Source organism: Ochotona curzoniae, unplaced genomic scaffold, assembly GCF_017591425.1.
Source record: "Ochotona curzoniae isolate NIBS_2020 unplaced genomic scaffold, NIBS_Ocur_1.0 scaffold_4506, whole genome shotgun sequence".
In the NCBI taxonomy this organism is placed as follows: Eukaryota; Metazoa; Chordata; class Mammalia; order Lagomorpha; family Ochotonidae; genus Ochotona; species Ochotona curzoniae.
In genome coordinates, this window is record NW_024467119.1 from 37,319,124 (window position 1) to 37,607,481 (window position 288,358).

Sequence of the window (288,358 nt, forward strand, 5' to 3'; positions counted from 1 at the left end):
AGATCATGGGTCACGTACTTGGTTGGGTTTCTACCACGTAGATTAGGCTTTGGGTTCTGGGTCCCAGCCTATACTGCTCCAACACTTGGAGAATAAACCAAGTGACGGATGGAGGATCTTGATACCCCCAACACATTTTCCAAATAAGTAGAAACTGAGAAAAATGTAGCCCCCAGATGCTATGTTGTGAACATTTTCAGATGGCAGCAGAGTTCCTCAACTAAGAACTGACTTGCCAGTCACTATTTTCTGCCTCTAAATCAGAAGCCCACTTTCTTCCTCAGGAGTCCTGTATCAAGCTGTCAGTGCGATGGAGTTCTTCCATCATCCTCTTAGCACCCTGCCTGGACACTCTTCTTCCTGCACACGCCACTCCAATCAGGACCTCACCATTCTAAAAAAGACCCATGGCGACACCTCCTTCCTGGGCATTGGGCATGTCATCACATCCACCCACACACCATTTATCCTCACCCCTCAAATGCATCAGCATGGTCACCCTTGGAGAGGAAGAGCTTAGCATATCTGGAAATGTGATGGAGATGTTATTGAGAAAGTTGAAGTCCAACTGCCTCTTTGCACTGTCATCAACCCCTACCACTTAACACAGCTTTCACCCAGCCTGTGAGGCACCACTGATAAGTGCTCTCCAGGCTGGCTCACATGGAGAAGAGGCCGGGTAGGGAACCACTTTCACAAGAGTCATTTAACCCTCCACACCATCCTTAAGACCTAACCAGACCATTTGTTTCTTGATTCATAGACCACAAATGCAAACTTGAGGCTCGCTCTCTTCTTAAATCCACATGATATTTTTAAAAAGCAGAAAATAGTTGTAAATATTTCAGGTATGTGATTTTTGTATGAAAACCTAGTTCTGACTTAAAAATAGATTCAGCAACCAGGGATGGACTCCTCATTCCAGAAGAGTGGGGTGTGGCTGTGTGGTCCCTGGGGGACAGGACATGCCTTCCAGCCTATTAGACTCCCCAGGTCATCTTCTACATTCACCTTAACCCCGTACTCCTAGAAACCTAGGTCCATAAGCTGAAAGTAACAGCACTACGAGAGAGATCGCCTCTCCGGGAAGTCCGAACGCTTGCTTCATGGGCATTCCCATGACTGCTGTGTTGTTTTTATCCTCTTCAAGAGAAGGCGCAGCATTCTGAGGGCCAGTGGCAGCTGCAGTCTGACAAGTGGGGGGACAGGAAAACAGCTGCAAGCCATGCTCAGTTCTGTGCCAACCATATCCGGCTAGTAGAAGGCAACTGGAGCTGACCCTCCTGTCCAAAAGGCTGGCAGCACCCAGTGGTCATACAGGAATGTGGAAAGTCCCTTCTAAAGTGGATTATAAATGCATCCCTTTTGAGGCCAAAGCACACTGACCATCCTCTCTGCCAAGGGTTGGTAGTACGTATGCAGTTCCAGCCCCTGCTAACCCAACTCATTGCTTTTGCTCCCAAAATCTCCCTTTTGAGACTCCCTAACACAGGCTGCACCTGCCACACCCAACGTCATAATCCACCGTTCTTTTTGATAGCCATTCCTCAGGGAAGCGAATCTCCTGACTTACAAAATTATACACACTCCACTCCTGGCAAACAGCCCAGAGAAGAATACCCTGAGAATTTCTCAACGGCACCATACCTGCAAGGACAGTAAACCCCAAGTCTAACATGCTCAGAAAAAGTCAAGGTTTTTTTATTCAATCCACTGAGGGTTGAATAAAGTAGGAGTTGAAATGTGGCAGCAGCACAGAATTGTTGCCAAGCCCAATTTCCTTTAGCAGTACCTCTTCCCCAACCCAACCCTACCGTAAAATAAACTACTGGCATCCTTGCCATATTTTAAAAGTACTAAATTAGAAGGCCCAGCGCAGTAGTCTAGCAGCTGAAGTCCTCACTTTGCATGCACTGGGATCCCAAATGGACACTGGTTCTAATCCTGGCAGCCCCACTTCCCTTCCTGCTCCCTGCTTATGGCCTAGGAAAGAGTCAAGGATGACCCAAATCCTTGGGACCCTGAACCCATGTGGGAGACCCAGAAGATGCTCCTGGCTCCTGACTTCAACTCTGCTTAGCTCTGGCCATTACAGCCACTTGGGAAGTGAGTCAACAGACAGAAGGTCTCTCCTTTCTGTATATCTGACTTTCCAATAATAAAACTTTTTAAAAAAGAAAATACTAAATCAGAGTTGAGGGACCAGTGTAGAGTAGCACGTTAAATCACCACCTGCAATGTCAGCATCCTATGAGTAACTGAGTTGCTGTTGCTCTGCTCCTCAGGCAAGCTCCCTGCTAACGCACCTGGAAAAGCAGCAGATGTGGCACTGCATCAAGCTGTAACAGCACTTTCGCAGCTTTCAAATGCTCATACCTCTGCACCCACATGAAAGATCTGGAAGAAGTGCCTAACTTTAGTCTGGCCCAACCCTGGCCATATGCAGTTATTTGGAGAATGAACAACCTGGTGGGAAGTCTCTCCCTCACTCATGTTTGTACCTAATCTTTGCAAGAAGGCTGCTGTACTTCTGGACCCATATCAATATTTGAGTACAGACCTGATGGTGAAGGCTTACAGACTTGGGAGAAGTGGCACGGGAGAGCATAAATGAGCAGGAACACCAGCCACATGCTCAGAACCCTCACACTGACTGCATGAGACCCCAAGTGTAGGGCTGCCTATTATCAGGGACAGAAGGCTAGTCTGTGCATCAAGATTTTGCAGAATTAACGGACTGAGAGCCAGATACCAAGGTCTTTAACAAGAAGAAGTTATTATCATGTCCCATACAACTCAATTGGATTTGTATCCAAAAAAGAATGGGGCATCTTCTTACATTTTTCACTTCTTTGTCTCCCACATATGGTTACATATATACCTTTAGTTGGGTATTCTAATGATGTATAATGCCTACAGGAATTCAGAGAAAACTACATGCCTACATAGTTACTGATAAGGTTTAACTGGTTTCCCTTAACAAACCTCATATTCCTCCCATTACATACATTCCGCATTAACCAAAACCAATTCTGTGCTGATAAGTAGAAACTAAAACTAGAAACTAAAACTGTTAACAAGGAAATGGCTATTTTCCATTCCCAAGATAAACGTGTGTGTGTGTGTGTGTGTGTGTGTGTGTGTGTGCATGTGACTTTGGGCAGGCCTCTACCACACAGATACAGGCTGTGTCCACAAAGCTTATAGAAAACATTTCCTGGGACTGACAGAATGGCTAAGCCTCTGCCTTGCACTGCTGGCATCCCATATGGGTGTTAGTTCATTTTCTGGCTGCTCCACTTTCCATCGAGTTCCCTGCTTAAGGCCTGGGAAAGCAATAGAGGATGGCCCAAAACTTGAGGACTCTGCACTCCCGTGGGAGACCTAGAAGTTGTTTCTGGCTCCTGGCTTCAGATGGGCTCAGCTTTGGCCACTGTGGTCATTTGGGGAGTAAATCAGCAGGCAAAAGATCTGTTGCCTTCTCTCTGTAAAATCTGGCCTTCCAATAAAAATAAACCTTTAAAAAAGAAGCACCCAGCACAGTAGCCTAGTGGCTAAAGTCCTCACCTTGCACGCACTAGGATCCCACATGGGTGCTGATCCTAATCCCGACAGCACTGCTTCCTATCCTGCTCCCTGCCTGTGGCATGGAAAAGCAGTCAAGGACGGCCCAAGGCTTTGGGACCCTGCAACCACGTGGGAGACCCAGAGAGATTCCTGGTTTCTGATCAGCTCAGCTCCAGCCATTACGCCCACTTGGGAATTAGCAGATGGAGGATCTTCCTCAGTCTCTCCTCCTCTCTGTGTATCTGATTTTCCAATAAAAATAATATTTTTTTAAAAAAAGAAAAAGAATGGAGAAGAAACCACTTCCAGTGAATTACAACAATTAGGGCTACCAGGCTTGGGTTATCTTTAACATTTATCTTATCTACCCAAAGGACATAGCTAGAAAGCTCTTCCATTCACTGGTTCACTTCAAAAATTTCTGCAGTGGCTGAAGCTGAGCCAGTGCAAATCCTAGAACCTGGAACCCCACCTGGTCTCTGATATGGTTGGCAGGAGCCCAAATACTAGGACCATGTCCTTTTTCCCTGGTGTATTAGCAGGGAGCTAGATTGAGCCTTCAACTAGAACTCATGTGCAATGCTAGCCTCAGATACAGTCCCACCCACAGGGCCACAGTGCCAGTCCCAAGACTACCAAATTTAACCCAACATTCAGAATAAAATCCTAAACAGCCGTGACTTTCTGGAACAATAGCCATCCTCACCACACAGACTTCAATCTCTTCCTGCCTAGGGACAACACTCAAAGAGAAGAAACTTAAGGATCTGATTTTTAAGAACAGTAGTAAGGGCTCTAACAGGGACATAAATAGTGTTAATGGCCTGGGCTATTTGGATAGTCAGAGTAAAGGGTATAAGAAAGAATAGAAGCCAAAGACTAGAAAAAAGGGCAGACCAGATAGGGAAGGGACCTTAATTGTAACTGTTTAAAACAAGGTTTATCGCTTCTTGGCCTTTTGGCTAAGATCAAGTGTAAAATAAGATTTATTAGCAGACACTGGCATTCCTGCTATGCTTATTTGTTTATGTTTAAAGATTCATCTTTATAATAAAGGCAGGTTTATGGAGAGGAGAGAAAGATCTTTCATCTGCTGGCTCACTTCCAAAATAGCCGCAATGGCCAGAGCTGAGCCAATCTGAAACCAGGAGCCAGGAACTTCTTCCATATCTCACTTGGGTACAGGGTCCCAAGGCTTTGGGCCATCCTCTACTACTTTCCCAGGCTATAAGCAGGGAGCTGGATGGGAAGTGAAGCAGCCAGGACATGAACCAATGCCCAGATGGGATCATGGTACTAAAGGCAATCACATCTTCCTTAGAGTGCTCAAAGTGAGCCTTGTCTGGTCAAGACCAGAGAAGGTCTCCCCAAAAAGCCGTTGAACTTATCTGGACAATAAGATGCTGGACTCTATGCTTGGTATATGCTTGCAATGAAGGAGTCTCAATTGAACTTGAACTGTGGTCACGCAACAAGGTGGAGGAATCCACCATGCGGGGAGGGTTATGGGAGGGGTGGTGGGATTCCCAGTACCTATAAAACTGTGTCACATAAAAAAAAAAAAAGGCTCATCTCATTTGGACAAACAGGAAGTCACGACTAACATCACTATCCCAAGGCTTTTTATCTGACCACCAAGTTGTGACCAATCACTTGCCAAATAAACCACTGTACTCATAGTACTCTAACTTCCTGAGTCTTCCAGTTCCAGATGTTGACTTAAGATAAACATTGTCAATAGTGGGTCAAAGATCTTTCTGCCTAGCCAAAGCATCTGGGATTCTGCTTGGTGCCTCTTCTGCAGAAATTATCTGGATACTCTCATGTCTGTCATCCTGGCCATACCTCAGCCAGAACCATCGTTCAACCTGATCTATTTCCCAGTCATCCTAACGAAAAGGAACATTCTCTTCAACATCAGATGCAAGACGACAGTGGAATAAGACCCCACAGTGATCATCTCCCTGGAAGTAGATTAATTTGAAATACTGTTCATGCATAAAATATTTTCACAACTTTCACAAGAGCCAAGCAAACCAATGAGTTCTTTTGGACAGAAACAGCTCCCAGCAGTTTGCCTCACCAAGATGGACACAAAGGGACAGAGGAGAGGCACCTGATACATGTTCTCCAGACCTTTTAAGAAACAAGGAATTGTTCCTTCAGCCACATACATGCACACCCACAAGGTGAAACTATAGACATCAGGGAAATGTGTGCTGTTCAAAAAGGAATGCCCCACAGCAAATCCAGAAGAGTGTACAGTGCATCCTCTTGGCATGGTTATAAACAAGGACAGGATTCCTACCAAAAGCATGAATGCATGCTGAATGCATTAAGCACTCTAAGAGCCAGGATTGCCCCCTGAGACATGTAGAGGAAACTGATCAGAAAATGGAGGAAGCCAAAGAGAAAGCCACCTGGGTATAACTGAGGTGCCAGCATCGGTTCACCCAAAGCAGCCCACTTTGTCAGAATCCACGTAAAGGTGCCCAGGCTGCTGCCCACCATCCTTAGGAATTCATGGCATAGTTAGACTTTACAACAAATAGAAGACTTCTGAACTATAAAAAAATATTTCTTAATTGGAGAAAAAAGCTTTCTCAGAACCACGACTTTACCCAAGGCACAGTAAAAAGTGTCAGAAACCGATCATAAGGCAAGAAATATGTAAAGTTTTAGAGAATTCAAAATATTTTTAAAAACTCAGTGCACATCAGCAAAAACAATTCTTTACTTTCAGACCAACAGATTGAATTTTATAAAAAAAAAAATCAAATGTAATCCCCGAACGTACATTATATGAAATTTTTAAATGTAACAAAAAGCATCATTCACAGTATAAACCAAACAGGAGCAACAATCCATGAGCTCAGAAACTTCTTAGAAATACGTAGAGGAGAAAAAGAAAGCAAGTTATGGGAGTTGGGGAAAAACAATAACAGAATTAGGTTATTGAGGATCAGGACAGACTTGAGTACCACAGATACAGAAAACTCGTTCAAAGAAAAAAATTTCCAACGGGGGGCCAGCATTGTTGAATAATGGGTAGAGCTGCCACCTGCACTCTGGCATCCGTACAGGTACCAGTCTTGTGCCAGCTGCTCCAATTCTGACTAGTTCCCAGCCAAAGGCCTAGAGAAGGCAGGGAATATGGCCCAAGTATTTGGGCCCCTGCCACACATGAAGGATACCCAAAAGCAGCTCATGTCTTTGGCCTGGCTCAGCCCTATTTGTTGTGACCACTGGGGAATGAACCAGGGAATGGAAGACTTGTCTCCCCTTCCAACTCTTCCTAGCAAATAAAGCTTAAAACACACACACACACACACACACACACACACCACAAACAAACAACACCAAAGGCCCAGTACAGTAGTTCAGTGGCTAAAGTCCTTGCCTTGCAAATGCCAGGATCTCTTATGGGTGCCAGTTCATATCCCAGCTGCTCTACTTCCCATCCAGCTGCTCCCTGCTTGTGGTTTAGGAAAGCAGTAGAGGACAGCCACTTGGGGGAGTGAACCAATGGATAGAAAATTCTTCTGTCTCTCCTTTTCTCTGTGGATCTGACTTTCCAATAGAAATAAGTTGGATCTGGCACCATAGACTAGCAGCTAAAATTCTCAAACGCACTGGGATCCCGTATGGATGCTGGTTCTAATCCTAGCTCCCTACTTGTGGCCTGAGGAACCAGTAGAGGATGGCCCAAAGCCATGGGATCCTGCATTTGCATGGGAGACCCAAAGGTCCTCCAGTCTTCTAGCTTCAGCTCCAGTAGTTGCAGCCACTTGGGGAGTGAATCAACAGATCTCACTCACCCTCCTCGCTCACCCTCCTTGCTCACTCTCTCTCTCCTGAAAAAGCTCCTGGCTCCTGGCTCCTGGCTTCTGATCGACTCCGTTCCAGACGTTGTGCCCATTTGGATAGTGAATCAATCTCATCTTCTCTCCATAAATCTGATCTGCCTTTCCAAGAAAAATAAATCTTTAAAAAGAGAAAGTCCGTGCCCCTTTCCTCTCTGGGACATCTGAAGTATAGCTTTTTAAGTCACATTTCTGTGATCATTTTAAGCTAAATATACATGACTTTTATAAATCTCAGTTCAATCTAGCTATGTACCACCACAGTTTGCTGGGTTTAAGCTCAATCCCACTTTTTGGTAATTTATGTCAAAACAAAAACAAATTGTTGTTGGAGAAATACTTCATCCCTGGGAGAAACAAATTTATTAGCAAAATCTCTTATGCAAAGGTGCCATCCCCACTTCCATTTGCTTCTCTGACATGAGATCAGGGAGGCGTTAGAGCTAGCCATGACCTATCAAGCATCTCCTGTTCACAGGAAATGAGTTCACTCAGGGTTTGCCTGACACTTGCCAGGGCCAGTGATTCTTTGGGAAAAAAAAGTTAGGCAAGTATAGATCTATTTGATAAGACTTTAGTTCATCTTTTAGGTGACCATATACTCTCTAACCCTCGTCTGACATGACCAAAAAAATAATCTAGCTATCTTAGTCAATTATGTTGCTATGAAAAATTACCATACTGGGTACCTAAAATGAGACTTGTTATATAACAATATTTCAAAATGTTTTGGGAAATTTTACTTACAATGTTTTTGAGCAGACATGGTGACATAGCAAACTAATGACCCATCTGCACTGTCAGCATCCCATATGGGCAAGCATCCGCATCCCAAGTGTTCCACTTCCTGTCCAGCTCCCTGCTTATGACTTGTAAGACAGCAGAAGATGGCCCAAGTCCTTAGGACCCTGCACCTAAAGGAGAGGCCCTGATAGTAGCACATAACTCCTGGCTTCAGGTAGCCCAGCTCTGGCTACTGCAGCCATCTGGGGAGTGAGCCAGCAGATGGAGACCTGTCTGTCTCTCCCCTTTGTAAAATCTGCCTTTCAAATAAAAATAAATCTAACCAAAAAAGATGCTTCTTTTGGTATGAAAAAGTTGAAATCCTTGCATTTTTCTCCCTCCAAACATTGAGTTTTCATGCTTTTTGAAGATCTTTTCCTACTTTTCACGCCTCTCGAGTCTGACTGGGAAATTCAGACCAGCACATCAGCCTGGCTGAAGCCATTCCTCCCACATATGTTTCCAGTGGCCTTTTCTTGGTGGGTGAGTGTGCATAGAGGGGTGGGGGGAGAGAGAGAAGAAACAAAATAAAGGGAGAGAGGCAAAAAGAAACAGAGGGAGGAGAGAGGACAAGAGAGATTAAAGAGCAAGAGAGAAAGAGAACGGAGAGGTGCTGGGGGAGGAGGGAGTGCACAGAAAGAGATCTGACCCCTAAGGGCACTAGTCAGTCTTCTCACAGGGCCGACTTCCCAGGGGCTCACCAAAACCTGAACTCTCCTGGACATGCCACTTCCAAACAGGATCACATCACAGATGAGAGCGACAACATATAAATTCCGATGAATACAAGCATTCAGTTCATGGTACTAACAAGCATCTGGATGCTAGAGTCATTGGAACTAACGCCCCTTGGCAGTCCCACAGGGCTCCTGCTCAAGCAAAAGAAGGCACCAAATGTGAGAAGGTTGTGGGAGCATGGCTTTTGGGGAGGAGAGGGGCTGAATTTTGAAAGCATCTCCTTTAGAAAGCCTTTTCAGGTACGTTCTGTAGCATGAATAGGATTCAGCAGAGGCTTTCCACTCATTCCACCTACACAGCAGTCCTGTGACATAGGTATTACACTCTCCATATTACTAGGGAGGACACTGCAGCAGGAAAAGCAAAAGAGCTTTTTTAAAGATCTTTTTATTTTTATTTGAATGGCAAAGTTTACATAGAGAGGAGAAGCAGAGAGCTCCTGTAACTCTTGGTTCACTGCCTAAACAACTGCAATGGCTGAAACCGAGCTGCTGCACAGCCAGGAATCGGGAGCTTTCTTCAGGTCTCCCACATGAGCACACAGGCTCATGGTGTTGAGCCATCGTCTGCTGCCGTCTCAAGCCATCAGCAGGGGGCTAGATTGGAAGTGAAGTAACTGGGACTCATATGGGATAGCTGTACCTCAGACAGATGCTTAATAACCCATACCATGGTGCCAGTTCCAAGGGACTTTCTAAAGCAAATAAGCAGTGACCAAATCCTAAGCACTGGTGTCCAACTGGCTTATAGATCATCCATGACTCTTCCATGTTACTACAAATGAGTTTCATTTTTTCTTAAAGGCAACATAAACAGCTGTTTCATATGTTTGTTTGCCAAAATGTTCAAGCTTTCTGGCAATAAGGGGAATCCAAATTAAGACATCAATGAGGTACCACCTAATGCCAGTAAGAACAGCTCACATGCAAAAAACCACCAACAACACTTGCTGGTGAGGATGCGGGGAAAAGGGAACCCTACTCCACTGTTGGTGGGGCTGCAGGTTGGTACAGCCTCTATGGAAATCAGTATTGAGAACACTCAAGCAACAACACTCAAAATCTGCATACCATATGATCCAGCAATAGCAGTTCTAGGAATATAGCCAAAACACCTGTTACACGAGAAGCCAACATGCACCCCTATGTTCATAGCCAAACAGTCAATAATTGCAAAAACTTGGAAGCAACCGAAATGCCCATCAACAGAAGACTGGATAAGAAAGCTATGGTTCATTTACTCCATGGAATACTACTCAGCTATTAAAAGAAAAAAAAAAAAAAAACTGAAATGCAGTTCTTCATGGCCAAATGGGCCCAACTGGAAACCATTATGCTAAGGGAAATGAGCCAATCCCAAAAGGTTAGATACGACATGTTTGCCTTAATTTAAGATGAAATGATGTCAATCCAAAAAATAGTATTTGTAAAATGTAATATTATCTCAACCTCAAACAGCCTGTATCACATATATTAAGATATTGTGATCTAATCAATCAACAATTAATATGAGTCAGACTGCTTATAATCTACAAAGAAAAACCTAATATGCTTTTAATATCCTATATTACTCCATAAAGGGTCAGGAGAGCAAGAGAAATCTTCCACCTTCTTAGAGTGAGGAAGAAGTTAAGTATAACCTATGAAGATTATAACAGGTAACCTACAGACAGCAAACTCGAATCTGCATTAGACATTAGCAAAAGCTACAAAGACATACAGTGGGATCCAAGAGCAATCCTGACAGCCTCTTAACAGGAGGTCATGTGCACAGAGCCGGGGGGGACCCCAAAGTGAACAGGAGGACAGGAGGAGGCTTGTATCTCAACCCAGGAAACTCCTGATTCCTCACCAAGGACTATTAGTATGGGCATCAAGTACCATATCCCAACTGCCAATGAAACCACAGGGAATTGGATTGCCTTCGTATGCCAAGGACTCTGAGGTCATCCACTCCCTTTCGGACCTCGCACATGGGATGCAAGAAGCTCAGATCCTTTCTTACAGGATCTAATGTCACCAGAACAACAGCCAGGAGCCCTGAGCGGTCCTCAGAAACAGAAGAACAGTACACTTCCTTCAGGACTCGGCACAGCAGCTTTCTCTGGTCCTTACTTAGTTCCAACTTTGGATCCCCACCCTCTCTTGCAATGATCATCAGGGTTGCTATGGAGTCCCCTTCCCACCCCCAAACAATTAGATCAGATAGAGACCAATAAGGAAAACTTAGGACAGGAAACAGTCAACTCGGACTCACATATACCTTACTAGGTAGTACACAAAGATTAGTTACTCCTCACTAAGGAATTGAAGATTTCTCTGCACACCTTCCTAAAACTGTTCTGTGCCTCAATTGTTAACATATGCCTTGTTAGTTATAAGCCTGTTTGGACTATCCTAAAATTGGTAAGTTCAGTAAAAATCACACTTCAATACTATAAGCTGCTAAATATAAAAGTGAAAATAGACACAAGACACCTGAATAGTATCCTATAACCATTTTAAGGAATATAGCAGCTGGTTCTATATAAACTAAAATTGAAATGTCAATGAAGTAGCCACAGGATGTGGTTAAGAACTTGCATTTCCTAACATATTGGTCACTCAATACCATGTCAATTAACTCCATGAAGTAAGTTGTTGCTGATGTTGTGTTGTGGCTTTTCATTGGAGTGGATGATATTCTGCCAGCTCTACTTTCAAACCAGGGATGGTCTCCCAAGGAAATTGTTGAAGTTATCTGGACAATAAGATGCTGGACTCTATGCAAGGTACATGCTTGCAATGAAGGAATCATGACTAGATATGAACTGCAACAGTGTGGAGGAATCCAACATGGGGGAAGGGTGGGGAAAGGGGTTGGGGGAATCCCAGAGCCTATGAAACTGTCATAAAACGAAATAAAAGAACTGTTTCATGTGTGGATAGCACAGTGTCTTTCAAGCTGAGTGAGCAAACCACTCCCAGAACCTTCACAGAGGCTAAGGCATGGGTTTCCGTGCCCAGTGTGCTAATTCTTTCTATGATGGAGGCAATGATGGACTCAGTATCTCAGGCACTCTTCTGTACCTTTGAGTGTCTTCCAGAACCTCCAGTCCTAGCAAGTTCTAGTAAGCAGAATGTTTGAAATACATCAGGCTTGAGAGACAGGGGTCAAGGGGATTGGCATTGTGGCACAGGAAGTTAAGTTACTGCTTAGGACATTCATCCAGGTAATGTACCTGGGAAGGCAGCAGAGGAGAGCCTCAATAGCTGGGACCCCAGGATGGCCTGGCCCAGCCCAGCCCAGCCCAGTTTTTCGAGGGAGAAAAGAAAAAGAGAATAAGTCATTGGATGAAGACCTCCATCTAATCTATCCTTCTGTCATGCTGCCTTTCCAATAAAAGCTTAAAAAAGGAAAAATACTCCATGTTTGTGGATTGGTAAAATAGCATCAAAACATCCATACTACCAAAAGCAATTTACAGATTCAATGTGTTCCCAATCAAAATACCTACGGCATTCTTCTCAAATCTAGAATAAAAGGTGGCATTCTTCTTAGATCTAGAATAAAATATAAGACGCATACAGAAATGTAGAACCCCAAACAACTAAAGCAATCTTTTAAGATTTATTTGTATTGGAAAGTCAGACATACAGAGAGGAGAACAGGCAGAGAGGAATGTCTTCCATCCATTGATTCACTCCAAGTGACCACAATGGCCAGGGCTGAGCCAATGGGAAGCCAGGAGCCAGGAGCCAGAAGCCTCTTCCAGGTCTCCCACACAGGTGCAGGGTACCAAGGCTTTGGGTTGTCCTCTACTGCTCTTCTAGGCCACAAGCAGCGAGCTGGATGGGAAGTGGGACCACCAGGATTAGAACTGGTGCACATGTGGAATCCTGGCATGTGCAAGGTGAGGACTTTAGCCACTGAGCTACCACACCGGGCCCAGCTAAAGCAATCTTAAACAAAAAAGCTGAAGGTACCAGTATACAGATTACAAATGCACTTTAATACAAATTGGAATCAATATCTTGGAACTGGCACAAAAACAGACATGCCAATCAATGGAACAGAATAGAAAAAAACCCATACACGTACAGCCAATTAATCTTTGACAAGTGAACTGATATCAATCCTGAGAGAAAAGACAGTCTTTTCATCAAGTGATGCTAGGAAAATTGGACCTCCATGTCCAGAGTATGAAATAAGACCCCTACCTTACACCTTCCCAGAAACCAACTCTGAATGGATTGGATCAATGATCTAAATTTACATCCTAATGCTATCATGTTTTTTAGAATGTACCAGAGACACTCTCCAAGACATAAGCATAGGCAAAGACTTCTTGGAAAAGACCCCAGAAACACAGGCAATTAAAGCAAAAATAAACAAATGGGATTACATCAAGAAGCTTCTGCACTGCAAAGGAAAAATATCAACAAATCAAAGACACAGCCAACAGAATGAGAGAAAATATTTGCAGACTAAGCATCTGATAAGGGCTCAATATCCAGAACATATAAGGAGCTCAAGAAACTCAATAACAAAAAACTACTCTAGTTAAGAATTGGGTAAGGATATAATAAGCATTTTCCAAGGAGGAAACACAAATGGCTAACAGATACAAGTAAAAATGCTCAGGATCACTAGCAGTCAGGGAAATGTAAGAAAGAAACCAGAGTGAGGTGTCACCTCATCCAAGTTGCAGTGGCTATCATCTGTGAGTCAACCAACAAATACTGGAGAGGACATGAGGAAAAAGGTACCCTAATCCACTGCTGGTGGGAACCATTCTGGAAGGCAGTATAGAGCATGCTCAGAAACCTGAACATTGATCTTCCGTCTAACCCGGCCATGCCCCTCCTAGAAATTTACTTAAACAAAATGAAGTCAGCATATGAGTGTTACTTGTACATCCAGGTTCATTGCAGCCCAAGTCATAATAGCCAAGATATGGAATCAACCCATATGCCCATCAACAGATGATCGAATAAAGCAAATGTGATACACACACACTATGGGATATTATTCAGTCACTCATGCGCGCATACACATACAAACAACGAAATCTTTTGCAACCAAATATATTCGGCTGGAAACCATTATATGCTTAGTGATATAAGCCAGTCCAAAGAGATAATGTATGTCTTCACTGATCTATGGAAATTAATACACAAAGTACAAAAAAAAAAAGAGATTGAGATTTTGTTTATAGCTTTTGCCTGTCCCTTGAAAAACATGTTTTTTCCCACTTGCTGAATTCTTTACCTAATAGTGTTAGGCCTGTGATAGTGAAGTAAACTAAGTATGCCATTATAAATGTGTAGGAAAAAGGAGGTGCATTTGGGGAAACAGGGACAGCAGAGAGCATAGGGTGGGAAGTATCACTATTCCTAACTGTGTACTGTAAACCACATGAAATTTGCTCACTTTATATAAATACATTATATAAGATGTGTGTTGTGAGTCAGCATATCAGCATAGTAATTGGTTGAGGAAGTAGAATGAAAACACCAGAACTTGAAGCTAGAGCATCATTCCTTCACACCAATTAATGCAATTAATGGGGCAGGTACGTGTGTGCGCGCACACGTGCAAAATCTGCTATGCACTCTAAATTTCCCCACTAGGTGTTTTATGTACCTCCACTGGGACCATCATGGTGGCATAGGGGTCCAAGCTACTGCTTGCTACACCCATAGCCCATATTGGAGTGCTGATTTGGGTCCTGCCTACTTGACTTCCCATCCAACTCCCTACTAATGCACCTGGGAAAACAAAAGATGGTCCAAGTGCTTGGACTCCTGCCACCCACGTGAAAGACCCAGATAGAGTTTTGGGCTCCTGGCTTAGTTCTATACATTGTGGCCATTTAGAAGCAAAACCTACATCATTAAAAATGATTTACTTATTTTATTGGAAAGGCAGATGTACAAAGAGGAAGGAAAAGAGACAGCGAGGAAGATCTTCCATCTGATCATTCACTCCCCAAGTGAACGCAACGGCTGGTGCTGTGCCGATCCGAAGCCAGGAGCCAGGCACTTCTTTCCAGATCTCCCACGCGGGTCAGCGTCCCAAGGCATTGGGCCATCCTCGACTGCTTTCCCAGGCCACAAGCAGGGAGCTGGATGGGAGGATGGGAAGTGGAGCTGCTGGGATTAGAACCGGCGCCCACATGGGATCCCAGCGTGGTCAAGGCAAGGACCTTAACCATTACACTATCGTGCCAGGCCCAAGGATGCCTTTAAAATCAGTTTCCTTGGGCCCAACATGGTAGGTTAGCGGCTAAAGTCCTTGCCTCGTATACACCAGGATCCTGTATGGGCACTGGTTCATATCCTGGCTGCTCCACTTCCCTTCCAGCTCCCTGCTTGTGGCCTGGGAAAGCATTTGAGGATGACCCAACGCCTTGGGACCCTGCATCTGCATGCGAGATCCAGAAGAATCTGGCTTTGAATCATCTCAACAGTGGCTGTTGTTGCTACTTGGGGCGTGACCCAGCAGATGGAAGATCTTTCTCTCTGCATATCTGACTTTCAAATAAAAATAAATGTTAAAAATCATTCTTTAAGATCAACTAAACAATCATAATGCAGTTGGGTTTATTGTTAGGTTAACAGAATTGCTCATTTTGGAGCAGATAAAATATATGAGTAAGAACACCAGCCCTTGATACTGGCACAGGCTTGACTTAAACAACTTTAACTTAAAATTTAAATGTTAAGAAGGCCCTATTTTAACAAAGCTTTCAATATGATTTAACTACCTGTATCACTATCAGATGAGTGTAACTCTTTAATTCTGTGGTGCCATGTTTAGGATTCTATCTTAAGGACATAATCAGAGCCAAGTACAAAGTTTAAGAATGGTGTAACTGGCGGGTGTTTCGGAGGAGTGAGTTAAGTCACCACTTACATTGTTCACATCCACTGTCAGTGGCGGTTTGAGTGCCAGCTGCTCTGCTCCCTATGCAGCTCTCTGCCAACACACCTGGTAAGGAAAGTGTAACACAGCCCAAGTCCTTGGGCCCCTGCAGTTACGTGTAAGACCCACAGGAAACTCCTGGCTCCCAGCTTAGGATCAGCTCAGTTTTGGACATTACAGCCATTTGTGGAGTGAAGTGGATGGGAGACTTCTCTGTCTTGCCTTCTCTCTGTAAAAACTCCCTTGCAAATAAAAATAAACCTGTTAGGGCCAGGTGTGGTATCCTAGTGGCTAAAGTCCTCACCTTGCAGGTGTCAGGATCCCATATGGGTACCGGTTCTAGTCCCAGCCACCCCACTTCTCTTCCAGCTCCCCATTTGTGGCCTGGAAAAGCAGTGGAGGACAACCCAAAGCCTTGGGACCCTGCACTCATATGGGAGACCCAAAGAAGCTCCTGGATCCTGATTGGCTCAGCTCCAGCTCTTGTGGCTACTTGGGGAATGAAATCAGGAGATGGAAGATCCTCTTCTCTCTCCTCCTCTCTGTAGGTCTGAGATTCCAATAAAAATAAATAGAATTTAAAAAAAGAAAACCTTTAACCAAAGAATTTCATCAGGAAGGTCACTGCAACCCAACTTCATTGGGAAGAGCCTGAAGTGCTCACAGTGATAGGCTGGTTAATTAAATTATGGTTCATCTATGCCAGCTGTTTCCAAATTGTTTGCTCTCAGGAACTCACTACACTTTAAATATAGTGGAGGCTTCTTAGAGAAGTTATGGGAGTTTTGCTGGGTCTTTACCATATTAGAAATTAACAGAAATTCATTAGCTGTTAAGAGAGGACATCATTGTGTCATGTAGTGTCTGAAAAATTCTATAGAACACAAAATGAATAACAACAAGGGGAACTAACACCTTACGACTAGGAACTAGTTACGACTTGTGTATTCTTAGTGTCTCAGAAAACAACAAAAGTTGCGGACCAAAGTTTCAGAGCCCTTGATCTACGATATTGAATATTACATGATCTGAACATTTTTATTGTACAAAATATTCACTGGCACTGAAAATATCCTGATTGAAAGAAAGCAGATCGTTAAACACTTTGAATAGTACTAAACATCCACAGAGTAATTAACACTGTGCTATATAGTAAGTATATACCTCTTGATGATGACAATATTCTTTTGCTAAAATATCTGTTTTGGAATTAAAAGTCATATGCACAGATTGCATATTTTCAGGCAACTGTATTTTCCTTCTCAGACATAAACATTTCAGCTCCGTAGCTTTAAAAGACGTCATAGGAAAGCATCAACAATAACACACCAATTTTTTGCTGAAGACTCTGCATGCTACCCTAAGCTCCCTAAGTACGGCCTGCACACCTCAGGATTAGAGTCACCTGCGACGCTCCAACCCTACCCCCAGACCCCTGAACCAAGGTTTGTTAAGACCCGGGTAACTGCTGTGCACAGCAGTTTGAGAAACCCAGGCCTATCGCATTAGACCCAGGAGAGCTTTAAGGGCTATGCAGCTTGTGGGGAGAAGGGGTTGAGGGGTGAGGGGAAGTGGACAGGAATGTGGGGTTGTTTTCACACTTCCTAGTGACTCTAACATGAGTCTAGGGCTAAGCAAGCAGTGCCCTAAGATAATATCCAGCAGCTCCCTCGCCAGCAGGACACAACAAGCTCCCTGGCAATTCCCAGATCCTAGACATCTCGTGGGGACAGTGACCCCAAGCGTAGGAGACCACAAGCAAAATCCCTGAGGCTGGGTCAGGGCCACACAGCTGCCCTTGAGGACTCACCCTGCTGGAGGCCGGGGAAGCACCAGGAACACAGCAGCTGACGCGGACCCGTTCCTCGCGACCTGTGCACTGACCTTCCCAGGGTGGAAGCGCTGTGAGCAAGCGCCCTCACGCCTCTTTTATAAGGGCACTAACCCCACCCACAGGGGCTCTGTAACCCAGGTGCCACCTGTTGAGAAGGATTGCCTAGGGGCTTCCACTGAGACTCTGCTGGAAGAGGCAGCAGCTGGGTTCCCTCAGAGCTTCCAAGACTTCCCAAGGACACGGAACAAAGGTATAGCTAGGCCATTTGACCGTCAGCTTTGTAAAGTCACAGTGACAGAGGTGAGGGCATGACGACACTCTTCAGAAATCCCTTGAAATATCCTACTCCATTATGAGCTCGTGTGAACGAATTACACCTGCTGAGACCTTGTACATAATCATCTCACCCTGTAGTTAGCTAACAAACTGCACTGTCTGATGCCTTTACTGGCAAGGTGGCTAATTCTCAGATAATGCATGTTGTTGCTGTTGTTTTTAAACAGACACATGGGGAATGTTATGTTGGTTGTTGCTGAAGAGGAACAAAGAGGAGCAAATTGGGACACTAGGGCCCCAGGATCCATTAAGGGCAAGGTGGCATACCCTGCAGGGGGTGCAGACTGCACACTGCTGCCCTCCAACCTCCACCGACAGTACCTTGTAGACGCAATGCCTCTTGCTTGGCAGATGAGCAAGGACAATAGGAGTGGGGACAGGGAGAGAGAGATCCTCCACCCACTGGTTCACTCCCCAAGTTGTCCAATTGGCCAGGGTTGGGCCGGCATGAAGCCAGAGCCAGGACTCCCTCTGGGTCTCCCATGTGAAAAGCAAGGCCACAAGCTCTGGAGCCATTACGGTACGTCAGCGCATACTGGCAGGAAGCTGTATTGCAGGTGGAGCAAGAACTCAAACGTAGCAGTTCTACATGACAGGTGTCCGAAGCAGCAGCTTAGCCTCTGCCCCCCAATGGGCAGTTCTAAGCATTAACAGTCTCTTGCCCAGTCCACAACTGAGATTGGGAGTGATGGCAGGCCCAGCTTCCACTTGCACACATCTGCTGCAATGACCTCATGAAATGTCAGCAGCAAGGTCATAACCTAGGTGGTGGCAGAAACAAAATGCTCTATTCCTCAGCTCTCCCAAACAAGCCAGGCCATTTTTCAGAGTGGAGTAAAAAGCACTCACCTGCTCTACACACACAGCTGTGCACCCTCATGTTTTCTCAAGTATTGGTTCCTGTGTTCATTCCATTTGCTGTTACCTGAGGCTTACACTAGAGGGCAGGCCACTAAAACATACCTGCTCTCATCAGCGGCTCTGCACCAGCAAAAAGCTCACTCACAGGCAGGTCTAAAAGGTGGCCTCTGGGCAACAGCAAGGGTGATGCTGACCAGGCTTCCTGCTGCTGTCTTCCTCTCTGAATTCATTGTGTTAGCCTATCTCCGGCCCCCTCTGCCTCCAGATCTACTGTGGTTCCAAAGCCTACAAGTAGAGGAAAACATTGTACTGACCAGGGTATTTAGCCATATTCAAGGTCTTGCATTAAGGAAGCCTTAAAAACTGTGATTTTTATAAGCTCTGCTTTTGTAGTGGATTCCTCCAGATGAAAGGAAGGAGGGAGGGAGGAAGATTCTCTGTTTCCATTTGGTTTCCATTCCCTGTTCCCCAACTCCCCTCACCCTCTCCACCCCAGGACCATCTGACCACCTTGTTTGCTGTGTATAGATTTCCTGTAAATTTTAATTCTTTGACAAAGAGGGAAAGAGCAAACAAGAGAGTGAACCCTGCCAGCTTACTTCCAAATGCTCCAGCTGTCCAGTACGTGGGAGGCCCCAAGCACCACAGCCACCCTCTGTTGCTCCCCAGAGTGAAGAGCCAGTGCTGAGACTTGATCATACGCACTCAAAAATCGGATGTCAGGCATCCCAGGTGACTAGCCTTAACTGTGGTGCCAAATGCCCACCGCAGTTCTTTATGGATTTTATTGGTGGCATCTCGGGATGGCCCAGGTGAATGTATTTCCAGGTTTACCTTCCAGGCTCTGCACCTGCAGCAGGGAATAAACAGTGTCAGGGCATCGCTGGGGAGTGCTGGCCACTGTAGGCCTTCGGCCAGAAGCAGATGACGAAGGTCCCAGTTCTTCCTTGGAGGTCTGAACAGGATTTCCCTAGAGAGGAGCCAGGCTTCACGGAGCCCACGACAGACAGCCAGCAAGGGCCTGCCAGGGCACTGGGCTCTGCTCCTCATTGTTCAGCCCACGGGCTTCCCAGGGACCTGGTCCAAGGAAGCAGGAAACAGGCTATGAGAGAAGCCCCACCAAGAAGCAAGAGTATTCCCTTTTGGCCCACGCAAACACACAGGGGCCTGAAAGGCCAAACATTCTTAATAATAAGGAAGGGCCAAGAGACACTTAAGAATCCCCTCGAGGGCAGGAAGACTGGGACCAGGGCAGGAAGAGCTGAAAGGCAAGTTCATTCCCTGGGAGAACAGAAGCAGGAAAAACAGAAGCACTTCTCCAAGGACTTTGTGATGCAAAATTCAGCTGTTTAGTTCACAAGTTCCCTTCAAAACAAAAACAGAACAATGAGTATTTTAAAATTAGGGACACATTAAAGCTTGTGGTGATCAGACAACACAAATAAAATTTCACAATTTCCCCAAATGCCTATCTCCTACCCATCGGAGAGAGTGGCAGTTTTGAGTTCTTTAGACAAAATGCCCTGCAAACGGACATTTTTCTCCTCTGTGGGCTTAGACTGTGAAGAACTGGGAGGGCCTGTTACCTCACAGGGTAAGAAAAAGATACACAGGAATTGGCCATCTCCAAATACCACCAAGTTTCCTTCAACTCAGAATACCTTTTTTTTTTTTTTTTTTTTTTTTTTTGCTTTTAAATATCTGGGAAGGTCAAACAAAATGTTTCTCAAGCAAGACTTCCCAGTGTCAGGGACTAAGGATGGGAAGTCAACCTTAAGTGTTTTGGTTTGATCTTTGCAAGTCTTGCTCAGCCATAAAAGCAGTAGGTGGGGGCGGGGAGGAGGGGGAGGGTGGGGGATGAGCAGCCTGGTAGCTCAGTGAGTTAAGCCTCCGCCTGTGATATCAGCATCCATAGAAGTGCTGGCTGATCCATTTCTGATCTGGCTTCCTACTAATGAACCTGGGAAAGCAGAAGATGGCCCAAGTGGAATCCAGAAACCTATGTGCAAGCCCTAGATAAACTCCCAACCCCTTGGCTCTTGGTTTCACCTCGGCCCAGCACTGCTTTACTGTGACCACTTGGGCAATGAACCAATCAACACAAGATCTCTGTCTCTCCTTCTCCCTGTACGATGACTCTTTCATGTAAACAAATCTTACCAAGACAGAGAGACAGATCTGTGTCCCCTGTGGTGCACAGCCACATGGGACTAGTCCTTAAAGGAGCCTTGAGGATTCCTGCTCCAAGGAATTTTGAGTTTTATTATAAAGAGGTTGCATACATCATCCACATGTATCCAAGTCTCTGAATCTCAACTCCTCCTGTGCATTAAATGTACACAGGAGCTGTTAAAAAAAAGAAAAAAAAAGCCCCACCCCAGAGCCCCAGCCAAAATTTCTCTGGGCAGACCCCAGGAATCAGGATTTTTAATGGTCTTTAGGCCACTGCACTTGATACACAGGAACCTCAGGGTCAGGGGTCACTCGTCACTCTTCAGGCCATATGGGGCAGTGCAAAGACATTCCCTCCATGACCCCTGCCCTTCCCCTCCCTCCTTCAACACCAGCTCGGAGCAGTGCTGGCCAAATCAGCAGCAACAGCTTCACATGGGAACTTGTCAGAAATGCACTCTGAGCTCACCTTGGACTCACCAAGTCAGAAGTTTCAGGCATGATGTAAACTCCGATCCAGAACAAAAGCTGAGAGTTTCTGGATGTGAAGCTTATAATTTCCAGAGAGAAGCAATGAAGCAAGACATAACTCCATGTGAAACAGAACAAGTTTATTAATGACAATCTTGATTACAATCACTCTTTAGTGTAAAAAATAAAGGGTGATTAATTAAAATTTAAAACTCAAACTTGTTTGGCCTTTCACTGGATGTCTCGTAGGGTGGAGGAGCTTGCCTGATGCTGAGTCAGCTGGTCAGATGGACTTCACTGGAGAATGAGGTAATAAAAAAGACAAAAGTGCCAGCGGAGATATCAAGTCTTCTCCACATGGGGATGACATTACAAAACGACAACTGTGATGAGGCAGGGAGGCAAGAAGTTACTCTTAACAGGCAGAATACAGAATGAGCAGCTCTACCTACACATAGACACAAAACACACACATGCAGACTCACACACACCCACACGTTGGAGACAAAGAGCTTAAAAGAGTTTCGGTCCTTTCTCTGAGCAGACTGACAACGTCCATCAGCTACTGTGTTGCCACCAGGTAGGCTAAGTCATGTGCTAGCAAATGTGTCACCACTGTAAAACACGCCTGTGGCTTCCCTAGCATTCCACAGCTTAATATTTGCTCCCCACAGAGCAGGAGCTCGCAGACACCAGCTGAATTAAAACCCAGGGGGCAGAAGTCGTTACTCCCACCCGGAGTGCAGCAAGGACGACGGCAGCCCCTGAGGTGGCTGCCCCAACATGTGGCTCAAAACAGGTGCCCTGCTCCCACACACTCGCTTCCAGAATATTTGTGCTTTGTTACTGTTCCGATGGCTGCTCTACAGTAAAAGACCAGAAGGGGTCCTGGCCGTGCACTATCTCCTTCTGTTAATAACAGCAAACTAAGACTGCAAGAAGAATCTCCCTTTAGAAGGTGTTTGATGGTGTCAACTATTTTGGAACTGGGTTCAATTGCATTCAAAGAGAAGGAAGGAGAAGGTACAAAACAGGCTACTTGGATGGACCCTCAGTCCATGGAAGTATCTGTGAAGGAGCAGCCGGTCACTTCCCAGCTGGGCTGGCCTGCCTCCCCACACCATCACAAGGCAGTGAGCCTATGCAATTGATGCAGAGTGACAGCTCCAATGCTCTGCAGGCAAGATGGCAGGAAAGGGAGAAGGCAGGTTCAGATCCAAAGGTCATGCAGTTTAGGATTATACCCCTCCCCCCAAAAAACTCCAACTGAGTAAGACAACACTTTAGAATGTAAGAGGAACAGAGTCTCTCATAGCTTTCACCTTTGGAAGACAAAAAACACAAAACAGAACAATCAGACAACCCAGAGTATTTGAGAATTTCCGAAGAATCCAACCACAGATTTGGTGGTAAGGAGTATTTCACTAATGCCTCTCATTAACCTCATTCTCTCCTTGGGTTTCATGGATAAATAAAGCTCAATCCTACTTGGGGGGGAAAAAAAGCTCAGTCCTGCTAAAATACAGCATCGCAGAGTCTTCTGACACGCCTGCTCATGCCCATAGGACACACCACCTTGTTAATAAGTAGACGGGGCAAGGGCGTCCACCCAAGTCGCTTGTTGGATGTGATTAAAAGTATCTGAACCCAAACACAAGATGTTTTCTTCTTCAGCTTTGTGAAATGGGCGTGGTGGCATGCCAAAAAGCCACTGTCTTCCCAAGCAGGAGGCCGCATGTCCAAATAGCTGAGCTTCTTCAGACCCCAGGACAGAAGATGGTCCCTCAGTCTCTTGAGGATGGAATGGGCAGAACCTCCTCTCCTGGTCCTCCAGTTAGTGCAGCAGAGGACAAGACAGCGCCTTCCACAGCTTCCGTCCCACCTGCCCCACTCCCCGCTTGGCTTTTTTGGTACGCGTCCAACCATCCATAAACTCATGGCTACAGTAGAGATTCACGGCGCAACAACTTTCATACTGGTGATTTGTTTAAAAAAATTCCATCAGGGAGCAGCATTGCCCAGGTTCACCCCCCACGAAACAAGTTCTCGGCAGCTCCATCGGGTGGGCGGCAGGAGGCCTCTGCACTCGGTCCGTGCACGTGGGAAGGTGGTGAAGGCTGGGCGTGTCCAGTGTCTTACAGGGCTATGGCAAGGGGCTCACCAACTGGCCCTGACAGCTTCGATGTCACTAACCAAATTCTGGGCCAAGCATATCCCAAAAATCTGAGAAAAGAAAAGGAGAACGAGTCAAAGGGTGAAACTTTCAACTTCACTGAGCTTTCTTTGGCTGCCATATACCCCCTTTTTAAAAAAAAAAAATCAAAGATTTTAAATCAAAGATAAAATTTATACAAAGTGAGCTGTATCCTTTGATTGTGTATAATTCAGCAGGTTTTAATATACTCACAAGGCTATGCGATTATCCCCACTATCTCATTATAGAACGTTACCCAGAAAGAAACCCTGCACCCATGAGAGTCATTTCCATTACCCATCCCTATAGCCGTGCAACCACTAATCTGCTTTGCCTACTCTCAACATTTCACACAAATGCTCTCATACAGCATGTGACTTCTGTGTCTTTTTTCTTTACATGTAGGAGGATGTTTTCAGGGGTCAGCCACATATACCAGGAAGTAGCTCAATTATTTTGGAGAGGCAGAGGGGTCACATGTCTTTATTTGAAGGAATGGTACCAATGAGAGCTTATTTGGGTAGATTCTTTGGTGAAAACTTCCAGAAGGGGTAAAAGTTCCTCCAACATGCACTGAACTGCCTCGGTGACCAGACAAGTTGCCTTCTACCTGTGGGAAAGTTAGCCTAAAGCTTAGTTCTAAACACTCCTGTCTCCAAGGGCATGTGTGTGAAGCAAATATTCAATCAGGCCAGATTCCAGAAGCAAGTTATTTTATGTGGTCACTTAATTCTTGGATGGATTTCACCTACTGACAACGAGTCTCAATAAAGTCACTCAAGTGAGGATCCCTTTAATCAGAGGCCAGATTGTGCCTTTCCAGTAGTGATTGGATTTTTCCAAGTCAAATGCAGATTCCATTCCATGTAACCCACTCTCCCAGTCTTCCTTCTCTGAGAATGAAGATTTAGCTACCTCATCAGTTCTTCAACTTCTCTGATGGCTCACTAACTTGCCTCTCCTCCTGAGGCAGGCCACTGGCAGAGAGAGGGAAGAGATGTGGAGCTCCAGGTTCATCTGGCCACTGGATCCTGAAGATAGGGCTGTGAAGCGAGCATGGCTGCACTGTTGGTGGTGGGGTCTATGGCCAGTCTAGTGCTATGGCAAGGTGGTGGTGAAGGTCTGACTGCATGACCGCCCAGGGTGCAGGAGCAATGCAAAGTTTCTTCAAGGTTCTCTGAGGCAGGAAACCAAGGTGACTGTCTAGCAAGAATGGCCAATTCATCCCTTTTGATGGCCAAACACTGTTGCATCGGATGACTATACTATGTGTTTATCCACTTATAAATTGGTGCATTATCTTCACTGTTTTCACCTTTTGGTTACTGTGAATAAAAAGTTATATGAACACTTGCAGACATGTTTTTGGGTGAACATATGTTTTCAATTCTTTTGGGGACATTCCTATAAGTCATATGGTAATACGGTAATCCTATGTGTAACCTGTTAGGAATTGCCAAATTGCTTTTTGAAGAGGCTGTACCAGCAACATTCCTTCCAACAATGTGTAAGGCTTCTAATTTCTCCACATCCACAGCAATACATGTTATTGCCAGCCTTTTTCATTTTAATCTTCAAGAATGTAAAACAGTACCTCACTGTGCTTTTGATTCCCCATTTTTAAATGACTAATAATGTTGATAACTTTTCACATGCATAGTAGTCACTTTTATCCTCTTTGGAGAACTGCCAATACCATTTTACAACTGACTTTTCCTTATATTGTTGAGTTGCAAACTTCTTCATATACTGTAGATATCAGATCCTTATAGGACAGTGATTTACAATTTTTTTTTTCATTATGAGGATAGTCTTTTCAATTTCTCTTATCAGGGAGCTGGATTGGAAGTGTAGAAATTTGGTCTCAAATAGTTCATTAACAGGAACACCACCCTGGCCCTATCATAGAAGTTTTAGGCTTTATGAAGTCCTATTGATCTATAATTTCTTTGGTTGCCCAAGCTTTTGGTGATGCCAGCTTAGAAAACATTGCTTAATCTATAGTTACAAAGATCTACTTTCATATTTTCTTCTATGTTTTGACAGTGAAACTCCTGTAAGTCCTATCCTTACCACTGAAATCCACCCCTGGCCGATCCTGTCTGCCCTAGCTGTGCCAACGAAGTATTACTGAGACAATGGAAATAATGGAATGCCAGCAGGCAACTACAGATCCAAATGATTTCTCTGACTCAAAATGAAAAAATAGCTTTTATATTTATGCCCTTAATCTATTTTCAATTAATATTTCTATAAGGTATGAAGTATGCAGATATTCACTTTTTCCATAACCATTTCTTGAAAATGTCTGCTGTTCCCTCACTGAAATGGTTGGTTCCCTTGTTGGCTTATTTCAGGATTTTTAATTCTATTCCACTGATCTATAATGGCTAGTGCATGCTATCTTGCTTACTATAGCTCTGTGGAAAGTTTTGAACTGCGAACTACGATTCTTCCAACTTATTCATTTTCAAGTTCATTTTGGCTTTTCTGGGTCCTTGCACTTCCGTATGAATTTAAGGCAGGCACGTGTTATGTATGGCTAAAATGGTGGCTAGAATTTGGACAAAGATTACATGAAATCTATACATCAATCTGAGGAGTATGCCACCTTTAACAAAATTGTCTTGCTTCCCAAGGATGCAAGGTGTTTTGCTGCTTATCTACAGCTTTCCTTTCTCTAGATTGTGGGCCCTGCTTGTGATTCTCGACGCCAAGTGTCACATCCATACCTTTCAGAGTTTAGTAGGGTCCAAGAAATGCAGGCTAAGCAAGTAATGCAGCCCGGCAAGAAAGGGGACAGAAGCTCTGTGAATTGCCCTTACCACGGAGACCTGCTTCTCCCGATCAGTATTCCTGACCCAATGGGCATGACAAAATGCCAGCAGACAACCACTGACCCAACTGATCTCACCAGCTTAAAAACGAACACAGGTTTCCTGAAGTATATAGGATCTAAAAACAGGGCTTTAATAAAGCACCAAACAGTTTTATTCCCAAGCCATCTAATGTGTCTTACAAACTACAATGTTAGGTGATTCAGCAAACCTCCCATTCTAAAGAGTGCTCCTAGGGGAACCTTGCCATGTAGTGTCCATGAAGAACCTTGACTTACCTGCAGCAATGCAATGCCTATGAATATGCCAGCCACGATGGTTAAATTGTCCTGTAACCACTTCTCAAACTGGGGCACACAGCCTTTTGTGTATATTACAATCTGCTGGTCAACTTCCTTTACAAGGGCAGAAAAGAACAGAGTGTCACAGATATAGCACTATGCATATGCAAAAGCTCTCCTTTTTGCTAAGCAACAAGATAAGGCCCACTTACTGGTTTTTGCCTGGCATCATAGCCACACTGAGTGTTGATGACATCTTCCTGGTAAGGGAAAGAAGAGAAAACTGTAATTCACTCTTGTTATACAGTCAGCCCTGATGGGAATGAATGGAAGAGCCCCATGGTGTGTCTGTAACGTGTTTATCTCAACACAGACACTGTGGCGAACACAATATGTCTTGTATCTCATGTCATTATTAGGAGACTCTTCAGACGCTAGTAAGTCTCTCCTGTTTTACAAATGGAGAGACCTGTGGCTCAGGCTTCTGTTCTCAGAAAGGATATTCTGCAGGAGGTTCCAGATGCAAAGTACTGCTGACCTCAAGAGGCATGTGGAATATACAGAGGTGGAGTCAGATTCAAACCACACTGAAGGCACATGAAGCTCATCCCCATTCAGGCTCTCTGAGGGACGCTTTGAAATTTCAACTTTTAAATGGTTTATTACTAAAAGATAACATTTTAAATTTACATAAGTCAAAGGCTTAATGGTTTTACTTAAATAAAGAGTTCAACAAGTAAAAAGACCATAGCCCAGCAGGAAAATAGGCAAGAGTTATAAACTAATCAAATGAGAAGAGGCTCAATTTCACTTGTATAAAGGCTAAAATATCACAGTAGTATATAATTCCCACTAATTTGTGGGACAGATATTTAAAACAAAGTTTGACAAAACACTGTTTGCCAACAGAACTGACAGGAACCCTCCCCTTCTCTCCCTTCCTTCCTTTTTTCTATATTAGCTCCCACATATAAGGGAGAACATGTAACATCTGTCTTTCCCTGTCTGGCTTATTTCACTCAACATGAGGTACTCCAGTTCCAAGCATTTGGCTGTCAATGACAAATTTCTTTTTTACAGCTGAATAATATTCCAGATGTCTACATTTTATTCTACATACTTTGGCATTATTGAAGTGGTTTTTCAATGGGAATGGCTTATTTCAATAATTAAAAAATAAACCACTTGTGTATCACACAGACAGATCTCAGGACCTGATCAGAAACATGGTTCTGTTTTTCTGGGTTAGCTTCTTTTCCCCTTCTGCCAGGTGTGGGGCCACTAGGATTAGCATCAAGTTGAAGGAGGGAGGACTCTCTACTCCAAAAATCTGACATTGAGAGCGAGGCTTAATGCCCTCTAAAACTCTTCAGAATTCTAACAGAAGCTAACATCGAACAGGAATGGTAGACAGGGGACCACCTGGGACTGGAAATGGGCGCCTTAGGCCCCAGTTCTCCTCAGGAGAAGGTGGGACAGGAACCAGTGGGGCAGGCAGCTTTGTGGGCCAGACCTCAGAGCACCATCCATCTCCCACGGAAAGCAGGCTAGCCTGGCATGTGGTTGGTGGGCAGCCTGCAGGGAAGGTCTGCTTTGCCACCTCAGAAATGAGGAGAGCTGTCCGTGCAGTCTGCTGCTTGTTGGGGGAAAAGGCAGATCTAGGGGAGGTCACTCAGGGTCACCAGGGGCAGGCTGAAGAGTCCCCAAATGGCTAGGAGCAAGCAGGGGCAAGTGCAGCAGGGACTGTCAAACCTGCTGTTCTGACACTCGGTGCTGGCCCTTCATTCACCAGGAAGGAATCACACGGAAGCCATCCCAGGGACAGGCCCACAAGCCAGCCCCTAATCACTAAAGATGCAGTAGAAGGCAGTGGCTTATAAGTAGGTTTTATGTCTATATTTTACTATGTTTACATTTACTACATTAATATCCTATTTATTATTTTTACACATGTATTTTATTCAAACACATATGTTCTGGAACATACAATATAAGCTGCAACTACCATGGCAACTAAGCCATCCCAGGGTCTGGGTGGCTCTGGGTTTTCATGCAATATAACCCAGCTCTCTCTGGCCTCAGGCCCTCTGCCTACTCCAAATACTTTTCCCAGACTAAGTGGGGACAAAAAGGTTCCTAACCCTAATGCCAAGCAGAGCGCTCACCAATGAGCCTGTCCTTCTCTGAAAGAAGAACGGCAGGTAACACAGGCAGGTGCCTGGGTCGACCAAAGCTCCCCTCCATCAATGGCTGGCAGTGGGAGCTGAACCAGCTAAGTCTCCGCACGCCTTGGCTTCTTCCCCAGCAAAGCGACGGAGTAGGAGTGTCTGCTGGTAGGAATGCTGTGAAGGTAAATGAGCTTATACCCGTAAACAAAGATTCAGAACAAGAACCACTGCAGGATGTGATGTGAACGTCAGCAGAGATGACTCCTACCGGGAAGATCTGAGTGTTACACCCCCTGCCTGAGCCACAGTCAGGAATAAACAGGTGAGAAGCAGTTACAGGAAGAGAACCGCCATGCGTGCCCATGCCACGCTGGTGGGGATGCATGTGTGGGCACCGGCCCATGGTGGGCTGGTGCTCACTGCTCACTTACTGCTGGATCTTTAGTGCAGCAGGAGAAGGGCACGCCGCATCGCTCTCGACTTGCATTGGAATCTGTGCAATTGAAGTAAATATTTAGGTTCCAATCATCAGCTCCAAAAGCCCCACAGCACTGCCACTAGAGCAAACAGGAGAGAATTAGAACATCTTCCTCGGAGGCGTCCAGGTGCCCACATGCACACCTACCAGACGACATCTGGCTTCTACCTGCCCTAACCTCTTCTGGCTCAGAATTCATCTTTAAGTGAAGCTCACCCTCAATGTCCCCGAGAAGCTTCTGCAAGGATGTGCTGGTCTGTGATTGGCCTATGATTTCTGCAATGCATAAGACTCCTGCTGTTAGGCTGACCAAGGACCCAGTCAGAACAAAATCTGTTTGGCTTGGATACATTTTAGAAGGAGAAATGAGAATATTCTAGAAGAACAGACAAGACACAGCAACGTAAGCCATGGGTAGGGTACCCATATGCCTCACTTTAAGTTTTTAATATTTGTTTTTTAAGATATTTATATTTTTATTGCAAAGTCAGATATACAAAGAGTAGGAGAGACAGAGAGGAAGATTTTCCATCCACTGATTCACTCCTCAGGTGGCTGCAATGGCCAGAACTGAGCTGATCCAAAGCCAGGAGCCAGGAGCTTCCTCTGGGTTTCCCACATGGGTGCAGGGTCGCAAGGCTTTGGGCTGTCCTTGACTGCTTTCCCAAGCTGCAAGCAGGGAGCTGGATGGGAGGAAGGGCCACCAGGACTAGAACCGGTGCCCACATAGGACCCCAGCACATGCAAGGCAAGGATTTTAGCCACTAAGCTACTGTGCCAGGCCCAACTTTTTAATATTTATTTTAATAGTCATTTCTAGAAATGTTTTCTTGAGGTATGACTAACATAGAATAAAATGCACATCTTCAAAATGTGTCATTCAGTAAGTTTGAACAGGTGCATACATTGCACAGCCACTAGCACAATCAGGAGAGTGGATCTAGCCACTGGCCCTGCCAATATTTTAGGGGTTTACATTGTATTATATTTGCTTCTTCTCTGAACTTTTAAAAAAGAGCCTGCATTTGTATTTCCAACCTTAAAAAGCCAGGAACCTAATTATAGCAAAATGGTATCAAAATTGGTGCATCTTGAGGGGAGCCTGACTCACAGGGACTGACTGACCATTTTTATATTCCTCCCAGTTAAATAAATCATCCAGCCTGGATCATGTTAGGCTTTCAAGAACAACAGCTAGTTCAAAACATGAAACTCCATCACAGAAATACGAAATCTCACGGAGCCAATGGCATTCCTAGAGAAGCTGTGTAGACCACGTCTTCAGGTGCATGGGTTCCTCCCAGGTGTGGCTACAAAGCTCCATCAGATTTGTCATACAGACAAGTCAGGAGTAACCCTATGAGCTTGCATCCTTTATGATCTAACCAGGCTGATGCTGATGCGGAGATGCAAACGGCCTTGACTTCACGCTGCAGAGGCAGCCTACTCTGCATCAATGGGCTCAGAGTATCCTCCCTTATGATCACAGCCCATGCCCCGAGGCTGCCCTTTAACTAGGTGGCTCCAGCACATTCTAGAAAACTAACTCCAAGAAGGTCACTGGTTCCTTGAGCTCCTAGTTGCCCTCCATTCTTGCTGTAAACATTACTGGCACAGTCTCACTCAACTTATCCAATCTTACAGCGCAGGTCAATAAAGGCCAGTTTGTCTAACAGTGACATCTACCTACATCACAGTGCCACCACCATCTCATGAGTGAGACTACAATTATTGTTATTTTTACTTCAGTTCTGCAGAAGCAAGAGAAGGCATTATTAACCCACAGTCACACAGTCAATCAGGTTTTTGGCACCAGTCCGAGGTCTTTTGCCCCCTCTTTATACCACTTTGTATTTTGAGCACAACTGCCTCCTGGTGTGCACCGCCTAAGCCATCACACCGCTGTCACCAGAGACCTGGAGCAGGCCAGACTTCACTTGCCAGAAGCCTCTAGCACTTGGTAATTTCTTCTGGTTTCTCTTGCATGGGCTATGATAACATCTGAAATATCATACTGCAGGAAACTTGTGTTTAAACACTCTAGTAAGCATACTGTTATGAATTGTGATATAGGGAGGGTTACCAGAAAGGAGGCAAACAACAAGAAAAGACCAACATTTCACAATCAAGTAAAAACTGTAAGCCTCTGACAAAGCAAAGCCTTTTCAATGCTCATAGGAAAAGGCCAGCGTGACGATAAACCTTTCACTCAGGGATTTTCTTAATTTTTCTTCCAACTGACTACAAATGCAAACAAGTGAAAATAGGACATTCTTACTTAGGATGCAAGACCTGTATTTTATAGCAAGCTAGAAAATAATAAATTTGAAAAAAAAGGCAAACAAACAGAAAAGCATGCACCCAAGGGGAGGGAGTTTCCAACTGGCAGAATCAGGAGGGGTTTGCACCAGGGTCAGCATCCTGAGAAGGCTTCCAACTTGAAAAGAGACCAAATGTAAACTTACATATTCCTGGGTGAAGTCTATGAGGTTTTGCAAATCAATGTCATCTCTGTATGCTCTGATGTTGTTGTTTATAAAGAAATACAGCTGGTCTTTGATCCAGTCTTTGAAAACAAATGCCAGGACCCCAGCAGTAAGCTCCAGGAAGAAAATAATTCCCAGGAACACAGAAAACTAGGACAAAAACACACACAGAGGGAACAGTTACAAGGGGTGCTGGGATCAGATCTAGTTAGTTCCTCTCCGAAAGCCTTTGCTGTTATACTTCATTGCTACACATCTCCAAAGCAGATAATCTTTAGTTTCTTAAGGCTCATTACTACAGTATTTCACTCCAAGAAAGGATTTCTAAAAATTAAAAATCATTTCGCAATCACATTTTAGGATCTCTAGTGTTCCATTTGGTAATTAACCAATAAACCCATAAGCAAACATGGATAATAGGAATTTCGCATTAGACCCACATTAAGGCCTAATGAGTTTCTTCATGATTAATGTACTGCCAGATGCTTCAACAATGACCTGCTCCCAACTCTGGTAAGATTTTTCTTGCTCAAAAGATTGCCTGTCCCATTATGTTAAGGTCGCCTGTCATTTGTTACCATGGCCTTGATTCTGGGTGCCACCTATCGCTTTTATGGACTCAGACACCATTTCAATTCCCCTCTGCACCTGCTGTAACACATAAAATAACAGATCTGTTCATCTGAGAGGAAGAGGTCAAAGAGGAAGTTGGGGGCTGGGTGGGAGTGGCGTGTGACTATGAAAAGAAGAGACTTTTCCCAGCATGAAAACAAAACCCTTGGGTTGAGGGCGTTCTCAGGAATGCAGCCATGCACGCCATGCTCTGGGAAGCACCAGGCTCGGGAAACATTTTAGAGACCTCAAAGCACAGCCAAAGGCAGACTCCTGGCTCACACAGCCAAGAGCTGACGGGGAGTGGCTGTAAGCAGTGCGCTAACTGCTGGGAACATCAGGGCAATTCCCCGCCCATCTAAGAACACTCGGAAGAGCCTCCTATTCTTAGTTGTATGGGTTTCACATTGCCGCCCACAGTTTCGTCCAGGTCCCACCACTCCCACATCCTCAACCTTCTCCCACTTTGGCATGAACAAAGACAGGAAGGGCCAGCTCTGCTCAAGTGAGGACCTGAAGACTGCAGAGTTAGGGTTGGAGTAGGCAGGGGCGCCTCCATAAAGGTTAGGTAAGTTCAGTTTTCAGTTCCCTTGATAAATATTCTCATCATGTTACATAACACACATATCAAAAATCCAAATCTAACGTCAACTCATATCAAGTGTCCGGTAGAGGCCTTCAAGAGCCAAGCCCTGTGAGCCAGCTTCCCCTAAGAGGGTAGAGACTGACTCAGACTTCATCCACAGGCTTCAGTCAACCTTAAGAACTTCACTTGTCTCATGGTATAGTATCTTTTCGCTGGGATTTTCTTTTGGCAATTTTTCTGGCATTATGCATCAGATCTACCATTTCTTTTTTCTCTTCTTTTCTTTCTCTTTCTTTTCTTAAGATGTGTTCATGTGACAGACAGAGTTACAGAGAGATGCTCTACTCCATGACTGCAACAGTGGGAACCAGGGCAAGCTGAAACCAGGTGTCAGAAGCTCTATCTTGGTCTTCCATGTGAGTGGCACAGGCAGAAGACTTGGGCCATTACCCAGTGTCTTTTCAGACCTATTAGCAGGGAGCTGTTCAGGAAGAGGACCAGCTGGGACTCAAACCAGTGCTATAACATGAGATGCCAGTATTGCAAGTTGTGGCTTAACCCAATGTGCTACAACACCGCCCTATAGAATCAGACCCTTCAAGAGGTTTGGAGCTGAGTTCACATTTGCTGCCTGATTATCGCACAGCTCCTGTTCACTGAAAAGAAAATATTTCAGAGACAGAGAGACCAGACAGAGATTGTTGCCATCTGTTAGTTTACTCTCCTAGCTCCTATAATGGCTGGGTCTGGCCTAGTCTAAAGCTGAGAGCACAGTCCAGGATCCTGCCAGGATGTGCGTGGCAGGATTTCAAACACTTGAGTCATCACTGTTCAAGCAATAGGGTATTAGCAGGGTCTTCATTAGCAGGAAGCTGGGAAGGGAATGCCAGTCCTTAAATATAGAACAGGAGCGTCTTAAATGTCAAGCCAAGGATATTCTGGCACAGTTTTCATGGTTTATTCTAAATATATATAGAAAGAGGACACTTCAAATATTCTTTAGTACTTAAAAAAGCCAGGAAACAATATTTTTTTAAATTTCCAATTGAGAACTTTATAAATTAAGATGTTAATTTTCACAGACGTGTCTATTTCTCTATCTTCAATTAGCTCTGATATTGTCAGCTATAAAAACAATAAAGCCCATTAAAGGTGCTACCATGATTTAAAAAAAAATGTTCATCTAAGTCATATCAAAGGGGATCACACTTCCTGGAGCTGGAAGCTTCATCTAATCAAAGACTGGCAGCACATAAGTATAAGGCCCAATCAAGCCACAAAAGCTGAGTGAAGCGAGCTCAGTCCTTTGACACAAATCCTGAGAAAACTGGCAGGTTGGCGGATCATGGTCAAGGACAAAGCTCTCCTGAAGGTGACACACTACTCCACGAAGCATTTGCTTGCACATGAGGAAAGGGAGGAATCTGGCAGGTAGAGTCTTGGAAATTTGGTCACTCTACCATACCCTCTTGTATACAGAACACAGAATCAGCTGCTCAGTAAATTAAACGTTTCTGTGTTAGCATGATTCATGTCAACGTTCAGGTGAAACAGCCTCCCAGAGCTTCTCTTCTCTGAATCTCAATTGCTCAAATCAAAACTGGGTGCCCTGGGTGAGGAAGAATGAGATCTCTGTTCTTAGGACTGTTCATGAGAAGATGCAGGGAGATGGGATGGTGGGAACCCTGGGGAAGAGAACCACACGCTGCCTGGCTATTGAGATTGGTCTCAGGCTTTCTTCTTGCTTTAAATGGACATTTCCCAGATGACCTTGTGCCAACAAGGGCTGTGAGTGACTCTAGGAATAAGTGACAAAAGCTGCAGCACAATGATCTTCTTCTATAGAAATCCCTCCCACCCTGCCTCCCCATAAAAATGTGTGGCCTTCTGATCACCTATTTGTTCTTGGAGAGGGAGTGCAGGCTTCACATTCAGGGCTGTGGGTCACACACCTGGGGGAATGCCAGCTCCACACCGACAAGCATGTGGGTCTGCGCCCTGGCTACACTTACAGAACCAATGTACGTATTTGCTGGCACATTCCATGTGTTCTGCTCTGACCTCTTCTACTTTCACTTTTAATACTTCTAAACTCCCTGATTAACAGTTCCCTACAAAGACGTTAACAATGATTACACAACAATGGAGACCTTTGTCCTAAGGATGAGGGAGACTTACCGTCACACCGTTGCTCTACTTGTACCAAACCTGCTGCTTGGCAGACTTACTCTGGACAGGACTTAGTCACTATCCTTCTGCCTGGTTCCTCTAAGACATTGCCTGCACAGCTCTTGACTTGCTACATGCGAAGTGGAAAGGTGAGAGACATCATTTAAAAAAATAATGTGTACACATTTAAGGGCTCTATTAGTCCAAAAACTGTTAGGAACTTAACTGCAAATCTGTAATGCAAGCATAGGCATGTACAAACCTTCCATGCATGGCATGGGGTGGGGTGGTATCTCTATTATAAAGAAAGCATAACAGGGGAATGTGGGCACAGGATGTACAGAGCTCACCTCAAAGCAAAGCAAGACTTGGACCATAGCTTTGTCAGGGCCATTAGTATAGCTCATTGTCTTGTCTGTGCTGGCAGTGTCCTCCTGAGGTAACATAAAGAGCTTGACTCTTGGTTGGGCAGCAGGGCATATGATACTTACAAACTTCAGAAGGAATGTGTTTTCCCGTAGTGCTCCAATGCACCCTGCAAAACCTAAAATGAACATCACTCCGCCCACCACGAGGAAGAGCCACACTGGATCAAAGCCACCAAGATCAGTGATGGAAGAGATGTTGGACAGGACTCCCTGGAGGAAGAGAAGAACAGAAAACAAGGCACTGGATTATGGGACCAGTTCTCTAGTATCCAATTATTGTTCTTCCCCAAAACCACTAAAGAAAAACATTGGATGGCATTTGATTATCAGTGTGATTAAAACTGTAAAAACACTACAAGAAAAAGGACTAGGAAATAGATATGGAGGAATTGCTGACATTTTTGTCACATGTTTTGGTAAAAACATATATACAGGAAAAGAAAAAAACACCACATAAAGTGTTATCAGATTCTACAGGGAGAAGTAGATGTTACTTTTGCTTTCCATGTCCTCAACTGTAAGTGGTATTGAGTAAAAAATAAACAAGCAAGAAACACAGGTGTGCAACAAAAGCACCTCGCAAGGAAGGACAGGCCACCTAATATCTCCAGGGAAAATACAGAGGTGAGTCAGCTACCACTGCAAAGTCCTCGGCATCTCCCAGGAAGCAAAGGGGCAGCAAGAAGCCATGAGGTTTTCCTCTAACACTGTAAGGAAGACACTTCCTGTTTCTCTAGGTGGAGGTCAGCTACTGTTAATTTGAAACTATGGATGTGTGTGGGTCTAAAGTACTCAAAATCGCCTATATTTCATATATTTTTCATTAAATCTGTTTGCAATTCTCCAATCAAAATACCCCAGTGTATAATATAGCTTGCTGTAAAGTCTTAAAATTAGTTTTCAAAGCACTCCCAACGGCCTACAAGAACAAGCAGTAGTCATCTGATTTTATACTTGAGGAAAATGGAACTCAGGGTGATTTGGTGATCGGCCAACAGTCACACACCTATCGATTTGCTGGAACTAGAACAGAATGTCTATTTCTGCACTCCTTGCCTCCCCAGGAAACCAGGCACCTGCTTCTCAGTCAGCACACATGTGCACTTGAGTTTGGGAGTTTTCGTGCATTTTAAGCTTGCAGGAATATTTGGAACATACCATTTGTATTTGTTTGGTCTTTCTGTGTGCTTCTTCTTAGGGGGATGCTGACTTCAGAACATAGAATGTAAATAGCAGAACACATAGAAGGAAATGGTCCAAAGAAAAGGCTGAAACATACACACACACACACACACACACAGCCAAGGGTTTACAGAAAGTGACAGGCAAGAGGCTGAGGGGTTACTGAAGCAATTAGGAATGAAGGATGCATTTACACTTTGGCAGCCACACTCTTCGTAAAACCACAGCCATCAATGATTTGATCCATTCTGTCTTTCTTGTCTTACATCTTCAAGCTCTGAGCTATGACTGCTCACACCAGGAAGGCAACAGTTGAGCGCAAACATAACAGCAAACACTGCAGCAGAATCTACACCTACACATGGGCTGCTGGGAAACCAGCTGGCCAGGAAGTCAGACAAAATCCAAGGGCTCTGCGCTGGGGGCCCCCAGTCCTTCCTGCAACTGTGCTAACCACAGGTGAAGACTTCAGAGTCTTAATGTTTTGGACCTGCCCAGTCAGTGCAAGAGAAGACTTTATGGTTAGCTGGTAACATTTAGTACCTGAATTTTTTTTTTAAAGAATCTATTTGAAAGACAGAGTGATAAAGGCATGGAGTGACAGATTTTCTATTGACTGTTTTACTCTCCAAATGTCCAAAAAAGCTGAAGCTTGGGTTAGGCTGAAGAACAGAGTCAGGAACTTCATCTGGAACTCCCTGATGGGTGGAATAGGCTTAAGTGTTTGGGCTATCTTCTGCTCCCTTGCCTGATACATTTAATAGGCAGCTGGATCCAAACTGGAACCAGTGCTCTGAAAGGGGATACTGACATCACAGGTGGTGGCTTAACCTACCACACCCTAACAGTGGCCCCATGGGAGAGGTCTTGATGGGAGAAGTAGACTCAGTTGGTTTGGCACTAGAAACAAGCAGCAGATGTGGAAGTGAGAGAGACACGTGTCGGTGCCCTCTCACTGAGGCATAGCTATCATCCTCAGATATCTAATAATGGGTCAGAAAAGGCTGCCCTGTGAGACATGGGCCTTCTCATAGGTGGCTGACTCTGTGAGTCTACGTTACACTGGCCAAAACAGATGGCAAATGGGGACCATCTGACCTTTAGGTTCCCTCCAACTCTAAGATTCACTATGATTTCACCCATTTGTAATGATTTATGACTCACCCTCCCTCACGTCTGGGTAAAGATCAGACTGTTCCCAAACAGTCCTGCATGGGCCATCCCTGCACACAAGGAGCTCAGTGGATTAAAGGGATGATCTGAGCAGCCCAGTGCAGCAAGTACACGAACCAGCACCTAAAAATCTCTGGATCCTTCTTCCTGAAAAGGCATGAAAGCATGCTACTGACTGTCGGTAGATTCCTGGATCATCTGTCCTCTCCCGGTATCCTTTGGAGGATCAGCACTTGGCTCACTGTAATACTTACTCTCCCCAGCCTGCAGGGGCAGTTTTAATTGAGAGGCCTGAAACTGTTTCCATGGCAACAGGCAATCACTTGGGGGCCCAGAGTTGGACTGCAGATTCTCCTCACTTCATCCTAAATTCCGGCAAAGACAGGACTGGAGACAGAACCTGCCAAGAGCAGAGGGAAAGCTAACCCTGCAAAGCACAGGCAAGATGAGCAAGATTTTTAGTTTTAATGGACTTGGAACCTAGGCAATTAGTTCTGAGCGGAAAACTACCGCCAGGCCCTCCCTGCCCCTGGGTGGAAAGACTAGGTCCTTCAGCAGTTTTTAAGTTAACTTTCTGCTTAATTTACAGGTAAAATAATGCACACTTGCGACATTCAACATGATGCTTTAAGTATTTCCCCACTGTGGAATGACTAAATCCAGCTAATTAGCATATGCATTACTTCACATAGTTACTTTTGTGGTGAGAATACCACATCCACTCTCAGCAGTTTTCAAGAACATATGATTAACTGGGCTGTTTTTGTTGTTTTAAAAAAATATATTTACTTACTTGAAAGTCCAAGTTATAGATATAAGTGTGGGACAGAGTGTGGAGGGAGAGCTGGTTCTTTCATCTGCTGTTTCACTCCCCACATGACCATACCAGCAAGGGCTGGCCCAGTCCAAAGTCAGAAGCCAGGAATTTCACCTGGCAGGGGCCACATGGGCCACTCTTGGCTGCTTTCCCAGCCATTAGCAGGAAGCTGGATCAGAGGTGGAACAGCTAAGACTCGAATGAGCACCCGTGTGGGTTGCTGGTGTTGTTTGTGGTTGCTTTAGTTGCTGCACCACACCTCGAACTTCACTAGTTCAACTCAAGAGGCACGAAGACTGGAAGTCAGTGCCTACAGACTGGTTTCTTTTTCTTGGCTTACATCCCTAGATGGGGAAGAAGAAAAGGCTCACTTTTCCAGCTGTGCAAAGTTCACAGCCACTCAGGCAGGGCAACAGTTGACAGAATCTGATTACATCGGGACCACGGAGGAGCTGAGCACCACCCGGGTGCGGGGGCGTTGGATTACCAACATGATGGGGAGCTGACAGCTCAGCCTTCTGTTGTCTTAAAGACACGGTCTCTCTCTCTCTCTGGACTTTTTAAGTATATTAAGCTCAATTTGACAAATGAGTTAGAAGCACAAGTACATGCCTGCTGTAGAATAATTATAATTAAAGCTTGTAGTTGACAAGCTGCAAGGAAAAAAGGAGTCTGAAAGATTACAGTGAAGTCTGCCAAATGATTTCAAGCAGGCACTCAGATGCATGGTACATCTTCAGGAACGTGCAAGAACACCAGCAGTGGCAGACACCTCATCTTCTGGGAAGCTGAGGCATCCCCTCCTCCCGGAACATCGCCTGCTCCTCTTCCTTGCTCCTCAATACACTCAATACACTCCTTGGCCCCTTTGGTGCTGCCATATTCTCACATGAACCCACTGCCTCAACAAGATGAGGGCTGAATTCACTTCCAGAGAGGCCAGGATTTAGAATAGGCCGCACTCACTAGCAGCTGACACAGCGTGATGCTAGACCTGAAAGCTAGGTGGAGAAAATCGGTCTGCAGTGAGACACAGAAGAAGCAAAGAACAGAGCCATGAGGCCAACTACTGACAGCAGGTCATACACTCCCAGGTCCAGAGGTTCCCAGTTGTGTGTATGTGTTGCTTTAGCTTCCTGTAAGACACTGTATTGATTGCCCAAACTGGGTAAATTTGAATCTTCACTCATACCTGAGGAGTCCTGCAAGACACAGTGGCTATGAGTAAATGAGGCTTCCATGTTCCTTCCACATGGGGATGCATTTACACATATGCAAATGGTCAGAACCAAGGCTCACACTTTATGCTGGCAGAAAACATGCTGTGAGCCCGGAGACAGCAAAGGGGCAGAAAAAATGCTGGATTTAAAAATGGTAACTTTCCCAGTTGGTAACAAAACAATTAATTCAGTATGTTCTAAATCCTGAGTCAAATGAGCAGTTCTGGCTGGAACTTTCAGATGCTTCATTTTACTGACAAGTTATGGGTAACATAGTTTGCTCCAATTCTCCATGTAAACTTGAAAGTTTAGTCCTTGAGTTTAATCTTTTTTTAAGGCAGAGGGAAAGAGAGGAAGGGAGGGAGGAAAGGGAGAGAGAGAGAGACAGAAAGAGAGAGAGACAGAGAGATGTCCTTTTCACTAGTTCACTCTCCAAGATGTTTGCAGCAGAGGAGGCTAGGCCTGGAAGAACTGGAGAGCTGGGAACTCGCCCCAGGTCTCCCATGCATGGCAGGGATCCCAGCACTTGAGCCACCCCCTGCTGCTCATGGGCACAGCAGGAAGCTAAAAGCAGGATCCTAGCTCGAAGCTGAATTCAGGCACTGTAATATCATTCCAAGAGGCATCTTAACCTCTTCACCAAATGCATGTCCCTAAATACCAACATTTAAAAACAAAAATTTACTGAAACACATAAACATGAAATGTGATTTGACTCTTCTCTACCTATAACCACTTGCACTAGAAGTGTGTGTGCGCGCACACACACACACACACACACACACACACACACACACACACACGAAGAGCCTGTCATTTGTCTCACACAGGAGTTCCTAGCCTTCTCCTACCTGACTCCCAGGCAAAGCTCTGGGGGTTAAAGCTGCCAAGGGGACTGGACCTAGCTGATAATGTTGGGGAACTATCAGCCCATGAAGCTAAGTCTTTTGGATGAAGAGAATGGTGGAGAAGCAGAGCAATTAGCTCCATGTACCTTTTTCTTTGACCACTGTTCTGTTTGACATGAAAATGGGATTCTGAACCATAGCAGTTATGACAGAAAGATCAGAATAAGAGAGCAGGTCAGAGGCCAGTCAGTACTGTATGTGCCAAGTAAAATATTCTCAGGTTCAGAATATATGTAGAATTTCTACATAGAGTTTAAATTAATACATTATCAAGATACTAATAAGAGGTGGTAAAAATGAATATATTCATAAGAATTCTTCATCATCAAAATGTTTCCAATTACGCCTTCTTCTGAGGAGTCTCGATTTTCTGCTATAAGTCTACATATAACTTTTTTTAAGATTTATTTTTAAAAAATTTTTATTGGAAAGTCAGATATACAGGGAGGAGGAAAGACAGGAAAAATCTTCCACCTGCTGATTTACTCCCCAGGTGGCCACAATGGCTGGCGCTGAGCCGATCTGGATCCGAAGCCAGGAGCCCTGAGCATCTTTCGGGTCTCCCACACAGGTACAGGATCCAAGGCTTTGGGCCGTCCTTGACTGCCTTCCCAAGCCACAAGCAGGGAACTGGATGGGAAGCGGGGCCGCCAAGACATGAACCGGGGCTCACACAGAATACCAGCGTGTGCAAGGAGGGAGAGGACTTTAGCCACTAGGCTACCGCTCTGGGCCCTATATAACTCTTGTTGTAGCAGGTCACAGAGGCAAAAACAAATTGACCATAGCATAATGTGCTGCTATAAAAACCAAACAAACTCCAGTCAATTAAAAAAGCCAAAAGAAACAAATATATTCAACAAATTGGCTGTTTGCAAATTGGCTTTTGGTCAACTAGCTCTGAGCATACCAGTTTGGAGGTTTAAAGAGATCCTCCAGTGTGAATAGGAAATTTCTATTATCTGCTAAGTACTAGACAGGATCATTCATGCCTTCACAGAGAGATCAATCTATATCTCAGAAGAAATAAGACATGTTAATGGACATGTCTGAGGCAATATCTCTGGAACAGAATTTTAGAGAGAGCTGACAAATGAAAATATATCCGTGCATGTTAGTCCCACGCAAGGGAGACGTGATATATCAGCCACCTTGACAAGCCTGTTCCAGGCTGGGGCAGAGAGCACATTCCAGAGTCACCCTCCTGCACGACAGTACCCACGTTCGATAACTCCCCAAGGGATCACTGGCACACGGTGTGGGGGTAGCCTACACAAACGCGAGATGCACTGTAGGCAAGATACTATAATATAGACCAGGTTGTCTGAGTTTCAATTCTACTACCTACCTGCTAATACAATCCTGGGCAAATTACTTCACCCACCTAAGCCTCCATTTCCACATCTGTGACATGGTAACCCAATGTCACGGACTACTGTGAAGACAGAAGTAAGTCCAAACAACAAGGTTATATAACAAGAATTCAGCGAAAGCGGAAATATTATTTTAAAACCATATGAAGACATAGGACTGCCTAATTTAAATACTTCAGGGGAGAATCTACTCTGGGCACTTGCTTTGCCTGAATCCCTCCTAAGCCAAGCCTGATGACCATGCCTAACAGACTGACAGTCATTGGCTTGTTCACTATATCTCTTTCTTGGGGAAAGTGCAAATACAGAGAAAAAAACCAGAAAATAGAAGCCATGATTAAGCAAAAATCAAGAAAAAGGCTGAAATCATGAGTGGGTGCAAGCTCAGAACATAGAGAAGAAGTGGAACAGCAGAGTGAGAGAAGCCAGCGGTGGCAGTAGGCGTGTGGGCCCAGAACCAGCACGGTGGAACATAGAGCTAGCAGCGAGGCTACCTCGGCTGTTAGGGGAGCTCATTGGGCACTCTGATGGTCAGTCACTGTTTCTGGGTGACTTCTAGTCGTAAGCCACACTCTAGCCACTTGGGAGATCTGCCCAGTTCCACGGTTCAGTGGACCAAGTATGTCTCAGTAAGAAGGTGAAAGCCCAGGCTGCCATCCCTCCCCTCCGCCAGCTCCTCTGCATCACCTCATTTGTTCAGCTGACACTGGAATTTAAGCAGCTTCTCCCTATAGTTCTGCAACAGATGAATATGTTCTGAGTCAGGATTTCTTCTGGAAATCTGTTTCCATGAACATGCACAAACAAGAAGAAAAACAAAACTCCAGGAGTGCCTGTGGCCTTCTTCCCCGGCAACTCAGAGTAGCCTCAATGTGCCACCTGGTAAGCTTCAGTTTCTTTGATCTCAACCCACACAGAAAAGAGAGACAAAAATAGAACCAATACAGCGCACAGTCTGGGACTCTTCTGCTTTTGCATATATAAGCAGATTCCTTCCCACTGCAGGATGAAAAACAGAGACAAGCATCTGTAATATGCAACACACAGAGCCAGGACAGCTAGACCCCTCTGAGATTCATGATGCTAGGTCTTGGTTCTCCCACTCCTCCAGAGACCAGGTCCTGTGGTGTGGCACTGACACAGCATCTCTGGAATCAGGGAGAGAGAAGAAGTTTCCTACAGAGAAAAGGCTAACCAGACACTGCAAGGAAAATGCAACGACTTGGACAAGGCTGGTCCTGGAGATCAAGAGCAGGTGGGACTCAGGGCCACCGAGAAACCTGCCCCTAAACAAGCTCCCCAAAAATCTCGAACTGATGCTGTGGAGCAGTGGGTTAAGCTACAATCGAAAGCACCAGCATCCTAGACAGGCACTGGTTCAAGTCCTAACTACTCTGCTTCCGATCTAATTCCCTGCTAATATGCCTATGGAAGTGGTGGAAGATGGGCCAGGTCCTTGGGTCCCTGCCACCCACTGGGGAGATTTGGATGAAGCACCTGGGCTTCTGGTTTCAGCTAGGTCCAGCCCTGACCACTGCACCATTTGAGGAGTGAACCACCAGATAGAAGCTCTCTCTCTTTCTGTTCATCCTTCCTTAACTTTGCCTTTTAAATGAATTCTTTTTGGTTAAAGACCCTCAGGGCTGTAGGGCAACCACTCTGCAGAACCTAAACTTTCATCCATGCAAGGAGGTGCCATAAAGGCCAGAGAGGATGAGCAGCCACAAGTAAGCTTATAAGCAGCTGAGCAGTGCACAAGCTGAGACGGAGCAAGAACAGCTTTACTCACGGCTAGGCAGAGAGGCCAGGCTGCAGAAAGCCCAGCTATTGAAAGACTCAAAACTCCTTCCCATTTTCCCTTGTCACAAAGGGTCATCAATGAGACTCATGTAATCCTTTCTTGCAGATTAAAAAATAAAAGGCCATGGCCTGTGTTTGAGGCAAGGAGCGGAGGGAGGGCAGTCATGTTTTAGGACCCCACTGAGCAGCAGTGGGGAGGCCAGCTGCATCAGCTTCTATCAGCTGGTCCTGCTCCTGCGCCAGACAACCACTGCCCACCCCACCATGGGTGCAAAGGCCCCTAAACACAAGCACTTGCAGAAGCAGCACTATACAGAGATCCTAATCATCCCCCAGATTTCCTCATCTGCACATTCAAAACACAGAGACATCCCTAAGGAACATTCTGGCCCAAGTACAACATGTACTGCAGGGACTCTTACGGACTCACTGGTCAGTCTCTGTACTGAAGCCCTACCCCTCAACAGTGTGGAGAGCGGGGGCTGAGGAGGCCACCAGGTTTAGAGGTTACGCAAGAGGGACAGGACTGCTAACCTTGAAAAGCTTCCTGTCCTTATAAGTAGAGACCAAAGTCTGTCTTCTCTCCCACCTGGGGTCACAGCAGAAAGGCAACTGTCTGCAGACTAAGAAGAGAGCCCTCAGGGAACCAAATCTGCCAGCGCCTTGCCCATGGACTTCCTGCCTTCCAAAACTGTGGGAAATTAATGTCCGGAAAGTCACCCAGTCTGTGGTCTTCTGTATCTACAGCCCAAGCCGAGACATGGCAATGTGTCACCCAGTTGCAGGTGAGCTCTGCACCTGGGACCTCAGAAGGCAAATCCTTTCATGGCACATCACCTGTGAGGCACCAGGTACTGTGTAGGAGGCACAAAGAGCAGAAGATAACAGTCACACCTGCAGGAGCTGAGTGTGCTGGAGGGAAGGGACAGGCAGCGGGTGTCAGCCAACACGGGACAAAGTGGCAGACCTTGCTTATGGCATCTACACATGAGTGTGACAATGTTAAGAGAGGAAGAGGCTAATGGGGTTTTGGGCAGAGGAGGGCCCTACCATGGCTGCACTTGGAAAGTCCAGAGCGTCTACAGTGAAGTGTTGTGGAAGCATAGGCAGGGCTGAGGGGATGTGGGGAAGAGCTGCTGGCTGACAGCTTGGCCCAGCCAGTCCAGAGCAGCCAACCTGCTGGACATTGACTGCAGGCCATGCCTTGGGCTGTCCGGATTATCTCACCCCACAACACCCCTAACCAGGGACTTGCTACTGTCCACAACAGAGAACAGACACATAAACGGGGTAATTTGTCAGGATCACTCAGAAGTAAAGTGGCACAGTAGGGCAGGGATTGAGTCCAGGTTGCCTGGCCCCAGAGCAGTGCTATAACCACCTGCAAGGGGTTACTGTTGGCAGTCAGCTGGTAAAGGGCTGCTGGGCACCAGGATTCTTATCTGGAACACAACATTCTGCTTCTCAAAAATAATCTTAATCTGAAAGACAGAGTCTTTCTCTCCCCCCCCCCCCCCCCCACATACAGAGTGAGAAACATGTTTTATCCGTGGGTTTACTTCCTAAACAGCCTCGACACCTGGAGCTGGGCCAGGCCCAAGTCAGGAGCCTAGAATTCTATCCTAGTTTCCCATGTGGGTGGCAGGGACCCTAGAACTTGGACCATCCTTGGCTGCTTTTCCCAGGTACATTAGCAGGGAATTGGATTGGAAGTGGAGCAGCCAAGACTCTGACAATCACTCCCATAAAGGATGCCTGTACCACATGTGGTTTAATCCACTGCATCACAATGCCAGCTCCTGCTCCTCAATTCTTAACAATATACTTAGCCTGCAATTTTATTCATTACTATCTCAGAACCAAAATGAAGAGGAACTATATATCATTAGTGCTGTACCCTCCAGCTAAGAATCTCTTTCCTGCATATGTCAGCAAAGCAGAGCAGCTGGCAAGTGCCCACAGGAAGACTGGGTAGGGGTGGGAGATCCCTGGAGACAGGGCTGCCGTGCTGTATTAGGAGTGATTCCTGGTCCCAGAAGGATCAGGACAGCTTCATTCTTCCCTAAACCCAGTGAGAACTGTCAGGGGGCTGCCTGAGAGTTCTGAAGGGAGTCTCAGCAATTGAGAGATGCAGCAATTAGGCCTGACCCTGCCTAGGAATCTAGGCATGGGGGCCATGGGCTGCCTCTGGCCCTGGAAATTCCAGAGCCATAGGGCTGGCCAGTGCTTTGTGGGTAGGGTAGGACTCACTCACAGGAGAAAGCCTGAGGGCCACACGTGAGAGACAGCTTGGCCCTGGCCCGGTCAGCAAGACCTGCCTAGGGAGTCGGGGATGAGAAGCAGCCTCAGACAACAGACCTTGGGGCACTCTGGCAGAGAAAGATACCCTCCCATCAGAGCAGGATGCCAGGCAGCCACAAGAAGTGAGGTGTTCCCCCCAGCTCTGGGAACTCAGCAAGGAAGTCTCACAAAGACCAAGACATGAGCCTCTTCCCCAGAGTGCACAGCCCTACCCCCACTTAAGTTCTGGCAGGAAGTGGGGAGCAGCACTTGGTAGGATGGGGGTGAGAGGGGCCTCAGAAGGTCACAGGGGCTGAGGCCCACACCTCATCCCTTCTCAGGGCCCCGGCAGGAAGAGTGAGTGAGGTTTCACTGCAGAATCACTTTGGAGCTTTGATCTTTACTCAGCGCTGTGTGATCACAGGGCCTACCCATGGGCTAGCAAATACTGGGCAGGATTCCATCTCAGGGAGAACCACAGAAAAGAAACAATGGCTGGACTCGTGACCCAGAGGGACTTGGATTCCCCCCAAAACTCCTCTGGATAAAAATATGCACAGGGCCTGCATTGTGGTAGAGCACATTAAGCCAATGCCTGTGATACCAGCATCCCATATGGACCGGAGGTCTGAATCCCAGCTACTCCACTTCTGATGTGGCTCCCTGGTAATGCGCCTGAAGAAAGTGGCAAGAGACAGCCCAAATGCATGGGTCCGTGCACCCATGTGGCAGACCTGGAAGAAGTGCTTAGAGACTTCTGGCTCCTGGCTTTGGCCTGGCCCAGCCCCAGCCTTTGTGGCTATTGAAAGTAAATCAGAGGATCAAAGATCTTTCTTTCTGTATGTCTCTCCCTTTCTCTGTGTAACTCTGCCTTTCAAATTAAAAAAAAAAATCTTAAAAGAAAAGAAGAACAAGAAAGAGGAGGAGGAAGAGGAAAAGAAAGGATATACACAGAGGGAAAAATGGAGATCTTTCCAATTCATGCCATGTTTGTTGAACAAGCTATCAGAGTGCTCATGCGGTCAGTTGGCTACCTGTCACTGACCAAGAGCCCAGTGCTTTCTAGCTCTGCAGATGCATCTTCAGCAATTCAGAAGTGTCTCCTGCTTCTGGGTACCAGGTATCCAGATAACTGCATCTACTCACCACCTCTAATCTGCCTTCCTGGGACAACAGGGTCCCAGCAGGACTGTGACAGGAAGCAGGTGGAGGGGCTCACACAGATTTTTCCAGTTACTGAAAGCTGCTCAGAGCGACTCCTCATCATGTACACAAAGCCAAGACAAAAGGCATTGTGAGGACCAATTCCCTGGCTTGCCTATTCAGCTCAGCCCTCCAAACATGCCTGATAGAACACTGCTGGACATTTTATGTACCTACTGTCAAGAACTGCATGTACTGTGACATTGTATGTACCTACTGTGCTAGGAACTAACTGAGCAAAAGAGGGTACTCCTAGAAGATTTGTCAGGCCAGACAACCACCTGGGTCTGGCTACCCATCCTGCTCAGTGGATCAGGTGCTGGGCCAGGGCTAGCAGGGGAAGTGGTATGAACCTTAAACTCATACCAAGAATAGGAAAAGATGTCTTTCCTTCTTTTAAAAGCCGAGTCCTCCACTGTCCTTCACTAGCAACTCCCTTACCTGCCTGTGTTGCTAACAAATCACCCTGCCTGTCACCCCTACCTCAGAACAAAGCCATGAGCACAACTGTTGGGAAAAAGCGAAAAAGGAACTGCAGCCCTATTTTCCCCTTGGAATGAGGTAATCATACATAGATTCCCATCTTCATGGCAAAAATAAATGGTTATTTTCTTCGCTGATACCCAGAATAGACGTGCCTGCTATTTCTAACACAGTGCCACTTGGTAATCAGACCTCAGAAACCACAGGTAACTCTGCCACCTTTTATGCTATAAGAATGGTTAATACAGTGCTCGAGTGAGTTCTGATTTGGAAGTGGTTTGGCAGCTGCAGGTTCTTGTGTGGGAGGCTTGGTCCTCCTGTGGCAATGCTGGGAGGTGGCCAGTCCCTGCAGAGATGGGACAAACTGGGAGAACCTTAGGTCTTTGGTATGATGGTCTACCAGAGAGTTCTAGGGAAAGTTGGTTCTTACAAAAGCCCAAGCACATCTTTCTTGTGTAAGTATCCAGCCTTAGGTATTTCACTGTAGCATTAGAGAATCCCTGCTAGAGATCTGAACCAATGATTTCCACAACTCAACAATCAATGACACAAAACGGCCAGAGTTTAGAACAATGCTTTCCTCATTCATTTGCTCAATCATTCTTACCATTCTTTTATAACCATTATTTCTTTTTGCCTCACATTTTTTCCATTTTATTTGACAAGCAGAGACAGAAAGACAGTCCTTCCACTGGTTCACTCCCCAATTTCCCAAAACAGCTAGGTCTGGGTCAAGTCAAACCTGGCACAGGTCCTTACTGAAGATCTCATGTATGAGTGGCAGGGATGGCCAGGTGCCTAAGCCAGAACCAGCTGCCTCCTTAGGTGTGCATCAGCAACAAACTGGAATTGGGGGTAGAGCTTGGACTCAAACTCAGGCACTCTGATATGAGACATGGGTGTTCCAAGTGATGTCTCAGCTACTACACCAAAGGCATCCTGCATATGCACTACTTTTTGAACACTACTATGTACCGTTGAACAGCCTAGGAACTGGAGTGCAGCAGTGAACAAAACACAAGTTCACTTTCTAGGCGGCAGATCAAGTCAAGTAAACTTCTTAGGGCATAAATTATATGTCTTATGAAGAAGAAATACAATAGCCACGCTGCATAGAAGATAGGATGGGGTTGGTTCCATGGCTCAACAGACTAATGCTTCACCTTCAAGCACCAGCACCCATATGGGTGCTGGTCTGTATTCTGGCTGTTCCACTTCCCAGCCAGCTCCATATTTATGGCCTGGAAATGACTATAGGGTGGCCCAAGACTTTGGGCTCTGTACTTGCATGAGAGACCCAGAAGAGGCTCCTGGCTTCAGATCTGCTCAGCTCCAGCCATTATGTCCATTTAGAAAGTGAACCAGCAAATGGAAGATCTTTTTGTCAATCTGCCTTTCAAATAAAAATAAAATCAATCTTTAAAGCGAATAAAGGACAAGGTGATGTTTGAGTAGGGACCAAAAAAGAAAGGAAAGGAAACTCCCCATGTGGATCCCTGGGAGAGAACATACCATGCAGGGGAAGGACAGACCCAAAGATCCTGGAGTGGTTGCTTATGCCTTGTATTTCATTGGAATATTAAAACAAGGCTGAAGTACAACGATAGGGCACAGTGAGGAAGACAAGCTCACAGAGGCATCGGGCCCCTTACAGTTTTGAGTGAGCCAGCAGGCTTAGTTAAGGGTTTGGAGCCAGGAAGTCTTAAGATTTTGCATTTAAGAAAAAAAAAATCATTCTAAGGGCCAGATCTGTGATACAGAGGTTAAGCTGCCACATATGATGCCAACATTCCATATCAGATTACCTGGTTTGAGACCTGTCTACTTGTCTTCTGATCCAGCTTTTTGCTAACACATTGGACAGCATTGGGCTTGAATTCCTATCACTTATGTGGGAGACCTACTTGGACCTCACTTTGGCCATTTGGGAAGTGAATCAGCAAATGGAAGATCTCTCTGTGTTTCGTCTTTCTGCCTCTCTCCTTGATTTTTAAAAATCACAGTAGCAGCTGCAGAGAGAGATCTTGAGTGTAGGGGTTGAGACACAAGAACCAGAACATAATTGGGAGGCTTATGTATGGATGTGGCCAGGATGTAGCAGCCACTTAGATTAGAGCATATGATTTCAGGTGGTGAGAAGAAACCAGACTCTTCATGTAGTCTTACGCAGCGCCTGGGGTATGAGAAGAAAGGAAAGAGTGTGAAGGGAATACCATAGCAAAAGGCAGATGGAGTTACCATTCACTGCAGTTAGGGCAAAAAAGCAGGTTCCAAGAGGATCCTGATCAGGAGTGTCTTCTCAGAGGTGTTAAGTTTCAGAATCTAAGTGGAATTGGACAGGCTGTTGGCCTTCGGATAAGGTCAGGACCAGAGACATCAGGTTAGAGGTCATCAGCAATTGATAGCCTATAGCTTTCAAGTCTGGATGAGACCTCTTACAGCTGAACGAAGAACAGAGATGTCCCAGGATGAGCCTGGGGCACTCCAACACTTAGGGGTCAGGGAACAGAGGCGGAACCACCAAGAGCATGCAGGGGTCCTGCCAATTTTGGAGGATATCTTGGAAGCTAAGTGAGGAACGTGTTTCAACAGATAGGGGTGAAGGACCACCCTGAGCTCTTGCTTTAATTAGGATGGTGCCTGAGTGCCCGGCTGAGAATGTGACGTGCTCCGGGACCCAGCACGAGTTCAATAAACAAGCATGTGCAGTTCAGGTCAGGCCGGATAGTCAGAGGACAAATGAAGGATATAACCTACCTAAAAAGCCAAGATGCAGAAAAAAATACTCTGACTCGATGTCAAGCAGATGGATTAGAAGCTGCCTGGTTGATGACACTGAAGGGCACAAATAAATGAATGACTGTCAATATCCAAGGAAATTTCTAGGGACACATCATTGGGCTCTGTTCTTGGCCTGCTCAATATGTCAGTGGCTTTTATCAGTCATAACTGAACTTGACTGTGATCAGAACAATGAAAGAGTCTTGTTGAAATAGAGCATCCCAGCATCTACTCCAGACCTACTGAATCAGAACTTCCCTAGGTGACACAGGGTGAAAAATAGCTAAGGAAAGACCTGATTTAGAGGGAAGGATCAACGGAGGAGATAGTTTAAATGTGCAGTTTAGATGCCACGTCAAGGTGCCTGAGTTTGTTTTGCCTCTGACTCCAGTTCCCCACCAATGCAAACCTTAGGAGGGGGCAGATCAGTGTCTGTAACTGGGTTCCTGCTGTGCATGTGAAAGACCTGGATGGCATACATTCTTTGCTCTTGGCCATGGCCCTGGCTCAGTCCTTGCCACTGGCAGGCATTTGGTGATTTAAACCAGAGGAATGAATAGGCTTTCTGTCTTCATACATTTTTAGAATACTACAGCTGACATGAGGCTGAGTGGATTGGGCAGCTTCTTTGTGGATGGCTCAGCTCTACAGGAATATGTGCAAGTGGTGAGGTGTGCAATCTCGTGTCAGATTCTGAAAAGCAGTCGACTATGAGGGGATGGGATGAACCAGCTGGATCTAGAACTAGAGGTCAACAGGGGATGTGCAACCAACTGACCCCAGAGAAGGGGAAAAGAGACACAATGCAGCCATGTGTCCCCCTGACACCCTCTCAAGGATACAGAGGGAGGTCAGAGGAGCATGACTAAGCAAGCCAACGACTCCAGCCTGAGGTTGGCAAGGACCACCCAAAGAAGAGCACATGCTGAACTGGAAATTTCTGCAGGAATCATGCCTCCACCCCGAGGTGCCTCAAGGGCTAATACATGGCAGGACTCACTGTGTGGATCCAACAGTATAGATCCAGCACCAATGAGTCAAAGCAGTGAGGCATGATTCTAATGCAGAAGGAAAGCCTTCCCAACAATATCAGTCATGCAGAGACAGAGATGACAGGCACCATGCTGTGGGAACTGTTACATATATATACATTTCCAGCCAGCATTATTGTATGCCTATCCATGTATATACTTTATGCAGTTTTGCATACTCTTTCTACAACTAGGCAAATCTCTTGAGGTCTGCAATGAGACTTCTTCATCTTCCTACCTTGACAGCTTAGCATAAGTCCTATCTCATGTCCTGTAATAAATGCTAGTTGAATAGATGTGTTGATCGTGGCTGCATGGTGCCAGGGGTGCGGTAGAGATAATCATGCCATATCCTCATGCATGTGCATTTTAAAGGGCAAATCCTACAACTCAGAAACCTTCAAGGAAAACAGCTTCCCTTGGAGACACAGTCCTTTGTGCCTTCACAGTGCATCTAGAACTTAGACCGAACAAATTAAGTAATTATTATGCCCAGTATTCAACTGTAATCACAGGGAGGTTTAAAGCTCAGATTGGCATTATTAAATATGAGGGATAATAATTTTTTACCTCCAATGCTCCCGAGCTCCATATAAACATGCTGAAAACCCCCATCAATCAGAGAGATCTGATTCTTCCAGCTGTGACTCAGTTCCAGGAATTACCCCTCCAGGCCTCTTGAAAGAAAATATCACTACATCTTGGACTGGGTGATATATTGATTCTCCAACTTGTGTTATTAGCTTAGCAGATACATACTACACACTCTTCTTGCCCTGGCTGGGATTTACCTCAAAATGTCATCCTTCAGAGGCCTGGCCCATCTTATAGGATAACCCAAAGACCGTGACAGAGACCTTTGCAGTTACCAAGGCAATTGCTGCATGCCACATCCTCCTGAAAAGACTTCAAAACCAACCCAGCTCTCTGGTCCATGGAACGGAGCCTGAAACTCCTGAAAACTGCAGGAAGCTGTGTAGGCTACTGTTCTGATGGCCTCCATGTGGTAGTGGACATGCTATTTGTGCATCCAGAGGAGGGAGCCGGGTCTGCTGTAGCCACGCATCTTACAGAAGTTCCGTGACAAGCCATTCAGTCTCCCAACAACCCTGGGAGGTGAGATCTGCTATCTTCATTAGACACACAGGGAAGGGGCATCACAGAGAAGAAAACTGCCACTGAGCCACTGAGGACCCTCACATCTCATATCTGAGCACCTGGGTTCCTGACTCCAGCTCTGCCAGTGCACACCTTGGGAGGCAGCAGACAATGATATGAGTTGCTGAGTTCCAGCCACTGGCGTGTGAGGCCTGGATTCAGTTCCTAGCTCCAGGGCATTTGGGGAATAAATCAGTGGATGAGAAGTTTGTCTCGGTGTGTGTCTCTCTGTCTCAGCCTCTCAAATCAATCAATAAATGTCCTAATTTCATTAAAGAAACAAATATTATGGTGGCCTCTTCTCACACCTAGAATACATTCCACCTTTTGCAGGGCTCTGCCTGGTCTGGCTTCTGCTCCTTGCTTGCAACATTCTCCTCTATTTTTTCTTGCTCGCTCCCTTCTAGTCCTCATGGCTGTTTCTTAGGCTCACCATGGCCCGCCTCACCACACTTGCTATTCCCTATGTAGGATGCACTTCCCTCAGATCTTTGCACATCCCTATTGTCTCATCCAGGTCCCTGCTCCAATGCCACCTCCTCAGAAAGTCAGTTCTCAATCAGTCCACCTGGAGACTCCTCTACCTGCCACATTCTGGGCAACTCCTTACCCCCTTCGAAGCTTCTTGCCAGCATTCATCAGTACAGGGCACAAATCTTGGGCCAGTTAGCTGCTGCTTTTCAGTGTCCCCACTAGAACACAAGCTCCCTGTAACAGGGACTCTGCACTATCTCATCCCGTACATAGGACCCAGAAAAAGGACCAGGGCTCACCCAGCTGGGTTGCTGCACAGCCCAACACCTGTGTTCTCCAGGGTTCCACTCCACTGCATGTAGCTGGGCGACCAAGGCTGGGAAACTTCCACTCTTGAGAACATGATGCCAGTCATGGATGGGTGTCCTGCTCAACTAGGAACTGCTGGTTTGTCCCTCTCCAAAGACTGAACCACTCCCTTGTTCTGATATTTATGTAACTGTCAATTCTAGAAGTCTATGATTTGATCAAAGATGAGATATTTGAGGCAACCAATGGCATCAAAAGACAATTATGTTTCACAAGTAGAAGAGAAAAACTTCAAAACGACACTTTGTTTAATGTTAGGACAATTAGTTCATTTAATGCCTTCCAGCATTTTTTCAAAGCAGAGAAAAATGGACTCATATTAAAGGGCTCATAAAAAAAAAACCAGTGTTATCTGGCATTTTACCAATCAGAGGGGCTTCCAAAAGAGGAATTTCCAGATCCCTTCAATATAAATCCTGGAGTTGAAGTGGGATGCGAGAGAAAAGAATCATGATCCAAGAGCAAAGCTGGTATTCAATGTAGAAGTTTCTGGAGATGCAGTTATGTCTGGGACACTCAACTTGTCTTATTTCAAAGTCAATCACCTTCGGCCTCAGAACACTACTTTTGGTGGCTGGAAGGCGGTTCACCTTCCATGAACATTTTACATTCCACAGAAGCCTTTTGCAAGAAAGTACATTGCCCAAGCTCAGATTTTACCTGTGTTTTGTTTTTCCCAGTCCACCTGAGCACTGTCTCAATGGTGGAAATTCCAGCCGGCATCTCAAGTCCTGCTGGGGGCTGGCCAGCCTTGCTTTTTTTCTGTGCTTTCTTTCTGCTGATGGTGTCTCTGCATACTTTTACCATGTCAAAGGAACCCTCTGAGAAGTAGCCAGCTCAGAGGGTGAAGGACCAAAGAGAAAGGAGAATTCCCTGTAGGAAAATGGAAGCTAATCCCTTAGTTAACACAAACTTCTAATCAATCCCAACAGGCTTCACCATTGGGAAGCCAAGGCCAGCAAGTATGCAAATGTCAGGTGAGTTTGCTTCCAAAGAAGGAAGAAGAAAGTGGGTTCCTGTTCACTTGTGGATTCTAGTGGTAGCCTCTGAGCGGGAAGGTTTGGCCCAAACATGAAATGCAGCCTGGCAAGGAAGGCGGAGCGTGGCTTCAGCAGCAAGTACCAGCTGCTTCATATTTTCAGCCTTTTCCTTTTTCCTCTTGTTTATGAGCACAAGCTTTGAGTACTTCTAATATTTGCTATCAACAGCAAGGTTTTCACATCCTTTATTATTAGTGATAATTTCATCTGAAATTCAACATGAATTGACATTCCACTTACTTCCTACTGCATGTTGGAAGCTTATCACATAAAACACTAAAAACTGGATTAAAAAAATAAATTGAACCTTCTTCCAAAGGGTTCAAAAAAAAGGACTAGAGGTGATTTGATGGTATTTATAAACATTCCTGAAATTCTTGTGCCAGAGTTAGGAGCTATCTCCTGGGAACACAGAGCTCTGCTTACTGCTCAGATTCCAAGTCAGTCTCTGTTGTGCTCATGAAACATTACTTTTGTAATTAAGAAAAAAAAACCACATTTTTTGGAGAGGTTGAGGAGATAGTGACAGAAAGAAAGAATATACATCTGGTCACTGGTTCATTCCCCAAATGCCTGAAATAGGGGCCAGCAGCTGCAGCTCAATCCAGGATTTCCATGTGGGTGCAAGAACACACGGGGAGCCATCATCACCACTGTGGATCCTGGTTGGAGGGTATCACACCCTGGAATTCCAATGCAGGACTCACACATCCTAACCAGGTAAAAACACTAGGTCAAATACCCACTTGCCTCTTTAGGAATCATTTTGATGAACTAATCAGATTAGGCCTCATTTGTCAAATGAGAATATGACATTTGTCTTGCAAAAACATGTCCTTTCATTGTTGAACCATGTTTCCATAATTTGCAGCTATCAACACTGAAGAACAATCACAGATAACATAACACACATGCTCTAACCAAAACATGTGCCTTATCGTGATTTTGATTTACCTTTTCTTTTTATTTATTTATTTAGTTTTATTGGAAAGGCAGATTTATAGAGAGGAGAGACAGAAAGATCTTCTATCCACTGGTTCACTTCCCAAGCGGCTGCAAACAGCCAGAGCTGAGCTGATCCAAAGCCAGGAGGCAGGAGCTTCTGGGTCTCCCAAGTGGGTGAAGGGTCCCAAAGACTTGGGCTATACTTCACTGCTTTCCCAGGGAGCTTGGCTGGGAAATGGAGCAGCCAGACACAAACTGGCACCCATGTGGGATTCTGGTACTTGAATGGGGAAGATTAATCAATTGAGCCATGGCACTTGATCCCAACTTACCTTTTCATTCCACGCCCACAGTCCAATTCCAAGAAACGTTATCCCCAGAAACTGAAAGACAGGGAAAAAAAAAAGCAGTATAAACATAAAAGAAAACACAGTGTTTCTACTAGCAAATAAAAGTTTTCCATTCTTTTGTCACTTTACCTGGTTGGAAAATATCTTTCTCTAAAATCTGACTAACCATCTTTACCAAGAAAAGGAAGCTCAGAATCCATTTTGTTAAAGTTATTACAGCCCTAAGACAGGCTGAAAATGCACAGGCACTTAAGAAGTTGTTTGGATGATGACCAATAAATAGAAGGCATTGTGAATGAAATTAAAGTCATCAATAATGTCTAATGCTGCTGTTTCAGGTGGGAAAGGATGGAGTGCATATCCCCACGCACCTGATCCCAATACTCATCAGAAAATGGATGACCAGGGGCAAGAATAAAGAGTAGAAAGTGATCCTCTCTTTGAGATCACACCATGGTACACAGGCCAGCCAGAGGGACACAGAGGGATCCCCAGAGTCCTTCCACAAAACCCTAGCTCACTTTTTCAAAAGATTACTTAAAGCCACCCATATATGATGTGCTGTTTTCCAAAACATAAACAACTTAAATGGCAGCACAGAAGGCCTCCATGATGCCTCCTGGTTTAAGTATACGTAATTTGGAGCAGCCAAAGGCACAGGGGATTGAGTGAAGCATCAAGCACAGTGCAGAGGTGCACCTCACCTCTGTCAATGAGCTGAACGAGCTGTGTGTTTGGTGGGGACAGTGCCAGCCAGGGTGTGGCTGTCAACCATGATAACCAGGAGGACTGTTCCCTTCAACTGACTCATCCCAGGGCTCATCTGGTTTAAGTTACATATTTCCCTTCCCCAAGTATTATTTCTGAAATGGGGATGTGCTTTGCAATGTGATGAGATATCATACTTTGTTTCCACCCATGTTGGTACCTAAAATGGTCATGGGTCACAGAGCCAGGGTGTCAGGGATCTGAAGACACACCACCAGTACAAGGTTGTCTACCACATGGAGCCCAGTACCAGCCGTGATGGGCACATCCTATTCTTTGTCTGTATCAGCAATGGCAACTGAGAACTTCTTTCAAACCTTGAGATTGAAAGTGAGTGGAAAGGCTGCTGGGCAGGTTCACTGTGAAGGCAGCCATGCACACAGCTTATCTGCCTCTCGTATCTTGATCAGGCTAATGTCAGGATAGCAGTGTTGGGAGCGAGGGTGGGCATTCTTTGTAGTCTCAGGGAAATGGGAGAACTGTTTATCTAGCCAGGGCTCTGCCACTGGCAGCAGGGAGCTCCTGGCACTCTGTAGGCAATGGTGAATAAATCCAAATGGGACTTGGACAAATAGTAGGAGTGGAGAAAACAGATGGGCTTGGAGACACAAGTCCTCCTGAGAGGTGGAGGTGTTTACAGAAGCAGAGCTCAGCTAAGCTCCCGACAGTTCTTTGACACAGGAGACAGCATGTGATCCATTCTGAAGCCCTGGATAAGAAAGCCAGGCTGCGATTTAGCAAAGACGGAAGACCCCTTTCTTCCCTGCCTTGCTCCTATGGGGCAGCTGTCTGCCAAGCAGTTAGAAAGACTTCTTGTTTTCCTCATCCCAACAGAAAGGCTGTGGTCAGCAGCCCCCACTGGCCTGGCCAGAAAGCCATTTCATTTCATGCCCCATATCCAAAACAACAAATCCTTCTCTCAGTGACTCAAAGCACGAACTTAGTACAACTCAGCGTGTTGCTCAGAGTGGTTGGTACCCACTAAAACAGGAAAACACCAATGACAAAGTGAGACCCCAGACACCTATCCCAACTAGGAAGCCACAGAGCATAGAGCAAAGACTCCAGCTTCACACACATGGGCATCAAGCTCATTCCAGTAATATGGCCGATTTTCAAACACTAATGCAATTCAAAGCAATGTTTAGTTAGTTCTTCATGCAGTCCTTGGACTCAGCGTCACCACAAGCCACGCGTGGGGTTTCATGGCACTCTTACTGCTGATGAGGATGAACAAGTTACTGCACAGGACTGCTTCCCAATCGCTAACATCCATGGTCAGGGTTGAAGGTTGGGGTATATTCCAAGAAATGCATCTTCAGGTAATCTTGTCATTGGAGGAACACCAGGGAATGCACTTAAATAAAATACATGATCACTAGTAGGACTTAAAACATCACTAGGTGGCATGCGGGAAAACAACTGAAAGGACATTGGGAAGTCTTGCCAGTGCAGAGCTATGCTAATCCTGTTGAGAACGCGGGGAGCAGTTGGTATGGAAATGCACAGACCAGGAACTCCCAAATCCTCAGGTTTAGATAACAGATCAAAGAGAGGTGATTATTTGCACAGGCAGAGTATGGGAACGCCCATATTCTCAAGCCCAGAAAACAGACCAAAGAAAGGCATCTGCTGATGAACAAACTGTTTACTAGTTAACTAGTTACTGTTAACATGTAACTCAATTACTGCTTCAACCCTCATTCCACTTGACCCTAAGTCTTTTGTTGTTAATAAACTTTGGCTATTGACCCATCAGTCAGTACTCTACACATATGATTATCAGCTCCATGCATCAAGTCCATTGTTGCTGGACAGTGAACAGCAGCACAAGTGTTTTTTTTTTTTAAAGAAATTATATATTTAAAGATCTCTTTATTTATTTGAAAGTCAGAGGCAGAGATAGAGAGAAAGCAAAATCTCCCATCTGCTAGTTTATTTTCCAAATGACCGCAAAGGCTGGAGTTGGGCCAGGCTAAAGCCAGGAGTCTCTTTTGGGTCTTCCATGTGGGTGCAGGAGCCCATGGACTTGGGCTACCCTCTGCTGCTTTCCAAGACCCTAAGCAGAGAGCTGGATGAAAAGTGAAGCAATAGGGACATGAAATGGTACCCATACGGGATGTCAGTGCCACCAGTGGCAGCTTTACCCACTATTACACAGTACCAACCTCTGGACAACACAACCTTAGGTGGCCACTGTCATGTAGGCAGTAACTGTTGAGCTTGTGAGGTGCCACATGCCTATATTTGTACTATGCTAAGTGCTTTGTACGCAGCGCCTCTCCTGTGTTTCACAACACTTACTTTGAAATAAACACTGTTATTACCTTTTTTTTCAGGAAAGAGGGAAGTGTAGAAAGTCAGTCCAAAAAATTTCATAGACACATGCCTCTTCCAAGTAGGAGGGCAGAGATCTGAATGAGTTCAAGTTGTTACCAGCCCCGATACACTCCCTTCTCCCTTCTTTGCTCATGGGACATACAGCTGAGGTGTTTCGGCTAGAATCCTGTGAGAAGTGTCCAGGGGATCAAACCCCCCTCTCCCAGTGAGCAAAGGAGGTGCCAGTGAGATCAAAGGAGACAAAACCTTCAAATCCTCATGCTGGTGCAGTTCAGCACAGCAGGAGAGAGAAACACAGTGGTGGGTCTGCTTGCTTCTCCTCCAGGACAGTTCTTCTCTCCCCTAGGGGCACCCAAAAGACCCCTGTTTTCCTTCAGGAATCATTCAAATATCTTGGAACCCAACGGTCTGCCATAAAAAGGAGAGTGAGAGACAAAGCACAGTGCTAAGGCAGACTGCTTCCTTTACAGCATTGGTCCAGTATTTCCTGGTCTGATGGGGACTTCCCAAGTGGGAGCCTGGAGAATTTGGAAGCAGAACTCAATTTGAAATTCAGGAAAACAATACCTATGTGAGCAAGTGTAGCAGGGCTGGGGCCTCAACTTGGCACATACCTTCAGTGCTACATCACTAAGCCAGCGTCCTCCCCATGACTCCCAGCCCATGTGTTTTGTTTTAAAATCAGGTTGTTCCAGCTCCAGCAAATCATTAAATGGAGACTAGCCAAACATCCAGAGACAGGCACGCAGCACTCGAGGTCCATTCGATTTCTTCTTCCCTACCTCCCAAAGAAGAGATGATCAGAAACCCCCAAGCCGACCTCATTCTGAGGCCAGAGAGGCTGATGCACAGGGCCTGGCTGAGAACTCTGCCAGACAAATCCCAGTTCTTCTGAAACAGAAACAACAGCAGGTCCAAGGCAAGATCTCATATGGCAGGATATGCAAATGTGCATGACAGATGTTTTGGCTACCTACTTTTTAGAAAAGACTTGTTTATTTGTATTGATCTTAGAGGGGAGGAGGAGGAGAAGTAGGGGGATAGGAGGCCAAGGGAGGGAGATGTAGCTACTAAGATCTGTCATCTGTTGGCCCACTTTCCAAATGCTTGCAATAGCTGGGGTCAAGCCAGGCTGAGAAGCCAGTAACCTGACCCTGGTCTCCTATGAGGGTGGCAGGGACCCAAATATTTCAGCCTGCACCTGCTTCTCTCAGAGCACACACTGGCAGGAAGCTGAACTCAGCAGTGATACCAGGATTCCAAGCCAGACTCGGCCGTATTGGATATGGTGTCTCAAGTAGCACCTTAACCAGCATCATATCCAATGCTCAGGCTACCCACTCATATTTTGATATTTCAAAATGCATTAACAATAATCTTGCCAACATAAGTTGAATGCTAAGGTTTTGCAGGTGTTTGTTAAAACAGACCTGCCTTATACAATAGGTCCTAGCTACTGAGAACTGGACAAGTGACTAGCTCAACCTGAGATGTACTGGTGAGGATGAAATGGACACGGGGATTTGAGACTTAACTATAATACAAACACTGTAAACAGAAACAATGCAAATACACCATTACTAGTTTTCTTTATTGGTGAATGCATGCTGGAATGATAACATTTTGGGCAGAAAGGGTCAACTAAAACACATAATTTATTTCACCCATTTTGTTTTCCTTGGTAAATACAACTACTAGGCAATGTAAATTACATTTGTGATTTGCTTTGCTATAGTTCTATAGAATAATGATGGTCTAAAGTATTCTACAATGATCCCATGAAGTGGGTTTTGGTATCACTTTCATTTTAAAAATAAGACACAGAAGCTTGGTGATTTGAAGTTATGCTCCCCAGTGACATAGGTGCCTGCACTGGATTGCTCAGCAAATCTAACTCTCGGCATCCACTCAAAACCGTCAGAGTACTTTGCCAGTGAGCAGCGTATGTTGTGCCCAGAAACAGCTGAGGGATGGGGACATGTAAGGAAACTCAGGTCTCAGGACCCTGCATGGTTCCTTTTCCTGTTAGGTATCCCAAGTCCAACCTGTTGGCCACTAAGTCGGCCCATGGTGGAAAGCAGCAGCAGCTGATGGACATAAGACTCCAGGCTCAGCAGGACAGGAGTCAGAGAAGGGGATCTCTGGGAGAGCTGGCTAGGAAAATGGCACCGGGACATGATGAGGGTGTTGTGTATTTGTGGAAGGACACAACTGCCCCCTTATCTCTGAGGCTCAGAGCAGATGGTCCCTTCCACCATACCTGGTGGTTTTCATCCTTGCTGAGCCTCCCATGTGTTACAAATGGATGGATGTCCCATACTAGCTGGCATGAAACTGACACTCAGCTACCCAATCTATCCAGTAAACAAACTTCCACTATTCTTGGGCTTCTACTTTTGTGTTAGATATTACTTTGCTCTATAAGATAAATGGAGATAAGAAAATTGACGCAGTTCTTGTCAGCAATGAATTTCCAGTCCAGAGAGAGAGAGTGGAAGTAATCAAAGAGTCCAAGGGTAAAAGGTGAAACTTTCCCCGTATAGTAGTATGAAGAAAAGCAAATTAAAGCCAAGGGAGATTCCAAGGGGGATTTGACTCAGAGACTCAGACAGCAAGTCTTCCCTGAGGAGGAATGTGCGGACTAGATAACATTAGGTGGAGTTAACAGGCAAACAAAGGAGAAAAGATTGTCTCAGAGGAGAGAGAATGTACAAATCCATGCGGGAAGAGGAGCATGGCTCTTCAATGAGTCTAAAAGTTGACAGGTGGGGGCTGGAGCACAGAGAACAGACGAGGGAAAGGTATGGCAAACGCACAGCTAGAGATGCAAGCAAGAACCAGCCTGTGAGCCATCTAAGGAATCAGATACGACCTGAGAGTAACAGGAAACCACGCAGCTCCACTTGTTGGGGAGGCAGAAACAGTGGCTCCACCGGCACTCAAGTGGCTCCAGGGGGACCAGAAGGAAGTGACTCTGATTATGCAGGCAAGAGCTGGTCCTGTTCTACGCTGAAATGAGGAGGAGATGTGGATGGACCTGAGAGTGACTAACGCCTGGATAGGGACAGGTTGGAGAACTAGGAGAGGGAGACAAGAAGGAAATGCCTACGTTTTTGAAATCTTCCACCTGGAAGTGGTGGCTCTCTAAGCTCGTGGTTCTCACTGACAGAAATCACTCTGGGATGCGACTTGCACAACTAGCTAAATCCAGTGTCATTTCTGTAGGAGAATTTTCCTTCATATTTTCCCTCATATTTTTGGCTGTTACCTGAACTCCCTTTAAGACAAATATTTTGGGGCCCGGCGCGGTGGTGCAAGTGGTTAAAGGTCCTCGCCTTGCACGCCCGGGATCCCATATGGGCGCCGGTTCTAATCCCGGCAGCCCCGCTTCCCTTCCAGCTCCCTGCCTGTGGCCTGGGAAAGCAGTCGAAGACCGCCCAAAGCTTTGGGACCCTGCACCCGCGTGGGAGACCCAGAAGAGGCTCCTGGCTTCGGATCGGCATAGTATCGACCCGTTGCGCTCACTTGGGGAGTGAATCATTGGACGGAAGATCTTCCTCTCTGTCTCTCCTCTCTGTACATCCACCTTTCCAATAAAAAAATAATAAAAATAAATCTTTAAAAAAAATAAATAATAAAAAAAGACAAATATTTTGTGCTTTAAAATAAAGTTACTTAAGAATTCATTTACAGGGTCTAGTGGCTAAAGTCCTTACCTTGCATGCACCAGGCTCCCATAAGGGCACCGGTTCATATCTAGGCAGCCATGTTCCCATCCAGCTCCCTGCTTGTGGCCTGGGAAAGCAGTCAAGGACATCCTAAAGTCTTGGGACCCTGCGCCCACATGGGAGACCCGGAAGAGGCTCCTGGCTCCTGGCTTCGGACTGGCACAGCTCTGGCCATTGTGACCACTTGAGCAGTGAATCTGCAAACAGAAGTTATTCCTCTCTGGCCTTTTTTCTATATATCTAACTTTCCAATAAAAATAAATAAACCTTTTTAAAAATCCATATACATTTCCATCATCACCTCTACCACTGATTCACAAGAAATAGCAGTTGGGTACACACTGTTCAAAAGCCACTCCTAAACTGATACTTTACTTAAAAATTGCCCAATAGTATCTGCCCAGTATTCTGTGAACAGACTTAACATCGTCTGAAGCAGACATGACTGAAGAAATAAAAGCCAATCAATCTTCTCACCTACACTGGGGCTTCAAACACAGTGCTCTCAGCTGGGCATTTGGGGTAGCGGTTATGATGTTACTTGGGGTGTTGGCATCCGATTGCTGAATGCCTGGGTTCCAGTCCAGCCCCACTGCTGATTCTGGCTTCCTGCCACTGGACACCCCAGCAAGGCATTAGGGGAGATCTCAGGTACTTGAGTCCTTGCCACCCATATGGATAACCCACATGGGATTCTAGGCTTCGGCACGGCTCAGCCTTGGCTGTTGGAGGCACCTGGAGAGTGAACTAACCACCGGGAAACTTCCATCTCTGCTTCTCTACCTTTTAAATAAAAAACAAGGCTGACTCTCTCTCTCTCTTTCTCTTTCTCCCCCTCCTATTGTCCCTCACTCTCTTAAATAACAATGGAAAGAAAACCCTAGCATTCTGGGAATATTTGTAGGAAAAGTTTGGCCTCTGTGTAAACAAATAGGAGAGCTGCATTTAATTCATGTGGCACTGATGTGAGGAAAGTGAAAGCACCGTTAAGAAATGGAGGTTGTGATGAAGCCACCACATATACCTATAATGTGTGGACTGGATGTAGCGGAGCAGCTTACGCAAAGTATGCACAATACCTACATTAAACAAAACAAATGTCTTTCTATAGTAGGAACTTATTTCAAGACCAAAATGCCCCTGGGTCTAACTCTTGCCAGTCACAAGAGCAAGCATAGGCTATTGGAAAATTCAATATACAGAAGGTCAACCCTAGCTTTGCCACTGGGTCCCAGTGTCCTAATTCATACAAACTGTCTGGAATCCACATGGTAAGACTGCATGATAGACACAGCTCAAACTTGTAAACAGGACATTCCTCTCCAGGCCAGGGTCAAGGGGTCTCACTTTGCATCCTCCTCCGTGTGGCCCAAGCAAACCCTGCGTATTGAACCCTGAATCCAGCACTTGGTAGTTTCTTGATCCGAGAAAAGTTCCTTGTTCATTTGGCAAATACTTATTGAGCATCTACTATGAGCAACGGCAACATTTAGGGGCTTTGGGGGCAAATCATGAAACATTTTAAATTTTATTATTATTTCAAAGGCAGAGTGACAGGAAGAGAGGGATAGAGAGAGAGATTTTTTTTTTTCCATCTACTGATTCACTCTTCAAATGGTTATAAAGAGCCAGGCCAAAGTTAGGGGCCTGGAACTTGATCTGGGTCATCCATGTCAGTGGTAGGAACCCAAGTCCTTGGTCCAACTCTGCTGCCTTGCTAGGTGCATCAGCAGAAAGACCAGAAGTAGAACTGGAATCAACTGGAACCAGAATGGTGCCCTGATGTGAGATTCTAAAGTTGTAGTTAGCTGCTAAACCCTCTGTATTGTAATGCTTGCCTCACATCAGCAAATAATACAGGCAAAAAGACCTGCTGGTGTAGGGTTGACATTCTAGCTGCATGTGGACAGACAGGGCAAAAGGGGGGGCAGTGCAAATGAGAGAAAGAAAGAGAGAGAGAGAGAAGCTATACAAACAAGCATCAATGAGTGCACTGCAAAGTTTAGAAGATGAAAAGCAGGGTAAGGTGAACTAGAAGTGTGGCAGAGGCTGGAGGGAGGAACTGTGAAAGGGCAGGCTAGCTAGGGTAGGTACTTGACAAAAGAACCACTGCATGGAAATGTCTCTTATTCTCTCTCTCTCTCTCTCTCTCTCTCTCTCTCTCTCTCTCTCACACACACACACACACACACACACACACACACACACACACACACACAAATAAAGAAATACAAATCGAAAGCACAGAACAGGGCACAATGCCTGATATGGTCAGCCCACAGGAATCATGGGTCTGCTTTACCCACATACAGCAGCAGCAGTAGCAACTGCCTGGCGGTTCATTTTCCTTCCACTCTCCTGCCAGCCTATGGGTCCTTCTGGACCCATAGCTTCTCTCCACATTTAGATCAAGAAACTTCACTCAGAACTCTGATATACCGAAATCCTGCTTGATTTCATGAGTCTTCTTTTTTTTTCATGAATTCTGAGTGATTATCCCCTAAATCCTTTAATTTTGAAATCCATATATCCATATTAAAATACCTTCTTCCTATCAGGGTTTGTTCTTGTATCTTCTCTCTACCCAATCTGGTCTGTCCTAAATGTATAGCTTGTTCTGGTGGGTCAGTTTCACTGGACCCAGTTTTTGACGGAAATTTTTTGGAAGAATGTGATATGCAATAATACTGCTTGGAGTCACTTCTCAACCCCTTCCCTCAAGGGTCATCCATGCAGCTGTGTTTGTATGGGAGACCTATACACATTTTCCTTCGCTCTCCAGGTGGCTTGTGTCAGGTGGGACAGGTGACCACAGCCATTCTACGCAATACTGGGCCAGCCAGGTATCACTCTCCCAGGAGGCTGTTATTGGACACCGTGACTCCTGTGGCCTCAGTGTCCCTTATGTTACAACAGCACATATGGAGGGCTAGGCGTTACACCAGGTCCTGTGGAGAGCACCCAGACATCAAGGGTAGAAAAGAGAAAGAGAGGGATGGAAAATATATGTTGCTGACTGCTTTCTGCTCCTCACTGCTAGGCACCCTGGCTGCACCTGCTTGTTTCTGTTATAAGTCAACCCCTCCTACCTCAACTTAAGCTACTTTGAAGACTTCCTTTCAAAAAAAGAAAGTATTATTTATTTGAAAGGCAGTGACATAGAAGATGAGACAGAGAAAGATATCTTCCACCTGCTGGTTCAACTTCCCATGTGCCAACAATAGCAAGCAAGGAACTCCATTGAGGTTTCTCACATGGGTCTCAAAGGTCCAAGCTCTTGAGCCATCATCCCCTGATTCCCAGGTCCTCCAGCAGGAAGCTGAACCTGAAGTAGAGCAATGGGAAGCAGAGTTGCTCCTCTGATAGGTCAGAAGCCTAACTGGCTGTTACGTGATGTCCACTCCACGAGGGTTCTAAGACATAAATAAGAGACAAGATGAACTTCCCTTTATCCTCTACCTCTGGACAAGTTCACTGAGAATGGCAAATTAAGTATGAAAAGGACTGTTCTCAGAGACTAATGATACTCTAGCAGAGGGTGATGCTCCTTTTCAAATAACCAAGCTGACATCTCAGTTGTTCTGCACCATCAGGCAGGCTGCTGCTACTGGATGTGTGGGGAAACACATAATTCATCCATGCTTGTTGAACTGCAAATGCAGAGGGCACCAGCTAGAACCCGGAGACAGGGTCCTGGAGCATTAGCACACAGCAGGTAAGGCCTGGGAAATGGGTAAGGAGGTACATGAGAGAAGGTGGCCACTTTGTAGACACGATAGCATTTTGGATCTGCGTTCTCTTCTCTTTTTCCAGAGAGGATGAAAGGACTGTTTGCCTTTGAACTTGGACTCTGCTAGAAGGCCAGGGCACCCCTTGAAGAAATTTCTACCATCAGGGACAGTCTTGTTTGGAAACACATTTGTTAGAGCTCAGACCTTGATATTTTGGCAAGTACTAGTAATCTGAGCTGGGCAGAGAGAGAAAATAATAAAACTGATATTCCTGGAAATGACCCAGGCCACGCAGGCATGTAAAAAGGCACGTGAGGGATTAGCTATCCACTCTGGGTGGAAACACAGAGGCTGCAAGTCTACAGCTCACTAAGCTTAGCTTGTCTCAGTGAAAAGGCAGGCTTACACTGCCTGGGCTCTTCCATCTGAACCTCCCTGATTAGATAAAACCAAGGCAGAAAAGACACCAGAGGGGTGTTCTGAAGGCAGAGAAGGAGTGGGGAATGATTCAAGTATTCCAAACTGCAGGTATGAGAAGTGAGTTATCTACACACAAACACCAGCCTTTGCAGGAATAAGCCCCCACTGCGGGAGTTAAACAGCCGAGACGGGATGGCAGCTCTGGAGGTTTAACACTCCGATGCACATCATTCTTCATGCTGAATTCCTGACTTCTGAAAATTTTATTTATTTACTGGAAAGGCAGAGTGACTAGAGGGAGGGATTAAGGGAGGAAGGGAGGGAGAGACAGACAGGTACTGATTTCCCAACAGCTAGTTAGTCCCCAAATATCCAGGCCTAGAGCTTAGATCTGGTCTCTGACATGGGGGGCAGAAGCCCACATACATTAGCCATTCCTGTAGCCTCCCAGAGAGTGCACCAGCAGGAAGCTGAACTGAGAGTGGAGCTGTCATTGGCAACCAGGCATTCCAGTGTGGGGTTTCTTATCCACTGTACCAAACACACACCTCCACCTTAATTCTTTTTTTAAAATTTTTGAGCATGGGGCCCGGCGGCATGGCCTAGTGGCTAAAGTCCTTGCCTTGAACACACCAGTATCCCATATGGGCGCTGGTTCTATCTCAGCAGCCACACTTCCCATCCAGCTCCCTGCTTGTGGCCTGGGAAAGCAGTTGAGGATGACCCAGAGCTTTGGAACCCTACACCCGCGTGGGAGACCCAGAAGAGGTTCCGGGTTCCCGGCTTCGGATCAGCATAGCATCGGCCGTTGTGCTCACTTGGGGAGTGAATCATTGGTCAGAAGATCTTCCTTTCTGTCTCTCCTCCTCTCTGTATATCTGACTTTGTAATAAGAATAAATAATAAAATAAATCTTAAAAAAAATTTTTTTGAGCATGATTTAAGGAGTAATGATTTAAGAAGTGATCAGAATGGGATCATTCTTTTTTCAGGTACAAATAGAGTAATAACGCTCAATTTGTTCAATGTGTGCCTTTGATACATTTCAGGCACAGGGCTGGGGGCAGGGACAGAAAGGCAAAGCAGGGAGAGGATGACCTCTTACAGAGCTAATGGTCTAAGGGGTGGACAGGAGACATGTAAATAGAACCCTAACTCAGGGATAGGAAATGAAACCTTCCCAGGGACACATGTGGGTTGCCATGGCAATCCAGAGTCTCTGGGAAGCTTCCTAGGAAGTGACACTTGAACTCTTTTAAAGCGAGAGGAGACCACTTCCTGCAGATGCAACAGCTCATGCAAAAGGATCAAAGCCCAAGACCCAGCTCCCTTCAGGGATCTGCTGTCACTTTCCTGAGGAACGAGCCAGACAGTGGTTCTCACAGAGTGGTTTCCACAGCAGCCCCAGGAAACTTGTCAGAAATGTAAATTCTCAGGCAGCCCCAGACCTACTGCAGCAAAGATGGGGGTGTGGGGGAGCAGTGCAGGGAACCAGCAAGCCTGGTGTTATTAACAAGCCCTCCAGGTTATGCTACTTGATGAAGTTTGACAACCTCCGAGCTGCAGGACCAGGCAAGGGCCTGATCGGTGCAGCTCTGCATGTTGTGGGTACCAGGGGTCATGGGAAACCAATAGAGGATTTTAAGCAAAACAGTGACAGGGATCTGATTTGCATTTCAGAAAACTCATTCCAGTGCTGCACAGAGGTCAGACTGAAGGCAGCGAGAGCAGTTGGGCAGCCATCACAACAATCCTGGTGGGCACGACGCCTGCTGAGAAGGGAGGAGGCGGCACGCAGACAGAGGCTGGGTGGAGGAGATCATGAGACTCAGTGACAGGAAGCAGAGAGTGTGGGTTCAGATCAAGAACCCTTGAGTCAGCATGTCTGCGTGTGAGGTCTAAACGTGTGAGCTTGGCCAAGTCATCTGGCTTCATTAGTCCTCGGTTTCCAATCTATAAAATGGGGACATTCATTTCTACAAAAGCACATGCTCCATGGGAATAGTCCCCATTATGTCCGGTTCCTTCTGTATTCCCGAACACAACCATGTCTATATGACTCACAGTGGGCTCTAAATGCATATTTACTGAACGGATGAAAAAGATTCTTGTAGGAGATAAGAAGGAGGAAACTGAGAAAATTCCCAGGGTTTTTAGCTTAAGCAACATGGTAATTTGTTGATATCATCTAGGAAGCTGGGAATACTGAAGTGGAGAATATTTTAAGCGAAAGATTGTGTTTTACACTTCAGTGTCAGACATTACTATCAACAAACATGGATGTGGAAATATCCAAACACATAAACACGGGAACCAAGAGGCTGGAGAGTAAGGTGGCTCCAGAATCAAACTCAGCTTCAAATCCAGGTTTTATAAGACATTTGGCCTTGGACAGATAATTGAACTTTCATTTCTCCATTTCTTCTTCTACAAACACAAAGATAGTTGTACTACCTGCATCAAAGGGTCATTGGGAAGCCTAACTAAGATAATGCACAGAATGTGCTTAGAAAGTACCTGGCACATAGAATAAGCTCATTGTTTTGTGGTCATTGTTGAGGCACACAGAGACTCTGTAAGAACAGACATTGTCCTGGAGAACACTGAGATTTACAGCAAAATACACAGAAATTAAAACCAACAGAAACAAAAGGTGGGCACTTGGAGAGCATCTAAGAAATGGCTTTGAACACCTTTATTCCTGTATTCCCCAACATAAACAACCACATCTATGTAATTCACAGTGGGTCCTAATCTGTATCTACTAAATGGATGAGGAAGATCTTTGCAGATCACAAAGAAGCAGCTAAAAAAAATTCCCAAAGTTTTAACTTAAGGAACATGGTAAGCTGTTGCTATTATTTAGAAAGTTAGGACTACTGAACAAAGTGGAGAACATCTGAGTGTCAAGTATGTCATCTCTGGGTGTCAGGACTGGAGTCCCAGGGTTTGAATCCTGGGTTCACTTACGATTCCAGGTTCCTTCTATGGCAACCCAGGAGATAGAAAATGATAATAGTCAAGTTGGATCCCCTAGAATATTCTGACATGTCTACAACTTGACCCCTTCCATGACCCCAGTTTCTAGGGGAGTCCCTTGCAAGGGTGAGAGTGTGTATCTCAAGAAAATATCTCATTCTGGGAAGGGATCTTACACTTCTTTGGCAGAAACTCTGAAAGTCACATCCTGTTTGACACAGGCCTCCCAGAGAACAAGAAAGATTCCAGAGAACAGGAACATAATTAACAGTCTTATTATTTCTCCTAGTGGTGCCTAGCAGTTGGGTTGCTGGTGGTCGATCTTCCCTTTTGCTCAGATTTTCACTGGGCTACAAAATTTTCCGACAGCCCAGGTCAAAACACAGGTCTTTAGTGCGTTTATGACCTCCTTCAGTTGGCCAGTTCAAAGTGTGGATGTTCCCATGATTACAATAAGACTCCAAAAGCAAGGCTGGAAGGAAAGAGTGCCCAACCTTGAGAAGACAAGAATTCCTGACATTGTGCCAATATTAGCCTAGTTGATTGGATAGGCTTTTGTGCGCATGCCAATGTTAACTTAGTTGATTGGATAGTTTTTCATGTGAGTATGAGCTTAAAAATCCCCTGCCAGTCTCCATTCTGGGCTGCTCTCCTCTTTCACTTGCAGTACTACAGGACAGTCCGCCTGCCAGTGAATAAAGACTCCTAAGCTTTGAAGAGTCTGCCTCTGACTCATTTCTTGGATAGAATCAGTCAACTCACAACAATGCTGATATGTACACTGGGAAGGCAGCACGTGATGGCTCTAGCAGTTGGTACTTTACAACTCATGTGGGAAGTTGTATCCTAGATTGAGTTCTTGGTTCCTAGCTTCAGAGTGGTCCTTCCTTACTCGTCGTGGATATTTGGGTAGTGAACCAGCATTTAGAGATCTCAGTCTCTTATGAATAACAGAAGAAATAGAGACAGAGAACAACAGGAAAGCATTTTAAAAAGTAATTACCACCAGACATTGTCCCAGATATGGCTGGGCAAGACCTAGGAATAGTTGAGGGGGAAAGCAACTACCAAAAAAAAAACAAAACAACAACAACAACAACTTAGGGCTGGAGACTGAGGTTATCTTTAAAATGGCTGGTTATACTCTTTCCTTTGCCGGAGATCAAAGGGAGGCAGAATTACACAATGTGTTTCAAGGCCATGAGACTGGGTGTCAGGAGACCCCAAGGGGAGTGCCAACCTGCCTATAAACTGGCCAAATTCTTTGGCTATGTCACTGAATGCTCTCAGGTATAAACAGGTAAGAACACCTGCCAACCCATACAACACTGCAGATGTCAAACACAAGGGAAGACACTTTGAAAAAGATATGCTATATAGATATATTTGTAAGAATTAAAGTATCGGGCCCAGCGCGGTGGCACAAGTGGTTAAAGGTCCTCGCCTCGCACGCCCGGGATCCCATATGGGCGCCGGTTCTAATCCCGGCAGCCCCGCTTCCCTTCCAGTTCCCTGCCTGTGGCCTGGGAAAGCAGTTGAGGACGGCCCAAAGCTTTGGGAACCTACACCCGCGTGGGAGACCCGGAAGAGGCTCCTGGCTTCGGATCGGCATAGTATCGGCCCGTTGCAGCTCACTTGGGGAGTGAATCATCGGACGGAAGATCTTCCTCTCTGTCTCTCCTCTCTGTATATCCGCCTTTCCAATGAAAAAATAATAATAAAAATAAATCTTTAAAAAAAAGAATTAAAGTATCATATTTCACCCACCTGTTAATGAGGAGACCTGTATAGTTGTCTATGTCACGCAGCACATAAGTTATCCTTAAAATTGGTGTAGATACACTGCCTGCTTGACTGGTGCTTATCTGGTGTATTTCTAGAGTTCAGCCTTCTGTTGGGAGAAATCTGCCCTGGGCGACTAGTGACTTTGACTGGTATCCATGACAGTTGTCATTCCCTTTCCACTTCTAGACATGCAGTGTAATCATTTTACAGGGACTGTGCCTTGGCCCCAAGGTGGTGCTATTCGTTGAGGTTGAAGACATGTTCCAACCATTCTGTTGGAAGGTAGGCCTAGTGGGAGGTTACTAAGTCACTGGTGACATGCGCCAAGAAGGAAGTTTTCACCAGCGGGTTGGAGTCTCTCAGCTTTCTGGCTCACCACATGCTCCCTCTAATGCATGTGTTCCAACACCCACCATGCTCATCAAACACCAGACTAGTGGGGCTGCCCATTCTTGGACTGTGAACCTTCAAAATCACAAGGAACTCCACTCTGGTATTTGTTACAGCAGCGAAAGCCTGCTGCATCCTCCCACTCAAGGACTGAACTCAACTTGAGGTGGCTTGCTTTGGCTTGCTCTGCTGGGAGCTAGCACCCTTAAGGAAGAGCTACATCTAGTACTTGAAAAACACCCACACAAATGCTCTCTGCACCTGTATATATCTGTGTGCTTTAAATCTTTGTGTTTGTGGGTTCCTTTGTTTGGTGGGAAAAGTTTTTCTTTTCTAATAGAAATAATTCATTAATACACTTACAGAGGGAAAGGTAAATATTACTAAACAGATGTATGTGTTATAATCAATGTACTATTTTTCATTTAACAGTGTTCTCATTTAACTGCATTAAAAACTCCTAAGAAATAACTGCATATTTCAGATAGGTTTTAGTAAACAATTTATCTTAGAAATTATTTTAAAGAACACCAGGACAACATAAGGGCATGTTAAAACATTCATAGAAAACAGAATTCAAAGACACATTTATGTTGGTGCAAAACCAAAAACCTAAAATCCATACATAAAGTCTCCAAAAAGTCATGGAAAATATACAATATGAAAAGTTGTGCTCAAAGCTTTTAATTTTTAACTGCACTTTCCATGAACACCTTGAAACACCCAGAGTGAGCTCAATGGTGGTTGCTTAACTTGTATGCCCCTTATTGTCTACATTCCTCCCCCACATTTTTCTCCACATTAGACAAAGCCACTACAGAAAACTACAGTACCATAGTAGCCTGACTTCTAGTTAGAATTCAGAATACTTCCTCAAAATGGAATCATATCAACAACATCAGTAACAAAGGCATTCAAGAAACCATCTTTAGGACCCCAAGAGAGACATGCTGTACCCTAGCCATGCCTTGTACCACTCTCCACAGCAACAACAGAAGTTGCAACTCTGATCAAACCTAACATTAAAAAAAGGGGGCAGGTGCCCTCACTTAAAGCTCTTTTTATATTTCCATATAATCATGCTTAAAATGAAAATCCCTTTGTTGTTTTTACTAGATTGACATCAATTTTCTAATGCTTTGTATTCAATCAAAACCTATAAACATCTTGAGAGATGAATGCGGGATATGTGGAACACACCCAGGAGATCTGAATCCATTGATTATCTTGTGAAAGAAGGCCTGGAGGCAATTAGTCCTTTGTTGTAGATGACAAATAACCTCCACATAAAACGCTCTATACACCGAGGCATCTTTGATCGGCCTTACTGGCTCAGCGAGTCACAAAGAGAGGGAGGGGGACAACTGAAAACCAAAGGGCAGCCTGCCAGCACCACTTAGTTATTTATTCTGTATGTTCAGCTCAGTCTTTCCTCTCCCCAACTTTTCATGACACTATGAAAGGAAAGGGAAGTTATGCCTTCTAGCCAAGAACATCCCACTGCATACGAAGAGGTATCGCCTTAACACAGAGCTACAGCAGCCATCAAATCTCAACCTACACTCTCTCTAGTTAGGAAGTTTCCATAGGGGAAATGGGTCCTTTGACGAATCTCTCCTACACATGCTATGGGATGTCAGGGTTTATTATAGGACTCCAGGACATTCCTTTGCATACAGGGTGAGCTGTGGCCTTAGCACTCAGCAGAGACCACTGAGGGCTCAACAGCCACTGCCCTGTAGAGTGGCCATGTGTGGAAACTCGGACCTTTCCTTTCCCTTCAGAGCTGCCTGGAAGAGCCTCACACTGAACAGCAGCAGGAGGGATGGGAATAAGCTGCACTTCTTTCCTATGGCTTCAGGTTGTATCTAACATTTTGTTCTCAGAATAAAAGCTATATGATATTAAAATGATCTGAAGATCATGTGCCAGAGATCAATAGGCTTCTGTAACGATTGATAACTCAGATGAACGTGAAAAATCAATATGAAAGGAGTAACTGTGTCTTTAAAAATTCAGGCCATTGAAAACTTTCTCAATTTCAAAGGTAAAGTTGGGTGGCTATTGTGGGTTAAAGGTACTCCTTGGGACACTAGCATCCCATATCAGAGAGCCAGTTCAAGTCTTGGCCCCTGTGCTTCTGATCCAGCTTCCCGCTAATACAACCTGGGGGGCAGCAGATGATATTGCAAGTGTCGGGCTCCTGGTTTCTTTACCCTCACCCAGCCCCAGGTGTTGAAGGCATTTGGGAGGGAGCGTGAACCGGAAAATGGGAGATACCCTCAAGGACATGAAAATAAATAAGAAATTTTGTTTGAAGTGGGTCAGGAACTGACATAGTGGTGTAACACGCTAATGCCCTACCTTCTAGTGACAGCATTCCAGATAAATGCCAGTTTGTGTCCTACCTGCTCTACTTCTGCATCCAGCTCCCTTCTAGCTAAGGCATGGGAAAGCAGCAGAGGATGGCCCAATACCTTAGTACTCTGCACCATGTGAGAGACCTAGAAGAAGCTTCTGGCTCCTGACTTTGGACTGGCCTAGCTCTGGCCATTGCAGCTATTTGGGGAGTGAATCAGGGGGCTGAAGAGTCTCTTTCTCTTTCTCTCTAACTCTCTCTCTGTAACTCTGGCTTTCGAAGTAAAATAAAATAAAATCTTTTTTTTTTTTAAGTAAAGTATATCACAATTGACAGTGATTCAAATCTAGGCTCCAATATTTCTGACATTTTTCTTAGATTTTCAATTTTCTTACACAAATAAAAAAGGCAGAAAAGGTATTCACATAGAACCCATATGAGAATCAATCATTTAAGGCATTTTGTGTATTTAATAGACAATGTGAGTGCAAGTAAAAAATGGGGAAAGTCTCCTACTTAAGCATAACATAAGGTCACTTTTCAGATAACAAAAGAAACAATCATGTCATCTACGCATTATTCAAATTACCAGCAGATTTTTATCAGAACTGAAATATTATATCCTGTGAGGAAAAGGATTACAAAGCGGATTTTAAATTTTCCCTTTTTTCCCCTTTTGCAAGAAATTTCTTTTTATTCTCAAGATAAGATTTCATTTAAAGTTGTTTAAGCAGGGAGGGTCACTATGGGAAAGTAAACTGCTGACAGAATTTATTAGGTTCACATTAATTTATAGCAGGAGCATAATGCTGATGAAAAAGAAGCTGGCAGGAAGCCCACGGTGTGCCCTTGAGCCCCAGCCAGCAGGGAAGTTTCCGTGCAACGTGATTAGTGAGTGAGGAGACCCTGGGTGATTAATTAGTGCTCCATGTCAAGCCTATCAGACCGGCTTTCAGCCAGTAACATAAATAAGCCACCTGCTTTTAACTTTCTCATCTCAAATCTGACTTCCATGTGAACACGACTTTCTCAAGCAATTTAAATATTGAAGGAAGATTTTTTCCACCCAGCTCCTTTAAGACAAATTCTGCTTCCTCGACACCCATTTTAGCTCTGGTAAATGGCAGCCTGGTTGGGAAAGAGACTGAATAAAGACTTGTTGGTTTGTAAATTCCTTGAACACCTGAATGAAACTCAATTCATTTTGTAAGTTCTTACACATCCCCAATGCACAACAGAAAAAAATCTGCCCATGGGCCAACCAGATCTTCCCATAGAAGCCTAGCGGTCCACCAGTCTTTAGGAGGAGGAAGCTGTTATAAACACTGTGTACCATTTACTCTTTGCAGATTTTGCTTCGTGTTTTGCAGTATTTCAAAAAATCTTTTTACTGCTCACTTCATTAAATACTTGGTGATCTGTTTTTAACACATGATTTCCTAACATATTTGATCTGTGTTTTGTGAATGTATTGTTCCCAGACAGAGGCTGCTGTTTCAGAGCTGCGAGGGTAGTTCTCTGCTATCCATTACCGTTTCAGTAAAGCTTCTTAAATTAGATTAAAAAGACAAAGACATAACTTTCCTAAATTAAATCAGCTCCTTCAAATGAGGTTGACCTTTGGGTAGTAATCTGTGTAAACATAAATGGGGTCCTGCTCCCCTCCAAATTTCATCATTACTCAGGTTCGCAAAAACTGGACTCTAAATGGGAGACTCTGTGGTACACAATGAACATGTAAGTATTTCTATTCTGGTCTTCATAATAGTTTTCATCACAGATGAAATAAATATGATATCTAAACAGGCTCACACACAGGATCTCCACATCGGTGTGTCACACACAAACAGATCTAACAGGGACTTGTGCTCCAAAATGCAAGTCTCGCATGTTAAAATCATTGCCTGTTCCATGCTGCAAAGATCCAGAGCCTAAACATGCAAGGCTGGGCTGCATCTAAGGGAGGCTGATTTCTACTTCTAGAGCAGAAAGGAGCTTCTGAGAGCCAGCAAAGCCATGTCAGGAAAAACTAGGAATCCACCTGGAAGCTAGAATCCCCATCTCAATCACGACCCCATCCCAATCTAGTCTCACTCTTTATTTGACACATAAAGAATCCAGGAGAGCTCAAAATATCAGATCTAGGAAGCAGACACAGCCAGAAGCAACCCATTGCCGAGGGTACAACTCCAATTTACGGCTTTGAAATGTCAACACAAAGGTAGGGAAGCACCCTGGGCCCCAGGGCCTCCTGATGAAAACCTTGTGAGGGCTCTCAGATGGGCAGGTCACCCTGCCATATGCACAAGGTGATAAATGAAGGCACCGTAGAGTTCATGCCCTGATGGCACTTGCCATCTTGCTCCCAAGATAAGGTATAAATCAATAATTAACATCAAAGGCAATTTGCTGAAAATGCCATAGATGACGTTGAACAAAATCACTCAGTTCAAGGAAGGTCACCAAATGTCAAGATGAGAGGTTTCATGAAGGGGTACCGGATTCAAGGAGCGGCAGTTTCAAGCAATGGAGATGAAGAGTCTTCTAGATTGCTATTTTCCAAACAGCAGGTTGCAACTTGCTGGTTACAGGCTTCATAGGTCACTGGCTGGTACTTTCTTGTCAAGGAAATTTAACAGTTACTGCATGTGGCAAGCTGAAGTACTGCTTTGTAAAGCTTCTGTTTCCTATGGAAATTGTATTTGATAGCAATTGTCACTGTCGAAAGTCTGCTCTGTTTTAAGAAAAATGAAGGGTGAAGTTGTCTATTTGGCTGGAAAATAAGAACTCAGTGATTGAGGTCATCCCAGGCCAGTGTGTAGAATGTGGCGCCAAAAGACTGGATTTTATGCTGTGAGGCCATTATCGGCTTTAAGATTTACCTTTTTCTGATACTCACAGTGCTTCAGTGTCACCAGCACAGCCTCACTCAGGTCTAACTACTCTTTGGGGTATCATTCCTTCCATTACTGGGGAGGAGAGCGAGACTCCCGACAGATTAACCAGCTCATACGATGAAGCTGACTCTTTCAAACCAAAGAGTACCAGGTTCAAAAAAAGACCAAGGAAAATCCTGACCAATCAGAGTGGGGCTTTAGCACTAAGCATGCTGCCACCTCACAGTGCTCCAGCGAACAGGCCCCCTAACAACCACTTCGCTGAAGTGAGTAGGGGGTGAGGGGGGCGGTCCTTCTATTCACTCCATTTCAGAATGTATGATCAATTTAAATACACTCCAGCTCTCAGGCAAGAATCGCAGCAACACCACAACTTAAAACTGCTCTTACTTCACAGCCCTCAAAAAGGTTGCCTGAAAGTCCTTATTTCTCAAGAGCTTCATTTATTACCCCTCACTTCATTCTGAGACAAGAAAGTTAATGACTGTTATCATTTGGAAAATGCGCTGAAGAAAAACAAACAAACAAAAAAGGTGTAAATGCTGAAGCAAGTCAAAACAAATGCAAGCATAAAAAGTAACCAGTCACTTGGCTGCAGAGCTCAAAGCTCACCCTCCACACTCTGATATCACCTACCTTCTGGGGACAACTGCTATGACACCCGTGAGTACAAAGCTCCCTGGGAAAGGCAGGCTGTGGGAAGCCTGGGCATTTTCCCTAGGGGCGATGCAGAACACAGCAGCAGTAAGATGCCAAACATAAAAGTGTAAAACAGAAAGAAGAACGATAGAATAACAGCATGCCTATTTTCTTAAGATTTGTTTTTATTTAGTTACTTGAAAGAGTCAGAAAGAGAGACAGAAAGAGAGGTCTTCCATCTGCTGATTGACTCCCCAAATGGTTGTAATGGCGTGCCAGGCTGATGCCAGGAGCCTCACCTATATTGGAAGTGAAGCAGCTAGGATTTGAACCAACCCCAGTTTGGGATGCTGGTGGCATAACATGCTGTGCCACAGTACCAACTATGTGTATTTAATATTGAGTGGAGGAATAAACAATATCAAAATGGGTATTTCTGGTGAATAGTATGTAGAAGATCCAGATATTGAGCAATGCAAGACAGCCTGCTAAAAGCACCACTCACAGCAAGAGAGAAGTCCTGCCACAGAGCCCACGTCACCCAAGGACCCAGCAGGCAGACATCCACCAGAAGTGTGTTCACCTGAACAATGCAAGAGCTGGACAGAGAAATATGTGCTCATGCCCAAAACACCTGACAACCCAGCTGTGTGCAGGAGCCTGCTCTGGTCTGCACAGCCTCCAGAGCCCTAGGTAGCAATCCTTAACCAACATATGGAACCACTTTCAAAGAGAAATCAGGACACCAGCATCACAGCTCAGTGGGTACAACACTGGCATCCCAAGGGAGCAATGGTTGGAGTCGCAACTGCTTCACTTCTGACCCAGCTCCTGGCCTTGTTTTCTATTTTGCTTTATGCACATACATTTTAGTTAACCCCAGTAACTGTTTGTGCTTTTCTTTCTTTTTTTAATTCTGTATTTTTCATGATACAGTTCCTTAGGCTCAGGGATTTTCCTTTCATCTTCCTCTGCCCCCTCCTCGCCACTGTTTTCCCCTCTATTGTAACAATAGTTTAGACCCTCAGCAACAGTCACAAGTCCATCATTCTTCTATGTAAGTATATCCTGACATTGTAGGTATAGAGAATGGTATAAAGTCCAGCATTCTAATATCAAGATATATTTAACAGTTTTATTGGGAATCCATCATTCATTCAGAAGTAGAGCTGTATACAGCAATGTATCTCCATGGTATACTTGCTTCCATTATGCAGATTCTCTAGATAAATATATGCTTTATGTGTTTTCTATTTTTAAAAAAATTTTATCTTACTTGAAAGTCAGAATTACAGAGAGGAGGACAGGGAAGACAAACAGAAATATTCAATCTGCTGATGTACTCCACAAATGGTCACAATGGCTAGAGCTGGACTGATCTGAAGCCAGCAACCAGGAGTTTGCAGGTCTCCCATGTGGGTACAGGGGTGCAAGAACTTGAGCCATTCTCTGCTGCTTTGCCAGGCCATAAGCAGGGAGTTGGATCAGAAGTGGGCCTCTACCTGGTGCCCTTACAGGATGCTGATGCTGTAGGTGGAGGACTAGCTGGCTATGTGATCTTGCCAGCCAAAGCTCCTTATTGATGTACTTGGGGAAGCTGCAGAAGATGGCCCAAGTGTTTGGACCCAGACCCCCTGGGGGAGACTCAGATGGAGTTCCAGGCTTCTGGCTTCAACCTGGCCTGGTCCCAACAGATGCAGTTACTTGGGAATAAACAAGTGGATTGAAGATTGATCGATCTCTCTCCGTGTAACTCTACCTTTCAAATAAATCAGTTAATTAAACATATCCCCTTTTTTAAGATTTACTCTTTTTTTTTATTGGAAAGTCAGATATGCAGAGGGGAGGACAGAGAGGATGATCTTCCATCCGATGGTTCACTTCTCAAGTGGCTGAAATGGCAAGAGCTAAGCTGATCTGAAGCCAGGAGCTTCTTCTGGGTCTCCCATGTGGGTGCAGGGACCCAAGGCTTTGGACCATCCTGAACTGCTTTCCCAAGCCTCAAGCAGGGATCTGGATGGGAAGCAGAACCGCCAGGATTAGAACTGGTGCCCATATGGGATCCCAGTGTGTGCAAGGTAAGGACTTTAGCCACTAGGCTACTGCACCTGGCCCTAAACATATCTTTGAAAAGTCAAGAGAGAAGAGGAGAGAGAGAAGTTGGGGCAAGTGTTTGGGCTAGCAATAAGGACTACATTTGGTATTTGCCTGTCTTCTGCCTGCACTGATAATTCAAATCATTTTGTCACTGCCACCATGTGGGAGATCTAGATTGAGTTCCTGGGCCCATTTTCAGATGAGCCGAGTCAGTGCTTGATTTCTAAAGTGACCCAGCAAACTGCCTTCTAGGTAAAGTTTGTAAGTCACATGTCCTCAATACTAACTTAAATGATTATTTTTTTAATTAAATAATCATTCAATGTGAAGAAACAGAAAACCTGGATAAAATCCCAAAGATATTTGGGCAAAAAACATTATCCAGCCAACATAACTCAAACTAGCCACAATAATGAAATGTAACAGATGATTTTATTTTTTTGCTGTCACTACAACACTGATGTAATATGCTGCCTGTTTCTATATTTAATCTGCTGTGCCACTTTAACTTTTATAAATGTTTACATACAGAACACCTGTTTCTATAAGTATATTGAGCAAAACAGCAAAACACCCAGAGGCTAGACTGGACGAGCAGACCTCATAGCAAGCCTACAGGCAGGCGGTCAGGACGAGGTGTTGCACCACAACGGTTTTCCCCGCATTAGCTAGCGCTGCAGGATCATGGCAATTTGCATTAAATGGATGTCTAATCCAGTCACTGCTGCAATGAGAAACAGAATTTCTTCTCATTGCACACGTACCAGCTCTGCTCAATGCTAATGAACTCTCCTGAAGGGTGCACAGACAAGGGTTGGCCCTGCCCACTCTTCCGCAAGTGGGGACACGGCACTGACTGCTTCCCCTCTGTGGCACAGTACACCTGCATGTCACCTTTCATTAACCTTATTCGGACAGATGAGGCCAGTTACACGACTCCTGCAAGATCCCACGGATCGGCAGTGATGACATCAAGACGCAGAGCCAGAGTTCTAGAACTCCTTCTGACCACATGGTGATGAATCCGGGGGAGGAACTGCCAGCTGCGAGACCCCCTGGCTGTCTCCACACACACACACACACACACACACACACACACACACACACACACACACACACACACACACACACACACACTGAGGCACAGGCATGCCCTCCATGCACGCATTCACTTCCATGCAGCTGTCCCCACAATTCTGAAAACGCTAAGCTTTTTTACTGCCCCCCACATATCTCCATGTGGTCATGCCTCTTTGGATGAACAAAAGCATCCTCAAGGATCAAAGAAATTGGAGACTCTTTTTTTCCAAATAGGAGGGTCTGATTTAGGGTTTGAAAATCGTTACCATAATTTCTCAAGGATATACCTGCCAGAAGCAGGCAGTGGAGTTAAAAATTACACACTTGCTATAAATACACTCAGGTGGAAATATTTACAAAGTCTGACATGGACGTGACCTAGTTATGCACTTGACCTGCTTTTATGTCTTGACAGCCTTACAACAGTCTTCTCAGGTAAACACTCACTTTCACTTTCCAAAGGTGGAAAATGAGCTTCAGTGACTGAATGACCAGCGTGGTCACCTGCTCTAGCGTGTGCAAAAGCCCAACTTGAAAGCCAGACATCCACGTTTAGAACCTCAAAAACTCCACATGCAGGCTGGGAGGTGCGATCAACACCTCCACACTGAATCTCAGAACTTGGGACACCTGCTTTAGGAATCTCCTACATCACTACTGACACTGCAAATAGCAAAGATCTAAAAAACACTCAACCTCTTCAGGCTTTGAGACTAACGACTGCCATGATCCTAAGGAAAATTTCTATTTAAGAACCATTAAGGTTAGAATATGTTCACACAGAGGACAAAACCCAGATTTGCTGAGAAGGTTTCACCTTTGTTTTGCAGCCTGTACTCCTAGTTTCTTGATGCATGCATTGGGTCTTGTACTTGGTACTTGTCAGGGAAAAGATGTACAACCCGTTCTGCTGCTGTCTACCAAGCTATACCCTAACCAGGTAAGCAGCCGTAATGGAAACATGCTTCCAGGAGTTAACATAGTCACTGGAACCAAGAGTAGAAAAGTCATGAGTACATCATTTGGAGATAACCAGAGGCTAGGAGACCATGGTAAGAGCTACCTTTAGTTGTTAACTTCCTGTACCAAGAGCACTAGGTATTTCCTATAAATGGCTGATTCTTATCACCCTATGAATTAGACAAGAATATCTTCATCCTAGAAATAAGGCAACAGGCTCATGGGCACTTAGAGTTTCTGGAGAGCAACACAATCAGGCCAGGATTCTCCAAACCATATCTGATTCAAATTTTCTACATGCATACTCCATCCTGTCTCACTACAGCATTTCAAACAAGGAGACAGATCGGCACAGAATTTGCGGGGAAAAAAATGAAACTGACACCAAACTGAGATGGAGTTATCTAGAAGCACAAAGATGCAAGAGGTTGTCAAGTCTACCCTTTTCATATGTGCAGTAAACTACAAGTTACTGGATCCACACAGGTGTGTGCAGCCTTGCAAAAGGTAACTAAAATCATTGAGCCCTTATTACGTACACACAAATTCTCACAATAATCCCGTTACATGGGTACCCATTCTATAGAGAAAGAGTTTGAAGCATAAGAAGCCCAAGTAATGTACTGAAGAGTTTTTCTGGTGCCAAATGCTGCAACACTGACACACAGCCTCTCAGCCCTCACAGAGAGCTGTGAATGAACTGACTGTTGCTCGGGCTCCCAGCAATGTCTCTGCCGGCTATGAGATGGCAACCACACTAGGGTTATGAGGATGATAATGAGGCCATACTGGGCTGTGCTTCCTGGCAACATCCCCCTGTACCTAACTGTTGTCACCTCACAGTGAAAGGGTGACAGCCTACTTCATTTTCCCTGTGACACTGTCGCTGAGTGCTGAACCCTCAGTCATGTTGATAAAAATATTTATCAACATGCACTATGACTGCTTATATAAAAATGTATTCAAATTTATTCCATTTTGCTGTTGTTTTGTATTGGTTTTTACTGATAATTTTTTTCTTTTTATGAACTATGAAGGAACACATTCAAATTTATTTGGTATTAATCAGCAAAATGTCATAGATATGTGCTTTCCAAGAAAAATCTCTGCATGTATGATGTAAAAATGTGCTCTACCTATAATCATTAGGTATAACTATTATTTACCCATGAGTTCCTTATATTACCCTACGAGATAACAGTGGGGAGGTGGGCAGCAGAACATTATTGCTTACCCAGATGTTAGGATTTCCTACTAGATATCAGTATACTATGTTTGCAGAAACAAGACTTCTCTTCTTCCTCCAAAAACCCATTTTTAAATCAGTTTAAATACATTTTGTTTGAAGTAAGTAAACTCCTTCCCCTTCTTCCTTCTCCATCATATTTGTAAACAACTGGAACATATTTTAAAAGTCTCTGCTTTCCATATGGGTTGCCCATGTGGATGGCAGGGGGCAGGGTAATTGGGCCATCTTCCACTGCTTTCCCATTAGCAAGGAGTTGAATTGAAAGAGGAATATTTGAGACTTGAACCTCTGCTCATATGGAATGCTGGGCATCATAATTAGTGGCTCAGCTGGCTATTTCCATAATGTCAACCCCTAGGAATCTCTGCTTCTCATACATCCAAGAACAGCAGAAGGAAGAAGCCCAAGAGTGTCCTCTGGGCATCCACTCAGACTGTTTAAAGATTTTATTTTTATTGGAAAGACATATTTACAAAGAGAAGGCGAGATACAAAGATCTTCTATCTGCTAGTTCATTCCCCAAGTACTCTCAATGGCTAGAGCTGAGCCAGACTGAAGCCAGGAACTTCTGTGTCTCCCACATCGGTGAAGGGTTCAAGGGCTTTGGGCCATTCTTTACTGTTTTTCCAGAGCTCAAGCTAGGAGCTAGATGGGAAGTGGAGCAGCCGGGACATGAACCAGTGTCCATGTGGTATCTCAGTAATGTAAAGCAAGGATTTAGCTACTGAGATACTGTGCCAGCGCTACTCAAGCTGCTTCTAAACCCCTATCCCATCTCACAAGTAGTGAGGCCTTGTCTCATGTTGATAATAAGAAAGTCAAGAGGTACTCAAAGCTTGGAAAAGGGAGGATTAGAGAAAGGAAGGCCTGACATGAGATGGAGGGAAATGATGACAACAGGCAACACAAAGAAAAGATGAATCGTGAAACACACATGGTTGTGAGTTAGCAAAAAAAGAGGGATGACACTGTTGAAGATGGCTGTATTGTGACAGGAACACAAGAAGTAATGTCGTAGGGAGTACATCTCGTGTTCAGAGAAGGAGCAGCAGCTGTGTAACAAGTGTCAGGTAGGATTTCCTCTCCATGAAGCAGCCATGCCCATTTTGACTGTGATGTGAGTGGGGCAAGTGAGCCAGGACACCCAGTGACTGCTGCCTCTCTTGGCTCAGCAATGGTGGGGGCTGAGGATCAGGAGGCTCAACTTGAAGCCAGCCCCTCAGGGTCCCTGTATCAGACAAGGGAGCTTTCTCTTTCTGCAAGAGGGACATAAGACAAGAACAGTTGGTGGCTGTTTCTGCCACTGCTTGGGGCAAGCAGGCCTGAGAATGAGACCAACAGAGATGGACAGAGCAAGAAATGAAAAAGAATTTCTGACATCATTGCAAGAGCTGGAGATGGCGAATGCTGAGAGCAACAGCTACAGACTTTTAAGCAAAATCAATAAATTCCTGTCTTTGCTTTAAAATTGTGGTTGAGGTTTCTGTCAATTGCAAATGAAAATTCTTTGACTAATTCAAGGTGTGATATCTGGCCATAATAATTTTTTAAATTTACTTATACTGCTTATAATTCAAGCTTTAGAAATAGGACTTGTGCATAAACACATACTCCTGTTTTATTTGAAAGGCAGAGAGAAAAAAGGTGAGAGACAGAGATGTTCCCAGCTGCTAGTTCACGCCTCACACTCCTACAACGGCTGGCCTTGGTTGGGGCTGAACTAGGAACTGGGAACTCAAACCAGTTCTCCCACTTGGTGCCAGGAACCCAATTACTTGAGCCAACATCACCACCATCATTCCCAGGAGCTGCAATGGCAGGAAGCTAAAGTCAGGAGCAAGAGTCAGGTGTCAAACTCAGGTACTCCAATATGAAGTTCAGGAGTCTTAACTGGAATCTGTATCACTACACTATAAACCTGCTCCCACCATAAACTCTAAATGAATTCAGCATGTAAGTGGACAGAAGGAAAGTGCAATCCAATTGGAGACATATAAAAGCACTAGTGGTATTAATACTAACTGCGAACATTTGCTAAATTTAGCACAGGCACATGATAACAAATGCCTGCTATTACTATTATTAATACATTAGTCTTAATATACATGCATTACTAATATATTAATAGGAGGGTTTTTGAGAGAATCACAGGAAATATTTATTATGAAAAAACTGCATGGATTTGAAAACACTTGTACAAAATAAACTTACTTTTCAATACCATTCCTTACAAAGTATGAGGTACCCTTATAGATATATTCTTGGTAATGACAGAAAACATATCTTACTAGAGTTCACTGTCATATAAGCTATCATTTTTTAAAGGATGTGTTTATTTTTATTGGAAAGTCACATTTACTGAGACAGAAAGATCCTCCATCCCATGGTTCACTCTCCAAGTGGTCGAAATGGCCAGGGCAACGCCAATCCGAAGGCAGGAACCAGAAGCTTCTTCTAGGTCTCCTATGTGGGTTCAGGGTCACGAGGCTTTGGGTCATCGTCAATTGCTTTCCTAGGCCACAAGCAGGGAGCTTGGAAGAGGTGCAGCCGGAATATGAACCAGCACCCTTACAGGATCCCAGTGCATGCAAGGTAAAGATTTTAGCTGCTAGGCTACCACTCTAGGCCCTGTCATATAGTTTTTAAGGCCACAAATGTTGAAAAAAGGTGCAGGGAGTACTGTCTATGAAATCACCCAAACAAGGATTCCCAGGGTCAGGTGGACGGAGAAGGTAGAATCGCATGGCCCCAAGAATTCAGGACAACTAAAGCTGATCCATGTTGCAATGTTTTCACAAGGAAATCCTTCAAGATATTTCATTTGATTCCTTCAAAGGGAAGTTTTCCTGAACTACATATTAGTGCCTAAAAATCCTTCTACAAAACCATCCATATAAGTTGTTCATGGAGCAATTCAGAATGGAAATGAGTGGCAATGCCAGTGGTGCCAAAAGCAAATGTCTCCTGGGCTAATGAGGTTCACACAGTACAAAGCACAAAGGCAACACACGAGGCAGCCCCCAGGAACCACACTGAAGTTAAAACTCTTGGGGCCAGTGTTACATTTGAGGGAGAAAAGTCAAAATGTCTACACCCAACTGGGTTCCAAGACAAGCTGGGCTTGCTCTCTCTCCTCAGCTCCCGGTGGAAGGTGGACAAGAAGGTGCCAAGAAAATCAGTGTCTGACCCCAAGTTCAAGTCCCTCTGGGGCCTGCTGGCTCCTCTCCTGGTCCAGGACAAGGATGCTTCTTCAATTTTTATTAAACTGTTGTCACAGGAACCTGATATTTCACCACTTCCCATTTTCTTCCAAACGACGAGAGGTGGACCAGCGCCTGCTCCAAAGCACCGAGCCAAAATCAGCTGGCAGCAAACTTCTAGTCGTTAACTGTGGAACTGGCAGGGCAAGGAGCCCATTTCATTACAGGCTCATCCATAATATATTTTGTTTGAACCCCAAACGGACTGAATTCATTAAAATAAGTAAACAATTCATCCTCAAGCTCATATTCCTTTGTGCTTCTCCTAAGTGGCACCAACTCTTTTAGTTTCTACCCCCACACAGTGAGTTACTCAATCCCTCAAGTCAGAATTATTTCTGTTCATGCAAGAAATTTTTTTGCAGTGACTGTGGGGTAGGTGTCCCCATTTGATCACCTAATAAAATGGAAGGAGCCTCACTCCAGGAAACTACACAGAGATGTGCGAATGTGCAGGCACAGTCTTACTAGAATGACAGGAACCCTTCCCCAGTCCCTCAGAAGTTACGTAGCCCCAGCTAAGATCTCCAGTTCTAGTCCCTATCCCATCCAAAGCGTTAGGCATTTCCATGGCAAAAACACAAATTGGCTCCCTAGGGATGGGGTTAAATATTTTCTCTCAAGCACATATTGAAAACAAAACCATGAACTAAAACAAGAATGTTAATTTCTCATTCCCTTCTGTTAGATTTCAGAAATGACCAATCAGTTCTGTATTTAGGGCCCAATGACCCAGAACTACACTCAGGCATGAAGATAATATCAAAAGAGAAAGAAGACTGAGGTGCTCCCGATGACAAAGCTGACATGATGAATCAGTAGTGGAGAAAAGAAGTCCATATGTTCATGGAAGAGGCAAATGCTGTGGCACAGCAAGCTAAGCTGCTGCTTGGGACACCGACACCCAATAAAGAAGAGTCCGGATTCAAGTCCTGTCTCTGCTTCCAATCCAGCTTCCCGCTAATGCACCTGGGAGACAGCAGATGATAGTGCAAGTACTTGGTGTTCCTGCCACCAACATGGGAAACCAGGACTGGCCCCAGCCTTGGCTCTTGAGGGTACTTGAAGGAGTGAACCAGTACATAGAAGATCTAGCTCTCTCTGTCACTCTGGCTTTCAAATAAATAATAAATAAATCCTTTTAAAAAGTTTCTGGTGCATGACTTAAAATTTTACTTTAACGCAAAAAGATATGAACTTATGCATACAAAGTGGTCTTCAAAAAGTTCAGAGGAAATATATGTTATGAAAATACAATGTATAAATTTTTAAGACTTTTTGGCACAAAATAAATTTATCCTTTGATTTTATTTCTCCTGGACTTTTTGTAATGCTCTTGCAGAGTCACAGGATAAATCACATGGGAGAGATAAGAGAGAAGGGAAAATTAGACACTGTCTTCAATGATCTTTTCATTGGACGGCCAAGGGCATCCAGTGTATTTTCTACTTTCCTGTTTCAACACTTTGATCTTTCCTGGCCCACACGCTGCTGCATTAGAGTGAGATGGCAGGGGGTGACCCAATCCTGGTAATCAGCATTCCACCTGCCTTGCCACAACCACTGCTTTGTGAAGAGCAAGAGCTCCAATGACACTCAATCCTGCACTTCGTCTCAAGCCCTTGGAAAGGGAAATCTTATTTGTTAGAGCTACTGAACTGCTAGGAAAGGTGCCAGGAACTGTCTGGGTTCCCAGAGGTCATTTGGGGATACTCTGCTTGAGAACGAAGGCAACCCAAGGCCAAGAAATAAAAAGGTGCCTTATGCCATGGTCTGATCACTGCAAACAGTATTTTTAGGTCTGGAAGCGAATATCCTCAACTTCACTGTGCACATTAATCGCCACAGTCAGTTCAGGTTCTGTGTTTCTCCATCCCACCCCTTCTCAGACTGTTGTTCTATTAATGTGAAAGACTTAAAATGACAAAAGGTTCACTCACTGTTGCCTTTCTTGATACCACTACTATGCTAATCAACGGCTGGCTTTTAATTAAAAACATTTGTTTTCAACATTTTATTGAATATATATTTACATTAAAAGCTTTTTTGACAGCTAATATCATAAAATGGAGCAGTTAGCGAAACATATGGCTACGAAACACCACTAGTATGAAATCACCTAATTTACTGTTTCAAAGTATTAGAGAAAATTAAGTAAAAGCTGAAACAAGATAGCATCTTAGCAGTAACCTAAATCTTCACAAGGAACTAAAATTTAAGTCTAATCCTAAAATGTTGAAGTGCACTTTTTAAAAAAATGAAACTGATACACTGAGTAACAAACAGGGTAAAAATTGTTATCCTGGGGCTAGCTTTACAATGTAATAGATTAAGCCATGGCTTGCAATGCTTGGCATCCCCAATTGCAGTCTCAGCAGCTCTACTTCTAAACTAGCTTCCTGCAGCTGCAAAAGCAGCAGAAAATAACTCCAAATTCTTGGGCCCCACCACTCAAGTGGGAGATCAGGATGGAATTTCAGTTCCTGACTTTGGCCTGGCGCGACCCTGGACATTGAGGCCATTTGATGAGTGGATCAGCAGATGGATTAACCTCTGTCTCTATCATTTCAGCTTTCAATATAAATAAATAAATCTTTAAAAAATGAACTGTTATCCTTAGGTGGCAATACTAAAGAAAGTTAAAACAAAAAGGAATTACAGATGTTTACCAAGTTGTCTTTTTAGATCATACTCTCTTGATAAAAGGTTAAAAACTAGCTTTCAAAAACAAAAGACAGCATGAGTTTTCGCCAGCACTGAAGACACTGCTTGGATATGTGCTTCCGGGGCTCACATCTGGGCCCTGAGCCTTACTGCAGCTTCCGGGTTCACGTCTGGGCCCTGAACCTTACTGCAGCTGCCGGGGTTCACGTCTGGGCCCTGAGCCTTACTGCAGCTGCCGGGGCTCACATCTGGGCCCTGAGCCTTATTGCAGCTTCCGGGGCTCACGTCTGGGCCCTGAGCCTTACTGCAGCTTCCGGGTTCACGTCTGGGCCCTGAGCCTTACTGCAGTTTCCGGGGCTCACGTCTGGGCCCTGAGCCTTATTGCAGCTTCCGGGGCTCACGTCTGGGCCCTGAGCCTTACTGCGGCTTCTGGGTTCACATCTGGGCCCTGAGCCTTACTGCAGCTTCCGGGGCTCATGTCTGGGCTCTGAGCCTTACTGCAGCTTCCGGGGCTCACGTCTGGGCTCTGAGCCTTACTGCAGCTTCCTGACCACGCAGCTCTGACAGGCAGCAGCTGATGGCTCCAGCAATTAGCTCTTGTTCTGCACAGAAAATCTGCTTCCACGCTTCTGACTTCAGTATAACCCAGACCTGGCTATTGCTAGCATTGGAGGAGCTAACCAGAGGATGGCAATGGGAGCACTTGCTCTCTCTTGGCCTCTCCATATAAATAAAATAAATGCGTAAAACTGTCTTTTAGACGCAGGTACTTGGCACAGCAGGATAGATGCACATGTATGTCATATCAGAATGTTTAGAGTCAAGGCCCAGCTCCTTTCAACTCCAGCTTCCTGCTGTTGTATTGTCTAGAAGGTGGCAGGTGATGTCTGATGTAATCATGGGAGATTGAGTTTTGGGCTCCTTTTTTCATCCCTAGCCCCTAGTTACTAAAGTTATTTGGAGAGTGAACCTACAGATGGGTGACCCCTCTTTGTCTATCTTTGTCTCCTACTTCTCTGCATTTCTAATAAATGAAAATTTAAAAGTCACGATAAAAGAGGTTGGCAAACTAAAAAAAATTGTAATCACTGCATAAAAAACTGTTTATACACTTTCACTGAAAAAATATTTTGGGTTTTTCTAATATGTGTATTCAGAAATGTTCCCTAAACACTTCCTTGGTCAGGTCAGAAAGTTGTAACAGCCTACCTGAGCAGACCACACCAAACCACCCTGCTGAATTCAGTTACTGCTTCAGAAGTCTCCCACGGAAAATGTCAGAAGCACGCTGTGTGATATGTTCATGTTCAACAAGACCTTGCAAATCAACACATGTTTCTCAGAATGTAACTCCAATTCCACTTTGTGCTGTCTTCTTTGATAAGTAATCTGCCTGCATTATAAAAAGAAATACCTTGTCCCAACTCCCCAAAAGGATATAACACATTTGGTTCTATAACCAGCTTTTAACTTTTCAGAAAAGTTTGAAGCCCGCCTTGATTAGAAAGACCAGCCTACTGACTGCAAGAGCCCCATTATGATTTAGTGAAGTTCACACTTTATGTTCACAGCATGAACCATTATGGAAAAAGCTTATTAAAAAGTTCTAATTTCATATTGCAAATCCATAATCTAACATGCTAATCATATTCATTTGGTTGCCATACATCCGTAAATGCCATTGTACACAATAATCATCATAAAAATTCACCATGGAATAATAACTTTAAAAATCTCGGCTTGAACACAAAGCTATTTGAAATTACTATATTATCTTTAATTTATTTCTAGTTTAAATTTGGTTAGATGCCCCTGCAGGCTTTTTACATAAGGATGTAAATATAATGAGACAACAAACCTTCAGATAGTTCATTACCCTAGAAAATACAAACTCTTGTTAAAACATGCATACATTTTGGATGAAAACGCAAGTTTCAACTTAGACCTAAAAAGCAGAGCCACAAATAATAGGAGAAAATCACCTTTGGGAGGGACAATTCTTGCTTTTTAATGAAGAAAAAACACGTCAAACACATTTAGAAAACAAATAGGTGTTTATCAAGCAAATGGCATTATTCTGAAATCCCACAGAAAAAGACTATGTGCACTGTTGCTGGAAGTGTTGTGCCTCAGACTGTTAAGAATTCCAGAAGTTTCCATACAGCAAGAATAAGATGCACACAGACCCAACATTGGAAGGGACTGTAGCTTCTAGCAGGGTCCAACGACCCTTGGAGGTGCTCAGTTTTGCAGTGCAGATACTAGGTACACAGCACATCCAGTCTGTGAAAAGCCACCTGTGTGTGTGGCTCCCTGTCGTTGCCTCACACTCCACAATGCCTAAAGGCTCTAGGCTACCCTGAGCCTACCACCTCTCCAGGTTCTCACACCGCTATCCAGTCACCCACACAGAGCACTTTTCTTTTTCATCTTCCCCACTCTAGTCCTTGCCCACAATCGAGCACTTTCCTTCTCCACCTCCCCTACTAATGGACTATTCTTCTTTTCTTCACAGGGATGATTTGCTTTAGTCTCTCAGGGCTTATTTCACATGATTCCTCAAAAAAGTCTCTTGTTTCCATCTCTGCTAGCATCATCATCCTTTGTGATCCCTTCCCTCTGCCTGAGATCACCATCTTTCAGTGACGGTTGTGTGCTTCCGGGGAACAGACAATGATTATCTTAGCCACCTGCGGGTCCTCAGCTCAGCACCTTGTACTTCAGCAGGCACTCAAGCACTGCCTAAGTGATACCTCTTATCCCTCACTTCTTTGTCATGCATTCCCCTAAACAAAGGTAAAAATAAGTAAGCTGCTAGAAAGTGAAAATCACTTTGAACTGAGATAACATACAACCCACAGGGATGATGACGACACACTAAGGTAACTCATCAGTGATGTGATTGATACTTGAAAACAGAAATGCTGTCATAGTTAGTTGGCTATCAGAAAGACCGGTGCTATTAATTCATCTTTTTCATTTCCCTATGGAGAGTAAGTAGAAATCAGCCCAGGCATGTGCCCTCACACTTGCATGCACACACACACACACACACACACACACACACACACACACACACACACCCTGGCAGGCCTGGCTTCTCAGCATCAGTATCTCCATCCACACTCCAACCCACTGGCGATCTCAGAACCCTGCACAGAGTCTTGGCCTGACATGCAGTGAAATTTTATGCCAAATTTGTGGGCAGGAAAGTCAATTCCATCCTTGCTGCAGTAGGACACACATGATTATCCCATAGCTTCGGAATGACCGGTGCCTTCCTGTCTCAGGAAGCTCTCAGAGCTCCCTAATTGCATCTTATCCATCCACGTACCGGGTTTCAAACTTGCTCAAATGATAAAATGCCTGAAAGCTGAGCTGCCCATTGAGAAAAACATGAAACACTGCAATATTTTGCTTTCTCTTATGACCCAGAATAATGTTTCCTGCAGAAATGACAGCGTATGAATGTCATGTAAAAGCACAACCTAAATTCATGTGCTGTCAACAAAATAATAGCTATCCGACTCAGAGGCCATCTCAGAATCTTTCTGTTAGCATTCCTTAGCTACATGTGTACTTGTCTTTATTGACACTCAGCAGTGTGCATGTGGTGGGCAGAAGCCAAAGGCTTCATGCAAATTGACAAAGAGAAAAACCTGAACTGGAGAAGTTATTTCTATCCACTTTTAGCATTGGGATTGCTGTGTTGGTAGAGTGTGTAAGAACCATTACCTTGGGGAAGTCTTCCAAAGTCCAATGTATAAGCATTCTTTATTAAAATGAGGGGAGTGAATATCTAACTTACTATTGGATTCTGAAACAAAACTTCTAGTACTAAGGTTATACCATCAAAAAGTAAGCAAAAATTTTAAATAGTGTTTTTGTTAAGGGGCCAGTGTAGGTGTACAGCATGTTAAGGTACCATATGTGATGATGTCAGGAGAGTCAGAGGCCCAGTTGCTCCATTTCTGATCGGGCTCCCTGTTAATGCGCCTGCAAGGGCAGCAGGAGTAATCAGGCACCCTGTTGCCTAAATGAGAGACCTGGATGAAGTTCGAGGCTGCTGGCTTTATTCTGACCCAGCCTTAGGCACTGAGATTATTGGGGTAGTGAACCAGCGGATAGAAAATATTTCTCTCTCTCTCTCTCCACTCCCTAGGCCTCTCTTTCTCTCTCCCTCTTTCTGCTATTTCTATTAAATTTTGCGTTCCAAATTAATAAATCTTTTATTTAAAAAAAACTTCAAAAAAAGCAAAATTACTTATAATCATGCTGTATTATCATGTGCACCATGTTAAATATGAAGTAATTTTTAAAAATAACTACACAGAAAAGTCTTTAATTACCTACTCTTTGGGGAGTGATTTCAAGTCAAAGCCAATGAACAGACATGAAAGCACATCTTTGAGGGTAAAGACTTTAAAATACACAAGGACATTAAAATAGTACATCTGATCAGATTAGTATGTTTTCAAGCAGAGCACACTCTCTGAAGTAATACAGTCCAAACAGATCAGGTCTTCAAAATGCTACTAACCCCAGCGAGGCAGAGGAAAACACACACAGAGGGTTAAATCTCCCCCACCCCCCCGAAAGAGGACAGCATGTGGCCCCCTGTTGTGTGACTAAGAACAAGCCCTGGCAGGGATGATGAATTCCACAGGTTCTGCCCCAGGCTGGGCAGTGACAACTGGGCAAGTTCTCTATTCCCCTTAGTTAGGATAAAACACCCATCAGACCAAGTTTGTAAGTAACCACGATGAATACACCAGTAACCATTTGCCTGGCTAAGCAGTTTTAAACATCACACATTTAAAAATACAACTGAGAATTTCAAGTCATTTATGTGGATACTTTGCCCTCAGTGGAAGAAAGGGCAAAATTCTTCATTGTTCTTGCTATGACTTCCTTCCAAAGCATATTTGGAAAGAAGAGGTAAGAAGACCAAGAACAGCTGTCCAAAGGCCAGCACTGTGGCACAACAAGTAAAGCTGCCATCTGTGAAGTTAGTATGTCATTTAGGCACAAGCTCATGTCCTGGCTGCTCCACTTCTGACCCAGCTCCCTGTTATCGTGCCAGAGAAGGTGGCAGAAATGACCCAAAGAGCTTTGGCCCCTGTACACATGTGATCATAGTCATTTTGAGAGTTAAACAGCATACAGAAGGTCTTTCCCTCTTCACCCCCAAATCAGCCTTCCAAATAATGAATATACAAGTCTTTAGAATGAATGGAAGAAGGAAGGAAGGAAGGAGGGAGGGAAGGCAGGCAGGCAGGCCTCCAAGCCAGCCCAATTCCTGCTGCCCCCCTTGGCCATGGCACCCAGAACAGTGCAGGGCTATGCATTTTCCCAGCATCATGGAAGCTACAGTACTCACTGCCATGAACTAGGTGTCGTCACTGACCCATACAGCAGATCCATCTCATGCTGGTTCTCTTCTATCTAAGCTTACCATCAGGAAGGTGGCTGGGACAGTGCTTATAAGCTGCGTGTTCACTTGGGAGGAAGCAAGGCTCACAGGCAGAACATCTCCCCACCTTCATGCCCTGAACACAACTGTGACTTGTGGCCTCGCTAAGGTCTCCAGCACAATAGGCTCGCTGCTACCCTGCTCTTCTGAGGCCTTTATCAGCACAGCCGGTGGGGCCAACAAGCGGTATGTGCTGAAGATGAAATCAAATTTTAAAGATTTTTATTTAGTCATTTGAGAGTGGATAAGGGCGGGGAAGATCTTTCATCTACTGCTTCATTCACCAAATGGCTGCCATGGCCCAGGCTGGGTCAAGCCAAAGCCAAACGCCAAGAACTCCCTCCACGTCTCTCATGTAGGTGTATGGGCCCAAGCACCTGGGCCATCTTCCACTGCTTACCCAGGCACATTAGCAGGGAGCTGGATCAGAAGCAGAGAATCTGAGATTCAATACAGAGCTCTCATGGGCTGATGGCATCACAGGTAGTCATTCGATCCGCTATGCCACAACGCTGGTCACAAAGCTAAAATTTTTATATTTTTACACCTAAATGTATTCATAACTGGGGTTGACGCCATGGTACAGTACACTAAGCATCTGACTGAGATGCTAGCAACTCATATGGGTACTAGTTTGAGTCTGGGCTATTCCACTTCTGATTCAGCTAGCTGTTAATTGCCTGGGTAGCGAAGGATGGCCCAAGTGCTTGGGCCGCAGAACCCACATGGGAGACTCAGAAGTTGCTGGCCCCGACTTCACCTGGCCCAGGTGGCTGTTTGGGGAGTGAATCAGGGATTGGAGCAGCTCTTTCTCTCTGTAGCCTTGTTTTTCAAGTAAGTATTTTAAAAATCTTTAAAAATATCTTAATATATCTTTTCTAAACTGAATCTTCTTAAAGATTTATTATTTACTTGAAAAGGCAGAGTGACAGAAAAAAAAAAAAGAGGGAGAGATAGAAAGAGATTTCCTTTACTGTAGGAATATGCCTTAAATTCCTACAATATTCAGGCTGGGCCAGGATAAAGCCAGGAGCCTCGAATCCCATTCTGGTCTCCCACATGGGTTGCCAGGCCCATGAAGTTAAGCTATCATTTGCTGCCTCCTCAGAAATATTAGTGGGGTCGGACTGGAAGTGGAGTAGCTGGGACTTGAACTGCAGCTCTGATTAGGGGCGCCAGTGCTGCAGGCTGCAGCTTATAGCATGCTAAGCCCCAATAGTGATGTCACATATGGAAGACCTGGATTGAACTATTGGCTCTGATCTTGACCCAGCCCAAGTCACTGTAGGCATTTAGGATGCAAATAGGTGGTTAACAGCTCTTTTTGTCTTTTTAGTTCTTCTCTTTTAAACAAACATGTAAAAATACACAGTTTGTCTCTCTCTTTTCGGAGTTTTGGCTATTGTACTCATCACTCAAATGCTTGCTTGAAAACACAGGAGTCTGAAAGAAAGCTCACAAAAATAAAAATTATATTTGTCTCAGAGAACTGAGTATAACAAACCTAAAAATAAAACTAGGCTGTTCTCTAAAATTTCATGCTAGTATATACTATAATCTGGTGCAAGTTACTGAAAAGTTTAAATATTCAATTGTTACTGGAATGCAAGGCAAGAAAATGAGAAAGCATTAAAACAAAAGTGAAGCATCAAAATGCTTATTTGTTTGGAAACTATAGTCATCAAAAACCCTGGACGCTGGGTCTCAATCTCCCAGCTGACAGAATTTGAATCCAGACTAAATCCAAAACTGAAATAATAGAGCACGAAGCTTGGTTTTGTTTCATTTTAAATTTTAGATCTTCCATCCATTGATTTATTTCCCAAGTGGCCACAATGGCTAGAACTGCACCAATCCAAAGCCAGGAGCCTCTTCTGGTTGTCCCACACTGGTGCAGGGTCCCAAGTCTTTGGGCCATCCCCGACTGCTTTCCTAGGTCACAAGCAGGAAGCTGGATGGAAAGCGGGATCCTTGCTCATGCAAGGCGAGGCATCTAGCTGCTAGGCTACTGTGCTGGACCCTGGAGCAGGAAGTCTTAAAAGTCATGGAGAAGTGAGGCAATGGCTAGTACAAGCCTGTATACATGGCAAAATAGAATATATACACTATTTTCTTGAATACTTTTTTAAAAGTATCCTTGTTAAATTATCATTTGATGCTGATTTTACTAACCCCCAGCTAGAAATGCTCCATAACACGGCGAGTAGGCTCCTAAAGTTTTCTTGCATTTGTGAAAACTATGAAGTACTATGAATCTCTAAACAGTGGAACCACAGAGATCTCCTCCCTAGGCCAGGGCTGAATTTTTTTATAATTATTTTTTTTCTATTAACAGAAAAAGAACAGATTGCTCACAGATGCAGTTCCAAGAACATAACGGGCTGCTCCTGAGGTTCTTGGTTCACATACACAGGGTGGCAAGGAGGTGCTGACACTGGGTGCCCATGCCGTTTCTTCTCCAGGAGACAGCCATGGATTCTGACACTCCACTGCCACCTGTTTCCGGCTTGCCTTTAGCCTCCTTCCTCATCCATGGTCACCTGTTCCCACCACGGTGAGCTTAGGAGCAGGGGACTGTTGCCTGCAGCCCATGAAGGTAAGCTGAACTGACTTAGATCAGCCAGGAGGCAGCAAGCATTGTCACCCTGACGTTTAGACAACAAATCGAAAACATGAATTCCTTCTCTTTAGCAGCAGTCATAACCTGTGCCAGGCTTCTCGTGTAATCTCTCAGCACTCCAGGGCACAGAGCCCACAAATATCCCTACTGACGTCACCCAGACACAGAACAAGCCAGAAGCAGTCACTCCCATCAGGCTGCCGGAGCAGAAACCTAGCAAGTGCCGTCTGCCTCAAGCCTGTTCTCTTTCTGGCTTGGATGCTTCCTTCCTTCCCTGAATCTGAGGCTTAAAACTCAGCTTGGCCACAGTCCTTCAAGAACCCAAATAGCATTAGGAAAGACAAGGGCCCTCCTGTGTTTGCTACAGGGAGAAAAAAAAAAAAAAACGTTTTGGTAAAATCTCTATTAGGCTAATAGCTCCTTTTCCAATCTTCTAAATTTGGAAATCATGAAGAGTAACATTAAACACCAAATAAGTGGCTAGTGATGACACACTCTTTAAAATGAGTGCCAGTGACCCCAAGAGCCCAAAGAGGTCACGCAGGGAGGGATTCCTGATGCCCACCCTTATTTATCTCTGTCCTTAGGTAAAAGGAAGCAAAACTTGTAAATATGAGCAATAATCTGATAATATGTGGCAGTTTTCAAGAAGGTTCAGACCTTCCTATATGCTAAAACATTACACATGCACTCCATTTTCTTGAACAGTATTTTAAAGGGGCTTTTTAAAAACTGTTATTAAATACTGATTTTGCCTGAATTACTTTAATAACCCTCAGTCACAAATACTTCACAACATGATAAATAAGTTCCAAAAACTGAAGCCACAAAGGCACAGCCACATGTTAGCCCCCGTGCCCGGAGACAGAACCTGAACATTCAGACATTCTTGAAATAAAGGTTCCATTTTGACACTCGGTACCAAGGAGAAACTTGAGTGAGCCAACCAACCGGCATAAGCCACAGAAGAGCCACGGGCGGCTGCAGCGCTGTGTCCTGGATGGAGCCGTTTCTGCCTGTCCCCATCCCGTGCCACCATGTCCCTGAGGAGTTTCCAACAGCGTATCACCAGCCCCTTCCTCCGAATCTCCAAACAGGCCTTCCCTGAAAATTAAGTTTTTCCACTTTCAGCCCACAACATCCTAAGGTAGCAAAAGCAATTTTTCTAAGCAGGCTATATTCCATTTATCTTCAAATAGATTCTACATCTTAATCAGATTTAATCGGAATGCGACTGAAGGGCTATGTGTTTGAATCCAGATAACGAGACAAGCTGTTAACTCCCATTTGGCCACAAATGCCTTTTCAATTCTCCCCAGCCCCCCTTCTGCTGTTACCATCAGCACCAAAGAGAGCGAGCTGCTTAGAAGCATACTTTTTCAAAGCTAAAGCAAAACAGGGTAGACTTTCATCCCTTGAGCTTCTCCCATGATTAGCGAAATATTTCATTTTACATGGCTGTGGTTTCCTAAAATTGAAGAATACATTTACCACACAGAGATTTTCTGAGTGTGCTGGTGATGACTTGTCTCACTGCACAAATATGGCAGGAGAGGAACCGTGTGAAAGGAGATAGTGAAGAGACTACGCGCCCCCACAGGGCAGAGCCCTCTCTGCCCTGCTCAGCCTTGACCTCCAGGGCTTGTCCGGCACAAGCCTCTGCTCAACCCTTAGTCACTGAAACACAAGTGACAAAAGCTGCGCCTTCAACACATTTGTATGCCCTGAAGACAAATGCCAGGCAGTGTTCTAGGCTCTGCATAGACAACGGTGAACAAAGCAACCCTTGTTTTCTCATGACACTTCTATCCAGGCGATGGAGTGGGATAGAGAGTGATAAGCTAACCTTATACCAGGGTATTTCCCAGTTAAGAGAAAATGGAACTGAAAGTAAGTTTAAAACCTCGCGTTATAGGGCTGGCACTGCACTTTAAGCAACTGCCTGCAATGCTAGCGTTCCTTATGATTGCTGGCTCTAGTCCCAGCTGCTTTCTCCCACTAACCTTCCTGCTAATGTCTCTGGGAAAGCAACAGAGGATGACCCAATTACGAGGGCCTCTGTCACCTATTTGGGTCACCTGGAAGAAGTTTCTGGCTACTGGTTTCAGCCCGGCCCAGTCCTGGCCATCTGAACCAGCACCTGGGAGATCTCTTTCCCTGACACTCTACCTTTGAAACAAATCAGTCTTAAAAAAAAAAAAAAACTTGCTTAAAAAGTTTCAAAATATGTGCTTATTGAAGATCTTCAAAAGGCTGATGGAAAATGCATATTATGAGAAAATGATACACTGATTGCAAAACTGTTCCAAAATAAACCCATGTTTAAATTTCATTATCCATAAACTTTTAATGTAGGTGACTGAGACTGTATAAAGAGGGACGAGGAGGTCAGTTTCAGGAGGTGAGAGCTATTTTGGGCTGGGTGGCCTCAGGCATGGAGGATCTTTAGCTGCAAATATTTCCAAGGCAAGCCTTGTCAGGTAGGGGCCTGGAATCCCACATCACTACATGGAGAAGAACTAATCAACCCTGCAGCAGACGTGAACAGAATGCTCTGCCAGTCAGATTGGGCCTTCCTCTGAGACCAAGGATCAGGTCTTATCCCATCATCCCATTGCCAGAACCTGGGACGCTCTAGGCAAGTGACAGGTACCTGGTATGTATTGAATAAATGACAGTGAAACAATAAAAAAGAAAATGATAATAACCATGGACAGGGAATGGATTAGCATGCCAGGGACACTTTTAAGAATACAGCAAGTAACTTAAAAACAGTAGGAAAGCTAGGAGTAGGTAGGCTTGACAGAAAAGAACATGAGCAAAGGGGTGAAAATATTCAAAACAATGAGGAATACAGATGTCAGAAAGTCTCCATGTTGGCCACAGCTTTCATTCAAAAAATATTTATTAATTACCTACAATGCTCTTGGACACTCCTACAGATGCTGGGTACACCAACTCCAGTAAAACCAGGCCCTGGTAGAGTAGAATCATAAATACCAGAGGCAAAAAAAGACATAGAAGAGTGGTAATTCTAGTGAGGATGATGGTACTATGGCTGGGTTCTCAAACTCCAGCAATACCATCCAGTTGAGCCAGGGGAGGGCACATTCCACGCAAAGATGAGTAAAGCCAACAAACTGACAAGTTCGTGCAACTGCCAACAGCCCAGCCCCAGAGAACGTAAGCTTCTCTGTTTTGTTCATTGTTCAATCTCCAGTGCCTGGCACAGGGCTTGCACTTAGCAGAGTGTCCAAAGGTTTGAAATTCCACTTGCAGGTCGGAGGACTCCATTTTGCTTACTAACTGGTGACAACAATGATGAAAATGCTGGTATACACACACACGCAGACACAGTTACTAATTCTCCCCTGGTCTCCTAGAAATTGGGTCAAGAACATGAGACTGCAGTTAAAAATCACTTCAGGGCTTCTCTCAAATGGTTCTTCCATAACTAGAAATACCAAATCTCATGGCACAGAATGCCAATCAGTCACTACAACAATAGGCAACACGCCAAACCAGGGGTTCCTAAAGAACCCCTGTGTGCTTAAACCAAGGGACATGTGATGTTTCTGGAGTCAGTATTATTGTCATAATCAAGGCACAGGATGGGGGGGTGCCACTTGCATCAGGTGGGAATAAGTCAGGGACATCACTGAACATCCTATAGCACCCCAGAATACCCCAACAACAAGGAACTACTTGGCCCACAAGGGTGATTGTGTCGAAACAGTAAGAGCAGCTATGTTAAACCAAGCGATTTCTTAAGGTTTAGAACATAAAGGACTTCTCGGAGCAAAGCAGATATGGAAAAAAAAAATGTTTGGTAGGACAAAATTAGAAGATAATTATCACAGATATTGGAAAAATGAGCTACAGCTTTACTAGTTTTTCTTCTGTTATCTTTGCTTTCTTCTTACATTTTCAACTTACATGAAAGAAATTATACACAAATATACAAACAGTGAATAAATAAATATATATATATATACACACACACACACACATTATACACACATATAGTTTAGGTACTTTATTTTATAGAGTAAATTCTACAGTTTCTATCAAATTCCTGTGGTAATGAATAACATATTTGAAAAGAATAATCATCTCTTCTTATGCAAAAACCATTATTTTCCAAGACTCACATAAATAATAGCAACAATGGTCTACTATGAAACCAAACAAAGCTGCTCCTTGGCCAGTGTTCTCCAACATATTAATACATGCAATTCTGGAAGTTAATTGAGATGAATGAAAAAGCAAACAATGAAGCATAATCAGAAACTGAAAATAGGTGATCTAAGTTAATCCCACTCAGAGTTCTTTCACGCCATACTAAGTACCGCTTCCCACGCCTAGCCTCAATAGCCATTCATTTGTTGTCCCCAAATTCAAATGAGGGTAGATAACTTTCACACATTTTTTAATGAGGCATCTGATTTAACCTCGGCCATTTGCTTGGGTCTTGACATCCAAATGAATTGTGTTCCTACTCTTAAAGGTTTCACGAGAATTTCTGTCACCAAACTAAACACCAACAAAAACTTTCTTTGAAATACCCTAGACAATCATGTCCCTGCACTTACTGGAAAGGAAGACAGGCTATGGCTACCTCAAACAGCCGCTTCCAACCACTGAAGGCTTTTTGTCCTCACCCTGAATGTGAAGACAATGGCTCCCTTAAGCGTCAGACGCCCTGGAAGTGCTACAAAGGCTGAATGGATTTTCATGGGACATAAATCACTTTCCGGCTACCTGCCACTTTCAAACCTGCTTCCCATGAACCTTGCATCCTGCACAGTGTGGCTCATCATGTCCTCTCTGACAGCTGTGAACAAGAGGACAGCTTGCATGAGTGGATAAAGGACATTTTTGCTTTTGACACGTCAGAATTTTTTCTACCCTTGTGCCATAAACGTTTTGGGGGGGGAGGCAAAATAGTAGACATATCCAATTCCCATGTGTTAGTTAAATTTTAAAATACCTATTTGTGTATGCTTGCATATTTCACATCCTTGCAGAACATCTAATTGGGATGCTTGAAAGCCTATGACTCTCACCAATATATATCCTTATGGATCAGATTTCCTGCTCTCATGGATTTCCACAGGAACTTTGAAGTATCTTTTCTGGAATCTTACAGAGCTGAGGAGGGAAGAGGGCAGTTAAGATGCTGCTACGGACTCCCTCAGTGGAGGGCCTTGACATATTTCTTGCTGTAGACTTGACTCCAGTTTCCTACAGACAATGCAAGTTGGCAGGGTTGGCTGGAGTGATTGGACTCCTCCACCTGCATGGGACATCTGGTCTGAGCTCCTGGCACCCTGTCCTTGTGGCCTCAGCCCAGTCCTCTCTAGTATTTCGGAAATAAACCAGTGGACAGAAGATATCTGCTTGGAGAAAAGGAGTGAAGGGAAGGGGAGAGGTAGTGATGGCGGAAGGGTAGTGATGGTAGAGGGGGAGGAAACAGATCCACAGTAGTTCACACATGCACTTCCTGGGAAATTTCACTGTATATCCTAAAATCATAAAATCACCTAATCCACTTGAAACTGAATAGCTTAAAAGAAGAGTGACTGAGGACCCTGGCACTGCTGACATTACTCATACGTGTCTAATTCCATTGCGCTGTATTAAATTCAGTCTGGTATAAAGCAGACATTAAAGACACGCAGTAAAGATGGAAAAAACTGCCTGGCATTTTGAAACCTTTTGCCAAGCAGCCGAGGACATCATGTCAGGGGCTGTCAGGAAGTCATACCAGCAACAGCCCTGCTGAGTCCATCAGACTGCCACTGGTCAGCCTGGGCACCTGTGCTCCCTTCCTGTCCTGCCTCACCTGCACGGTGCCCTCTCGGCCATCACCAGAGGCTGCTGATGTGAAATGGCTCTGTCACAAAGACCCACAATTCTCTGCAGCCCGTGTTACAGCAGAGGCTCTCAAGGCACAATACAGGATGCAATCTATTGCATGCCTGGCCCGGAGGCCAGGTGAGCCATCTGGAAGCACAGGCAAAATTCTGCAATTAGCCGCAGAAGAGAACGCAGGCAGAACACACAGGATAGGTGAGGTAAGGAGAGCAGAGGCAGCAGCTTGTGCTAGGTCTGTTTCGGGGAAAGGTGGAGAGGGGAAGAGAACGAGAGAGGGAAGTTTCCCTCCCTCTGGTTGTAGAGACACAAGGCTCTCCTCAGAACCCTCCCTTGGGCTGCCGTATGCTCTCTAGGGTTGGGGAGCAGCGAGGGACACTTCCCAGGAGCACATGCCAAGTCACACGGAGCGCAGTCCCAGAATGGCTGTTCTGCAAGTGGCTAGAAATCAGCTCTCACTTGGCTTGGCAAAACCTCGGGCAGCCTCAACAAGTCTCCTGGGCTGTGGGGGGAGCAGGGGAAGAGAACCCAGCCATTCATGAAAAGACTTTTGCATGCAGAAAAAAAAAAACAGGCAATGGCAAAGCAGAAGCAGGCAGACAACCTTGACAAGAATGCCCAAGGCCAGAGCCAGAACACGTGCTGGCAGTGTCAGGCTGGAGCGCATCTGGAGCAGCCCTGGAAAAGAAAGATCCCTTACAGAGGAGAAGCAGAGGGCCACAGCCCAGTGAAGTGCATGACAAATTGGTGCTGGGACACCAAAGGCAGCAGGCTTGTTCACTCCTGGAGAAGCAGGTGGGCTGCAGAGAGGAGAGGCACAATGGGTAAAACGTGACCCCAGCAGAGGTGCCAGTCTCTGGGACAGGAGGTAGCCTGGTCCACGGCAGGGGCAGCACACACAGGACAGGAGGTCCAAGGAGATTCAACCCCAACACAGCACGTCCCCAGGCCAACAAATGTGCCTTGGTCTGGGGAGGCAGAAGCAAGTACTGTGGCTGACTGTCACGGAAACAGCTTGTGCCACCACCCACGTGGCCAAGTGCTGGAGAGGATGGCACTGCTTTCAAGAGGGAGCCGCTCCCCAGGAGGCACACAAGCAAAAACAGAGCTGCCTGCAGGGTCTCCAGCCCATTGTGGCAATTGGGGGCACTTCAACAATGATTTCTAATCTAATGAAGCCTCTCCCACCTGATTGCACCTGGCCAAAAATCCATCCAAGAACAAAGGAATTTCTAGAAACAAGCTTGGCCCATCGAAGTCACAGCAGAGGCAGGAAACATACTGCAATTTCCAAGGACTTACTAAGCCAAACCATGGGCAGTCTCCATAAGGGATGCTGGGAGAGTAAAAACCAGTTAAACAGGTAAAATCAGTACTGTCTGTTTTAACAGACATGAAAGGAAGAGAACAGTCTGGTGGAACCTTGAACTCAGATGTATGTGCTCACCATCACACCAAGTCATGATTTTAAAATAGATTCCTTAAAGGGCCCATGTGAAGGCTCATTTGACTAATCCTCCCCTTGCAAGTACCCAGATCCACATGAGTACTGGTTCGTGTCTAGCTGTGCACTTCCCATCCAGCTCCCTGCTTCTGGCCTGGGAAAGTAGTAGAGAATGGCCCAAAGCCTTGAGACCCTGTACCCACATGGGAAACCAGGAAGAAGCTCCTGGCTTTGGATGGGTCCAGCTTCAGCCATTATGGTCATTTGGGAAGTGAACCAGTGGACAGAAGATCTTTCTCTCTGTCTCTCCTGCTCTCTGTAAATATGTCTTCCCAATAAAAATAAATAATTTTTAAAAATAAAATAGATTCCTTATGGTGGGATGAAGCAAAAAAAAAAATTAGAAAATAGCAGACCTATGAGGAAGACAGGAACACGTGACCACTTACAAAGAACTTTTTATTGCTGCATGGGAAACGTCTCATGAAGCGGCAGTCAATACAATCACAACAGCATCCTATCTGTGCCTCTATCTCACCCTGCCTTTAGGACACAGAGGAGAGTGACTACAATCTCAGCCTTGGCAGCATGGCAGGGAGAAGGACAAGACAGTACACAACAAGACAACACAGCAGCTGCACCTGCTCAGAGCCAGGGAGAGGAAGACACGGGGCGAAGACTTAAGGAAATATCCACAGGAGGATGACTTTGCCCTTGAGTCTTTGGTGTCACCCACATCCTTGGTCAAGTCAACATTCTCTCACTTTGCTATGTCTACTCCTTCAAATCCTCTAATATCACCCCTCACCGCCAACATGTCCACACTCCATATCCAATAGAATAGAGCCACATTTCTGAGTGAGTAATGAATGTCAAATGTACCCAGAGAGGGCCTGAGAAGCTGCCTCTCAGATCTGTAGCCAAACTTCACGTAACTAGTTTGTGAAGTAAGAGTTCTTGCAGCTCACTCACAACCCACCTGCCAGGTCCCCTCATGCAGACATGTGCTAGCCGGCCTGATTCTGGCTTTCCACAAAAGATACGAAGGTCTCCCACACATAGGGCCAGCTACTTTTCAAATGTGCAATATTAGTACAATGAACACAAATGGCAATTAAAAGAACTATCAAGGGGCCAGTGTTGTGGCATACCAGGTAAAGCTTCCACCTGTGATGCTGGTATGCCATGTGAGTACTGGCTTGTGTCCTAGCTGATCCTGTTCTTATCTAGCTCCCTGGGAATGCACCTGGGAAAATAGTGGAAAGTGGCTCAAGTGCTTGGGCCCCTGTCACCCATGTTGCAGGCTCAACCAAAGCTCCTGGCTCCTGGCTTTGGCCTGACCCACGGCTGGCTATGTGGTCAACTGGGCTGGGAAAGTAGCAGAGAATGGCCCAAACTAGCAGATGCAAGTCTTTCCTTCTACCTTTCTGTAACTCTGACTTTAAAAATAAATGGACCCAGCCCGGCGCGGTGGCGCAAGTGGTTAAGGTCCTCGCCTTGCACGCCCGGGATCCCATATGGGCGCTGGTTCTATCCCGGCAGCCCCGCTTCCCTTCCAGTTCCCTGCCTGTGGCCTGGGAAGGCAGTCGAGGATGGCCCAAAGCTTTGGGAACCTGCACCTGCGTGGGAGACCCGGAAGAGGCTCCTGGCTTCGGATCAACATAGCATTGGCCGTTGCAGCTCACTTGGGGAGTGAATCATCGGACGGAAGATCTTCCTCTCTGTCTCTCCTCTCTGTATATCCGCCTTTCCAATAAAAATAATGATAAAAGTAATTCTTTAAAAAAAAATGGATCTTTTTTTTCCCTAAGGAAAAAGCACTGCTTATGGGCCCAGTGGCGTGGCCTAGAGGCTAAAGTCCTCGCCTTGAATGCAACGGGATCCCATACAGGCGCCAGTTCTAATACCGGCAGTTCCACTTCCCATCCAGCTCCCTGCTTGTGGCCTGGGAATGCAGTCGAGGACGGCCCAAAAGCTTTGGGACCCTGCACCCATATGGGAGACGTGGAGGAAGTTCCTGGCTCCTGGCTTTGGATCGGTGTAGCATGGGCCATTGTGGTCACCTGGGGAATGAATCATCGGATAGAAGATCTTTCTGTCTCCTCCTCTCTGTATATCTGACTTTGTAATAAAAATAAATAAATCTTTTTTTAAAAAAGAAAGAAGCACTGCTAAACTTACAGTAGCATTTTTATTGTACAGTTTCTCAATCAGATAAGTGAAAATATGCATGGATAATGGTGTGTGAGGTTTCGGAAAATTGACACTAAGAATGGTTCCTTGTGTGCAAAAATGGTATAAGCTATGGAGAGGGTACAGGACATGCTTTAAAGTAAGGCAAAACTGGATTCAATCACTGCTGCTTCTCTGCATTTAGCATCAGTAAAATGGGCACACAAACACCTGCCTCAGAGGGTTGTTTTTCTAACCCAATTATTCACTTAAAATACGTTTGGATATAGAGGCAGACAAGCCATCGTCTGCTCGCAAAAATCAGGAATAGGCCACTATCAAAGCAGGGAGCTGGGAACTCAATCCAGTTGTTCCACACGGAAGGCAGGAGCCTTGTTATTCAGTGGTAATGTCTGTCTCCCTGGAGCCACACGAGCAGAGTCAGAGATGAGACTCAAACCTGGGTATTCTGATAGGGGCTAACAGGTATCCTAATCCCTGGCCCCTTTATGAAGTTTTGCTAAGAAGTAAATCCGGGGCACACCAATCATTTTCCTTGGTGAATTTGCTTCTTTATACAGTTAATAAACAAGTACCAATAAGTATTAACAAGTATTGTGGATATAACAACAAACACCCAAAATTTTTGCTATCAGGAATGTGATAGAGCAGTGCAGGGGACAGATAAGAAAAGGCAATTACAATATGCTGATCTTCACACTGAAATTGCAATGGCAGCAACAGTGTGAGAGGAGCATCGGACCAGTCTGCAAACCAGGCAGCGTATAGCCTGTGCTGTGAAAGAATTAATTAAATGCAGCCATGTGCCAGTACTCTCCCAGGGCTGGGGACATCACAGAGGACAGACCAAGAGCCCTGTCCTCATGAAGTTTGAATTTACAGGCCAGATAGTTGAAAAGGGCGGGGAAGAGGGAATGCCAAGAAAGGAGAGAACACCGGTGAAACTGAACCATGAATAATGCTGGTATTGGATGCTCTAGATACGCTGGTATTATAATGCCCACATGCAAATGCTGCGAGGTGGAGCCTACATCCCAAACACCTGCATAAGTCCCTCTGTTTTCTGAAGGCAAGAAAGACTTCAGAAAGAGCTTCATTCAGGATGATTAAAGAAGGATGGCTGATGCTTAATGGCAAAATCCTCAGCTATGCAAAAAGCTAAACATCCAAAATAAGGCACTTCTTAATTTCCCATTTTCTTTTAGCGAGTGAGATGGATATGGAGACGAAATGATGTTACAAATACACCTTCCTCAAGTAGCACCTTTTCCCATTCACTTAGCACAAGTTCACCTGGTGTGACAATAAACAGTCCAGATTGTCTAACTCATGAGAAAGGGCCATGTCACCATCCCTGTGATTTGTTTCAAGAATCGTACCCACTGCATAATTACCCTTTGGGTCACCATCTGTCTCCAAGTCCTCATAAAACTAACCATATGTTGTTTCTATCAATAGCTGAACTACAGTAACATGTACCCTTATCCAAGGAAAATGCTACATTGCCTTCCTATGTGGAAGTGGTGTTGCAACAACACAACTCTCCATTCATTTCCCTTTTAATTCCAAACATTTTTATTCTGTTCTGCTTATTCTTTGTTCATGGCCACTAACCAAACCAATACTAATAATTTCCAGAAATATATGATGGCTCAGCGGATAAAATCCTCTGCCTTGCATGCAACGGGATTTCACATAGGCACTGGTTCATGTCCCAGCTGCTCTACTTCCCATCCAGCTCCCAGCCTGTGACCTGGAAAAGCAGTCAAGAATGGCTCAAAGCCTTGGGATACTGAACCCATGTGGGAGACCTGGAAGAAGCTCCTGGCTCCTGGCTTCAGGTCTGCTCAACTCTGGCTGTTGTGGCCACTTGGGGAGTAAATCAGTGGATGCAAGATCTTTCTCTCTGCATCTCCTTCCCTCTGTAAATCTGACTTTCCAATAAAAATAAATAAATCTTAAAAGAAAAGATCTGGAAGGACTCTTTCAATACACATAGAACAATAGGCTTAGGGCTAGAGAATTTTTCTCCTGTTTGACTGGTGATATGAAGAGAAACACATGAAAACAAAAAAAAAAATTTTACAGTTTTTCTTTTATCCATTTACTTGGGCTTGTTGGAAAGGTAGAGAAAAATGTAAGCATATTTCATCTATTGGTTCACTTTGCAAATGGCCACATAGTCAGGAAGGCAAGACCAAAGCCAAGAAGGTGGAAACTCAATTCAGGCATCTCACCATCTCAAATGGATGTCAGTGACCCGAGAACTTAAACCATCTCTGGCTGCCTTTCAGTGCATGGAGACAGGAAGCTGGAATTTGAAGCGGAGCCAGGACACAAACCCAGACTCAATGTGTGATGCAGATAGCTTAATTGATATCCAAACCACTGCACCAATTATCAGCCCTACCAATATCTCTTACAAACAATTCTTCTTTTATTACTTTTTAAAATGCCAAGTCATGAATTAAAAAGTTTAGAACAGAGTAACTTGACTCTAAAGTAGATAACTAGTACAGATAAATTCAAATAATTTTTTTAAGAACCATCATCTAATACTACTCTGATTTATGAGAGGAATCAGTCCAAAAACGTTAAATTCTGATCTCAGATCACCCACTGAAGACTAAACAATCTTAATAAGAAGCAGCAGGACAAAATACCCCAGATGTTAGTTTAGTGAAGCTTTATTTTTAAAGCAAATATAAAAATAAAAACAATTTCCAAACCATTCCTATGATTGTAAATTAAATGGCAGAGAACACCAAGCTTTTAGGAAATGGAAAAGCACTGGAGCTTTCCTGTAGAAATGGGTCTTTAACAGTGCTGTGATATGGACAAACCAGTTCTCCATCCCACGTCTCCTCTTAGGGCTTTACAGAATTAATGTGGCCATGGTCTACATATTCAAGCATAAATTATACTTACAAAACTGGCCACAATGTTGTCATTTATAAAGGCCAAGTGTTTCCAACAGGCTCATGAATCTGCTGGCCTGGGAAAGTATTTGGTGAACTGAACTGAATAATGTAGAGAAGCAGCAATGTTAACTTTCTAGCCCTCTTGACTCATTAATCTTTGAGTGAACCCTTGTCACTAAAAATAGCCAATCCCTCAAAGCTTTAAAGGGTTAGCACATCTTCTTTCATCCTTATATCAAACTTATATTGCATTTCTTCATTTTGCTTCTAAACTTCCCAAGGGTTCCTCTTTGCAGGTCAGAGTTTCACTTCTGTACCAAGAGCACTTCTTTTTCTCACATGCGTGCAAAAAAGCAATTCTTAGGAGATTCTGAACACCTATCCTTCCAAGACCTAGAACATTCTCCCAGAGACCTCTTTAACATAAAGTATCTTAGGGCTAGGTTTTGCAATGAACATTTCCAGGCCAAAGGGGTAGGGGTGGGGATGAGGGTTGACAATTCCTTGCACTAGCTGGTAGCACATCCAAAAGCCCTCTCCAGGCTCCTCCCCCTTCTCCATGGCAACACTGAGTGAGCTTAATGAAAAGCAACACCAGTAGGAAGGCTTCTAGGCTGAGCAGGGCTTCACCTTTCTGAGATGGCAGTGCCATTTCCTTGTCTTTATTCACCTGGAAGCACCAATGGTGCTTAGCAAGGGACCTGATCATCAACAGCTACAGATTCACAGATGACACGACTGAAGAAGTTGCCGGTTGTTCTGGTCACCAAAGCCCACCCTTTCCAACCCACTTCCCAAGGTGTGGAAAGACAAAAGTGTACCTGAAGATGAAGAGACCCTAGGCAAAGAAAGTAGGAGCTTGTGTTCTGGCCAGAAAACTGCAAAGGAAGTGTTCGAGCTAAGTGGTACCCGCAGAGCGATGCTGGAGCAGGGAGACAGATCAGAGGCTCGCGGGTGACAGAGCTCAAGAGCCATACAGACCCCTCAAATAAATCTCAGGTCAGCCACAAGCTCACCTCGCAGAGGTAAACTGTGAAAAGCCAAAGCAAGCACACATTAAAAATAGAAAGGTATGAATACAGACTGGGGTTCTTCAGGAAATTCATGGAAAATGAAATTTTTTAAATATTTATTTTGCTAAGAAATCTTAGAATCAGGCACAGTGTCCTCATAACTTCATTTACATAAATCTTTTGAAGACAGATTTCAACATTTCTTTGCAACAACGTAAAAGGTTTTTTAAAATCCCATTTCCATGAATTTTTCAAAGTGCTGGCATGCAGATATATTTGAAAAACACACAAAAGATGAAAATCATTTTAAAACATAGAAAGCACCAGGAGCAATCCCTATTCTCGCTATTCCTCCCTCCTTCTACCTCTCCCCCTCCCCTTTCTTATTTGTTTACAAACTTTCTAAATCTTCATGAGAGATGTGAGCAAAGAACGCATCTAGAATAAAGTGGGAGAGCATACTTTATAAAAAATAAAAAGAAAAACCTAAACTGTCCATTTCCTTTCCAATGAGACAATATAATGCTCATCTGTGAGACACAAGCCCTTCTCTACACAAGCTGGAAGTCTCAGTGAGCACTGGTCCCTAGCTATTTTCTGCCTATTCTCCTGCTAACTGGCTGTCAGGGATTAATTACTGGGTGAACCTTCCAGCCAGGGCTTCAACCAAGGGGCTCTTTTCCCCAGATTAGAAGGCAGGAGCAGGAATAATATCCCAGCTCTTTTACATATTAATTAACACCAAAAAAAAAATCTTAGGCAGAAAAAAGGTTTTTGTCTCCAAAATAATCAACACTTCGTATAACATTTGTACAACACTCTGGGAACTTATCCCTCTTTCCTCAAAACCTACAATGTCCTCAATATTGTATTCAGTGCCATGTCCCCTTACTGGCCCCAAAAGAAAAGAGGAAAATGTTATATTATTTTCTTTCCTGCCTCTGAAAACCTAAAGAATTGTACTGCCTCTGGGTATTCACATTACTTATATGAGGATGAAAGAAAAAAAGCATCAAACAATGTTAATTTTTTTTCTTTGCCCCTCAATGTGTACTCTGCATACAATCCAACAGCATTAAAACTTCAAAATTTCAATTAGTTCAAAATCAACTTGGGATGCTAAAAGAATTAGTTGGACATGTTGACAGTCTACAATATCCCCAAATTTTACCTTAAAAAAAAAAAGGACAAAGGTAACCTAGTTCTATACCAATTAAATTAGATTATCCAAAGTCTTTAGGTTCTCTGATTCAAAAAATGTCAGAACTAATAACACAAGTTCAACACTATCCTTACACAGTATTCATGGAGACAAAAAATAATGGCTTTACCTTCTGCTTAAACATAGAACCCAGAATCTAAGATTCCGTCTGAAAAAGTCATATTTCTGATCATAAAGAAGACAGCAGTAGTGTTCTCCTTTCTTTCTAAAATGGTTTGTGTGTTTGTTTTGGAAAGCCAAATTTCTACAGAGAGGAGAGACAGAGAGAAAGATCTTCTGTCTGATGGTGCACTCCCTAAGTAGCTGTAATAGCCAGATCTGAGCTGATCTGAAGCTAGGAGCCAGGAGCTTCTTCCCAGTCTCCCATGTGGCTGCAGGGTCCCAAGGTTTTGGGCCATTCCCTTCTGCTTTCCCAGGCCTCAAGCAGGGAACTGGATGGCAAGTGGCGCAGCCAGGTCACAAATCGGCACTCATATGGGATCCAGGCGCAAGGCAAGGATTTATCTACTAGGCTGCCACACTGGGCCCTTCTTGTTTTTAACCCTAAAAGCTCATGTACTGAATTTAAGTTTTTGCAGAAGTATATGGTATATCTCATCCAGAAGTCTGTGATAACTGATTTTGGATACTGAGTGCTCCTAAAACTTCCAGGAGACTTGTCAACCAGAATCCCTCACCATCTCCTCCCATGAAGTCCCAAGCCCCTAATTAAAGTAGTTTCTCCAACACACTGTTCTCTACCTGCCTAAAACAGATGCCCTTCCTTCATCAGATCACTCCAAATCTCACCTCCAAGGAATTATATGACCATAACCTGCCATTATGCAAGCGATGTGACTTCTCAAAAACTTCTTTAGCCTGTGCTAGATTTTAGGGTCGGTCACGTATTTGGGATCTGTTCTATATCAGTTTCCACTGTTGACCCTAGTGGTCAAGAGTGTTGCCCAATAGACGGCAGAGGAGACTCAGTGCTAAGGACAAGAGAAGGGAAGAAAGAGAAACCACAAGGCCGACCTGGAGGAGCACTGCCCTGGAGTCTGGCCCCTTATCTCAATCCCAGTGCTGTTATTTACTGTGTGCCAACTTGGACAGTGACTTCAACCCCCTACCCCCCAAAATGCACATCCTCAGAGGCCTACTGCTGGGGTGTTTGTGTGTGATGCTGAAGAGACCATGGAGCAGGTGACTGGGAGTCATCCCTAGCACAGCTTCTGGTGCACAGCACACAAAATCAATATGAGCCACATTCCCAGACTTGTTTCCCAGCTCAGGAACTGTGAAGCTGGCCCCATCACATCAGATCATAAGATTCAACACACATCCTGGTTCTTGGGTTGTTTTCTTTTTCCTTCTTTCCTTCTTTCCTTCCTTTCTCCCTCCCACCTTCCCTTCTCTTTTGTTACTTATTGATTCTGGGGAGTTAATCAGCAAGCAAAATTTATTTTAGGAAAGGAATGCAAACAGTTAAGCAGAGTTAATCAATTATGCAAAGCGGTGTGGCCAAGAGGCACCCATCTCTCACGTTGGACATGAACTTGCGCCAGGAGCTGGAAACACTTTTATCCCTGCAGAGCCCAGGGAGCTGCAAAGGAGTGGGCTTACTGCATTCATAGAACCCCCAAATACTTCCACTGAAAGAAAAGCTAATCCTGGGATGATATTCAGTTTAAATTCCTCTCACAGCTTGCCCCCCAGACACGAATCTCTGGACTACTTCTTCGTTCAGCCAGCATTCATCAGTATCTCTTAAGATGTTAGACCCTGTGCTGGGCTCTGGGGATAACAAATAGGTAGAACAGTGGAATAGTCCCAATCCTTTTTTGTTCATGAACACAGAGGATTGTTCCGGAAAATCCAAAACCCATGGGATTTGAGAATTTAACAATTTACTATAGAATAATGTGCAACAGGTAAGCCTGTTAAGCAACCGCAAGCATACAAGCTCAATGGCCCCATGGCACATTGCTTCCAAAGGCACAAACCACCGCCAATGCTTATATGCTCAACATTCTTTCCAGTTGCTTCTCTTTTTAAAAAAAGATTTGTTTATTATTTATTTTGGAGACAGAGTGACAGAGAGAGAGAGATCAAACTCCCAACTACTTGTTCACTCCCCAAGTAGCTGCAAGGGTCACGACCAGCTAGGCAGAGAAGCCAGGAGCTCCTTCCAGGTCTTAGTGTGGGTAGCAAGAGCCCAAGCACTTGAGCCATCATCCCATCCACTACTTCCTGGGAACATCAGCAGGAAACCGGATAACAAACACAATAGCTGTTGATGCTGGAACACAAGCAATGTAGTTACTCACTGCACCACATTACTAGCCACCGAATTCTCCCCTTTGAGCCAGGAAATGCTACCATCCTTTGTACACACATTTCATCATGCACAAAAACAGCAAACTGCCTCTGGAAGCATTCTCTTAGGTGGATGGTACTATTTCCTTCCTTCCATTTCCGGAGCCAGCTCTCACCTTTCTCCACATCTTTCCTTCCTCCCCTCCTTACCCTCCACCCCTCCCCACCACTCCAGCTCAGTCACCCACCCCCTAAGCTGCTTAGGACACTTCCTGTTAAGCACCCTTTCCCTAAACCCAGCAACTGAAGGTTTCCATAAGACAACCACAGCACTGATATGTAAATATACCCGATGCAATTACTAATCTCCCAAAATAAGCAGACCTGTGCTGAATCAAGGTGGGGGCAGGAGGGAAGGACTGCACTCCTGCAGACAAAGCTGCTGATTGAAGAGAAATCACGTGCAGGTCCACAACTTTCACAATTGCCTCCATTCCCAGGGAACCCAAACTGCCACTCCAGTTTCCCCGCTCCATAGCAGCACCATCCAGCATCCTCCAACTGCCCTTATCCCTTTATCAGAACTACCACAAAACCCCAGTGCATGAAGAGAAAAACATTGACATGCCTTGGACAACCTATGGCCCAGAGCAGCACATCCCACAGGAACTGAGAGTGTGCAGCCCAGAACTATTGAGTAAGCTGGGAGAGAGTTAATACCAATACATGCCGCTCTTCAGAAAGGATTCACAGCTCTGTTTTTAGCAAAGAGAGAGGCAGAGTGCACACTGAGTAAATGAATGTTTAACCAAAGGCCAGGGCTATGTGGCTGTTAAGTTTGATTATTTTTTAACCACTTCTTTGAAATAGCATTGTTATTCATTTTCCCACTGAAACTGTAAGATAACGAGGCCGACAAGAAAATTGCATTACAAGAATGCACTTCAGCATTAAGGCTTTCTCACACAGCTATCACTTCCCATTACTGATCTCGCTCTTCAAGAGCTCCGCTAATCCTAGCTGTCTTGTGTGGCATCTGGGACAGCATTTAGGTTCATCTGCGGAGGGCAAAAACTTCCAGGCTATGTTTGTTCACATCAGATCTTCATAAACAAAGTGAAGGACACAGTGGGGAGGAAAAAAAAAAACCAGCAAAAAGTCTTCTCCATGTTTTAGTTTGAAAAAATATGCAACATTTCTTACTTTTCTGTATTAGATGTCAGGTAATGACTTAAAAAAAACCTGTCAATCCTTAAACAATCCTATTAATGACTTACATAGGCACAGATGATGATTGGTTAGAATACTATCTGCTTAGTGACTTTTTAACAACACAATAGCATTTTCTTCCACCAGTGATTCTCGCCAAGAAAAAAAAAAACTTTCATCCATATGTATAGAGAGAAAATAGAAACATGAGAGAAACCAAAATTTCCATTACCTCCTTTAAGAAAAATAAGCTCTTGTTCATCACAACTGTAAACATATCCATGTTTCTATGTTATTTGTACAAGCAGGAAGACAGAAAGAATGTTAGGCTGTGGCCACCCACTGTCCTCGGGCAGGTGCAGATGGAGGCGGACCATGCCAACTGCAGAAACAGTTCATGGAAACATCATCTGGCCCAGACTGCTCAATTCCAGAGAGGCTGAGCTGTCCAGTTGACCTATTTTACCCTCATGCAAACTGTGGAAAGATTATGAGGGTAAATTTACCCTGGGCTCAAGCTTGTAGTGCAGGTTGGAAGTCCCAGCTGCACTACAGTCTGCCCCACAGGAAAGGACATGATGGCCAAATGACTCAACCTGGATGGAAAAAGCTATCTGGAAAATGGCCAAGGAGAGGGGAGCAGGCACAAGAACACCAAGACAATGGCCAGAAAAATTAAGACAAAGAGCACTGGAGAGCAAGTGATTCAAAGACAACTAGACGAGCAGGTGTCTGATACATCACTAAGATGTCACTGGAGGTGCCTACACCTGTTACCACAGTGCCTGGGTTCGAGTCTTGGCTGCATTTCCAATTCCAGCTTCCTACCAATGTGCACCATAGCAGGTGGCAGATGATGGTAGAAGCAATTAGGTTCCTGCTACCAATATGGGAGATGTGGATGGAGCTCTACGCTTTTGGCTTCAGCCTGACCACCCCTGGCCGCTGTGGCCATCTGGGGATGAACCACTAGACAGAAGATCTCTCTCAAATAATAAATAACTATTTGGGGGGGGGAGGGGAAGATAACTAAAGCCCATTTCACTTGTAAATGAGATTACTGGATTTGAAAACCAAACCACAGAGTTTTTGAGAACACAATGAGAGAGCCTGTTTGTTTCTTGGTTTTTTGTTTGTTTGTTTGTTGTTTTTTTATAGCATCAGGTACAAGGAAGTACAGGGGAAAAAAAGACTTTCTCTGTGCTGTGTGAGCAGGACCCCATTTCATCTGATCCTTGCAGCTGTGCCCATCCCTAGCATTCAGTGGGGAGCAAGGGATCCCACTTACATCTGCATTGTCTCCTCCCCACTGCTGTTCCTCCTCAAAACTCCTCTGTTTGGAATGACTTCGATCTAGAAGCTCTTCCAAGCTGACCATCAGACACCCCAGAGTCATCAAAAGGGGCTGAAGAAATTAACCAGAACCATAGATTGACACTGAAAGGCCCACAGGAAAGGGCAGGAGTGGGGCGGGGAGAATCCCTGCTTACTTGATTTTCACTCTCTAACAGTGGCATGAAATAAATGATGACTGAAAAACTTTTTCATAAAAAATTGCAAGAGGAACCAAGAAAGACCTCTGAACATGGCAAGCACCCACTGAGGCGTAACGACACTGCCTGGAAGCAGAGCAGGGGATCCGTTTGGAAGGCCACCCTCTGCAAGGGGCTCACCAGGCTGTGCAGATGCAAAAATGTATCATTAGAAGGAGAAAAGCTGAAAAACCTCCTTCCTCAATGCCTCTGTCTTGGCACTTCCTCAATTCCCCTGCCTCCCAAGCAACTCTGTTCTCTGCTCCTCTTTCATCATCTGGACTGCTAATCCATCAGTAGGGTATTAATTACTCAGTCACAAGTGCATTGCTCCACAAACAAGAGCATCATCAAACAATAAAGCCCAACGTGGATTAACTTTTTATTTGTTGTATTAATGCTTTCATATTCTGTAGTTGTACCATGAGTGCATATTGTTGCAATATTACAAAAGAGGAATTCCCTCCATGCAGAATTGTTTTTAAAAGCCCAGAAATACTTCAGACTAACCTGTGCAGTAATTTGCCTACAAATGTAATTTCTGCTTCTATAAGAACCATTGCCTGAAACCAAGATTATATTTTTTTTTCATAAGGTCCACTAGCAGTTGTGATTACTAGGGGGCCTCGAGGAAAGAGAGAAGGGAAGGTGCTGAACAAGACATCCAGCCCTAACCACTAGTAATTTGGTTCAAATTGCAATGCTGTCTCTGACTAGATTCACAGAAAACTGCAAGGAAAATAAATGCCCATGACACAAGCATTAAAGAAAATGAGACTGAAAAACATGGAAGAGATTTGTGTTCCATGTACTTTCAGTCATTTATTTATTGACAAGCAGAGAGACGGACAAGAAAGAAAGCTCTCATCTGCTGGTTCTCTTCCCAGTGTCCACAATGCCAGAGGCTGAGCTCAGCCTGGGGCCAGAAGCAGCCCATGTGTCTCTGTAGGTGGTGTTGTTTCGGCCATCACCACCATCTCCCAGGGTCTGCAGTGAAAGGAAGTAGAAGGCAGGGGAAGTGAAAAGCAGGAGCCAGGCTCTGTGGTGCCGGATGCATGCCTGGTAACCATCAGGCTCCTGTATTTCAGGCTTACTGGCCACATACCTGAACACACGTCTCACTGATAATGAGCTCCCCAGGACTTCAACACTAGGCTTAAAGTAACAAACACATTAAACGAACATGATCAAACCTGGAAGACAGGATTTTTGGATAACTCATAAAGAAATGCTAAATGCTTAAAAGAGTGAGTATCTTTAACCTGACTGGATATTATGCAATATATTTGTGAAACAAAACATCAAGTAGCACTCCACAACTATACAAAGTTTTTATGGCTATTAAAATTTCTCAGATAAAAGACAAAAAACATTCCACAAAAAAACCCCTATAGGAAAATATAGAATGCAACATTATGCTTAAAGAAAAAAAAAACCCACATGGCTATCTTCTGCTGAACGGTTAGATAAAGCACAGTCTGAATAAAAAATTAATAACAAATCGTGGCTAAGCAATACTGCAGAACAACTTAGGAGTTCCTCAAGCTGCCTGTAAAATAAAGGTGAAAATATCTTCCCACTTGCCTGCCTTCCACATCTCTAGAACTCTGGGGTGGATTCACACTGTTCCCCATTGCTGCTTCTCCAGCACTGCCTCCACCATGATGCAATCCCACACCCCATCGTTAAACTCAAAGTTCCCAGAAGGCAGGGATTATGTTGATTTTACCACATCAGACAATGGAATGAAGAAAATTGTTCATGGTAACATGACAGCCACAAATGACATAAAAAGTATTTACCATTAGTTGTTAACTCCCCATGTGAGAAGGAGCTAATTAGATTTCTGGCACCAGAGAGGAAGCAGGGTAGATCTACTCACAAGAAGACAGCATACTGCCCCACCTCAATCCAACCTCAACTTCTCAAATGAAATAATTAAGGCAAGAAGAGCTACAAATCCAAGTAGTAAATATGACTGCTATATGTTCTACCACAATTCATAAGTTTATTCCTACATTTTTACTTACTATTCTTGATCATCCAATATGTTTGTAATTTTGCCTTTGTAAAGATGCCATTTGGGATACCAAATCCTGTATCAAGAGTGATGGGTTTGAGTCCTTTCTCTGCTTGTCATTTCAGCATCTTGGTAACACAGACCTTGGAATGCCAGAGACATGGCATGAGTAATGGGGTCCCTATCACTCATGTAAGAAATCTGGTTAATGAGTTCTGAGTTCCTAGCTTTGGTATGACTCAGCTCTAGCTAGGCAGTCCTTTGGGAAGTGGCCAAGTGGAAGAGACTACCCTCTTTACTCTCTTCTTCTCCTACTCCAATAAAATTATGAAAAAATTTAAATGCCCAATTATAGATACTGAAGTGTCACTGACACCAGAGTCTCTGATTCTCAACCACGCTTCCCAGGCGCTTTCATAATACATAAAACTTAATAGAAGTTCAATAACTGTTATGAAGGAACAAGTATATTGTCAGTTCTTGAGCCAACAGACAAGACAACATATTCAGAAAGGAGGAATGAATGCACAAAACTACTTGCAAAGATATTATACACAGTTCCATCTCTTATATGGCAGACTTGAAGTTCAAAGTCGTGAGATTCCTGCTCTGTATTTTAAAAACTGATTTCCTTGCTAGAAGTATCTTTTCAAAGATTCTGTGATTGCCCCCAGGCAAACATGTTCCTAGCCCCAAGTTTGTAAGAAGAAAAAGTCTAAAAGACATTTTATTTCCTCATGCTACAGATCTATCATCACTGCAAAGCAGAGTATTAAAAAACAGGAAAAATAAAACTTTAGAAAAAACACAAGAAAATACAGTTTCAAGAGAATTGAAAGTGCCTTTGAATGGGAAGACACATTTTTTGACAATTTATCCCCAGAGTGCACAAGGTTCTGTTCTCACTCTAATTCCCTCTATGAACAACAAATATCAATAAAGAGGGTTTTAAAGGTTGAGGCTCCATTTTTTTCTGCTTCCACAGTTTCACATGCAAGTCAACTGAGGCAATAGCATTTCACCACCATTAACACAGGACCCAAGTCAAACTAATTATGAAGGAAGGTTTATTTTTACTTGTGGTTTTGGAAGCTTACAGTCCAAGATCAAATGCCTCAATTGGTTTAGCATCTGGTGTGCTATTTTTGCTGGTGGAGTCCCAATATGACAGAGCGCATCTCACAGTCAGAGAAGTTAGGTGTCTGTCTAGCTTCTCCTCAATTAGAGCCACCATGAGGCTATCAGAGGGCTCCACTCCAACTAGCTAATCCAGTCCAATCACTTTCCAAAGGCCTCCTCTCTAAAAGTTTCCAACCTCTTAGCACTACTGACACAAGACTTTGATACCAGGTCTTTAATGCATGGGTCTTTGGGACACAACCAAACCAATATCCAAACCATAGCAACTAGTGTTGGTCCTGAGAATAACATTCTCACACTTCTTTCATCCTAACAGAACTCAGAGCAAATGATTTATCGGGCCAGGGCTGTGCTGAAAGAGCACTCGACATGGAAACAAGAAACAATCCAGATTCTGCTCTAAACCATATGTGTGCCTTGGGTAATTAATTACGCTTCATTCTTCAACTGTGAAATGAGACAATCTAGAGGACTGGTAAGGTTCCTGCTTTACCAGGATACTACATATGTAAGCTACATACTAAGGTTGGAAGATGGGCCAGTTTTGCTTTCTAGCTGCTGACTAAATCCTATTTTTAAATCTTGCTTCTCAGTCTCCTGAAAAATTGGCCTGAGAAAACAGAATACTGCCAAAAAAAATCTGGAAGAACCAGTGCTACTCAACAAGGCAATGAGAGAGTGAAGATTCCCAAACAGTAGGCTTGGGATTCAGCATCAATTGGTTCACTGATTCTTCCTACACTAGAGTTGCCAAATATATCTGGAAAGTTCTTCTTGAAAAGCAGTGTGAAGTTACAAGAGGCCCTAGAATTATTTTCTTCTTAAGTCCAGGTAAAACTGGTTTCAATTAATTTGAAAGTAGCATTTTTGAAAATGTTACCAGAAGAATCAATCTCTTTGATTTTTGCTCCTTCCTTTCTCTTTTCTACTAACCATTGAAGACTCTAAAAGCCAGCCTTTCCCCATTAACTGCCTTCTCAGTGTGAAGAAACCAGCCTGCAGATTTGCTTCAGGTCCGGTGCAAATTCTGAACCCTGGCATTGTTTCCAAGGCAACAAGTAAAAAAGATAAATAAAAATCACAGTCAGGTCTTGCACATTTAATATGGAGATGAACGAGATCACTCGGCAGTATTTCACTCACCGGCCACAAAACAGATGAAATCCTCTCTTCCTTCTGCCCCATTTACACGGGCAGGAATTTATTTGAGGCTTTTACAACAGACATAACGATTCTCCTTTGGCAATGCAGCTTCCAAAACACAAAATTCCACAGAGATTTTGTTATGGTTAATCAAGCGCAAAGCAGCTTCTGTTGGGAAAATCTAAAAGGAGAAAGGGAAGGTGGTCCCGAAGCACTGAATCTAATTCTAGACACTTGTTTTTGTAGTTCCCTTACAGAACCCCAACAATGGGCCAGCACACGCACCTCTGCCAACTCCTTACACAGTGAGCGGTTACAGACCTTGCTCCACTCTTCTCACTGCACAAGAAACTCACAGTTCCCAAGGTGGTGGAGGGCCTCGGGCTCCCAAACGGAGAAGGGGAGCCCATGGCAGGTGGTGCCCTGCCCTGTCCCTTGCACAAAGGCAGAGAACTGCCTGCGTTGGCAACTGGGAGGCAGAAATGGCCAAAGCCAAGGTTGAAGGGTGGGGTGGCAACAGAGCTAAAGCCTTTGCCTTCAAGGCTGTTGTTGGCCAGCAGTGGCCAAGACGTTGAGCTGCCACCACACCTGCTCATGGCTGCTTCCCAGAACTTGCTTCCAGAAGAGGGGAGCAAATCAGAGAAAGGACAAGTGAGTCAATCCACAACACTGCAGTAACAAAACCTAGTCCTAGAGGGATTGAGGCAGAGACAATGAAGACGCTTTGGTGTATATCAGCAATCCCAGTAATCAACCTGCTCGCTCACCCATGGCTACTGAACCCTGCACACTGTGATTTTCAGGGTTCTCAGCTGCAAACAAAGACCCATTGTGTCTTCTTGCATGGCCATGCTAATTTGTCTCCTGCCTTCCAAAGAAACCTAATTATGAGTTTCTTCCTCAGCTGTCGGTCTTATTCCCAGCTCCGGGAAGAGCAAACATGTATTGTGCCACAGTAAAGAAGGAGGGGACAACATGCTAAGCCTGGAACTGTAAGTCCTCAGCCCACAGGCTTCACAGCGAGGCTCTATGCTAAGTCCACAAGGTGCCCAGATCGGAGGCTCAAAGTCCGCCCATTTTCACCTCTTCCCCCGAAAGGTGTCTCCTGTACTACCCACGCTGCCCATGCATGGGTCAGTGAAATCCATGGCTAACAGTTCTCCCGTTTTCCCATCATCTTCTCTGCCAACTGTAAACTGTGTGGCATACTTTTGAGAGCCCTTTCATTTTTCCAGTTTGTAAAAGTGGTATTTCTCAAAAAAAAAAAGGAAAGGAACTAACTTCAACATTTAAAAAAGGAATAAAAAAGGCATTGGGCTTCCAAGACATGGGGGGGGGCGCTTTTAGAGTGCCAACTGTGCCCATGTCACATGAGCAAGGTGATGGGCAATAGAGCCTACTGAAGATCACAGAAATCTGTCTCACCATCTGTCTCACCAAAGAGAGGGCAGTGTTTGGTGCTAGCTGCTTCTTTTTTTTTTTTTTAAGTTAACATCCCCACTTTTCTGCTTCCAAGTCTGTCACTTCTGAAGCATAAACTTGCCAATGACCATTGTCTTATTTTTGAAAAAGTTTCTTCTCTTGTCTCTTGTGGAGGGTACATCGAATATAATTTCTCTCCTCTCCTGAGTCTCTCAATTTACTTCTCCTGACTGCTGTAAAACTTCCTTTTCCCATCACTTTTAACGCTTAAAGAGAAAGGACAAAGATTATAAGATTAAACAATGGAAAAAGGAAGCCCCAAGAAAATCCAGTTATGATATTCAAAGAGATAAGCTTGCCCTGTGGCGTATTAACTGTCCTGAAAGAGATCTGCCAAGAGGAAATTTAAGCTCTGCCATCTCCTGTGTGCTCCTGGAAGATTTCAAGTGCTGTTTCTCTAATGCGGGTGTTGAAGTGATGCCATTGGGTTTACATTTAATAACATCTTATACTTGAAGAGTGCTTTCTTGTTTGCTTTTGCAATTTATTTTTTATTTATTTATTTGAGAGTCAGACACACGGAGCAAGGCAACTGTTATCCACTGATTCATTCCTTAAATGCCTGCAAAAGCCAAGGCTGGGCTGGGCCAAAACTAGGGGTTATGAACTCAACCCAGACCTTCCGTGTACATAACAGGAATGTCCTGAGTCCAGACCTCATGTGGGTAGCCAGGATCCAATCACTTGAGACGTAACTAGGCCTCCTAGGGTCTGTATGAGCAAGAAGCTGAATTTCAGTGAACACAAGCCCTCAGCCCTCTGATAAAGGTTTCTGATATCTTTTATATGTTTTTCATGTGCAATCTGTCATTTCATCCCTATGGTAAAAGGACAGAGTTAGAACTCCAGAAAGCTGGATGGAAACAAAGTTACTACAGATAAGTCTACAGTCTACAGATAAGAAAGCTGAGGCCCAGCACTATAGAAGCTGGACAGTTGCCAATAGCTAGAAGATGGCAGCACCAGGCACACCCTGACCCTTAATCCAGGGTGCGTTCTGCCACCTCCTCTCTTGGGTGCTTTCTATGTGTGGACAAAGTTCCACCTGGCTGAGTGCCTGCTGGAAACTACAGGGAGGCTACTTTGCATTCTACCACTGCAAATTCCTGAGCAGCCAGCATTGCTCAGACACTGGGGCGAGTAGAGTTTTGCATTGTATCATTTCTTATGAGTTAGTGAATCAAGCCCCTGAGACCCAGGCTGACCTTGCTCTGGAGGCACAACTGAGACCTTAAGCAAGGTGCTTTACAGGGATCCCTAGCCTGACTTCAAGATGCCACCGGAAACACTCCCAGGACTTTCACTCAAGGACTCTGAGGATGGCTCTGACAGACAAGGAAAAGAGAGAAGGCATCCAACAGGGAATTTGGTTCGTTAAAAACAACAATTTGGAGTAATTGACATGGGAGAGGGGGCACCCTTCTTTCCTCCTTAGCAGAATTTCTTTACATGAGCCAGATAACTGCTTCTAATCTCCAACTGCCCAAACCCATAACTGGGAATACCTTCCTCCCAGTGACAGACTACCAGAAATAGGTTCAAAATAGAAACATCAAGAACATAGTGAAACTCTCCACAAATACTACACCAGGACATAAATATTTTCATTACCTTGGCTAACATGCACTTTCTCTGGCCACAGTGTTGAATACCGGTGTAAAACATATTCAGTTTCCTACAGGTGCTGAGCATCAGCAGAAACACAGGATTGGGGGTGTTGTGTGGAAAATGAGGTTCCCCTCTGTGTTTTCTTTTTGATTTTAGAATCTGCTGAGTTCATAAACAACAGCACATTAAGCTCCACCTACTGATTAAGATCTTCCTACAATTAGGTACCTCTATGGACACTCAGGGAAAGACCAACTGTGCCAGCCTGACGCTAAGCAATCCCAGCCCAGTAAATGGCCACACAGTGTGAGGTGTGAAGGCCAGCCGCACACATAGACCAGGAAATGGAGGTATACTACCCCTATGCTTGAAGGTAACATGTTAACAAACTTCTCAGCTTTCTAGCCTGGTGAGAATACAATACTATCAGACACTCTGTTATGTATAATACAAACCAGACAGAAAGCTACAGAACAAAGGGAATAAACTCAGGTTCATCAAGTACCTGACCTGCGCTACATAAATACCTATCATTGACACATATTTCATCTAATTTTCTAGAAGACTCGGTGGAGTGAGTACTCCCATATGGCAGATGAAGGAAACAAGCTCAGAAATGAACTTTGTTGCCCAAGATCACAGAGCTGATCCATGCCATGCTCTGAACACACGTCAACCATACTGCAAGTCCAGTACAATTTTTCCTACACAAACCTGACCGCTCCACGGTGAGATGGTCCCATGAAGCTTGGCACCAGAACTAAGACTAGAGTTGATCTCCAAGTTTAGCCAGAATTGCTTTGATCTAATCTGTTTTTATCAGGAAAGAATTCCAGGTGATAGATAATCCAACAATGCTTTTGAAGCTGGGTTTTTTTTTTTTAATTTTTAAAGATATACTGTATTTTTTATTGGAAAAGCAGACATGCAGAGTGAAGGATATACAGTAAGATCTTTCATCCGCTGGTTCATTCCCCAAGTGGCCACAACAGCCGGAGCTGAGCCAGAAGTGGGTTTTGGACTCAAACTCATCATCAAAATGAACAGACCTTTGCTTCATAAATTCAGTAACCTTTCCTAAACCACTTCACACAATGCTTCGCGTGCAAACACTGGCAGTACTATTGTCTTCAGCCACTTAATTTCCTTCATTTGGCGTCTTATCACATTTAGATTTGCCCTGACAAGATTAAAGCTATAAAATTTTGACAACTTAAACCATGAGTTCTTTAAACAGCTGCCTCTCCAAACCACCCCTCATTCATGCAGGAACCTGAGGAGGCTGGCAGAAAAACACACCTTGGGAAACATATGAACCCTTAGCTACTGGAATGTACTAGGATCCTTTCTAAAGTTCATGAAAGAATGCACTAGTATGCAAAGAGTATGCATGGATAGTGAAATTTTTTGTACCAAAATAAACTTGCTTTGGTTGCATTTTCCATGAATTTTACAAAAAGCACCCTTTTCATCAGATAGGAAATCCACTTCCTCACCTCATTTCCTCTAGGCATAGCCCTTTAGAAGCACACAACTTTACTGACAAATTGCTCCTAATTGTGTGTGTGTGTGTGTGTGTGTGTGTGTGTGTGTGGCTTCTTTCAGATATATCTGGGAGAGTTTGTTTCCTAAGTTCAAAAGCGGGAGCAACAGGAACTGTAACACTACATAAAAGAAGCAGGCCAGAAGAAATATGGGCCAGAAAATAATTTTGTTCTGTTGTTATTTATATTCCTAAAACAATAATTGTGCAAAGTTGGCCAAATATCTACAGGAAAAACCTGTCAAAACATACTTTAAAAAAATCTCCAAAAGCCTTTTGAAAACAACACATAACTCAGAAGGCTATTTAGAAAGAATAAAAATATACTAATAATAGGAAAGTGCAAATAATCCCCCATTACATATAATCTAAAAAGTCTTTTTTAAATGTGCTTTGGTAGAAATAATTGCCTTTTAAAAGTTTTAACAAAAACATCAAAGAAATCAAGTTCAATGTATAATTTACTTAGAATATACTCGTTTTGCATAGAGTTAAATTGGGTTTTGAAAAATGGGTTATATCTGTCAAGCTACAGAACATTCCCAGTACTCCAAAAACATTCCCTTGTCAATCCCCCCACGTGAAACCCAAGACAACCACTCACCTGCCTTCTGTAACTGCATTCATTGTGCCGGCCCCAGAACTTTATATAAATGAATTCAAAGCATATATTCTTCGGTGTGCCATTCCTTTCACTACATGTTTCTGAGACTCTTGCACATTACTGTGTACATATATAAGTCTGATCCATCTTTGTTGTTCCACAATATTCCATTATATGGACCCACCACAGTTTGTTTAACCTAAGTGACAGATAGCTGTTTCTAGTTTTTGACTGTCATGAATAGGGAACTCTGAACACTCACATTCTTTTGTGCACACGTGTTTTAACTTATCTGATTATTTATTACTGATAAATGGTGTTCCGAAACCACTGCACTATTTTACACTGTCATGAATAGTAAAGATTACAAATCTGACCCCAAAATGCCCTTTCACCTGCAGTATGTCTCTGGCTATTACCATTGGATAAGTAAGAAGGAAGCCTTTGACATAAGATGCTTACTGAGAAGAACTTCTTTCTCATTTTTGGAAAAACTGGAAACACTTTGCCTATTTCAAAGTTTCTTTTGGACAAAACCCCACTGGTGTGTAATTTTGTCTCATTCTCCGGTCTCCACAGAGGCCCGGCATTCACAGCACTCACACTGACACTTCTGTAACTACCCAAAGAATTTGCAGTATGATGCCTGCCCTAGCCAAAGTGTCCCCCATCCAAAGTCACTTCCTTCTTTCCTTCCTCTCTTCCTATAAACCTACTGCCCTGCATTAAACTGTGCACCTCTGTGGATTAGGAAGGTAATCTGATTAATGAGACTTTATGCAAAAGACTGGCATCCATCTTTTAAAGAGCAAACAAACATTGTTTATGTTCTCTGTCTCCTAAAGGTACTTGAGCTTTTCACTGTTAATTCCCTTCTTCTAATTCTCTGAACTCACAAAGTCTTAAAAAGTCACATATTCTTTTTACATTAGAACTTCTTGTAATGGCAGCATGATTGTGACACGGAAATGCAATCTGAACACCACATGTGGCCATCTATAGCAGGATAAATCTGTAACAGTTTATTTCTCAGTCCCTTTAGACATCACGCTACTAAGAGTTATCTGCATAACATGTTCAACCCTAGGAACAAATAGTACACGCAGCTGGCTGAAGCACCTCCTTGCCAAGTCATTTTATTCATATCACATGTCTACATAATGTTGCTAAAGGACATTTACCCTGGGTCTTTTTAAAAAAAAAATCAGATTTCAGAAGCTCAAGTATAAAAGCAATTTTGCCATTAAAGCAAGTTTTTCGTCAATAGATCTTGAGCTGTAATTATCATCAGGTAGCCAGCTCACATCAAGGCATGAGTAGGGAGCAAAACCAGTACTATTAGTACAGGGACACCACTGTGGGTTTTGCCTTGTGCTACCTCAACTCTCAAGAATAAATTTACCCATGGAGCTTAGGCAGGAAATAGACAGAACACTTTAAGATTAGCTGACCATCTTAAGAGAGTCAATGGAACATTTTCAAGTGGCTCAGAACTGCTTCAATTAAGCAATACAAAGTTACCGTGCTTGAGAACTCAGTTTCTTTGGGTGGGCTGATGCTCTGGCACGCTGCAATTGCAGACCTCCTTCATAATGAAAAGCAGAGCCGGTGCCCATTCTGGCTCCTCAGCATACCTTATCTTCCTTGTCTACCACTTACTCAGAGGCTTGAAACCAACTCCAGAGAACAGAAAAGCCACAAAACCCTTCTAATCACTTCCGACTTGTGCAGAGTGTAAGACAGTCCAATCCTAATGGGCACTTGAGAAACAATTACTTCCCTGCATTTCTGGAATTGCTTTGGTCATTTTGAGCCGCCACTCCATCCGCTTGCCATTTCCTTTCTCTGCCCAAAGCTTACTTCAGTCTCTGCAGATGTATGGAAATAGACTGGGCTGGGATGAAGACAGCAAAATATTCTTTTTCCAACATGCAGTCTTGCACAGAGGTCACAAGGCTAGTGCAGGCAGTGGCGCCACAGCACCAGGTAAACTCATTAGCATCACTCTGGGAAAAGGAGCCTACACCCGACTCCTATAACAATTCCAGCCATCACCAATCATCCAGACTTCAAATATCGTCTCCTGATACCAAACAACAAACAACTTTTTCTAAAAAAAAGTTGCTTTAGTCAATTTCCGAGCTTGGGGAAAATTTTCTTTCCACGAAAATTGAATGCTTTGTAATGCTAAGCAGATTCCTACCATGCACTGTTCTAACATCTCCTCATCAAAATGACAGAGCCACTGCATTCTGTGACAAGGTGCCGCTCCAGAATTGAAGAGCTGAGTGAATCAGCATTGAATCATCTTACGCAACAGTAACCTGACATGAGATGTATTAATGGGAAGGAGGCATGGAGCATCCTCTCTATGATAGTCAGGAAGCAGCAACAGGGTTTATCCTGGAATGCTACATGCAGTTTCAGGTTCCCGTTTCCAAGACACCTGAACAAACTGGAACAAATCCTGGAGGAGGGGTGCATTTAGAGAAAGACTTCCCCCTAGATATGCAAGATGAGAAATATTTACTGAGCTCACATGATGTTCTTAGTGCTCTTCATGTGGCTTCATTTCATCTCCAACACAATCCTACACAGCGGGTGTGTTAGTCTTGGTCAGATGTGTAAACCAAGGCTCAAAAATGCAAGGTAGGCTGCCCAGGGACACCATGCTAGGATTCTTCCATCCTTCTCAATTTACCAATACCCAACTGCTACCAAGAATTTAAACTTCAATAGATTAAAAAGTGAATCCACATCCAGTTTTCCCTATATTTTAAATCAAACATATACACATATATAGAGATCGTAAACATGTTCATGAACGTAGACAGTTCACAAAGTCTCAACAATCAAGATCAACAGGTTGCTATTTACACTTCTTCCATTTTCCCTCTCTCTGTTATTGGTTAAAAAACAAGAGCTCTTTTAGAAAGGCTGATGCTCCACTGACATCATCAAAAACCCAAAGGTTTTACAACATTTTAATTCACTCTTACAGCAGTAACTAGGACTATTACTATCTCAGAAAAATAAATGCAAATGATCAATAGTAGGACTAAGGCTTGATCTGGGGGCACTAATGAAATCACTGAAAATAATGCTTTTTCAATGTTTGTTCTTAACACCTTTGTCAAAGACCAATGGACTGGGACGAGTACTGTGGCACAGTAGCTTAAGCCACTGCTCATGATGCTGGAATCCCAATTCAAGTTCTGGCTTCCCTGTTTCTGATCCAGCTTCCTGATACTGTGTCTGTAAAAGCCATAGAAGATAGCACAAGCCCATAAGACCCTGCAACTCACTTAGGAGACTGCAATTCTCAGGTCCTGACTTTGGCTTCCATAAGCCCTTGTGTAAAGAGTGATTCAGTGACCCCAAGATTGACCCCACCATCCTGGACTCTGTGCCTCCTCCAATGCCAGCTTACTCAGTTCTGCCTTAAATCTCCTAGGTCTTGGTCCCCTCAAATACCTGTTACCCAGTATTACTGTAAACATCCTAAAGCTCACTCCCCCTTAAGGCCCACTGGCTTAATTAAGCTTAGTGACCTTCAGGTTTAAACTGTGCAGGTAGAAAAAGTCAACCTGGGCCAAGGACCCACTGGTGTGTGTGGGAACTGCCTCTGGAAGGAAACTCCACCGAGGAGCTTAGGAAACTCCTTCAGGAAGCATTCCTTGCAGGTGAGCGCATGAAGCAAGGCAAGGAGTAGCCCAGTCTACACCAGGTTACAGTGCCTCCCAGCACACATGGGAGGTCAAGTCTGGGGACACACTTGACGTGGGTCAAGTCTGGGGACAAGCCAGTCTGGGCCAGCTCATAACACACACACTGGCAGATATGACAACCAGGGCATGAGGCAGGAGGCGCCAGATCAGGCCGCAACACCAGCCAGTTCACATTATGGGCAGGACAGCAATCAGGCTACGCTGGGATAGGCTGCAGCACCCACCAGCATGAGGTGGAACAGGGGGGCAGCCTAGACTAGGCCAGGCTGTGCAACAAGATTGTGGATGCTGAGGTGAGGCAAGTCATGCCAGCCTGGGCCCAGAGGGTGCCTGGTTTATGAGTCCCAGGGATGGGGGATCCAGTGGGGCTTGGGTAAGTTGGCCTGGGTCATGGGGCCTGTCTACTAGGTGGGTGCCGGGTTTGTGAGTTTCAGGAGTGAGGGATCCAGAGGGACTCAAGTCACCTAAGCCGGGCCTGCCTGTGAGGTGGGTGTCAGGTTCCTGAGCCCCACCGGATCCCCATCCCATAGGACCCATGAACTTGCCCAGGTCCTGAGGTCAGCCTGTGAGGCGGGTACTGGGTTCATGAGCCCTGGGGGTGGGGATTCCGTGGGCCTTGGGATGCCTGGCCCAGGTCCTTGGGCTCACCTGCAAGAACATGTCCTACTTAATGAAAAAGGTGGAGCAGTGGACACAGGTCCTGTTGTAAAAGGAGAATATGGCAGCTCATTTGGCGCTGTAGTAGAACAGAACAAACTGGACAGCTACCCCAGTCAAACGATGACAGCAGAAAAATCTCGATGGATGGAGAGACTTGAGGCTTACTATGTCAACCAATGGACATTGGGAGGGTGACATCACCCTCGGATCAGTGAAATCAACAGTATTTCAGAACTATCCCAACTACTTAGGCAGAACCCTCGGAATTTGTACACATTGAGACTCTGGGTTGATATAAGGTGGCAGATCCCCATCCCTGGGTACTGGCACATTTGGAAAATTATGAGTGGTTTCCCCCTTTGTCTCTCCCCTTCCCCCAGAAACAACAAGAAAAATATCAAATTTGGAAGCAACAAATTCACCCAATTTTCCCTAAACCTCAATCCTTCCCACCCTGATCAACTATGTAATCATTATTAAAAAAATAAAATTAAAAATAAATAAACTGTGCACTCCACCCATCTCCTGAGGTATTTACCGCTGGTGTCCACTTACAGCTGCATCTGCCAATCTCTGACCCCGCACTGCCCATACCCACCTCGAGGCTGTAAAGAGGCCTCTTCCCTTTGCTCTCTCCTTTCTTCCTGCTATCTCTCTCTCTGCTCTTCTCCTTATCCTCTGCTATGCTCTGTCTCTCTCTTTTCCTTATGCTGTCTGTCTCTCTCACTACTTTCTGCTTTCTGCTCTGCTCTTTCTCCCTGCCCCATTCTACCTCCCTCGCTGAAATAAAGGCCTCTTGTGTGGCTCGCTTGCTGTGTGTGGCGTGTTGGGTTTATAGAAAAAGCTAACATCTTGCCTGGCAGTCACGTGGAGAATGAGCCAGCAGACAAAAGTTCTCTCTCTTTCTCTTCCTGTCAGTCACTACACCTGTCAAATACTTATATACACAAATAAGTCTTTTCTTTAAAAAAAAAAATCAATTGTCTACAATTGTGTGAGTTTACTCCTAAGGGGTTTACCTCTTGAGTCACTGTTTTATTCTACTGCTCCATAGATTTATTTTCATGCCACTATCACGCTATTCTAACACTGTAGCTTTGAACTTTATTTTAAAGTCAGGTAGTGTAATGCCTCTTGTTTTGCTCTTTTTGCTCATTTGGATTTTCAGGGTCTTTTGTGCTTCCAGAACAATTTTAGTAGAGTGTTTTTTCCTAGTTTCATGAAAAATATCATGGAAATTTCGAAAGAACTGCATTACATTGCATTGGCCATGTACACATTTTAGCAATACTAAGTCTTCAATTCCACGGACACAGATATCTCCCCCATTTCCTTGGGTTCAACTTCTTTCATCAATGATTTGTATGTTTTTATAAACATCTTTGATCTCTTAGATTAAATTTATCTTCAGGTGTTTTGTTTTTATTTTGGTAGCTACTGGAAATGGGAATTTCTTCACTTCTTTCTCAGATGGTTCACTCCAGGTGTGTGACATCACTATGATTCTGCTAAATCGGTTTGCTGCTTCCAACAGCTTTTTGGTGTAGTCTTGACGTTTTTGCTACATAAGATTTTTTCATCCACAAACAGCACCATTTTGACTTCTTCCTTTCCAATTCTGATGTCCTTTATTTCTTCCTCTTGACTAGCTGTGCTAGCTAGAATTCCCAGGATCACGTTGCATAAAGTGGCCAAGTTTGGGACCCTTGTCTTGCTCCAGATCTTAGAGAAGAAAACGCTTCAGCTTTGTCCCATTCATTATAATGTTAGCTGTTAGCAATTCTGAAGTCATTATGCACTGAGATATTCATTTTTAGCTTTCTAAAGCAATGAAAAATTTATTATTAGTGATGGCCTGAGAGAGCTCTTGTAATTACTGAACACATTTCAAAGGAAATGAAGAATTGAATGCAAGTCTTTTTATCATGAATTTCACTTCTTAAAAAATATATCTAACATTTTTTAATTTATTTGATTGCGAGGCAGGAAGGGGGGGCATATAAGAGAGAGAACATCCATCTGCTAGTTCATTCCCTGAATATTTGCAACAGTCGGAGTGGGAGCAAGGGCAGAAACAGGAGCCCTGGTCTGGTCTCCATCATAAGTGGCAGGAAGAACCCAACACGTAAAGCATCTGCTTCCCAGGGTTTGTATTAGCAGGAACCTGGAGTCAGGAGCCAAAGGCAGGAATAAAACCCAGACAGTTCAATAGGCAATACAGGTTTTTTTCACAGCACCTTAATCACTAGGCTAGATGCTGACCCCATGGCGACAGTTTTTTAAACAAGGAAACGGAACAGAAAAAGAAAGCTTTGTGGTTTGATTTTTAAAAAGGTAATTTGATACTAAAATATTTTGCTGCGATTTTCTTTCAAATTAAAAAATACATGTTCATCTTTATGGGGCATTTATGAAGAATGTTAGAGTGAAAATGATTTCCAAGAAGAAGAAAGAAACAGGACTAGGTAAATAGGCAGACTGTTGATAGTAAAAGCCGTTCCAACGGCTCTGCTCCCACAGGCTAGGAAGCACTCCACCAGTGCAGATGAGTGTTCTGGACAGGAGCCTCAATTTCACAGCAAAGAAATCATCATTATGCTTGCAAATTGTCATTTCCTGGAGGAAAGCACCGGTCAGCCTCCTCATTGTCCCCATCTGCGAAGTTACAATGACTGTAATCTTGTACTGCAAGCTACTCCATGTCCTGGCAGCTAAGACAATTGAGTTTACAGAATGATGGGGAGAGAGTCACACGCTGTGATCCCATCGGTCAAGTATCCGAGAAACACTTTACTTAACAAACCCAACTGCTGATGTTTAGAACAGTCCCAAGGAGAGCATCTCTGCATCTTTTATAAAACTGCCAGCAAAGGTGCCACACACATGATATACACTATCAAATCTTCCCAGGAACACTTACTATAGTAATTTGCTTTCATAAGAAAGAATTCTTAGCCACACTTCTATTTTCACCATGGTTTCCAGGAAGCTCATATATAAATGCAATGCTCATATGCAACCACATGAGTGGCCTGAGCTGCTGGGTATAACTGGTTGTCTTTTCCACCATGTGATTTTTGTCATTTCTGTGTACTGTATCAGGCCTATCACCTACATACACACTCTGTTCCAACATTCCTTAAATACTTTTGCCTGTAATTAGAGCATACAGTTTAAAAAGGAAATCATTGTGACACCTTACAAGAAATATATAAACACTGAACCTATTCACAAGGTTGCATTTCTTTCCCAAGGATTCAAAAAAAAAAAAAACTTTAACTTTGGGATCCTATTCATTACAGCAGTACATGCTAGACAAGCTGCTAGAGTGAGAATGAAGAGAAAATCTGCTGGCATTCTCAACTGCACACCACACTGTGCAGCCATTGCCTTCCCCGTCACAGACCACGATACCTATCACAAGAGCCCTCCACCTCCTGGATCACTGTAGGGCTCTAATTTTTAGAAGCTACGGCATCTCTCTCTTAGAAAAACATATATAATCACATACAATGTTAAACAGATCATTTCTGGGTCTTTGTAGAGCTGGCTCTGTCTGGGTTCCTTCCTGTTACAGAAACGGCAGGTGAGGGTCTGGTGCCATGGCCTAGAAGCTAAAGTCCTTGCCTTCAATGCGCCACGATCCCATATGGGTGCCAATTCTAATCCTGACAGTCCCACTTCACACCAGCTCCCTACTTGTGTCCTGGGAAAGTCATTGACGATGGCCCAAAGCCTTGGGACTCTGCATCCACATGGGAGACCTGGAAGAGCTCCCGGCTCCCTGTGTTTGGATCAGTGCAGCACCGGCTGTTGTGGTCACCTGGGGAGTGAATCATCAGATGGAAGATCTTTCTCTCTGTCTCTCCTCCTCTCTATATATATCTGACTTTCCAACAAAAATAAATAAATCTTTAAAAAAAAAAAAAAAGAAAGAAATAGCAGGTGAAAGGTGTCTCCAGTGGACTCCACATGGAGTCCTACCTGTGTCCAAAGCATCCACCTCTAAGCTCCAGGAGAACGCTCTTATTGTTTAATTGATTAGAGATACAGACACACAGAGACACAGAAAGAGAGAGATTGATCAGACTTCTATTTGTTTACCCGTTAAATGCCTCCAACAGGCAGAACTGGGCAAGGCCAAAGCCAGAAACTAACAACTCAATCTTGCCTCCCATCTGGATAGGAAGAATCCAGCTATATACTTGGGCCATCACCACTGCTCCCCAGTGTCTAATTAGAGCTTCATTCAGCAGTCGGAGCAGATATTCAATCAGGCAGGCTGTTACAAGACACTGCCATCTTAGTCACTAAGCCAAACAGCCACCTCCACATGTAGGTCTAACCTAATCCTTCCTACTCTTCAACCTACTTTCCCCAACGGATTGCCTCAAGAGAGCCAGTCTTCTATTCTGAGTCCAGCAATGGCAGGTGACAGTGAAAGAATGAGGCCCAGGTTTCCTGGCCCCAACCAGGACTCTAAAATGATTCTCCCTCTCCCTAGTTTTAAACAGTAGTACACTTCACGCCAGTGGTGGGTGAGGGAATTCTAATACTTTGGTGCTACTGTTCAGAAATTATATCAACATGATGCCATTTTAACCACAGAAGAAACCTCACACATCAGGTTTCTACTGTCCAACATTTCTGAGTTGAATTATTGAGACCCTAACCATGTAGACTTTCCTTCTGCTCATGGATGTTTCTAGCAGCTTGTTTATGAGCATCAGCACATCTCTCAGTTCAGGATATTTCAAACACCCAACTTCCCCTTGCATGAATGGTCAAGGCAGAGTTTGTCCCTCACCTCCAGGAGGCTGAAAGACCTGGTCTCCACATACACAGGCCTGGGAGAGCAGAGAAGGCACACCAAGCCTGCAGGCAAGTGATCAGGAACCTGAGCCCACAGGAAGGACTCAGCCTGGAAGAAGGACATGAAGCTCAACCAAGGCTAATGGGACAAATTTCAGCAGTTAAATGGCATCTTGTCTTGCTGCATCAAGCAGAAGGGCCTTTTGTTTGCTACAAATGGGGTAACACCATCGGAAGGCACCAGCCTGGCTCAGCACAGGCCCCAGGACCTGAATAGTGCCCTCTGCCTTAGAAATGAATTCACTTACAATCAGTGGGAAGACTGTTTTTGAAGACTTGACCAAGGGGAAACCAACCTCCTTGTTTGGGGTTCCATATTTGCTACAGAAGTAGGTGCTTGGTCAGGAACAGGACTGACCAGAGACATCTCACACAGGTTCATCAATTACTGAACCATGCAGCACCTGGACCAAGATTCAGCACTCAGCTTTACTTTATACATCTTCATAATCCAACATCTCAGCCAGGGACCCTCATCCGCCCTAATGCTGTAACCAAGAAGAACAGAACTAACATGGTAGACAGAGCCCCCACCGTTCATCTTTCCATTCTTTCTGGTACTGAATCTCCCTAGTTTTAGCCAGCCATGTTTATGCCCCCTGTCTCCTCCAGAAAGACTAGACTTCTTGGGCTCTCTGGGAGCTGAGTTTGCTCCTATGGCATGATAAGCCTTGATATGATGGGTCCAACTCTGGGGTCACCTTCTTCTGACACAACTACTTGTTGGCTGAGAGCTCATGACAGACGGAGTCACCAGGGCAGCCAGGGATGAGGAAGGCTTAGGCATTCTTCCTGTCCTGACTGCTTACTGCCAGACAACCCTGGGAAGACCTGTGGTCCTCAGGGGGTGGCCCTATCTCAGGGCAGCCCACACCCTACAGGTTCCAGCAGGAAGCCAAGAAGCTGTTTTCCAATCCTGACTCTGACCTCCAATTTGTCTGGAGCAAATTGTCGCTTTCTCTTTAATACACTAGAAATAAAAACACCTGTACAATTGTGTGAATGCTAAGAATCAAAGCAAGCATTAAGATGCCAATGCTGTGAGCAGCTGTACAAAGTAGCCTGTGAATGAATGTGCTGAGAATCATCATCCCCAGGAAATTAGGGTACCTGCTAGATGATCACAAGTTATTTTTGTCAAAAGCTAAAATGTGACTTCAGCATGGTAATGAAAATACTTTTAAAATGTATCAGAGAGTTATAAACAAGATTTGTAGGCACTGATTGCATAAATATGTACCTCAAAACTGGTCACATACTGGTGAAGAAAAATGAGGTGCCGTGGTTAGCACAAAGGACAAACCATGGTCCCAACTCCCATCTGACCGGGCAAAATAGGATTCTGAGGAGCAACAGCGAAGGGTTTAGGACACACTAAATTTTTTGTCAAGCATGGACATAGCCCATGCTTCTGACACATGACACTCCTGGTCAAGCTTAAATACACTCAGGGCAAGAGGCTTGGTGAGGGCTCAGTGAAATAGCCTAGTGGCTAAATCCTTGCCTTGCACCTATTGGGATCCCATGTGGATGCCACTTCATGTCCTGGCTGCTCCACCTCTCATCCAGTACCCTATCTGTGGCCTAGGAAAGTAGCAGAGGATGGCCCAGAACCTTAAAACTCTGCACCCGTGTGGGAGACCTAAAAGAAGCTCCTGGATTCAGCTCAGCTCAGCTCTGGCCGTTGTGGCCACTTCGAATGTGAATCAGCAGATGGAAGATCTTTTTCTCTATCTCTCGTTCTCTCTGGAAATCTGCTTTTCCAATAAAAGTGAGAGAGTTGAGAAACAGTCAAGGACCTAGCCCCTTCCTCAGGTCTGCACCTAATCCATGTTACTCCAAGCTTTGGCCTCTTGTCCTAAAGGATGGAGTATGAGCTGCATTTCAGTGGCTTTGGCCCTTCAGCAGGGAGAGAGGGCACTGTCCCAAACCAAAGAGTGTATCTAACCCACCTATCCTTTGTGTTGTTGGGCCTAATACTGCAGATGCAAGATCTAGAGAGAAACCATCATGTCAGTAAACCCATCAATATTATATCCCTGGAAACCAAGGTCAACTTCATTTCAAAGCATGACCAAGTGAACTCTCTCCAATCTTCGTTCTGTGTTAATGAGGAAAATGTGAAAAAGAAGAAAGCCGGGGCCAAGCATTACAAGAAGACAGGTCACAGACGAAGGCACACAGCTCAGTGCTCTGGGCTGATAGAGAAGGGAGTTAAAAGGTCACAACGACCAAGCACCCAGCACTCTGCAAGAACAACACATCCTTCCACTAAGTTCTTCTGTTTAAACTCTTTTGGTTCTTGTAATGTTCTCAAGTGAAACCCATCTATGGCCTCAAAACGTAGCCAGTGGATACCCCAGAGTTTGCTTAGCTGTCTCTGGCAAGGACCTCTCTTCTGAAAGGGACACTGACCCAGCCAGACCAGCTGCCATCTCTCCCAGGAACATGGGCTTCTCTTTTGTCACAGGTGGGTAACCACTCTCCAGGCAAAAGGCCCCATCTCAGCCTGCCAAATCCCAAGACCTCCCCTACACCAAGCCTCCCACCCAGCTGTCCCCCAGCCCCACCTACTCTAGCCTCTGTCATTCCTTGTCTACTCCTTTCTGTGCCTCACTCAGCTGGCAGTTGCATGCAGTGCCATTCCTCAGAGCTGCCTTCCCTCCATGGAAACTATTCCCTTCCTGTTATCTCTGTCATTGCCCATTGCTTTTCATTTTCTCTATAGCACATACTGCAAGTTATGATTAGTCTGATTTTCCTGCAGTATATAAGTACTTATTATCTGGCTCCCTCAGAGATGCACATGTCAAGAAGTGGAGAATGATTCCTTTTGCCTTTACCACTTGAGATCAGTGCAATGCTAGTCCCCCAAGGCTCAGTACACGCTCACTGAGCGAACGAGGCAAGGCGAGAGGGATGTCAGAATCCGAAGTGAAAGCCTGCTGGAAGTCACAACAGATCTTGGAGGAGCCTCCCAAACTCTGTAATTTTTTTTTTCTTAAGCTCCACATGTGATTTGGATACAGAATGCCCTTTTGAGAAGAACACTATTTGACATTTCCCTAGCAAAATGATATCCTAAAATACCAAGTACACTGCTCTATGTGAAAGAAATGTGAAGAAAAATGTATAGCAATGCCACCGTTTCTGATAAGTACAATCGCTCCATAAAGCAACAGGTTTACAAATAGCGCCAATGTCCTATTCTCATGGCACCTTTCCAGATAGGTTTACTGTACCAGGAATGAGAGCAGTGAAATCTGCCCAGGATATTGTACTTTCAACAAGCACACAGAAAAGATCCATTGTGAATAAACAAGAATAAATAAGAATTCACACACCCTAGGCTAATTTGGTAGTTACAGCCACTTTACCCATGTTCCCAAACTCTCTGATCATGACAAAGATGGCCGTTGCAAACCACCAAGGTCCAAAGTCCCTTCCCTCATAACACAACAGAGTCTCAGGCAACTTACTTCAATGTCTGTTAATATGCCAGTCTCTCCCCATAAAATCTTTTGGTACATATTACAGACATCAAAGCTTTGCCCAAACAACAAGAGAAATGGTAACTGATGAATAAAATAGGATAGCTAAGATATCTCTTGGTGGTGGTTACAGCAAACATTATCTAAAGCAGATGAAGAAAACTGAAGGAGGACTAACAGAAGCTGGTTTGGAATGTAAAAGTGAAAGGTCTCTGTTTCTACTGAAGACTGTTTTTATCATTGCAGAGTTCCCTCCCGCCCTCCCTCCGTGCCTGCATTTTCACACTGCTTTCCAATTTTAACCGTCCCTAAGCGTAGCCAATTATCACTGCCAGCCTTCATCCAACTGACTAAATGGCCCCTTGCATCTTCTTATCCTCTTCTTATTTCTGGAGCTGATTTTTTTTAGAGCCATTCATCTGAAATTTTTCCAGAGTCACTACCAACTACCTACACAATTATTTCATGTTTAAAAAAGTGGTCTGACGGTTGCTTGATATCTCCAAGTATAAATGAGTTTTATAGTCTTCACAGTTCTCCGAAGTCAGTTGGTGTCATTCATCTGTTATTTATAGGGATAGATGCAGAAGGGGGCTGAGCTGCCTAATGTTTTAGGAATCTGCTTGGGGCTTTCCTCTTTATTCCTTGTGGGTCACACTCCCAAGTTCTCCAGGCTCAGTTGGGTCACAGGTCTACCACACCCACAGCACTCTGTGCGAGAACGGGCTCAGGCTGTTCCTGCACCTGCCAACTGCACGTGGCCTCACTCAGCCAATGCTAAGACAGCTCGGCAGGACCTTTCAGGGATCAAGGCAGGTTTGAGCCATTCTCATCTTATCAAGCTTGCAATGATGCTAACAACAAAGAAGTGACAAAACATTTTAATGCCTATATTGAACAAATTAACATTTCTAACACCCAAACACTTATGACTAATTACACTCTTCATAAGACAGCTACGAGATTTATAAAACATATTAATTCATAGTGCACTACAGGCAGAATGTCTGTTAATGAGAAAACAAATTTAAATTTAGATGATGAATGCCATCTTCCTTCAATCCTGCCAGGTTGTCTCTGTGACTGAGTATGTAAGTTCTGGAGGAGGTTACATGAAAAGCATAAATGCAAGGCACCTCACAACCTTGAGCCCAAGCTCTCAGTGCAATGGCCTTCCATCCAACCACCTCCACCATCTTCTCAGGCAAACAAGCTTGAATAGTTCAGGATCAAAGAGAACACAGCCACAGCTTTCCTCTGTAAGGAACTGGTGCCAGTATCCCATAGCTACCAACATCTGCAAATGCACAAGTCTCTTACATAAAAATGGCATAGTATTTGCATATAATTCCTATGCTTATCCTCCTGTACACTTTAAGTCATCTCCGAATTGCTGATAATACCTAAGACAGTATAAATGCCATGTAAGCAGTGGTTACACTATATTGCTTAAGAAATAATATCAAGAAATGAAGTCTAAACATGCTTCAATACAGGCGTAATTATTTTCCCCAAATATTTTCAGTTAAGGTTGGCCGAAAGCCATGGACCCAGAACCTGCCGAAATGGAGGGTTAGCTAGATGGTACTTCACTGGAGGAAGACAGGCATCTGTAGGAGCATGGGAGAGCTTACTGGTGTAAAACTGTAACCAACTGTAATCTTGTGAGAAAGCCCTGAGAATTCAGGGCAAAGGGCCTGAACCAGTGGAACAGGAAAATACGGGCGTAGGAACTCCCTGATCCTCAAGCTTTGGTATTAGATCAAAGAGTGGTGTTTTTTTTTCTATTTTCTTTCATGTGTATGCTGTTTAATTATTAGTAGGCTGATAGAAAAGCACATTGTTCGCTGACTGACCTCCCTTGCATGTATACACTTAAATCACATCCTGCTGCAGGCCCTCCCTCCTTATGCCTTCATGACCTTCATTCTTTAAAAGCCTTTTGCTGTTAATAAACTTTGGCTATTGACCATCAGTCAGTAGTCTACGAGTGTGGTTATCAGCTCTGTGCACCAAGTGTCTCGCTGTAGGACAGCACCACTTCTCCACTGTCCTTGGCCAACCGGCCCCACCTTGATGGCTGCCATTGTCTTTCGTTCCCATCAATTTCCAGCACTGACCTAGCATTTTTCTCACGTTCTCAAAAGCAGGGAAAAAGTTTCCTAACACTGGAGGGAAAGGGAACACACTGCTTTAAAGACATACATTGATTCTTACATTCATCAGCATTCCAGGAGTGTTTTCCAAAGTTAATGTCTTCACATAAAGAAAACGAGGCAGATGTGCCACACTGACAACAAAGGAGAAGAGACAGAAGGAAAAGAGAAATGGCCAACATCTAGCTAGCAGGAGGGACGGCCCCGGGAAATTCCTGTGGGCCCTTTGGTGGCCACACAAAGCCAAGAAGTAGAATGAGTGGGAATCAAAGGGTGTGGCTCTTCCCCCCAAAGTTCATTGAACATGGGGGGTGTGGCACTTCTATGCCTACAGGGCAGGGCAGAGATCATGTGAGATACGGCTGCTTAGGGTTATTCTGCCAAATACTGTAAAAAAAAAAAAAAAAAAAAAAGCAAGAAGTATAGTCACACTGAGATGAACAAAAGCACAGCTTCAACCTTCAAGGAATCCACACTGCATGACCTCAGACTCACAGAGCCTGTTGGGGCCTCCATCTCCTCCTCTCCGCATGAAAGGTGGACTACATGGCCTTGCCTGCCCCGCCATGATATGTTTCCGCAGTTCAATGCATGCTTTCCATGTTTACCTCCCTAACAACAAACTTCAAAAACAAGGGGTATAAGACCACTTATGGATACAGAGGGAGATAGCAGTTGACTCCTTTTCTCTATAAAATAATGACATTGACTCTAATTTCCAAACTCTTAACTACTAGATATGGGCCAGCACCACCTGCATTTTTAAGAATTTAATAACATAGAAAAATACATGTCTCTCTTTATATGGAAATGAAATCTGTATGACTATTCAAAGAGGCAAATGCCAAAATATACAGACACTAATAAATGAATCAGATCTGAACTTGAGAACATGGCAGACCTACAATATCACACAGGTCTCTTTATTCTACAGATAAGAAAAGCTAGACAGACACGGAATAATTTGCAGGAGGACATTCAGCTAATGAGAGGCAGGGCAAAGAGCAGAACCCAGCCAAGAACTTAGATCTAATTATTCCAGAAAGGTAGCAGAGTACACAAGCAAAGTCTGGGATAGGCTCTTCTTCTTAGGAGGTTAATGTTGATGAGGACAGGTAAGTCCTCCCACAAAGCATTACCGACCTCCTTGTAGAAGCTGCAAGTCCAGGCCGACTGGAACAGGATGCCTATTTGGTGCCCAATCACATACTTCCATCCACGCTAGAGGTGGCGCCTCCAAGACACAGTAGTTTATGCTCCATGTAAAATAGGTCAACCGCTCCAGCACCGTTATGACCTCGTCAGATGCCAGGCCCAGTTACCGCCCCACCTCACTGTTGTGATGGTAGCACGCACCAGCAGCTCCACACAATGTGCAGCACCAGTGTTCCCAGGGCCAGCCCACCAGCAGAGCAGCAGCAGCTGCCCCAAAGACATCACCCTCGGAACTCACTTCCTGTTCTGGCAACCAGTTCTGTTTCAGTGCCAGTTTGCAGCCTGGCCCATCACTTCCAAAGCTTAGAGCTGGACAGGCCCCAGACATCCAAGAAACCATCTGTTACAAAACCCTTCCTTCTCCAACTTCACAACAGGACACAGCATCTGCCACCATCGCCTGTCTTCTGAACACAGGGTACACAGCTCCAAACTCAACCTGCCAGAGGCCCCCTGAGTGCAAGCTGACCCCTATCTGAAGAAAGAAATTGCCACTTTTAAATTCAAACCCTGATACAGGTTTCTGTGTTCAACCTGGCAACATGCAAAACTACAGATGCTAGGAAAACATATAAAAGAGTTCTCCATTCCCTGAGATCCTAGAATTTTGAATCATCTCACCAATTCATATTTATTTCTTTGTTAACAGATACTAAGCAAAGATGAGGCAAAATTCAAACCAGCAAAATATAAGGGAACTTCAAAAAGGTCATGATAAAAGAAACTGAAAATAATCACATTATGTTTAGTACATAAACCTGGAAGCCACTACATTATCTTCTCATAATTTCTACAGTTTCACATCACTGTAAATTTCTGACGATTCCTCCTCATACTAACAGCCCAGAACTCGTGCAGCATCAGCTTACTTTCCAAATAGCAGGAAAGCCAGGAAAAAAATTGAGTATTTTTTTGGAAGACCATTCAAGTATCACTGACATAAATCTCAACTAAACTTCAAGAAGTTCCCTTGGTATAACAATCTACACTGATTTTTTTAAAGATTTTTTTAAATTGGAAAGTCAGATATACAGAGAGGAGAAGAGACAGAGAGGAAGATCTGTTAGCTGGTTTACTCCCCACGTGGCCACAACAGTCGGAGATGAGCTGATCAAAAGCCAGGAGCCAGGAGCCTCTTCCAGGTCTCCCATGCAGGGGCAGGGTAACATCCTCGACTGCCTTACCAGGCCACAAGCAGGGAGCTGGATAGGAAGTGGAGCTGCCGGGATTAGAACCGGTGGCCATATGGGATCCCGGCACATACAAGGTGAAGACATTAACTGCTAGGCTACCGCACTAGGCCCTGAACTATATAACAAACTACATGAGAGTCTTCAGAGGTAGAATCTGACCACGTTCTTCTAAGAGCTCTACTACCTTTCTTCTTTTGTACACAAAGAAGACATATGGCCAGTACCTAACCTGCCTACGGTCACACCAACAGAAAGGGAGCATGGTCAAGTTTCAAACACAGGTCTATGTAATTCCACAGCTAAGGTCTGGAATAGCACTCCACGCCACCCTAGAGTTACTCATGTAGAGAAGGAAAAACTAAAACTACATTTTCTTTTTTTTCCGAAAGATTTATTTCTTTTTTATTACAAAGTCAGATATACAGAGAGGAGGAGAGACAGAGGGGAAGATCTTCCGTCTGATCATTCACTCCCCACGTGACCTCAACGGCCGGTGCTATGCTGATCCAAAGCCAGGAGCCAGGAACTTCTTTCTTGGTCTCCCACGCACATGCAGGGTCCCAATGCTTTGGGCCGTCCTTGACTGCTTTCCCAGGCTATAAGCAGGGAGCTGGATGGGATTAGAACCGGTGCCCACATTGGATCCTGGTGCGTTCAAGGTGAGGACTTTAGCTGCTAGGCTACGGTGCTGGGCCCAAAACTACATTTTCATTTATTGAACCACATCTCCTTGCATTTTTTTAAAGAGGTTCTATGACAATGTCTGGCAAGTGTACAGGCAAGGAAAGGAAACAGGCACACCTTTAAGTCCAGTGTGCAGCTGTTAAGTAGCTGTACAGCAGCCAGGTGGGACAAGTGAATCATGGGCCTGGAAAGGTTAGATGTACCCCTAGTTCAGTCTTGAACTTTTTCAGGGAAATGGGAAGCCAAGGAGACAGGAGGCAGAATCTCATTCTTAATTCTACAGGGTGTTAAATAAACACAACCGCCACGTGAAGGTCTCTTGAAGTTCATCTGTCAGCAAAGGAAACAAGAACTACATTCCTTGTTACTTCCTTCCTTCATTCAACAAGCAGAGAAGTTCATGGGCACACATACACAAACCTTATGAGCCTGAGACCATGGAAGCCTTAATTGTGTAACTCTGCTTATTCTCTTTCAAGGAATTCACTCAGTAATGATTGGACTTCACTTATACTTGTGTTGCAATGACTTTCTCTTGGGCGGCAGCTCTCTGGCTCCCGCAGTATCAGTAGTCACAAGGAGGCTCGGGGATGCTGCCGAACTGAGCTCCCGAAGGGGACATGAGAAACCCACGGCGCCTCACACATCCTCACCCTTGATCTTGCCCAGGCTGGCTGCCTAAACCTGGGATCTTTATAACATATATGAATGGCTTTCCTTGTTGCACCCTCCCTAATTCTTCCATTAACTATCCCACCATTGTCTTCCCAAACAACTATATTTGTGGCACTCTCACCTGCCCTTTAAATAAATAAAAACATGTTTTCCTTAAAGACATAACTCAGTCAAATGCAACAAAGGAACATAGCCTAACAAGGTCCATCAGCCTACACACCACCAACTGAAATGTTTCCTGCCCAGGTCTACAGGTTGAGAAGTCCAAGACACAGGCTCCAGTGGATAAAGTGTCTGCCAAGTGCCTGCTCTGTTTCCCAGATGGCACCCCTCCACCACTCTCACACTTGGCTGAGGAGTAACGAAGTCCCTCAGGTTTCTTTATAACAGCATTAATCCCCTTCCATCCTGAGGCCCGAATCACCCAAAGGCCCCACTAGGGCTCAGTATTACTGCACTAGGGTCCACACCAACATCCAGACCCTAGCACTGGGGAGTTTGGCAGTTTCAAACACGACCTCAAAGCTAAGCCAACAGATGCCCCGCAAGATCCCAATTGTTGCTTGCGAGAATACTCAGCCATGCAGCTGCAAAATTCCCTGTGAGCAGCCTTACTGTCCACAGGTCAGCCAGCTGGAAAGACGCATGAGCCCAGTGAAAGAACGGCAGGGTAGGACCATAGGGCCATAATTCCAGCTGAGCTGCTCTGGGAAGCATCCCCAACTTGACCATGAGTGGGGAAGCTCCCTGCTCCCGCTGCAGGAGAGAGATGCCATTGTCACCAGCCCAGACTGACCCACAGAACCCAGGACAGAGATCAGCCCTTGTTAACACAACATGTGCTGTCACATAGCAGCAGGTGATTCGGCAAAGGCCCTGGATCTGCTGGGAAGTTGTGAGAACACTCTCCACAAGCAGGCCACGGGGCTGCGACTTGAAGGGCAAAAGGACTTGCTGTAACCGGAAGAGGAGGGACAAGCAGGAGCCTGACTGGTCCAGAAAAGGGATCTGCAATGAGGCAGAGCTCAGCCCACAAGCAGGGTTTCCTAGGTCTCTTACTTGACAGCAATTAGAAGTTTCTGGAAAAGATGTTTTATGTATTCAATTTTTTTAGTGAAGTCAGAACATATAATGTAAACAACACAGTGGATTGAAAGACATGACCAAAAACTTCATATAGTGACATTATAACCAGGCTTGTAAATGTGCCTTTATTTGGAAATAGGTCACTGCAGGTGTAATGAGTTAAAATTAGGTCATTAAGGGTGAACCCTCATCTGTATGACTGGGCCCTTATAAAAAGAGGAAATTTGGGCAAAGATATACACTCAGCAAAGAAAGCTGCAGAGCCTGAGTGGCTGGGTCTACGAAGCAAGGAATACCAAAGGCTAGCGAGCAGGCAGCGGGGGACAGGAGTGGGGCAGATCCCACCTCACAGTCTCCCCAGGTCTCAGACAAGGTGCTTCGAGAACTCAGTCAAGTACTACTGCCTCTGCCATCCAGTTGCTAACTCCTCATTACAGCAGCCCTAGGAAACTAACAGCTGCCAGTGCCATAATGTAAAGTGTCCAGTTCAGCAGCCTTGAGGATCTTCACAATAGAGTGCAATTGGCCTGATGGGTCTGGCATGCCTTTTAAAACATTTAAGTGGACCCATCAGTTAGGACAGTCAGGAATGCCTCAAGTGGGGCTCAGCAGTCATGGGCACGGATGCATTTACAGAGAAATGGTAAATACAGCTTGGTAGGAACTTGTAGGAGCTCTGAAAACACAAGATGGGGCAGATGAGAATGAGCCTGAAAAAAAGCATGCTAAACAAAATTTAATAAAATTCAAAATTGGTGGGTTAAGAAAGGAGGAGGTGACTGAACAAAGACCAAAGCGATTCATCAGGGGCCAGTGTTGTGGCACAGTGGGTTAAGCAGCTTCCTGTGATGTGGATATCACAAATGGGCCGCTCCACTTCCAATCCATCTCTCTGTTACTGTGCCTGAGAAAGCAGCGGAATGTGGCCCGATTATTTGGGATCCTGCCACCCACAAGAGACTCAGATGGAGTACCAGGCTTCCTGCTTCAGCCTCACCCATACCTGGCTGTTACTGCCATCTTGGGAGTGAACAAGCAGATACAAGAGTTCTCTCCTCTTCTCTTCTCTTCTTTTCTCTTCTCTTCTTTTCTCTTCTCTTCTCTTCTCTTCTCTTCTCTTTTCAACTCTTCTCAACTCTTCTTAACTCTTCTCTCCCTCTTTCTAGCTCTTCCTTTCAAATTAAATCTCTTGTAAAAGAGAGATTCATAAAACAGTACAAGAAACAGAAGAGCTGACAAGAATCTAAAATGTGACCCTTTAATACCTCCCCCACCCAAGTAAGCATCATCTGCCTTCTTTCCACATTTTTCTTTCTTTTCCTTCATTTTGGAGGGAGCAGGACATACAGGGGCTAGTGGTGAAAGGTCAACTTCAGTTCTCTAGCTCTTACATAAGATGCACTATCATTACTAGTGAAAGAATGCATTTCAGAGTGGACATCAAACCGCTGTGAGCTGAAACAGACCTGTCCACAGGAAAGCACACGGAGGGAATCCGGCTACAACAGCAACTCGTCCTTCACAAGTTTCTATTATCACTCCCAACTATCTGGAAGCCAGGGAAGACAGCAGGACACCACTTCTGAGTATCCCTGAGAAATCAACAGCTGTGAAAGTGGAAGAAGAATCTTTCCTCCGCAGTCCCCACCCCACCCCACACTGGCAGGGAGGTATTTAATTACAGAGTCAGATTCAAAGAGGAGAATCCCAAGAATAAACCTATAATAACATCCTCTGCCCCATTTCAAAATTACAGATGATTTTGTTCCTCAAAAGCCATAGTTGCAGAGATTACAGAACTCTTTACATATCAATCAAGAAATGTTGTTCATCTTCTCAGACCTACAATGCACGGCCTGAATTTTAACTTTATCATTCTGTGCACATAATGGGACGAAATGAGCATTGCCTTTGGAGGGGGAAGCAGGAACCCATTTTAGCTCAGGCACATGGCACTCCCCTGAGGGATCTGGACCCATCTTTTTCAAGGACTTGGACCCAACTCCAGCTGCCTTTGTGCCTCGCAACATTAATACAAAACCAGGAAATGTAAAATATCATTATACTGCATGATTTCTCTTTTTATTTCTTTGGAAGGCAGAGTAACAGAGACAGAGAGGCAGGCAGAGATCTATCCCCTGGCTCACTACCCACAAACCTGTAACATCCGAGGCTGGGTCAGGCAGATCAGAAACTCCACCCGGGGCTCCCACAGGAGAGGCAAGGATCCAAATACCTGAGCCAGCACCTGTTGTCTCTCAGGTGTTCTGGCAGGAAAATGGATCAGAAGCAGAGGTAGACCTCTCCTGTAGGCACTTAGATACGGGATGCAGGCTCTCCAACACAGAGACGTCACCTATTGTGCCACAATAATCTACCTCTGAATCATCTGAAACACACATGCACACACATACATTATCCCATATTCACTCTATTATCACAATCTTTCAAAAATCTATTAATAGATAAAAGTAGCACTCTCCTAGAGCAAGTCTGGAAATCAGTCAGCTAGGTCCCATAGAAAATAAATGGTATTAGAAACTTAAAGAATATCTTCCTACTTTTACATGAAAACTATGACATTGTTTCCTGTTTCTTCATCATAGTCCTAGCTATGCTCACTGGTATTCATGCCTGGTGTTCAAATACATGTGTTCCAAATTCTTGCAACATTCTGAATTCTAGTTCCTATCATCCTTGTTTTACAAGCAAAAGTGTAAGGGACAGAAGATCTAAATCTTGCCTCTAGTGACACAGAACTGATACACAAGCCTCCCCCCACCACCCCCGACTAAGCTAGGGTGGCCTCTATGCGACCTATTATGAACATTTTTTGAACATTACTGCTAGGTACATATATAAGTGCTAAAGAATGATGAGAAACCAAAACAAAAATGAAAAACAGTGATCTTCCAGGGCAAAATAGCAGCTACGTACTTTAATAAATAATAATTTACTATTGAGAGTGATATAAAAAGATGGTTGATTTAGTTTGCTTTGATAGGAGAGGAATAAAATCTTAGACATGGGGAGTAATGTTGGTGTTGCTGCAGTAGCAGCAGGGGTGGGCAATGGCCTCAGCAGCTAGGATGCCACTTGACAATTCCAGCTCTTCTTCCTCCGTCCAGCTAATGTGCACCTGTGGAGGTGGGCCAAATGAGGTGGCAGAAGGAAGCAGGTAATGGCTAAAGGACTTGAGTCAGTGCCACCCAGATAGAAGATCCAGTTTGATCCTAACCCCGGCTATTGTGAATTTGGGGGGCAGTAAACCAGCAGTTAGAACATTCCTGTCTGTCTCTGTTCCTCTACCTTCCAAATAAAATGAAAATAAAAATTTTAAAATAGCAGTAAATACATTGTAAACTCTTGTTCCACCCAGTCCCCACAAAAAACTTATTTCAGTTAATGCCATTGGTTTGGAAAACAGTTTGGCAATAGCACTTGGAGAAAAGAGAAGAGTAACTAATGCCAATTAGTACTTAATGGGTTAGATCTACACACATTAACTTCTTCATTAATTCCTACCACACATTCCTGAGGCATCGCTCTTTGATGGAGGGGAAGAAAGCCAATGTTACATAACTGATGGTGACCTATTTCCAGAAAGCACTGATCATACACACCAACACCTCACTTTCCACTTTACCTTTCTCTAGGCTGACATGCATTAATAAGTATATTTTTAGACATGACCAACAATTACTTCTGCCTTCCCTCTGCACCCCCTGAAAATGTGCACTGAAAATGTGCACTATTCCAGCAGATAAAACATGATGTGAAAGCACTGAAATAGCAACAAAAACAACAACAATAGGAAGGGAAAGGTGAAAAAAGCTAATAATCATGGAGTGCTTATAATGTGCCTGGCTCTCACTCCTGACCATGAGCTTGAGAGGCAGGCATTGTTATTTCCAGGCGGTGAAGAAACAAACCCAAATGATGTGACTTGCCCAAAAACACACCCATACTTCAAAACAGGTGCTATGGTTTGAATATGATTTGACTCTCAAATCCCATACAGATATGTAAATTCCACAGCCCTAAATTAACAGTACTAAGACAGTGAAAGCATAATCCAATTATGGTGTCTGGCAGGCAGGACAAATGCCATATCCCTAGGTCACCAGGGGCATATCCTCAGAAGGTAATTCCCAGAGAGGGTGGTTGTAAACGCCTTAGAAGGGACACCTCTCTGTCTCTCTCTCTCTCTGTGTCTCTTTCTTTCTCTCCTTCCCTCCCTCCCTTTGCTCCCTGGCTCACTGTGTGATCCTTGCTTTACAAGTGCCACCCATTGCTCTCTCCAGAGGTCAAACCAATGCAGCTAAAGCATCTTGGACTTGAACCTCCAAGACCATGTAGTACATAGAGCTTTTCTCTTTACACAGTTGCCCTACAGGTTTCAGAACTAGTTTGCTCATTCATCTGATTGCAACACTTCCTAGAAAACAAGGCCTGACTTATTTTCATGTTCACCTCAAAAATGCCCAGGCAAGATGGAAGTCATTCACTAAGGAGAAGAAACAGAAGTTCCTTAATGCTTTGTCCAGGGCCACAGAGTCAAATCCTTTGTTTCCCATGATCCTTCAGTGCAATGAACTACTAAGCCAGATCCAGTCCACTCAACACTAAATTAATCACTTGCTATTAACTGTCTTTAATGGCTTCATCCAGCATACTCTCTGAATCCAATTTACTCCTAAATATATTTAATAGCTTCTTTGTGAATTAACCTATGAGTAGCCTTTGTTCATCTCTTTTTGAAAACCATGTGTTTAGAGGAAGAAAAACAGGATACCAGAGTATTTCATTAAATACTATCTCTCTTGAAAAAAAAATATAACTTTGCTTAATTTGATCTTTCAATTTCAGATACGCTTTGAGACAATTTATACTATCACATGTTTTTCAGTTAAATAATGTTTATAAGAAACAGAATAGTAAAAATGGAAACACTTCATATGGAAATATCTCTAATGAAATTTCCATAAACCAATTATTCACTCATTTCAACATCACTTATTATTGTATTTATCAACATGTGTTTCAAGAGTCACCTTGGGGTGGCTCTTGACAGTACAAGTGTGACCTACTAAATTCCAGGTTTCTAGAGAAGAAATCTAACTTCCAAAAACAGTCCAGTTCAATCAGTATCCTAAAGTTTAAGAACTTGTGATTTGAGGTCCAGTGTGATGGCTCAGTGGTTAAATCCTTGCCTTACACATGCTGGGATTCCACTTAGGTGCTGATTCGTATCCCAGCTGCTCCACTCCCCATCCAGCTCCCTGCTTGCTGCCTGGGGAAGCAGTGGAGGATGGCCCCAAGCCTTGGGACCCTGTGCCCATGTGGGAGACCCAAAAGAAGCTCCTGACTTCTGGCTGTTTTGACCACTTTGGGACGGAAAATCATTCTATCTCTTCTTCCAATCTGCTTTTCCAATACAAACAAATAAATCTTTAAAAAAAAAAAAAGAATTACTGATTCACTTTTGTGTGCCCAACAGGACAAACTGTACAAAGAGCTTATCATAGCTTTGCTAGGTTGGTCTCTCAACTACTAACCTTGACCTTATCCCCACATACTTGTCATTCCCTACACAACTTTGCATAAGTCTTTTTAATCTTAAGTCTGATCAAACTTCTCCAAGAGTTTTGCATCTGCTTTAGCAGCCAAAGCTGGAACGATCTCCCCTATTTTACCTGTCTCTTACCACCACTCCCTTTTCCCTGTGCCTGGCTTCTCTGCAACACCTAACCTTCACACTATGCCAGGCTCCCTGGGCATTGGTTCATGGCCTCAACTTCGCCTGTGTGGGGTTTCCCCTCAGTCAGCTTCCTGGGAGGCCTCCCCTGGCTGTGCCGGGAGCCCAACCCATCCTCACTTCTACCTGATTTGGTCTTCTGTAGCATTCATTGCTAATCTGACACCCTGACTCTTTAACTTAGTTCTCTTGTGATTCAATTAGTGTCAGTAACATGGAAGAGGGATGAGAGCAGGAATTATTATTTTCTTATCTGTTCGGTTCTTAAATGGTTAGCCCTTGCCACACAGAAGTTAACAATGCGTCAATCTTGGGATGCGGGATTCCAGGACCTCTGTGCACATCAAAATCTGAGGATGCTCAAGACTCATCTATAAAATGGCAGAGTTATCTGCATAAAATTCCCACACATCCTCCCACATAAACTCATCTGTAGATTACTTAGAACAGTTAACAATGCCAGTGATATGGAAATAGCTGTTATACCACATCATTTATAAATAATGACAAGAAAATGTAGCTGTATATATTCAGTACAGGTGCAATTTCATATAATCTGAGAGGGAGGGAAGTAGAAAGGGAGGAAAAACGCAGGTGCCAGAGAGGGGGAAATGAAAGAGAGAAAGAATACTCCCAGTCACGGGTTCACTTCCCAAATGCCGACAGTGGCTGGGGCTAGAACTAGGCTGTAGCCAGGAGCTGGGAACACAATGCTGATCTTCCATGTAGATGGCAGGAACCCAATCCCCTGAGCCATCACTGCTGCCTGCCAGGGTCTGCATTATCAGAAAGCTAGAATGAGGAGCAGGACCTGGGAATGGAACCCAGGCAATCCAACGTAGGATGCAGACAGCTCAACCATTACACTAAACACCCACTCCCCAGACACAATTTTTTTCCCGTGAATATTCTGGACTCATTGTTGGTTAAATCTACTGACATGAAGGGCCAACTATATCCATATTTACTGGTTGAATTGATGAAGGAAAGAGTAAAGAACTCTCACAAATTGTGGAAGACTAACAAGCTGTGTGGGGGATATGATCCTGAACCTGATCCTTTGGCTATAAAGGAAATACTAAATAACTGGAGAAGCTTCAAGAGGGTCTATTGCAGAAGGCAATTCGTTTGAATATTCATTGGAGTTATTTCTGCAGTATTCCTGCAACTTTTCTAAGTTTGAAACTGTTTCAGAAGAGGAAAAAAAAAAGGCTAGAAAAACAGAAAAGTAGAACATATGAGCAAATACAATGCATCAAATTATCTGTGAGTCAAATGCCCAATGAGTACAATGGGAGAACTATTTCTTCCAAATGCTTCTATTCCCCTTGCTCTATCATTCCTCCAAGAAAAACTTGGGAGCTATCTCATCTTGGCTTAGAGTCAGCCCAAATATGGTCATTTTTCTTTAAGTGTAAATGCAAATAAACCCTCTGGATTACAGTGGGAACACAGCGTGCAGCAGAATATCTGTCTGTATAAGCCCTGTAGTAAATGACATCTCTCCTCTCCCCACAGAGAGGAAGCTGGATCTCATGAATTGCTATAACTCAAAACATACTTTTTACATAAAAATAATGATGGGGTTGGAAATAGAAAAAATAAATCTTAGGACTGGACTGCTGTTGTAAGCCAGAAAGAATGATTAAATATAAAACAAGGGGAGAAAAGCAGCAGCCCTAGGTTATAAAGGAACAGATTGACATAGATTTTTTGAAACTGGAAGTTGTAGGCAGCATGCCTAGAATTTAGATGCCACTATTAGGGCCTGAACACTCGCCCAAGCGTCTACAGCTCCCTTGACAGGTCAAATCTCATTACCACAAACACCACAGCCATAAGACTCTCTGAATAATCCGGACCATGCCTAGTTAATGGCCTTCCTAACTCAAGCAGTATGCAATATCTAACAGCATTTCCCATTTTGAGCACAAAACTTCAAAAAACAAAACATTCAGTATTCAAGAGGTTTCATCAGAAGTTCCTTATCTTCCACAGTAAGGTAAAAGGCCACATTAAAAAACACAGAAAAAGTTAGCTCACACACAGCTTTGGAAGGACACACCCACGGAGAGTATAACCAAAATGTCAACAGCTACCAAAAGCAGCCAGCAGTTCAGTGGGACAGACAGCAGTGGAGGACACAAAGAAAACCAGTGCCCCTCCCAGGCCCCCTCTTTTCCTCTGTAGGTGGGCTCATTACCTAGCCTGCTTTCCTTTGTTTTAATTTGAATACTTTCCTTCCAAAGTATTGAAGCGAATAATTCCTCATTTAAAATGCAGTGGTCCGGCTGCTCCTAAAAATTGGTTAGATCCAGCAACATGAGCACACATTCCTTGGTCAACCTTCCATTGTAAGAAAATAGAAGCATGGACCAATGCACTAGTGTAACAGCTAAATCCTCACCTTGCATGCACTGGGATCCCATATGGGCTCCGCATTGTGAACTGGTTGTTCCACTTCCTATCCAGCTCCCTGGATGTGGCCTGGAAAAGCAACAGAAGATGGCCCAAAGCCTTGGGACCCTGCTCCCACATGGGAGATCCAGAGGAAGTTCCTGGCTCCTGGCTTCAGACCAGTTCAACTCTGACCATCATGACCACGTGGGGAGTGAATCAGCAGACAGGTCTTTCTCTCTATTATCTCCTTCTCTCTGTATATCTGCCTTTCCAATAAAAACAAATAAATCTCTTTTAAGGAATCCAATAGAAAACAGAAGCATAGCTTACCTTTAATTACACTCCCCAGTGCTCCCCATTGCATTCTCAGCACTGACCCTCATTGTCTTGTTTGTTGCCTGGTTTTTCTAAGCACAGAAATCTGCAAACCCAGCTTTGAAGAAAAATGCCAACAATAAAAAAAATCCACCCAACGTGATAAGATATCAAAGCTGAGCTGTCCTCTTACACAGTCTGCTTTAATAAGACTTCAGAGAGGAAAAGCACGCATACATTAATAGCATTATGTGGAAACCACTTCAGCATTTCTCGAAATGGCAGTCTCTCAAGCATCACTGGCAAAAGCCAATGTTTAAAGTCTTTTTCTGAAACCACTCTGCTTTGGAAATAAGAATGCTTTGAATGTTTCTTAGCTTATCAAAGTGTGAAGTTATTTGTTTTCAAATGGGTTCAAAACCAACTGTCATGGTTGCGTATATTTTACCACCATTTTATACATATCGTTCCAGGGTGAGCACTTGGGCACAGTGGTTAAGACAGTGCTTGCAGTTAAAATGCCACCTAGGATGCCCATATTCACATTGGAGTGCCAAGATTCAAGTCCCAGCTCTGCTCATCATCCAGTTTCCCACTAATGCACAAGCCGGAAGGCAACAAACGACAGTACAAGTAGGTGACAGTTGTGTGGGTCTCATGGGACTCCCAGATTGAGTCCTTGGCTCCGGGCTTTGGCCTGCTTGCTACATGTCTGGCTGTTTTAGGCATGTGGGGAATAAGCCAGCAGATGGAAGATCTCTGTCCTTCTCTGCTTTGTAAAACATCAATACATACAAAACATTTTCAAACTATCAATCATAAGCATGCCTTTATATTACCCTGTAACAGAGACAGTCAATAAACATGATTACATGAACAAACATGTTTCTGAAACAACCTCAAAGTAAGACTCTATATTACATATAACTGAAGTATATCAGTCCCCGAGAGACTGTATTTTCAAGCATAAAGCCAGGGCAAGCAAATCACATGAGCTCTTGGTATCTCAATGGCCTTTTCTGTCCACCATGAAGTGTAAAGTACATACACCTCAGGGGCTCACTACAAGGCTTACTGCAGCTAACGTGGACAAGCAGCACTGAGCACAGACCCAACAGTGCCTAAGCACCACACACTGCCCCCAGGCCTTGTACTACTCAACACAACGGCCATTCTCCTCCCCTGACTTGCAGAGTGAAACACTCCAGTCTCTGGTCTCCTACTCAAAGCACATTCCACTAATATCAATTCAACTTACTGCTAAATCTCAAAAGTCTCTAATAAAATGCAGTGATTTCTCAATGGTTTATTGCCAGTCACTCTAAGAGGCACTTAACAAAAAAGAGTTAGCCCTGAGCTATTATCCAAGTGGTCAAGATTTATCAAAACAATTATCAAGTTCAAAGAAAATTCCCAGTGCACTAAAAATGCATTTTAAAAATATCAATGAAAAAAAAACCTGTTTATTATTTCAAAGGCAGACTGTTAGTGAATGAATGAACTGAATGGTAAAATAAACAAATGAGCATCAGCGAGGTGATGGGCTTCCAACCCAAAACCTGTGCTTTTCCTAAGCAGAAGAAAAAAAAAGTAAAAAATTTAAAAAACACTCTATATCCACTGGTGAGTCACTGATGATTAAAGTATCTAGTCATATTTGCACAAACAGGTAATAACAACCAACAAAAATATTTAATCAACCAGCTCCACAGCTGTCCCTGAACATTTGCCACTGATACTACCTCTGGCATGGTCAAAATGATCCTGCCCTCATTGAGCTTCCATTCTAGTCAGGGAACAAAGCTCACAGCGATGAAGTCTATGGTAAGCTTCAGGTGCCACCTGAACAGTGTGGCAGTTCCAGGAGCTGTGTGTGCCTGGGCTCGGCTGCAAGAGTTCTCACAGTGCTGAGTCCCTGTTCTTGCCATGCACAAAGAAGATAAATTTTATTTAGAACACACACACACCAGTGAACAAGGCTTTCCCCTCCACATTCATCTTCTCCCCTGCCCCCTGCCAAGGAATATACTCATCATGGTTGTGAAGGAGACCCAAGAAGAGAACAGGGTGGGGAAGGAGGCAGTGAAACAGACAGCAACCCAGCTCCTCCTCCAGTCATGATCCCCAGCAAAGAGAGAGACAGTGTGAGCACCTGCCAGCACTGCTTCTTGTGAGACGGAGGAGAACATGTAGCCACCTTAGAGCTTTACGGTGCCTCAATAAAATTCCACATCCGTCTTCCTACACAGATCTTCATGACATCTTCCCACCAGGTCCTGGATGATGCAGATGAAGCCCAGGAAAAAAAGGTATTGCATTTTGACAGACAAGTAGGAGCACATGGGACAGAGGAACGCAACTTGCAGGTACCTTCAGCACATCAGATCCTGAGCTGTCTGCCTAGCCCATATTAAAAAGATGTGAGAAAGAAGCAAGACAAAGGAAGGCACACCCCAAGGGAAGAGTCTGCAGCTGCCACAGGGCACCAGGGCCAGATGGAGAACACCCGCCCATCTGCACCACCCCCTGCATACAGGTCCCCAAATGACTCAGCCACACTTCCCTTTAATGTGGCCCAGTACTCCCAGCACACAATCACCTTGTACTGTGGTCTAGGCACCCCCTGGACCGAATGGGTAACTGGGGAATGTGTCCACCAGGAGACAAAGCCTCTCCAAAGTGGCCACTGCAAGAAAAAGGGGTACCCACAGCCCTCCGTGCCAAGCTTCCATGAGTACTGAACTTCCCCCACAAACAAAACAAGGAGCCTCCACTCCTGGGGACTCTGTCTACTTACATCCCAGAAGTTCTGCTGAAAAGCATTTTGAGAGTCCACTGAGACATTTATCCCTGGGAAAGGAGGATTGTGGCTCTCTAAGGCCCTGCAGAGGGGAGGGCTCTGGGATGACCGGCCACAGGCGCTTAGTGCCCAGAGCGAAGGAGAGTTCACTGGGCCGTACACAGGAAGGGAATTAACTCACTCATAAATCTCCCCTGTTCCCTCTTGGGCTCACTGGCTGAGAAGCTGCCATCTGGAAGGCTCAGCAGATGAAAGGCAATATCACGGCTCTGCTCGAATCTTTCTGGCTGGCAGACAACACAAGATGCCAGAACTTGGGGAATGGGGGAGGATCCATTGAATTCTGATTACCTCACTTCACCTTGCTTTTCAGCCAATCAAACTTGAGCCTGCTGTGGATGTTTCACCATGAGAGAAAACTCACCAACGCTTTGCTGAATCACTCACTGGGCAGTGTGACCACAAAGCCTGCACACCTCCCACAGTGTGGACACCCCAGTCTTTCTGGGGCATTGCAGCTTCTCCTCTGCAAAGTGCAGAAAAGCAACGGCAAGGGCTACAGACTGTGAGCCCATGCCATGGCTCTCTGGAGGCCCACAGTAGTGTCTCTGAGGCAAGTGCCTTTCTCCAGGCACATGGGTAGGTGTGCCTCCATCTAGGAGATGATCACACCCGCAGGTGGGCTGGGCAGGTGCCCTTTGTGTTGGCTTCTAGTGTCCCAACTGCCTGGGCCTGCAGGACCCACAGGAAGGACTCTGCCTCTCTTCTGTTGCTCTGTTTGGAGACCTCAGGCTATGGGATCTGATCAAATTATCTTCAAATCAGAGTCACAGAAAACCCTTTTCCCCCTGAAGGTTTCTGGCAATTTGAAAGGGCCCTTCAAAGCCCGATTTTGCTCCAGCCTTCAGAGTCTTTCCCCAGGCAAGCAACCATCAGCACCCAAGAGGAGGAAACTGAGCCTCCATAGCCCACCAGGCCCATAATCTTAGAAACCTGCTGCCTTTAAGGTTGGCATTTAGTTAGTTAATTCTGCACCATCACCTTCTCTGCGTCTACTAATGGACAAAGCTTCCGTGTGCCTCTCTCAACTGCAGACCAATTCACTCAGTGAAATGCAGCATTCTCATCCCTTCCTAAAGTCCGTGGCTTTGACTGAAGATGGGTCACTGCCCTCCCACCATCCTCTGTGTGCTTTCCAATTCTGAAACCATCTTGAGACCTCCCTCAATCAGATTCTAAACTCCCAGGGACACAGAGAATGTTGTCAGCTTTTTAAATGTTAAACATTCTGCAAATGCTGCCAGAGTCCATTTCTTTCTTCCTTCCTTTCTTTTTAACAATTTATTTACTTGTTCAAAAAGAGTTGCACAGAGGAAAGGAGAGACAGATCTTCCATGCACTGGTTCACACCCTAAATGGCAACAACAGCTGTTGTACCATCAGCTGAACTCAGAAGCCAGTGGTTTCATCTGTGAGTCTCCCATATGGATGGCAGGGTGCCAAGTATCAGAAAAACTCTCTGGCTGCTTTCCAAGCACATTAGCAGGAAGCTGCATCAGAAGATGATGGAAGAGTTGAGACTCCAACCCACACCCATATGTGATGCTGGCATCACAGAACCCGTTGTCCCATAATGCTGGCCCCAACAGCAAGAGTTCCAAGGATAAAAATTACAGTAGCTTAAGCCAGAATCAGAATTTGGCAATAGCCTCTCTATCCCCATACCAGGTTCTTCTGTTCTGGGGCTTTTAAAGTGGAACCCCTAACCTGAAAAATTTTGCATTGGCAGGCTTTAAAAAGGATTGTGTTGGATGCTATTCTCCAAAATGAGCTAACTTTAAATGTGAGAGTACACTATTAGTATCTACAACGGGCCAACAGCTGTAAACCAACACTGCCATACAAAATGCAGACTTGCAAAGCACTTTAGAACTATGCCCTGGGTGCAGAGGTCACCATCCATAAATGCCTAGTCCCTACTCTCTTGAAACTGACCACCCGGTGCAGGACACAACCAAATAACCAAAAGCTGACAATGATCTAACCTAGTTTTACAGGTGCTTGGAGGGCAAAGGCCTAGGTATATCCTAGAATACTCTGTGGGTTAACCTGATTTGGGGGTGGGTGGGATTTAAATAGAAAGACAGGAAAAGAGGAAAGAGGGGATAAGGCCGTAAAGCAGGCATCTCAGATAGGGAAAAATCTCAGGTGACACTAAGGGCAGAGGAAAGCCACAGAGGCCACTCGCACCTTGGGAGAGACATGATCAGATATGTGACAGAACCCTTCTAGCACAGGGGGATTTGAGGAAGCTTGAGGCCAGGGCATCAAAGAGGGTGGAAGCCCAGGTCCAAGAGATGGCTGACCAGCTAAATAGTAAGAACAAACAGAGCCATGAGGAACTACCTCTAAAGATCCCAGAGATGGATGAGAAGGCCAACCAAGATTCCGACTCAGTCAGAAAATGAAATGGGAGGAGCAAGATGAACATAAGACAATGGAGTTGAATCCTTAAATGATTCTCTAGTGCCTAGTGCCAGAAGGTAGCCTTGTAGGCTGGGAATAGGCCTGGTTGGGGAGCTAAGGGGACACCCTAGCTGGGTTGAGTTTCCCACCAAGGAACGCATGGGCTTGAATGGGGGCTGCATTCTGATCAGGATACGGTTGTAATCTCACTTAGCACAAGTGTGGACTGGGATTGGAAGTACCAAACCAGCCTAGTCTCCAGCACCATCTTGTGCTCTGGAGGACCAGGGTAGATGTGTGACAGACTAGGCTAGGTCTCAGCCCTTACTGAACCATGTGTGAGCTATATGTGGGTGTGGAAGAGCTGTGGCTGTGTTGAAACATCCAACAGTAAGATCCAGATTGGGTTGAAGGACAGTCAGGGAAAGCCACTGTTCCTGCTAGGACAGGAGGTGAACTGAGTAGGGATGGCTCATGGAACCCCTGGTATCTGCGAAATTTGGCACTGGGAGATGTTCTGATGGAAGAGCCTGGCAACTCCTCTGGCAGGACACAGTCCCTGCAGGTAAGTGTAAGACTCACAATAGGAAACAGCACAGAAGAGGCTATGGGAATTATCCCACTGGCATACATTTGGCATAGGTTGGGGGCAGACCAGGCTGAACCTGTTCACATCACCCACTGGCGAATCCAAGCACCAGAACAGAGTGTGGGTTGGGCCAGGTTCGGTTGCGACACATACCGGTACACACTAAGGAATCCCAAAGTGAGATGACCCGTACCAGATGTGGTTGCAGCACCCAAAAAGCACATGTGAAAACCGGGGTTAGGAGGCAAAGCCGGCAGGGGAATATGTACTCCCCTGCTGGACAACTACTTCCATTGGAAAGTGTGAGTTGGGATGGGGGCAGATCAGACTAGGCAGGGCTATAACACCTGAGGGCCTCATGTGAGCTAGACAATAGAAGGACCAGGGTGGGCTGACTGTCCCTACTGGTACAAGCAAAAATTTGAGTGGGTGAGGGATGGTTGGGCTTTGCCACAGCATCAGCTGGCAGAGGCTGGCACTGGGAGCTAATTCTGTCAAGTCAAATGCCAGAACCACCTGGAGAGTGCATAAGCTGGGAGTTGGAATGGCCTAGTAGGGAGATAGTGGGCACCTCCCTCATGGGTAACCACTCCCACTGGAGAGCACGAAAACCAGGACAGGGGCAGGGGTGGCTAGACAGAAAGGCATCTGCCAGTATGTGTGTGGGCTGGATAGTAGGTAGGTTGGGTTGAACTAGGCTTCAATGCCCACTGACATGTACGAGAGCTAAATGAGACGTGGGACAGTCTGGACAAGCCTGCAGTACATACTGGCAAGCACTGGAACCAGGGTAGGGGGCAGAACTGGTGTGGGTGATGGGAAGTCACCCCAACTAGGCTGCAGCTCCCATTGGTTTGCGTGAGGGCCAAGTATGAAGTGGGTAGGATCGAGCTGGACTACAACACCCATTGGTTCATGAGGAAGACAGGGCTGGAAACAGAATTGACCTAGCAATAGCAACGACCAGTATGTGCATAAGCTGATCTGGGCTACAGTTGGTGTTGGACCCTGTACTAGCAAACTCATACAAGAATCAGGTCTGGGATCATCTCAGATGAAGTTTCTTTGGAGATCCCTCCAACTGAACTGCTGATCTCAGAACCCCAACCATGAAGAGACTATGTCAGCCAGTGGATTCTGAGTAGGTTTTATCGTGATTGGAACGGCAAGATTGGCAGCAATTCAGAACTGTTGAGCTATCAAAACTGGTTGAACGGGACCCTCAGAGCATGCCTCACATCAGGGACCTGGGGTGGGTGGGAGGCTGGGAAGGGCTTTTCCCTTTGTTTCTCCCCTGACCCCAGATAAAGGGAAAAAATGACAATATTAGTTGGGAAACAATGGTCTTACCCACTTTCACCCTGTAGCCCTTGACCCTTTTGTACCCTATTCAACTAAGTAAGATAACTAAAAAATAATTAAAAAAAAAAAAAAAGAAGGTAGCCTTGTAATCTTGTTCAGGCAGACTCACAAATTCCCATTCACATACTGTTAAAACAAAATACAAATGTCAAAATGACCCTTCCAGAGTTTTCCCACACCCACAAATCAATGAACCTCTCAACACTCTAAACAAGACATATTCGACCAAACAACTCAATACTTCTCAGCACCTGCGGTGACCTGTTAGTTATGTCACCCAATAACAACACAGAAGGTGAGGCTATTAGAGCTTACAGTACAACAGGAAGCTTGCCTTCACCTCTAGAAATGACATTCACATTTCAAATTCTTTTTAGGGTTGAAAATGTGCAAATCACATCTAGTCCCCATTTATTCTATCACTTCAAGGAGTGATTCTATGCTTACTAAGAATTCAAAATAATGGACAGTCACCCTTTGTATCTGACACATAAACATAAAGCAAAACTCTATGGCCAGGTTGGCATTCAAGCCTTGTATCACTCTCCTCCAAAGAATGGGCTGTTGTGCCATGTACCACAAAGAAGGAAAGGAGCAACACACAGCCTCCATCACAGGGCAAAGCAAGAATGCCTATGCACTTAAAAATGACCAATCATGGCAAAATATCAGTAACTTACAGTTGTAACATACCCTCCATTTTACAAAGTACTGATTTGTCACAGTGACCCTGACCTCCCAGATGGGCAAATATGCCCAGAACTCCTTCAAGTCCTCTCAAGGGTCAGCTGTTCCGTTAGAGGCAGGGCAGCCCCTCAAGAGCCTTTTGGGTGACAGATGACCACAATGTGCATTTTCCCCATTTTTGGAAAACTATATAACTTACAATAAAATCATTCATTAAATATGGTCTATTGGATATGCTATTATAAGACATTTGCTATAAGATAAGTCTATACATGACAGAAAAATCCTTTGGGCAATTTTTAAAGCAGTCTGGCCCAAACATAGTTTCTGTTCATTTGTCTGCTTGGGTTGGTTTTTTTTTTAATATGTATTTATTTGAACGTCAGTTACAGGCAGAAGGAAAGATAGAGAGACAGAGGAGACAGAGAAAACAGGAAAGAGAGAACAACCTTCCAGTTGCTGGTTCACTCTCCAGATGGGAGCAATAGCCAGGCAGAAGGCAGGAATCAAGAGCTTCACCCAAGTCTCCCACATGGTTGACAGAGGCCCAAACACACAGACCATCTTCTGTTCTATTTTCTAGAATATTAGCAGAGAGCTGTATTGGAAGTGGAGCAGCCACAACCTGAACCAGCTCTCATATTGAATGCAGCATCACAGGTAGGGGCTTTACCCACTACATCACAGTGCAATCCCCCAAACTGTAAAAATATTCACATTACCATCACCCCTTTTCTTACTAGATATACCTAATTCAATCCTAAAAGAGTTTCCAAAAGTATCCAAGAAATGAGAACAAAGGAGCTGTAATTCTAGCAGAAAAGATACACAAAACAATAAGAGAGCTAAATCTTTACAGATGCTGACTGGAAAGGACAGGGCTTAGTCAACAAAAAGGGGTGTGGGTTGGGATGGGGGAAATGGGAGAAGAGACCAATAGGGCCTACTCCTGGGGGAGACACGCCCCTTGGGCCCTCAGCTAAGAGGAAGGAAGACAGTGACACTGGAAGGGCGGTTTCCATCATCACACAGGGCCAATTCCCCACTCCTGCATCTGCACATCTTTCCGCATCAAAGAAGGGAGAAAAAAATATTAGTTCACATTTGGCTCCCGCTTCACAGTTAACTAAGCATGCTCACATTTTATTTACTCATTCATGCATTCAAAACAATTTATGGAATGCCTTCCAGGAGCCTGGCTCTATAGAAACCTGGGATGAAACCTTAGCCACGTTCCCGACCCACAAGGCCATCAAAATCCAGTGGGAAACAGGCCTCTCACAGAATCAGTGCCTCAGGGGGTCACCAGGACCTACACCCCACAGAGGAGCAATCCAGCAACATAAAGCCCTCAGTGGGGAGCCACTTACTGGCTTCCTCTGGTCTCTCATCACCACTGCACAGAAGGACTGCAACGGTGGACCTCGCTGGTGAGAGCACAGTCCATCTGATGTGACAGCTTATAAAACTCACACTTTAATAGCCAGTTTGTATTTTAACCATTTAAACCAACTTTGGGTTTATCCTCTAGAAAACAAACAATTTGCTGCGAATCAAAGACCACGAGGTGCAAAATAAGGTGCTGAAAAGGAGAAAAATAGAGATTATAAAACAGAACAAAGCAGATCGCCTGGAGCCACTTAGCCTGAAAAAGGCACAGTGTTCCATACTGGCTCTCTTCAGCTGAAAGTGTCCCATGGCCCCTCTCCTAGATGCCACCAAATGACAGTAGAAAAATACACATGGGCCAGTCCTGTGGTGTTGCTCATAAAGCTGCCACTTGCAGTGCCAGCATGCAGTATGGGCACCAGTTCAAGTCTAAGCTGCTCTACTTCTGATCCGTTTCTCTGCTAAAGTACCAGGGAAAGCAGTGGAAAATGGCCCAACTGCCTGGGCTCCTGCACCAATGTGGGAGATCTAGAAGATGTTCCTGGCTTCAGATTGGCCAAGCTCTGGCCACTGTACAGTTTAAGGACTGAATCAGCAAATGGAAAATCTGTCTCTCTGTCCTTTCCCTCTAACTCTGCCTTTGAAATAAATAAATAAATCTTTTCAAAAAAAAATATCAATATGCCAACTTCTACTTTCCACTATAATAGATTTAGGTATATTTTTTGATGATTTTTAAAAAGCATGTTAAAAAAATTATAAGAATATGTGCTAATGGACTAACAACAGCTAAATAGACATCCCTAAACAATGGTCTGAGGTAGAGAAGTTGAAGAAATCACACCCAAAAATGTTTTTCTGGAACCCACTTACAATAGCAATAATAGTAGCGGCTAACTTGCATTCCCGACTTCTTTATTCTTTACAGCATTTTATGGTATGTACTACACCTCTGGTAGCAGCTGGTGTGCAGTGGTAGAAATGTCACTGAAAACAGGCACAATCACGAAGTTATATATAGAATCAGAAAGTGTAAGTAAGCTCACAATGGGAGAGCTCCCTACCCCCCATTCCCACAGTGTGAAAACAAAAGGACAAGTGACCCCTGAACACAGAGCGGGCAACATCACAACTGAGCTTCAGTCCTGAACCTGGGATCTTGCATACTGAAGGCACATCAAGGACGCCCGCCCCTGCGCGCCACACAGGTAAGACTGGAGAACATAGCATGAATGTACAGGTAGGAGAGATGAGAAAAAAGCAAAGTCCCTATCATGGTGTTTGGCTTTAATCCTGCTCAAAGTGAGAGACAACTAAGAATTTAAAGTTACAGGAATGTGACACAACCAGACTTGCTGACGGAGAAATCTCCCAGCAGTGAGGGAGAGAATGGAGTGTCAGGGAAGGAAGAGAACTATTGCAATAATGTGATAATGCAAGTGAAACAACCCACACTGAAAAAAGACTGAATGAGTATTACTGTGCAGCAAGTACTGTGCAAAGGCTCAGATTTTAGCCTACTTATAAGCTAACAAGTTATCTTAACAGTTTCATGGAAGCTGGCAAAAGACACAAGTCTTGGGTTAAACACAAAGAACAATGGATTACTCACAGCAATGGCAGTAACCACAGTATCCGCATTTGTGCCAGTTCCTCAAGCTCCAATTCCCACAGGACAATGCAAAGATGGGTCACACAGCGAGCTGAACTACAAGAGAACGCACTTGACCTTCCAAAACCCAAATTTTTTAGCAGACATCTGTCCTCCAAGGCTTTCTCACTGTACAAATACGCTTGAAAAGACAGTCCAGAACACAGGTAATCGTTACCTCAGTTTGCAACATGTACAGACAATTGAGTGACAAGCAGCTGTCCTTGACAAATTTGCTTTACCTACAGAAAACACGCAAGTTTAAAAAACAGAGAGAGTTTCTAATGGAAATTCTTACACAGTTGGAAACTGCAGTGTATTGGAATATGTGTGCCACAGTAAAATGAGAATGCATTCAAGGAGGCTGAGACAAAGTAGAGTTTTTTCTTTTTAAGTTAAAAGTGATTTTGAAACAATCATCTTTGGCTACGATCATTCACAGCAGCAGCAATCCTTGTGAATGAACGGACACTTGCAGGGAGCCATCCTTGGAGAAGTACTTTGTCCATCAGGTTGCTGCAGCCTTTCTGCAGTGTTGCGGCGCTGGCAGAGTATGTTGTGAAACTTATGACCAGGCACTCCTTTGTGAGAATGCTTCCTTTGTAACCTCTCAGCTTTATTTTTCTTTGCTACTTTGACACAATGACTTATTTTGACTTTGGAAGCGTCCACAAGGTAACACAGCTAGACAGTAACAGATATGGGGGTCGAGCTTATTGCTTGCGATACCCAGTCCTACTGAGTACTACTAGTTAACTTTCTTTCTATTCCACATAACACATTGGTGGCGGCAGGGCAGGATGATGGCATGCTAATGAGAAGTACCAGGAAACTTTAAAAAGTTCACGGAAAATGGAATCAAAAGTTAATTTTCATGTAAAAATTTTCAAAATCCATGCATAGTTGTTTTCATAATACACATTTCCCATCAACATTTTTTTTGCACCAAAATGAACTTCTCTTTTAGTTCCCTTTTCCACAAACTCTTTTAAAAGTTTTATTTATTTTTACTGATTCACAGAAAAGAAACAAAGAGACAGATCATCCATCTGCTGGTTCACTCCCCAAGTGGCCGAAATGGCCTGAGCTGAGCCCATCTGACACCAGGAGCCAGGAACTTTCTCTGGGTCTTCCATGTGAGTACAGGGTCCCAAGGCTTTGGGCCATCCTCTACTGGTTTCCCAGGCCACAAGCAGGGAGCTGGATGGGAAGTGGAGCAGCTGGGAAACGAACCAGCATCCATATGGGATCCCAGTGCGTGCAAGGCAAAGACTTTGGCCACTAGGCTACCATGCCAGGCCCTTCACAAACTTTTTGAAGCATCCACATTGGCCCTACAAGCTTTCCTGGGAGTTGTGTAACTAAACTCACCTGAGTATGGCATGAGGCACATACTACGGCTGGCTATAAGGATGATGACCTGTGCTAAAATGTCTCAAAGGCAGAATATATGACAGAACCAGGCTGACCCTGCTAGGCTGCCCAGAAGGCAACAGTGGCTACCTGTATGTCAGCAGGACCAGGGGGTTCCACTGCCAAGCCTTTCAGCCCCTTTCTAACGACACTCTGCATAACTATAGGCTTAGTAATGAAAATCATCTAGAATGTTTATGTTTAGAAAATAAGTTTATCTCCTAAAATTACTTGCAGAGGAATATAATAAAAGTAAATTGCATATAACGGTGACCTCCATTAACTTGTGCATTTAAACTAGCCAATACTTCACCATACTGTGGAATTAAAAGAACATAAGTGAAAACTGCTAAAACTTTTTGGCTGGCAGCTTCTTCATTTCGGTATACAGATTTGAAAGTTAAAGGTAATTACGGATAGACTATTAACTCACAATAGGGGTTAACTATTTTGAACATGAATAAACATGCTTACTTACTGATTAATGGAAGTGAGCAAACAGTTTACTTGGCTTCAGGGATACAGTAACACAGAAGCAGCATTTGCAGGTGTTCAGGTGCCCTGGGCCCTATGGAGAGCAGCTGGAGTGTGGACCTATATGAGTTACGTTAGTTAAATCTGTGACGTTCCAAGCACTTGAGTGAGAGGTGGCGTTTACCACACTCACAGAAATGTCCAGAGCCATTCAATGATCACCCATGTTCCATGTCACTTATGTAAACCTTTGAAACTCTGCCCTTGGCCCCATTCCCAGTACACACAGCACTGCCATGCCATACAACTCAGGCGAATACCACGCTCAGCCCAGAGAGTTGTGCAGTTCACAACCTGCACAGCTGAACCCAGCAGTACCCAGCAGCCTTCAGGGACAGAGCTCTCTCTCCCACAGATATTTCCCTGGTAAAATTCACTTCCTGATCCCTGAATTTTTTACTTCATCCTAAATTCCTAGATTCCAGCAGTCATCGTGGGTTGCAAACACTGGCTACAGGCAGTTACTAATGCTCACATATCATTAGACAATCAAGAAATATTATTTAGAATTTGGTTCTACTTAGATTCCAAGCGAGCTTCGGGCTGGAAGCAACAGGGTTTCAGCCACTGATTTCCTATATTTTGCTCCTGGGAGATTTCTTTCCACCTAGAACCCTAATCTCAGGACTAGTTACTATATATGCCATAGCATTCGCTTGATGGGAGATGGAGAAAAGCTATTGCAGATGATAACTAATGCACAGAAACAAAGGACCAAAATACATTGTTCCGAACAAATGCTTTCACTCAGCTTTGATCAGCTGCTCGAATGATAATTAGGTTTCTCTCAATTGCCTAGACCAGTTTGGAGGTGATCTCAGCAGAGACTGGTTCACTCACTGCTGGAAAACAATTCATTCCACACATTCCTAAAAGCAAACTGAGGAGCCTGTCTTCTCCGTGTGACGTCAGCAGAGCCAGGCGGTTCCTGACATGGCTCTTCTGCCCCTTCCCAGCTCTGCTCTCCACCTTGCCCTGGACTTGCTTGTTTCCGTCTCCATGTTCTCCAGGGTCAGATGTCTGATGATCTCTGCAGCTAGGATTTTCACCCACACCTGGGCTCTAATTAGTGCCCAGTAGGGCTGTCTGGCTCTCTTCCTACTGCCACCACTAACACTACATTCCATGGCTCTGCCCTCTCAAGCATCCAAATTTTATGTCTTATACCTGACTCAAGATACAACAATTCTAGGTCAATTTGCCTCAATTTTGCCTTGGCTCCCAGTAGGCATCTGAACACAGTGAACTAGACACATATTCAACTTGCCTGCCTCTGATCTTGATTCAATATTGCCCTATTACAAGGTAATAAATTAGTCTGGTATTATTTCAGGAAAGCTGGCAGAAGACGTGAGACTCTGGGGTCAAAGACACAGGACTTTGTAATTCACAACCCAGCAGGAAGCCTGAGCATCAGGCCTGTGCCAGGGCTTCCCGCCTCCAGAGGGAGGGATGCTGAGGGACCCAGATGGGAGCCACACGCACATGCAGTGGGTCTGCATCACAGCTGAGGATCTGGAGAACCCACCACTTTACTGAGAGAAGTGAGATGTGAGAACAGCACCTCACCCCTCCAGACTGCTGCCTGCAAACACATCCCAAAAGAAATGGCCTAGGTAAACAGCATCAGTGCCATTCCCGGTAAGACACATAAGAGCACAAGAGGCCCATGGAGGGAGTATCCAAAAAACCTGTGCATGTCCCTAAACATGGATAACTAGCCATAACGGGGTTCATGGCCCCAGCAACTCCTTCACATGAGCCCCGCTGTACTCTTGTGTCGTGGATTATAAAAGCAGCCATAAATACCCCTCGCTGGAAAGACACTTGAAGCACCCTGTAATTCAACCATGTCCTCTAACAGCTGGCTCTAAGATTCTCCTAAAGCATGCCCTTCCCTCACAAGGCCACCCTACTTAGCTTTTGCAACTCTCCCTCCCTTACGCTTCACATTTCCCATGTGTGGAAACTTACCTATGTTTAGAAATGCACCAAAAATCAAGAAGTAAATGAATAATAAGATCTCAATCTGGGAAAAGTTTAGCTTCAAAAATCTTTGTGTTATTTAAGGAAGCAAACTCACTACGATAATCCTGAAAATGGAGAAACTCAAAGTTCATTCGGTAAATCTCTCCAAGGCATCATCCAAGGGAGGCTGCCTTCTTTTACCGTAACATCAATGAGTTCTTACACTTATATTTAGACAATAAAAATAATTTTTTTCAGTGCCAGATTCCTTTAATAAACACCACTAAGGAAAAAATATATACTAAGCATGTAAATATAAATTCAATTAGAGACTCTGTAATTACCATCAGAATGAATTATATACTCATAAATTAGGCAACTCCCTACACACACCTATTTCTGCCAAATATCTACAGAGGGCCCAGGATGGATACTTATTCTGCTCCTAAACTAAGAAAATGATATTCAACTAATTTGTTTCAATGAATAAGTATTAGATATTTACTTTATCATAGGCTGATTTCTTGGTCCCGTTTCTTTACATATTTTTATTGATATGTTCTGTATATCCTACCATTAAAAAAAAAAAAACAGTACTAAACAAACAGAAAACATCCAGGTAGGGTCTGTGGCCTCAAGATGACCCTTTGGGGAAGACAGAAGAAATGCTGGCATGGGAACTCAAATGAGAGGGCTGGTCAGGTCAGGCCAGGCCTGGACACGGTGCACAGCTGCAGCTGGCCACACATGAGAGGCAATTAAGGTCCAGGACTGAAGGGGACATGACAGCTGCCCTAGCTCGAAAGCCCTCCCAATGGGTTGCTGAAGGCAAGCAGCACAGAGATCCGGCCTGTGTCAGTGGGAAATGGACCACAGGGAACACAGCTTGGACTCGTGAAAAGGGCTGTCATCCAGCGTGTACTTTCCCAGCAGGGCAAGCTAAGATTCCTGGGCAGTGAACACTTTTCCCAGGTGATAATGAACTGTCACCTGCAACCACACAGAGCAGTCATCTGTTGGACACTTCATTACCAAGTCAGCATTCACTCACAGTCCACACTTCCCTTGGGCACTGATGATGCTCACAGCGGTGGGGACATCAGCTCACTGAATCTTCACCATGACCAAGTGAGCCCTACAGCCACTGCAGCCCAAAAGGCACAAGTCAGCGTCACCAAGCAACTGCTCAAGGCCACTTAATGTTGAAGCCCACATGTGAACCCTGGCAGTCTCACTCTCAACTACACTGTCACATTCTCTGCCTAGCAAAAGGGTGTGTGTGTGGTGGGTGGGGGGGAGGGTGACAGAGTATATGTTTCTTTAAAAAAAAAAAAAAAGAAAGAAAGAAATTTTGTACTTTACTACTAGAACTCCTAGGTGCCAATCCAGCAACAGAATAAATTCAAAGGATACCTGCACTCAGTGAATTTGTAGGTTCTTCATTAGTGCAGAATATCCAAAATTCTAATTGCTTGTTTACAAGAACTAAGAATAACAACTAGACGATGAGCAAGAATTTCCAACAATGCCTATGCTATCAAGCTTAATCTACTCAATATGTAACTTTATGTGCAAATGAATTGAGAGCCTTTCGGTTTCTGCTAACTTGAAAGCCACATATGGAATCCATATGAAGCAGAGGTTTTTGAGAGTGCTCGTTCCGAAGCAGGAGAGTAATACATAATAAATAACCTGCGTAGTTACTTAACATAAGCAAGGTTGATGTTAATCAAAACGACTGTGCCAAAAACTGTTTAGTAGAACCAAATGCAGTCAAAGCATCGGGACTTGGCAACTGAGTGTGCACACATCCTACAAACAGCACAGGCCAAATGCCGACTTCATCCTGGTTCAATGTATAAATGGTAAACAGATGCCGTTTCCATAGACCCCAGCCAAAGCTCAACCTGGGCTGAAATCTGCAGTGACTCCCTTCGTCCCCTCTGCACGAAGCCTGGCTCAAAGTGTCTGAGGTTCCCAAGACGCCCAGCTTCCAGAACAGCATCTCTCCTCCTTGCAATTTTTAATGGAACAGAAAAGCATTCTAGTATGCAACAAGGGGGAGGGAGGGAGAGATGGGGAGAAGGAAGAGGTGAGAAGCAGAAGCCTAAATGATGTTTCAAGTCCCTTTCAAGATGTAAGTTCTAAGATTATACAATCAAGGCCCCACTCCTACCACCCCTCCAAAAAATTAGAGCCTGGCTTCAACACTCAGGCACTAGAAAGAACCACCAAGGAACAAGACGTTAAGTATTTGCACAGCTATTCCTGTTCAAAGGAATTCCAGTCTTCTGTTCTTTTATCAGCAGGCTAACCTTTTTAAAAGCATGAGAAGGAGGCTTAACTTCCCCAAAAGCAAAAAGCTCTGTCTTCTTAATCCTGAAATTAAAATCACAGGAGAAAGGGGCAGAGGAGGGAAAATTCAATAGCAAGGACACTTAAGAGTAAAAATTGTATTCTGAAACATTCGTAGCAATCTGTTACTGTTTTTGGCTAGGAAGCAGTAATTTCATAGCTCAGGAAGCTTATTTTCTAGTTTCCATATAAGAACTAAAACTACAATAACAAGCTTTCTCCTGTGTGGTTACTAAAACTTATTTCTGGCCTTATTTTTAACTTTAAAAAGAATTTCCTTTAGTTTGCATATTACAGTGTGACATGCAAAGTGATAAGGAAAGTTTTGTCTCTCAAATAAAAATGTTTAGAGGTCGTATGAATTTTCCTCAAAAAAATTCATGTCTACTTAGAAAAATTCATGCAGTAAGCCCCAAAATATAGAATATTAAGTATGCAGCAAGAATACCTGCTGATACACACATTTTAAGATTTATTTATTTTTATTTCGAAGTCAGATATACAGAGAGGAAGATCTTCTGTCTGATGATTCACTCCCCAAGTGAGCGCAACGGCCAGTGCTGTGCCAATCTGAAGCCAGGAGCCAGGAACTTCCTCCAGGTCTCCCATGTGAGTGCAAGGTCCCAAGGCTTTGAGTTATCCTCGACTGCTTTCCCAGGCCACAAGCAGAGAGTTGGATGTGAAGTGGAGCTTCCGGGATTAGAACCGGTGCCCATGGGCCCAGCGGCATGGCCTGGAGGCTAAAGTCCTCACCTTGAATACGCCAGGATCCCATATGGGCGCCGGTTCTAATCCTGGCAGCTCCACTTCCCATCCAGCTCCCTGCTTGTGGCCTGGGAGGGCAGTCGAGGACGGCCCAAAGTTTGGGACCCTGCACCCGCGTGTGGGAGACCCGGAGGAAATTCCTAGATCCTGGCTTCAAATCAGCATAGCATCGGTGAGCTCACTTGGGGAGTGAATCGTCGGAGGGAGGATCTTCCTCTCTGTCTCTCCTCCTCTCTGTATATATGACTTTCCAGTAAGTAAATAAATCTTTAAAAAAAATGAACCAGCGCCCATAGGGGATCCCGGCACACTCATGGTGAGGATTTTAGCTGCTAGGCCACCACGCCAGGCCCAAATACATACATTCCAAGAATATTCCAAGAACTTATTTTTAAGTATTTAGATGGACAAACACAAAGCATTGTACTCAAGGTAAAAGATATTGTTGAGACTTTTTAAAGAAAGTTTTTTTTGAGAAGTGGAAAGACAGAACTTTCACTTTTCCAGCAGTTCCAAAAGCCCACAAGGACAGGTACTGAAGCAGAGCCAAATGGAATCCAGGTGTTGTGCATGGGTAACAGGAACCCAACTGCTGAGCCATCCCTAGCCCCTCCAAGACCGCCTTGCAGCAAGCTGGAGTCAGAAGCCACAACTGGAAACCAAACCAGGCACTTTGATATGTGATGCGGGCATCTTAACTACTAGGCCACACACCTGACCCTCACTGGTTTTCTCTTGCAGCTGTTTTTGTACTTGTTTGTGCTGATCCTATCCCTTTGTTTATAAAAACATTGATTCAGGCCCGGCGCGGTGGTGCAAGTGGTTAAGGTCCTCACCTTGCACGCCCGGGATCCCATATGGGCGCCGGTTCTAATCCCGGCAGCCCCGCTTCCCTTCCAGCTCCCTGCCTGTGGCCCGAGAAAGCAGTCGAGGACAGCCCAAAGCTTTGGGACCCTGCACCTGTGCGTGGGAGACCCGGAAGAGGCTCCTGGCTTCGGATCGGCATAGCATCGGCCATTGCGCTCACTTGGGGAGTGAATCATCGGACGGACAGAAGAACTTCCTCTCTGTATATCCGCCTTTCCAATAAAAAAAATAATAAAAATAAATCTTTAAAAAAAAAACGTTGATTCTATATCTTGGGGGGAAAAAAAGAACTTATTTTTAAACATTCATGCAATTGTTTCAAATTCTCACTGGAATTGAAAACTTTCCAAGCACACAGTGAGAACATTAGAGATTATTAAACCTTACAGAGTCACAGGGGAAAAAAATGAAAATGCCATATACAGTTACATCACTTAGATTTCATTCAATTTATTCTTTCAAAAACTAACAAAGTTAAAAGAACTGGGACCACAGAAACTTGAGTTTCCCTCAGATTCCAGTTCTGAGCAGCCATGCTCATGGTCTTGGCTGAACCTTGGACTGGGATGATACCCACAACAAAGCAGGTGCCCACAAAGATCCCAATTGCATTTTTCTGCCTGCACAAGGTCAGCCCGAAACAAATTTAAAACATGCTGTTTTCTTGAGTTTTTGGTTCCAGTGACTTAATATTTGTGACTCCTTCATTGGTGGGAGGGAGGAATCGGAATTTTCAAATGCCTGCAGGGAACTCAACGATTCTATTTAATTTTTTTCCTGGCAGTGTGAAATCGATGTTTATTCACAAGGTGTTCGCTCTCTGTGTTCAAAATGCTTACTCTGAATGTTATCTGGACTGCGGGGGTGGGGGAGGTAAGTTCCAGTAAAGTCAGAAGAAATGTGTGAACATTGGTGATGGGACAGCACGTTTTCCCTTACTGAGGTTTGCTAAATTCACAGCCTCGCAGGTGAACCAATTAAACTCTGAAACCGCTCTCAGAGCATCTGACTAGGAGTTTCCACCGTCAGTACAGCTGAACCCAAGGCGAGTGTCAGTGGTAACACGGTGAGCACCCATTCCTTAAAAAAGCCATGTTGGTGCCACCACCATGCTTATACCACCACGGCTTCAGCTGCTGATCAAAAGCTGGTAAAAGTTATTGTATAAAGATTTATTTGTTTATTTGAAAGGGTGAGTTATGGAGACAGAGGGACAGAGTCACAGAGAGAGCCTCTCTGTGACTTGTTCACTTCCCCAAGCAGTCAGAGGAGCCAAGCTATAGCCAGCTCAGCACTCCATCCAGGTCTCCCATGTGGGTAGCAGGGCTCAAAAGCTTGGGCCATCTTCTGCTGTTATCCCAAGATGCATTAGCAGGAAGCCAGATAGGATGCAGAACTGTCAGAACTCAAAACTATCACTCAAATGGGATGCTGGTGTCACATGCAGCAGCTTAACTTGCAAAGCCATCATGCCAGTGCTCACACAGAAGTTGGGAGCAAAAGAGCAGTTATGAGAATGAGGCCAGGAGAGGTTACTCACTGGGTATGAAGTTACAATGGGAGAGGAGGAACAAGTTCCTGGTGACTCTGCTAAGCATAATCTATCGTAATCCCCACTAGCTGCAAGAAGGCTTTTAATGTTTGACTGTTTGAGGTGACGGATGTGCTAATTGCTCTAATGTGATCATTAGACAATGTATTCATGTACTGAACCATCACATTATACCCCGTTAAACAGGTATGCATGACTGTGTGTCAATCTGTCTCAGTCTCCATGCCTTTCCAATAAAACAAACATAAAAATGTTAAAATGTAAGGTTCAAGCTTTCAGACATATTTAAAAAGGAAGTGCCAAGTTTGAGAATACGCATTCCAATAAATGGATTTATTCCAAAGTCAAACATGAGCAACTGTGACTAGGAGAGGAAGAGGCCCCACTGAGCTGACTTCCTGGTAGCATGAAATACAACCTGTCACAGCTTTATACCTACTCATGGGCCTGGCTTAGCAACTTTGCAGAAAGAGTACCCCTCTGTTACCCACCTCTCCTCAGCCCCTCCACAAGCAACAGAACAGGGAGCAGGCCTTTAGCCATATCCCCCAGGCAGGTGATCCCTAGAGAGTCACGTATCTCACCAACAGGTTTCAGCACACAAACACACGCACGCCTTCCTCTGAATGACTTCAATGCAGTGTTCCCAAAGTGACAGGCCCTGGGGATCTGGGTACCAGTATTAAATAACCCAGAATAAGAAAGTTATTTCCTTTCAATTCTCTTTTAACCCTCTGGTCCTCAAGGGGGAAAAAAAATCTCCATTTGGTACAAGAATGTAGGACATTTAGTATACTTGTTAACCTCCCCTGGAACAAAAGGAAATAAACCCCCCATCATGGAGCCTGCCAGCAGGCCTCAATTGCTACCTAGGAGTTAATAAACCATATTATTGTCATTGTATGCATGTGAATAATCATTTATTTAAAGTTCCCTTTTTAAATAAATGTATTGAAGGCTTAAAAATGGAATCCACTAAAAAGGAAAGAATGAGCCGGAAACAGACTAGCATCGTGGGACTCCAAGTGGAACAGATGAAACCTTGGAACTTTGCCGAAGGTGCCAAATCTTTGGTCCCTCTCAAGCCTACTGAATCAGAACCAGTCATTTAAACAAGATGCCCACATAAAGCACACGCATATTAAACTTTGAAAGGGACCAGCAGTGTGGCAGTACCAGTTAGACCATTGTCTGCAACATCGGTATCCCATATGAGCAACTGTTGGGAGTCCCAATGCTCCACTTCTGACCCAGCTCCATGCTAATGTGCCTGAGAAAGCAGTGGAGGATGGCCCACATGCTTGTGCTCGTCCCACCTGCTGAGGTTGTGTTGGACACTGCAGCCCTTGAAGAGGAATGAAATGAGAGGGTTAAGCAAGAATTTTTACTAGAGTATTTGTTGGTGAGAAAGAGTGATGTATTTAGAATGGAAGGATTTTATGGGTTTTTTTTTCACCTTTACATCTGTGTCTTTTGCATCTTAGCTTACCTGAAACATCTCCACTGCAACTGCTCATACATCTCCTCACAACTGCTTGTGGAACATGCCTGGTCTTTTCTTTCAGAGCTAAGCCCAATGAGAGGAAAAATCAGGTCTGGACCTGCCTCTTCTAGGTCAGGTGATAATACTAGGAGCAAGTACAAAAGCTCTCGGTGTATCCCATTTATGGCCCCGGGGGAGACGCCAGAGGATCACTCATTCACCCAGCTGGGGTGCCCATTTAGTCAATGACACAGGCAGCTCAGGCCAAAACCCTAGCCCTGTGTCAACCAGAAGAATATGCCAGAAGTAACCAGTTACCTGCATCACTGACTCATTTTCAGTTTTTCTTCCTAAACAATTTATCTATAATACACAGAACAAATCAATGATCCAAATATGGAGGACTTAATGATGTCATAAAAAGCTAAAAATATATGTATAGTTACACCTACACAGGTAATGCCTGCACATCCAGATTTAACACCTGTTAATCAAGACATACTGTTCCTTATTACCACGACTACCCCTCTAACTACAAACTCCAAAAGCCAGAAACTCAGATTCTCTCAATACAAAGGACCAGTAAGAGCCAGTTTAGCTTTGCAAAAAAGCTGAAGAGAGAAAAGGGGAAGTGAACAACAAACAATAGATGTAAATTCATGGTCTGATATTTAATGTAGGAATTACGCTGCCATTCACTGCAGTGAAAGGAACACTATGAACGCCTGGGAGATCTGTTTGTCCCTTAGTTATTTTGAGAATGCACTTACGTAGGCAGAACACCACAAAGAACAAAAAATATATGTTAGACTATATCAGATTATTTTAACGATTTGGGGAAAAAAAAACCTTAAGGAAAACTGACCTGCAGAAATGATGGGTGTTGAAGAAAACAGAGAAATAATTGCCAATCCCCAGTAAGGATTCTAGCTAGTGAAGTCCTCGAACCCTCATGATTCTGGGATGGATATCAGGCCTTCAGGTTGCCATGAACACTAGTAATTGATACTATTGCTAACCATGCCTCCTGGCAGATGAGAAGACTTAGCTCCAGGGGAAGGGAGTAATCTGTGTAAGTCAGGAGCAGGTGCAAAACCCAGATACATCACACACAGCTCACACCAACTCACGGGAGGCTCTCTGACTCCCAACCCCCACAGCATAGGGATGCCCAAGATAGGATCAATCTTCCCTGCTGTCTAATTGCCGCACCATATAAAGAGTTCTGAGATGTCAATGACCCTTGGCCATCTCTATCAGTTACAGGGCTGGGCCCTAGAGATAAACCTGTACCTGAACCAGGAGAACTGACTGTTGGCAACTGATGTTTCCACCGTGATCAGGACTACTTACTTGGCAGAATTAAGTTTTAATGCTGCCTGGGGGAAAATATTAACACTGGGGGAAATTTTTGTTGGCGGCAAAACATTATACTTTGAGAAATGCTTAGGTCAAGTATTCTTCTTTTGTTAGGACTACTTAATTGAGTACAAAGCATTAAAATAGCTGGCCTGAATATTTATTAGAGCACCAGCTGTTCCCTCCAGATTTTTAGAAATTCAAACCTTAGTGCCAAGTACAACTTAGAGAAAAAAATTGCAACAAAGAGAAAGAGCCCTACATCTTGTAACACATACCTAATCAGTAAATAGTCACTGGAGAGGTTTGACGTACCACCACGCCTTTGTAATAAGAGGAGCCCAAACACCTTCTCATCTGCTTCTAAACAATTGCTACTGAGCTTGGGAACTATAGTACTGAAAAATCATTTACATGGCATTTCATAATTAATCATTTAGGTACCTATGGATATCCTCACAATGGGATTTTTTTTACTTTAAATTGGTTTTAAATTTAATTTAAATTTAAAACTCACTTATAGGAGAGGCCAAAAACTGGCAGGATGACAGAGCTCCCAACTGGTCCACTATCCAGACGCAACAGCCAGCGCTGGGCCAAGGCAAAACCAGAGCCCAAGAACTCAAACCAATGCCCTGCAGCCACCACCTGCTGACACCAAGGGTGTGCATTAGCAGGAAGCTGTAGCTAGGAGCACAGACTGACTCAAATCCCGGCACTCTGATATGGGATGAAGGTATCCTGATCAGTTTTTTTTTTAATTAAAGATTTATTTATTTTTATTGTAAAGGCAGATATGCAGAGAGGAGAGACAGAAAGACCTTCCATCTGCTGGTTCACTCCCCAAGTGGTCACAACGGCTGGAGCTGAGTCAATCCAAAGCCAGGAGCTCCAACAGGTCTCCCACGTGGGTACAGGGTCCCAAGGCTTTGGGCCATCCTCTACCGCTGTCCCAGGCACAAGCAGGGAGTTGTAAGGGAGGGAAGCAGAGCAGCCGGGACATAAGCACGCAAATAAGGGATCCTGGTAAAGGCAGGGCAAAGATTTAGCCACTGGCTATCATCACACCAGATCATGATCAGTTTCTTAACTGTTATGTTACACACCTGCTTCCCATTCGGTGTTGTTTTTTTTTTAAGCTTTATTTTTGGTTTATGTTAAAAGACTGTCATTAACCCCAACGAAACACATCAGAGAAATCATTTAGAATTTTTTTAATTGTGCTTCTTCTCAACGATTTCCAATTTAAAAACACAGTCACAACCAAGCAACTTTAAAAGAAATTGGGGCTAAAGGAAAGATGGAAGAACAGAATTACGGGGAATAAAGGAAAAAGAGAGGAAGATAGGAAGTATAGATGAGAGGGGAAAAGGGGAGAAACTGATGCTTGCCCTGAATAGTCTACACTGCAATGTTTCTTCCTAAAGAAAACTGCCAGCATCATAAGTGGGTCTTCGGCACTGGCTCCAAGGCCAGCTGTCTTTGGGACAGATGCTGCACTTCGGGAGCTGAGAAAATAACCATCCCTTCCACGGTACTCCAGCAATCAGCTCCATAAAGCTGCCGGATAGACCAAGCTGCAAACAGCAACTGCTCTGCCCAGCAAAGACATAGCCAGGGCTGCAGGCCCAGGAGACCCTGGGAAGCAGAGACTGGAAGCAAGAGCAGCAGTGGGGAGAGGGCTAGGTTTCCTGAGGAGCAGGCTGGTTTGCCATGGTTAAATTGTAATCTGCAGTTAGATTCAGCTGAAAACCTCACAACAGTCCCAGGCAACTGGAACAGAGGAACAAAACACTGAGTTCTTCCATTATGCCTGTCAAATAAACAACAAGCTTCCATCCCCAGATGATGCTAATTGTTCGCATACTAATTGCAGTGCAAGAAGCTCGCCTTAGAGAGATTTTTCTCATTTTTTTTAGGGCTTCCATGTTCAAAAATAAACTGGCATTTGGGGATTAATAAAAAAAAATCCGTGAGGAATAAAATAAACTACATTTTTTTTCTTTTTTTTTTTTTGGCTAAGATCAAGTGTACATTTTTTTTCTTAAGAGCTGAGAGCAAGTGGCTTCATATGCTGTGAAATCAGTCCTCCTCCAGGACCCACTCTGAGTCACCTCGGTCCTCCGCAGAAGCCATGGGACACAGAGGCTACGTCTCTACAGGAAAACAAGGCTTGGAGCTCACCCTGCAGCGCACTGTCATGTCTTTTTAAAGACTCAGTTTACTTATTCGAGAAGCAGAGATGCAGAGAGAGCAAGCAAGTGGGTTCATCAAAAGGCTGCAATGGCCAGGCCAAACTCAGCAGCCCAGAATTCCATCTGGGTCAGACCTAAGCCCTCGTGCCATCTTCTGCCAAAGAACACGAGCAGAGCTGCAGCTCAGCCAATGGCACCAAAAAAATCCAAACCCTGCTAATTGTTTAAGTGCTAATGTTTAAAATTTAAATGCTAATTGATTTTATTTTTTTTTAAACACTAATTCCACTTATTCCTTCCTGGGTAAATGTAAAGAGTCAGATCTCCCAGGCGGAAGAATGAATTTCCTACCGTATCTATAAAGGGGTGAAATACCAACCAGCCCTGCAGAAGTCACCCACAGTTAGTGAGAGGGACTTCTATGCATGAAGAAAGATGAGATAAAAGTCCCTACAACCGGGACTGTATCAAGAAAAATAAATTTTTTTAAAAACTAAGTTTAAAAAAAAAAACACATACAAAAAGCAATTAAAAAAATAATACCTTGGCCATCAAGATTCACAAACATGTGGAGCACATGTTCGGCACAGCAGTTTCAGCCCTGCTTGGGTTACCCGCATCTCTATCATATCAGAGTCCCTGGGTTCAAGTTTTGCCTCCGATTTGGATCAAACTCTTGCCCATGCAATCTGAGAGGCAGCACACGATGGTTTCCGTGTCTATAACACTCACATGGGAGACCTGGAGAGAATACTGAGGTGCTGGTTTCTGCCTTGCCCACCGTAGCAAATCAGTAAATAAAGATCTCTCCCTTTCCTTTCTCTGCTTGCTTTCTTCCTTCTTTACACCCTTCCTTCTTTTTATCCTTCCTCCCTCCCTCTCTCACTTTTCCCTTTCATTTTTTTTTGTAGATTTTTTATTAATTGTATTGCATTATGTGACACAGTGTTATGGGCACCGGGATTCCCCCCACCCCTCCCCGAACCCTCTCCCCATGGTGGATTTCTCCACCTTGTTGCATTACCACAGTTCAAATTCAGCTGAAGTTCTTTCATTGGAAGTATTTACCAAGCATAAAGTCCAGCATCTTATTATCCTAACGAGTTCAACGATTTCTTGGTGAGACCATCTCTGGTCTGAAGGTAAAGCCAGCAAAGTATCGTCCCAACCAATTAAAAGCAAATGTAAGCAGATCTCTTTTATCCCCCCCAGGCAAAATCCATCACAGCATCCAAAAAAGTCAAACTTAGTGCTCTAGATTTTCCAGAAAAGAGAGCAGGAGTACCGGTTTAGTACTCCCCCTACACCTCCACAAATACCTCAAAGAGGCCTAGCATTGTCATAGCACTGTTTGGAAACCACTGGACCAGAATAAGGCATTTAGATTAAAAATATATATATACATGCACTAAATCTAAATTCAAATAAGTAACTGATGGGTTATGGCATCTGATTACACTTGGCCTAGGCAGATGGGCATAGGGGTCCACCTGAAAAAGAAATGAGGTTTCATTCCAACAGAAATTCAGACTGGGGACAGAACGTGATGGCTTGATCGGCTAATTCTGTACCTTGCAAGTGCCAGGATTGCATATGCGCACTGGTAAATGTCCTAGCTGTTCCACTTTCCATCCAGCTCCCTGCTTTTAGCCTGGGAAAGCAATAGATGATGGCTCAAAGCCTGGGACCCTGCATCCCCATGTAGGGGACCATGAAGAAGCTCCTGGCTCCTAGCTTTGAATTAGCTCAACTCCAGCCATTGCAGCCATTTGGAGAGTGACCTTTGTCTCTCTTTCTGTAAGTCTGCCTTTCCAAGAAACATAAATAAATCTGTGAAAAACAGAGAGAGAGAGAGAGAAGAAGGAAAGAAAGAAAAAGAAAGAAAGAAAGAAAGAAAGATAGATAGAAAAGAAAGAAAAGAAAGAAAAATTTAGTCTGCGTAATCCCAGCCAGCAATGTTTCTAGCAGCCAGCAGCTCAGGTTAATAACTCATATTTTTCCACTGAAAGTTTACCTTTTACTAAGCACTTTTGTATGTTGGATCTCATTTATACTGGGCACAAAAGTATTTTCCCAGTGACACAGGCGAACAACTGAGAGCCACAATCTACCCTCTGAAAGTGACTTACTCTAAGTAGAATCTAGGTGACAAGTAGTGACCTCTGCCTGTGGACCCAGCGCAGTGTAGAAAATGAAGGTCAAGTCGGACAGTGACAGCCCACTGCTCTCCGGAGGGTGGGGAGAGCGTGTGAAAAATGCCTTAAGGGCAGTGCAATCAAATGGGACCACAGGCAAAGCACCAGGACCAAAGCAAAGAACAATCTGCAAACAATCTATAAAGAACACATGGAGGAAAGAGGAGCTCCCAAAGACAGAACCCAGAAAGTCAGGAATGACATAATGGTTATTTTTACTTATGAAAGGACCATGGGGAAGGGAGATATGTCTTTTTTTATATCACTCAGGAGTATCCTAGGCTTCTCCCCTTCTCCTTCCTGAGACTCTCGATCCTGAAACTAATGAGGTGAGGCCAAGTGAGGTAGGACTCTGCCAAGACAGATGGAGAGGAGTGTTCAGGAAGCCTGGAGCAGAATGTCCTAGTGAGAAAGGCGTCCTCACAGGCTGTGGGGATGCTGGCCACAGCTGTAGGCAAGCAGGACAAGAGAACAAGGAAGGGCAATGTGGCATAGTGAGATTAATTAAGTAAGTACACTGTCACATCAATAGGAGTGTGCAAGCACCTAACCTAGCAGTTAAACCACTGGTTGAGATGCCCATGTGCCAAGGTTCGAGTCCTGGCTCAGGATTCTGATTCCAGTTTCCTGTTGATTTGGAATGTGACAGGCAGCAGTGATGGCTTAAGTGTCTGCCTCGTCACCACTCACATGGAAGACCTGGACTAAGTTCCTGATTCCTAGCTTTGGCTTGGGCCCGAGCCCATGTCCTCCTCTATATATATATACCTGACTTTGCAATAAAAATAAATAAATCTTTAAAAGGAGCACACCAAACAACCAGATCTTGGCTTCTGATCACCATCCACATTCAAAGAACTTGGTCCGAGATGAACAAATAATTTAGGAAAATTGCAAGATGACCCAGAAATAGCTTCTTCTGCCAGATAGCAAAGACGTCCTCAGGGACTAAGAGGAGTCAAAAGGCACAGAAGCTAACATGAAAGGGCTGCATGTGGCCACACACAGCACCAGCTTAGCCATCCAACACAAGTGATGAGAAACTCAGACTAAGACTCATTGAAAAAGAGAAAACCACACATTCTTACTGATAGAAGTTTAATTCACTGAAAATCCAATGAAGCATCAATGCAGTACTGACAAGCTTCAACATGTCACAAAATGTTTACAAATGCAAAGGGATAAGAGTGGCCATATGGTAGAGAAGCTGGACAGACAATGATTAAATGAAATGACCATCATCACGAGGCCCAAGGACTAGACGGAGGTAAGATATCAATGGTTCCAGGGACAGAAACCAGTGCCACCAGATGGGATGTGATGAGAATGCAACACTGTCCCATGCCATCACTGCCACAGAGGCACAGTTTGAATCTAAGCTTTAGCAAACAGCAGAAAAGCCCAAATTAAAGGATATACTGCAAAAGAACTGGCTTATAATCTTCAAAAGTGTCAAGACCATGACTGAAAGAGGCTAAAAAGATGTAATGAAACATAATGAGTGGCTCTGACCTGGATTTTTTTGCTTTAGAAGACATGACTGGAATAACTGGGAAACTCCAATGAGGCCTACAGATTGGATGTGGTAATGTCGCAATAGTAATCCTCTAGTTTCCATGGCTATGCTGCGGTTATCTAAGAGAACTTCCTAGCTGGTAGGAAGTAGACAATGATGTGTTTGCGTGATGCCCATCACCCCAGCAACATTTTTCTTTTAGTGACACAGGCTAAAATTAAGTTCTTTGTGCCACTTGTCATTTTTCTGTAAGTTTGCAACTGTTCCAAAATAAAAACAGAAAATCAGCAACAGTCAATTAGGATGACAGTTACTAAGGGAGAGAGTGTACCTCATTTCAGGATAGATGGTGCTCTCTCAAAAGCAGATCTAGTCTTAGAAGAGTTGGCAGGACGTTACAAAGGAAAATGCTTCACCAGCTAGAAGGTTGGAAATGATTCCCAGGTACTTTCCAATGTGTCTATGGTCCATTCATTCGGCATTTATTAGATGCCGCCAATGTTTCAGACAACGTGCTACACATCGGGACTGGCTCTTACAATCCAACTGAGCAGATGATTCAAAGGTCTGAAGTTGGGAATTTTCAGATAGTCATCAGAATAAGGACAGAAATATACAATTCACCTGTTGTCTTTAATACCCATCTTTTCATCTATGAATTCTTAGGACCCTACATGCTAACTTAGTATTCTATCAAATACTACAAGAACAGTTTCATCGTAATGTTTTTGTAACTTGTGGGTGGTGTTAATTGTGGTATATGCAAAAACTTTATCACTTTTCAGTTATGAACAGATGCAAATGATTTACTTGATGTTTGTTTTAGAATAATAAGCATCTTCTAAAATAGGTTTCCCACCAAGAAGTTAGGACAAAGGTTCCAGAAAAGGCAATCTCAAGGCAAACCCTGACACTCATCATTATCTTAAAATTCATTCTAATCTCCGTATTCCCATTTCTTTGTCTCTTAGAAGGATTTCAATAAAATAACTGAGACCCTTCAAGATGCTTACAAGAAACATACTCCATAACCCTGGCAAAGTTCTGTCAAATGTATACTGCTTTACCTTTTGCCAGGAAGTTCCTACTACTGTGGATAATAAGTCAGAGTGATCCAGTTCAACGAGCTCCTCCTGGCAATTTTATGGTGGGTGAAACATGATTTGATTTTCCAGTTCCCCACTGGCTTCTTTTCAATCAAGTGAGACTGTTTAGTGCCTTCTTCCTGATCCACAGAGCAGCCAGATCCAGACAGTCAGTATTCAATCGCCTTCCCCACTAAGCGTATAGACCTTTCTTGAGCATTTTTCACATGACACTTTCATATCCATATTTAGCTTTCTTCCTACCATCACCCTGTAATTCAAAAGGCAATTTAGAATCCCATATGGTTGCCATCGAAGCTAACAGATGTCTAGCAAATTAAAACAAAAATTATGACTTATAAACTGCTGATGTATCATCATCCCAGAACATCTTGCAATTCATAGTGAATCATAAGATAAGGCTTCCTACTTGATGCCTCTCCCCAAAGGTTCTCTAAATCTCCCTCCTGGCTGAACCGAACCCCTATAGGAGCAAATCAAATGCAACATCCTGCCATCAACTCTGGATAAGCCTCCAGTGAAAGACATAAAGTAATATCTGGAAGCATATCTAACAAGAAACGTGGCTTCAAGTATTCCAAAGCTGTCCTAACCCTTCTATAGCAAAAAGAATAGAAATGACTGACTCCCAAGTCACTTAAGGCTTCCAACAATCCATGCGTGGCTTTTTTTGCTACTAAGTCAAGATATTGAACCCATCTGCCTCATCAACTACAAGCTCAAGCCATCCTTGGAGTTCAACAACCAGGATGGAAGTAGTGTGTAATCTGAGGATGATACAACAATGATACCATTTACTAAACCATGAGACACGCTTGAAATTACAAGTTCATTACATAATGCTCTCTCTGTTTTAGATGATAAAAATAACACAGCAGACCGTATTTTCCCCAAATGTTCACAATCAACAGGACCGTCTGCCATCATATGACCTTGCCATTTTCCCCCTTGAACTGAACTGGCTCTATGTGTGCTTTAACAAACAGACCATATGAAACCGACACTGTGCCAGATGCAGGTATAACTGGCTGGAAGCTTCTTCCAGTGTCAGAGACAGGAAGAAGGCACAAGCAGGTGCTCCAGCCTACAATACCAGCAGAAATGGTCCATGAGGATCGGCTCCCAGTTGCATGAAAACACCATCCTGGATATCCCACTCCAATGAACCCTCAGGAAAACTCCAGCTCTGGTCACAGCTCACTACAAGTGCACAGAAGACTCACCGATATAGAATCATCCGTGTGAGTCCACGCAAGTCACACAACTGTGAGCTGTGGTATAAAGTTTGTTGTAAACCACTAAGTTTGGGAGGGGGGAGCGTTCTTTGTTAATGACCTTAAAGTTGCAAGAATATGGGGACCAGTTGACTTGCCCAGACACAGAGAAGTTATCCAAACCATATTCCAAAAGAGTCCAGAGCTAAACATCTATTCATGGTGAGTGATGGCATGTAAGAATTCTGGACCCAAAAATACTGAGTCCTCCCTTCTCCACTTCAAAGCAGGCTCAGGGGTTTCCTAGAAATATCCTCAATAAACTCAGTTCCCTTTGTCTTGAGTTGTCTGGATATCTCAACAGGGAAAACAAGGTTTTTCCATACTAACCTCTCAGAATACGTATACAATACAATACAAATCGTAGTATAAAAGGATTTTGATTTTACACATGAAACTGTCATTTTAATAATAAAAATGCAATTAATGACTCACAGAACCTCAGTGGGGATAGAGCAGCATGCTACCATACCTCAACAATTAAAAAAGACAGGAAGAAATTAGTGAAAGTTTTTTCTATTAAAGTATTTTTTAAAATACACCTAAGTAATAAAGTTGGTCTTTAGAGAAAGTTGGTCTCAGTATGAGAAAGAGCTTGTAACTTAACAAATATGTTATCCCCATGCTATACAAATGCCCATCTCTTTTATTTTTCTTCCTCACCTATTAGAACTGGACACATTCAGTCTTCCTGAAAAGCAGAAAAACACTTTGTATCTCATCCAACTCTTTCTTCTTCACAACTGAGGACTGAGGTCCAGAGCAGGTGACCAACTCACAGTCTAACTTGTGCTCCAAGAACCAAATTCTCAGTGCAGGTGACACCCTATGTCCCAAAGGATTTTACCAAAAGTCACCACAAGTATCCCTCTCAATGTCTTCTATGCATCTCAATTGCATTCCAGCATCTCAGAGAGACTAAAAGGTTAGCAGACTAAATTTTCTTTTAGCAATCTCTGCTTGGTGACTGTTTAGGAGCAGCACTAATTCTGCTATTTTGAACAGTCGCAGGCAGGCCGTGACTGTAGAGAGCAGAGGTGTGCCATGCTTCCGAAGCAGGTGGCAAGTTCCTGACTCCCATCCTTCAGTCACCAACATCTTCGTCTGAAGTACTTCACATAACATGGCTGCTTTCCTGGCAAGCACCACTAGTGACCACGGCACTTATAAACTGGGAAACTTACATACGGGGTAATTTGAAAGCAGAGAGAAGGAAGGCAGGCTTCAGGCAAAGACAGGAGGGGGAGAGTGTGTAGAACGCAGGGTAAAAGAAGGACCCTCATCAGGAAAGCATAAGCAGAACAACTCCACCTGGGGCATCTGGTTTGATTCCCTAGTCATGGTCTGTTGCTACGCTTCCCATAAACCTTCCATCCCCACCCAGGGAAGATCTTCCTTCAGCACCACACAAGATGTGACATTTTTCTGGAACTCTCCACACAAACACTGTGCAAGTCCTTGAAGCCTTCTACAATTCCAGAGGCTTTCCAGCAACCTAATTCAGGGCTACATTTGCCTCCATGCACTTCACAAAATGACACCAACCTGGCAGCGAAGCAGGCCCAGATTCTTTTATCTCCTTTCTGGTCCCTGCTATGAAACTGCAGAGAGAGCCACCTACTAACTGACTCCCCACTCCCTTTTAGGGCCAGAGCCCAGGCTTCTTTGCTACTTCTACTTGAACACTTCTCAAAAGTTGCTCTCAGGCAACACAGAGCACCCGGGGACTGAGCCCAACCTAGTCAACTCAAGTCACAAACGGCAAAGCAAGTCACTCTATCTCAGAAATGTGGCCACCACCTGCAGACATTCCCAGAAGAGGCAGGGGCCACAAAAGAAAAAATGTCACAGGAATCACAATCATTGAGGGGGAGGAACAAAAATACCCAACTGTGACCGAGTGGATATGCTGCCTATTCCCAAATCCCTCTCCTAATTTCCATCAGTCCTGAGGCCAGAGCATGCCGACATATACCCTGGTCTGAAATCTCGTCCAGGGCCTCCTACAAAACATGTGTGAGCACTGCAAGAGACTCCAAGAGGAAAGAGAAAACAACCTGGTACAGTGTGGAAAACACTTATGTGTGTGTACACACACACACACACACACACACACACACACGACAGAGACTACTCTCACAAAGGGTCTATTTGCAACAAATCATCCCAATTTAAGGAGAATCCAAATAAATACACCGTGTTCAGTCTGCTGTGGATTATCATTGATCATCTGGTGGATCATTGTTCACCTCACCCAGGAGGGCAACTTGGAGAACCCTGCCCCCGTCCACAGGGCCACCATCTTTACCTTCCACTGGGAAGGGGATACCCAGGAAGGAGAGGATGGCACGGAAAACAACAGGGTCCTCTTGTTGTCCTACAGTACTCTTTGTCTGGTACCAGGCTGAACACGTTTGCGAGATGAGGGGAGAGAATCAAAACAAAACAAAAGAGTAGGCGTCCCAGCTTCATCACAATAGGTGCCCAGCACACAGTGGCGCCAGCAGAGCACGGAGCACGGATTGGATCTGATGTTCAAACACCCACTCTCTCCGTGACCCCACATACCATGTCTCACACTCCTCCTCTGTTGCATTTCTCCAAGGTTCACAGCCATCTCCCCCCCTACTATCCCCCTCCCCCAAAGCGGCCAGCTCCGGATCACTCCTTTAAAAAGGAGGACGTGAGACACCGGCCCAGGAGAGCATACATTGCTGGGGACTTTTGATGCTGACAGTGGTATTTATACACATATATAGGACTCAATCCCTGCACCTCACATGCCCACTGACGGGTCAATCCATTATGCAAAAGAGCGCTTTCCAGCCGAGGGGCAAGAGTGCGCAGGAAGCATTATTTGCATGCCTCGTCCAGAGCCACAGACACTAAGGCATCTGCATCCTACACAAAGCCGGAGATGGTGCATGGAGATACAGGCTGAGCGTGGCACAGACCCGCCGCGGCAACACGGAGCCCAACCCTTGGCCAATCAGAGCCCTGAGAGAAGGTGGACCCCAGGCTCGGCTCTGCCCAAGCAGCCTTCCCCATGATGACACCACGCTCTGCCCAACACCCGTATCCCCCGGGGAGCAAATCCACTTCGCGTGGCTGCTCATTTCTCCAACTGCCGAAGCCTTCCGTTCATCTGCATCCCTATGACTACCTCTTGAAAAGCCACCCCAAGGCCTGGGTGGCCCTTTGCCGGCTCCGGGTGTTTTTGTTTTTGTTTTTCTTCTTTCTTCTTCTTCTTCTTCTTCTTTTTCTTTCTTTTCTCCTCTTTTCATTCCCAGGAAGGATTGAACGCGTCCCTCTCCAACGCGCACACAGGAAAGGCGGAAGGCTTATGCCTGGGTGCACCCACCTCCCCCAGCCCCCAAGCTCGGCAAGCACCGCAGGTCTGAGAAAAAAGTAAAGGGGATGAACAACGTGGGGGCAACTGCTGAGAAATTGATCAGCCACGGTAGTTACAATCCCAGGAGCGCTCCAACTTACCCAGAATATGACATTGAAGCCGAAAATGAAGTATTTGATGCAACAACTGACTTCAGGACCCTTGTAGTGCTTCCCGGACATCCTCTGGGTTCATGAAGACACTTGCCCCGGATACCCGACTTTGGAGTCCTGGCACACCGTTGCTTGGAAGCGGAGAGCAGGGGGGCTCGGGGCCACGGCGCGGGCGGCCCGGGCAAAGCCGCGCGGAGACCAGCAGGAAGAGAGCGGCTCCCGCAACCTCCAGCTAGCTCACTCGCCCAGGCCGTCTGAGCCGAGGATAGCGGCGGCGAGCGGGCGAGACAAGCCGTGCTCTGCAAAGCCCGAGCCTCCCAACGCCGGCCGCGTCCACTCGGCGAGCGCCGAACGTCCGTGCGCCAGGCGGTCGATTCCGAGGTCTGTCCCCAGGTTTCGGGCAAACGCGGCCGCGGCAGATGCTGGCGAAGACGCTCGCGCGCCCTCCCGCCCCGCGCTCCGTCCGCCCCTCGCTCTGCCCGCCCCTCGCTCCGCCCGCGGCTCCGCCCGCTGCCCGGGCCTAAGGGAGGTACGCGCGCGCGCGCACGGGCTGGGGCGCTCCCGGGCAGGCGGCGGTGGCACCAGGTCACAACCCCCTCCTTCCAGCGATCCCCGCCCCTTCTTCAGCCAGCCCCCCGGAGCGCCCGGCTCTAGCTGTGGAGGGGTGGTAGGGGAAGGTGGCAGGCGGAAGAAAGGAGGAAGGGTGCCCGAGAAGCACGCCGATTGGGGAAGCAACGTGGCGGAGGGACCGTGATTGACTAGCAGCGGGTCCCTGCCGCCCGCCGCTTCTCCTGGCAACACTGGAGAGGCTCCGGGGAGAGGAAGCCTCGTGGCAGGAGAGGACTTAAGTGAATGGGAAGCTGCCCCCACTGCGCATATGAACTCTATGCCCCTTCCCAGGCTGTGTGGCCAGAGGCGAGGTACAGCCACGATGCAGGACAGGAATTACGGTGGTGGACTTCGCTGAGCCGGGGAGCGCGTCGTCGGGGTGTTGGGAAGAGGGAGACTCAGGGACCTCAGGACAAAAGTCTCCCGATGTGATTGCCATCTGTCCTGCCCTCCTGCAGACGGGACATTGACCATAGAAACGGTACCACGAGGGACAGATGGCCCGAAGGTGGCTTGACCCAGGAGCCTCTCCATAGGGTCTGTTGCAACACCACAACAGGCACAGCAGACTCCCTCCCCACCCGGGGCGGATTGTGTGCCCTTAGGAACTTGACCGCTTGCTGACTCTGGGAAGGAATCCAAAAGGGGTTCAGGGATCGGCTTCTGGGAAATCCCAGTTGGATTTCTGGATCACGAATCATTAAGCTTTTGGCCTCCACGGGGTGGGCTGGAGTTCCTGGGAAGGTCCTTGAGAACCCTACCTGAGCAGGTGTATCCGGCCCGACCCTCCTCTGGGAGCATTTCCTGAGGTGCTGGCAGAGCAGGTACCAGTGTGGCGAGGAAAGAAAAGGAAAACTTCTCAGAAGGATACACATCCGTGGGAAATGTTAAGGCTTTGCACAGCTAGAGAGATGGGAGGCAGGGAAGAAATGCCAGCACCACCCTGTGCATTCTGGTGCGAGATGCAGGAATTGGCCCGTGAGGTTCCGCAGGTGATAGAGTTTAAGAGCCTCTGGCCTAGAATCGGCAGCACAAGAAGTTGCTTTTTCCTTCAATAAGTGACCCTTTGGACTGCAAGGTGATAGGGACTGAATGGAGGTCAGAGCTGTGAACAGGACACCCATCAAGATGGGAGGATCAGAAAGTCCTATCAAGCTATCGCAGTGACTAACCGTGACTTCAGCGCTTTGTGTAAAATAACCTTCTCTTCCTCAAAACTACCCCCTACCCATCCAAAATACAGACCATAACACCTCCCACCTGGTGGCCTTCAAAAGGAAGGTCTTCTTTCAAGGGCGGATTTCCCTCTTAACAGGAAAGCACTGACAAGCTTTACTGAAACCTTTTCGTGCTATGCTGTAATTCTGTGTATAAATAGAACAGTGGCTACAGGAATACAGGATAAGTCAGAGGAAAGGGCTGTCTAAAGTTGATGTGACACCCTACAGGATGTAACAAGAAATTAGATCCAATGGATAACTCATTTGATCCCTAAATGTGACTTATCTTTGAAATATAAATCAACAGAGACGCCTCATATACCTCTGTGCCCACACACCCAAACTACCTACCTTACTCCTGGTACAGGGCTACATTCCAAATACTGATACAATTCTGATACGTCACCATCACCTTAGGCTCTTTGTGGACTTTGGGGGCCACTCAGCATTGCACATTCTATAGCTCGCTCCCACCATTAAAGTATTCTGCAAGGTATTTTCACTGCCCTCTTAGCTCCACTTATTTCATCCCTCACTCCCTCACTTCACCGAGGGCTGCCAGTGTGTTACTCTCTCCATGGTTTTTTCTTTTCCAAACATCATGTTTAAGAAATCCACAGTATATAGTCTTTAAAAAGCAGCTGTTGTTGGGGCTGGCACAGTAGCCTAGCAGCTAGTCCTTGCCTTGCATGAACAAGGATCCCAAATGGGTGCTGGTTCTAATCCCAGCAGCCCCACTTCCCATCCAGCTCCCTGCTTATGACCTGGAAAATCAGTCAAGGACGGGCCAAAGCCTTGGGACCCTGCACCCTCGCAGAAGACCTGGAAGAAGCTCCAGGCTCCTGGCTTTGGATCAGCACAGCTCCAGTCATTGTGGCCACTTGGGGAATGAATCATCCGATGAAAGATCGTCCTCTTTGTCTCTCCTCCTCTCTGTATCTCTGCCTTTCCAAAAATTTTTTTAAAAATAAATCTTAAAAAGTAGCTGTGGCTGTGCACAGTTATTCACTTACAAAGTCAGGCATCTCATGTTGGAGTTTGAATTTGAGTCCTGGCTGCTCCTGATCCAGCGCCCTGCTCATGTGCCTGAAAAAGCAGCAGATGGTAGCCTGGGTGCTTGAGCCCGTGCTACACAGGTAGAGGACAGGTGCGGTCCCTGGTTCCAGCAAGCCCCAGCTCTGGCTATTAGGGCCATCTATGGAATGAATCAACAGATAGGAAATCTTTCGCTTCCTCTGTCTCCCTCTTTCTCTGTGGCACTCTCTTCTGAATTAAAATAAACCGTTTTTTATAAGTCTTGGAAAAAATAATGTGGGGAGAATTTGGAGAAGGAGAAAAAATCTAGTTGAATTCTCATATGTTCAAAGTAAGCTCTAGGAATATTGTTGAGGAAATTTTAGTTTTTAAGCAAACAAAAATAACACAGTTGTTACATTTCTGTGTAGATGGGCTGGTGCAGTGGCTTAACAGGCTAATCCTCTGCTTGCAGCCCCAGCATCACATATAGGTGCCAGTGCTTGTCCTGGCTGCTCCACTTCCAACACAGCTCTCTGTTTATGGCCTGGGAAAGGAGGATGGCTCAAGTCCTTGGGAGAGACTGAACTCACATGGGAGACCCAGGGGAAGATCCTGGCTCCTGGCTTCAGATTGGTTCTGTTCCAGCTGTTACAGCCATTTGGGGAGTGAACAACAGATGGAAGATCTGTCATCTGTCCCTTTATAAATGTGTCTTTTGAATAAAAATAAATCAATCTTTTAAAAATCTCATTAAATATTTTATAAATTCTGTATAGAAGATATGTCTCAACTTAGAGAAACTAGAAGGAAACAAGTAATGGATTTGCCTGAGTAATATTTTAAGAACTGGAATTGTCAAACTTATAATGTAATCTAAATCAGCAAAAGAAATGGCAGTAAACATAAAAATAAAAGTCTGAAGATCTGTATTATAAGTAGAGCTCATATAGCTATAGGGGGGAAATGTAGAATGTCAATGACTGAATATAAACACAAAAGCCAGTTATGAAATTGAAGTAGCAACACATACAAGGGGAAATCTAGTCTAATAAAGAAATATCCGCTACTCTTGTGGTACAGATACAAAGGCAATGGGCACTGGATTGCCAAGCATTGCTAGCATCCTCATGAAATGTTATGGTCCATTTGAAAAACATTTTGGCTGTATGTAGCAGGTCAGAGTGCTCCCTACATTTTGACTCAGCAATTTCACTTCTGGGAATCCAGCCAAAGAAATACTCCAAAATGTGGGGAAAAGTTACATACTACAAATTATATGTCATAGCATTACTTATAGTGAAGATTGGCCACAGGTTACAGAACAAAGACTAGGGACTAAATCCAACACCTGGTTCAGTGTTCCTTCCCATTTCAGTACCTTGGGACCTGTCATTCCTGGTCCCAACGGGGAATGCTTTCCTTCCCCCTACTTAATTTCAAGGGCCCTTTTGTCTTTGCCTTTGTTTCTTGAAACCCTTCCTTCCATGTAAGCTCTGAAAGGTTCCTCCATCCACTGTTTACCCTCCTGTCTCTCTGCCTCTCCTCTGTGGCTCCTCCAACGGTGTGATTTCATCTCTTTGTAATCTTAGAATCACCTGGGCGCTACAGATGCAGCAGCTGTTTGATAATTATTAGGAATGAATGAATTGTTTGCTCATACTTTTAACAACTTGTAAGGATGGTGATTATTTAAGGGTGTGTGTCAATGTGTGAACAGATTATGCTGTTAAATTTTAAAGGCACTGTAGGGGGTCTTCAAGTATCACTGATAATTCTCATTAGGAAAAAACTATGCATGGATTTCAAAACTTTCTGGCCCCAAAATACATTTAACCTCTTAATTTCATTTTTTCCCCCAGAAACGTTTAAAAGTACCTTTATATAGAATTGATTCTAGGTGATGCTATTCAATTTTTAAAAATGCCAAACAGTACATGTGGTGGACATAATTTTTTAAAAAGACAAGACATGCTGGGGAAAAAAATGTTTCCATACACACAGCTTTACTTGTTAGGGATGGGGTATCTATGAAATGAAATAAATTGACAATTGTTGTAGCTGGAAGGGGCAAACTTGAGGATAAACAGATACTGGCAGAAAGGCAACTTGCTTTATTTTTCAATTTGTTCTTTCATTTTTGTGATTTGTACATGTATATTATATACCTTTTTGAGAAAATGATGCACTCTACAAAATCGTACACAAAATCATGAAAATATGACAGAAGCTTATTCTTAATTATTAGATGGTGAGTTTATGAATGATTCTATTTTTGTATTGCTACTTTCCAATTGTATAATGCTAAGCTTATTGATTCACTTCATGTGTTTTAAAGAGCAGAGAGATAGAGAGGAAGAGTGAGATAGAGACATCTTTCTTCCCAAATGCCTGCAACAGTCAGAACAGAGTCAGGTCAAATCCAGGAGTCTAGAACTCAATCCACGTCTGCCACAAGATGGCAGACATCCAACTAGGTTAGCCATCACCACAGGGCACATGAGCCGAGCCAGGACTCAAACCCAGCCCTCGAGTGTAGAACACAGGGAATGTTAGCCACTAAGACAAATACATTTCCACTCCAATTTTTATTAGTGGGATTATATGGCTTTTACAGATAAAGGAATAAAAGTATTATATAAAGACATAAACAAGAACCTGAGTGGTTATTTTATATTTACTTCACAGCTTAGTAAGTTCCAGTCTATTTTAAGGAAAAAAAAAAGAGTCACTGTCTGGAGATTGCTATGGCCATCTCTAATTCTGAGCTTAGAAAACAGTTAATAAGTTTAATTACGGAAAAGTTAATCAGCCTTTCAAGTGGCAGTGAAAACAAGTAAAACATGTTCTAATGGTTTTCCAGCTGAACAGAAAGATAGGACAACAGCAGTGTAACCTAAGACACTCAGTGTGATGAACTGGCCTATCTCTGTCTCCATCTTACTCTTTCCACCCACCTTCCCTGCCTCTCTCTGTATCTGTCCCTCTGTCTCTTTCACTGTCTCCCTGCTCCCTATTTTTGTTTCTTTGTAGCCAGCACGACCCAGCCTCTTTAAGCTGCCACATGCTTTAGGAAGACAAGCTCTGCAGCAGGCTTGGTTGCCTTCCTCTCCCCAGTGCTTGGCTCAGGGATGGGCATGAGACCCAGTTCTGGTCAAAGACACACGAGGTGTATGCCAGGGGCTACCTCGCACGTAACAAGGATCTTGTTTTGGCCTTGGATTTGATTGCCTTTGGATGTGATGCCTGAATTGTCTACAACCTAGAATAAAATAACATCCCGGGGTATGAATCTGGGCCTTGCCACTACTGCTGTCTGCTTGGTTTAAGCAGCCTTAAAGGTTACCCAGCCTCAGGACTTCCTGTCAGAGGAGGCACTTCTGGGTTAAGACTCGCTGAGGGAGCTTTTCTGGTTCAAAGAGCTCTTCCGTCGCTTGCACTTCTGCGGTTCTCGCCTCAGCCCTTTATACTGATGTTCTCATTTTGAATCACCACCCTGTTTCCCTGTTTCTCTCAGTGCCACCCTTCTGTTGTTCCCTCCTCTCTGCCCCCACTGTCCTGTCGCACGGGGACACTTTGAGTTGTCTGAGAGTCTCCACTCACCCCATTTCTCTCAGACTTTCTCAACCACAAAGTCTTCTCTTTGTTGTGGTTGTCACAGCAGGGGTGGATCCAGGATGAGTTGACCTGGGAGTCTGTCTTCCCCAGTGTTGCATTCAGGAACAAAGGGGACCTTGCCTGTGGCCAATATGGCAATGATGTTTACAGGAAAGCTGGGGGCCTGCAGGTCCTGGCGGAAGCCAGGCTGTCGCTCTCCCTCTGCAGAAAGAGGAAGGAAGCTTGAACTCAGAGAGCAACAGCTGCAGAGTTCTCTGAGAGCCCAGGAAGCCACAAATGCTTGTACACTTTGTGCCCTGAGAGGCTTCTGACCCTGCTACCGGCTTTCTACTTCTGGATTTGAAAACTGTGTCCTTGAGACTTGCAAAATTTTTAGATACAATTATTCCATCCATGTCTCATTTGGGGCTTTAGGTGCTTTGAAGTGGATGGCTCAGATTTGTACATCAAAAAACCTTGATTAAAACAACAGGTCATGCTACCTCAAATCCTTTAAGAAATGAGATAAACTTATTTTTTAATTAACCAGCATATAAAATTAAAGCTGTCTGGTGATATTTAATGATTTAAACAGAGGGCCTCCTGCTCTTTGGTTGAAAAGTGAGCAAATCATGTGTATTAAAAAGCAACTACTTCCCCAAGGCCACTCTCCCTTCCACCAGGACCTTCTTGTCCCAAGTCCTCACGTATTCTTTACAAAATATCAGTTCTCAAGACTTGAAGAATAAAACAGAGCATCCATCTATCTCCTGGATATGACTGAGTAAACTTGCGTTGACCATAGTTGTTGCAGTTGTAAAAATCAGGGCAAGCATTGTGACACAGTGGATTAAGCCACAACTTGGGAAGCCTGCTCTAATGGAGTGCTGGTTTGAGCTCAGCCACCCTGCAAGGCAGCAGGGGATGGTTTCAGAAGCTGAGTCTCCGCCACCCACATGGAAAATCTGGATGGAATTCTCACCCTCCTGTCTTAGCACCGGCTGTTGTGGGCACTTGGGGTATGAATCAGCAGATAGAGGGTCTCTCTCTCTCTCTCTTATTCTCTCGTTCACTCTCTCACTTTGTCACTCTGCTTTTGAACACATTAAAAACAAACTTTTATGGGCCTAGCATGATGGTCTACTGGCTAAAGTCTTCACATTGCATGCACTGGGATCTCATATGGAAACCAGTTCGTATCTTGGCTGCTCCACTTCCCTTCCAGCTCCCTGCCTGTGGCCAGGGAAAGTAGTTAAGGATGGGCCAAAGCCTTGGGACCCTGCACTTGCGTGGGAAACCCAGAACAAACTCCTTGCTCCTAGCTTCAGATCAACTCAGTCCTGGCCATTGTGGTACTTGGTGAGTGAACCAGCAGATGGAAGATCTTTCTCTCTGTTATCTCCTCTCTGTCAATCTGACTTCCAATAAAAGTAAATAAATTTTCTAAAAATTTTCTAAAAAAAAAACTTTCACATAATAAAATGAATTCAACCTCACAAAATATGACAGAGCAGTCATTGATATTTTTTTCTTCTGCCATTCCATCTAATGATAATGGCATATAAGCTTCTTCTCGTTTGGGAAATTACTAGGCATTGAGTGAACCCGTAGCAGACCCTGCCCTGACCTCAGTGGGGCCAGCACATGGCATAACATATTTGCACAAGCTAAAAACTCCCATCCAAGTGCTGAGCAAGGAAGAAAAATGACCATAGACCACCTGGAGTTCGTTTCCTGGAGACCTTGAACAAGCCCAAAGCTTTAAGATTTTGAAATCCTCCTGATTCTTGCCCTGTTTTCCTAGGGACCCCCAAACCAGCCCCTTTCTCTCTCGTGAATTTCCTCTTTGAACTAGTCAAAGATCAAATCATCCCAAGCAATACTATGTGAACTTTTAAAACTGTGCCTTTTAGGACAAAACCTTTACCCTTTTTCTGTTTTTAAAGAAAAACATTCTATATACATAATATGTAGACACTGTTTTTAAACAAGCACTCATGACAACATTCCAAGCAAAAGAGTTATCAGAGTCTTGTACAATAATAAATCTCTTTGGGCCGTTCCAATGGCTCCATTGGCTAATCCTCCACCTGCAAAGGGCCACACCCCATATGGGCGTTCAAGTTCCCGGCTGCTCCACTTCCCATCCTGCTCCCTGTTTATGGTCTGGGAAAGCATTGGAAGATGACCCAAAACCTTGTGACCCTACAAGGTTAAATTCCTGGATAAATTCCTGGCTCCTGGTTCCTGGCTCCTGGCTCTGGGTCAGCTTAGCTCTGGTTCTTGGAGTCATCTGGGCAGTGGACCAGCAGAATGAAGATCTTTCCCTTTCTGTCCTTCTCTTTTAAACTCTGCCTAATAAAAATAAATAAATCTTTTAAGAATAAGAGTATCTGTATAGCTTGTCCTCAGACTACAGAAAAATCTATTTTATCTTCCATTTTCCAGTGCCCCAAAATAGTACAGAAACATCATCCAACAGGAAAAAGGGGGAAAAAAGCGACATCGCTCTCAATGACCAGGAGATTACTGTCAAGATTCATACCTCATTGCTCCATTTGCCTGCGAGTATTTCCGCACTTCCACTGCCTGTCAGGTTTTGTATAATTCTTTGAAGGCAACAGTACTGGCCTATTTTCTTTGTTCCAACCTCCCTCCCAACAATTTCAAATTGTTGTTACTCCCTCTATCTACTCTATCCTCCCATTCATCGCAAATTAAATTCTTTTGCCTAAACATAATTCTACCCCTTACCAAATCTGCTCCATTTGACTTTGGGCATGTCAGTCATATCCAGTAACTTCTTCCACCACCATTTGGTTTCTTGACCTAAGTGAAAACTGAAAACCTTGCTTCTGGGATGTGTCCCTTGCCAATGGAATCATTATTTCTGGCACATGGAACTCAATATCCAGACCCCACAGAGTCATCAGATATCTATTTGGATTTTATTACATAGAGTTAGTTCAATCAACAAGAAGTACTACTTAAATAAATACATTTTTAAAAAATATCTGTGTCTATGATCTCTGCTCTAAGAACATAACATTTTTAAAAAAAGATGTTGCTATTTATTTGAAAGAATTACAGAAAGAATGGGAGAAAAGGGGATCTTCCATCAGCTGTATCACTCACCACAAGGCTGCAACAGCCAGAACTGAGTTAGGCTGAAGCCAAGAGCGAAGAGTTTCTTCTAGATCTCCCACATGCGGAACAGGGGCCAAAGAACTTGGACCATCTTCCACTGCTTTTCTCAGGCCATTAACAGGGAGTCTTATGGGAAGTGGGAGAAATTTGGGACACAAACTGGTGTCCATATGGGATCCTGATGTTTCAAGTAGTGGCTTTATCTGCTACATCATGACACCATCATTAAGAATGTAACTTTAAGAAATAGGCAATCAGGGGTGAGCATTGTGGCACAGGATGCTGCTTGGAACACCATCCCAAATCAGAATGCCTGGTTGAAGCCCCAGCCACTCCACTTCCAGTACAGCTTCCTGCTGATGCTCATCAGAGACAGAGGATGCTGGTATAAGTATTTGGTTGCCTGCTGCTGCCAAGACAGATCCTGATGGAGCTCCTGACTCTGGTTTTAGTATAGCCCAACACTAGCTGTCACAGGCATTTGGAGAGTAAACCAGTAGTTGGAAGGTCTCTTTCTTCTGTCTGTTCTCTGCCATTCTCTCTTCCAAATAAATAAAAGAGAGAATCACAGGTAAAAACAGGTCAGAATGGATTAAACACTACAATTTTAACACTACAAACAATTTTAACAAAGTGCAACACAAAGTGGTAAATCTTCTAATTAAAATAGTCAAAAATTACCTCTTCAAACTACAGGGCTTTTTTTTTTCTTTTTCCTTTTTCTTTTGCAGTGGAATTTGCTAAGTGCGATTACTAGAAAAATTTAATCAAAATGGACTGTCTTCCATCTGAATCACTTCTTTAGGTAAAAATTCTGAGAGAATATGTTTAAAAATTAAAACTACAATTGTGTAACCACTGTGGAAATTAATTTGGCAGTTCTTCAAATGTTAAACACAGAATTACCATATGATCCAGAAATTCCACTCACAGTCATATGACCCAAAGCTAGAACCTAAGTGGATACTTTACTAGCCAAAAGGTGAGTACCACTTAAGTGGCTATCTACAGATTTTCTTTATTTTCAAATTTAACTTTTATTATTATTGTTATTGTTTTAGTTAAAGATTGTCCATCCACTGGTCCACTCCCCAAATAGTTTCAATGGCTGGGGCTGAGCTGATCTGAAGCCAGGCTCAAAAACCTCTTTTGGGTCTCCCATGCCAGTATAAGGTCCCAAGGCTTCGGACCATCCTCAATTGCTCTCCCAGGCCATCCACATGGAACTGGATGGGAAGTGGAACAGCTAGGATATGAACTGGTGTCCAGATGGAATCCTGATACTTGTAAGGTGAAAATTTAGCCATTGAGTCATTGCACTTGACCCAACATATTTTCAAAAAGATGTGATTGTGTGTATATGTATTATACATATATACATAGTGTGACAAAATACTATTCAGCCTTAAAATGGAATGAAATTCTGGTACCAATGCTACAATATGAATGAACCTTGCAGATATGAAAGTAAAATATATCAGATAAAAAAAAATACCTATTACATGGCTCCAATTTTGTGGGATACATGGAATATTCACACCATGGGCACAAAAAACAGAGCCAGAGGGGAGGGATGGCAAACGGAGAACTTGTAACAAGTATGGTGCTTCTGTTTGAGATGACAAAAAATTCTGGAGATGGTTAGTGGTGATGATTGGAGAGAGCTTTGTGAAAGCCACTTATCAGTTTAAAGGGTCATTTTAAATTACAAATATGTAATCAATAAAAAAGATTGGTGCTTTTAAACAATGAATGCCAAAGGAATAATTGAATACAAAGAAAGCCTAAGTTGTTCTCACATCCAAATGTGATCAGAATTAAGTGTTTAATGTATGCATTTCATGACTGTGAATTTTGTGTGTCCTCACTTTAGGAGGCCTGATGGAATATGCAAGTAAATTAAGAGATGATTGAATATAAAAGAACCTATATTACTGAGGGATTTAGCCAAGTGTTTCTTTAAGCAGGGAATTAGTCTCCTTCTAAACTTCATTGCTCAATAATTGTTCATGGGGCCCAATGCAGTGGCCTAGCAACTACAGTCCTTGCCTTGAATGCGCCAGGATCCCATATGGGCCCCATTTCCCATCCAGCCCCCTGCCTGTGGTTTGGGAAAGCAGTCAAGGATGGCCCAAAGCTTTGGGACCCTGTACCCACGTGGCAGACCTGGAAGAAGCTCCTGGCTCCTGGCTTCGGATTGGCTCAGCTCCAGCCACTGCGGCCGCTTGGCGAGTGAAGCATTGGATGGAAGATCTTCCTCTCTTTCTTTCCTCCTCTCTGTATATCTGCCTTTACAATAAAAATAAATAAATCTTTTTAAAAAATTGATCATGAGCAGCTCAGCAATGACTGTTGAGAGCAGCAATACTATAAAGAAGGAGCAGGTCCCAGGTAGCACATATTCCCAGGTGAGGGGCCACCCTCCCCTCTTTCTTCCTATAGGAGATGCCAGCCCTTTCTCAAGCTTCATACAAGAAACTCAGACACCTCAGGACAGCGGGGATGCGTAGAGAGTGTTTTCATTTCAGTAGTTCAGCTGTCGTTTGTAGTGAGCTGGAAACTCTGTTAAGCCAGAAATGGCTTATCTCCTGTGTGTTACCTAGTAAGTGTTCCACACACGCTGGAAGCATAATCCTGCGAACTGAACATAAGTGACTGGCTGAATAAATGAATTTTAGCTAATTCTGACAATGGAAAGTCCAACTAGAATGATGGTGAAGTGGCTTTGAAGTTTTAATCAATGTGGAATCTTCTTGAGTGGTGAAGGTTCAAATCACAGGCACCATTTTAATGAGAAACACTCCTAGAAGCCTAAAGTGAAAAAAATAAAAACCTAAGTTTATCCCATTTTCTTACACAAAAGGGATGTATTTTCTATTGCATTTTAACTGCCTTGGACCCAAATGCATTACATTCACTGGATGGATTCACAGTAAGTACTGTTGACAGAATGAATGACAAGGCAAAAAATAGCTTGCAGTACTTTTCATTTTTTACAAGTGTGGAAAGCATATTAAACCATCTGCTGATTAAAAAATGCATGTTTTGACTTGCATATGAATCAAATTAACATACATAAATCCAACATCTTCACATCACTAGATTCACAGCCATAGCCAATATAATTTTCCATGTTTCTTTAAATTCATCAATTCCAGAGTGACATAATTAAGTTATTAGGCATAAAATACACAGGGATGATTTATAACTGAAAAGCAACTTTTCTTTTACTTTAACTTGATGCTCATGTATCCCTAAAAATAAAAAGGCATAAGATCATTTGATGTTCAAATTTGCTCCACAAAAGCTTAACATCAACCAAGGGAAGCTGAAGTTTGAGGTACAGAAGAATGGGTGTTCCCTCTTTATGATGACACGGTACTAAAGAAAGCGCAATGCATTGAACCCTGACATCTTGCTGCCTTCTCTGCCACCAATAACATCCACGCATTCAAGTTGCTATCCTCTAACTCTGGTTTTAACCTGGCCTTCTTCTGCTGGTTCAATACCACCTGCTAGTCTTCAGGATTCTGTCCAAGCAGTCAATAATTTCTTTTGTGAACTGGAGAAACAATATCTATCATTGTATTACATGTGGGAGACAGCCATATCCAAACTGCAAACCTTGGTTACACTACATCACATCTGAGCCAAGGCAAGCAGGAGGGAGTTCAATTGCTGTTACTGAGAGCTACTGAGTCCCTGCCTCTGCACTCCCCTCAGTTCCTACTGGATGCCTCCCTGGAACCCAACATGCATCCTGGGTAGACCCTTTAGTCAGTCACCCTATGCCCTGCTATTGAGGTACATTTGGCATCACACACACTTGATGACATACCAGTGGCCAGAAACTGGCTTACGGTGTTCTCTGAGAACCTGGCACTGAGACCTCTAGAGCAGTAGGGTTCTTTCTAGAACACTAGTTTTTAGTCTTGTCTGGTGATACAACTTCTCCAGACGGTTGATATGAACACACACTTTCTATAAATGCTCATGTGTAGCAGGTCCATCTAGCACCCAACAATCTGAATTTTTGACAAGTACCCAGGTGTTGGAAAATGCCAAGCTCAGGTATTCTTTAAGGTGCTGCCTTGAGTCTCCCAGCTGAGGCAGAGCTCACCTTTGTGCTTTCCAGGTGCATCATCTATCTAGGATCATGAAGGTGAGGGTACCTTGCACACTGGGAAGCCTAGGAAATCCAAGATACACCATTGTTATCAGGGTTGCAGACATTCAGCCACAGCCATGAGGACAACAAGCATAGCCAGGCTGAATCCCTTCCTTCACAGGGCCATGACAGAAGAAGGCTAAGATCCTGGAAAAGGATGGTGAGCATGGGGTGGCTAAAGGCAGAAGGCAGAGGGAGGAAGTCTGGAGTCAGGGAAATAATGCCTATGCATCTTGACCCACTGCTGATATCAATCAAAGGAAGGAGGGCGAAAGATGCAGGGAGAAAATGCAAACAGCTGAGCAAATCTGGCCTCTGTTAAATATGAATTTTCAGATATTAAAAAGTGAATATGGTCACTGAATTATTCATTTGCTGAACTTGGATTTTATGTTCTGATACTTTCATGTGGATGAGGATGAGTTGGACTCTGAGGTGCAGCTAGGTGCCACGTGAGCATCAGCATGATAGGTCGTCAGACAAGGCAGCGGGGGAAAGAGGGACTTGCATTTCATAGCCATGAGGATGCCACAGGTGTGGAAAGGTTTCTATGCTCAGCTTTGCTGCTGACTTGCCATAAATTAAACATGAGTGTAGACAAAGTCTGGTCTTCCCCGATAGACACAAAAGTCAGACTCTTGCATACAACATTGACAAAAAAAAAAAAAATCCACAAGGGTGCCAGAAAGGAAAGAAATAAGCACTTTATCTGGGTGCTAGAAGACAAATTACGGATAATAATGACACTGTTTCTAACATTGTGGGAATGTGCTTCCTGGATTTTTGGTTTATTTATTCCAGGCTCTTTCTCCACTATGAGATCAAAATTTGAAGCAGGACTATAACTATTAAAATTGGAACAGGATTTATTTAAAGAGATGATGCATGCCCAGGTATGTATGTGACCAACCTCTTGAGAAGAGACACTTGCCTTGAGAAGGCCAGAGAAAGTCCAAGAGCATGCTGCCCACAAGGAGAATTTCTGCATCTACAAGAAGAGAGAAAGAAAGCCCCCCAGTTTAGTGGACCCTGTATGGAGTAAGGGTGGTGCCTGGTTGAATGCACAAATAGGGTGGAGTGTGGGCAGTGTTCGGTGTATGTGGTGTTTTATGATGCCTCCACCTGTCGCTCAGTTTACACATGAGTGTGACATCCTCTTCATTGAGCAGGAGGCTCAGGTGTGTCATGGGAAAGTGAGTTCCTAGGAATGATATGCATGGTAGAGCTGGGGGTGGAGAGTCAGGGCATAGCACTAGAGCAAACTAGAAATATTTCCAGCTCCTTCATTCCCTGATGCCCTCCTTCCTATCACTAAACGCCTGAGCAAGAAGTTGTGAACTAAATAGAGGTTTCAGAATCACCTTGCGTTAGGACAAGGGAAGTTTTGAGACAAGCTGCCTTGAGGAGTATGAGTTTCACCTTCTGTGATAGGATAAGTTCCAGCATAACAGGGAAATGGACTGCCTTTGTATGATGCTACCCAGGTCTGTGCTTACACAACTGAATGTTAGCAACAGACTTGAGCAAGGGCATGCCATACTCCATCCATAGCACGGATGAGAAAAGCAGTTAAATTTACTCAATGCAATTTTGGAGGAAGAACCCTTTAAGTTTCTAAATTTCAAATATGTAGGAGTGCAGAGTCGATTCTCTTCATGTCAGAAATTTATCTTGGTTTCCTTATCAGTATGGCTTCTTCTGCAGTGAGAAATACTTCCCTAGGATTGGAGCTGCAACTGAGAGATGGCACTGGGGGAATTAGGAAATAGATATCGGGGTACTTGGCAAAGCTTGTGGGGAAATGGAATTAAAAAGATAAATTTATTATTGTGCAAAAACTTTTGGAACCCACATGTGGGTTCTTCATAACATGCAATTTCCAGAACTTTCTGGAACCTCTCATATGCAAGGATTTGAAACTTAGACACCAAAATAATATTTGGTTCCTCAAAGCAACCTCCCCTGTCAGTCATGCAAAATATGCAAAAGATGCCTGACAATTCTCAATTTCAATTATGATTCCTTAGTTTTCATTACTTTTTCCTCACATGGTTCTCAGAAAAAAAGAAAGAAAAAAAACCTTGCAGGCTCATCCTACTGATAAAATTTCAATCACTGGAATTTTTCCTTTAAACTAACATGGCTTTTTATCTTCCCTGAGTTGGCCAGATAACGATTATACAGGCCACTCTGAATTACCAGCTGCTGCTGCAGCAACGGGAGTGCACGGGTAAATGAGATCCCCGTAGATAAACCACAGAACTCAGCACAGGAAGGAGCTGTAGCCCCTTTCCTTTCTCAGCCTTGCACCCAAGCAACTGTGGGTAACTTGACTGGAATAGAGCGTGCACTTTTGAGACACGTTAGGCTAGCTGTGGGGCAGGCTACACTCTGAAAGAAGCAAAACCGTGGGAGGACTTAGCAGATGTAACCTAACCTGAAGATGCCACCTAGGGCCAATTGCTTCAAACCCTTCAAACTTAATTTCCTTGTCAAAAAGGGAGGAGGCTGAACTGGTCTTTTTGGGTGCAGATGATCTTGAGCTATGGTAAGATCCTTCAAAATCTCTGCTTGGGACAAGAGAATTCTGGACAGCCGTTGTCTCAGAGGTTCTGCTTTCAACTGTTTACACAGTGGGGTTTCATTTTCTGTTAAGCACCCAATGTGAAAGATGGTTTATTAACCCCTAGACTACAATCTCTGTCTCCTTCTGATCTTTTTTTTTAATGTCGTTCAATGATTGTCTGCTAAAGGCAATTTGAAGGGCATCAGTTAGAGTATTAGATACCAATGAGATCTACAAAATGAAGAGGTGCTGGACTGATGTGCAAGAAGCAACTTCACATGGGGCCTCCCTGGCTAGACAAGGCGCTGTATCAAATATTCTCATATCAAACTTCTACCCCTTTCCCAGCAGTTCTCCACTCTGGGTATCCTACAGAATCTATGTGGGACTATGAGAAGCTAGAGAGCCCTGGCTTCCATAGTGGATTCTGATTGAGCAGATATGGGGATGGGTGGCTGTGTGTGTGTGATGATGATGATGATGATCACTGCATGATTATGTTGTGCCTCCAGGACTGAGAATCTGCTTAAGGCCTCCTCTTTAAAAGCTGGTCATGACCCATTGCCATACCTGCTGACTCCAAGTCTAACTCTCTGGAAATAACCACCTCTCACTTTGATGTCTCACCACTTTTTTATCCAGCAACTGACCTTACCTTGCCACATCACCCTCTCTGCAGGCTCACCACCTCCTTCCAGTCACTCAGCTGCCAGGGGAATTAAGGCTTCCTGGACTCTGTCGTTCCCTATTTTGTCAGCATCCTCTCTGTACAAACCTAAAAAAATCTACCCCAGTATCTGAACCTACTGCCATCTTTAAAACAGGTTTCCTTTATTTCTTGATAAATTGTGTATAAGCTATCTGACAAAAGTGTCATTCTCCCAATCTTTACTCCTTTTAAGCTCCCCTCTTAATCTGACTTGCTAGCCAATTGTTTGAATAACAGCAATGGCTCTCTATTGCCTACTGTTAGAAATGAACCCCCATCATTTATCTTGCAGGTTTCACCATAGAGCCTAGTCTCTGTTTTCTGCTCCTCTGACTGCACAGCAGTGCAATCACAGCATTGCAACAGAACACTTCCCTCTGTCTTAAGCCTGTCCTAGGCCTTCTTCATCTTGCTCCTTCATGCTTCCTGTTCTCTCAGCTTCATATATGTTCCTCCCCATTCAAAGCTGTCTCAGGCAGCTGCTGGCTTGTCTCAGTTCCTTTTTTACCAGTGGGGTAACAAATTATAATTCAGAGAGATGAGAAACAGGATAACAAATCAAAAATCAGCCAAATACATTCCTGGGGAGGAACAGGAGAGTTTGAAGGAAACCTGGCAGTCTTTCTTCCTGGTTGGGGTTTTTATGCCTAAAGAATGAGGGGCTGGGGCTGGTGATTTGGCTGTGATGTTCATGCTCAGCACTTGTGATTGACCTTGGGTCTCTATACATGGGGCTACAAATTAGACTTCCCTATTCAGTTGAACTCCCATCTTATCAGGATACCTTACCCCACAAGTCTAAATGCAAAGTGGGTATTTTGGGTGGGTCCTAGGTGACAGGGTCATTGGTTTGGGGCCCCATTCCCTGCTGCTCGTGTCTAATTATCTGCCTGACAAAGCTATCCTTTTCCTCAAAGTCCTCCAGCTCTCACCTTAGAATCTGCATCCCAGAAATGCTGTGCTGGCTCCTCTTTCATGGGGCCAGCCATTACACATCCTGTCTTGCAGCATGGCTGGCTTCACTTGGATCTGCTCTTTCCTGGGATGTTGAAGCCCAGTTATTATTCCAGCTGACACCAAACATCTCCTTGGATTGGTTCAAATTGTTTAGCCCTTCCCTACCTTAGTTTCCCCATCTGTAAAGCAGGAATATTCATTTCTAGGTCCTAGGATTAGCATCAAGTGTGAATCTGATAATTCATGGAAAGTATCGACATACAAAAAGACTCTTAAGGAGCGGGAACACTCTTGAACAAATATCAAATGGACATCTGCCAGGCTTGTATTCGTAGTAGGTGACGTCCTTGATAATATAGTTTGATTGGACCGTGCTTTATAGATTTTCACCTCCTGATTCTTCTGACTCATTAAGAAGACTATAGGGCTATTTTTGTTTTTTAGACAATATTCCAAAGCAATGGCTTCCTCTCTGACATCTGTGTGCTAATAATAGAGAAGGTTGGTAGTAACAGAGGAATGGCAAGTAAACCAAAAGGGAAGACAACCACAAGAAAATTCTAGCAACTTTTGCACTTATATGTTTATATATAAAAATACAAAACATCCAGAAGATTTAACATACAGAATCTTTTAATCCACTTGAAGAAAAGAATAAAATTTACTGAGGCGTATTTATTGCATTTAAGAAATGCAATAAATTAAGAAAATGGAAAAATATACAATATTCCAGGGCAAGACATTAAAATGTTTAAATATTTTAAAAAACAGGTTAAATCAAAACAGTCATCACATAATGGCCATAATGGTCAAGCAAAGTGCTAAATTTTGGGGATACAGCTACGTTCTGGCTATGAACACCCATGTGGTGTTTAGTTCTTTTAGAAGTAACACAACAAAGCCTTAATATAGAAAATGTTTCTGCTGGTCATGTAATAGAACAGCCCACCAAAACCTCAGAGGAAGTAGCATTTGAACAGATACTTAAATAACATGTAGCAGTGTTTTCTATAGCAGACCTAGGAATGCAACCATGCTTGATACAGTCTAAGAACACCGGAGAGTACACTGTTACGTGGGCAGAGTTTGTGGACACTGGTGGAGATGAGTATAGATGAATACAGTGGGAATGGTTGGCAAGTCGTATTCAGCCCCATAGACTATAGAGGGCCTTTGGGGTTGGTTGATCCTATGTCTGTTGGGAGCCATTTGGGCCTTGGGCAATGTGGCCTAACTGTATTTTTTTTTTTAATCAATCTGGTTTCAATGCTGAAAACAGATAGGGTAAAGGAAAGAGGAAATCATGACAGAATTTAGGAAGCTATCTTAATCATTCAGAATGGAGAAAATGAGGTTGCCTGAGGTAACAGGACTGGAAGGAAGAGTAGAATCCAGATATATATTTTTGAAAGACATAAGGATTGGTCTACAAGTTTTTTTCTAGAAGCAACTATATATTTTTCAAAAGATTTTATTTACTCAGCGCAATGGCTCAATGGTTAAATCCTCACCTTGCAAGTGCCCAGGATCCCATGGGTGCCAGTTTGTGTCCTGATTGCTCTACGTCCTATACAGCTCCCCGCTTGTCGAGGGGAAGTAGCAGAGGATGACTCAAAGCCCTGGGACCATGCACCAACCTGGGAGACCCAGAAGGGGCTCCTGGCCCATGGATTTGGATTGGCTCAGCTCTGGTCATTGCAGCCATTTGGGAGTCAATCAGTGGATAGAAAATGTTTTTTCTCTATCGCTCCTTCTTTCCATAAATCTGATCTGCCTATTCAAGAAAGTCAGAGTTACAGAAAGAGGAAAAGACTAAGAAGAGAGATCTTCCATTCACAGTTACATTCCACTGATAGCTGCATCTACTGGGACTGGACCAGGTCGAAGTCTTGAGCTGCTTCCAGGTCTCGCATGTGGGTGGCAGGGATCCAAGTACTTGGGCTTTCTGCTGCTGCTTTCCCAGGCCAATTGCAGGGAGATGGATCAGAAATATAGTGCTGGACCAACTGGCACTCATATGGGCTGCCAACGTCACAAGCACTAGTGTTACTTATTATACCACAAAATGGGCCAAGACGCAACTGTTTAGCTCATTATGTTAAGTGTCTTAATGGGGAACACTAGGAGCAGGGACGGAAACTAGTGGTTGAATTTGGGCCATGATAAGTTTGAAATGTCTATGAGACTCAGAGAAAAGAAGTAGGCAGTTGGTCTAAGAGTCCAATGTAGCTGGTATTGTGGTGCAACAGGTAAAGTCACCGCCTGTAGTGTCGGCATCTCACATGACAACAGAAGATGGCCCAAGTGTTTAGACCCCCGCCCCTTACATGGGAGAACCAGATGAAGCTCCAGGCTCGAGCTTGGGCCTGACTCAACCATGGCTGTTGTGGCCATCTGGGGAGTGAACCAGCTTGTGGAAGATTTCCCTGCCTCTATCTCTTCCTCTGTGACTTTGCCTTTCAAACCAAATAAACCTTAGGGGAAAAAAAGTCTGAAACTCAGAGAAATGTTGTACATCAGCAGATAGCTGGAATGCAAACCAGAAGATTGAATGAGGTCACATATGGAAAGAATGGCACACAGAAAGACTCTGAGGGGTTGCCACCAGAAAGAGTTTGAGTCAAGGAAGGAGGCAGGTAGCCAAACAGGAGAAAACCCAGGAGAGTTTGGAGGCTTAGAAGCCTAGGATATGGTTTAATATAACTCCATCAAAATAACTGTAGTTTATTTTTATTAACTGACTAAATTATTCTAACACATACCAAAAAAAGCACAATGCACACCTGGGAAAACGGACCCTTCTGTCACTTCCTTCCCTTGTAGAAACTGATACAGATATGATTTTTAAAAAATAACTCATAAAATGAAAATTAAATCTTTGATACTTAAAAAGAAAGCAAACAAGTTATGTGCTTGGGGAAGCATTCCATCTCCCACCATACAACCCCTCCATTTTTATGCTAGGGCACTTGGTCACCTTGATGATGCCTTTGGAGCAAGTTAATAAAATGTAGCATATGCTCGGGAAAATTGACCAAAGAAACTTATTTGTGAAGCTCATAAATTAACTCAAATTTACAATAGAGTCTGTTGTGACATAAAAAAACACAACATGTGAAACCCTCAGGGAAGGACAAATTATTCAATTAACAGTGTTTGAACTGGAAACACTAGATTGTTAGGAATTAAAGTATTTAAAATTCTAACAACTGAAACATTTGAAGATATATGGATGCCTATTTATAAAATTCCCTCAAGGGAGAGACTTTCTAAGCTTAAATATAGCAAAGGAAATTATAAAGCAAAAGTCCAGCAAATTTAACTCAGTAAAAATAAAAAAATTTGTGCACACAAAAAAAGATGGCATAAAAATTAAAGTGAGAAAATTGCTTGAAGAAAATGTGGAAGTTAAAAATGCGAAAGTTTGTTCATGCAGACTAGTGACTGTCAGTGGAACATTCATGAAAAGAGATTATTATGCACAGAGAAAATTCAACTAGTTAACTCAAAAATGCAAGCATGTTGACTCTTGGTAATAATCAGAGAAATAACAGAAAAAAGTAATGATTTATCACCAGTACTTACGAAACAATTGTTTTTAAAAAACATGTACAGGGCTGACATTGCAGCATACTGGGTAAAGTTATTGTTTGTGATGCCAGCATTCCATAAGGGGCCACAGTTTATGTCCTTGGCTGCTCCACCTTCAATCCAGGTCTCTGCCAACGACCTGGGAAAATCAACAGAAGATGGCCTTTCCCAGCTGCCTGGGAGACCCAGAAGAAACTCCTGAAAGACATTTGGTACATTTAGGGAGCGTACCAAAGGATGGAAGTTTGTTCTTTCTTTCAAATAAACAAATAAATCTTGTAAAATAAATACAAATTCTATACAGTCTTAAGAAAGCCTCAGTGGAGAGAACCTCTTTTGTCCTGATGACATACACTTGGTCAAGCCATTTAAATCTGCATCAAGATCTGCCTCCCTCCCTCCATCCCAGAGTCCATATTCAGAGAGTGAGTCAGCATCCCCATGCATAGGCTATCTTGAAGAGCTATAAGGTTTCTAATAAAGGGAGACACAGATGGACAAGTAATACCCATTGTTCTTATTTATGGAACTAAATTTTTCTTAAATGCCTGTGTATCCATGTTGCTGTAAATACGGTGTTTTGTCAAACTTGGTCTTGTCAAACAAATTGTTGAGACTCATACACTATAATTGTAATGATTTTACTTAATTATATGTAAAGTTTAATTATGAATAAAGTTGAACATCTTTTCATTGGATTGTTTTTTATGGACCTTGCCTATTTTCCTACTCAGCCATGATCTTTTACTTCGCATTTGTTGAACTCTAAAAAGATATCAGATCTCAAAACTAATAAATATTAAGAAAGAACTATTAGGCTCCTGATAAAATATGCCATTATTTAGAATGGCTTTCAAGTGGAAAATGGATAAAAGTTGTGCACAAAGAGTGGGATACTTAGAAAACAACCTTCCCTGCTGTAGCCAGAAATAATTCTTAATAATGTTACAAAGGAAGTTTGTTTCTTCATATTTCTGCCCAGTGGTGATATCTTTGTAGCTCTGACCTCAATCAGTAAGTTACTTTGTCTACCAAAGGGAGAAGAATGTAGCTTCCAGCCACACAATGAGGACAGATCCTCCAGGCAGCTGACCAGGAACACAAGGAGCCCAGATTAAAGGCTGGAAAAATGCAGAGCCATGCAAATAGAAAGGGAAGCTTCCTCTGATAATAAGTAAGCAGAGCCAAGCATTTTTGCAGCTTATTGAAAGCAAACAAAGTCTCCTTTGTGATGAAATTGATAAGAGCATTACTTTGAGCACCCTCAAAGAAAGAATTTCTGTCGAGAAATGAGGGCAAAAATAAGAGAAATCGACATTCCTGCAAACACTGCTGTAGGACAAGGCTGCTAATGAGCACGGTCAGCAGCAGCAGCTAGGTCAAGTCTAAAGCAAGGGAATCTCAAAAAGGCCCTTTAGGATAATGTTTATTTAGTTGCCCTTTCATGTATACATTCCCTTATTCACTCATTTGCTTTCCCATTAATTTATTAGTTGATTCAGCAAATATTTAGTTAGTAGCAACTATATGCCAGACAATAAACTTAGGGGTTACCTTGGTAAAAGCATAAAGGAAGTGTGTTTGCATTGAATGTAAAATAGTTACAAAGTCATTCATTCGGGCCCGGCGCGGTGGCGCAAGTGGTTAAAGGTCCTCGCCTTGCACCCCCGGGATCCCATATGGGCGCCGGTTCTAATCCCGGCAGCCCCGCTTCCCTTCCAGCTCCCTGCCTGTGGCCTGGGAAGGCAGTCGAGGACGGCCCAAAGCTTTGGGAACCTGCACCCGCGTGGGAGACCCGGAAGAGGCTCCTGGCTTCGGATCGGCATAGTATCGGCCCGTTGCGCTCACTTGGGGAGTGAATCATCGGATGGAAGATCTTCCTCTCTGTCTCTCCTCTCTGTATATCCGCCTTTCCAATGAAAAAATAATAAAAATAAATCTTTAAAAAAAAAAAAAGTCATTCATTCAAATAATAGTAACATTATTATTTAAATTCAAATATGATGAGTAGCACACTACCAAAAAGTGGTTTTAAAATCTGAAAATCAGTGACAAGAGACCACAGGGAATTTAGAGGATCCACAAATCTTTTGGGCTTCTGTGAAATTGGACATTTTCAATGGAATTTTAAAGGTGCAAACCATTCAGCTAGATTCAGCACCTTTATCAATTCCTTGATAGTGACAAAATTGGAAATAATTATTTGTGAATTAATTTATATATATACCTAGCACATGTTTTTTATACATTAAATTGTAATACAATGATTTTTTGCTGCAGTGTATATGAGTTTCATCATACTTAACAAATGCTATTATTTTTATAAAAATTTTTATGGATATTCAGGTTGAGTAGACCCTTTCCACCTATTTCATTAGGAATCTGATATTTAATAGCACTTATATCTGTTTGAGTCTTCTAATCATTGCTAAATGAGAATAATTTGGTACAGGACTTGCCAGATTACACATTGATTCAAAACAAGCATGTTGGGTATGTATCAGGAAGCAAACTCTGCTTTGCTGCTCCGATTACAATGGACAGCAGGATGCAAAAAGTCCCCACATCCTAACATGAATTTAAATTCTGTGTTTCTAATGTGTTGATTGATATTTCCAATAACAGTATTTGGGAAAAGTCAGACTGCTTTGTTGCATGTTACTGGATTCTCAATATGGGGTACTATTGTGTGATTTTACAAAACAGACAAGTACAAAAAAAATTAAGGTATTGTTTTGGGTTGAGTTTTGTACCCTAAACACGACATGGTGAAATCTTACTACTCATTACTTCAGATTATGACTTTGGAAGCAGGGTTCATGCACGGCTAGACAAATTTAGATATGGTTGTAAGTCTTCTCTAGTATGGATGGTGTCCTTAGAGAAGACAGAGAAGTTTGGATGCAGCAACAAACACACAGGGATGTGGAGATGAAGGCAGAAGCTGGTGTGATCCAACAGCCAGCAGAGCAGCACCAACTGCCAGCACGCATCAAGAACTGGGAGAGAGGCAAGGGAGGCAAGAGAGATAGCCCTCGTGGCCCTCAGAGGGAGCCAGCCCTGCCAACACCTTGAGCTCAAACTTGAGATGGTAGGACACATTGCTGATGGTTAAGACACTCAGTTGGAGGTATTCATTACATTAGCCCTAGGCAATGAATCCAGGCCTTTCCGGTAAGTTCCTCAACTTAAAGCAGAGACTGAGAAAAGGACTTAAGATGTTTGCCACTTGTGCTCAGGATGTGCTTCATTCTGTCACAAAAGAATCAGAATGCTTGTCTGCTTTCTTTTACTTCCCCAGTGAATTTAGACACGGAAGACTGACAGGCAAACCAAGGACCTTCGTTGGGCACTAGAGGTTTGCTCCATAAACTGCCAAATGCTGTGGGTGATCAGTGACTATGACTGCATAAAGAAAGGGGGCTAGCTTTTGTGATACAGGATTTCATTTAATCTTCTTCTTAAGAATATAAAATTGTAAAAATATAAAACTAGGCCCAAAATGAATAATTAGAATATAGTAAAATGGTAGAGATAATAAATTCTATGAACATTCATCTAAATCAAGAATTAGATATTTATTTTGTATCCTCTGACAATCCTTTACAAGACTTTTTCCTGCATATTTTGGCTATATACTATTTGACAGAAATTTTGTAACATGGCTTTCTATAGAAAGAAAAAAATGATGGTCTTCCCCTAGTGTGGTTGCTCAAAATTTGTTGTAATGTCGGCAGATGGAATGTGAAAAACATGCAACATCACACATACATGTATCTATTGTGGCAGGTTTATGTACCAGAAACACAAAAATTCTATAAAAAATTCAATTTCAGTTATTTCCAAGAAGTGTTTTTGGGGTTCAAAATGATATACAATGCACAGTATTATCAGTATATTTCTGAAAGAAATTCTTTTCTTAGTGAGGAATCAATGAGAACTGAATTCTTTGCTTACCCTTTTGCTTATCTGATGCTTAGATGAAGTTTCATAGAATTGCTTTTGCTTTACACATTTCACACCTTGTTTCTCTCTTCTATCCATATTATTTTGGATTAAAAGACACATTTTTATCCTCATGTGACCTCTGACCCAGGTCCTTTAACCTGATGGTTGGTCTTTCAGTAAGATGTAAGAGTATGCAGAGGGAAATTCTAGACCAAGTCTGCCGGTTACCATTTACTATGCCACAAACCTACTATGACTCTGAAAGACACATCCCACTAAACCAAAATATAACGGGCCTCCAATTCAATTTTCTCTTAATTATATGTTTCAAATGCTTATGTTCCCAGAAATAGCACCTGACTATAGCATGACAGGTGGGAAAGCAAAGTGGAAAGACAAGATAGCCTTAATCAACTGCAATAAAAGTGTTTTCTTGTTGCAATAGCAATGTGAATGTATCAGGATCCTTCTCTGGGTCTTGAAAGGGACCGATGTATGAAAGGGTCCCACCATGAGAGGAGCTGAAAGCTTGGCTTTCATTTGCTTCATGGCAAACCTGCTTTGCACAGAGCTAAGTGAATGACCTGAGACTGTCACAGGCATATTCTTCATATATTTAGTTTTGGATCACCTAGGCTTTGGCAGCAGAGAATAAAGGGGCAACAGTAGGCTGTGATGAGCTGAAGAGAGAGTGGGTAAATGAGAGAGGAAGGTAAGAGGAGTTGGAGAACAGTAGCATGGGTGGAATTCACAGGCTATGAAGGCAAAATATCAGCACTTTCCTGTTACTTCTACTTTTTTTCCTTGAAAAAGTTGTTTTCACTTGAAAGTCAGAGTTATAGGAGAGAGGGGGAGAGACAGAGAGAGATGTTCTATCTGCTGGTACATCTCCCAAATGATTGCAACAGCTAGAGCTAAGCTTGTTTGAAGCTGGGAGCCAGGAGCTTTTTCCATGTCTCCCACATAGGTGTAGAGGTTCAAGGACTCATGGCCATCCTCCACTGCCTTCCCAGGCTATAAGCAGGGATCTGGATGAGAAGTATATAGGCTGGGACTAGAACAAACACCCATGTTGGTATGGAAAGCAGGGGTTTAGCATGCTACCCCACTGTATTGGACCCTATTGCTTCTACATTTTGTTTTAAGAATAAAAAGTGACCTCAGAGTCAAGATAATGCTAGCCTAATTTATTTAACCAAAGGAGTCAAAGAACTTGATTTTATTTAACCTGGGAAGACAGTAGAAAGATAATTTATTACTTTGCACCATATTTTTGTGTAATTCTCAAGTCCAAGGCTTTTCCTTAGTGTATTTGATAAGGCAAAATGCACAATATCTGTTTTACCAACAGTGAAAATACATTGAATATGCCCAAATGTTTATATTTGCTAAACTGATAATAATGATACTATTGGTTGTCACTGAAGCCATTATTACGGTTTGAGATGGTTCTTAGTTATAGGGTAGATTACTTTATAATAATTTGGGGCACCCTTTTGATTAATAACTAAAATACAACTATAGATCTTCAGATAGAAGTAAAGCAAAAAACAAAAACACAAAGACATTAGCATGAAGTCTTTTCCTTTAAGTATGAAACTGAAATAATCTAACAGATTAATAACAGCAAAAAGGACTGGTTGAACAGGGTGAAACAGTGAGTAAGGCTGTACTTGCGATGCTCATATCCTGTATCAGTGCCAATTTGAGTTCTGTTTCATCTGCTTTTGACCCAGCTTCCTGCTAATGCACATCTGATGAGGCAGCAGAATGGGGGTCAGATATCTGAGTCCTTGCCATACATATTGGCATCAATTTGACTTAACCGTGGCTGTTGCAGACATCTGGGGAGCGAAGTAGAGGAGGGAAGATCTCTTCCTTGCTCTCTCTTTCTCTCCCTTCCCCAATCCCAATATGGAACTACCACTCTTCCAAATTAAGTAATTCTTATTTTTTACCTAACAAGCATTAGATAGACTTTGGCTGTGGTTTAAGCAGTTGAAAAGTACTTAAGTATTGTTACTAACCAGGAAGTACCCCATAAGAATACACGGACCAAAGGGGTTAAGTTAATCAATTCCTTGGATTTGTTCTAACCTCTATTAGTTTTATGTTCTTGTTAAATAAACCACATATTTAGAGGCTTGAAACAACATAGTTTTTTTAAAGAAATGCTTATTTATATATGTATTTGAGAGAGACAAGAATAAAACATTCTTTACTTGCTGATTCACAATTAAATTCCTGCCATGGCTGGGCCTGGCCAGGTTGAAACCAAGAGCTTATACTCCCATCTAGGTCTCCCACATGGGTGGCAGGGGTCCAACTACTTCATCTATTAACTGCTGACTCCCAGGGTCAATGCTAGCAGGAAGCTGGAGTCTGGAAAAGAGGGGGTATTCAAACCTAGGCACACTGATACGGGATGCAGGCTTCTCAACCAGGGGCTTAAACACTAGCTCAAGTGCCTGTCCTTGAAGAACATAAATTTATTATCTTCTACTTCTATACATGAGAAATGCAACATGGATCCCACCGAGCAATCAAGATGCCAGCAGGGCTGCACACTTTCCTACAGACTCCCTTGCCTTTTCAGCAAAAACATATTTCTCTCTGATCTTTCTTCGCCATCACATTGCTTTCTCACCATGTCTAGGGAAGGTTCTTCACTTCTGAGGACTTGTGTGGGTTAGATTGGGCCCACATGATAAGCCAGAATAATTGCTGCACTTCAAGGCCCTTCTCTTAGTCATACCTGCCAAGTTGTTTTTGCCATGTAAGGTCACTGATTCTGCAGACTAAAATATGGACATATTTCAGCCAATCAACCTTGGAAAGATTTCCATGTCCATGGAATAAGATTTCCTTATCCTTATCCATGGATCAGCAGCATCTCAGAACTACTGAAAACACATGAACAGACCTCTCAGGAAATGCTCCACAATGGGGAACTTGACATGATATCCGGTGACAGCTCCCCAATCTCCAGGGTAATGCGGTGGTTGGGAATCTGGGCATGGTTTCTCCTCTTGAATTCCCTTCACCCCAATATATGGGAAGAAGAAGAAGAAAATGTGTAAACAAGGGTCTTACCTACTGTCTCCTGATCCTCAACCCTTCCAACTCTGATCAACTGTGTAAACATCAGAATAAAATTTTAAAGATGACAAAAAATACGACGTCTTTGAGGGCCACTATGCTTTCTACCACAATTCTTTGGCATAGCACATAGAGTGTGGATGCCCGCAGCTCCTCAGCTCTTTGCTCTGGAATGCAATGCTATGGGCTATCCCTATTACCCTCCAGAAAGATAGTGCAAGAGTAAGGAGAATAGAAATAACTTTTGTCTTAAAATTTACTACTAAGAAAAATAAAGATAATTGGTGAGATTGTTCCTCTTAGAGTGTCGTGTTTTGTATAAGTTGAGGGGCTCTCTACCTTGTGCATGTAGCCTAGAGATAAAATAATCCTGTTTTGATTATTTTTCTTGGCCTGTGTCACACTACCGATTATTCAGTAAACCAAAGGGCATTAAAGTCCATTTCCAGGCTCCTGGACAGTTCATTTCCTTTCATTGCTACTTCTCCATTTTGGGTTTTCCTGATTTTGTTCAAATATTTGCAATTTGGGTGGAGGGGAACAGTTTACAAGTCTTCCCAGAATTCTTTTCACCTGCATGCTTTTGGTCAACTTACAGTCCTGATAAATTCCTTTGAACTTGCCACATCAAAGACAGAGCACTTGTTTTTCAGGCTAACTAACATCCAAAGGCTCTCAGCATGCATGTCAGTGCTGCAGCCGCCTCTGAGACTCCTCCAGGAGCCTTTGCTGGAGAGTCACCTGCAGACTGGAGAGTCTTGATTTTAGAAAATTGTTGCTTTTTATAAAGAGGTTTGTCTCTGCTAAGTAATCCTTGCCTTTTAAGCTCTTCGATTACAACAGTTTATAATTAGGAGCAGGCATTTGACTGAGTGGGAGTATGTGGGTTCCAGCCCAGGCTCCAAACTCTGGTTCTAGCTGCCTGCTGATGCAGATCCTGGACGGCAATAGTGATGGTCCAAGTGGCGATTGGGTTCCTGAAGCCCTCATGGAAAACCTGGATTAAGATCTTGGATCTGGGCCTAGTGCAATAGCCTAGTGGCTAAGTCCTTGCCTTGCATATGCCAGGATCCCATATGGATGCTGGTTTGTATCCTGGCTGCTCCACTTACCTTCTAGCTCCCAATTTGTAGTCCTGGGAAAGCAGTAGAGGATGACGCAAGGCCTTGGGATCCTGCATCCACATGGGAGATCTGGAAGAAGCTCCTGGTTTCAGATTGGCTCCCCTCTGGCTGTTTTGGCCACTTGGGGAGTGAACCAGCAGTTGGAAGATCTTTCTTTCTGTCTCTCCTTCTCTCTGTATATCTGCCTTTCTAATAAAAGTAAATAAATCTTAAAAAAGAAAAAAACCCAGACCTTAGATCCTTGTCTCAAGCCTTTAGCCACTGCGGACACTTGGGAGGTGAGCCAGTGGGTGGGAGCACTCACTTTCATGCTTGCTTGCTCTCTCTCTCACTGTCCTCAAATACAAAACAAAACTAAACTAAACTTAGAATCTAGATTAGTCTCTGCCTTGTTATTTCTTTGGCTTATTTTGCTAATTATTACCCATAGATCCTGCCCCACAATCAAGATAGTTCTTTGCACCTACAATCATGATTGAGCAGTAGATAAATGAAAAACAATTCAGACAATACTGTATGTTGGATAATCTGAAGTCTACCAGATTGTGGCTCCATCAGTAATCTCTTTTTGGCCTTGGCTATTACACTGTTTATCTTAGCCTTTTTCGTCATCTAGAAAATGCGAGTCATAATGTCTAGCTCATAAACCCATTGCAAGAATATGAGATAATATATGTGGAATCCCTGAAGTACAGAAACAGCCAATAAATCAATCTCTCCCTCCCTCTCTCAGTAGGAATTACTAACCAGTGCTTTGTTCTTTGGGGATTATAGAGTTAACCCTCAATAATCTGCATGTGCGTTTTTCTTTGTAAATTAGCTCTAGCTCATTTTTTAAAGCAAGTAGATTTTTTTTCTCATGAACTCCCTGCTTATTCTTGGCTGCCTTCCCACCACTAATCTCATGTGTGTTTATAATATGCAAACAATTTAATATTAAACTACATATTACATTAGTAGAAAGGTAAATCTGTGGCCACAAATGGGATACATTGAAAAACCAAGCACTTATGACATTTGTATTCTCCTACGGTTGCTTGCCAAGTTACCAAATAAATCAGACAAAATTTTTTTTTACTGTATCATAGTAAATGGGGGACAAGAATAACCTGGCCAGACAATTGTGTGGTTATGCCCATATTACTTTTTTTTTTAGGTATACAGCTCTTAGCTCATCTAATCATGTAAAACATCATTGTGGATTCTCCCCCAAAAGGTTTTCTAATATTTAAAGTGTTTTGTATCCCTACTTCAGCTGGGATTTTCAAGTCAGTCACATCTAACCTCATTCCTGGATCCCTGGATAATGGTTGCTGAAGAGTTATTAGCTGTTCCACAAAGCTGAGTCTCATTAGATGTTCAGAGAGGTGACAAAGCTACAGCTCTGGCGGTAAGGTGGAAATGTGTGTATGAACGAGACAGTTAATAATAATGACAGGCATTTAGAAAGGAGGAATTTGGGTGATAGGACATGACTCATCACAATCCCAAACCAAATTGGAGATAATTGCATTTCTAATGCATTACCTGAGGTTCATAGACAACATTATTATAAGGTGAAAAACAGTAACTGAAGTCTTGTTGATGTTTGCTGAGGAAGAAGGAAAAGACAAATAGAAGAAGAAAGCAAAGGAGTTGTGCTGGGGAGAGCAGGATGGGCTTGTGCCTCCCCACAGCCCTTCGGGGCTGCTGGCTCCCCACCCTGTTAGGGACAATGGAGAAGCTGGCCTGTCATTTGGACATTACATCTTCCTTTGTTCAACACATTTATTGTGATAAAGTCCACATATTAAAAAAGTCATCCATTCAACATCTACAAGGGATTTTCAAAATGTTCATGGAAAATACATACTATATATATATAAACAGCATGGATTTTAACATTTTTGCACCAAGTAAACTTGTCTTTCAATTCAATTTGCCATAAACTTTTTGAAATGCCTTCCTATAGATCATTGGTTTTTTATGAGCTCACAGATACAAGAACAATCATCATCACAATTTAGAACATTTCCATCACCTCAAAAAGATAGCCTTGTGTCCAAGTAACCATGGATCTACTTTTGATCTATAGATTCACCTATCCTGGACATTTCATAAAAACAAAGCCATGTAACATGTTGGTTTTTGTGACAGGCTGATTCCACTGAGCATGATGCCTCCAAGTTCATCTGTGTTGTAGTATATACCAGGACTCCTTTGCTTTCTGTGGTTGTGTTCCATCATCCAGCTGTAACACCTTTTGTCTTCCCATTCAAATGTTGGACATTTAAGTTGTTTGTACCTTTCTGCTGTTATTGGTATGGTGAATAAATATTGGTGTACTAATTTTTGTGTGGACATATGTTTCCATTTCTCTTCTGTATATGCTAGCAATGAAACTGCCGGGTCATATGGCAATTTCATGCTTAACAATTTGTCAGTTTGTTTGTACCACTTAATATCTCGCCAGCCTGGTAGGAGTTCTCACCACAGCTTCACACCTGTACTCTAGTCTTTTGTTTTTACATAGTTACTTCTCTGCGACCAAAACAAGCAACAGATGAACAATCTAAAATATATATGATTTGACTTTTAGGCAACGGAACTCACTACTTTAAATATTTCAAGAACTACTTACTTTAGTTTCTATTGTATGATTCTTACTACAAATGTGGTCTAATTTTTCAGGATGTTCTATAATTTGAATGGTGAAGGCAAAATTCAATGCTAAACATGAAACATGTGAAAACTATTTCCCATGGGAGCAATCAAATAGGGAATAGTCCCAAGTCTCCATGTTCTGCTCCACCTTGTTGAACTGGCCAACTCTCACCCTCCATTTGGCTCTTGGGATGCCTGGGATGAGACTCTCATAGCATCTCAACTTCATCTGACAAAACGCATCAGAGGGTTTTTACTGCTTCCTAGATTCATACCTGTCTTTTCCTCTACTCTGTGAGGCACTGAGGCAGAGTGACCTTAGCTGTCTAATACATAGGACACAGGTGCACACCGTTAAGTGTTTGTTGAACGAAGAACCGAGAAGAATTTCTGAGAAGCTTTCTTGCTTACTCAACTTAGCAATGACTGCATATAAATTAGTTTATGAAGAGTCCACACTGGATTTTAGGTCTTAAAATACTTCAAGTGTGTGCTGCTTTTACCAGAAAATTCTTTCTTGCATCAGCTAACACTAAGGTATGTTCAATACTTGCTAAAAAATTCCCCTTATCTTCCCTAACAGAGGTCAGAGCATAGCCAAAACAGCCCTTCTGACATTTTGGTGAAGCTCTGATTCTGTCAGTCATTTTCTATCTTTATCATGTTTTTTCAAAGGACAAAAGCTGTTTTCCTGTGTGTGAGAACATTCTCTCCTATCTAATAATGCTCAATTGTCTTTCTGTTCCATTAATGTGCAGGAAACCTCCTGTCCAATTGAGATCAGAGCTGAGCATGTCAGACTGTCTCATTTTATATAGATGTGCAGCTGTCAGATCAGGGATCAAAGCCTTGCCTTTAATGAAAACAAGTCATTTTTTTAACTGATATGACTGTAGAATTTATATGAATACAGTTATCTGGATGAAATGATTGGCATTTGCTCTTCCTAAGCTCCTATCATTCTAACAATCACTTGCCTTCTCCCATCCCCTCCATTTTCAAATAAAAGAATGGGAGATGCATTCTAGCCTCTGTGTCCTTTTCATATAAGATGGCGCCTACCACAGTGGGGTCTACAGACTGGTTATAGTGGTATGCTGTGGCTCATGCTTGGTAGTTATGTTTTATTTGAGCTATGATGTATAAAAGCTTTTTTAAAAAAATTGGATAATTCAGCAGTGTTTACAAATTGGAAAATTTCATATAAAGAGATTCATTTCCGATTTTTCTGAAAAATCATCCACTCACAACATTGACTAGTAGTCCCAAAGGCTAATATTGTGATTCTATCTCTAATGTGGTCACTAGAAATGTGTGTGCCAATATGAAGCTTTCCTTAAATATGGGCTGGACCTGGTGTCTCACTTCTGAATCACAGAACAGAGTAACAGAGGATGCTACTGCTAACATCAGGTTTAAAAAGGCTAATTTCGGGCCGGCGCGGTGGCGCAAGTGGTTAAGTCCTCGCCTTGCACGCCCGGGTTCCCATATGGGCGCCGGTTCTAATCCCGGCAGCCCCGCTTCCCTTCCAGCTCCCTGCTTGTGGGTGCACCCACGTGGGAGACCCGGAAGAGTCTCCTGGCTTTGGCTCGGCATAGCATGGACCGTTGCGCTCACTTTGGGAGTGAATCATCGGACGGAAGAACTTCCTCTCTGTCTCTCCTCTCTGTATATCTGCCTTTCCAATAAAAATAAAATAAATCTTAAAAAAAAGGCTAATTTCCATGTTATTCACTCATTCTTCTCTGCCCCTGGATGCAAGTTGGCTGCCCGTTATGGGGTACTGATGGGCGAGACCCACGTAGCAGGGAATTGATGCTTCCAGTCGCCGTCGCCAGCCCACAAGGACCTGAGGCCTTCAAAAGGCTGGGATTGAGTTTGCGAGTGGAACCTTCTACTGACACCTTGACTAGAGCTTGTGAAAGACCCCAAATCCAACAATCCAGCTAAATCATGCCTGGATTCCTGAGGCAACAAACAAACAAAACCCACAACTCTGAGAAAAGAAATGATTTTTGAGTTCACCAAGGAAGTTTTAGAATGAACTGTTATAAACCAACAGATAACCAATGCAGGAAGCATCAATGGTGCGCTGTGGCTGAGTGCGCCTCTGCCCCTGTTTTTACCTGTCCAGGCCACTTGCTGACCGAGACCCTGCTCTGTTACAGAATAACTCACTACCCCTCCCATCAGGAGCCAGAATGGTGCCGCAGCTCACCAGTGTCTAAGCACTGTAGACTTGGCTGTTGCTTTGCATCCCCTTCTTTCTGCACTTCTTATCGTGGTTCATCTCTCACAGCTGTGCTCTCTGGACATTGCCAACAGTCCCATAAACCCTCTCTCTTCTTCCTGTCTTGCTCACTTCCAATGCCACTTTTCACACTGCTGCCAGAGACCTCTCGCTAAATTCTCTCACATTTTGACTTGACTTCCAGAGCCCTCCAGGAGAACAAAACCCACCTCACATTCCAGACGCACCTCACCCACTCCCCTCCTGAACTCTGCCTAGAGCTCGGCACTTCAGCCACCTGAAATGCCTCCTCAGTGCTCACATAGGCCTGCTCTCATGCCTTGGCCCTCACTGGTCCAAAGGCTCATAGCGCAACGCCCTTCTCTGCTTGGCACCCCCATTTCCCCTGTGAAGCCATTATTAAGTCGTGCCCCTATGGATGCAGCTTCCTGAGTACTCCTCCAGTGTTTAGCTCATGCTGCTGTCTCAGATGCTGGGGCACTCAGTAGCATTTGCTTCTCAATTGTTATTGATTTCTTACTGGGTAGTGAGTACCTGGAGGAGGAACAGAGACAGCACCATCTCCTGTACCTCCATTGCATGGTGCACAGGCTATTCAATTCAAGACATTTCCATACAGCATCAGCAAAAGGCATTCCATTGTTTCTCTTCACCCCTCCACTTAGTTGTTTTGCTGCCTATGATAGAAGATGCTCAGCTGTCCTTGGTTTCATCCTCAGGTTGCAGCTTACATGATTCTCTGCTGTGCTCATTGGCAGACTCAACGCTGTCATTTTCACTTGTGTGGTGTCCCAGTGACTTGATTACCTATGAGCTCCCCTGGTCCCACCACAGTCCAATCAGGACTATTCCCAGTTACCAAGGAAGCATCAAGAGACACTGGAACCCAGGCTCTCTGACTCATATTAGTGCCTGTTTGTCAGCCACTTCCACCCCACACACAAAGAGGAAGATAGCCTTGCACAGAGTAGGAGTATTGATAGACTGATCTGAACTCCTGAGATCAGATGGACAAATGGACTTTTGGAGATGTCATTTGCAACTGGGCGCCTGGATCAAAGAGTGCATCTTTGAGTAACTCACCGCACAGAGGCAGAGTCTGCCATGTTCCATGACAGCGCTGGATGTTTGGAGCTTGCTTGATAGCACTGAGGTTTCAGAGCAGGTTGCAACATCACCAGGCAGCAGGAGACACCTGAGATCCATATCCAGTTACTAGGGCACCTGGTGATTGCTCTGACTGGCCACTGATATGGGTCCAGGAATGAGTCCTATGGCTTGATCCACATCTCAGTCATGTACACTTAGTCCTCCTAAAATGTTCCTTAACTCCTTGCCATAAGCACCAGTCCTCGTAATGATTCTTCAGGAGAACTTTGCTGTGAAGGTGTGGGAACTCCACAGAAGAGAAGACCCCAAAAGGCAGGCTTTCCAGCACCAGGAATAGCTCAGTGGACACAGAGTGGGCACTGAAAAGTGATTTTCTGTGTGAGCTTCACAAATGGGGACACAGAAGCCCAGCAAGCCATACCAACACATGGCCAGTATGTTGTGCAGCCAGATCTGTGTGAGACTCATTGCAGCTGTTCCACCACCCTCACCCATTCCACACCATTTGTCATCCCTGAGAAAGTCTGCACTGTCACCAGGACCTTGAGAGTTTAGTGGCCAGCACTGTGCAGCTCAGGGCCCAAAGCATGGCTCTTCAACCTTTGTATATTTGAACTTGGGCTGGCTATGGATTTCACATAACTCTAGCAACTCTTCATTATTCTTTTTTTTTTTTAAAGATGTATATTCTTTTTATTGGAAAGGCCAGTTTACAGAGAGATCTTCCATCTGCTGGTTTACTCCCCAAATGGCCATAGGGGCTGGAGCTAAACCAATCTGAAGCCAGGAGCTTCTTTTTAGATCTCCCATGTGAGTGCAGAGATCCAAGGGCTTGGGTCATGTCCTACTGCTTTCCCAGGTCATGAACAAGGAGCTGGCTCAGAAGTGGAGTAGCTGGGACATAAACTGGCACCTGTATGGGATGCCAGTGCCAACAGCTCAAGCTTAGCCTTTTACACCACTGTGCCAGCCCTTAAAACAGACCAGGGCCCAGAATTGTGGAAATATTCCACAAACATCCCATATTCCAAGGGGCTACCAGCACCCTTTCCCATTCTCCAATCTCCCTGATTCCTTGGGCCTCTCTCTCCCGAGTTGTGACTATTTGTCAAAGAATGTCAGATAAGCTCCCCTTGCGTTCTCCTGAACAGTCATGTCAGCAGGAGTCGCCCGTAAAATGTACTGCTTTCTGGGCTGACTTTCGGACTGGATTAAAAGCCGTGCTATCCTGTACCTGTTCACTCGCAACTAACCGTGTGCTGCATTTTTAAAGGCTCAGCGAGCTGCCCAGGTATGAAATGACATATTTTTTACAAATGACTGCCCTCGTTTCAGTCTATAAAAATGCTGGACTCACTATTTATGTGGATTACCTAGGTCCTCATTATAAATCTTGGGGAAAATTTTCCATCTTCCCCTGTTAGCATTGCATATGTTTGAGATTCTATTTCTATTCTCAACAAAAAAAAAAAAAACAAGAGTTCCCAAAGTATTACATTACCCTGGGAAAATATGAGTTGCCCTAACACTTTCCAAATAGGTTTTATCAGACATGAGTGTATGAACCTGCTTGTTCAAAACACTCATGTTTTGTTGTTTGGTCAAGCCTCTTGAAAACAAGTAAGCCATCTGTCTTTTCCTCTCTTCCTCCTCCTACTCTCCTGTATGCATACATACAGCATTTCTCATTATCATTTATGTGTGTACGTGTGTGTCTGTGCATATGTTGAGGCCAGAACATGGAGGTGGTTTCATAAGTCATGTAATGTATGTTGACATCTCATTTGGGTAGCTGTGGCTCTCAATCTAAAAATTGGCAGCAACTAAGTTTAGAAAATGCATGTCTGTGTAAGAAACTGATTTAACTAGCTATATAGGTTATTGAGGGAGGCAGTTGGCCACTATATGGCATCATTTGTGGCTCATACCAAAAAGCAATCTAACTATATATTATAATACTATTATAATATTATAATAATTGGGGTCGGATTTGCACCCCATCTCACAGTGCTGTTGATCTGGGAGCTAAGAGAAAGAGAGCCCAAATGTTGACACCACCAGGCTGAAGAGGCAGCATCCTAAAATAGAAACTGCAAGAAATTTAGAATCTCAACTCTGCCATGATTTGCTGTGTGTCTTCTGGCAAACCATTTGCCCTCTCTGAGCCTCGTTTTCCCATCTCCACAGGGAGACCATAGGAATCAAGTGCAAGAACACTAGTGAAAACAATGATACAACACGCAGATCCCCACACTGGAGCTGTCAGCTCACCTCGGCCCGTGTGCGGCATAGTCTGCTGCTTGCACAGGGCTTGAGGCAACTGTGTCCCACTCGTAGCTTTCCTCTGGCTTCCTTTCATGCTGGGGTACCACTCTCAACATCCTCAAGTGCTCTTGTGTTTGCCTGTCAGATCAGCAGCGAGGAAATGAACAGATGCTGCTGAGAAATACAAGTATGGGGAGGGAGAATGACCAGCTCATGTAGTCTGATGTTGCCAATCATGGAACCATGCATATGTTAGCACCTTAATGTAGTCACTGCCTTGCTGTTCAGGTGTGAGAGCCCCAAGAATGTATCTCCTTTGTACCCTGGAGTGAGAACTCAGAAAGAGCCACAGCTCCAGACCCCAGGGAATGCAGGACGGAGCAGTATTCAGTTTAAGTGCTCACACTCTGGAGTTAGAAAGCCTGCCCATCCCACAGCCTGCCCTGCACTTGCCAGCGTGGTACCATGGGTCTGCTCAACATTCCTTGACCTCAGACACCTCTTACGCAAAATGGGGATGTGAATAATACTTTGTTGTTAAGCATCCAAGTTGCATGGCATGAGTCTGACTTCAGCTTTTTGGCCTTGGATGATATACTTACATTCTTCTGAATCTAAGAGAAACCCACAAGGCCAAGGCAAAGAGGATATGAAGAGATATGAGAGACTCTGAGGTAAATATACTGCGGGAGGTATAATCAAACCTCATGACAACTACAAGCATCTTTCTTCCCACCTCCACCATGCATATATGCATGCACGCATCACACACAGAGAATTTTTCGTACTTACTCTTCTGTACATTTGCCTCATTTTCCATGTAGCAGATTAATATCATCTATTTGCCATGGCTTTTGTGTCTGCATAAGACTTCAGTTTGTATGTGATGTTGGCTCACTTCACATCTGACCCCACAAGGCTTTATGATTCAGTGTTCACAGTAGTGGGACTACAGTACTGTGTTTCCTTAAATTCTCCATGGAAAATCTGAATGAACTTCAGCTAGATGAAGGAGTACTTTGGAGGCTAAGTGGTATTCCCAGTCCAGTTGATTGTGACTGATCAATGTGGCTCATGTGACACTGTGGTGACACTAACATCAGCAAAAAACACTCAGTAGGCCAGAATCAAGGTGTGCAAAATGTTCAGATCTCAATTCTTACTCAGACTAGGAAAATCTTAATTTTCATAGAAAAATCTTGCATAATGTATTACTCATCTTCCTATGCTGTATAAAATTTTTTTTGATAAAAGAAGTACTTGATAACTTGAAAAATACGCACAAAAAGATTATTATAAATCAACCTCAATTTCGCAATTTAGAATTAGCCAGGTTAATATTTTTCATACTTCTTCCCATTTTTCCCTATTATCTTTTGTCATGGTCGAAGTTACAATTACTATTTTTCTAACATCATTTGTCTTGGTTTGAATTCTCTAGGACTACATTCTGAGAGTTCAAGAGCACATGATTTATTTTGAAGTCAATGCCAAGGAACACCAATGGGAAAGTAGGGAAAAGAGAAAGGGAAGGGAAATCTCCTGATCCCTGTCGCTGGGTAATAAATGACTCCATTGTAACTCACAACAACCACTGTGTTGCTTTGCACAAAGTTTTGTGTACAAAAAATTCCAGAAGGGCCCAGCAGTAAGATATCTTTCCCTGGAACTGCCAGTACGTGAAGGTTCTGCTTGGCTGGGCCTTCAGGTTGACCCTCTATAGGCTGATAAGGGACCTGAAAAGTTACAACAGTGTCTGCCTGGGGGCCTTGCAGGACAGCAACTTCAATGTTGGCAGACTTCTTACCAGGACACTGCTGCCGCAAGAGTGTTCACAAGAGCCAGGCTGAAGTTTCATGAACTTTTCCAGCCTAGTTTTGAAATTATATTGTGTCACCTTTATCACACTCTTTTGGGTACAGTAGCCACAAGCCCACAGGGCTGAGGGCACAGACCCTACCACATCATGGAAAGAGTGCCCAAGAAAGCCAAGCTTTTAACAAAAGAATCATTGCAGGAAGGAGGCTAATTAATGCAGCTGATACCATCCTCTAACTGAAGCTGAAATTTTAGCAGTTTCAAGTATAGAAAACATCTAAAAATTGTCCCCATGGAAGCCTGAGCAAGATGATGCATGCAGGGAGGAGAAAGCATTAATTACTAAAAGGAACTGACAAACATTTCCCTAGGATTGATTTCTGGAAATTTCCTAGCCAGAGGAAAGCCTGAGGCAGAAAGTTACAAGTGTTCACAGCAAGCCACACTCAATGTAGAAATACTGCCAACGAGAGATAAATAGGATGTGGGACAGACTGGACAAGCCTGCAGTGCATACTGGCAAGCATGGGAACCAGGGTAGGGGGCAGAACTGGTAGGGGTTTTGGGGAGTCGCCCCAACTAGGCTGCAGCTCCAACTGGCTTGCATGAAGACCGAGTATGAAGTGGGTAGAATTGAGCTGGACTACAACACCCGGTGGTTCACAAGGAAGACAGGGCTGGAAGCCAAACGGACCCAGCAATCGCAATGACCAGCATATGCATAAGCTGATTGGTGTGACGAACAGTGTTGGAGTCTGTACTAGCAAACTCACTCAAGAATCAGATCTGGGATCAACTCAGATGAGGTTTCTTTGGATATCTCTCTAACTGAACTGCTGATCTTGGAACCCCAACCATCAAGAGACTGTCAGCCAGTGGACTCTGATTAGGTTTCATTGTGGTTGGGACGGTGAGATTGGCAGCAACCCAGAACTGATGAATTATCAAACTGTTTGAGCAGGTCCCTTGGAGAGCGCCTCATGTTGGGGATCGGGGATGGGTGGGAGGTAGGGTGGGGCTTTTCCCTTTGTTACTCCCCTAACCCCAGATACAGGGCAAAATGATTATATTAGTGTGGAAACAATGATATTGGCCACTTTCACCCTGTAGCCTTTAACATTTTGTACCCTAATAAACTAAGATTATTAAAAAAAAAAAAAGAAATACTGCCAAGAGGTTCTAAGGCAAGTACCAATAGCATCTGATATAGACTCCACTTGTCCCCTCTTTAACCCAAGAGGATGCCTATATAAAACCCTACGTTCTACACTTTTTCCTATACATACTTATGGTAAGGTTTAACTTATAAATTAGGCACAGTTTAACAATAACCTACTCTAGATTCTAGTAATTTTAGCATACAATATTTTTCTTTGTGATTAGGTTGAAGACTTCGACATTTTTACCGATAAGAAGTACTTTAGGACTGTTTGGCATGGCTGACTTGCCAGCATCATTACTCTTGCACGTCAGAGCCACCCATAATAAAATAAGGGGTACTTTATACACAAACTCTCCAGTACCCTGGCAGTTGATCTGATAAGCAAGGTAGTTACTAAATGCCAAAGGGCAAGCAATCACACAGCATGGATGCTCTGAACAAGTGAATGAATCTGTCCTGGCCACAAGAACAGAAGGATGCATGACTTTGCCATGTTGTTCAGAACAGCATGTTTCATAAACTTTGTGAATTATTTATTTCTGGAACATGGGCATCTAAAAATCATGGAAACAATGATACAGGGATCACTGTGTATTACGCACTTTGCCTTGTTATTAAATATTGTTTGTGACAACTTTCAATATTTGGTTTGGTTGATTAACATTTTTCTGCATACAGTTGAAGGCTAGGGGAATTAAAAATCACATACTTGTATCAACTTATACCATTGAATGTTGTATAACTAACTGTAGGTCACCAATTATTCATATTTGCAATTTTACTTACTTGCCTCTCTTTATACTGAACTCTTACCTCTTGTTGGGCCAAGCAGAAGCAACTCCTGAAGGAGCTGAGTGCATCAGAGAACAAAAGAACTTATCACAAGCCAGAAACAGCTGGTTAACCTTGAACACCAAGCAGCACACCGAGTCCCATGCTTTATCTCTTTCCTGCCTCCTTTTGGCCACAAACAACAGCAGAGAGCTCCACTAGCCTCAATGCTATCTTTGCCAAGGTCAAGCAGATATTTCCATCCAGAAATGTTTCAAAGGGCAAGTCTGCCCAGAAGATCAACACCCACAATGCTGACATGTCACAAGCATGTACAAACTGAGGAGCCACCGCCTCCCGCACCCCCGCTCCTAAGTGGCTATTTCCCTCACATGAATCACTGTGCCATGTGGAAGTGGTCTGGGCTGTCTCCCACTATGGAGCAGTCTGTCAGACTCTCTCCTTTCCTCCCTCCCACTCACTCCCTGCCCCTCTTTCTTCACCCACCGTCTATCTCTGCTCCCTTTTCTGTGCACGGCCATATTTATTACTAAAATAAAGACCTCCTGTGTTTGGCTTTTGGGTTTGTGGCAATAAAAGCCAACATCTTTTCCCCTAGAACTCCTTTTCAATCTGTGACACCTTTATTCTCAGCAGATGACTTAATTTACTTCCATAAGAAAATGTCAATGATCAGCTTCAAGTTCATCTTTTCCTACTAATCCATTTTACGTATTCTGTATTTTATTTGAGAGGGAGAGAGTGAATAGCTTCTCCTCCTGCTCACAGCTAGCCTTCAATGTCCCCATCTGTATGGATTGGGGATCCTAGTCCAAACCACCTTGAGTTGGTCATGCTTCCTCCTGGATTCCTCTTACTGGTTCTCCTCATGAGTCTTTCATCTCGTTCTTTGCATCCCCCCGTGTCCCTAGAAATAAGTCCAAGGCTAACTTCATGAAAATGACATGTCTTTGTCTCTCTGTTGTATGGGTTTTCTCTTTTCCCATTAATCCCACAATCTACCATGATGGCACTTTTGCCCCTGCTACTCTTCTACTCATGAAAGTTCTCACAATGAGCACTGATCAACCATTGACTACCAGCTCTGGATGATGTTGTACCTTGTGGCTTCTACATGCCTGCTGTCCCTGAATCCACTTGTACTTGGCTCCTATCCCCTTTCCTGTTTTCCTGGACATGTCTTAGGAGCATTTCTTTCCTGTTGGCCACCCTTCCTTTGGTTAGTTTCATTTGCTGCTGTTCTCTGTGTATTACCTGCTTTCTCCTCATGTGATCTTATTGTGTCTCACGTTTTCCATCCAAATTCTTTAAGTCTTAAGAGGAAATCCTTGGGACCAGGCAACTCCAAATTCATAATTTTTATGTGGAAGGAAATAAGCAGCATATACTGAAAATTACCCACTGGCTGCAGTAGCCTCTGGGGTAGCACCTGGATTCAAACACTTTTATTGCAAACACAGATTTTTTTTTTTTTACAAACACAGAAATCTTAGGTATCTTGGTGTCAAAATGGCCCACATGTTGTCAAATTTTGCTGAAATGAGTTTATTTTTAATTTCATTTTTTAGATTTTCTTTTACTTGACAATGGTAAGTAAGGGGTTCTGGCCCAGTGCTACAGATGTCTTGGTAACTCCCAAATTGTTTATTTCTAGAACATTAATTTTCCTAGATCTGTAGATGCAGATAATCATCAAGCTGCTTCCCACATTTGCCTGAATGCATTACAGACTTGTTTAACTTATCTCCAACACTGAATGTCCCTCTGTCTGGGTAAGATCTGGTTCCTGGTGGGCAGGTAACATGTGCAAGAGATCTAGGGGTGTGTTCTGAGGATGCCTCTCCTATAAGCCTGGGGAGGCAGGCTTGGGCAGAGGGAGAAGTAGAACCGTGGTGCAGACACACCAGGGCTCAGAGGGTCCACTAGGGAGCTGTGGGGATAGAACTGCCTCTCAGAATTTTCATGAATTAACAACAACAACAACAAAAATGCCTGGCTTTCGTGTCCTCCCATGAGCCACTAGCCCGACATTCATTATGGGCTATCCTTGGCTGGCAGGCATTAACAGCTCCCTTGAGTCACAGCAAAGCAGTTCCCTTGGGCCAGAAAAGACTGAGCTACTTGCCATCAGCAGCCCTCATTCCTGGCATGCTTGCCTTGGATCTGTGTACCACAGCATGCATGCCAAACTCTAATCCCTGCTCCAATGCCTGCAATTCACCCTGGGTCCTAGAAGCTAACATCCTCTAGTCATCAATATTGCTTCTGCACCTGAGAACTCAAGGCCTACCAACTGAGTCCCCTAAGTGTGAGGATACCTCAAAACGTTCATGGGAAAATAATAGAACTGAAAGAAAAGTTTGAGACAAAAAATGTTTAGTATCCATACATAGTATTTTAAATAACATATTCATCTATAAACCATTTGAAGACCTATTACATATACAAAAGTTTAAATTCTTTTGCATCAAAATAAACTTTATTAAACCAAATTTTCAAAGTACTTTTGCATAGTTTTTAAATGTTTTCTTCAACCTTATGACTTTGTTTCTTTCTTGCCTTATTTTTATTATTATTATCTATTTTTATAAGATAACCACACTTCCCTACATCCCCCTTTATCTCAGTTGCTTCCTACTTGTTCTTCCTTCTATCCTTCACAGGGACAGTAATTTTTCTGTATAGGCCACAGAAAAATCTGTGTAAGGCTCAAATGCAAGCATTGTTCGGCCTACCATTGCTTGAGGGGTAAAGTGCCAAGATCTTAGGCTACCATAAAAGGCTCTCAAGGATCTGGTCCCTGTCCAGCCTCCCTCACCCACCTGTTCCAGCTTTTCCTGTCTAATGTCCCTGACCTGCATCTTGCCCCACTCTTGCACTCTGTTCTGCTCTATGCCTCCACACTCACACTCAGGTGGTTCTCCTTCACTAGAGACTCTTTGCTTCCCTCAATCTTTGTTGCATTTTATCATTTTCTTTGGGGTCCTTCTCTAATGCCTCACTCCTAGTTCTGGGATTTATATTGTCTTTTCTAAATATTTGTGTACATTTATAATATCCTTTTTACTCATTGACTGTTATGGTTAATGGAGTATTAAGAGTTGATTGAAATTGCATTTTTCACAAAAATTAAAGAAAAAAAAGGAAAGGAGGGGGTTGAGGGAGGTAGAGGGAGATTTAGGGAAATATGGTTGTTTTATAATTGTACATATGAAATATATTAAATCTTTTTACATTAGTAAGAATGTTTAAAGTAGAAATAAAATGCTTTAAAATACATTTAAAAATTATTAATTATTTTTGATGATTTTTACATATTGAATAGAATGATTAAGGCCAAGGGCTACAGGAAGGTGGGTCAGATCACTATTTCCACATTTTTTTTTCTTCCTGTATCTGGGGGAAGGGAGGGAGACAAGGAGAGAAGTCACACCCAACCTCTAAAACACCTCTGCACACTGGGATGCTTAAAGAAATTACGTTTTTAAAAACAACAGTAACACTGCTGAACAGATACACTTAAAATGATTAAGATGGTAAAGCTTATATGCATTTGGTCATACTTCTAAACCACAGTTTCTCTAGTTAACATAGCTAAGCTTCTGACTGTCTTCCAGTGTCCTCCCATTCACATACTGGCTCCACCTAGAAGACATTCTGATGACTAAGTATCAACTATCCCAACAGAGAAAATCCTTGGACATAGCAAGCAGGGATAACACATACTTGAGAGAGAGGCAAACTTTATCTAAATTTATTTAAGTCCACATTTTCTGCACCTGTCAGTGTGGGGCTCAGCAAAGTTAGAGCCAGTACTGCCCTCAGCTGGTTGATGATAAGGTAGAAGTCATCTTTGGAACTTGAGGAACTCAGCTGTAGGACCTTCGGTAGAGAATGTGACTACTGCCACCCACTGATAAAGGAAGGAGCCGAACGCATAGTTGAAAGTGGTCCTCTGAAAGTTTATGGAAATGTGTGTTATGAACAAACTATGCGAGGATTTCAAGTCTTTCCATCAAAATAAATTTATACTTAATTTCATTTCCATAAGTCTTGACAGTTCCCTCATATGCCACCTTTTAATCATTATCTGTATAAGTCTTCCATTCATGGAGCCTGGAAGTTAGAAGGGAAGAAATCCTGTTGATGAAGACCAAGAAGACCCTAGGACCTCATGTGGAGGGGAAATAACAAGTCTGGAGGGGTCTCCATTCCATCACATGCAGTGAAATTAGTCGGGCCCAAAGATCTTATTCAATGATTTGTTTAATGCCTTCCAGTGACAGATGGCTCCTGTCACTTACAACCTTTTAAAACTTCTGTCCATGTGGCATTAAGAAATGAGAGTATTGATCTCAATTCAGAAAATCTGCTACAAACAGGGTATCAAAAAGAAACTTTTGAAAAGAGGATGGTAGGCATTTCTTCTGCTGAATTAGTATTCATCAGTAACAGAGAGGAACGTATGTTTCCTCTCTGGCACATAGCAGTTTCCTCAAAAGTATCAGCTACTCATAATTTTCAAATTACTTGTTTGAAAGGCAAAGAGTCAAACAAAGAATGGGTGATCCCACCAGCTGTTTCACTCCTTAAATGTTTGAAATGTCTGAAGCTGGGCTGAAGCTGAAGCTGAAAATTCAATCCAGGTTTCCTACATGGATGGTAGCAGATACCATTGTTGCCTACTTGCATTAACAGGAATCTAAAAACAGGAGCAGTAGCAGGAATCTAACCTAAGTACTCTCATGGGGAACTTAGGTGCAGTAATGGTCATAATAACTGCTAGTTGACTGCTCACTCCTAGCAAGCAGTAATATAGTCATGTTGTTTTTCCACCAGAGAGGCATGAAAATCTTAGTGACTTATTTCTCACACTTACTTTCATTGACATTAACCTACTGATCTGTTTAGACTACCCCAAAGTACAGAATGACTGTCTACAATTATGAAGACATATCTGGAAAATTGTAATAATCCGGTGCTGTGCCAGGAGCAAGGAACTTCCTCCAAGTCTCCCACATGGATGCAGGGTCCCAAAGCTTTGGGCTATCCTCCACTGCTTTTCCAGGCCTCAAGCAGGGAGTTGGATGGGAAGCAAGGCCGCCGGGATAAGGGATCCTTGGGTGTGCAAGGCGAGGACTTCGGCTGCTAGGCTACCATGCCGGGTCGAAAACTTCTAAATTTAAATTCTATCTTGTATGATAGTCATATAACCTATCTTTTGGTTGTAATATCTTTTTCTATTCTTTTACTTTCAGTATATTGTGTCTCTGGATCTAATCTAAGCCTTCTGTACACAGCATATATCTGGAGCGTGTGTTTTAGCCATCTGTCAATCTTTGTATTTTGATTACAAAGTTCAGTCCATTTACGTTTAAACTAATCACTGATAAGGAAGGATCTAAATGTATCAATTTTGTACATTTGTTTTCCGCATGCCTAATGGCTGAACTCTGCATTTCCTGCACTGCTATCACCTTTGTGCTCAATTTATTTTTTCTTGGAGTTAAAAGCTTAACTTCCTCTCTCATGTGTGATATAGGTATGCTTTATGATTATCATGTTGATCACATTTACCATTCTAAAATTATAGTAACCTGATTTGAGTTTATACTAACCAAATGTCAATAACGTACACTTTGCCCACATGTAACCCCATCCTTATCCATTTCTGTTGCTATAAAAAATTACAGCTTTATCCACTCTGTTTTTCATAAAGTAAATAATTTTAAGTGCATTAGACTCTTAAATTGTGTGTAATATAAAATGCAAGGTTATAACCAAAGTTACTAACATTCAGATTATTTATTTTTAAAAAATTACTGTCTAAAACAAATTAGTGTCTTTAATTATATAGAAAATAAAAGTGGAGTTACCAACCATTATTAAAATAATGTTGGCTTTTATACTTACCCATGTATTTGCGTTAATTAAGATCTTTATTTCTTCCTTTGACTTCAAGTTACTATTTATGACCCTTAAAGCATTTCTTGTAGGGCAAGTCCTCTCATTTTTGTTTATCTATCTGGGAATCTTCACTTCTCCATCACCTCTGAATGGCAGCTTTACCACATCTATGACTTGCTTGGCAGTATCTTTTTCTTTAAGCACTTTGACTATACCAGCTCATAGATTTACGACTTCCAATGCTAATCAATATTCTACTAATATTTTCATCAAGGATTTCTTATGCTGACATGTGATAAATCACTCTCTCTTACTGTTTTGGGGATTCTCTTTTTGTCTTAAAATTTTTTAATCTTTTTAAAATTTATTATTATTATTATCATTTTATGATACAGTTAAAGAGGCTCCTGGGATTTCCATTGTCCTCTCCCCAATTCCTCACCTCCCTCCAACCTAGTTCCTCTATATCATTACTAAACTGTAGTTCTTCATACACAGTCATATGTCCATCATTGCGAGCCTGGACAATGGCAGAGAGTCCAGCATCCTATTGTCAAGATATAGTGAACAGTTTCATTGGGAGTCCATCTTTGTCTGGAAGTAGAAATTCATTCTACATTGTATCCTCACATCTAGATATGATAGTCTCCATTTCACAGTTACTGTACATCCCCTTAAATGAAAAGTCACAGTACAAAATCAATAATAGGAAGAAAAATGGAAATTTACAATGCCATGAAGTTAAATAACATGTTACTAGATATGGCAGTCTCCATTACATAGCTACTATACATCCCCTTAAATGAAAAGACACAAAACAAAATCAACAACAGGAAGAAAAAAAGAAACTAACAACACCATCAAGTTAAATAACATGCTACTGAATGAATAATGTGTCACTGAAGAAATGAACAAGAAAATCAAGAACCTTCTTGCAGAAAATGAAGCTTCTGTATGATCTATGAGTCATTGAAGTCAGAAGAAACTGCTTTGAAGAGATGAAACTTAACAGAAACAAAAACATCAAAATCCATGAGATACAGATTCCACTGATTTTTATTAGTGAAATGTGTCTCCTGTAGGCAACAAATAGATGGGTTTTGTTTTTAAATCCAGTCAACTAATCTATGGCATTTGGTTGAGCTTAAGCCATTTACATTCAGAGTTTAACATGTATGGATAGTACTTTGGTCCTGTCATTTTAGGAATGGGTTGTTCATTGGTTTAGTCTTCTGTTGTCATTTTATTAGGATGTTCTTCACATTTGCCTTTGGTTTTGTCGGGTGCTATTCCTCTTCTCTGTCAAGAGAATATCTTGAAGTATCCTTTATAGGGCAGGTTTAATAGAGGTATATTCTTTTAACTTTTCTTTACTGTGGAAGAATTTTATTTCATTTTCAAAGACAAAAGAATGCTTTGCTGGATATGTTATCCTGGGCTGACAATTTTTTCTTTTAGAATCTGAAATATGTCATTCCATTCTTTTCTTGACTGTAGAGTTTCCTGTGAGAGGTCTCCTGTGAGTTTAGTTGGCATTCCTTTATATGTCAATTGATTTTTTTCACATGCACATTTAAGGATCTTTTCCTTATGTTCGGTTGAAGAGAGCTTGATGATCATGTGTTGTGGTGAAGATCACTTTGGTCAACCTTGTTAGGAGTTCTGTGCCCCTCCTGGATCTTGTTTCCCAATTCGTTCTTAGGGTTAGGGAATTTTTCTCTTATTATTTCATTAAATATATTTGTAAAGCCAGTTTCTCTTTCTGCACCTTCTGGGACTCCCATAGCTCTTATATTTGGTCTTTTAATAGTGTCTTTCAATTCTTGAATACTCTTTTTTGGTCAGATACAGCTCTGCTTCCAGCTTTTTGTTTGCTTCCCCCTGATGACAGGAAATATCTTCTAATTTTGAGATTCTTTCTTCTGCCTCCTTCATTCTATTTTGGAGACTCTCCACTGTACTTTTAATTTGCTCTACAGTGTTCATAATTTCTGATATATCAGCTTGCTGCTCTTGCTTGTGTAAAGTATTCCTTAAATTCTTTGAACTCTTGTATGTGCTTCTCATTGTTGATCAGAAGCTTCATAATGAGTTTTCTGAATTCTGTGTCCCCCATTTTCTTGATGTCTTTCTCAGTTAAGTCTGAAGTTGGCATAAGGTTTTGCTCCTTTACAGGGAAGTCTTCAGTAATATTCATTTTTCCTGTGTGTCTTCTTTTGCTCTTGGTTATTGTACTTCTGGCTAGCAGAGTCTTCTCCTAGGGGCAGGTCTCTAAGCTGTGTCACCCACAGATCTACAGTTTGATTTTACTTATTGCAATTGGTACCCAGCTCTTCGCTTGCAGCCAATTGTGTCACTCCCTCCAGCAAGTTCCAGGTCTGGGTTCTTATGTTAGATTTACACCATGGTCTCTGTAGCCCCCAGCTCCTGGCTCACCAGTCTCCACCTCCTGTGCTATCATGCTGAGGTTGCACTGTTGTCTGTACAATCTTTCTCTCACTTCCAGTTGGAGCAGATCCCAGGATTTGTGAGACACCAGGTGTCTTAAAAAACTAGGTAGTTGTTGCTGATCTTTCTGGAACCTGTTGGCCATTAGGTCTGGTGCTACATGGACCTATTTTGGCCCATACGATGCCACAGTCAGCATTATTTTCCTGTGGGACCAGTGCAATCTATTGAACTCAGTGTGTTCTCGCAAGCTCAGCACATGCACAGTTCACTGTTGTCCCCTGTAAGCCCTAAAACTTACAAAGTGGTGCCTGACATGCCACTACTAGAGTTCTTGATCTGCTAGCCACCAGGTCTGAGTGCTACCCAGACTTGTCTTGGGCAGAACCTCTAGAATGCCATGTTGATGCAGTTCACTGAGTCAGAGAAGAGTTCACTCCCAGCTCAGCGTATGCTCAGTCCTTTCCCTTGCCTTTGCCTCCTTAAGCAAAATGGCACCCAATTTAGCTCTAGGGGGCTGACTGGGCTGTGAAATCCACCCTGTTCTCTCACTGCCCTTCTGGGATCTGCTGCTCTGTCTCTGCTCCTGGTCAAATCAAAGAGACCAGCAGGATGGACAGTTCTTTGTCTGGGTTCACCTCTGGAGCTCCCAGTGAAAGTCCCTTCCCACCTGGTTGCTGGTGGAGTTCCAGCTGCTGGTGCAACACCACTCTATTATGTCTGCTGCTTTCTTGTGTCTGTCAGTCTCCAGGTCCCCCTCTGCTATTGTTCTGTACTCTCCTATTTCCTGGACTGTTTCCCCTCTGCTTCATCCTGATTAAATGTTTCTCTGTCTGTAAAATGTGTCCTTACCCTATTCCACCATCTTGATTCTCCCCTGGTACTTGAAAATTTTATTTATTAAGTTTTATTTATTTCAAAAGCAGAAAAATCTAGGCAAACACATAGGTGGACATATTGGTTCTCTCCCCAAATGCCCACAACAATCAAGGTTAGGCTAAGTCTCCTTTAATAGCTAGGGCTCAATCCAGGCCTCCAAAGTAGGATCTAGGGGCCCAGCTGCTAGAGCCATTAACCTGCAGCCTCCACAGATGCATGTTAGCAGGAAACTAGACTCAAAAGGTGAAGCCCAAACCCAGACACTGCAAAGTAGCACGCAAGTCCTCAAGTGGCATCTTTCACACTGTATCAAATGCCTGCACCTTTCTTTGTGTTTTGAAAGATTGATTATAAAGTGTTCCAGTGTGGGTCTCTATGAGTTCATCTTATTTGCAGCTTGTTTAGCTTCTCTAGATGTTTATATTCATGTTTATCAAATCTAGATAGCTTCAGTCTTTATTTCTTTAAATATTTTCTGCCCTTTTCCTTCTTCAGAATCTCCCATAATGCATACGTTGGCTTTTCGATGGTGTTTCACAGGTCCCATAGACAATTATTTTTCTTTGCTCTCTTTTTTCCTATTACTTAGAGTCAATAATATCAATGTCCTACCTTCATGTTTTCTTTTCCTTTCTTATGCTTCCTGAAAAATGCTTTTGAATCCCACTAGTGAATGTTTTATTTCAGATAGTGCACTTTCTAATTCCAAACTTTTTTGGCTTTATTTTCTATATTCTATTTATTGATATCTCTATTTTGTTCATACATTATCTTGACTATTACATGTTTTTCAGTTATTCCAGAATTTTTAAGACTTATGTTTTAAGGTCACTTTCTAGTAGATCATCCCTCAAGTTTTTTTCATGAACAGTTTCTGTTAATTTATTGCTTTCCTTCAAAGGGCCCAAACTATCCTGATTATCTGGTGATGTGGTCAGAGGGAGAACCCTTTGGTTCCCACTAAGTTCAAGTCCAGTCTGGGGAGGTGGTGCAGCAGGACAGAGGTGGGGTACCCAGAGAACTCAAGAAAGGGAGGCCATGCTATTTCTTGGTGACTAGCAGAGAAAATATCAATCTCCCCAGAGCAAGGCCACTAGAAGTTGCAGTGGTCCACATGCCACTGATGGAATTTGATTGAGGAAGAACTCTGAGGTATACACAGGCTTTGAGTTTAACTTACAGTGTTGGTGGGGATCCAGATGCCCAGTTATCTAGGGAAGTGAGGAAAGAGTATCAGACATTTTGCCAAGGCTGAGCACCAAACAATCCTCCATAATGCAGATAACTAACTCTGGGGATAGGTGACTCACCTCATAGATAAAGAGGTTTACAAGCAAGAGAACAGATCTGCATCCTATGACTGTGAGAATCCTGGACCACTTGTCTTCTTCGTAGTCTAGAAACTGAGTAGGGCATGGAGTATGGCTGTGTATTTGGATAATCACCCAGTCTGACTCCAGGAGCTCAAAACTGCCTGAATGCAGGGAAGAGAACTCACATCATGCACTTCACAGATCCTTTATGCAGTTCCTGTTCCTCAGTGGATGGGGTGTTCACCCTAAGAAATGAGCTCACCTTGGTTCAATGAAGGCTGGGGCTATGAACATGCCACTTGGTGTGATCACCCCTTTCCCTATTGAGAAGAGAGATCTACCATGCCCAACTTGGGTGTCACTCCAGACACTTGTCCTACCCACAGATGCTGGCCAGTTTCCTCATATCTACCCAACACACACCTCTGGATACTTGCTGTAAACTGCAGGCAATCCATTAACCCATCCAGAACGTTTCAAATAATAAAGCCTTCATAAGAGATTACAAATGTTTCTCTAGATGCATAAAAATAAAGATAGAAATACAAGAATCATGAAGAAGCAAAACAATATTAATTCCCAAAAGAACACAATAATGTATCAATATTAGCCATGAAGATAGTAGATTGACAAAATGCCTGAAAAGGAATTCAAAAGACTGATTGTAAGATTATTTAAAAACACAGAGAAGCAATTATAAGAATTCAGGAAATCCATACATGACATGTATAAAAAATTCTGCAGCAGGCTAGATATATTAAAGAAAAACAGAACCAAAATATTATAAAGAATTAATTGTAAAATATAGAATACATCAGGAAGCATTAATAATAGGCATGGTGAGTTAGGAGAAGTAATATCTGAGCTAGAAGACAATTCTCAAATAACTCAGACCAAAAAAAAAAAAAAAAGGAAAGAAGTTGAAAACCTGAAAACAGTGTTCAGGACCTATGGGATACGATCAAATGACCAAATATATGTATGTTGAGTGTTTCTGAAAGAATGAAAAAGCAAGAAGAAATAAGATGGTGGAACACAGTAAGGACACATTTACACAATCATTAGCCACAGTGAAGCAGAGAGAGACCCTGATCCCAGGAAATAGAAGAAGACAAGCCAACAGCAGAGGGACACCTGGAGACCCATGGACACAGGGAAGCAGCCGAGAGCAGAGTGGTGTTCCAGCAATGGTCAGCGATTAGTGAGCAGAGCTCTACCAGAGGGGAGGTAGGATGGGAGTTCACTTGGAGCTCAGGAGATGAACTCAGGCAGAGATCTGCCCATCCTGCTGACTTGCTCTAGCAGAAGCAGAGTGGCAGAGCCCATACAGGCAGGTGCAGGAACAGGATGGTTTCAACAATCAGACTCCCCGCCAGTACCACATCAGGCACCAGATTGTATACGGAGGAAAAGGCTGTGTGGCTGGAGGAGCAACATTGAGTTCCACATGTGCCAAGCTGAGAGAGAACCTACATCCAGCTCAATGCATTGCACAGGTCCCACAGGGAAAACAGAAGCAACTTGGCATCCTAGAGGTTCCACTCAAAATAGGTCTGGGTGACTTCCAGCCCTAACAGCCAACAGATACAGACTTCCACCTGTGCCATATGCCACATTGGGCACCTTTTTGTGTACTGAGGAAAAGGTTACAGGGCTGAAGGAATGACAGCGAGCTGCAAATGTGCTGAGCTGGGAGAGAACCCACTCCAGTTCCGCAAATTGCACTGGGTCTCACAGGAAAAATAGTACTAACTTTGCATCCTACAATTTCCTCCTGACATAGGTCTGAATGGCCTTCAGATGTAAAGACCAGCAGATTCCAGCAAGAGCACTGCTGTGTACCCAGTGATTTAGAACAGCTGGCATCTCCCTAAACTAGGCACTGCTTGAAATGGAAGCAAGGTTGTACAGGCAACAGTGTGGCCACAGAACAGAATCACAAGAGGTGGAAAGTGGTAGTCAGGAGCTGGGGCTATGGAGACTATGATGGAAGCCTAACACAAGAGCCCAGACCAGAAACCTGCTGGAGGGAATTAGACCAGCGACTGCGAACTAAGAACCAGGTTCCTAATGCAATCAGTAAAATCGCCCTCTAGACCAGTGAGCAACACAGCTTAGAAAGCTAAACTAAGGAGAGAAATCTGATAACCAGAAGTATAATGACCAAGAGCAAAAGAAGAAACAGGCACAATGCATATTACTGATGCTTCACCCACAAAGGAGCAAAAGACTTTTTCAAGTTTAGAGGTAACTGAGAAATACATTGAGGAAATGGGAGATAAAGAATTTTCAAAACGTATTACAAACGTTCTTATCAACAATGAGCAGTACAGAATTTCAAGGAATTTAAGGAATATGTCACACAGGAAACAGCAATACCAAACAAAATCAAGCCAAACTATTAGAAATGAAGGGGTGGGTCTCAGGACTGGGCGTCTCATGCCTGGATCCCGGACGGCTGCCATGGGCACATGGTGAGCCGTGTCCGGCCTGCTGGGTTCCAGAGGCTGCTTCCTTTGGGATGAGTAGACCCGAGGGGGGAGGCCTCTGGGACTGGGCAGGCCCGGCACCCACCCGCCGCCCTCATTGGGCGGTGAAGGGGATTTGGGAGGGGCACGACCTTGGGCCTGGGAATTTAAACCTCCAGCAGCCTTCCGGCAGCTGGTGGGTCTCAGGACGGGGCATCTCATGCCTGGATCCCGGACGGCCGCCATGGGCACATGGTGAGCCGTTCCCGGGCGACCAGTGCGCCATTGGTGCCAGGCTCCGCCTGCTGGCCGCCCGGCTGGGGAGCTCTGGGGATTTGGTTCTTTGAGTTGCTGCTTAATTAGCTCCAGGTTGAACCCATTGTGATTCTCGGACCTGAAACAAGCAGTAACTCTTCCTTTGTAAAATTTGTAATCACTAATAATGCTGGGCACCAAATTCCAGTCCATGCAGAAGCCTGGGCTTGGGGCTTGTCCTGCAAAAGTAGCTCCAACGGCTGGCTAAATTGTCAACTGGTAGGGAACAGAGTAGATCTGGTACGAATGAGCAAACCTTAGCCCACAAGTAAAACTAGAAACCAGGAGGGAGCAAAGGTCATGCCAAGCTAGGCTCTTGTACCTACTGGTCTGCGGGAGCCAGGGACACAAAGCCACAGTGTCTAAGGCAGAGGTTGGGACAGGTGAGGAGCTGTGCCAAGCTGAGTCAGAGCAACCACTGGCATGCGAGTGAGCGATGGCTGGGAACAGACCTGGTTGGGGAGCAAAGGGGACAACCCTAGCTGGGCTGAGGTTCCCACAAAGAGGCCCGTGGCCTGGAAGGGGGGCTGAGTTCTGATCTGGATACAGTTGCAGTCTTCCTTGGCACAAGTGTGGACTGGGATTGGATGCACCGAACCGGGCTGGACCCCGACTCCCCCTGGTGTTCTGGAGGACCAGGGCAGATGTGTGATAGACTAGGCAAGGTCTCAAACCCCTACTGAGCCATGTGTGAGCCATACGTAGGTATGGACAAACCATGGCTGGGCTGGAACATCCAACAACAAGAACCAGATGGGTGGAAGGCCAGTCAGGAAAAGCCACAGTTCCTGCTATGACAGGAGGTGGACTGAGTAGGGTTGGCTCATGGACCCACTGGTAAGCGTGTAACCTGGCATTGGGAGAGGTTCTGATGGAGGAGCCTGGGCAACTCCTCTGGCAGGACACAGACCCGGCAGGTAAGCGCAAGAAACATGATAGGAAACAGCCCAGAAAAGGCCATGGAAAGCTACCCACTGGCATACATTTGGCAGACGTGGGGGCAAGACCAGGCTGAATCTGTCCAAGTCATCCACTGGCAAATCCAAGCACCAGTATGGGTCGACCCAAGTTCGGTCGCAACAAAGACTAGTGCACAATATGGAATGCCAAGGTGAGGTTGCCTGTACCGGAAGGGACTGCAGCGTCCAACCAGCCTGAGAACAAGAAAGAAAGTAGGCAGAGCCAGTAGGTGAATAAGGGAGGGTTCCTTTGCAGGATAGCTACTTTCGCAGGAGAGCATGGGCTGGGATGGGGGCAGACCAGACTAGGCAGAGCTACCACACCTGTGTGCCTCATGTGGACTAGATTAGGGAAAAGCCGGGCTCGGCGGATTATTCCTACTGGTGCAAACAGAATTAAAGTGGGCGAGGTTTGTTTGGGCAGCATCAATTGGAATCTGGGAGTGGGAGAGGCCTGGGAGGGTAATAGTGGGCTCATCCCTCTTGGGTTACCACTTCCACGGGAGGACATAAAACTAAACAGCAGCTGGGGTGGAAGGGGGTGTGGGACAGACTGGATTACTGCTACACTTACTGGCAAACCAGGGTAGGGGCGGTCCTGGTGGGGGTTATTGTGGGTCGCTCCAACTAGGCTGCAGCTCCCACTGGTTTAGGTGAGGGCCAAGTATGTGCTGGGCAGAACCAGGCTGGACTGCAACACCCATTGGTTCCAGTGGAAGTCGGGAGTGAAAACAGAACCAACCCAGCAATTACAACCACCAGCTGATTGGAGCGATGGACGGTGCCAGGCCCTGTACTTGTTAGCACATACAAGAAGTTTCTTTGGAGATCTTCCTAATCTAAATGCTGGACTCAGAACCCTAATGAAGAAAAGAGAGAAGACAGAACGGGTCAACCAACCATCTCAGCTATGATGGACTATGTCAATCAGTGGATTTTTCAAAGACCTCATAGTGCTTGGAGTGGCAAGATTGACAGTGATTCATAACTGTTGCAATATCAAAACCACTTGAGCAAGAACCTCAGAGCATGCCCTACACCCGGGATTTGGGGAGGGTGGGAAATTGGGTGGGCCTTCTCCCTTAATACCCCCCTTTTAAACATGAAGATAACAATATGGAAAACATACTAGTATTATTCACTTTCCTGTAGCCCTTGAACCTTCTTACTCTAACTAAGTATATAAAGAATGTCAAAATAAATTTTATTAATAAAAAAAAAAAGCATATGTACTTGGTCTGTGAAAAAAAAAAAAAAGAAATGAAGGACACAGTGGAGCAAACTAAAAATTCAGTGGAAAGCCTGAATAATAGAGTGAGTGAGGCAGAAGAAAGAATCTTAGACTTGAGGAAATTTCCTTCAACAATAGGGAAACAAAAACTGGAAGTGGAAATGAGTACTCAAGAAGTGTACTATTAAGAGACACTATTAAAAGGCCAAATATAAGAGTTATGGGAGGGCCTGGTGTAATAACCCAGTGGTTAAAGTCCTCGTCTTACACGTGCTGGGATCCCATATGGGCACCAGTTCTAATCCTGGCAGGTCCACTTCCCGTCCAGCTCCCTGCTTGTGGCCTGGGAAATAAGTCGAGGATGGCCCAAAGTCCTGGGACCCTGCACCTGCATAGGAAACCTGGAGGAAGCTCTTGGCTCCTGGCTTTGAATTGGCTCAGCTCTGGTCATTGCAGCTGCTTGGGGAGTGAATCATCAGATGGAAGATCTTCCTCTCTGTCTCTCTGTATATCTTTCCAATAAAAATAAATCTTTAAAAAAAGATTATGGGAGTTCCAAAAGGACAGAGAGATAGGGTGGGTTTAAAAATGTATTCCATGAAATAATAAATAAAAACATCCCTAATATGGAGAAAGAATTCAAAAAACAATACAGCAGGGGCACAGGCTCCCAAAAGGTTGACCAAAAGAGATATTCACCATATCACATGATAATCAAACTCTCTTGATTAGAATGTAAAAAGAAGATCCTTAAACATATATGAGGAAAAAATCAGTTGACATGTAGAGGAATATAGAACCCCAATCAGACTGCCTACTGACCCCTTACAGGAAACTCTACAGGCCAGAAAAGAATGGAGCAACAAATTCCAGATTCTAAAAGGAAAAACTTGTCAGCCCAGCATAATGTACCCAGCAAAGCTTTCTTTTGTCTTTGAAAATTAAAGAAAATTCTTCCACAGTAAAGAAAAGCTGAAAGAATATGCTTGTTCCATACCTGTCCTATAAATGATACTTAAGATGTTCTCTTGACGGACAGAAGGAATAGCATTCACCAAAATCAAAGGCAAATGCAAACAACAACCCAGTAAAATAACAAAAGAAGACTAAATCAAAATATGAACAATCAATTACTAAAATGTCAGGCTCAAATTACCACCCAACCATATAAACCCTGAATGTAAATGGATTAAACTCATCAATCAAGCATCACAGATTAGCTGACTGGATCAAAAAACAACACCAATCTATCTGTTGCCTACAGAAGAGACATCTCACCAAAGATTACAGAAAAGCTATATCTCATGTATTTTGATGCTTTTGTTTAAAAGTTTTTCTCCTATTGAAGTTCTTCACTGACTCATACGTCATACAGTAACAGAATTGTCTTTAAGAAGGTTCTTGGTTTTCATTGCATATGTGGCTTTTTTTTTTTCTCCCAAACTGCATTGCAAGTGCTCTAAAGTCAATAAAGCAGAACTAAGGCCAATAAGAAATACACAAATACAAATTTTAAAACATGCAAAAGATCAGCAAAATATCAAGCTGATGTTTTGAAAAAATAAACAAGACTGCTAAAGGACAACTAGCCAAAAAAACAAACAAACAAAATAAAGACCAAAAATTTATAAGATCAGAGACAAAAAAGGTGATGTTACAACAAATGCCACATAAATAAAAGTAATCACCAGGAATTATTATAAATAGCTAAATGTCAATAGGATGGAACATCTAGGAAAAAATGAATAGATTCCAGGACATAGATAAAATTGTGGCAAGAATATACAGAAAACCTAAATAACCAAGATGAAAATTGAAACACTGAAGATCCCACAATAAACAGTGCATAGACTGATAGCTTTACTGTTGAATTCTATCAAGCTTTTAAGAAGAACTACTTACAACTCTTCTCAATCTAGTTCAAACAATTAAAAAGGGGAATCATTCAAACTTCCATGAGACCAGCATCACCTTAGTTTCCAAATCAGAAAAAGATACAGCAGGTTGGAGGGAGCATCTGGCTTCTGCCAGCACAGGTGGACTCATAGGGGCCTGCATGTGCAGGCTTGCAGGGGACCTGGCGGGTGGTGCTGGTGGGCCTGTGTGGGGACCTGGGGGCTTTCATCCTACAGCAGAGAAAGTTTGGATGGGATGGGAGAGGTAAGAGCCCTAAGTTAGCATGCTGGTATGCTGGGCTGGTGGAACAGGCTTTGGGGCAACTGTGAACATGCTTGGATCTTGGGTGGGAGGAAGTGGCCACAATGACTAGGACTAGGCCAGACTGAAGCCTGGAGTCAGGAACCAGGAACTTCTTTCAGGTCTCCCATGTGGATGTAGAGGCCCAAGAACTTGGGCCATGCTCTATTGCTTTCCTAGACACATTAGTAAGGAGATGGATTAGAAGAACAGCTAGGACTTGAACCTGTACCCAAAGAGGACTTTAACTCTGGGGGGGGGGGGGGAAGGCTTTATATGCTGCACCCAGTGCTGGCCCAAAAACTTTTAGAGGGTACCCAATTTTCTTCAGTTACTAACGTAAAAAGACATGGGCAAATTCCCAAGAATTTAGTGATGAACTAAATGGCTAGTGTACGTAATAAAAGTATCTTCAACTTGATGGAACTTGTGTTGAAAAATAATATTTATGTCTTTATTTTTGGATTCCATTTTCCTTGAGCCTTTTAAAGTCTCCTCATATAGTTCAGTTTTTATTAAAGTTGCTTTATACTGAAAAATAGCTCAGTGTCAAAACAGATGGATTTTATTACTTTGATGGAGTACAGAATTCATTTCAGGATTGTATTAGAGTGCATAGAGTGGATGAGAAAGCACATATGTTTATTCTTTACTGAAAACCCCTCCTCCTGTACTTTCTAGGTAATAAGCACGTTGTGAATGAATGAAATCTAAACAGTAACTGCTTAGGTGAGTATTTTTTGAACTAGGTAAAGATAAATTAAAGGAATTTTTAAAATATTTATAGCTATCATCTCAGCCTCTTTTAGAAGGGAATCTTATGAAAAGTGTGGATTTAGAAGATGTCTGAAGATCCCAAAGAAGCACTGTGGGAATTGTGTAGTCTTGGAAAATGCATTTAACATTTCTAAACCTTATTTTCTTCATTAGTCAGTAGAAAGAATTCCTTGCTAACCTAAAGGTAGAGAAACTGCATAAATGATTTTTCTTAATAAGGACATAAATTTTGACATAGTTTACCATAAATAAATCAGTAGATTATCCACGTAACCACACCTGCACCTGCCCTTAACCACCACTTGGCACCCTCCAACTGATGAGCATTTGAACAATACACATACATACCGTGTCGCTCACGTTTGGGTATTTCTTCCAGGAGACCCCAACAGTCCCTTGGCTAAGGCCCAGGAGAGTTGGTGCAGACATTCTAAGATTTGTACTTTTCTTGCTTCTTCAACAGGTCATGAGAAACATGCAGCCAAGCAGACAGCAAACAGGCTGCCCTGGAAGAGTTTCGGGAGCCTCTGATTGGCCTGTTTGCTCAGCTTCACCCTGCTGATGGCTAGGGGAGTTCACCAAGGCCAGTGATGGGTTTTGATAGATCTTTCAGGGGAATCTGAGACGAAAATTAACTTTTCAACAAGCAATATGGGTTCATCTTTCTCTGTAGCTTTCTCTCTTACAGATGAGACTGCAAGCCCTGCGCAGCAATCATTCCAGGCCTGTGTTCCCCGACAAGTCCCAGCATACCTACTCCAAAGCTTGCTTTTGCTGAAGCCCGTCCCATCTACACAATCCTCCTCAACCCTCTGCCTAAGAGCTCTCAAGCTTCTTCTGGGCTCAGGATCTCTATACACTGCTACCTCCATGTTAACAAATGTCCCAGTATATAGGATGGCTTCAACAACATCTCTTTTTAAAAACAAAACAAAATGAGGCCTGGAGCAATAGCCTAGTGGTTAAAGTTCTCACCTTCCAAGATCCAGGATCCCATATTGACAGTAGTTCTAATCCCAGCAGTCCTGCTTCCCATCCCGCTCCCTGCTTGCAGCCTGGTAAAGCAGTCTAGGATGACCCAAAGCCTTGGGACCCTGCACCCAAGTGGGAGTCCAGGAAGAGACTCCTGGCTCCTGGCTTCGGATTGGCTCAGCTCTGGCCATTTTGGCCACTTGGGGAATGGATCATCAGACAGAAGATTTCCTCTCTGCCTCTCCTCTCTGTGTATCTGCTTTTGCAATAAAAATAAATAAATCTTTTTTAAAAAACCAAAATGGACAAAAGATAAGGCTAGAAAATGATAAGATGGTGATGCTACGAATGCTGCCAAAATGTTAATATTACTTTCCTGCCTGGGGTCTCAGTTCCTGCCACAGCGAGTTCATAGGCGAGCAACACCCTGCCCTTTAATGTCACCTTGCTCCTTTCTTCCTCTTTCAGATCATGCCACTTATGCCTTCCCATGAGCCAGAGACTTAGAGAAATCAGAGCATTCTTCTCCCTTCTCTACTCTACCCACAGCCCCTCTGAACCTGTCTTACATGAGAGAAAAAATAGCTACGTGTAATATATGTAGAAAATATCAAGAAGGAGAATTACTAATACGAAATAGGATTCAGTCTAAGAAAAACTGGGGCGCGTGGGGGGTAAAATAATGTTCTTTTGGCTAGTCATTAAGCCAAAGAATTGTCTTGGAATCTGACTGTGTAGATTCCGTATCTGTATCCGTTTCTCATCACCTGGGGACTGAAAGTGTCAAAAGTGGATGGGCGGTAACTGAGAACAGATGCATCAGGGAAACCCTTGAATGCCAGGCTTCTCCTGAGATGCCAGTGAATGAAAGATGCCCTTTCACAGTACAGCACAGCTCCAGGTAGAACTTGGAAGCATTTACTCAGGAGATTTATCTTTGACAAAGATCCAAAAGGAGAGAGAAAACAAATTGATTAAAAGTTACAGTGATTTTAAAAATATTGCATCATTATATTTAAAATATGGATACATCTTTTTGAGTTTTGCGAAATTTGAAAGCCAGGGCCTAACGCAATAGCCTAGAGGCATGCACCAAGATTCTATATGGGTGCCAATTTAAATCCTAGCAGCCCTGCTTCACATCCAGCTCTGTAGTTGTGGCCTGGGAAAGCAGTCAAGGATGGTCCAAAGCCTTGGGACCCTGTGCCCATGTGGGAGATCCAGAGGAGGCTCCAGGCTCCTGGCTTCAGATTGGCTCAGCCATTGTGGCCACTTGGGGAGTGAATCAACAGATGCAAGATCTTCCTCTCTGTCTCTCCTCCTCTCTGTATATCTGACTTTCCAATAAAAAAAAAAAAAACTTTTTCAATTTAAAAAGCAAGTGAATTCTTGAAATGTGTGCTGTTACAAAGCTTTTTTTTTCACTTTTAAATTCTCATAAAAATACAACCATGTTGACTACACCAACACTTAAAAAATTCTTCAGAAAAAAGATAAGTCCAGTAAAAAGTTAAAAGTAAGTGCATGATATTGGTTCATTTTTATTTAACGAGCCTTTGAAATAGTATATTGTTGTAGACATTTTAAATACCTTCCTCTGCTTCTCATCATGCCTTTTCAAAGAATATATTTTAAGGTTGTAAATTGTTGTTCAACTTACCTTAGAATGTTACAAATTACTTAGTGAAGTCTAAACTAATGCCATTGTTCTGTCGAAGAGGCCCTGTTGGAGTATGACACACAAAGGTTGAGAGCTTATAATTTTTTCTACAATTAATCTTGGTCAGAGCCTTCCTGGTCTTGAGTCAAGTTTCGATCTCTGAATTTCTAGAGAGAAGAACAGGAGTTGGAAGAGGTCCAAGAGAAAGAAGGACCCACCAAAAGGAGAGGTGATCACCCTCACGAAGAAAGGTAAGACTTTGAACTGGCTTTGCACTGAAAATTACAGGGCAAGGACTTATTTAATGACTTTCTTCAACAACAAGATGGTTTGGAGGCGGATGTTAGCTTGTTTTTCTCCGTCTCTATAGAGATTAAAAGCCAGACAAAATCAAATTAGGATGCAACAATAGTGTTCTCTCTGACCTTAGGCAAAACTCAGCCGCAATAGTGATTAAACCCTGTCATTGCCATTACTGGAGAGCTTTGAAAATATGTTCAGCAACCATTAGTTATGGGTAGTTTAGGCAACTGACTGGAAAAAGAATTCCCTTTCAAATCCGTGTTTCTAGATATTTGTATTTTCTAAAGCCACATAAAAGCTTTCATCAATGCATAGGAAAAGAACAGATCACTCAAACAGGCACAAGATAACCAAAATATATCATCTTTCATTATAAAGCTAAAAGATTAAACATAGAAAGAGTATTAGTCAGTCATATGACGAAATCTGGGATTTCTAAGAAATAATTCTCGAATAGTTTTAATAAAGTTGGCATTTCCATACTTCGTAAGGCGCTAATGGAAATGTTGCTTAAACATAGCCAAGAGAACTGAGATTTGACATCCTAGAACACTTGCTATGTTTTAAGCCAAGTGATAGGCACTGGGGATCCCAAGCCAACTATGGCATGTTGCTTCCCAGAGAGCTTATGGGGTGCTGAGGATTGCTGGCTGACCCCAGGACAGGAAGAATCACAAACAGTTGTGGGAGCACTGACAGGAATTCCAAGTCCAAAAACAGGTGTTCAGAGAAGACCTTCCAATAGGGGCTCTGGAGAGAAGCTTTGGAAATGGAGAGAGGAGAGAGAGAGAGAGAAGGGGAAAGGAGAAGGAAAGAAGGAAGGATCCACACACATTGGAACTGGAGAGATTTTTTGAAAGGAAGATGCATGTTATAGGAAGAGCAACACCGAGAATAAACATGTGTTTAGTGTTGACTGTATATCAGAGTGAGCTCATACTGTAGCAAGCATTTAATCAAAATGGATCTGTTTAATCATTCATGACATTCCTGTTTTCATGTATTTATCAGGCTTGTGAGCACGTGCTGTGTTCCATGATCTATGCAAACATTGGTGAGTCAAATGGGACAGATTCCACCCCTGTCGAGCTTAGTGCAATCAGGGGGTGCTGTACAATAATCAAGCAATTCTATTTCATACATCATAAAATTTAACTATGGTACTGAAATTATTTTATGTGTTCATATAAAACAATTCCCTAACTGTATATCTCCAACTAACTGTATAGTTAAAAATATTTACTCATCTTTTAAGAATATTAGTCTATAAAACATGTTACATGGTTCAAGTTTAGGCAATGTCTGCTCACTAGGCAATGTCTTGCTTTGTGTGGCTCCTCAGCTATGTCCAACATGATCCAGGACTTAACTGTCTTATGGGGACAATCTACTGCTCTGTTCTGTTCCTTGATCATGTCAAGAACTTAAACACCACCACCAGACAGTACTCTGTAGTTGTTCTTGCTTTCAAAATAGTATTATATTCAACTTTTAAATCCCATCATTCGGTAATGTAGCTCCACCCTGTTTTCCATGTGGGTGACAGTGGCCCAAGCACTTGAGTTATCTCCCACAGCTCCCCCGGGCACATTAGCAAGATTTTGGATCATAAGTGGAGCAGCCAGAATTCAAAACAGCATTCCTACATGGCAGTATGCCTTAACTCTCAGTGCCCCAAAACTGGCCCCACTAGCTGATAGTTAAATACCACACCAACATAATCTATTGTGATGACATAGGTAAGAAATACAAAACATAATTACATTTTACAACCTAGATCCGAGTAGTCCCTCTCTTGAAGGTCTGTTTAGAAACAAAAAGATATCTCAGAAGACAATCAATGATGTTGTTTAATGTTTTCTCATTTGTTCATATATATAACTCCATCAGAACAGAACAGGCCACATGCAAAACAAGGAAAGAGAAGGAATTTTTCAAAACAAACAAATCCCTGAAACATACACATTTACATGGTTTTATTCCAACAAATAGACTGGTTTATATATATATTGTCACTAAAATATATTTATGTTTTTATAAAAGTATTTGTTTAAAACAACTTGTTTCATAATTTGATAAGAGATTCATCTAGACTATGGTCTTAGAATCACACATGAGCATACCAAAGCAGAAATGATAATCACTTAGAAGATGATCAAGTGCCTGCATTGTATGCATATAAGATTATAGATATGTAGGTATATGTCGATGTTTATGTTGAACATTCAGGTGGCTTTATAATATTTTTTTCTATAAACAATAAAAACTTCACTGTTTCCTATTTCTAGAGGCTGGGAGTCCAGGTTGTTGAAAGGTTGATCTGTTTCAAGATTGCTCTCCTAGGCTTGCAGGTGGCCACCTTTTCTTTGTTTACAGATAGCCTCTCTATTGTGTGTGTGTTTTCGTTTTTTTTTCAGTTCCTCTTCTTCGTCTTCAAGCCATATTGTACTAGGGTCCACTTGTACGAACCACTTACCCCGATTTAACTCTCAAAAGACCCCATCTACAGACAACATCTAACACCTACTGAACTACTACCGACAGGAAATAGTTTTAATGTTTATACATTCTGATTACTCTCATGCTGGCAGAATCGGACAACTGCTCTATTGTTGCCCTCACTATTACACATCTCACTTTTCAGGTGTTAAAAACCAATCTCCTGCCTATCCTACCACAATTTTTCCTAATTGTCTTTCTTAGTTCTTGGAAATTTCATTCTTCCTGCTTTTCATGCTTAAAAGTCTGAATGTTATCTTTGATTCTTCTTTCTCCCCTTTTCTAGGACCAGCCCACACAGCTGTGCGGGTTATACACTGCGCAAGAGAAGGAGTTATCACTTACAGTGTGGGCACCATAGATTTCTGTGCTAAGTATAATGCTTTCCTAACAACTGGCAATTTGAGCAACGTAACTACTTTCTGAGAGAAGAAAGGAAAATGTCTTGGTTATAGGTCATGAGGGTGATTCATCGCACATTTTCCTGGGTTATTCCATAGCCTCTTTTACGCCACTGTGTCCTAATCTGGCTACACTTGGCAAAGTAGCATGACCCTGTGAGTTGGGTCAAGCCATGCCTCTGCTCGAAACTGTTTATACAAAGTGAAATCCTTGAAGGACTACACTATTATAATAAAATGGGAGAAAATGGTGCATGTAAGGGAAACTGGGGTGGGGTGGAAATCCCTATACCTACAAAACTGTATCATGGAAAATATAATAAAAAAACAAAGATACAAAAATAAGAAAATTAAAAAATTTTAAAGAGCTAAGCAGTCAATCACAGTCTTTGGATTTCATCACCTACCCTATCTCTCCTCATCCTACCATACAGGCCTCCTTCCTGTGCCAAGTACATTTCCATTTGAGTTTCTCTGTTCTATTTTCCCCATCAGCTTGCTTCCTGTCCACTTTCAGATACTCACTTAAAATCACATTCTCCATGTGTCATTTCCTAGCCACATTGTATAAAATCACAGTCCTGGCCCATCTGTCCCTACCCCTCTTTCCAAAGTTAGTGAGATTGAATCAACAATAAAAAGTTCCTTAACCAAGGAAAATCCAATACTGGATGACTTCACTGTTTAATTTTACCAAAATTGTAAGAATCAGCACGAATTCTTCTCAACCTATTCCAAAGAATTGAAAAGGAAAAAATCTAATCCAAAAGATCATTACTAACACCAAAAAAGGAAACAAGGAAACTACTAGTCTTATATCACTGATGAACAAAGATGTACAAATTCTCAACAAATGACTAGTAGCCCAAATGCAACATGATACCAAAAAGATTATTATATCATGATTAAGTGCACTCTCTCCCAGGGATGCAAGGATGGCTTAACATATGCATATCATTAAATAGAACACATCACATATGAAGAATGAAGAACAAAAAGCACATGATCATCCCAGGGGATGCAAAAAAAAAAAAAAAGAAAGAAAAGCAAGTGGTAAACACAGGATGCAAAGGCCTTTTCTAACTTCCGTGCTCTACCGCTATATGCCTAATCAGCATAGTTCTTTCATGATGACAAAAATAGCTAATATCTTAATTTTTATTTATTTGATTTATGAGACATGTATTAAATGTATTTGGCTCACTCCCCAAATGCTTATAATGACAGGGCTTGGCCAGGCTGAAGAGAGCCAGGAACTCCATCTGAATCTCAACCTCTTACATGAGTAGAAGGAACCATCTCCTGCTGCATCACGGGGTGCAGATTAGCAAGAAGAAAAATAGCTAATAAATGCCTCTTTGTTATATATGGTTTACATGTTTCATCTCATTCAATATTTAAGAAATATCTCATCTAAACCAAAGTGCAATTCTTAAAGTTTCAGCAAATTAACTACCATGGCATCTAAGTACCACTAGGCATACCCATACCAAAAGGCAACACAAACTCTCCTTCTCTTTGTGTGCAAGTTAGGAAATTATAACAACTGCAAATGCCTCACTAGCAAATTGGAAAGCATGAGTCTTTGAGAGGACTCCCAATTTTAGCATTGTATTATGATGGGTTTCTTTTACTCAGTTAACTTTTCAGTTATTCACAAATATATTCACTAATTCATTCAAGAAACATTTATTGGACATTTGGTTCTGATACATTATGCCACATTCAAGGACTATCAAGACAGAGAATTTACATCCACTACTCTTTAAGGTCTCAGAGCCAAGTGAGAAAGACAAACAGGGGAATAAGTAAACCCACTGAAGGAGTTAGTGAGATAGGAGAGAAATGGTACAGACCGTTATGGAATCCCAGAGCAGAAAGTCGACGCATGGAACTGCTTCCAGCAGATGACCCAAGATGAGGGCTCCATCAGACAGGACAAGGGAGAAAGGTCTCCAAGCAGAGGGAGGGGCAGGCACAGACCTGTGGCCCTGACTCGTGGGCTTTTGCAGAGCTTTGTATGGCTTGATTATAACTGCAACTAGGAAGTCTTGCAGGGAAGCAGTGGAAGAGGAGAAACAGGAGCCAGCAAGGCTTCAAACAGGGTTGGGATTGCTTCAGTTCTGTATCTTATCCTACTCCCTCAGCAGGCTGGATGGGGCAAGGCCAGGCACAGAGAGGCAGCAGAGAGCTGGCACTTTGAAGCTGCTGCTTTGATGCAGTTGTTTTGATTTGGGGATATTTCAAGGCAGCCTAAAACTGATTAAATTTTTAGTTCCTAAAAATTACTAAGTCATGTACAAACAGCTGTCTCTCCTCATCACAGAAGCCTCACCCCACACAACTCCTGCATCCAGGATGAGGCTCAGGGAAGGGGTTGGAGCAGGACAAGGATGTCATGAGAATTAGACAGCAGCTTACAGATAAGCCCCACAGAACCAGCAGGCTGTTTGCTGCAGGTTCCTTTCTCACAAGGAGCCATTAGCATGCAACAAGCACACTGATCCTTCTCTGAGCGCTCCTATGGATTGTGCAAGAGCTGTACCTCAAAAATCTCTGCCTGTTTCCTTGCCATAATGCCTGCAACGATAGTTTCTGTGTGGTTAATAAGCACTACTAAGTTCTCCCCTGTTGTTTCTGTCTCCCATTAGAAAAATCTCAAGACTAGAGACCTTGTTTTTATGGGTTCCCATATAAAGTGCTATTTTATTTTGAGACATGAAGTTGGAGAAGGAGTGCACCAACCACTGATACAACATTCAATACAACTGGTTGCAACGTACATGTATACATGTGTTTATATAAGCTGGAAGGGATTCAGGAAATGCCACACAAAGATGTGCCTTCTGAGGGCATTTGCGGAGTGGTGGAGACAAGCAGATGCCATAAATGCCCTCTTCAGGGTCGCAGAAGAGGAAGAGGCTGTCACCAAATCCAGACTTTGTCACAGGCCATCACCTACTCCGAGAACCCATTCCTTATTTCCAAAAACCATTTACTCTCCCCTCAAATGTTGGTATTTCCCCTCCACTCTTCCCACACCTCAGAGGGTATCTCAAACTTGGAATCCCACTGGGTGCTTGGGCACTCATTTGTCTTTCATGTGATGTCCTACACATGTGGTCAATCTGTAGGTATTTTCTCCTATCAGTGTGTCTACATTTTTATCTTATGGGTTCAGTTGTGGAACCTCATGGAAGTAGCTGTGGCTCTGTCATTCTGAGACCAGTTTTTCCCCACAGGCAGCTTATCTAACCAGTAGGAGACTCTGTGGGAGACTCTGGTTAAGTTCTTGACTCCTGAATTCAATATGGCCCAGTCAGTAGCCATTTCAGATATCCAGGGTGTGAGCCAGCAGATAGATCAATCTCTCTCTTTGCCTCTCAGATAAGTAAATCAGTTAACTTTTATTTGGGTACTCTGACACAATACGTGTATTTAAGAACTTCAAACTGATTCATGGTTTCAAGGTTTGACATTTTCTTTTTTTTTTTTAATTTTGAATTATGTGGTACAGTTTCATACAGGCTGGGATTCCCCCGCAAACTCCTACCCCCCAACAGATTTTCCCCATTTTACTACAATGGTGTAGTCCTTCATAAGGAATTATAATTCTATCAGTCTCTTATATAAGTATATCCTGACATTGTTGGTACAGACAATGTCAGATAGTCCAGCATCCCATTGTCTACACATGTCCAACAGTTTCTTTAGGAATCCATCTTTCGTCTGGAAGCAGGGATGCATGTTCCATTACACCCCCACATCTGTATATGATAGACCCCAGCACTCCATCACTATACATTTCCATAACTGAGAAGCCATGAAACCAGGTCAACAATTAGTAGGAGTTAGAACAGCCACCACCACAAAAACAACAACAACAACAACAAATTACAGTGCTATGGAAAAATGTGCCACAGAGTAATCAACATACGAGTGACAAAAAGGAAACACAAAAGTCTCTTGGGAAAAATGATGCCACCACGTAATCCATGAGCCAGTGATGAACTCGACAAAAGAAATTATAAACAAAACTGAAATGAAAGACATCAAAAGGTTTGACACTTTCATATGCTAGCTTTGTTCAGTTTCCCCCCACCGCACCCCCATTAGAGAATAAAAGCCATTTTTAAAAGAATTAATAAAGAAATAATATGGAAATAATATAGCTGTGACTAAACTGGAGAATTTGGAAACATGGGTTTATAAAGAACATGCAAAGGGGGTAGGCATTGGCCTACTGGTTAATATGCCCTCATGTCACACGTCATATCAGTGTATCTGGGTCTGATGTCGACTTCCAGCTCTCTACTCCAGCTGTCTTATAATACAGAAATAATTTTTGGTATTACAAAAATAATGAAGAAAATAATAATAAATTTACCTTTTGAGTTCCAAGATAAAATAATTGCTCAGGACCTCCACTAAAGTAGGGGTCATGGTATTAGAAATGGGCATACTAAACTGAGAGGTTTACATAAAAGATAAGACCTAGAACTTGACAACTGGACTTACACAGATGATGATGAGAGCAACTCCCAGGCTTCTGGAGCTGGTTTTCCTCTTTGGAAGGAAGTAAGAATCACAGGAAGAAAAGGAGAGCTGCGAGGTGGCACAGAAAAATGACCCCTAACTCCTGCTACTTCTCCTTTAAAACTTCATTCTGGGAAGAAGCAAATATAATTCTTGATGAAAGACATAAGCAATTTTCTGATAAACTTTAATGAAATTAAGCCATGTTCTGGGAACCCATCACCACTCCTCCTCCTAGGGCCACAGCAGATTGTCAGACAAAGCTTATATCCCTTAACACAACCTTCAGTCCTTTCCTTTCTAAACAATGATGACTTAACTTTCCCTTAACCTACAAAATGCTTTTCCAAGAGCTAGCCCTCAAAATGATTCCCGTAGGCCTTCTTTTTCAAGGCAAAATTTTGACAAATCTTTGACCCAGGAGTGTGACTTGGGGAGTGTAGAAGATTATATCAGTATCATTATAGCTATTTTAAATCCCAGATCTATGGAAATAATACTCTAAAGGTAATTATAAAAGTGATAAACACTCAAAGAAAGTAGAAACAATCATAGAAGAGGAAAGTACAGTGTCTTATTGTTATATCATTTTAATACATTCTTTTTATTATTTGTAATTTTCCTGTGATCTTTGAACATTCTCCTATTTGTTGTTGGTTTTTCATTAAACAGTTGAAATTTTGTTATAATCGCTCACTATTTCCCCAAATCAATTGAGTTTTCTAGGCAGGGAGCTAGTTCTGTGGCTCAAACCTCAACTGGAAGTTGGATTCTTAGCTCCTATTTTTGACTTGTTTAAAAAACCTGGCAAAGGCATGGGCATTTGGCCTGATGGTTTAACTGCCCATATGCTGTCTCAGTGTGTCTGGGTCGGATGCTTGGTTCTAGCTGTCTTGTACAGATTCTGGGAGGCAGTGATGTTGGTTCGGATTGATTTCCTGTCACCTACATTGGAGACCTGGATTTTACTTAAAGCTGTGCATTTGGAAAGTGAATCAGTGGATGGGAGTTCTGTTTCTGTCTCTACCTCTCAAGTAAACACTTTAAATTACCATAAAAGATAATTGTGCAGTGGCATCTACTCTATGTCAAGTACTGCTCAGTTTGCCCTTCTGCGAACAGTGTCTGCTGTCCAATGCAGCCCCCCGTGGTGAGTATTCACGTGACACATGGTAGGAGAACAATCAACATTTGTTGGACAATAACAACTGCAACATATTTGAATGGTTACTATTTGCCAAGACCTGCCAAGCACGTTGCACCCATTATTTAAATCTGCATAACAAGACTTGGTACAGTGGGAGCAGTAGTTAAGACCACTAGAGGATGCCTACCTACATCCCATATCAGAGTGCTGAGCAAGAATGAGTTCCAGATGACTGGTTTGAGCCTAGTCCAGCCCTAGCCATTGCAGGCATTTGGATAGTAAGTCAGCAGACATCTCTCTGTGTATCTGTTTCTTTCAAACAGTGGGAAAAATACATATTTTGTCTTAATGATAGACAACCTAATGCTTAAAAGTATGAATAAGGGCCAGCATTATCGCATGACACAAAAAGACACTATCTGCAATGTTGGCATCTCATGTGGGTACTGCTTCATGTCTCAGTTGCTCCACTTCCTGTTCAGCTTCCTGCTACTGGCCTGGGAACAGCAGCAAAGATCACCTGAGCATTTGGGCCCCTGATACCTGTGAAAGACCTGGAGGATGCTCCTGGCTTTGGTCTTGGACCTGGCACAGCTCTGGCTGTTCTGGCTATCTGGTAAGTGCACCAGCAGATCGAAATGCTTCTCTCTCTCTCTCTTTCAAATAAATAAATATTTTTAGGAAAAATACTCATAGAAATTCTATGAGATAAGTACAATTACTGTCACAATTGTGCAAATGAACTACAGACTCTTGCAGAAGAAAATAACTTATCTGAGAGCCCATGGTCGGAAGTAAGATTAGAACCCAGTTCTACTTTCCTTTGAAACACAAGCTTTTCACTGTGATACCAGACAAAAAAACTTTGTCTAGAAAGAGAATGTTTTTAAACTTGAGACGTGGATACCTTGCCGTCTAAAGAATTCAGTAAGGCCCAGTGCAGTAGCCCAGTGGCTAAAGTTCTTGACTTGCATGCACCAGGATCCCATATGGGCACCAGTTCTAATCCCAGGGGCCCCATTTCTGATCCAGCTCCCTGCTTGTGGCCAGGGAAAGCAGTTGCAGATGGCCCAAAGCCTTGGGACCCGACACTAGCATGGGAGACCAGGAAGAAGCTCCTGGATCCTGGTTTTGGACCAGCTCAACTCTGGCCATTATGGCCACTTGGGGAGCAAATCATCAGATGGAAGATCTTTGTCTCTGCCTCTCCTGTCTCTCCTCCTGTCTGTGTATCTGGCTTTTCAATTAAAAAAAAAATAAATTTTTAAAAAGAAAAAGAATTCAGCCTTGATGTGGTCTCATGTGCAAAATGCATTCCCAAAGTTTTTTTTTTTTTAACATATTTCTAATCGAAATGAGACATTGATGTTATACAACTATAGCAAAATCCCAGATCACAAATTTCAGTTCCTCAAATCTGCTGACGAATAGATCAGCCAGAGTATTCAGGGAAGATTCCACTGGAGTGTACAAAGGCCTGAACGGTAATGAAGTGAACTAGTAATTTGCACAGATGTCACGAAGTTACCCGGGAGTGCACTACAGCAGAGAGTGTCTCATTGGATTCATTCTCACATGGCTGCTAACTGAAGCTTTGTCTCCCATTACACCCAGTTTTTATCCGATAGGTTAATTGAGATCATGTTCCACTCTGGTACTGCAGCCATAGCAAATCCTCTTCCTGGAGGTAGAGTCAGATTCCTGACAGACATGGCCAGTTGAACATGAGATGAGGGAATAGAGACCACCTTCACCATCATGGAGAAAGCAGCCCTGCTTTCCGTCACCTCTACTCAATGCAGACTGATTGAGGCCCAGCAGCTGCTATGGTCAAGGTCATGGAGGCCCTCCCCGGAACACCTAACTGCTCCTTTTCATGGGGCTGTCTGGGAGGGGGCCTCAGTTTACAGAGTTTTCTAGCCCAGGGGTAGGTGAGTGACAGGCACTCTGGATCTCCAAGTTACTGAAGACCAGAGCACCACTTGGCTATAGACGCGTGACATTCCATCCACCTCCCTTTTAGTCCATTTTTTTTCCTGTTGCAGATTGGTCAGATTTTTTGTGTGTTTTGCAGAAAGTACATAATATTATGAATCAAATTATGAGTATTTTTTATAAATTAGGGATAATAATATCTGCCTTCTGTAGTAACTGCAGGGAACAAATGAGACAATGTTTGAATATTTATGATACTCTATATATCAGGGGCCAGCACGGTTGTACAGCTAGTAAAGCTACTGCCTAAGACGCCAGCATTCCACACTGGTGCCTGTTCCTATCCCGGCAGCTCCACTTCCCATCCAGCTCCCCACGATGGCCAAGGCAAGGCATCTTAGATGGCTTAAGTACTTGAGCCCCTGCCACTAAAATGGAAAACCTGCATGAAGCTTCTGGCTCCTGGCTTTGGCATGGCTCAACCCTGGCTGATGGAGCTATGTGAGGAGTGGACCCGTGGGCGGAAGCTCTCTCCGTTTGACTTTCTTTCTCTGTAACTCTGACTTTCAAGTAAGTTAATTATTCCTTAAAACACTCTGTGTACTGTATAAATAAGTTGCCATAAGGAATTTTATCCCAGCTGAGGAACCTGAAAGTCATGTGGATTAAGAACTGTGTCTATTAAGAAACAAAGTAGGGCCCGGTGCAATAACATAGTGGTTAAAATCCTCGCCTTGAACGTGTTGGGATCTCATATGAGTGCCGGTTCTAATCCCAGCAGCTCCCCTTGCCATCCAGCTCCCTGCTGTGGCCTGGGAAAGAAGTCGAGGACGGCCCAATGCTTTGGGACCCTGCACCCGTGTGGGAGATCCGGAGGAAGTTCCTGGCTCCTGGCTTAGGATCAGCACAGCACCAGCCGTTGTGGCCACTTGGGGAGTAAATCATCAGATGGAAGATCTTCCTCTCTGTCTCTCCTCCTTTGTAATAAAAATGAATAAATCTTAAAAAAAAAAAAGACTTATTTATTTTTTTATTGGAAAGGCGGATATACAGAAAGGGTCCCATGCTGCCGGGCCCAAAATAAATAAATCTCAAAAAAAAAAAAAAAAAAAAGTAAGGATTTGAACCAGGTCTAATTCCAGAAACTTCACATCATGTGCTGCGTCCTAAAACCAATTCAAGCCAGTACTGTGAACATAATCTTTTTTTACAATGTTTGCTGGAATTTTTACCCTGCTGTCAGGAGCCCACATGATGCTCCAGAGGCCTTCACCCCAGCAACCCCCAGCAGACAGCTAAGAGGACCTTACCTCGGTCTCTCCTAGATTCGTCACAGAATACAGAGTCTTCGTTGGCCTAAAAATGAGGCACAACATGAATGTGTCAAAGACCATCACTGTGGTGTCAGCTGCTATTATCCAGTGTGCTCTTTTAACACAACACAATTCAGAGAGAAGAAAACATCCTGTGTTTAGCTTTGTGCATTGTGCTCCTGTGCCCTATAAATCAACGGCATACAGCAACATATCACTGCCGGTAACTTTGTACAACCCTTTTTTTAAAAATTAAGGTGACAGAATAGACAGCTGAGACCCCACTGACTCTAACTATATGTTAGTGGACTATCAAATGAAGTTGCTAATTAAAACTAATATCCAGTAGGAAAACCTTAAAAATCCCTTCAAAGAGGTAGAACAGCTGGATGTTTTTTCTGCATTTTTGCCTGAAAAATTGCCTCTAAAAGTGGAAATAGATCATGAATCTAGGTAATCACAGTTTCTTTACAAGTAACAAACACTTCTGTGTTGATTTACAGTTTTCTCCTCAGTATTTTTTCTTGCAACTGGCTGTATAAATTCTATTAATTAACTGACTCTCTATAATTCATCAGTTGCTGCAGTATGGAAGGCTCTGATTAGAGCAGGTATAAATAATAAGGCAGGCTGGTTGGCAGGCATATATTTCATCCATATACAGCTTCTAAAAGTAAATGACTAAAATATTTAGGCCAACCTGGCATCTCTGTGCTGGACTCTAAAGGCACCTTGGTCCCTTCTTTGGGCCAACACCATGCCTGGCACAGATGAGGCACCCATGAAATCCAGAGACAAAGAGAACTCAAGGCGAAAGAAAAGGACATCATCGTTCACTCAGGATTTACCTGTGATTTCAAAGATATTTAAAACACAGAATACTTAACTAGTTCTAGGACCTTTCACATATTTCTTAGGAGTTGGGTACTCCACAAAGACATGAATTACCTTGCTCCTTTTTACAATTAAAATGATCTGCTTTTACACAGAATTCCAGAAAACAGCAGCAAACATCACCCGTGAAACCACTTTTGCTTTCAGAGAGAAATCTCTGGATTTGCATGCGTCAGTCCATGTACAAGAATGTGTTTAAACCTTTTCAGAACTGACAACAATGCATAGGTTTAAGTATAGTTAGGCACCTTTTCATGCAATAAGTATCCACCTTTGGAATGATTTTTAGTTACTGGTGCTTTAGTCTACAGATATTAATTACTGATATAACTCTCTCCTTTAGATATTTATTCTTTCCAGCATCACACTATCATAAATCATTCTGGAATAATAATCCTCATGTAAACACAATTTCACAATTAGTTAATTCTTTCCTTATCATAAATCCCTAGGAATAAAATCTGCTGGATGAAACAGGATGTGTTAAGATTGCTGGGTTATATCATCCAGCTTCCATAAGGGGAAGGAAGTGAGCACTGAACTTTGCCATAGAACTGAGCAGTACGCCCAATTCCACTGAAACCTGCTATCAGCTTGGCTTCTAGGGCCCCAGGGTGTAAGCTGCCCTGGAGCTTGGTCAGTCCCTGCAGCCTCATGCTCCAAGATACTTCCATCAAACACCATCGCTGGACTATATCAGGTGCCAGGCAAACACCTGAAGACATAGGCTACAGGGAGCCCAAGACACCACCACACGGTAAGAGCCATACATGAAAAACCCATAGCCAATACTGTTCTCAACAGTAAAAGTGCTGGAAGCTCTCTTTCTGAGATCAGCAATAAAACAAGGATGCCCATTGATCTTGTTCTCAGTTAGTGGAAATATTAGTCAGAAAAACAAGGCAAGAAAAAGAGATAAAAGAGCATTTAAATTTGAAAAAGTAAAATTCTCTCCATTTGTGAATGACAAGATCTTATATAAGGATCTTTGAAAGATTTGTGGAAAAACATATCATGAAAAGTTGAATGGCTGTCTAGCTAATCCTTCACCTTGCAGAGCTGGCATCCCATATGCACACCAGTTCATATTCCAGGTGCTCCATTTTCTATCCAGCTCTTGCTTGTGGCCTGGGAACGCAATGGAGGATTGTTCCAGTCTTTAGGACCCTGCATCCACACGGAAACCCTGAAGGAGCTCCTGCCTTTAGATTGGCTCAGCTCCAGCCATGGTGCACATTTGGAAAGTGAACCAGCAGGTGAAAGATCTTTCTATTTCTCCTTCTTTCTACAAATCTGCCTTTTCAATAAAGATAAATAAATCCCTTTTCCATCTACATATTGCCTTTTTATTGGTCTAAGTATAATTATTAAATGAAAGATTATCTAGGCATAGAATAGTAAATCAGTAGTTTTCCCTCTGTCTTCTAAGGGCAATACTTCCCTGATGTTATTGTTATTGCCAATAATTCTTTTATAGATATTGTTCATTGCAGGTTTTCCCAGAAAATTATTCTTATTATTTTTACGGTACAATTTTATTGGTATGGGAATTTCCTCATTTCCCTCCCCCCTTCCCTCCTTTCCCTCCCGCTATTCCTCCTTCTGTATTATTTCAGCAGTATAGTCCTCCAGCAATAGTTACAACATTTTGCTATCCATATGCAACCATGGCATTATAGGAATAGACAAATGCAGAAAATCTAGCACCGTATTATTGAAGCATAAAGAAGGAGAACTAGTGACCTATATCCCTGATAAACACAGATGCAACATTCACAAAGACCAGGTGGAATTTATCCCTGGCATGCAGGGATGACTTAATATATGCAAATTAATAAATGTGATATACCACATCAACAAATTGTAGCATGAAAACCATATGATCATCTCATCAGATGCAGAGAAGGTATTTGATGAAATCCAACATTACTTCATGATAAAAAAAAACATTTAAGCAAGATAGGTATAAAAGGAGCATTCTACCACATAATCAAACCAATTTACAAAATAACCCAAAAAACAAAAAACTCTGCCAGCATCATTCTGAATGGGGGAAATACTGGAAGCTTTTTCACTAAGATCTGGAACTAGAAAAGGATTTCCACTTTCACCATTGCTATTCAACATAGTGTTGAAAGTCCTTGCCTGAGCGATCAGGCAAGCCTAGGAAATTAAAGGAATTCAAACTGAAAATGTGGAAGTCAAATTATTCCTGTTCCCAGATGACATGATTCTAAAAGAAGCAGAACCAAAAGACTCAACAAGGAAACTACTGGAACACATAAGAGTTTAGCATGGCAGCAGGGTACAAAATCAATGAGCATAAATCAATGGCTCTAGTGTACACAAACAGCTCTGTGGCTGAAAAAGAATTTATAAGAACAGTTCCTTTTAAAAGAGCAGGAAAGAACCCTAAATACCTTAGAATTAACCTAACCAAAGACGTGGAGCTCCTCTTGATGAAACAATTAGTGTCCTGGATTAGGAAGATACCAACTGTCCCAAATAACTGGTTTGTTGACAGCGCTTATCTTGTCTACATGCGCTGGCCATTAAGCTTGAGTGCCACCTGGATTTTCCCTGGATGGAGTCTATAAAGTGCCACCATGGAAGTGTTTTTTCCTGAGGATTCTGTGCAGTGCTCTAACCTGGAAGTGATTTTGTTCCCAACTTAGCCCTTGCACGGTTCATCTGTCCTCCCTTCAGTCTAACAGTGTCTGGTCCTGTGAAAATAGCTTCTGAATTCTACTGATTTAGATCATGTGCAATTTACCACTTCTCCCCTGATTTCTAAGCCCTTGCCTCTATGTGCATGATGCCACCTGGTGGGCACAGACACAGATCTGGGGCTGTTGGCTATCAGACCCGAGGACCACTCTGACCCTGCAAGATGTGAGGCTGGCACTGCTTTCTCTGTGGGCTCAGTTCCATGTGATTGGTTAGAATTGAGCCCACTCCTGAACTCTGCACTCTCTGCCCTGGAACACAAGATGGCACCTACTGGGGCACTCCTGGAGAAACAGGATGCTGCCTTCCCTGTGGTGTCAGCTCAGTGTGATCAGCCAGAAACACACCCACTTTGGCATCCGATTTCCGTGTTATGAGCTCTGTCCTAATATTGGTGTGCCCCACAGAGTCTGTGGCTCTTTCTCCATTCATTGCTGGGCCAAACTATTTGGCAAGATTGGCCAGTCTCAGTCTGCCTTCACTTCCTGAACTTCTCCTGTGAACCCAAGCTCCCACCTGGCTGCCACAAGAGCTGATCTGTGGCCATTGCTGGATCACTGGTTGTCACCAGAGTCCAGATCACTGTTCATGGGCTGCTGGTGGGTTTTCTGTTCACTGTAGCAACATTCCACCATCGCTGCTTCCCTGTGTCCAGGGGCTCTCTGGGTACCCTCCTTCAGACTGCCTAACCCTTATCGTTTCCTGTGATCTGCTGCCTGTACCCTAATGAATCTCTGATTCCAAACGTGTCTGCACCCTGTGCCGCCATCTTGATTCCATTTTCTGTATTTTTATTTATCCCTTATCATTCCTTTTCTGAGAAGTGCTTCTTCTTGTCCTTTGATTGGTCCTTTTTGACTGTTCCTCCTTTCCTTATACATTTTTAAAGGCCATTTTTATACTTTAACATGTTGTAGAGATTTTTTTCTCCTGCATATCATTTGTCTTTCATTTTGTGCAGGATTGGATATTTAATTAATAAAAGTTTGTGATACCAGAGAAAAGCTACATTAAACGATGTAATTCATGAACAATAGAAATGTTTTACTCACAGTTCCAGAGATTGGGAAGTCCAGGAGCTAGCAGTCAGGAGCCAGCAGAGGGACTGGTATTGCAACACAGTGAGTTAAGCCCCCACTTGGGAGGCCAGCAGTCCATATTGCAGCATCAGTTTGAATACCAGCTATTCTGCTTTCCATCAATCTCCCTACTAATGCACCTGGGAAAGCAGGGGCTAATGGTCTGGGATGGACCCATGACATCCACACAGGAGATCCGGATGAAATTGCAGGCTCTTTGCTTTGGCTTGGCCCAGGCCCTGCTGTTGTAGCCATTTGGGGAGTGAACCAGCAGATGAAAGATCATTCTCTCTCTGTCTTTCTTCTATCACTCCATCAAATAAATAATTTTTTTGAATGTGCCAACAAATTCAGTTTTTCATAGGCCCCAATCTTTAGACACGGCACCTTCTAGCTGTGTGCTCCAATAGTGGAATGGGCAGAACAATCTCCCACCAGCCTCTTTTTAAATGGCACCAATTCCATTCACGTGGGCCCAGCTCTGATGACCATTAATAATCTTCTAAAGCCCCCACCACTGTAATACAATAGCCTCAGTGATTAGGCTTCAAAATGTGAATTTGGGGACAGAGAGGGACACAAATGTTCAGACCGTAGCAACTGTTTAGTCACACTTAAGCTGCACATGGTGCCTTTTACCCCCCAAGGACCTTTCCCTTCCATTCTCTTATTTTATCTACATCAATCTGCCCTTTTCTTACTTCTTACTGCTAGCAAGCTTCACCTGTGACACTTGAAAACTCTCTCCAGGTGGGTCTTGGTCAGGATGAGTTGCTGCTGGGGATAACACACAGAGGCTTCAAAAAGTTCCTTGAAAAAAAAAATCTATGCATGGATTTTTAAATCTTTTCCAATTTACCTACATTTAAAAACTTTTCAGATGACCAATGCTATCCTCACGGTAGGATCCAGTGCAATTGCCAAGAGGGCCAAGGTTTCAGCCAGATGCATTTACTCCTTGGCAAGTTAACATTTGGCACTTCTTCAAACATTTTTTAAAGGCTCCAGAAGATTCAATCTTGCATTTAAGGGAGATGCCAAATGCTCTGGCAGATGGCCACGGCAGGAGGACATGGGTGGCAGGTCCCAGTGTCTCCTTTGTTACCCAGAAATTCTGGCCTGGCCATAACTCATGAAAACAAGAATACTTGGTGATTAATTGCACTCATCCTTCTTCGACTGACATTTGTTGGCCAACTATTTTAATTCAAGCATGCCTCTCAGAGCTTCTAGTTCAAAGCCACGTGGGCTATACAAGAATGTTATTCTTCTAAATTTCATGCAATATTTTCTGTGCCAGAAATTTGGCATTAATTCCACATTTCAGTATACTTCTAGTGTTTTCTTAGTGTACACACAATGCACAATGTCCAGATTGGGACTCCTGGAAACTCTCTAACTGGTCTAGGTATTGCGCCACTTTACCTACAGAACCTCTACTTACTCACTTGTTGCCCTGTCACTTTCAAAGTTAGCTCACTGCAGACAGTATGGAAATGGGTAGCAGCTTCTTCTCTCCTAACCATTTCAGAGCAACTTACAGAAAGCATCACAACGGGTTTTGTTCTCAAATCACAAGGGCAAGAAGTGTTATTCAGCAGGTGCTATTGGTTCTGTGGGATCGTTTGCTGAAAGAAAACAATCTCCAGCCATCAAGAAGCTTGAGGCCCCAGAAAGTCTTTGTTGTTTTAACTTGGGCAGTGGGTGTTTTTCCAGCTGCTCTGACATTTCCCTGTGAGAGGGAGACAGTGGGAAGGAAAGGCAGGAAGTGATTTGAGGCCTCTGGAGAGAAGCAAGAACAGTGGGGATCCTGCCTTTTTACCTCCCAACACACTGACTCTTCTTGACAGTAGTGGTAGCTGGAGACCCAGCCAGATAGTAGGTTCTTGAATGGCCTGCAGAAAAATCACAATGAAGTTCATGGGCCCCATTTCTTCAGGAGAATGTTCAACAGTTTCTCACTTGGATCTACAGGTTCAACTGATAAGATATCCAAGCAGATACTTCCCTTGGGAGCTGTGATCACAGAATTTTGGACTTTGTAGCTCAGGTCTTTTCTTTCTTTCTTCTTTTCCTTTTTTAACTGCCACTTTAAAAGATCGAGTAAAAAAAAAAGAGCTAACATGAGAGAGAGCCAGAGGTCTTTCATCTGCAGATTCACTCCCCAAATGGCTACAATGGCTAGAGCTGGGCTAGACCAAAGCCAGGAGCCAGCAGCTTCTTCCCTCCCACAGTGAGAGAACGTGGGCCACCCACTGCTGTTTTCCTAAGCCACTGGAAAAGAACTGGACCAGAAATCAAGTTGTCAGGACTGGAACCTGGGTTTGTATGCGATCTCAGCATTTCAGGCAGCAGCTTAACTTGCAATACTGCAGTGCTGGGTTTGAGCGGTGGGTGGGAAGGGGGAGGATTGGGACAAACCTTTTCAAAAGCATTTTAAATAAGCACTACAGGAGTAGGTAATTATTTAATTAAAGTCGAGAACTACCAGTTTGGGCCAGCCAGCCATGGTTCCAAACTGGTAGCAGTAGGCAGGGTGAATTCAGCCAGTAATTGGTTTGGTTTATAAAAATGTTTCATTTTTTAAATTTAAAAATGTACACCCCCCCCCCCCCGTACAGCAACAATATTCACAGTAGGGCTTTAGGATGTGGGCAGAGACCCATAAGTGCTTCCTGAACACCACTGTGGGGCAAGCTCTCTGATAGGTCAGCCCTTCCATTGCTCACACCTGCTGCACCCAATGACCTTAAGATAAATCAGGCAACTAAATAGCAAAGGGACCCACCTTCTGAGTGCCAGAGCCTCTTCTCTCCTGTGTGTAGACACAGTGACTTAGACAAGATTAAGAGAATCCAGTGTTGGCAACAAATAAAGGCTGAGTGGAGGCAGGAGCAGCTGAGGCTTGGGAAAATTTACACAAAGAGGGAAGAGGGTAGGGATGGCGCAAAGCCTCCAAAGAGACAGGAAGAAACCAGACCAAAAGACAACAACTGCATTGAGCTGTGAGGTTGGATCCAAGGACGCCTCCCACCTGCCGAACAACCAAGCTGCTGCCAAAGCAAACCTGGCTCCCATGGGGTTTTCTTTTGTTGTCACTCTTCCCTTCCCAGGGCTGCTGAGCCTTTGAAGGAATCTGTGGTGTGGGAAGCTTGGAGGATGTGCACAAGAGGCCCTTGGAAAAGGCCTTGGGGAGAGAAGCCAAACTCGGGTAAGAGCAATTGCAAGGTGGCTAGGAAGAGGGTGCTGGAAAGAATTGTCGGGGAAACCAAAGGATTGGCTCAAAACCTTTCTCACGTCAAGCCTTCTTGAAAGGGCGAGCCCCAAAGCAAGCCACTGGGCCTCTTCCAGCGCTGGGCGTGGCGTCCTGTTTCAGTGTGGAGCTTGCTTCCTGCGCCTGCCAGGGAAGCAAAATGGCATAGGGACCCCAATGAATGCAGCCCAGGCCACAAAGGAGCCTTTAGTAAAAGGTCTTTTGTTGATCTGTGGTCATGAATAAGCAATAATCGTGCTGAATTTTAAAGTATTAGCTTTACCAGAACAAAGAAGAAACAGGAAAGGGAAAAGAAAGCAAAATCTAATGAATAAGATGTAGGTGGCAGAAGAATAATGTGAAAGCCAACAATTGTTCCCTTGACCACTCCCATCAAACACAACAGACATGGGCTCTGCTGGGGATGTGCCAGAAGCAGAATTGAGACGCGAGGAGAAAAACAACCTGAACTTTCTAGGGCAGTTGAGCACTGTGATATGAGACTTTTACAAAGCTGATGTGAACACCCAGCACAGGGGCCACATCTCCTAGACACTATGAACAAGAGCCTTGAGCCAGAGACAGAGACAAGAGTTTCCATTTGAGGAAGATGATTTGCAAATCCAAAATTTTAATATTCCCATTAATCTGATTTAAAAATTGAAATACATACAAGTTATTTAGACTTTCAGTGAACTTAACATTTTTAATAATATTTATTTATTGTTTTGAAAGGCAAGATGAATTAGAGAGAGGGAAGTAGAAGGAGATTTTCCATGCACAGTGGTTCATTCCCCAAACGCCTGCAACAATCAAGGCTAACCCAGGCCCAGGCCAGGAGCCAGGAACTCCTTGAGGGTCTCGCATGTTGGTGGCAGGAACCCAAGCATTTGGGGCTGTTACAGGCTGCCTCTCAGATGCATCAGCAGGAAGCTAAATCAGAAGGATGGAGTGGCCAGAACTCACTCCAGTATGGGATGCAGACATCCAAGGCAATGGCTTCACCTGCTGGGCCATATACCCTCCCATTTGATTAGAATCCTCCAGGCACTTATTGCCAATAGGACATAAATTAGTCAAAAAATTGTGTTACAAGACAGAGGAGTCACCATTTGTAGCAACCATTAAGAAATAAGGCAAGAAAAAGTGTTACCGAAAAATGTATAATTATTAATATTTACTTTTTATGTACTTCTAGACACAAGTTGACCATCATCAGAATAGCCTTCTATATGCAGTTATAATGAAAATCACTGGCTGTTTATATTTTGCTAGCTCTGATACATGGCAAATCCTATCTGTACAATGAAAGTGCGCCCGGAACATGAAGGTATAGCTGTGAAGAGAATTGGTATATCCTGTGACAGGACTTCAGAAAGTTCATGAGAAGATTAAATTAACAGGTAAGCTTATGTTGGTGTATTTTGGAGCTCCATGGGATTCTTATCAAAATAGGCATTTTCATAAACACTTCTGAAGACCACTCATATGCCTGCATTTCAAAATATTTTTGTACCAAAATAAATAAATTTCCATTGCCTAGGAACCTTTCAAGTTCCCTTTTTTCACATTGAGATGAGAATTTTCTATTGATATTCTTCCCTGGGTCTCAGAGAAATCAGAAGTGCCCGTATTTTTTCAATACTTCACTTATTCCTGTAATAACCTTCTGCAATAGTTTTCCTGTCTCTACACCACACATAAGTGAACTGAACATTAGAGAAATTAAGCCTCAGCCAAAGCCACCCCTCTCATCAGTCAGACCCGGAAGAGATCCGTCTGAATCAGAAGCTGCTGGGTGGGCTGGGGAGGTGTTTCTTTCCAGAGATTTAGCTCAACACTTAGACCCAAGAATGACAAGATTAGGATTTGAATGGAAAAGGCCAGGAGACATTTATTTCCAGATATTTCTGTCTGCTTTTGTACACATACACTTTACACTTTTAAAAATGCAATACTGGGGGCCTGGTGGCATGGCCTAGCGGCTAAAGTCCTCGCCTTGAACGCACAGGGATCCCATATGGGCACTGGTTCTAATCCCAGCAGTTCCACTTCCCTTCTAGCTCCCTGCTTGTGGCCTGGGAAAGCAGGTGAGAATGGTCCAATGCTTTGGGACCCTGCACCCATGTGGGAGACTTGGAGGAAGTTCCTGGCTCCTGACACAGCACCGGCGACCATTGCATTCACTTGGGGAGTGAATCATCGGATGAAAGATCTTCCTCTCTATCTCTTCTCCTCTCTATATATCTGAATTTGTAATAAAAATAAATAAGTCTTTTAAAAAATGCAATATTGGGTCTGGCATTGTGCAGTGAGCTGTCACCTGTGACATTGATGTTAATTGGAGCCAGTTTCTGACCCAGCTCAGCTATCATGCTTGGGCGAACAGCAGGGGATGGCCCCAGTGCTTGGGCCTCTACCGCACACATGGAAGGCCAGGATGGAGTTTCTGCTTATTGGTTTTGACCTGACCCAGCCCCAGCCTTGCAACCATTTTGGGGTTGAACCAGTAGAATCTCTCTCTTCCTCTCTCTCTCCCTCTTTTTCTTCCTCCCTTCTTCCCTCCCTCCTGCATACACACACACACACACACACACACACACACACACACACACACACACATACACACACACACAACCTTTTGAATAAATTTTGAATCTTTCAGAAAAGTGACATTATAGATTGTTTTATAATCTGCCTCTTCCGTTTGTCTGTGGACATCTTTCATTTGATTCTACATAATTATTTGAGGATTGAATACTGCATCATAGGTTTGTAGCTGTGCCATTATTTACTTATCTTTTCCCTTATTGATGAATATTTATAGGGTTTTCAATTTCCACTATCACAAACAATACCTTGATAGCCTCTGTGCCCTTGTTAATTTTCTTAGGAAAAGAAATACGAAGGTAAATGTTGTGGCCAACAGGTAGCACATTTTAAGGCTTTTGATTATTTGCCAAATTTCCCATTAGAATCAGTGTACGCATCTGTATTCCCAACAGCACAGCCTGCAAGCATTTTCCCCCAAATTCCTGCCAACTCCAAATATTTTCTTTTTAATCTTTGCCAATTTTGCAGACCACTGTGATTTCTCATGATTATTTAATTTGGGTTTATTTGTAAAATAAAATATATTTTAGTATAGCTGTTAGCCAATTTTACTTCCTAAAAACTGCCCCTTCCTATCATCAGGCCCACTGCCTATTTTCCAGTTGGAATAACTGTCTCTTTTAAATTGGTTTTTAAAGTCTCTTTCTTAGAGTTACTGTAGCCTTAAGCCTTCTTTAAAGCCCTAGAGTGATTTTTAAAGTATGTGATTTCTCCCCCACTCCCCACCATAGTCTGTGTTTATTATTGGGAAAAAAAAAAAAAGACCTGGCAAACACAGCAAGAGGACAAAACCCAAAATTGATCATAATCTCATTACATCTTTTTTTTTCTTTTTTAAAATGCACAAAGAGGAAGTTGGTGCTGTGACATAGCAAGCTGTTTCTGTTTGAGGCACCAGCATCCCATATTGGTGCGGATCCACTTCTCATCCAGTGCCGTACTTGTAGCCTGGGAAAGCAGTGGAGAATGACTCAGGTCCTTGGGCCCCTATACCCACGTGGGAGACATGGAAGGCATTTTTGGTTCTAGCTTCTCACTGGCCCAATTCTAGTTGTTGCAGCCATCTGGAGACTGAACCAGTGGATGGAAGATGTCTTTTTGTGTCTCTCCTTCTAGCTCTATAACTCTGCCTTTCAAATAAAAATAAAGTTAATCCTTAAGAAAATGTACAAAGTAGGGGCAGGCATTTGGCACCGTAGTCAAGACCTCTAATTGGGAGATCTACATCCCACACTGAAGTGCCTGGGTTCCAATCCCAGTTCCACTCCAAATCCCAGTTTGCTACTAACAGCACCCATGAAGGCAGCGAGGAATGTTCTCTGCCACCCCCAGGGAAGACTCAGACAGAGCTCTGAGCCATAGCTTTGTGGGCATCTGAGGAACAAACCAACAAATAAAAAGATGCCTTTCTACCTCTCAAACAAAACAAAACAAAACAAAAATACATGAGCCAAGTGAAAAGTGACTCTTCTCCCTTCCCCTCCTCCTCTGCCTGTATGACAACTCTTGCAGCAGCTGCTGCTGAAACACTCTTTGAGATACGAGATTTATTTGTATGTTAAAGATTGTGACTTTTTCTTTCAATTTAATTTGTCATCAACCTTATGGCCATGAAGAACCTTCATAATCCTGTGTATTGATTTGTTTTCTATTATCGTCTCTGATTTTTCTTAAAGGGGCCAACTGTCCTCACAGACTTAGGTAAAATCTAAATCATTCTATATGGTTTTACCAGTGCACAATAAGGAATGCCAAGGTGAGGTTGTCTGTACCGGATGTGACCGCAGCACCCAACCAACATGCGTGAGAACCAGGAAGGGAGGGGACAGAGCCGGCAGGGGGAATTTTAGGGGGTCCCCTTGCCGGACAGCTACTCCCACTGTAGAGCATGGGCTGGGATGGGGGCAGACCAGACTAAGCAGGGCTACAACACCTGTGCGTCTCATGTGGACTAGATCAGGGAAAAGCCAGGCTGGGCTGATCATTCCTACTGGTGCAAGCATAAATTAGACTGGGTGAGGGCTGTTTGGGCTTAGCTGCAGCATCAGCTGGCAGAAGCTGGCACTGGGGTCTAATTCTGTCAAGTCAAACCACAGAACCATCTGAAGAGTGCATAAACCAGGAGTGGGAGAGACCTGGGAGGGAAATAGTGGGCTCCTCCTTCTTGGGTTACCACTCCCATGGGAGGGCACGAAAACTAGGGGTGGCTAGACAGAGAGGCACTCAACAACATCCGTGAGGGCTGGATAGTTGAGCCTGGTTCGATGGAACTAAGCCTTAATACCCATTGACATGTACGAGAGCCAAATGGGATGTGGGACAGACAGGACTAGTCTGCTACACATACTGGCAAACCAGGGTAGGGGGCAGGCTTGGTGGGGGTTATTGTGGGTCACCCTGACCAGGCTGCAGCTCCCACTGGTTTGTGTGAAGGCCGAGTATGTGCTGGGCAGAACCAGGCTGGACTGCAACACCCATTGGTTCCAGTGGAAGTCGGGAATGAAAACAGAACCAACCCAGCAATTGCAACCACCAGCTGATTGGGGCAATGGACTGTGCCAGGCCCTGTGCTTGCTAGAACACACAAGAATCTGGTCTGGGAATACCTCAAAGTTTCTTTGAGGATCTCCCCAAATGAAATGCCGGACGCAGAACCCTAACCAAGAAAAGACAGAAGACAGAACAAGTCAATCAACCTCCTCAGCTATATGTTGGCAGTGAAATACTGGGCAAATGGAGACTCTATGATGGACTGCGTCAATCAGTGGATTCTTCAATGACCTCATCGTGCTCGGAGTGGCGAGACTGGCAGCGATTCATAACTGGTGAACTATCAAAACCACTTGAGCAAGTATCTCAGAGCATGCCCCACATCCGGGACTTGGGGTGAATGGGAAACTGGGTGGGGCTTTTCCCTCAATATCCCCCTTTATCTCAGATACATGAAGGAAACAATGTGGAAATAATAGTCTTACCCACTTCCCTATAACCTTTGAACCTTTTTACCCTAATTAACTATGTAAAGATTGTCAAAAATATAATTTAAAAAAATTATTCTATATGGTTTTAATGATTTATGGGTTCATTTTAACAATGAATGCTTTCATTCTTCTAGAATCCATTCTGGCATTTGGTGTGAACTAGCGATCTTAACTTGTCTTAGTTGAATAATAGTTCACAACCTTTATTAAACTGTCACTTTCAAACTGATTTCTAATATCACATTCATCACTTTTTAAGGCTTTTGGTACCCATTGTACACATTTAATAATCGGAAAAGGCTGTCACAAAATAGTATGCTTTTAGAAGTTTCTGACACATCTGTTTATTCTTTACATAAAGAATTAGAATTTTGTTGGTCATTAAGTTAGGCATGTAAATTAATTTGGAACAACTGACATATTTTTAATAATGACTGTCCTCACCTCAGAGCATCTCCTTACCTACCAATAAGTAAAACCTTTCTGTTTCTCAACAGAGCTCATCTGGAAATTTCTTGCTAAATCTATTTGTGTGAGTTCTATTATTATTATTATTTATTTATTTATTTATTTCTATCAATACATCTAATGAATTATTGTTGGGGAAAGGTGGGAAGTGTTTACAGTTGGGAATCCAGGGATGTTAGCCAAAGGCAGCTAGAGCCAGTACCCCTATCAGAAGCATACAGAACACCCATGACTCCGTGATACATTGTGATACATCGTATTACTGAGGAAAAGTGTTCACAACGTCACAGAAAAGTCAAAGTCTGGTCTTAGCAATCTAGTCCCTAGGCTTCAATGTTGTCTACAGCATAAGGGCTTCTTCAGCGCTTGAGGATACATTCGCAATCTCTTTTCCTGCTAGTCATTAAAGGCTTGAGCTCTCACTGCTTTAACCCCAGTAAGGCCCTCTCAGCGGCTGCATGTAAAATGTTTGGGAAGACAAGCTTACTACTTCTTTTCTTTCATTCTTTTACAATCTATCCTAATGGGTCATCCTAAATGTTAATTACTCTCAAAAGTAAAGAAATTAACAATTATGCATATTTCCCACTTTTTGTGTTTGTGTTTTCCCACTTTTTGTGTTTGTTAGATAAACACAAAAAGTGGGAAATATGCATAATCTGGAATCTATTTTATTTTTGATTTCAGGTTACTATCATTTAAAACTTCCATACAGCAATAATCACACCCATTATTTTTCAAACAATTTGTAGACAGGAAAACATATTTAAAACTCACATAACCCAAAATAGATTATAAGAATACTATATTTAGCATTTATACAACTCAGTAGGGAAAAAAAAGTTATAATAGGCCAAGCCTATTTTTAGCATGTCAGATGGTCAAAAAATATTTGAAAGGACAAATTTCTCCACCAAAGATACTAGAAATAAAGACAATGAGCTACCATTTGATAGATTTTTTTTTTTTAACCAAAACTGTATGACAAGACTGGGAGAAGGCAGTTTCTTCAGTATTCCTGTAGTGGTAATTGAACTTGATTAAACAAATTTAGAGAGCAGTTTGAAACTAATAAAGTTGAGGATACTCAGATCTCAAGATATAGCAATTCTTTTTTCGGTGTATTCTCAGGAGAATATCTTTCAACGGTACTCAAGGATGATCAGTGCAGCATAATTCATAATAATAAAAAAAATTGACAGCAACTCAGGTACAAGTTAACTGAGCATCAGAAATACATCAGAGCCTTTTTCATAATAGAACTCTTACTGGGCTGCATCCACAAATAGATACAGATGAATAAATTCTACATACACAATAATGGTTGTACATTTTGCACAATAAAGCCTGTAGTTTGATACCATTTGTGTTAAGTTTAACTGCCAAAATCAATGTCATGTTATTTCTGTGTATATACCGCTGCAGTGAAATATGAAAGATTCATTTACAAAGATAAACACAAATCTCGTGATACTGGTTGACACTTACGAAAAGAGGTAGCAACCGGGATAAAATAACTGAAGAAAAGGCTTTAACTCTCTACAAATTTATTTCTTTAAAAACGGATTCACTCTCCCTGCGCCTACTGTGCGAGCTGAGTCTGGGTATTGACATGCCTTGGCTGTGCTGAAACATCCAACAGTAAGAACCGGAATGGGTTGAAGGCCAGTCAGGAAAGGCCACTGTTACTTGCCAGGACAGGAAGTGGACTAAGTAGGGCTGGCCCATGGACCCACTGGTATGTGTAAGATCTGGCAATGGGAGATTCTGAAGAAGAAGCTTGGAAAACGTCTCTGTCGGGACACAGCGCACACAGGTGAGCACAAGAACCATGATAGGGAGCAACCCAGACCAGGCCAGAGAAAGATACCCACTGGCATACATTTGGCATAGGTCGGGGGCAGACTAGGCTGAATCAGTTCACATCACCTGCTGGCTAATCTGAGCACCAGAACAGAGTGTGAGTTGGGCCAGGTTCGGCCGCAATACATACCAGTAAACATTGCAGCTGGGATTGGATGCCTGCAGGGCTGGGCTAGGCTGTAACCCTCACCAGCATCAGCTAGAATTGGGGGTGGGTTGGGCTGGGCTAGGCTACAACATCCACTGGCAAATGCCAAGGTGAGGGGGGCTGTACCAGACTGGGCCTCAGCAAACAACCAGCACACGTGAGAGCCAGGGAGGGAGGGGGCAAAGCCAGTAGGGGGAATGTGGAGGGTTCCTCTGCTGGTCAGCCCCATTCCCACTGGAGAGCATGAGTTGGGATGGGGCCAGACCAGACCAGGCAGGGCTACAATACCTGTGGGCCTCATGTGAGCTAAATCAGGGAAAAGCCAATTAGGCTGACTGTTCCTACTGGTGCAAGCATAAATTTGAGTGGGTGAGGGATGGTTGGGCTTTGCCACAGCATCAACTGACAGAGGCTGGCAATGGGGGCTAATTCTGTCAATTTAAACTGCAGAACCACCTGGAGAGTGCATGATCTGGGAGTTGGAATGGCCTAGTTAGGAGATAGTGCACATCTCCCTCTTAGGTTATCACTCCCACTGGAGAGCATGAAAACCAGGACTGGGGCAGGGGTGGCTAGACAGAAAAGCACCCGACAGTATGTGTGTGGGCTGAATAGTAGGGCTGGTTGGGTTGAATTAGGCTTCAAAGCCCATTGACATGTATGAGAGCTAAATGTGATGTGGGACAGACTGAACAAACATGGGAATGAGGATAGTGGGCAGGCCTGATGGGGGAGATGGGGAGTCACCCCAACTAGGCTACAGCTCCCACTGGTTTGTATGAGGGCCGAGTGTGAAGTGGGCAGGATTGGGCTGGGCTGAAACACCCATTGGTTTGTGTGGAAGATAGGGCTGAAAACAGAACTGACCCAGCAATTGCAACAACCAGCATGTACATAAGCTGATTTGGGCTACAGACTGTGCAAGACCCTGTACTGGCAAGCACACAAGAATCAGGTCTGGGATCACCTCAGACAAAGTTCCTTTGGAGATCCCTCCAACTGAACTGCTGAACTCAGAACCCCAACCATGAAGAGACTGTAAGCTATTGGATTCTGAGTAGATTTCATCATGCTTGGAACAGTGAGATTGGCAGCAATTCAAAACTGTTGAACTATCAAGACCTGCTTGAGCAGGACCCTCAGAGTGTGCTCCACATTGGGGACCTGGCATGGGTGGGAGGCTGGGAAGGGCTTCTCCCTTAATCTCTCCCTTTACCCCAGATACAGAAAAAAATTAATAATATTAATGTGGAAACAATGGTCTTACCCACTTTACTGTAGCTCTTGACCCTTTGTGCTCTAATCAATTATGTAAAGATTATCAAAATAAAAAAAATTCAAAAAAATAGATTCACTCTACTCTTCAAGGAAAAATAAATTGGGTGAATAGGGAAAAGACTTGCTGATTTTGACCATGGAAAGATAACAAAAGAGGAGAGGAACTGCATTCGAGAGGCCAGTTGGAGAGAAGTTTGCAGTGGAAAATTTATGAGAGACTGTGGGGCAGTGGGAATGGTACAAAAACAGCAGTGAGCAGGACACCACCAGTAACTCCTGCTGCTGGCAGCTGGAGATGAAACAACTCCCAGGATGTAACAGCAAAACCCAGCCTCCTGACTGTCCCCTTTTGCCCAAAGCATCCTTGCCTGCTTTTTATCAAAAGGAATTCACTGACAAGGTAGAGATACATCTGACCTTACAGGTTTCTAATCACCAAACTCTAGGAGTCATTTGCTTCTCCAATAGATAAGAATCTCAAAGGCTGGTATTGTCCTGGAGTGAGTTGGATGGGGGTAGTTTAGACCTGAGAAGAATGTAACTGCTGGGTTTCTATAACCCCAAGACCAACTGGAGTCCACCTGGCCATCACAAATCCTTAAAGAGAACGGATTCACTGACCAATCAAACGAAGGTCACAAGTTCCATTGACCAACCAGGAATTTGCACCTGAGCTGATCACACACCTGTCAGCTCCAATTGCAACGTATTAGAACCTTCGCCCCAACTCCTTAGGGAGCCTGGGAATTATGCAATAGCTGCCAAGTACCTTGATCTGCGCTTTGCAATAAATACCTACTTTCTTCCATCACTGTCATGTCAATGATTGGCTTTTTGATTGTCAGGCAAGCAGACCCAGTTTGGGAGTTCTAAATAAATGCTTCCAACCAGTTTGCAATGTTCAGCAAGAGGAATGACATCTCCTTAGAGCAAGGTACAGAAATCTGCAACCCATGACACTAGTGGTATTGCCTGAGGGAGAACTTAGCAGTCCGCTGACTCTGAAACAGCAGTAGGGACCAGGGTGCCCACCCAATCCTGTTAAGAAAGAGAGCACATTGATTTTTTTCCCCCACCCCATTAAGGCACGTGATGACCAGCAGGGTAGAAACACCATCATAATAAGGTGAGTAGAGGCTGCCACAGTCCATGCAAGACTGGGGGATTTTATTGGAGGAATAAATCCATGGTCCCCACTGATTTTTGAGTCCAGGCTAGAGGGTTGATGGGGTTGGGCACTTACTTATATCCAGGCTACCAAGGAACCCAGACTCAACTTGCCAAGGAGAGTATTGAGCATTCTCTGTTGGGCAGGCAACTGGCTACAGAAATACTATGATGGTCCCTACAGAAGTTTGGCGGGACTGCGTGGATCCCTATAACTTGGGATCATGGGAGCTCTCTATCCTGTGACTATGGGAATCCTGTGACTACATGATGGGGTCTGGGGTGTGGCTGGGTCTCTGGTCAGTTACTGGGTCTTGCTTCAGCGACTCAGTGTTCCCTGAGGCATGTCACTACAGAGGGTTCGGTGCTCACACAGGGAGCCACACAGATCCTTTGCTTCAGTGGGTGGGGTGCAAAGGCTCTGCAGGCCTCTTTGGGTAGTTGGTTCACCTTGGCAGAGAAGGGCTCATATGAAACACACAAAATTGAATCCTTTTATAGAAATGTTTTAAATGTTTTAAATTCTTTAAGAATTATAATTCACGAAATAGTCATGAATTAGAATTAGACTATTATTAATATAGTTTTTGCATTTAGAGTTTTAAAAGACTGATTCTGACATAAGATTATAAAAGTTAGTCTTACTTTCTTTATAATATTGTCAAATTTTGTGTAATCATCAATATTTATTGTTATTGCTTTCAGTATCTACATCTGCCTTGAGTTTTCTAGTCTATAATATTGCTCTCTTTGCTGTATTTTGTCAAGTATACCATACTGTATCAAGGATGGTGAAATTCTGTCATCTGAATAAGTTAACTTCTCTTCATTGTTCTTTCTTCAGAATCAATTGTTATATTTAACATGTATACTTTTGTTGTTTCAAAAATAGCTTTTGATTTTGGGGGTAAATAAGGTCTATATATATACATTAATATAGAGAATTGATTTAAAATGGATTCACATAATACTAGAACACAGGCTAAAGATTGGCAGTAGAAAAATGGGTAGTCATTATTTTTGCACTCTGATATATGTCAAAATGTCATATTTAAAAAGCAAGTTGACATAACCTACCTTTCTAAAGCAACACTATTTACGTGGTGAGAACTCCTCTCAGTAGCTAAACGTACATATGACAGAACACCCACGACCTTTCATTCCAGGTCCCTGGTGGCATACATTCCGAAAATCTTCTCTGCCAATTCAGGGGAATTTCAGTCTTCCAGAACTGCTCATAATAACCGGTCATTAGAAATAACTAAGTGAAGATTGATTTTTCCCTTCTGTAAAAACTGGACTGTACTAGAAAGTAGATGGTAGTTCTCCATTAGACTCCAGGAAGGAAGAAAAAGTTTTACCTTAAAAAAATTATATTTTTTTATTAGCAATAACTATTTCATAATTTGGATTCCTTTTATGCCTGGATTTTCAGAAAGCTTGAGCTAATGCAATCGTCAGCTGGTGCATCGTCATATTCTAGATCCTTATCCACATAATTACCTTGCCATTTTTCCTAACTGTCTTTTTATTTTCATTCATGATTTATTTAGCTATTGTATTTGTGTGTGTTTATAAGTCTTCTAAGCTCCATCTAGAAGGAAGTGGGTTTTAAAGTAATAAAAGACTCAGTTGATGGACAGATGAATGGATGGATGAACCATAAGAATATGTGATTAACTTGCCCTGACAATATGACTGCCAAATGGATTAGAATATTTTGTCAGTTACTCAATACATTTGCTTGACAGTATGAGAGTCTGTTTAGGAAAAAAAAATCAATCAAGAAGATTACATAGTGAATATAATCAATCTTTGCCACTGTAATTCACACTACATGGCTGCCAGATCACTTTTCCCAAAATTTAGTTCTAGTCTTGTATTCTCCCTGCTCAAAGTCTTCCTAAGTTACATTTTCTTTGGAACCAAGTAGATATTCCTTAACTGGAATATCACATCTACCGAGCATTCTAGCTTCTCTACCTTTTGTTCTGAACATAATCTCTCTGCCTCAGCCAAACTAGAAAGCCAGTAGTTTCATGAGCACCCTTTCCTTTCCCACACCCATCCTTTTAAAAATCTGCTTCTGTGGCAAGTATATTTGGCCTAGCAGGTAAGGCTCTGGACACCAGCATCCTCCATGCTGGAGAGCCTGTGTCTGCACCTTGGCTCTGCTCCCCTCTGCTATTTCCTGGGAGGTAGAAGGTGAAGGCACAGGTGGTTGGGTCCCTGCTACAACATGGAGATTCAGCCTGTGCTTCCAGTATTCAGTTTCAGCTTTGCCCACCCTAAGCTGTTCCAGGCATTTGGGGAATGAACCAGAAATGTTCTCCCACTCGCTGTCTGTCATACATATACTGTCTCAAATAAATAAATATTCTGAAATGTAAATGCCTCTTCTCCAGTTATATGCATTCCACACCATATTCATACCTTCACATTTGTCACAACAGTTATCCGGCATTAAGGACAGTACATATTTGTATATTCACTCATATAATTCTGGGGTACCGCCCAGTACCTCTAAATATTATGAACTTCATTTTACAAATAGGAAAAACTGAGACCCCAGGAAGTAAATAGCTTGCATAGAAGCTCATAACTTATCAGAGATGGCGTTCGGACTCATGTCCAGGCATTGCGGCTCCAAAGCCCAGGCTGTGCTGCATTTCTGTTCCCAAGGGAGTCTCCTGGCTCTTAACCTTCCAATGAAAGCAATTCATGATTCAACCCCACACAGGGAGGTTTGTCTCCCTTGTTCTGCCTACTAGGAGTTGATAAGAGTGCATACATTCACATATAGTAAGCGACAGCTAAAACCTTGGCACCAGAAACTAACGCTAGCCTGCTGCTTGCCACACATTATGGTTTTAGGCAAACTGCTTAGTGATAGTTTCTCCAAATATAAACTGGAAACTGTAATAGTACCTTTCTGTGACAGACATTAGCTGATTACTTTGAGCACGAGTGTTATCATCTGTTTTGACACTTTAACAGGTACATTTCTGAGCTGCCCTTGTACTTAGTGTAGGCCATGTAATGGAACCAAGTTCAGGGATTTGGGGGCTGTAATGATATGAGCCACTTCCAGCCTTGGTCTCTATACCTTTCCACAAGGTCCTCTATGAATCCAAAGACTGAGTCCAAAGGAAGTTTTTAGCTCTAGAAGATGACAGAACCCCTCGATGGAGAGAGCCTGGACCCTCTGACCCACCACATATCCACAAAGCAAATTTGTTGAATTAAGCTGCTGAGACTTGGGCGTTGCTTTTGCTAATAATCTATGGTCTATTTGATGTCACTGGAGAAAATCATGTAGCACTAATACTTAGCACAGTGAGCACTCATTTGTGTCATCCTCCATAACATCCTCAATATTTCTAGAGTCCATACTCTTCTTTTTTAAAATAACTCAGAAGTTCTCCCATCAGCATGTTTATTTCACACGTTCTCCACAGTCCTTAAGCCATTGGCCCTCCCACTCACTACCAGCTGGATACTTTGTCTCTTGCCACATTGAGAAAACAGATACCAGAAGAAAGATTCTCAATTTCTTTTCACCAAGAGGGTGCTTCCTAGATCTGTACCCATGCTGTCCTCCATCATCTGTAAGACAGAAGCAGCTCACTCCTTCCATACTCCACAATTCTTATTTACTCAGAACCATAAGCAACAGGTTATCTTCCTTTTTCACACCCCTTATTCTCCTCTGCACTGATTCTTCCTATCAGCACTTCAACATGCTGAAACTGCCCTGGCTTCAATGAACACACATTCAAACCAAGCAATAACTTTCCCTATATTTCATTTTGTCCTCCACCTGGCATAGCTGACTCCTTGCATAGCTGGTCTCGTTCCACAGGATCCCACAGCCATCTTGTACACTTTCCCACCTATCATGTCTGGCTTCCCTCTTTGTCACACCACCCAACAACTGTCATGCAAGAAGCCCCTGTGAGTCTTCAGTTCATGGTTTTTGGATTGCTTCTCCCACAACAGATCCCTGTGTGTGTCTGCAGATCTCAGGTATTGCTGAATCCTCCCAGTGGTGAAGCTTCTTCACATCCACTAGGGAAGGTGATGCATCCCCCTCCTGATCTTCTTAAGTTATCAGATGGCTCCACATACCAATGCTGTTCCCATAGATAACCTCACCTGTTCCCTGGCCTCAAGTACCATCTGTACTTTGGCTAGTGTCAAATGTACCCTTCCGGTCCTCCACACCTCTTCTCTAAATTCAAGGTTCATGTTTCAACTTCCTACTTGAGTGTCCTGAAAGAGACTTTTAAACACAACATGCTCAAAATAAGCCACCCAACTCTTGTATGATGAATTGCTTACCTCCAGAAGACCCATAGAAATCCCAACTTCCAGGACTTCAAAATGTGATCATATTTGGATGTGGGGATTCTTTACAGAGGTAATCAATTTAAAATGAAGTCATCAGTTTGGGACTCTACTCCAATAGGACTAGTGTTCCCATAAAAAGGGCAAATTAGAACATAGTGGCATACATACTGATGAGTTTTAACACAC

General features: G+C 43.6%; 1 protein-coding gene, 1 long non-coding RNA gene and 1 pseudogene across 2 annotated transcripts; 1 reads left to right on the forward strand and 2 right to left on the reverse strand.

The window, feature by feature from the left end:
* The first annotated feature begins 4,509 nt into the window (after positions 1-4,509).
* On the forward strand, positions 4,510-4,710 carry LOC121147656 (annotated as a pseudogene).
* Positions 4,711-22,661: 17,951 nt separating this feature from the next.
* Positions 22,662-190,750, reverse strand: TSPAN5 (tetraspanin 5). The gene is made up of 8 exons (XM_040967456.1): positions 190,291-190,750; positions 56,340-56,390; positions 35,834-35,980; positions 31,955-32,125; positions 29,443-29,568; positions 27,056-27,103; positions 26,841-26,957; positions 22,662-23,754 (listed from the first exon to the last, which is right to left on the reverse strand). Exons 1-8 carry the CDS (start codon positions 190,369-190,371, stop codon positions 23,689-23,691), a joined length of 807 nt encoding a protein of 268 aa, XP_040823390.1. The 5' UTR covers positions 190,372-190,750; the 3' UTR covers positions 22,662-23,688.
* LOC121147554 lies at positions 47,574-49,397 on the reverse strand. The gene is made up of 2 exons (XR_005882400.1): positions 47,940-49,397; positions 47,574-47,899 (listed from the first exon to the last, which is right to left on the reverse strand). It is a non-coding gene; the product is annotated as an uncharacterized LOC121147554 (long non-coding RNA).
* Positions 190,751-288,358: the final 97,608 nt, after the last annotated feature.

Coding starts and splice junctions, on each gene's coding strand:
- TSPAN5 (XM_040967456.1), bottom strand. CDS start 190,371: ATGTCCGGGAAGCACTACAAGGGTCCTGAAGTCAGTTGTTGCATCAAA. Junction 29,569..31,954: donor TAGACTTCACCCAGGAATAT/GTAAGTTTACAT, acceptor TGTTTGCTCTAG/TGGCAGTGCTGTGGGGCTTT. Junction 23,755..26,840: donor TAGGCATTGCATTGCTGCAG/GTAAGTCAAGGT, acceptor TTCTTTTCTCAG/ATTTTTGGGATATGCTTGGC.